Here is a 235597-nt window from a genome sequence, read left to right as displayed (position 1 = left end):
TGTTAAAGTGTAACTGTTTAGTGGTGGCAGCTGCTCAGGCACAGCTGTAGTGCTAAGCTTTTTTTCTTCCCTTTTTGTACCTGTAGGGGAAGTTCATGGTGAAGTGTTAACGCTGGCTTGCCTGCAGTGAAACCCCCAGCCTCTACCCTGCTGGGCCAGGGCTGTGTCCCGGAGCCTGGGACACCCCTGTGGGGCTGAGGTGCTGGCTTCTGCCTCTCCCTGCTTCTGTGATGGTGCCCCATGACTAAGCCCAAGGTAATGCAGTAGCTATGCTGTAGCAGTGCAGGATGGTATGCAAATGTGAGACCTAATTAGACAACCTGAGTGCAGATGGGCTGCCTGGCAAACCGGAGAGGGCTGCTAGGCTCTCGGTAAGAGCCTCATTTCCCAGCTAAGCTTTTTTGATGAGACAGGATTAGACACAAACCTTCGCTTCAGACTGTTCCTCCGGGCTTCCTGCTAACACAGTTCTGGTTTTCTTAGTAGTGTCGCTGGGAACAGCCAGGCCTTAATAAGCTGTGGTATGGAAAAGCTGCTCAGACTACATTTGGAACAGGTAATTAACATCTAAATGGGAATTGCTAGACCGGCTTTCCTTGCTTCTTAAAGAACAGGATATGCTGGTAAGGCTAAAGTGAAGGCAGAAGTTGCACAAGGAAGTAGCTCAAGCTAGTCCATCTTGATTTATTTCAATAAAAAAATATCCACAGAGAAAGAAGCATTTGGGGAGGAAGAAAGAGTTGTTTATACAAGAGAGCAGGCAATAAGTCAACGCTGGCCACGCATGCAATTGTTTTAAGACCGGATGCGTTTACAGCACTTCCTTCTACAGCAACATCCTGAAAGTACAAAAATACCGCTCCGGCCAGGCATGGGAGCTGGACCCCCAGCCTCACCCACGGGGGCGCTGGGTTTTGGGTTAGCCTGAGCTGGGTCAGCAGAGCAGGGGGGAGCACAGGGCTCGAGCCAGGGCTGGCCCTTATCAGACAAACCACTCGGTGTGTTTAAATCCTGCAGCTGGAGAAACAAGTGCTCATTACCATGGGCTCTTACACAACTTCCTCAACACCCTTCCCTATCTGCTCCAAACATACTTGGAACAAACGCAGCCCCTGGTTAGGATCATTATCATAACTGCCATGGAGCTGCTAAAAATACAACTTTAAGTGACCTAAGATTAGATTTTAGGTAACGCTCTTCCTCACTGCTGAACCAGGAGGGAAAAATAATTCATTGCACCTAAATTGTGAACTTAATTGTTTTCAAGGGCTGGCTGGAAGCTGATCAGAGGGGGTTGTTACCACCTCAGCGCCTTTATCTGTCTGCCTCAGGAGCTGCCTTCAGGTTTTTGGGTAACAGCACGGGGAGGAGCTGGGCTGCAGATCCCACACAGACCTCACAGGTGCCTCCTGCCGGGCACAGCCCTCCGAAGGGACACGGAGCAAGGATGTCCCACAAGAAACCAGGGGTCAGCAGTAGCCCAGGAGCCACCTAACTTGGGAAGCTTGTACATAGGCTGGTTATAAATAGGAACTGCGAGTGATGGGATTTAGTAATACTTGATCTGGTGTTAAATGGCAGTAGCAGGCTGGGCTCCTGGAGGAAAAGCATGTTGTAAAATAACATCCCTCGAAAACAAAGTTTCCTCCAAGTACTTAGTGGAAACAATGAAACATCTGGGTATGCCTAGAAGCTGTTTCTTAAAATAATTGTCAAGCAGTTCTAAAGGAAAAAAAAAAATAAAAAGAAAAAAACCTATCAAAGTATCTATTCATCTTAGTAATCTCTACAAAAGCAATTGTTAGATCTTGCATGTGGTGGCATGGAATAGCAATTCTTGGTACTCCACATTTTACTGTAATTATATCTGAAGAAATAAAATGTTCCCTTACCAATTCTCTTGATGATTTCCTCGCATTCTTGCTCTGAACCCGATGCAAACACTAGACAGTCAAACGTGTTCCCTTCGGGGCTCTCCGGGGACGAGCTAAATGTGGAAACACGCATCAGAGAGCGCCAGGACTCGGGAGGGACCAAGCGCCAGCTCCTGGAGTCACACGAGCAGCCACGCGGCGGGCTCAGCGCTGTGTTTCCAGGACCCGCATCCCCCCTACATCCCCCTTTCGGGGCAGGATGCCCACTCCCAGCCCCGCTGCACGTCCCATGTGCTGGCCAAAGCATTGCCCTACTGGCGCTGATTTTCCACGCTGGTCACACCGCACGTGGCTCGCTTTGGCCACGACCTTGAGGCTCCTCGAGCCAGGCTCTGCCCTGGGGGATGCGTTTGTCCCACGGCACCGGGTCCCCGTTGCTGGGGGGCTCTGCTGCCTGCCCCTGCAGGTGCTGCACCCTTGCTCAATGCTCGCCTTGTGTCAAGGAGCCACACAGCCCGTGGGTGACACTTACACAACGCAGAAGGCGAACAAACGGCTGCTGTCCCGGCGGCGTCCCACGCAGGAGATTTCGGGGTAAAGGTAGCGGAACAGGACCTGTGTGGGGGAAAAGGGGAGGCTGGGGCACGGTGCTGCTGCCGCTCTGCATTGTCCCCAGGGCTGCTCCTTCCCCTGGGCAGTGTCCCAGTCCCATGGTGAGTGGCACAGCCCCAGCCACACGCACAAACCCGACCAGGTCCCTTCCAACACCACCACGGGCAGTCAAGGTGCAATGCTCTACACACGAGCCAGAAACAAGACAAAGAAAACTCCGGGGGCATCAATCCTGCACAGCACGTGGCTGCTCAGCGCCAGACCACGTGTACAGCCCAGGCTGTGCCTGCACAACGTGCATCCTGGAACACATCCCACACGGGAACAAACGTGGCCAGCTCCGAAAACTGTGCTCAAACAGCCTTTGTGGGTGGCAAACCTGCCTAAAACCTTTAACCCTCATCTATTTTTGGCCCCCCACTGTCTCTACCTATGTTTTGAAATCCCTGTTGGAGAAAGAGTTGGGGCCCAGCTCCCAACTCATCCTATGAAGCTTTGGCTACCCACGGGTGTCACTCGCTCACCTTGGAAGAAGCCTTCTCTTGTACCAGGATTTCCGTTTCCTTCACATCAAATAAAACCTCCTGAACGGGGGAAAGAAAAAAGCCCTAATAATCACAGCTCCTGAGCTCTGTTTTTAATAAGACTCTTGCAAGACTGAGATTATCCAAAAGCAGAGGTAATGAATGGCGATGAAGCGCGGCTTTCCAAGAACTTTCTGGTTGCTGGTGGCAAAACCCTCAGGTCAAAAGAGGAGATGGAGACTGCAAACTAAGAGACCAACTTCACCGTGCTTCAGAAGTGGATTTAAAAAGAAAAAAAAAGGGGAAAAAAATTGAAGGGTGGGGTGAAGCCATAGGGATCTCCTCTCTTCCAAGGATCTTTTAGAATCGTGGATCCACAACAGAACTTCAGTATCACAGCCAGGTCCCTGCGCCAAGGCCACCAGCCCTGGAACAGCAGAGGGCGAGCACCCACGGGCTGGCCTTGTCCTCTCTCCCTCTGAGTACCCAGGGCCCAGTTTGGGGCCATGTTCCACCCTTTTTACCACCACCCAATGCTCTCTCATCTCAGCATTTCCATGACCAACCCCTGAAGGCTCGAACAACAGCAACCCGAGCCTAACAGCACCTCTGGGCCCAGGCTCAGCCTCCCGGTGTTTTCCAAGCAGGAGCACCCCCCGCTCCCCATCGCTCACCCGTGGTGCTGAGCCCCTCTCCAGCACGGCGGGGATGGCCCACTCCAGCACCTCCTTGCCACCAAACTGAAACAGAGCGGGAAGGAAGGAATGGGAATAACTCCCCCTGCACTTAAGAAGAAACCCACCAGACAAATAACCCACGGGCACATCCCTGCCCGTCTCCTCACCATCCCAACGCCGCTCCGGCCCAGGTACCTCACGCTGTAGAGCAGCCTGCGGAGAAGAGGACCCTGCGCATCCTCCTGCTGCTTTTTGGCAGGGAAGATGCTCGCAGCCCCTCCTTAGCCCCCCACGGTGCCCACCTGCCCCCCTGCACCTTCCTCGTCTCCCTCTCGACCCGGCGCCGGGGGCAGCGCTGGAGCTGGAAGCGGGGCTCTTTCTCCTTCAGGACCTTCAGGTAGGGCAGCAGGGGCTTGTAGATCTCTCCATCGTGCCCCCGCCACCGCAGCACGCGGAAGCTCAGCGGCTGGCCCTTCAGCTTCTGCACCATCGCCCCGGCCTGCAGGGAAGGATGGAGCAAGGCAGAGGGAGGACAGGGTGCAGGAGGCAGAGGGGAGGACGTGCCAGCCCCCCGTGCCCCACCTGCCCGCTGGAGGCGTTGCGCAGCGAGCAGCCGTTGATCTCGTCCAGGACGTCGCCGGCCAGCACCACCTCGTCCACCTCCGCCTGGCTCTCGGGGAGCACCTCGGTGACAAAGACTCGGCCGTCCACGTACCTGTGGGCCCGGCCGAGCCACGGCTCAGCCCCCGGGACCCATCCCCATCCCCTCATCCATTTTGTGCCAGCGGCAATTGTTTATGGATACATGGAGGCAGGGAAAAGCCTCCCTGCAAACGCCGGTATGATGGGGGAAAAGAAGGACCCAAGACAGCCCCAGCCTCAGCTCCGGTGCTCTCAGGGGTCTTTGTCTCCCCTTTTCAGGGCAGTTTGACTGCCCGGGCCTCCAGATCCTGCTGGAGGAGGAGGACTGAGGTCTCCTACCTGATCACCATCCCCAGCACTCGGCACGGGACCGTCTCGTAAGTGATGCACACCTGCAAGAGAGCGGCTGGTAACAGCGGCCCCAGGACACCCAAGGAGCTCCTGCTCCTTCCCCTGTGTGACCAGGACAGAGGGCAGCGCAGGATCCCTTGCTGTGGGTTATTTCTGGCCCAAACAAACCAAGGCTTTGGGAGCCCACAGAGGCTGGTCCCTAATTTCTGAAGCCAGACAGGGACCATCAGTGGCCGCTCACCCTCCTCATTTACCGCGCCCACACTCATGAGATACAAACCTGCCTGGAACCAACCCCAAAAAGCAAAGATCCAGCCCCATAAATGAATTTTGAGCTCCTCTCCCTCTCCCCACGTGTCCCCATGCAGCCGGGGGATGCCGCTGCCCCTTCTCCAAGACGCCGCGGCTCGCAGCAGCCCTCGCTGTCACGGCGCATTAGGCAGGGAGCTGAGAGGCAGCCAGGAGCGCTCGTGGCCAGCAGCGCGTGAAAGCCAGCGGGAGCCCTGCCTCCTGCACGCACAGGCCTCTGGCAGCTTCTCGGGGCTGCTTTGGGGTTAAAACAGGTGACAGAGGGATGCTCTGCGATTTTGGAAGACATCAAGGCATCCCTGCTGTTTGTGGCCCCTGTGCAAATGCACAAATATTACAGCAAGCAAAAAGGAGAACAAAACCAAGTGACCCGCATTCTGCCTGTAAGCCCAGAAAAACAGGGATTTTTTTTGGCAATAAAGTGGAGAAGGGAGCATGGGGAAACTATGTCAATGATTTATGCCTCAGTGCTGCCTTGGCTTGGTTTTGCTTGGTTTTACGCCCAGGGCGATGCCAGGATCTGCTCCTGGTGACAGCGCAGGCACCCTGCGGGATCCAACCTCGGCGCAGAGGCAGCTCCACTCGTGCTGGGGAGCCCGACCCAGTTTCCATACGGCCGCAGATGGCCAGCGAGCGGCGTGGCAATCCCTCCAAACCAAGCAATTCCTTATTCTCCCAGTTTGACATTCCAGCAAGGGCCGGAGCGGGTGGCAGCGGGGAGCAGCGAGCTCTTACCGGCAGCAGCCAGCTCTCGTCCAAGAAGCTGCAGTTCTGCAAACAAAGCAGCGCGGCGCCGTTGGGGCCGGCGGGGAAGGGGTTGGGGCCCCCACACCCGATTCATCGCCGCACCTGCAGATCCAGGGAGAAATCCATCTCTGTCACCACCAGCACCAGCGAGAGGAACGGCTCTGCAGGGAGGAAGGGGACGGAGAGGCAGCGTCACTGCTGGGCCCCAGCAGCTGCAGCCTCACAGGGACACAGCTGAGGTGTAGATAAAGCCGTTTTTGTGTAAATAAAGCCATTTTCAGTGTAACTAATGATGCTCTAGGGAGAGACCCTCCACTCCGCATGTACCCCTCACCTGGCTCCTTGAGGAGCCACGACTTACAAGGCATCTAGGGGCAGCTAACTCAGGGTTATTGATCTCCTGATTTTGATGAAAAGCTTTCACCCAGCCCCTCAGAGATCACAGCTGGGTGGCCAGGCAGCCCAGGCACCCCTTGGAGTGTGTCTCCATCACCACCCTTGATACAAAAAACTAGCACAGAAAACACTTCAGGAGCAATTTGCCTGGCCCCACAACACTCAAACCAACCTCAGACTGATTCAAGCCCTCTTTAAACATTTCCACCTTCTTCTCCATCACTGCAGCAGCCTACTTAGATTTTACCATTGAGCTTGGCTTAGAAAAAATAAAAAATAAAAAAAAAAATCACACCCAGCTCCTTTCTCTGCCCCTCAGCAGCATGCCCACAGCTGCAGGCTCCATCCCTCCTCCCCGGAGCCCCCGGCTTACCCAGGAGGACTTCATTGCCGAGGATGGAGCTCGCCGGGTCGTAGAACTGAAAGACAGCAGGAAGAGCCATGAGGCTGCTAAAAAGGAGCCACGAAGGTGCCCGTCCCGTGGGGTCCCCGCGTGCTGCACACCTCCAGGAGCCGGGGGCTGTGCGCCAGCTGCCGCAGGGCCGCCGCCAGCGCCTTCCCCTGCAGCGCCGAGCGTAGGAAGCAGCGGCCACGGCCCTGTGCTGTCAGCACCTTGGGGCAGGTGGCGGCTCTTCGGATGCTGATAGAGAGAGGATTTGGCCTGCTGGGAGAGAAGGAAAAAAAGGGAAAATGGTTTGGGGCTCAGCCCTCAGGGAGCACCCTCGCTGCAGCTGGGGGTTTTGGGGTGAGCATGGCTGCGCTTTGTCCCCATCGCCGCTCACCTGCCGCCGTCCCCCTGGGGAAGCTGCTCCAGGCAGTGCCAATAATCCCGTCTCCGCAAGCCCCACACCGGCTCTGTGGGACAAGAAGAGCCACAAGAAGAGCGCGAGGGCCTCAGCTGCACGTGGGGGACACAGGGGGGACACCAGAGCCCCTGCTCCGTGCAGGTGCCCAGGCACACTCACGTCGGAGCCCCTTGCGCAGGACGCTCTCCAGCAGCTGGCAGATGGAGGCGAGGTGTGGGGAGGTGTCCGGGCAGGGCCCCCCGGCCTCCCGCAGCCGCAGCACCTCACCTGCAGGAGGGGAGGAGCAGCACCCTTGGGTGCTCAGGCTTGGGGGGGGGGGCTGTTGGGGAGCGAACAGCCCTGGGTAGGCACCGTGGGAGGTGCCCAGGGTGCGAGCAGGGTGAGACCCACCCTGGCAGCGGGCTGAAACTCCAGAAAACTTCCTTATCACGAGGCGTGGGCGCAGCCAACGCAAACAACGGGTCGTGCTGCAGCAGGGCCAAACACGACACCCCCTGCCTTGGGCTCCCCCTGCTCAGACCCCACGCCGAGGAACCCCCGGGGTTGTTCTCACCTCTGAGGGCGCTCAGCAGCGGCTCCTTCCCAGCCATCGGACACAACCGGGAGGCACCGGGCACCTCCCGCACCCCGTTGGGCCCAGGGGGGCTTGCACCCAGCTCAGGCGCCACCCCACACGGGTCAGCCACGAGCACGGGGGGCACGCAAGCCCCTGTCACACCTATACACGGCCTCTCGCACCGCCTTGCCCATACGTGCTCGTGACACGTCAGCTTGTGTACACACGTCGGTATGTATTTGCACAAGTATGAGAGGCAGAGGCGGGCGTTACCGTGCGGAGGTACGGCAGAGACATCGTGTGTATAACCACACACCTACATACAGCATGCTCAGGTGTTGTATAGGCATCAAACGCACGTAACAGTGACTGAAGGGTGTATATTTGTGTCAGTCTGTCTATATATTAGCAAAATATAGGCATCGGGATAGGGATAGATATATAAGGATATAGGGATGTACACACAAATAAAAGGATATATATATATGGGGATATATACAAGGGTATAGGGATGCGTACACGGATATAGGGATGGGTATAGGGATGCATACAAGGCTGAAGAGGTAGATATAGGGATGCATACATGAATATAAGGACATATATAAGCATATAGGGATATATAAGGATATATACAAGGATAAAGAGACAGATATAGGGATGTAGACATGACTATAGGGATATATACAAGGCTATAGGGATGTGTACATGGATATGGGAATGCATGGGGATGTATAAACAGATGCATAGATGGATATAGGGACACATACACAGATATAGGGATAGATATAGGGATGTATAAGGATATATACAAGGATAAAGAGACGGATATAGGGCTGTATACACGAACACAGGGATATATATACGAGGATACAGGGATGTAAACACGGATATAGGAATCTTTATTTTTAAAAACCGCACAGATTGGCTCCGCTGCCGGCAGCCACAGCCTATCCACACAGCGCCTGCCCAACCCCATAGCTCGGCCCCGGCCCCCCCCCTCCCATCCCCGCCCCGCAGCGTCGCGGGTTCGAGCCCGGCCCCTGTCGGGGCGGAGCGGGGCCGATCGGATCCGAGCCGTTCCGTGCTCTGCAGCCATGGCAGTGCCCGGGGCTGCCCCGCTGCTGGCTGCAGCCTGCAGGGCTTACGGGGAGGCTTTCGGGGGGGCTGCGGCTGCCGGGGCGGTTTGGGCCCCCGGGCGAGTGAATCTGCTGGGCGAGCACACCGACTACAACGGCGGCTTCGTGCTGCCCATGGTAAGGGCGCCCGGCTGCCCCGAGCCCCGCGGCATCCCCCGGGGTGGGATTTGGGGAGGATGGAGGTGGCCAGGGGCTGCCCGGCTTCCTTGGGGGGCTTGCAAGGAGCCCGAGCTCGGCCCCAAAGCAAACGCGGAGCGAGTTGCTGGGAGGCCGAGGAACAGGAAAAGAAGCTTCCCCAAAAGCTTTGCAGGAAGAGGTTTTGCTGCTGAGCTGAGCCCCAAGGTGCCCCCCAGGCTGGGGGCAACGTTTGGGTGCTGGGATTTTTTTGGGGGATCCCTCCAAGGCTGGGATGTTGGGTGCTGACACGTGGGAAGAGTTGAGGGTGATGCTTGTAGGGTGCCATCGGTGCGGGTGGGAGCAGCCCCCGGCTGTCCCCTGCCACCAAGGGGGACATCCCCAGGGGGCTGGCGCTCAGCCCGTGTCCCCCCTCCAGGCCCTGCAGCTGGGGACGGTGCTGGTGGGGTCCCCCACGCAGGACGGGACCATCTCCATCCTCACCACCTCAGAGGCAGCGGATGAGCCCCGCAGGGTGCAGTTCCCAGCTCCCAGCAAAAGCAGCCCCCTGAGCCCCGGGCAGCCACACTGGGCCAACTACATCAAGGGCGTGATCCAGCACTACCGGGGTAAGGCCAGAGCTCTCCTCCCTCCCCTTGTGCTCGAGGCCAGCGGGTGCCAAAAATCCCTTTGGAGCAGCTGCTGGTGGGACCAGGCTCCAGCAGAGGTGCTCACAGCTCCAAGGATCGCAGCACTGGGGTGGAGAGAAGCCCAAACTCCCTCTGTGGGTCACTATGCATTAAAAAAAAACCAGAATATTAAGCAGGGGCTTCTCTCCACCGGGAGCTGAATCCCCAGGAGCTGTGGGGCAGGGCAGCCCCCAGCCCTACAGGGGGCTCACAGCCCCTCTCCTCTCTTCTGTTCCCACAGGCGGTCCTGTGCCTGGTTTCAATGCTGTGATAGCCAGCGACGTCCCCCTTGGTGGCGGCCTCTCCAGCTCTGCCTCTCTGGAGGTGGCTACTTACACCTTCCTGCAGCAGCTCTGCCCCGGTACGGTCCTTGCTGGTCCTTGTCCCCAGTGCCTCGGTTCCCTTGCCAGAGCCAGGGCTGTCCTCAGAGAGATGCTGCTGTTCTGTTGAGCAGCCTCAGCTGCAGCCAGCTGAGATATAAGCAGCAAATTATCAGAACCAGCTGGATCTGAGGACCCCAGGCTGCCACAGGTGATTTGCAGTGATGCAGCCACAAACACTGGCAGCTGATGCTTTAACAAACCCCGTCCCACAGCTGCGTGCAGCACTCAGTGTCACCCAGGGCACCAGTTCTCCACATCCCACAAACACAAAATCCTTTGGAGGACAAAGTGCTGCACAGCCAGGATGGGGCAGCTCAGCACTGGACACTTTGTAGAGTGCAAATCGCGATGGCTGCCCTTTGGCGAACCCCAGTGAAAGCAAACCATTACTGCTGCTTTTGCTCACCCTGCTCCAGGGCAGGGGGCGACCATCCCGGAGCTGCTAACCCCTGCCCCTCTCTGCTCTGGCACAGATGATGGCGATTTGGTGGCCAAGGCGCTGGCATGCCAGAAAGCAGAGCACACGTTTGCTGGCATGCCCTGCGGGATCATGGACCAGTTCATATCCGTGATGGGCAAGGAGGGCCACGCGCTGCTCATCGACTGCAGGTCAGCACCTCCTCGGGCACGTGCCTGCGAGCTGGGGCTGGGGATGAGCCGATCCTATGGCCATGAAACAGAGCTGCGGGGAGGCATTAAACCCCCAACCCAAAATCTCACCATGGGGCTGGGGCTAGTCCGAGGTGCCTCGATTGCTCCTCGTGCATCCTTTCCCTTGTGCCTGGGCTGGCTTTCCTGCAAAGTCATGAGGGCCTAATTTGGGACTAATAATTGGGAAGGAGAGAATTGCTCAAGAGAAATCCTAAACCATGTGGACTTTGCCCTGGCGAGGCACGGGCTGCGTGCCACGTGGCCTCACCGGAGAAATCAGTGGGGACGGGCGCGCCGCCCGTGCTGTTCTCTCGCTGCAGGTCCCTGGAGACCGTCCCCGTCCCGCTGACCGATGCCAGCTTGGCCGTCCTCATCACCAACTCCAACGTGCGGCACGCGCTGACGGGCAGCGAGTACCCCACGCGCCGGCGGCAGTGCCAGGAGGCGGCGGCAGCGCTCGGCAAGGCCAGCCTGCGGGACGCCACCATGGCCGAGCTGGAAGGTGGGCTCGGCTGCTCCACGGGGCAGCGTGATGGGGCAGGGAAATGTGGTCGCGGGATGCGGCCGTGTTCCTCCTTCCCCAGCTGGAGGGGCTTTGCTTTAGGGGTGCGCGTGTCCCCGCAGCGGCCAGGGGCCGGCTGGGCGAGGAGGTGTACCGGCGTGCCAGGCACGTCATCGGCGAGATCGAGCGCACGGTCCGGGCAGCACAAGCACTGCAGGACAGGGACTACGGCACGTTCGGGAGGCTGATGGTGGAGAGCCACAACTCCCTGCGGTGAGGATGTGCTGGGGCTGGGGTGCTGGTTTTGGTCGTGGGGGTCGCTCAGCTGGGGATGCAGCCAGGCACGGGTCCTGCCCAGCATCTCTCTCCTGGTTCAGCCTGTAACAGCTTGGGGAAAAGCCCCAGAGACCTCTGCACATCCCTGGCCAATTGGTCAAGTACCTTACAGGGTCCCTTTTCTCACAGCCAGAGCGCCTTGCTCCTATAAACAAGTGCCTTTATAGGAAAAGCACCGGGCTGGGGTCTGCAGGCATCCCGGGGTGCTGCTTTTTGCAGCAGTGGGCGCACTGAGATGTGTTTCAGCCCTTCTTGCTGCGGTGGGGTGCAGCATGGGGCTGACCCTGGGTCTCCTCTCTCCAGGGACGACTACGACGTGAGCTGCCCAGAGCTGGATGAGCTGGTAGCAGCAGCTCTGGAGGTCGATGGGGTTTATGGCAGCCGGATGACGGGAGGAGGCTTTGGCGGCTGCACGGTGACACTGCTGGTGGCTGAGGCTGCGGAGAGGGCCCAGCAACACATCCAGGTACACAGCAGAAAAGTGCCCGGAGATTGACTTAAAGATCCCTAAAATGCACTGAGGTATGGGCCTGTGGTGATGTTGAAGCTGTGATCCTAAGGCAGTTAGGGTCAGGGTAGCCCTCATGCACAGGGATATCCCCGTGTCCACCGATGCTGCTAAGCTCTTCCAGGCAGTTTGCACTGTGCTGGCTGCAGAGCACTGCTAAAGGGCTTTACTGCATCAAGAAAAGGAGCAAAAAAGTGGCAGGTGAGCTTTGGGGCAGCTAAACCAATCTAGGGAAAAATAATCCATAGGCAGTGCTGAGCTCAGTGCTGGTAGCCGCAGCCCAGGGAAGATCCTGGTGCTGTCACCAATGCTCTCCGAAACCAGCAGCATGCAGTGAGCACTTACTGCTCCTCTTGTCCCTTAGGAGAAGTACAGCGGCACTGCAACCTTCTACATCTCCAAACCCTCGGATGGGGCAAAGGTGCTGCCCCTGTAGAAGCAGCAGGCACCTTGTCCGAGCCGGGATCCGTGCTGGGATCGTGTCCCTGCTGGGACAGGAACAGCAGCCGCTCTCCTCGCTCCACCAGGGAGCCAAGCTGTCTGCCTGCATCATTTGCTTAATAAAAGTAAAACATTTGCACGTTCTGCACCTGCTTGGACCAAGCTGAGCCACGAAGGACTGTGGGGACCTCTCCCCAGCAGGGACTGGTGGATCCAGTTCACATTCACACTGGTGTAACCGCCCCATGCCAGTAGTGACTGGGGGGCTGCGGGCAGAAGCCCCCGGGAGCGCATCCTGCATCTGCTGGTGCAGGTGGAGGGCCTAGGGGGAAACAATGCTTTTGAAAAGAAAAAGGAAGAGGCAGACCAGAGAAAATATTTATTGAGTGCAATAGGGAGTCATCTGATCGGAGACCTGCTGGCGGATTGACCTGGAACACCAACAGCCCGAGTGACCAGCCGAGAATTAAAAAGTGACACTGTTGGGGACATAGCCTCGTGCACGCAGGGAGCATGTGCTGCCAGGGAGAGCAGCAGCTGGGGCGCTGTACACTTCTCTTAACAGGATAGCCTTTGGTTAAAATGCTTGGAAAAGGGGCTCCTGTTTGAGGCTGAGTTCGGTCTTTTCCCTTGGAGCACAAAGCACAGGGTCATGGAGCTCCCGGGCAGGAGGAGAGGCAGCAGCTGGAAATTGTTCCTGCTGGGCTGGGAGAGCAAAGCCCAGCTGCAGGGGTGAGAGGGGAGCTGGAAGTCATCCCTGCTCGCTTGGGAAAGCCCCAGGTTTGGTAGGTTTGGTGAAGGATGCCCTGCTCCAAGTTCAAAACTGCCCCAGTTCCAGCTGCACTCCTGGAGACCCCTCTGGACATCGCTCATCCCCGTGCAGCTGTGCTCAAACACGTAAAGCCCATCCCCTCCACATGAGCAGCCTGGCAAGGAGAGGGAGCTCTCTTGGCACCGTCAGAGCTGGAAAATCTTTCTCTGATTCCAAAAAATAAAATAAGCCAAGGTGCAGCCTCAGATCAAATCAAGCAGGCGATGCTGCCAGAGAGAAGAGCCAGCTGCTGCTTTGGGTGAAAGCACCAACCCAGGAAGGTGGCAGCTGCTGCTTTGGGCACGATCTTTTTTTCCAGCAGCTCCTCGCCTGTGCCCGTGCCGCTGAAACAAGCCAGGGAAACGTGACTTTCATCCAGACACGGAGCCCAATTGTTCTGTGCTGGCAGAGGGCGGCGAGATGCTGGGCATCCTGCCCAGAGCTGGGAAACGAGGCCCAGCAAGGTCCTGGCTCAGCCCCGCACCCAGCACTGTCCAAGGACGGCTAAAGCCAAGGAGAAAGGCTCAGGAGATAAGCTCAGCCTGAAGAAATGCTGCTCTTCCCAGTCCCATTCCTCCCTTGTGTTTCCCGAGTGCTCACAGGTCCCTTTTGGGGCATTGCTGTTGGGCAAAAGGGCTTTTAAAGGCAATCCAACATTTTCCATCCACAATCTCTGTCCACGTCAGCCTTGTGTGATGTCCCAAGCACTGTTCTCAGCTCCAGGCACCGTAACGGAACCGTTCCTCTCGTCCTGCTCCCCTGCAGATCTCAGCCCTTCCACAGGCACGTGCTGCAGCTCCAGCCCGCAGACGTTCACACACAGCTGCTGGCAGCCTGCTGCTGAGGGCTGCAGGACTGGCAGACATCAGTTGCCCAAAACCAGGCTTTCCATGGGGTTTAGCGGCCTTTGGATCAAGACCTTACCTAATTTCTTCCAGTTATGTGATGCTTCTCAGCAGCCACGGTCCCAGTTTATCCTCAAACACTCAGCATAGATCTCATCCACCTCCATTGTTTTTTAATAAAATAATAAAATTTATAATATATTTATATATATACTACGAAAACTGTACAATATCGTATGCAAAAAAAAAAAATAATGCATCAGAGGCCAACACAAGTAGTGCTATACAGATGAAAAGCTATGCTTTGCTATTGTGGTACCAAAGGTTAGCAGCGAAGGACAGGTGCAGTAGGAAAGCAGAGGTTACCCTGACCCGCTACCATGCAGCTCTTAAAATAACCCAGAACAAAATCACCATCTCCAGCAGACAGCCGTTTTCCAGAGAGCCCGGGGCAAAGATGGGAACGGTGACCCTCTATAAATATCAGGCTGTTTCGGGATGCCATCAGCTGGGCTCCTCTCAAAACCGAGGACCCAGGAGTAAATCATTGCCTTCCATTTACCTGGGGAGGTGGGGACCATCGAGACACCTGCACTTCTGCAGGAGTGCTCGGATGGGTGGGCATCAAAAACGGTGTTGGAGTGAGTGGTGATTGCTCATGGAAGGCATCCCTGTAGATCCTGCAGGACTGGGGCTCAGGAGGGCAGGACAGGGGATGGCGAGCACCCGCCTGATGACCCAACCATGCCAGAGCTTGGGGTGCACTGGGCTCTAAAGGAGAGCTCCAGAGCTTGAAGTGCCCTGGAAAGTCTCTGCCCACAGGAGGAGCTGCCCAGGCACCGCGGCAGAGTCTGGATGAAGCACTCCTGGACCGTGCCACGGAGCCCTGCACGCCCCAACGGCGGCGTCCCGCTGGCGGGCAGCCTGCCCTGGCTCAGGCCTCGTAGAACTGCCTCTCCATCTGCTTGGTGAGGGTCCCGCTGGACATCACGGTCCTGCTGACGAACTCTTTGGTGACCTGCTTGGTGAGGGTACTGCTGGCGCTCTCCACCCGCTGGGTTGTCATCAGCATGCCATCTGCAAGGAGAGGCCTCGTGCTCAGGGTGCTGCACTGAGTATGGGGTCACGGGGAGTGGGGTCTGCACTACCTCATGTTTTTTTGGCAGAGGTTTCACCTTTAATACCACCTCTCCAGATCAATTAATTCAGTACTTTGCTATGCCAGTCGCTAAGATGAGTTTTTCTACCAGCTCCTAAACTCTCCTCCTTGCAGCTTGAGCCCATGAGTCCTTGAACTCAAGGGACAACATGGGACAGCTGGACTGATGTAATTAAAATGGTCATCATACTTTTCTGCAGAGGCCTAGCCTTGCAGGAAGAACTGTGATTTCATCGCCAGATTGCTCCTGTGGGGCTCTAAAAACTCACATTTCCCTCTGTGATCGGGCAGCACACAGGGAAATGGCTGCAACTGACTGCGGGGCAGAGCAGGACGTGGTGCAGAAAAGGGCCTGGTCCTCTCCATCTATCCTGCCTGGTGGACCCCCCCTGCAGTGCCCGGGACATCTGAGGTTAAAGCAGAGCTGACCTTTGCTCTCCAAGGGTTTCAGAGCAGACAGCAAGCCCTTACCTGAGAAGTGGGGGTCCAGGGAGGAGTGGCTGATGCTGGTTTTGGTGGTGTATTCAGTGGGAAAGTTGTACACTTCTCTCATGTACTGCTGTCCTCCAAACTGTGAGAAAGTGCCTGGGGAGAAGGAAAAACAGAGAAATCAGCCAGGAAATGACAAGGAGCTTCCATGCTTGTGACCCCCCTGCACAACGAGCACCAACAGTCAGTTCAGGAGGTTTATCTTGTTGTCATTAGGGCCGGGTTTAGGAGGAACTGGGAGGACTGAGGACCTCTGCCTATGCGTAGAATCAGGTATAAGACAGAAGATTTGTAATAAATTAAATACTGACAGGTTCTTGTAATTGTCATTCGGTGCATTTTCTGGAATAGGGACAGCGCTCACAAGGTACAGCATTGCCTTCATTATGGAGATAGCAAACAGAATCACAACCAGAGCAGGGAAGGGCTCCAGGAGCTGTATTTACTGCTCTGAGAGACTTCTTGCTTTTGCATTTCCAGGAAGATGTGGTACCGTACCTCCATCCTGAGATTCAATGGTGATGATGCCTTCTCTCTCCGGCCCAAAGCCTTGGGTGGTCTTGGCTTGCACTTTGAACTTGTACGGGATATTCTCACTCAGGTGGGGCACAGTCAGGGTTGTTTCTGGATTGTCTCCTTCAACGTAGATATTCCTGGGCTCCCCTAAAAACGCAGACAGACCGGGGTGAAGACAGACAGACAGGAGTGACCGTCCATGCAAACACTTCTGTCTGGAGTCTTGGCTTTCCCTAAGCTCCGTGCCACCGACAGGTTGTACGGTCACACCCTGAGAAATAGGGCAGCTAAGACAGCCCTACTTCAGTGCAGTGCTGATCCTGAGCAAATAACTTCAGCTGGATTTGGGCTGTGTGACATCCCAATTCTCCCCACTTCTGTTACACCAGATCATGCAATGACTTAGAGCATCGGGGTCCAGCTGCTCCCAGGCCTGGAACCAGTCTCACGTCCCCACTTTGCACTGGTGTGAGCACACAAAACTCTGTTGCTGGTCCCAGCAAAAAGGCAGCAAGTTTCTGCTGGAGGTGATCTCGTTTTCTGCACAAGGAATTGGTTTTCCACAGCCTGCTACCTTACCTCCTCCATGCAGCATCTCGCAGGTGACCATGTAGCCCAGGATGGCCCCATTGGGCTTGCGGGGCCTCTCCCAGCTGAGTTGCAGGGAATCGGGGCTGAGAGCGGTGAAAACCAGTGGTCCGGGAGCACTGGGTGTGCTCAGCGTGAAGGGGGATCCTGCGGGGGCACAAGCGAGGGGTCAGAAGGTGGTGGGGAGGATCCCGGCTGGGGGCTGCACACAGCGTTTGTGTAACGAGCTGGGAGGCCTCAGATACCCCAACAGCTAAGGGAAGGTGAGCACATGGGGCAGAAGGTCCCGTTTTTTAATGAAAAAAAGGAAAGGAGAGCTCAGGATGAGGTAAGGGGAGAGAAAACCACCAGCAGTGAGGACAGAAGCAGAGCCGTCAGCACCACCCAGGTCCCCCTATCCACCTCACCTGGAACAGGGCTAAGCGGGCTCTGCGGGTCCACCTGGGACTCGATGGTGATGACTCCTTCCCTCTCGGGGCCCCAGCCCTCCTCGCTCTGCGCCTTCACCTTGAAGATGTAGGAGTGGTTGGGCAGCAGGTCCTCCACCACCACCGAGTTCTGGCTGGGGTTGGGGATGGTGAGGCGGTGCACCTCTCCTGGGACACACGGGGAAGCAGGACATCAGCGCAGTGTTGCAGGCACAAAGGCAGAGCCCTGGCTTTCTCCTAAACCCTACCTCAAATGAACTGTCTGGAAAACTGAGCCAGAGAAATTCATCCAGGTTCCCCCCTCCCCAGCCATCTCCATCACACCTTGCCCCCACCAGCTGGTAGCACAGGACCAGATGTTGCTCCAAAAAAGGCTTAGGACAAACAATGGCTTCTTGAAAACTCAGGGATTTTCAAGCAAAGAGAATTACATTTTCACTAACTGCCCCAAGTTTCAGGTAAAAATAATAAATTGTTGTTCCAATCCTTCCTCCAAATCCAATGTGATGAAAAAACCTTCAGTTAAGATGATGATGGAGAAGGAGCACAGGGTTTTTTGCAGGAGGAGTGACTCCACAAACCCTAGAGCAGCTTTCTGTCCCCACGACAGAAAGAGGGAATAAAAAACGTGGCTGAGACATTTCCTCAGGGCTACAGGAAGAGTACAGTTGGGAGCTCGAAATCACAGAGTGGTTGTGCTTGGAAGGTACCTCTGGAGGTCATCTGCTCCAACCCTTCTGCTCAAGGAAAACCAAGAGAGCAGCCTGCCCAGAAGACCTGGGCAAGTCTCCCCCACCAGAAGCTCCCAGCACTGCCCAGTGACCCAGCTGCCTGCCCGCTCACCTCCGTTGAGCAGCTGGTATTGCACGCTGTAGCCCTGCACCTCCTTCTCGCAGTGCGGCTCCTGCCAGCTCACCTTCAGGGAGGTGGGCCCCAGGGCGGAGAAGACCAAACGGGTCGGGGTGTCGGGGATGCCCAGCGGCAGCCTGGAATCTGAGGCAGAACGGGACTGTCACGGCAGGGGTTTGGGGGTGAGGGGTTAGTTGGACTGGGGGAGAGGAGGGAGTGGCACGCGGAAGCGTGGGATGGTCCTGATGGTCCGGGGAGAACGTGGTGAAAACGTGGTGAGATGTCCTCTCTGCAAGCTGAGCCTCTCAAGAGGGGGACTGTCTGGCTCTGCACACCTACAAGGATGTCCTACAAACTTGGGGGACCACCCTCGGGTGGGAAAAGGCAAGATAAGCTTCATGGCCCTGTGGGGGAGCAACCAGAGCAGAAGTCCACATACTGTGTGTGACCCTCCTGGCTCACCCCAAAGCAGCCCAGTCTGTTCAACCCTTCACAGGCATCTTCAGAGCAAACACAGCTCTGTTCAGAGTGGCCCTAACCTGCAGCTAAAGCAGCCCAGGGGTTGTTCAAGGGGACATGGGCAGCTGGGACCAGAGCGGGGTGCTCCTGGCTCCCCACAGCTCAGCCCAGTGGGACGCAAGGCTCATGGCAAGCACAGAAACCTCCCAGGGACAGGCACATGAAGCTGCTTTCTGTCCCTGCTTTCTGCATGCAGCACCCAAACAGAGTTCCTGGCAGGACCTCATGGACTTCTGACCAAAGAGTTTGCAGAGGGACATCTCGTACGGAGCACACGTTCTCCCCAGGAGTCCTCCAAAGGCCTGTGGGGTAAGAATGGGGACAATAAGCTTGTTAGGAATGAAAAGGAGGGGGCAATGAGGTGGTCAGCTCGTTAGAGCACGGTGGCAGCGGTGGTGAGTGTTAATCGGCCCATGTGGCTTGAAACACAGCTGAAGTGACCTGCAAATGGAAAGGTGGTGTGATGGAGGCACAGCCCGGGTGTTGGTGTGGCACACAGAAAGCCATGGAAAGAGGGTCTGGGGACAGCAGATGGCAACAGCTCACGGATGGTCAGTGGCCTGGCTGGTTATGGGATGCGTGGCTGGAAGGAGACACTGGACAAAGCTGTACCTATGTACTTGCAAATCCCTGCAGACCCATCAGTCATGATTATAGAGTCCCGAAAGCCAGTGCTGGGGTAGTAACCCTTCACCTTTGCCCTGCTCCTGAAACCCACATCCCGGGGCAGCGGGATTGTCCTCCCAGCATCTTCACGGATGGGAGGGAGGGATCTCCCTGGGTAATCTACAGAGCAGCGTAAGAGAAAGAGAGAAAGAGAAAAACATGGGTGAAGACTTCAGAGGGGGCTCAGCCCGGGTGCTGGCTCCTGCACAGAGATTTTTTTTTTAAGGCTCAGATTTTAAGGTCTTTTTGCAACCTGGCAGCATCAGCCCGGTGTATGTGCATGGAGCTGAAAGGGAACCACACTGCTGGACAGAGTAAGAGAGAAAGATGTGCTTTTTCTGGGATGCTTTGCAGTTAGCCAGGTGCTCTGCACATCAGGGATGGGCACCCTTTGCAGAGTGGTCTGGAAGCAGAGCAGCCTTACCAAAGCATTTGCACATCAGTAGTAAGGACACGGCCTTCCAGATCTCTGGTTCACGGGCCCCTTTGGCTGTGAGCACAGTCCTCACCCCCAAAGGATCCACAGGGCACGGACCTGAAGGTGGTTATGAAGGTAGAAGAGAAGAAGTGGCCCTGCCACGTCTGCACTCACCGTGCCCCATCATCATCGTGGAGTAGTCTCTGGTCAGCGAGGAGCTGCCCATCACCCTGTGCTCCTGCTGCACGTGTGAGCTCAGCTGGTGGTAGCTGGTGTTTGTTGCCCTGGTCAGCGTGCCGCTGCTGCCGGAGAAGTCCACCCGGCCGTTCAGCAGGTGCTCTGTGGAAGAGAGCACACCGTGAGGAAGGCGGCTGGAGGACTGGGCTTCTGCTCCAGTTTCCCTGGGGAGGAAGCAGGAGGCACCACGTGCACCCTGCCTCGGCTTTGTCCTGGTCTTAGCCACTCTGGAAGGTGGTTCTGGAGCGCTTCATCTAGAACAAGCCACGGTCACCCAACGCAAAAACGGGGAAACAAATGGGAAACAGAGACTGCCTACACCCAGCACCAGAGACACCCATGGTGCCCAAGGTAACTCCAGACCTCGGCCTCGCTGGGGCACTGCCTTGTGGTTCTCTCTCTCCTTCAAACGCAAACACAAGTTTATAATTTCAGGTTAAAAAAGAAGCCAGAAGAAGAAAAACAGCCCTTTATGGAGGCGGTTTCTCCAAATCTCACTCTGGATCCCATCTCAGCTGGGTCTGAAAAGCAAACTGCTTCGCTGCTCAGGTCCTTGACAAATCCTTATCCCCTCTCAGCAGGCCGGGAGAGATCAGCTACCACGAGAGAGTGATTTCTGTTTAACGGTCCAGCAGATCTGCCCTGGTAGCTCAGGGCACTCAGTTAAGGTGAGGAGCTGCCCTTGGAGGTGGTACTTAGCAGGCATCATTTGAGTTTGGCTCATGCCTTGAAGGTCCGGCCTGTTGTAGAAGCAACTTGCTAGCAGGCTCCCAAGTCCATGCCGAGATGGGGGTTACCTTGACACTCGTGAGCAGACACACCAGGACAAGGCTTTGAAGCAGACTCTACAGCACGTGAACATCACGCCAACAGGAGGACGGGCACACAAGGGGAGGAAGGGGGCCACGTGCTGGGGGGGGGCCAGCCGCAGGCCCCGTGGCTCAGAGCAGGACGAGACAGGACACTCAGGACCATACGAAGCCGTCCTTCACCTGCTTGGGGCCGGGGGGTCCCGCTCCTCATCAGGCTGCCAGTAGCCACGTCGCTGTCCTCCTCGCGGAGGAGACCCTCGGTGTCCGAGGAGAGGTGGCTGCTGCCAGAGAGGCGGGGAATGGTTTCGGGTGGGAGCCTCCAGGTGATGCGGCGAAGATCCAAGTCTTCTCCCAGCAGCTGCACATATTTCCACCTGGAGCCTTTTGGGACAAGGCAAGCACTGGTGTTGGCATGATCTACGGGGGACGGGGTGGGCTCCCCACTGCCTTTGTGCTGCTTGCCAGGGAGGGGAAGGGGCAGCCGCTGGGGGGAACAAGGCCCGTTGGCTGACGAGGTCAGGAGGTGCAGCCATCAGGTGAGTGGTAGATGGAGGGAACGTGACGTGCAGGGGGTGCCCCAGCCCCAGGGCTGTTTTCCAGCCCTGTGTCCGTCACGACAGAAGGTGAGAGTCCAAGTCCCACCGTATGGCTGTCCCTGTCACGAAGAGCCTGCTACACTGGTCCTCTGCTCGGGAGAGGCTTCCTTGCTCCATGATGTGCACAAGGGATGGTCAGACACTTGGTGTTCCTGTTATTTCTGTTTTCTGAAGGGAGCAAGGACTTGCTTCTGGATCCCAGGCTCTGGAGAACCCCCCAGGAAAGACCCTCCAGCTCCCAATGACAACCTCAGCATTTCATTATGGCCAGTCTTCCCCTTGCTGTCCCAGTATAGCATACGAGAGCCAGCCCCACTCAGAGCGAAGTGATGAAGGAAGAGCTCAGAGGCCACAGGGATCCACCGGGATCCAATTCACTGGCCAGTGCCTCCCCACCACTTGTTGAATTCCCTCCTGTTGGCTTGGCTGAGACCCCAAGCACCCAAGGGACTCAGAGGTCTGTGCCTCGCCAGATCCTGTTTTCTGACAGTAACTCTTGGTCCATTCAGACACCAAAATGAAGGGAAGATGAGCACAGAGGGCTATGAAAAACTCCTCTACCACCCCACACTGAGATTTGCCTTTGCCTCATGGCTAAGACAAGGGGACACGGGTCTTATTTAGACTAAGACCAGTCAAATGTTTCCAAGCACTGTGCTTTGGAAGTGCTGATCTCCACCAGCTCCATGATTCACATCTCCCTGTTGCTGTGAGGACAAAAGGAGCAACAGAACTCACTGCTGAAAATAATTAAGGAAAAAATGAGCGTTGAAGATGACCTTTGCAAAACCTGGAGCAACGTACCTGAATCGTCAGAGACGCTGGGATGCTTGCTGCCAGCCGGAGAACGAAGCACATCTGAGCTGTACATCAGGTAGCTGTCATAGTCCTCACCTCCTTCAGCATCGATGATGGGGACATCGGGGATGATGGGGACTGGAGGGGAGGTGGAAAATGCCATTAGATGTGCAGCTCAAAACCACACTGTCTCCACCATGCTCAGGCTGGCCTTCAGCCTTCACCAGGGTGATTGGAGAGGGCAGGGTGTTGAGAAGCAGCAGGGTGATGGAGAAAGCTCCTCGGCACTGCTCCTGCCTCCCCTGCTCCCCACCCAGGCAGGGCAATAACTCACTGGACAATGGACGCTTGGGCTGTGTAGCAAGGTTGATGGTGGCTTCTCTCTCAGGCCCCCAGCCAGCACCATTTCTGGCCTTCACCATGTAGCGGTAGGGCTGGGACTCCCGCAGGTTTTCTATCAGCACCATGCGTTTCTTTGGGTCTTCCACCAGCACCTTCTTCACTGGGCCAATGGGTACTGAAAATACAGGTGCACATTTCCCCCATGAGACACAGAGAAACCCCACCACAGATCTTCCTTGGCCAACAAGCTTGTGGTTTGGTGTTGGGACATAGCTTGGCTCTGAGACAAGGTGCTGAGGCTGTCTGGGTTGCTAGTGACAGGCATGACATAATTTTGGAGAAATCCCCAAACTGAATGCTGAAGTCAACCTACAGCAGAAGTCTCCTGTTGCTGGTGTATCAGCTACTGTCACCAGATAGCATCTTTCTGGCACCACAGTCCCTCTAGACGTATGAGCTAAGTTTTTAAGGTGAAAAACAACGCAAAAAAAACTGCCAAAGTGAATGGGAACTGAGGGTGCTCATGGCTTTGCAGGATTAAGTCCTGAGGGATGATTTCCTGTACTCCCTCCTTCTGGAAATGACCCCTCCAGATCCCACTATTACAAGAAATGCTTTTGGATCCATTTTGGTTCTACTGCAACTTGGGGCCAGCCCAGATGTGGAAAGTGCTCTCCTGTTCCTAGAGCTGCCCCAGACAGCAAACGAGCTCTTACTGTTGTCCTCATTAACGAGTCCGTAGCTGACTTCATACGCCGTGATCTCCCCGTTGGTTTCTGCAGGCTCAGCCCAGCTCAGTTGTGTCACGGTGGAAGAGACGACGTTGAAAGCCAAGCGGCCAGGCTCACTGGGCACTGGAAAGGCAAGGACGAGGTGCTTAGATTACTCCAGCTGGGAGCGTTCAGGTGCTCAGAGCTCCCTGAATTACAGGCACAAGGATGCCAGCTTGCTCCCATGTGGGGAAAACGAGGTGCAGAGCGCTCACCGTCCTCCAGCGTGCGGCAGTGGATGATGTCGGAGTAGACCCCTTCACCCATGGCGTTGTAGGCGCAGACTTGCATCTCGTAGTCACAGAAGGGGTAGAGGTTATTCAGTTCTGCCGATGGTGATTTGACATCGATGAGGTGAGCTTCTGACTCGGGGTCCCCCTGGATCCAGTATTTCACCTGACAAAGCAAGAGAAAGCCGTGATTCCATGGAGAGGAGCCAGGAAGGGAGAGCTAGCTCTCTCCTTTGGGTCTCTTCTTCCCATCCCTTCAGCACAAGTGACCACGCATGTGCAGCAGACAAAGGAAGGGTCCCACATCCTCCCCTGGGATCCACTCTCCCCCCTTACCTTGTAACCCAGGGGTTTTCCTGGCGGAGGAAACCAGCTGAGGCGGATTTTCCTGGAGCTGAGAGCCTGGGCATTGGGATTCAGCGGTGCACCCAGGCGGCCTTTGGGGGACTGGGTGACTTGGCCCATTCCAGTCAGTGGGGGGACACCATCCACCACCTCTGCAGACATGAGGAAGAGAGCACATCAGTGCCAGTGCCCCACGAGGATGGAGAAGAAGGAAATGTGCCTCTTCTCATCACTGCCTGGCCATTAATGAGTGAACCTCTCAAAGCATTTCAGAAGGGTAGTTCCCCATCACAGGGAAGGGAGACTGAGGCATTCAGTGAGGACACCCCCAAACCATACAGCTAGCTGACACAAGGGTCTGGCTCTGACCCCCCCAAGTCCTGCACCTCTTGCTGCTTCTCACAATCTGCCCAGGTAGGAAGAACTTGGCTTCTTGCAGCTTAAAATCCTTAGCTCTGGCTGAATGTATTTAACAATGCTTCCACATCTTGATTGCTTGCCCTGTGCAGCTGTAAGAGGAGCAGATGGGCAGAGCCTTCTCAAGTCACAGAATCACAGAATATCCCGAGTTGGAAGGGACCCACAAGGATCATCGAGTCCAACTCCTGGCACCACACAGGTCTACCCAAAAAATCCCCTCCCCTTGCTTCTCCTAGAAAGTCACCAAGGCCTTGCCTGTTCCGGGAAGCTGCTCTGGTTACTCCAGTGACAAGGGACTTTTTTGTATCCCCAGTTTTCCTAGCTATTACCACGATAAATCTTTCTCTGTTATTGACCCACTTGCTGGCAGCTCTTACAGCTCTGTACGGCCACAGTCACAGAAATCGCCAAGCACAGCTCCCAGAAAGTGAGCCTCTCCTTTATTTTAACAGCTTTTTCTTCAAATCCCCAAGGAAAAGGAAAGAAAAATGCCCCCTATTTCCTTTTGCAGTGTAGATCATCTATTTTCTTCCCACCCAGTGCCTATACCCGCTCAAGCCTCTAGAGGGAGACCCAAATCTACCAGTGGGAGCTGGAGGCACCTCCTCATCCCTGCCCTTAGGGTGAGCAGCAGGGCTTGGAGCTCTGCAGGGCTTGGAGCTCTGCAGGACCCGGCTGGGCAGGTCCTGCTGGGGTCCCCCAGCTCCTGCTGCCATCTGCCAGCTCCTACCTGGGTCAGCGATGGTCACCGTGGTCTGGGGGTAGCGGCCGATCTTGGCGCCGTACTTGGGATGGAGGAGGTCGATGGCGAACTGCTTGAGCTGGCAGTTGTGCAGGAGGGTGTCTATTTCGGTGAGCTCCAGCAGGGAGACCTGCACCTCTTTCCGGGTCTCGCCAGGCTGGAAGATCAGGTCACCTTCTGCGAAGACGTAGTCCTGGAGGAGGAGGGAGAGGTGCGTGGTCAGAGCACACAGCACCCGTGAGATGGTTCCCAGTGAGATTCCCCTCGTCTCCCAGTGAACCTCTAACTGGCCTCCCAGTGCCCACAGCTCGGTGGCAGCTGGCACCCTCTGACTGAGGTCCAAGCAGCCTCTCAAGTCCCTGAGACACAGGGAATGAGGGCAGGAATCAGGGATGGAGGAGAATGTGTCCGTCCCTGTGCTAAACAAAAGCCTTGGGTCCACCTTCTCCTGGCCATGTCCCCTTTGAACCCAACTCAGTTTTCCTGCAGCCCTAGGGTCGGTTCCTTCCTTGGTGTCTGCTCGTTCCTGCCTGCCAAGGCCAGGAGCATTGGCCTTACCCTGCCGTCCTTGGCGGTGAGGTCTCGGGTCCTGTAGGTGACTTGGGACTTCCCATTGTCTATGATCTCCCGCAGGACAGGGATCTTGGCCACCTTGTCAAAGCGGCTGTGGGAATAGGCTGGCTGCAAGAAGGTGATGAGGCTGCTGGCTGAAAGGGCAGGAGAGAACAAACGTGTCAAATGCATGAAAAATCACATTACAAGCACTTGGGAAGAGACTTCCTACCACCCATGGGTATGAACTGCATTTGAAATACCACTGCATGGACTGGAGACTTTACCAGTCCTCTCGCTCCCTGCCCAAAACAACCACACAGAAAGCAGAGGAAAATCACTGGGGGTGTTCACCTGCCCCAAGCACAGCATAAGAGCAATGAGGGCTTCCACTGCATCACTCCGACAACCTTAGAACTGGAGCAGCAGAGGCATGTGGCCAACCTTGGATCTGCCACACAACATAGCACTTAAACCTGTGATGGTCAAACATTTTGGTCTCTGCCATCAGGGATGATGACTCTCCCATGGATGCTTTAAAAGATGCTCTAGTTTAGACCCAGGTGCCTTCAGATAGCAGTCACCAAGAAAATTTCTGGCTTGCGATGCTGGGGAACTCAACACCTTCCTTAGGAACCACAGGAGTCCATCTGGACAAGGGGCCAACCAACACGAGTGCCCCTGGTCATGCCTCGTGCCATGGCTGCTGCCCTTCACCTTGTTCTTTGATGATGGTGATGTTGACCAGCCTGCGTCCAATCTCTGCGATGCCGGTGGGGACATCGATGGCCTCCACCTGCAGCTGCTTCTCATCATCATCATCCTCCCTGATGAAGAGCGGGACACGGACATCCACCAGCTCCACGGCTTCTTGGAACTCCACCATCCCGTGAGCATCTGGGGGAAAGGGTGACGGTGAGAGGTGGGAAATGCCCCCTCTGCCCGGCCAGGACGCAGCGCTGGGCTCCGCTCCCTACCTTGATCCGAGGTCACGGTGTAATAACCTGGCGAAACCTTCAGGTCGTTGAAAGCCTCGTGGGAGACGTGCTTCTCGGTGACTTTGATGATGTCCATCTTGGCTGAGCGAGGGGCAGTGAGCACAGTGTCCACGATGGTGTGGTCCTGCCTGCAGCCGGGGGAAGAAAAAGCAGGGGAAGAGCTGAGGCCAGGTCTGCTCATCGCATGCAGCACCTGGAGGGGTTAGCGGGTTTGCAGGGCACTCCGCCACCCACACTCCTGCACACAAAAAGGGAGAAGCAGCAAAGACAAGGCTGCAAGCTCCACTTACCTTTTCCCAGAATTGGGCTGTACCCTGAGGGGGGAAAAAAAAAAATAAAATCAGAGTGAGTAACGCTTCTGGGGAGACAAAGTTCTGTGTGAATCACAGCCCTGCACATGTCTGAGCCGCGGCAGATGCCCCACGGGATTCAGCCATGGGGAGCGGTGCCAAACCTTCCTGCAGAGCCCGTGGCCTCCGGTGGGTGAAGCTCCTCACTGGGCTCGTGTTTGTGTTGGGAAGGGCTCACAGACCCTGCTCCCTCCCAGCTCACAGATTTCACACCCTTCCCCATCCTCTCCCTCATCAGCAGTGCCCTGGGGCAACCCTGACCCCGAATCAGGCGTTCTCCCCCCCCCCCAGTGACCCACCTGAACTTGGTCTGCTGGAGCTTGTGGCAGCCCGGGATGTGCTTGTAAATGTCGTTCAGCTGTGAGGAGCAAGATGGACATGGGGTTTATCCCCAGAACATAGCCAGAGGCTGCAAACTGAAGCTAAAGAGGAGCTTCAGGAGCAAGCCTCATCAACGTGATGCTTTGATAATTCTTAAGGTTTGTGTTTTCTTTCAGAAAGAGGAAAAAAAATCAGGAAAAATCTCTTCTTAATTTCAAGGACTGAGTGTCCAGGGAAGGTGTCACAGCCACCACCGCTGTGCCTGTGCCCAGTCCCACCCCAAGCCCCCCCAGGTGCTCAGGCCCTTACGTTCTCCTCCACTTCCTTGCGCAGCTGCTCGCACTCCCGGCTCTCCGGCTTCATGAGGTTCTGCGTGAAAAGCCGGGTCAGCCTCAGAGACAGCCCGTAGGGAACTGCAAGGAGAAATGCCCCGGTCAGGTTTCTTCCCTCCCGGTCAGAGAAATCACCCAGCAAAAGCTGGATGTGTGGGGATATGCGTGATATACGCGGGGATATGGTGTCCAGATCCCATGGCGTCATGCCCTTTGTGGCACCACAGCACCTCCTCGGGGTCCCGTTCCTCGGAGGAGACACTTACTGAGATCTTTGGGGTTGGTGGTGGCGGCGTGGGAGGCGAAGCCCTGCTTGTGGACGTTGTTGTTGATCTTCCAGCGGACGGTGTCCCGGCCCTTGAGGGACCCGCTGCGGACCATGGGGGTGTCCAGGTGGTCGGAGGACATGAGGCTCTGGCGCAGCATGTAGTGATCCTCCTTGAAGCCAACCGTGCGACCTGCAGAGCAGGGGCAGAGTCAGACTGCCATGCTGTGGGGCAGGGAGGACGGGCAGCAGCTTGGCTCTGCTAGGAGATGGCCCTGATTTACCACACCCCAGAAGGGGATCCCTACTTGTGTCCTCCCCCCCAAGGAAGGCAGTGACCCCACAAACCCCTCTCTCCCCCCCATTCAAAGGGCTGGTACCTCGTGCACAGCAGGGAAGCAGGGCCAGGCAAGCCTAGAAAAGACATGACCAAACACACAGTCACTCTGCAGCCAAGGGTGTAAAAATCTCAAGTCTCCAGCTGGGAGGGCTCACAGCAGCAGGGCTGGAGCAGGGATGGGTGGGTGGTGGATGAATGGGGCTCTGGAAGGTGATTTTAGCCAGATATCCTTTTAGTGGGGGAAATCACACAGCGTTTCACGCCAGCAATAGCAGAGGTGCTGGACACCATCAGGACCCAGCCCTGGTAGAGGCAGGATGGGTTTGGGAAATTTGTCACTCACCTTGCAGCAGGCGCAGAACCTCCAGCACAGCAACAGCAGCAACCCCAGGAGGAGGATCAGGAAAATGAGCAGTGGGATGAGCCAGAGGAAGCTTCCCGGAGGGCACTCTGCAAGGGACAGCAGCACCGGCTGTGACTGCAGGGCAGCAGCCAGGGGAGGGAATGGGGAGAGCACGGCCACAGCTCTCTGAGAGATGGAGCAGCCAGTTTCAGCCTGGGAGCTTCTCTCCTGGTGCTCACAATGAGAAATGCTGCCCAGGGAGAGCTCTGCCACTTCTTGGCTCGTACCCAAGGGGCCTTCCAGCACCTTGTGTCTCTCCCTGACTGTGCTGGGCACTCATCACCAAAGGTGCTGCTCTCTGAGGACGCTGCTCTCCACCTCCCGTGCCTGCTCACCTTTCTTCTTCTGCACCTGGACAGTGGCGTTGGGGAGGACGCTGGGGTCTCCCTTCAGGGTGTAGTGGTAGGTGCAGTCATCCTCCTCGTCCTGGAAGGAGCATTGCTCACTGGCCTCCTCTGTGGATAGATTGGGGACACGATCACCAGGCTGTGGAGTTACCAGGACTGGGAGCCCAGCTCTGAGCATGAGGAGACCCCAGGGCACACGTGCACAGGGCAGGCACACCACATGTGTCTGCGTCCTGGTACCTTTCTTCAGCTCCTCCACCATCTGGACCTGGAGGTGGCACATGCTGCAGTTCCCTTTCCTGTTGCCCGTTCCCCAGGCCTGGCACTGGACACAGTCCCGGATGCTCTCGCAGATGGCCTGGAAACCCTGGGCAGGGGCACAAAGCACCATCAGGAGACCGGCCGCAGGGCGAGCATCGCACCCAGAAACAGGCTGGGGAGATCTCTCCAGCCACCTGCCTCGGAGACACCCCGAGCCATGCAGCCCTGACCCAGAGGCTGGAGGTGTTTGGGCTGGATGGAGGTGCTGAGCCCCCTCACCATCACTCCAAAACCTCTCACACCAACAGCCTGCGTCAGGGCAGCAACCAGATCTCCTCCAAGGGCCTTAGGTGGCCTTCCCAGAACAGAACAGAGCCAGCTTTCTCCACTCCGTTGGGACTAGCATGTGTTTGTCAGTAGGAAAACTGAGGCACCCAGCCATGAAATGAGTTTTTATGGCCTTGGGGCAGATCAGAACAGGAGCTGAGACTCAGACTCTGCCCTGCCCCTGGGTGCACGCCCTGCACCAGTGTGCAGGCGCACGGGGCGCACACATGGCACCCGGGGGCTGTAACACCTCTGGGGGCACAACAAGCCCACAGCTGCAGGGTGGTCCCACCACAGACCCAGCCCAGCCATTTCAGCACAGGCAAGCCCATGCCCTGCTCAGGACTTTGCTCCTGATCGAGAAATGCCTCCATCCTCGCTTTGCTCTCAATGGGAAGGAGAAATGAGAGCCCCCGGGGACCCCAAGCTGAGGCTCACCAGGGAGTAGCTGATCTCGCAGGTGGAGCTGATGTACACGGACGCCTTGTCACAGATGCACCTGCCACACTCGCACCTCCCCTGGTTGTTGCAGATGCCCTGGGGAGCAGAGGGGACAGTCGGTGGCTGACAGCAGCCACAGGCAGTGGCACCGGGTGCCAGCAAGCTGCTGCCAGCTCCCCGTGTCCCCAGCACGGGGACATTTGCCACGGCCTGGAGTGGCCCTGCCAGGACGTACCCCCCGGCTGTCGATGCAGGTGTCATTGCTCGTAGGACACTCGCAGCCTGGGCCCTCCCAGCCGCTCTCACACACGCAGGCACCCTTTGAGCAGCGACCGCGATCTGCAAGAGGGGAAATGTCACCGTGCTGCACCCCTCCCTGGGCTTTACCGGCATCTTGGGGTGCATCCCAGGCTCAGATCTCCCCTGTCCCCGCAGCCCACAGCCCGTTATTCACCCCTCTGTGCCACTCAGACCTGCAGGCACCGGAGAAGGGGGCAGCGGGGTGGTGCTCACCGTTGCAGAGGAAGCCGGAGGTGCGCGGGCACTGCAGGACATCGTACTGGCAGAAGTCCCCGTCGAAGCGCTGCACCTGGCCCTCAAGGTTGCACTGGCACTTCCCGCAGATACACTCGCCCCGGCCCGAGCACACCTTCTCGTCCCCAGGGCGGGTGCACTCTGTTCTGTTGGAGGACGATTCCAGGGAGCACTCACATGTGTCCCCTTGCCTGATGGAGAGGAAACGGCGCTGAGAGAGGCAGGAGCAGGGCACAGGGGCTGCCTCCAGGTAGGGCCCACAGGGCACAAGCGTGCATCCTGGTGGGTTGCCAGGCATGGCCAGAACCCCCAGAGGGGCACCGGGCTTGGCAAAATCCTTACCAGCCTGCGTGGCAGAGGCACTGTCCACAGATGAAGTCCCCACGGCGGTTGCACTTTGGTGAGGAGGGGACTGCGTGCTGCAAGGGGAGAGCGAGGAGGTGCTGCTGGTGGGCTCGGTTCCCCCCAGGGCCATCTCAGGAATCACAAAGGCAGAGCCAGGGGATAGGCTTTGCCCATGAGACTGAGCTTTGTAGGACAACGAGCACAGCTCCGTGTGGGCTGTGGTGAAAGTGTCCTTGGGATGAGCTCCGGGGGCAGCTGGGGCAGCCACCTGTGAGCCAGCATCTCCAGCCAGGCAGCACAGATGGGCAGGATGGGTGCCCACCACCCCATAGCAGCCCCTTGGGTGTTCAAAGCTGCGTCCTGGGGTCTCCCAGCCCAGAATTCAAAACCTCCAGCTCCGAAAACCAGGAGCTGCTGGCACCGAGCTGCAGGAGCTAAGCAGGACCCGCACGTGTTGGCGGACACATTCCCAGGAGGGGGGCACGTCCACAAACACAACCCGTACCTGCTCGCAAGGGCACACATCACAGACCACTGAGGCTCTGACTTTAAGGCTGTCGCTCAGGGACGTGGGCTTCACGTGGATAACTCCTTGACGGTCTTTCTCTGGGAGGCTGCAGACGTGCTGCCCACCGATTTTCTCGAGCGCCTTCACGCGCATCTTGAACTTGCCCTGCAGGGAAGGGGAAGGTGCATGAGCCCCACAGAGCGACCCTGCTGCTGGCACCCCGCTTGTTCCTCCCATCCCATGCACCTACCACTTCCCCACGGGTGATGTTGAAGGAGCCGGACTCTGTCTTTTGGTACATGGAGGAGATGAACTCTGTCTTCAAGGCCTTGGGGACATAGTCAGCCCGGATGTCCATCTTGGAGCGGATGCGCTGGGGGGGACAGGAGGTGATTACAACCCTGATTTTCTGCAGCCCCACTGTGGCCACCCCATGGCCTGCCCTGGAGGGGCCACATCCTGCCCTGGGAGTGAAAGCGAAGCCCTGGAGGGCACCGTTACCTCGAAGGCCATGCGAAGCAGCTCCACGATGTTGGATGAGTCTTCCTGGAGCACCCCGATCGCAGAGATGGGGAAATACTTGTGCAGCTTCTGCAGGGAGAAAGGTGCTCAGTGAGGCACAGCACCACCACGGCAGGTCCAGCTTCTGCCCTTCCCGGGCAGCCGGGAGCTGTCTGGGAGCAGCAACCCCTACAGCTCCCGGGGTCTTGTGCTCAGCCCAGCCCGAGACTGGGATGGTGCCATTTGGGGCTGCTGGTATATGCAGACATGATTTTAGCCAGAAATAAAATATTTTTAGTAGGTAACAAGCAGGGAACTGCCTGGGAGAAAGTCCTTGCGTCAATTAAATCAGGTCCTCAGGGATGTTCTCAGCTCAGCTGCACCAAGGTCCTGGGAAACCTCATCTAACGCTGCCATGGGCTCTGCTTTGAGCTTTTGCTCTGTGGAGCAGAGACCTCCAAAGATCCCTCCCAACCTCAATTGCTCCCCAGCTCTCCCCGCACTGCTTTACATGAAGCAGCCACCAAAACGAGGAGACCTCCAGGAGCTGAGGCTCCTGCACCCCAGCAAGACACCCTGGGACCTCCCATGCCCCCAGAGCAGACCCCAAGTGCCACAGCACCCTCCTGACATGCAAGGGCATCAGTTTAGCACTTGGGGACCAGATATGAGAGAAGGTTTTCTCCTAGCAGCTGAGCTGCAGGCAGAGGAGAGATGGTCCTGGAGGAAAGAGAACCCCCACAGCTCCCCAACCTCCAGGGTCTCCTCACCTCGTAGTAGCTGTAGGAGTGGTTGGTGACCGCAAAGATGGGGATGATGTTGTGCTGGCCCAGCAGGCGCACCAGGGTGGGCACCGAGGGATAGTCCTGCTTGGTGTCATACACATAGGTGCCCCTGGTGTCCAGGTGACACTTCTCGTCGTTCCTTGCAAGGATCCCTGCCAGGACATTGGTGCCGTCAGCTTCGTAGTGAAAGGCAGACTCGGTGGAGAACACGAGCAGGTGAGTGCTGTCCTTCCTCCAGCCGATCTTGTCCTACAAGATGGGGAGAAGGGACCGTTATCTCCAAGCCCATCAAACCACCACACATTGGGAAGTCAGGACTTGGAAAAACCCAGAGACACGGCATCACCTCCTCCAGGGAGCAAACACAACCAGTGACGTGTCCCCAGCAATACCAACCAGCAGTTCTCTGCCTCCCCCGGTTACACCCCAATGCATGGGACATCTCCGTGCTGCTTCTCTTCCCCTCGTTACCCAGACGGGCTCATTAAGACCAGACCCCCACCCATTTGTTCCCCATGCCCCCAGCCCCTCACCTTGCACACAGCTGTCTGCAGGATGGCATCAAAGCCGCCCTCGGGGGCATCCAGGTTGCCGGAGATGCGCTCCTTCCTGAGCTCCTCGCTGAAGTAGTTGATGTTGTTGGTCAGGCGGATGACGTTCTTGAAGGAGAAGGGGGAGTCGGCGTTGTTCCAGGGCTCACGAAGCCTAGGAGAGAGCAGGAGAGCAAAGGGATGCTCCAGCAAGGCGCTGCTTGCCCAGCGACCAGAGGAGTGAAAGACTCAACCTCTCCTCGCTTTGGGGACCTCACGGAGCTGCTCGCTGCCCCCCAGCTGCATGGCCACAAGGCGGGGAAGGGTGGGAGAGCATTTGGGCAGACACCAAGCAGAAGAGGAGGAGGTGGAGGCAAATGGAAAGCCACTCAGCCTGTCATGGCAGAGCAGGAGAGAGATGGACAGAGGCTCTGGCACCACAGATGGAGGAGATTGGGAAAGCCACAGAGAAGTACAAAGGGGCTCCTGCCTTCCCCTCGCTGTCCCCAGGGACCCCCCCAGCCCCACTCACTTCTCAGGCCTCATGTCTGTCTGCGGGGATGAGACTTTGTCCACAAACTTGCCGAAGCCGATGGTGTAGTTGGAGGTCAGGTCTTGCAGGAACTCGGCTGGGAGGGAGGGAAGAAGGGACGTCAATAAGGAGATGCCCACCAGGCTGCTGCTCCAGGGTGTCCTTTCCCAGCATCTTCCTGGCTGGTTGTGTCTTAGCTAAAATTCCCAAACTGTCAGCTTTTAAGCTCTTTGGGCTTAGGGCTTGTCTTTTTTTTTGGGGGTAGAAACCTATGCCACCTTTGGGAGCTCCAAGACTGGGGCTTCTGCAGCAGCCCCACACCGGGAGGACACAGGAAGGTCCCTGCAGGGCCAGGAGGGGCATCCCCACACCAAGCCACATGGTGCAGGTATAATTATAATCTAATTAATACAGGCACCTCTCAGCCCTTTGCCGGCAAAGGATTTGGGGCTGCAGGTGGGAGCGAGCTGCCCCCCTTCACGGGCACAAGACCCGGCTCTCATCTCACCTAGGTTGTGGCCCATGCTTTTGAGGTTGTCCAGATCATCAGACATAGAGTAGGAGAAGTCCATGAGGATGTAGAGATCCACAGGGCTCTCCAGGGGCTGGAAGACGTCCATGTTGAAGGTCATCTCCTCCCCAGCCCGCAGCCGCATGAACATCCCCTGGGGGGCCACCTGGGTCCTCTGCAGGCGCATGTTGATGCTGATATTCTGCGAGGGGAGAGCGGTGTGAGGGGATGGGAACCAGCTCCCAGGAGGGTGAAATGAAGGGGAGGCCAGGAGGGGAAGTCAAAGGGTTGGGACAGGCAGGAGGGAGCTGATTTGGAGCAGACCCTACACAAAAAAACGGTCCGGATCTTGCATTTTCCCTGTGGGAGGTTCTACAGGAAGGAGGCTGGGGACGGCGGGGCCCCTGGGGAGGAGCCGAGCCCCACCAGTGCCTCCCAGCACCCACCTGCTCTGTCCGCATCTCGCCCCTCGTGTAGACGATGCTGGCCTCCCCGCAGCCGTAGCGCAGCAGGTTCTCCCGCAGGTCGCAGCGGGGCTCCTCAAAGCTCTGCAACGGGGCGAGAGCAGCGTTACGAAACCACAAATCCTCCCCACCGGGAGGGCACGGAGCTTGTGAAGACAGCAGGGTCCCTGCCAAGGTGGCTGGGTCCAGAGAGCCCTTGCAAGCAGCAGAGGGGCAGGGAGGTGGGGATGAATCTCGTCCAGAAGCACCAATGTCCTCCGGCACCAGGGGAGTTCGAGCACCAGCGAGTTACTGGGCTGTCTGGGACAAGACTCTCCCTCCATCCCTCGGGCACTCCTCCCCATGGAGAGTTTCATGCCTGGCCAACAAGCATTTTCTGATAAATCCCTGTATTCTGGAAGGTTTTTTGCTCTCCCTCCTCCCCGCTTCAGTGCCTGAGCCAAGGGAAATCCACGCCTCGAGCTTTTGGTCTGGAGAAGCTGGAGCTGGGAGCTGGCTCCGCTCTCAGGTTCCTCTCCCGGATTTTGCCCGGGGGTGGTGGGATGCAGGGCATGAAACCAGCCTGGAAGCAGAGCCCCAGTGTCCCCTGCCAGGTCTCACCTCTTCGGTGCAGAAGGAGCACTCCTTGTCCACTCGGATGCACTCAGAGCAGCTCTTTGCCCGGCTCTGCACACAGAGGTTATCTGGGGGGGTGAGAACGCAGGAAAAAAAAAGGGTGAGCAGTGGAAGGGCTGCCCCCATCCCTGGGGGAGCCAGCAGAGGCTCTGTTGGGTTGTTTAGCAGAAAATAGCAAGAAAACAGCAGCGGGGTTTGAAAGAGAGGAGACCCAAGTGCATGGGGGGACGGCGGACAGGAGGAAAGGCACGCGGCACAGCTCATGGGGACTTGCATGGTCCTGCAGGGCAGCACCAAGCAGAGGTCGAGGGCAGGCATAGAAAGGCTGCACTCACTTTTGGTCCTTTGGCAGAGGGTGGTGGTGCAGAGCAGGGACAGCAGCAGCAGCCCGGCACGAGCCCTCGGCAGGGCGGCCATCCTCTTCCTCCTGAAACACATGGCACGCTGAAATCGCGGGGGTCCGAGGGCTCGGTGGGGGAAACGGCCCCGGAGGAGGACAGCTGCAGTGGGACGGCCCTGTGTGCCCTGGAGAGCTGGAGCCCGGCTGCAATCTCTGGTCTCAGCAGGGCAGAGCATGAAATCAAAAGCGAGAGCGGCTCCTGCTCCATGTGGGCTTGTGCGAGAGGCTCAAAGTCCCCACGGGCTGGGGCAGGGCGGCAGGAGGGCTGGAGCCCAGCGCCCTCCACACGTGAGAGCGGTGACCGACCGGGTCGAGGCCTTGCTTGGGCTGGGGAGGAGGAGAGCAAAGGCGCCTGCACCCCAAAAACAGAGCAGACCCCTCCCTCCGGCTATTTCCTATGGCACGAAGAGTTTCCAGAATGGGCACACAGCAGAGGGTGAGGCTTTGGGAACCCCAGACCCGGAGCTCTGCCCTGCCTGGAGCTGTTGAAAGACTTTGTGGTCTTCAGAGCCCGGCAGCTCCGGGACCCCTCGTGTAGATCTGGAGGCCAAATCCCAGACAGAATTAGCCGTTCCCCTTGCCTCCACCCATGATGGATTACCTGGCCGGCAGAGCGACCAGTGCTGGCCAGAAATCTGCAGTCAGAGGTGGTAAACATGAGAGACAGAGCAGGAACTCGAGCTCTGCGGCTGCCGTGCCAGCTCTGGCACCACGGCAAGGCAAAGAGAACAGTCGAGGCAAAGTCTCTGGCATAAAGATATTTGTAAAGCATCTCCCTTCTGGAAGATGCCAGTGTGAAATATCAGATACAAACAGTTTCATAGCTTCTTGCTGTTGTAGCATAATCCCTGATTCTACAAAACAAAACTGAGATGCCACGAAAAGCCCTGAAATCAGGAACCTTCAAGGAAAATGGGAATAGCTGACGATGTCTGAGTTCCCAGGGGGAAACCCAGAGCACAGCTCTGACACTTGGTCAGTTAGGTGCTGATCTGGAGCCCTGGGAAGTCACTGGGAAGAGCAGCTCAAATATCAATGGGTGGGGATCAGACGTGGTCACCAAATCCTTGGGAATACACTGACTGCACGAGGCCGTGTGTTTGCAGAAGTCACCGTGGCAAGGTCTGGAGCACACACAGCACTGAGTCAGGAGATGCCTCCCTGGGGGCTTGAGCCTTATTCCCGCAACACGGCTGATACGGGACAAGATGCGGGTGGCTCATTTATCTCGCCAGCTTGGCTCAGTGGCTTATCACACAGCGACAAATACACAGCCCGTGGCTGAAACGTGGAAAATAGGGAAATCTCAGGAAGGCATCCCTGCTGGGGACACCAGCCCCTGCCCTGATCCAGAGGCTGGAGAGCTTGGCTCAGACCCGAGGCAGCCTCAAAGCACGGATCCGGTTCCTCTCCCAGCCACGGGTCCAGAAAGAGTCATCAGGGGATGGCCCGGCACACCCTGGGCCTTGGACACACCAGGTGCTGTCACGTCTTTTCAAGTGCTGAGATAAGAGGCTATAAAACTCAGGTTGATAGTGATGTCCTGATGCCGGTAAGCCGCAGACTTTGAAGTGTTTGGTGGGGCTGAAATCAACCAAGGGCGTTGGTGGCTCTGGGACATCACAGAGCCTCGCTGCCAGCCGCGGGAGTGGCCCTGCTGGGTGTAAAAACACGCCAACGGCCATCCCTCGATCTCAAAAATTTCCTCCGGAAGGGAAAACGTCACTTTGCTTTGGAAAAGTGCTGCAGTTTGGTTGGATTTTCATTACAACAACAACAAAAGAAACCTGTCCAGTTGTGCAAAACCAAGGGACGAAGTGGAGCAGCTCCCAGCGGCACAAAAACATCCCAACCCCTCCCAGGCCACACGTCTCCCCCTGCTCTTCTTCCTCTCCTCTCAGCCTCCGTCTCTGCCTTGGCACAGTCGATGAAACAGCTCTGGAAAGCTCCTGGGAACCCCTGGGCTGGATCACTCATCCCTGAGCAAGGAGGAGCTACTCCAGAGAAACCACTGGAGCAACGAGGCTGGGGTACAGGTGGCAGCAGCACAGCGTTGTCCCCGTGTCCCCCCAACAGCTCGGTGCTGGGAAGGACGAGGCTGCAGCCAGGCGCTGCCCTGGGGTGGATGGGGACAGGGACCGAGGAATGGGAGCAGAAATGCCACAAGCCCATGGCAGGAGGGCAGGCTGGGGACATGGGGATATGAAAACCCAAACCCTATCTGCATCCCCACCTTCAACCACGCAGCCCCCAAGGCTGGGGCGGACACAGCAGCCTTTCCTTGCATTCAGACACACAAAACAGCAGCAGCTCAGTGCCTTTGGGATGGGGCTGTCGGCTCACTCCCCCTTTGGGGACAGGATCCTCGGGGTGTCCAAGCATCTGAAAATCCCCTCCTCCCCGCCACGCATCCTGAGACACATCGGGACACATCAGTCCTCCGCTCCCACAGCCGGAGGTGTTGGAGCCTGCAGGGACCCAACCCAGCACCAAAGGAGCCCAGGGGACTGGGGACATGGTGCTGGGGACCCCTGCCACTGCCTGTCTCCCCCTGTGGCCACATCCCCCTGTCCTGCCAGGGCTGCAGCAGGACCCCGTGTGATAGAGCAGGGGACGGACGCCTCGCTGGGTGGGAAGCATCTGCAGCAGCACCCACCCGCTGCGCCAGGGGAAATCCTGCAGCCTGCTGGGGTGGGCAGGGGACTGAGGACCGCCGTCAGCCTCAGCATGGGGCTCAGGCTCCGAGGGAATTATTGGTGATGAAGGCAAAGCCAAGGGGCAGCCGGGTGCCCCCCACAGGGAGCAGCTCTCCCGGGTGCACGGATGGGTGCTGGAATTCACCAGCTCTCTCCCCCCCTGCCCCGGGCCGCTCCCTTCGTGGCACACATGGAGGCACTGACCTCAAATAACTTGGAAATGATCAGGATGGACCCCCAGAGAAGCACCAGAAGCCTGACTCACAAATCAAAGCGTTGTTTAAACACCGCAACACGTTTGCCTGTGATTTTGTTTAGTTTCAGCAAAAACTTTTACTTTTCCCTCTCCAGGTGAGCCCCTGCAGCTGGGAGTCTCCACGCACCGAATTTCAGATTCACCAGCTACAAAACACACCAGCGTTTGCAGCTCAGCAAAAAAACAGCCTGACCCCAACTCACGCTTGGCCTTTTTCTCTCCAGATCACCCCCTTCCCTTGCTCCAAACAGCTCCATGGGGTTTGCACCCAGTGACCTGTTTTGCAAATAGCCTGTGTCCCCCGGGGGCTGTGCCACCCCAGGAGCTGTGCCCCAGGTGCCAGCTCCACGGCACCACTGACTTTTCTCCTGGAAATGGGGCAGGCAGAGGGAGGGAAGGTCATCTTTGTAACCTCTCACAAATTGTCTCCAAAAAGCGATGGCAACAACCTGCTCCCTGCAGGCTCTTTGCTGTCCCATGCCCTGCGGCGTGGGCACAGCACCTCCAGGCAGCTTCGTTCAACCAAATAAATTGGGAAAAGAAAAGTGCCCTGCACAGCTCTGCAAAGCAAAGCTGCTCAGGCATGAGCATGGCTGTTTCCAGCAAAAAGGCAGGGGAAAGCACATAACTAAACCTGGATGAAAAGGGGAAAACAGGCACAGACGCAGCTGAGCCCACCCAGCTCTGCTCCGTGCCTACCTCCCCGTGCAGCAAGCCCTGCACCTTCATTAGCCCCCCGAGTTAATCAACACGGCAAAATTAAAACAAGCCTGACAATACAGAGCGAAGAGGAATTAATTCCACAAACCTCATTAGCGCTGGAGCTGACTCAACGTCCAAATCCTCTGCCACAATCCAAATAACAGGCACCCACACAGCAAGCCAAGAAATTCTTCTGAAGGCAAGGGGAGAGCTCACTGCTCCGCTGCCACCAGTTGAGCTCCAGGCTTGGCCTTTTCTTTCTTTTCTTTTCTTTCTTTTTTTTTTTTTTTTCTTTTTAATTCCCTCCTCTCTATTTTCTGTCCCCTTTCTCTTTCCGGTTAAACGTCAACTTCCAGTCCCGCGGGGAGGGCAGGCAGCCGGCGGGCTGACATACCTCTGCTGGGATTCCCGTGCCCCCCCAGCCGAAAAATTGGCTCCGTTCTCCCCTCGCTGCTGCCCTTTGGTCCCGGGGGTGCTCGCAGAGAGGCTGGGGAGGGGGGAGCGGAGGTGGGAGCCGCGCTAGTGAGATCCGTGCCCAGGTGAGGACGAGCTTTATCCCAGCTGGGGCGGGAGGGGGGCCGTGACTCAGTGGTTGGCATTCCTCTGCGTCTCGCACACCTGTACGGGCAGGCACAGCCCGTGCAGCCGCCCCGGACCCTCCCTCCCGTGCGCACCAGCACCATCCTGCAGGAAAAGGGCTGAGCAGGCAGCGGGCAGGGAGCCTGGCCGCACAGCCAGCCCCAGGGAAGGCTTTTTCTGTCCCACAGCTGCCTTTTCGTTTAGGGGCTGGGGTCTGTCGGGGCTCGGAGCTGCTCACAGCAGCCCCGCGTGGTGCTGAGCGCACGGGAGCAGAGCTGAGGCTCTGTGCTAGCTCCCCGATCACCCTGCAAGCTGCGTCCCATTTGACTTCACTACCAACAATAGCAAAAGACAGGCAAAAAAAAGCCGATTGCAGTCATAAATTTGATGTTTCCTGTCTGTCTTGGAGTTTAAAAGTATTATCGGGGTGCTTTGGGCCTCTCATTTTTAACACAGCATCACGGTGGCTGCTGGTTGACTCCGCAACGACGGTGACTGAGCATCGAATGAAATGAAAGCAAGGAACCGGATTCCTTTCGCTGCAAGAAATATGAAGCTTGAGTAAATATGAGCAAATGGATTAGTCCCCAGGAAAAAAAGGAGGATGTGCTCGTTCCATGAAAAATCACAGCAAACAGGAAACGGGAAGGGGGGCAACCGAGGGTGGCACAGGCAGCGTCACTCTGCTATTGCCCGGTTTCTGAGCGCTCAGCTTTGCAATCTCACCATTAATCTCACCCTTTTGGAGATGCCATTTCCCAGATTAAAACAAATAAATCTGCAGATTAAGGGTTTTCCTTTCGCTTGCTTTGTTTTGAACCACAACAAACATTCGCTGCAACACCACAGCTGGGGCTCTGATGCTTCAGACGTGGCAGCAGCCGATGGCAGGGGGCAGATCAGGCCCGGTGGGGCTGGGGGAGCCCCGGGAGCAGCAGCAGCACAGGTTTATGCTGTTGCATGTAGATGAAAGCTGGGTTTGGTTCCTGAGGCTGGAGGGCAGCAAGATGTGTCTGCTCACAGCCCCTGGCTCTCTGCTCCCGTCCACCAGCTGTGCCCAGCTCCTGGCAGCCTCTGCAGTTCTCCTCCCTTTGTGCTGCAGTAAGCCGTGCTGCCAGGCACTGGAGGTAAAACGTGCAATTGTTTTATCTGACCGGCCTCCTTCTGCACCCGAGGTGGAGGATGCTCACGCTGGCTCCTGGAAGGAGTCTCTGGAGTCACCGACAGCCACCCTTACAGCTCCCACCGGGTTATTGCTCTCCCTGCTGGGGCTACCAGTCCAAGTGCCAATTGCTGGTAACTACAAGTGATTTGGGGGTTAATTCTCTCGTACAGAACATTTCTTCTCCCTGTCCTGCTACCACAGTGCACCCAGAGGCAGCTCTGGGGCCTTCTCCAGATCCACTGAGCAGTTACATCCAACATCCTACTGCTGAAACACAGGCACTCCCTCTCTGAATTCTGTACACACACATACATACACTGATAAAAGAAAATCAGACGTTTTTTTTTATTGCAATACTATCCTGTTCACTGTATTGGCAATATCCTTTAGACTATCTGGCAATCTAAGGAATGCTTAATAGCATTATTAGCGTGCACATAATTTATTACACTAAAGTAGGCTTAATATAATTATCTAGGTAATTAAAAGCACAGGATGAAACCCTCCCGGGTGCTCTTCCTCAGCCTTTTCCCTAGGACAGCCTTCACCGTGCGTGTCCTTTGCTGTGCAATGGATGCCCCCTGCCATAAACACGCACATAAAGGGAAATCTCTGTGCTGGGCACCAGACACACTTTTGTCTCTGCGATGTACAGGCAGCAAGAGATAAGAGAGCTGCCACAACACAAGAAGTAAAGGATCCAGGACAAAATTTCAGCATGCAACAATGGCAACATCCACCCAGAGAAAGCGGGACCCTCCACTCTGGCTTCTCATCCAGCAGCCCAAGGCTGAAAACACCCCGAGGTTACGTTTGAAAGATTCCCTGGGATTTCTCCTTTTCTCCCAGTTTGTGTTGGCCAGCACTGTGTAAGACAGCGATGCGTGGGTGAGGCGCTGTAAGGAGCCAGCCAGCACAAACCAGGAGCGAAGAGGGACGGTCACCTTTGGTCACGTTACACCAGGACTGCAACGGGCCGCGTGGCGACGAGGGGTTGGAAGCAGCAGCGACCACCTCTTAGCACTGCTCTGACAGGCAGGCCCATGGCTTTGTTTGCTTCCTAACACCGGCTCACACAAACATGGCAGAGGACAGACAGACAGACGCCTTTCTACGTGAAAAGGCAAAACCTTTTCTTGTGAGATCCTGATGCTTGGCTGTTTACTGGCAACCGAAGGCACGAGCCCAGCCCCAGCCAAAGACTGGCTTCAAATAAACAAAGGCTGAAATGTTGGAGCCGCCAGTGTCCATGGCGCTCGCCTGGAACAAAAGGAAGGAAGCTGAATATAAACGCTGAGAGGAACAGAGGTGCACGACAAGGCTAAGAGGTGGGAAACTGTGCTGCAAAATTGATGCCTAAACACCAGAGGCTGGTGTAAACACTCACCAAAAGGAGAGGAGACTCCGGTGGCTCTTGCTTCTCAACAGCAATGTGTTTATTTTACTGTTAGAGAGAGCCCTGCTGAAAAACAGCTCTCTCTGAAGGTCTGAAGGTCAGAGCCCTGTGCTCTCCTGGATTCACTTCTTTGTGGGACTGAGCAGCCCATGCTCCTTTGGGAGCTGCCTGGGCACACTGTAAAGGCCCTCTATTCGAGGGGGCTTTGCAGAAAACTACCTGTGTGTGTGTGTGTGTGTCTGTGTGTGTTGTTTTTTTCCCTCTCCCCTGCACCGAGCTGGAAAGGAGCTCGTGCAGGTGGCGGCTGGCTGGGCGCCTGCTGAAGCCTTCACCTCTGCGCTGCTCGCATCAACTGGATCCTCGGCAAAGCCCTGGCATAGCCCAAAGCCTCGGTAAGAACTTTTTTTTTTTTTTTTTAAAGCCTCAGTAAATAACTCTCTTAAAACAGACAGCGCAGCAGCAGTCCAACTAAAACATAGCTTCAGGTGCTCGCATTTCAGTTCGAGGTGGGGCTGGCAAGGGCTGCCCCTCCCCACCTGCTCCTTCAGTCAGCACCAAGCCAGACGCAAACCAAAGCAAATCCTTCACAAAAAGCCCTCCCCACAACAGCATCAAAGGAGGATGGGTCTTTAAATCACAATAAGCAAAGAGGAAAGAAAATCAACACCTCAGGGCACGGAGGTGGGAGAAAAAGGCTTCAGAAGGGAGGGTGAAAGCAGAGCCAAGCCTGCCAAGAAGGACTTGGCCACGGAGCTCTCCTCCCTCCTCAGAGCAGCCCGGGACGGCGGGCAGACACCAGCGTGGAGTTTCAGCTAAGAAACCCACTCAGGTTGGGAAATACGTGTGCTTAAAGGCGGTAAGCAGAAGACCTGTGGTTTTCTAGGAGCGTTAGCCTTTAGTTCTCAGCGGAGTAATGAGAGTGGGACCGGTTTTAGTCTCCTGGGTACGATTAGTCTCCCCTGGGGAGAAGCAGCAAGACTTTCAGTAGCTGGAAGCGCAGCCTGAGCAATAATTATTGAAGCAGCATAAAGAACCTTTTAGCCATTTACATTGTAAGTTTGCTTTAGTGGAGCACAGACATGGCTCAAAGCTATTTAAAACACTTGCATTTAAACACCCCAGCACTCTTCAGCCCTCTGGAGATCAGCAGCAGTGACACAGCCACTTTGGTGTTTGGTGTGAGCACAAACAGATTTATAACAAGCAAGTTAGTTGAAGCTCCTGTTTTAGGACTTACGACAGTGGCTGTCAGAGGCCAGGAAAGAGGAGGGTTTTTGTCAGGACATTACTTCTGCAAACCTGAAGCTCCCTCCACCTTTTTCATGGACTGGCTGACCACAGCTGAGCGCAAGCTACCAACCTGTATGTCCTACCCTCAGAAATAGCAGAGGCTTTTTTTTTCCTAGAACTGTATTTTCCAAGCTGTGTCTGTATATTACTTCCGATAGTAGCATGCAGGATAAACAAGAGCAAGGAGCTATTGTACGAGCTGGAAGGTTGTTACACAATGGTTGGCATTTCTACCTCAGCTTTTTGGAAAGGAGAGAGGAGGGAGGAAAAAAAAAAAAAAAAAAAAAGCCATTCATGCTTCAAGTTAGCTTTCTCTACTGCAGATAACAGACACTCAGTCATGAGATGGAGCTGGCAGATGCCCCGTACTGCCAGGTCTCTTGCAGAGCCGGGTACTTGAGGAGTTTGAAAACTGTTGCTCCAGGTGCCTCTCTGCCACCTCTGTGCAGCTTGCCTCAGCACTACCCAGGAGCCAGGTTTAGGAAGTCTCTCCCTTAACCTCTTCGGGAATATCAAGCCCTACTGATGAGCAGTTGTAGGGCATTGTCAGCCCCTGCCTGCCTCGGCAAGGTGGGAGTGAAACGAGCAGCTCTGACCACAAAGCACGCAAAGAAAGCCAGAAGTCTGGAACAACAGAGCAAGAAGGAAGAGGGTGCATGGAAAGAGGAAGGGTGGGGTGCCAGGATGTCAGATATGAATAAGATACTTGCACTTAAACAATGTTTGGTAGCTTCTGTAGTTAAATGATTCATCCCCCCAAACACTTCAGCATTTGCCTTGTGTCAGGTGCCAAGAAAGAGGCTGGAGCCCAGCTTCAAATTCACAGCAGCTGGCAACGCTTTTCTCTCAAGTCCTTCTTCTCCTGCAAACTTATTCCCTGGGTGCATGTGGAGCTGCATGCTGGTACCTGGTAGCGGCTTTCAGAAAGAAATTCGCACACTTTCCCCAGCTACTTTTCGTGATACAATACAGCATGCAGAGATACAAGTGCTGACATGTTTAACTAGGTGAATAATATTTCCCTGTAATCAAGCTAAGTCATCTAGCACAGTTACTTCAGGTTAGGATCAAGAATGACTTTTACTGCATTATCAGTCACATTCCATTGTTTACTTGCAAGGAATACAGTTTTTCCAAGTTACTAATGAAATTGAGAAAGCAAGCAAGGAAAAAAATCAGGAACAAGTTTCACATCACAGCAGTGTAAGCAGTCTAAAAAAGATTGCATCTGCAGGGTTTTTTGCTTTTTTTTTTTTTTTTTTTTTTTGTCTGTCAGGAAACAGCAACCACTTCTGATCCAACATTACAAGGACCTGTAAGGCATTAGGCAAAGGATAACCAGTTGTTATAGAAAAAGTCTTTTCCATTAAAGCTTACATTCATGTTTGGGCTTAATCTGCAAGGTCAGGTACCTCAATGTAGTCTGACTCTCCAACTTTGCGTTTACCACCAGATAGTTATTAAACAGAGAATGGATGCACAAGAGTGGCCGGTACCTCTGGTACTAGGCTGCACTTCGGGTATGGGAACATGGGAACACACCCCAGCAAGGTATTTAATCTCACCCAGCTTCAGACAGACTTGCTCATGGTATACAAGGACATTCATTAGAGGAGTGTTTGTTGTTGTAGAAGCCCAGACACACCTCCCACTCCTATTCATAGGATTAAACTAATTGCAGTGATCATTCTGCTGCCCAGTTTGCCATTAATCTATAGGCTAAAAAAACTGCAGCAGCTGGGGCCCTTTTTTTTTTTTTTTTTTACTGCTGTATCTTCATCCACATACCGATCAGCAGAACTTTAAAATGTTTAAACCATACAGGCTTTAAATAGGCTGGAATTGTACAAGACATTCTAGACAGAAGACTTTACAGGGCTGCAAAGCTATCTAACAGCTTGGATTTCCCACCAAAAATAAATCCTTGGCCTTTAAAAGAAACACCCCAAAACTGTGAACTCTCCTCAAGACAAAGGAAGAAACACCTTCAACACTTGAGGTGGAAATTGCCAGCTTCTGTAGAGTACTCTAAGTCCCAAAAGAGAAGACTCTTATTTATCTTCCTGAAGTCTCCGTAGATGCAAGATTTAAATCAGAAGTGACATAAGGTATATAAAAACCTGAAAAAGCAACATCAAATTCTAAGAACCTCACACTTTTACTGATCTAGCAATCGTATCTTCTATCACTGCTTATGCATTAGGAAAAACAAAAACAAAACAACTAGGCTTTAAGTAGGAGTTTTACTTAAAAAAAAAAAAAACAACAACAACAAAAAAAAACAGTAAAACTATCAAATCTGAAAAATCACAGTGTAAGAGTTAAAGACTATTTAAATAACATGGAGAGACCACTGCAAAGGAAAGAAATCTGCAGCAGCAGCTTTTTCTCTGAAGAAGCAGAACCATTCAAATTATCTATCCCACTTACCTCAGAACAGCAAGCAAAATGCTTCATTTGCTGCTGAGCTCCTCTTTAGGAGGCTGGCCTCTGTAGATGGAAGTTTTACAGAAAAGCACAGCTGCTAGTACTTGAAGGTAAGTTCAACTTTAAGGTACTGGAGCAGATGTGAAAAAATACCATTAAGAACAGCTGAGTTACCAGCTATTTCAGGACATCCTCTATAACAAAAGTATCTCCAATCAAAATAATTTTAATGCCCCATTTTTTTCCTTCAGTGTTTGATATTTCAAAAACGAACGAACAGTAATGTGACTCTACTCCATCTCTCATGGAACCATGACATACTTGCCTAATGCTATCTGTAACCTAAGGTGTAACAAATGGATAATTTATTCTCCATCACCGAGATGAGAAATGCAGACACACGTATGACACCAGTTTTTAAAGACTTTCCATTTTTATAATAACTTTTTTGCAACACAAGTAAGAAGATTTATACAATAAAAATTTCAACTGAAAAATACTTTTTCACAACAGTGGAGCAAGCAGTGCCATGTGTGCACTTCAGGGTACAACACTACTACAAAGACAAGATCACAGTCAAGTTCAAGTTCAGGTACTCTCTGATTATCTGCTGTCCGATCTCACTCCATGGCAATGGAACGGTTTTCTGCACAGGTCTTTACAAATGAGTTCACAAATCAAACCTCTACAGCTTACGGCTTCTGCATAGAAATCTCCATCCTGGATGGATGGTATCATGACAATTTCATTAGTTACCTCAATATTTCAGCTATTTAACACATGATCACTAAGATCTACACAGATATGCACATAGGTACAGATAGATGTCAGTACTATAACAAGGAGTGAGCCTACATTCATAGGTGTAGGCTGATCCTTAGGTCTCTGCTACACATTTGAAGATGGACACTGACCAATTGTCTCTGCTCTACTTCCCCTGAAGCTGAATTAGTGCACATGAGGGAGGTACGTTTTACAAGCAGCAGCCTTTGAGGATGACCTGGAATACACAAGGGTAATCTGATATTCCATCACCACTTTTTTTTTTTTTTTTTTTACACCAGACTCTCAAGTAGGGTAAGAACCTAATGCAGTAATTTAATAAGCTAACTTTTACAAGCTGACTTGACATACAACCTTCCTCCAAGCACAACACACAGACTGGTTCTTCCCGCAGCAAGAAAAGACAGAGGCATTTTCGGCAGAGGTCCATTCCTGTGGGCACACAGCTGGCATGCCTGCTCCTGCCCCCATTCTTTCAAATGGGAACTGTGGTCTGTTTCAAAGAATCTTGTCATCTTTTACCAAAGGCGAAAGCTACCCCTCCCTTTCGAGAACAATAGCTTCAATGACAATCAGTCCGAAAATCCAGGCCCGGCATGCTAGTCACTGCTTTGCCTTTTTCACAATGGTGCCAACAGCTGATATGACCGTAGTTTTGGATCCACTCGCACTGGTTGTCACTGTGACAACGCCTGGCAGCGTTGCAGTAGTGGTGAGGATGGTGGGCTGAGCTATCGTTGTTACAGGGATGGCTGAGTCCCATTTGCTCTTCCTCTTCTGTGCATCTGTGAGTTGGATCAAGCAAACAAGGATTAGCACTGTGTTAAAGGTCACACCAATCCTGTTGTAACAGCCTGTCTTGTCAACTCTTAAAGCACCACTGCTTCACTCAACAGCTTTCCCTCACATTAATGTCAGCATACACTGCCAGTAAGTGTTGTGGAGGAAAGGTGACTTTATGCCTCAAGGGTCAAAGTAAAACTGTACACATGAACTCCAGCAAAATGGGAGACAGTTGACTCTGAGAGTAAAGACATGAGCAGATTTCTTGACCCACTAATAAACCTCTTCACCATCTAACCCATCCCCAGGCTTTCACTGCAGAAGGACAGTCATGATATAGGGGCTAGAGGAAAGCTAGTCCGTTAATCCCTGGAAGAAATACTGTCTTGTATTATATACGCAGTCAGCAAGTAAGTTTTAGGGTTCCCAGGAAGCATTAACCCCAGCCCTACTACAGCTTAATAGGTACAGTTACAACTTGTCTTTACCTCCCACCGTGGTACTGGCTGTTGTAGTTGTTGTAGAGGCAGCACTTGTTGTTGTGCCCTTCTTAGTGCCAGTCACAAACTCAATCTGGGAAGGGAGACAAAAAAATAAGAGAAATTGGAAAAGATAAAAGTGAAATGTTAATATATTATAGTTTTTGTTTGTTTAAAAACAAAACAAAACCAAAAAACACCTCTCTGTTTTTAAAGATCAGCTTTAGTGCCACATGAAACACTGGTCTCAGAGCTGACTGCCATGCAGGAAGTAAGACGCAGTCCTGAGGTCAAAGCGTGAAGTCATGATGGTTGAGGATCCCTGTGTCCCAGATCTTAAGTCAGGTATGACAACATTTGTTAACTGGCATAAGCAGAGAAATCTGACAACTCAGAAAGGAGAGGTCCAGGTATTACAGTATGTATATTTATAGGCAGAAATCCCTGTGCTTTTTTCTTTAAGAAACGTGCAGAACAAGCCCCTACCTGCATGATTTACTGTAACTGCATCATAGCAGGAAACCTAGCAACAAGACCTACAACAGCATGCAATCTCATATTTTCAAAACTGCAGATATGGGCAAGGAAAGAATCAGATACCTGGGTTGCTGTGCAAAAAAAAAAAAACAAGTAGCAAGATACAGCATGCACTGCAAGAAAAAAATACCTTCACATAATGAATATTGGAGGAGTGTTCTGCAAGGTTAGAAGGCAGTCTCTGACTTTAGACAGTTCTCGACTGCCAGCCACTAGCTAAAAAGGCAACACCACTCTGGGACAGGAATAAAAAGCTCCTCTGTGTTCTTTTTTGGGGGAGATACAGAACAACGCACATTTTGTGACAAGCCCAGATGCTCCCAGTTAAAGTTAAAATATGCTCAACGTTTCTGGAAATTAGAAGCAAGAAGGCAATATCAAAGAGAAAAGAAAGTAAATATTGTCTCACAATGAGATATGGCGAAGAAATCAAGCTATGCTAGGCAAAATGTCATAGATTAAGACAAAAAAGCTGTACTTGAAGCAGTATCTTGCCTGTATCTGGCTTACTGCATACCATTTTATGAGCTCTGGCTTAAAAATACTGACAAAACAGCAGCAAAAACAGGGGGATAAACAGCCTAGATAAATGGACCTATAAGGAAGGGCAAACAACTTTATTTGTTCAGTCAAGGAAAAAAAAGACATGTGAGAAGAACAAACTAGGGAAAATGGGAATTATTAGTACAGAATGTAGTTCACAAAAATAACAGCAAAGGAATAAAATGAAATTTAGCAGGGAAACAAACAAAAAAAAATCCCCGCATCTCAGTCCTCTTTTGATTTTGCATAGCTACCTTTGTGCGCTCCTTCTTGGCCTTCTCCAATTTGTCCATCTCAATCTTCTGGGCTTTTGCTGAGAAAGAACAGAAGTTACAAGAAGCACTGGAAACGGTAAAAAGCCATAACTATCTTGCTCACACGCTTCCCATCACAAGCAATCAAAAACTTCAAACTGTGTACAAAAAAAAGCATTATTGCACTAAATTAATGATTTAAGATGAAAACATTGAAGAACCAATTTCAATGAAAGGGCTTTCCAGACTGATGAAGCATCAATAACATTGAGGCACATCCAACCGGAATGATGTAGTTAAAAAGCAGCATGTGATACTTTTCATTTATAAAGAAGGTAAAGACTCCAGTGCAGTTAATTAACTACAAAACACAAAGAACTAAGTTAGGACAGGAGAAAAAAAATGGAATTACCTAGTGCCTCATAATACGAATCCTCTGACCAGCCATGAGGATCGAACATATCCTAAAGATGAAAAAAAATCATATTAGGTCTATTTCCACATATATGCAAGCTCCAGCTCAAAATATTATATATGTTGCTATTCACTGATGATGTTCATTACTGATTATTTCTTGTATGCCAGTGACACAAAGATTACATCAGATTTTCTTTTATGGGTCCATGTACTGTTGTAAAAGAAGAAACAGCCTTGAAACTAAAAGGATGCTGGGATAAGATACACATTCTTCTGCTGTTCAGCTTCTATTCCCCCCAGGAGTACACACTTCAGCAATTTTCATTCACTAAAATGAAGTTGGAGACACTGAGGCTCAATACCACGTGAAAATGTTCACTTCAATGTAGAGAATCAGACAAAAGTTCCTTACAGGGCCACTAAACAAGGGTAAAGAAAGCCAGATATAAGAGCTCACAGCCCTGTATCATCTTTCACCTTGACAGACAAAATTACTGCACCTCACCTTTGGATAATTTGTACCAAGTTCATCAATAGAACAGAACTGGATCAGCTTTTCATAGATGCTGCAAAGGAAAGACCAGAAATCACTTAAAAGCTCGCTCATTCTTCTAAACTGAAGTGCTTCAGATTTGTTAGTAAAAAGAAATTGTCACCTCTTCACACTAAGAGTAAAATCAGCACCTGTGCTGCTGTGCTTGCTGTGATGGATGTGGCATGCCATTAACCACATTATTTCCCACTTCTTTCCAGTCCATCTCCCAGCTCCCACAGCAGACACATTTTCTAAAATATTTAGTCCAAAGCCTGTACATTTACATACCTAACTGCTATGCTAACCTAGTTGCTACTTCATAAAGCACCAAAGAAGAGTTTTAAGAGTTTTACCATTCCAGTTACTGTCAAATTATGCCTTTCTCAATTTTGTAAGCAGTAGCAACTTACAAAAGTCCTGCAACTGCTCCAAGCAAGAAGAAAATCCTTGAATTTTGCTGTGTGGTGCTTTGGCCTCACAGGAAAAGATGGTAGCTCACCTGGGGTTGCGGAATTCCTTCTTCCTTTGGATGATGTAGTTCATATCCATGCCCTCTTTTATTTTCCTCTCATACAGCTTTTGAATTTTATCCTAAGGGAGCAAGATTACAGGGTGAGACAATACAAAAAGGATGAGTGTTCCAGCTGACTATCAAAGCATACATGTGGAAACAAGACAACTGAACCAGTGACCTCGCACTGAGCAAGGATTCCACCTCTACCCTAAGGCCAGGCAGATCGGTTAGTACAGACACTTCCTGCTTTAAGGTCTGACAGCATCTTCTCCATGAACCACCCGCGTGGGTACAGCAATTGATCTTTGCACTTTCTGAAGGCTCCAGTGATTAAAGATTTGCATTTGAGACAGAAGATTTGCATTTGAGGCAGCAGTATATGCTCCTTGCCCTCAGAAGGGGAGCAGAAGGCAGCTCCAGCATGGACACGTGAATTCCAGGAGGGTTCTCCCTCAACATACAGTCACCATCCCACCTCCCTCCAGTCTGCCACGCACCTGAAGACAAGCTGCTGGGCTGCACTGGGCAGAAGTCAAGGCTCATGGCTATGCCTGGGTGACAGATGGGCCACATTCTGCTGGAGAACTAAAACTAAGCCAGCCCACTGGACAACATGATCAGCAGGTACTGCTGGTGGTGAATGCCAGCAGCCAAACACTCTTAGGAACGATGCACTTTAAATCCCTCCTGAGAACATTTTTGTGAAGCAACAAGCCCCTAAGATATGAAAGATATCTCAGCTGACTCAGGTGGGAACAAGCAGTCTACCTACTGAGAAGGCTGAACAATTTAAAGGTAACCATGATTATTTCTTCCTCCTCCTTCAGCAAGGTAGAAGGCCTTAGGCGTATTTTTTACTCTGGTGATGCCGAAGTGGAAACTTTTGGATGGAACACATACTTTAGCAGGATTCACAGAAGACCAAAGGCTAGGACTTCAATCTTTCAAGATGCCAGAGGTGATTCAGTTTTCCTGTGTTGCTTCCACATAAGTCACTTATTGTCTCCCTCTGTATGGGTAGTCAACTCAAATACAAAACTATTTTCCAAGGGTTCACTGACATCTGAATAAAAAGTACTTACCTAATATTTCATCAACTTTTTTTTTTAAAAAAAAAAAAAAAAAAAAAAAGCTTTGCAAGATAGTTTTCATGAGGTCCTCACAAAATTACCAACAGTCTTCACATGCAACATAAACACCATTAAGTTTGAAGGAACAACTACAGAAGGGAGGTTAATTTGGGGAGTTGAAGTGATTGAATAAACGTCCCCTTTTGGGACCTGTTCACATTCATAATGTCCATAGATGGGGAACTACTGGGTCACCTTATAACAAGGAATATTCCTCTTGGCCAAGATACAGTTTATTAGACAAATAGCTAACAGAATAAAACAGTGTATCAACAGTAAAAGCCTAGAATGTTTTGAATCTGAAGAACAATCCCATCTCCTTGCTCAAAGTGCTCTAAGATGTGGTTTGACCCGCTAACAGAGGACAGCTTCTCTCCTTTGATTTAACACAGTGAACTGCTGTCAAAGGGGAATAGAATCTGCTTTATGCTGCCTATTCTCTCAAGCTCTGTGCATTCCTCAGATCTAACACACTAATTCTCTGATGTCAGAACAACAGAACCCTCCTACAGCATAAAAGGGCGAATGGGTGTGCCCAGGTACAATAAGCGGAGGAGAAGAAAGTGTGGCATGGTGATTCAGAATGACTCACCATCCAGATCACATTAGTACCTTACTTTATAGAGCACTCCAGAAGTGATTCTTTACTTGTACTTTTACTAGGCAGATAACTGCAGTTACTGCAGTAATAACTACTCAAGCGAATGGTAGAAAACAGCAGCCACTGCTCTTTCATTTGTCCTCCAGCAGGGATGGGAAATCAGAGCAGAAGGTGCTCCTCCACTTCCCCTGGGAATAAATTTTGTTATACATAGAAGCCTACAGAATTCCTCTCAGACCAGAAGTCGAGGTCTGCCAATGGAAGGTAGCTTCAGCTCTTTTCTTCTGCTCTACAGCAGATGAGATTCCTCAATATTCAGTTAAGAGGCAGCGTTGGCAAACAGCCCCATAGCAGCTCACAGTTTGGCCAGGTGTTAAACAGCATGCCGTCAACAAATGCTCACACCAACTCCTCTGTGCATGCTGCAAGCTGGGTACATGAAATATTCCAAATGGACACGATATCATTCCTGCTTCAACTCAGAGCCAGAGCCTCAGTACCTTAGTACCATTTATTTTTTGTATTTTTTTTGTGATTTTTTTTCATCCAATTGATGAAAAATAGTCTTACATCACAAGGCAGAGCAGAGACGATCATGGAAGCAGACTGTGACAAAGTTCTAGACTGATTAAAAGTTGGTTATTGCAATTATTTGGGCGTGTACCAGTGAAAACATGCATTTGTTTTTTTTTTTTTTGCTGCCTCTAGGTTACTAGCATTCCCTCTAAATGTTTATCATCTAGCGAGATGTAGGTGGAGAAGGAATCTTATCAATGCTGCCTCAACTATTCCAGTTAGGGGATTCTCAGACCCATGTAGAAAAACAATCATTTGTTCTCTCCTACAGAGCTGAATTTGCTGAGGTAAGAGGATAGCAGCCTTCACAGTAAACATTGCTTCTGTATCACTGGTGGGGCTGAGAGCCATTTTAAAGTATAACAGGCGCACACAGACTGTGGAAAACAGTTTTAAGTTAATTTGGGATTCCTAAACTAGAATTCCTGTAAAATTTAAAGCATAAATAGTGTACACAAACTCAGTGTTTTAGAAATTCAGCTTTAATGCTGGGTTTTTGACTTGTGGAAGGACACTAGGAGTTCCCAAATATCCCCCTCGCTACTGAAATAGAAGCCTTTTAAGAAAATAATGGAAGAGAGGCCTTATACCAACCTGCAAGTGGTTAGAACATCTGCCAGGAGGCTCGGGAGGGATTTTGATTTCATCTGGAGACATGTTCCGCACTCTCTCTGAAAAAGAAGCTGTGGAGAGCAAACCAGGAATGAGTTCTGGCAACAGCGAAGGATATTTAAGCAATGTAATCGTTTTATGCCCTTGCTGGTATGACTCTAACAGTTAGATACAGTGTGTAAAGGCAACAGGAATGATGTTAACTGGTACTCGTGTCATTTTCAAGGTGCTGAGCAGCAACCAACTAACCTAAAGGTTAGGTTATTGGCAAAATGATGGGATGCTTGCTTTATTACTGTTTACCTTCTACTGTGGCTGTGTCTCAACCAGGCTTAGTTCTATTTTAAGGTGTCTCTTTACTCCAGAGGGGAGCTGGGATATACAAAAACAGCCCCTACTCTAGCTACAATTGTTGGGATCCTCAAAGGCAAAGGATCTGCAGAGAAAAGTATGCTTGTGGAATTTTCCTCTATCACCCTGCATTGTGCACAACATAACAAGCTCTTCACTACACTCCAGGTCTTCCATATACAATTTAAAGTCTTGTTCTGAGCACCTCAGATAACCTGGAGCATGATGAAACTGGTGAAAGGACACTTGGAGAGAAACAGACTGTGCCTGTGGAGGATCACGGGGTCGATCTAGAGCAGCCCAGCTCATGGCCATTTTCTGGGAGGCAATCAATCAGTTTGGACCTCATTTCTTTCTCATTTGGGTCTCATTTCTAAGACATACCTACATGAACCAAAATGGTTCGAAGTGAACAACCCTCTCCAAAACTGCCAGCAGTTAACCACAAGACACTAAATGCCATCCTTAAGTTAATATTTCCTTAACAGGCACTTTGATCTTTGCTTACAGTCAGACTGTTACTAGAAAGAACAACTAGTTCTGCAGCACTGAGGACAGACCAGTACAGACTGCCAGCTTGCTACAGCTGTTTGTGTTGGGATATACCATTACAGTACCTGATTGCTCTGTGAAGATGAGTTCACAAAAATATCAGCAAGAGAAACAGCCACATGTCCCCCTAATTTCCCTGGAGGTCTTTAAAGACACTTAGATGTAGAGCTTAGTGATATGGTTTCGTGGAGGACTTGTTAGTGTTAGGTCAGGAGGTTGGACTAGGTGATCTTGGAGGTCTCTTCCAACCTGAATGAACCCGTGATTCTATTGCTTTCTTTGCCACTCAGTTATGAGAAACCCAGGCAGTTTTGTAGCTAACTCTTGGAGCAGAGCTCTGTGTCACATTTAAGCAGCTGGGCTTGTTTTCAATCGTAATTTGTACAGAGAACACATTCCAGAGTCGCAGTCTGTATTGGAAAAAAAAGACCTGACACCAGCACAAAAGTTGTATCGAGCAAGACACTCACATTTGCGGCTCTCCAGTTATACATCTGGGAACAAAAGCTGCTTGAACTGCAGTTCCAGCACACTCGAGTCTGGCTCCTTTGACTAAAGCCCAGAAGTACCCAAAGGGCAGACATTGGCATTTGAACACTGCAGCTCTTCTGCCTTCCAGCACAGCCCATCAGATAGCTGAGGTTACAGATAACCAACACCACACATGTTCAGTGCTACTAGGGTTTCGAGTTCTTCTGCAAAAATGCAAAGCTCTAAGGCCAACATCCTTTGGAGATGCAAAGCTGGCAGGCGACCGCTCATTCTGCTTGATCAAGATGTTGCTGAGGGTTAAAGTCTTCAGCAGTTGCTAGCAATAAACAAGAAGTGTCCTTTAGCGTTTACTAAGAGTGCCTTTATGGAAGAAGGAAAGCTTGCCAGAGCCCCTACAAAAAGGCAAGGAAACTAGAGCTCCGTGACAAGGCAGACATTTGTTGTAGGTTACAGCTGCTGGTTGGACAGCACAGCCTCTGATTTAATTAGAGTTTCAGGAACCCAGAGAGACAGCAGAAAATAGACAGAGGTGGTCATAATAGACAGCACACGAGGCTTTCCAGAAAAGGTGAAAGCTGATTAATGGCTTAAGAGATTCACAACACCAGTAGGAACATTAACAAAAAAAAAGAAACCAGACTTTGTAAGGCAAAGAAAGGACTGAAAAATTCAGCCTAACTCCAGGCTAGACACCCCACAGGCTTCTCAGCTTTGCAGATGACCAGAACAAAGAGAAACAACATATTCATGGGAAGGGGAACTATAGACTCTTATAAACTCAGGAACCATGGGCTAGAACTCTGCAAAGGAGTCACAAAGTCTTAAAGAGTATGTTCAGCAGCCCATTCAAAGCTCCCTTGAAACAGAACTAACTCCCACTGAGACAACATTTTGACCCGTATCTTTCCAGGTTTTGGTGTTCATTTGCTCTTTTGTTTGAGACGTGTGAAAACAGCCATTTGTCAATGCTATACTGAAGGGGGAAAGCATCTCGTAGCTTGTAAGGAACTGGAATTAAGACATTTCTGTCTATGGCTAACCCACCATAGCCGTATGCGGCTGAAGACTGAGTCAGCAGCAAGGCTACGTGCACCCTGTTCAGCTTCACAAACCCAGCGCAGGCAAACATGAGCAGAGAAACATTCATCATTAGTCAGTTATTTCATCACAGCCCATTTGAGAATCTACATCATTACGAAGCAAAAGATGATTTAACCCCCTTCAGGCATATATACAGTAAGGAAGTGCAAAAAAACCCATGCCTTTGAGCAGTCCTCAAACTTCCTCTCCGAACAGATACCAGAAAGGCTGATTCCACAGCTTCTTCCCACCAAATAATTTTCATAGAGAAAGGGGCAGCGTGGATCATTATTCAAGGGAATCCTGGGACTTGTACATACATCCCCAGGCTCCTGTGTAGAAGATCTTGTGTTTCCCAAGTCCCTAGCACAGCTTTCCACTGGTAAGCGCAGATAGACAACTAATGCCAAGGTGTGTCCTCACAGGATACATCCAGCTGCTCTGTGCATCCTGTTATTTCTGCCAGGCTCTAAGCTTTACTTTCACATGAGTCAGTGCAGTGACACTGGCTGCAGTTTCTAATTGGACCTGTGATTTGCTGGCTCATTACCTAGAGGATCTCCCCGTGTGGACCTCAGGAAGCTGGCCGTTAGCATGATTAATCTCCATGGGCACACCCAAGTTCTGGTTCACAGTAAGTAAATATCTTCCCCTAATCAGATCCACAGTGCAGATAAAGAACATTTGAAAGAACTAAGGTCGTACAACACAAATGCCTTGACTCAGAAAGTAGGAGCCAAGGCACTGCCAAGGCCAGCAGCTCAAAGCATCCTGCTGTTGAAGAGGGACAGGAACACTCTTAGTCCCTGCATCCTTCCACAAGCTGACCTAAGTGTTAAGAATTTCATCAGCAGAAGCAATGGGTGCTTGTGGCTTTGTGTGTAGTCAGTGTGTGCAGCGTTGCAAGGCAGGAATAGTTCAGCTGTCCTTTGGCCAGAGCCAAAGGAGCAACCAACTATCAGGTTGTATTCGGCAAAGATTCAGCATCTCAGTAGTCAATGGAGAATATTTGCTTTCCAGATCTTGATGAGACAGATAAATATAGCACTTTCATCTGATTATCTGCTTCGGTTTCAGATAGGTGGGTTATTTGGCCAGTATATACACAATGGTACAGACATATTGCACAGGAGGACAGAAAGCACCACAGGGCCACACTATGTGCCCAGCTCATTTCCAGAAGAAAATGACTGCTTGCAGTGCAAAGGCTATGCTGGAGACGTGGATGGGAGAGCACACTAGAACTTTGATTCCTACAAATGGGTAGAAAGTTATCCCAAGTGTAGAGAAAACCAAATGAATAGGGAGTGTAGGAACAGCTGGCTGGACCTGGGCACAGGGGGGTGTCAATCTCCTGAGGTCTACTAAAGCACCTGCTCCCCAGGTGGGATTAAAACCTCTTGTCCCCTTCAAGGTTCACTTATATGCTGCTTCTTAGGCAACCACAAGGGATTCCAGGCAGTATCAGGTGTCAGTTTGTTACAAAGGCTGCACTCCCCCCAAAAAAACACAACAAAATGTCAAGCAAAGACCTGGAAAGGGTATTCAGAGGGACATGGTTTTCCCCTGGAGAAATGCAAACCACTGGTGCCTGGTCTCTAAAACTGTGTTCTCTGGCACTCTAATCAAATCTGCTTGGCATAAACCAGGGTGTGTGTGGGTTTCTAATTTCCTGGCACCAGAACAGCCAAATCACAGGGAAGAACTGGAGGCAACAACATGCCAGTGAGTCACCCATCCATGGAAGGACACTAGGTCCCTTTCTGCTCTGTGGGCTGAGAAATGCAGAAAGAGACCTGCAACTCAGCCATATTTTCTGCTGCCATGAACACTGACTTTGTGCTCTGATATCTTAAGAGTTGAAAGAACATTCCTTATAGCCCAAAAGGTAAACAACTATGCTGCAAAGAACTTCAGGAAGAAAAAAACAAGCATCCTAGAAGTATTATGTTGCAGAGCTGCAGAAAACAGCAAATGCAGATGCGCTGCGAGCACTAGAGTGCTACAAAATAAAGAGGGGGAAACTGGTGCAGAAATTTATCAAAAGACATTTCAAACACACCCCCTTTTCAACTATAGTGCAGTTGCTGCTCTAAACCTCCCCTCCCACTCTTCCAGGCTTTGATTACACAAGCACTAACTCAACATAAGTCAAGATACCCATGCCCTTTCCCAAGTGCTCATCCTAGAAGTTTTTTTTGTGCCAACTCTAGTACTCACACAGCATGTATTAAAAATATGACTGAATAGATCCAGCCAGAAGCCTCACATTGGAAAAAAAAAGAACAAGGAAGGTGGATCTCAGTTGGCTCCATCTCCCAGACCAGCTCACAGCACACAATTTTAGCACGAGTCCACAGGAGGTAAAACAGAAACATTTTGGCAGGAGCCTACGTTTATGCTGTACCTAAGCAGCTGCGTAACCATAGACTTTAATGAAGGTGACGCTGGACAACATCAGGTTTCCTGAGAAGGGCAAGCCACAAGCTTTTAATGGAAAAAGCCATTTTTGAAAACTGTTTAAGGAAGACTTAGACTTCCACAGCGTGATATTAAACAAAATTTTAGATCTCCAGTTACTCGCTTTCTGTCTGAAAATCCTGCAGGTTTTTCCATTCAAGAATCCTACCTCTGAAAGCTCAAATTTCCAGGAAGGGAGTGGTTCTTATATTACCAACCATAAGGCTCTTGCAACAGTTCCTTTTCAACTAGATAAGATATGGTCTAATGCAAGGGACCTACAGAATCCAGCACAGCAATTATGCTGACTTCTAGTAACTGTTTCTGCACAAAGCTAACCTTAAATGCTGCTCTGTGCACACCGCTGTTGGGAAAGGATAAAGACGTATTACAGCCTTCATCCACGTCTCTGACTCACCAATCTGTCCACCCATGAGTATGTGACACTAACGGATACCCTCTGTGCAGTTTCCAAACCTGCATGCAAGCCTGGGTTATCACAGGACATGAGATATTCAGTCTCAATCTCCCGTCAATGGGGCGGTCACTGGGAAAAAAGCAGACTGACAGAATTGTCACCCGAGCCTTACACCTTAGCTAAGAAAGGACTTACCACTACATGGCTTTATAAGTGCAGAGCTTCACTCACATGTAAATTAGAGGACAAAGGGCAGATGGTTTTCAGATATTCTTTACTTTTTACCCTACATGCTGTTGTCTCCTGTTTTTCTAATGTGCATTTTAGGGGCAGATCAGTATTCTGGAGAAAGATCTGTTGTAATCCATGATAACACTGGTTAAAGCAACTTTGTCCTCTAGAGTATGATAATTCAATTAAAGTGTTAGGTTGGTGCAAAGTCTGGGCAGGCCAATTGAAAAGGATTCAAGTGCAAACAATTCAGGGTCATGGCTTAACATCTTAGCATTTACTGTCCAATGTCTTATTTTACATTTACCACACTATGGCTGAAATATCACACCTGAGCTTGGACAAGCTGACTTGACAGATAATGAAGTACCAAATTCATGTGTTTTTTTGAATGGTACTATCATATGCTACCACACAACCCTACCAGTAACCTCAGGAACAAAGGGTTACTTCAAGACAGTAAGAGCTTCAACATAAAATACAACAGCACTTTCTCTACAACCCCTCAGAGAGCAAGCAGAGAATACTACTTCAAGCTGACTATGCTATGTTTTCCAAGCATTTTTTCCAAATCTAATAATGGTGCAACAAGTAAATGAAATGTCAAAAAAAAATAAATTCTACAATCATTACGAAAGACAAGATGCCAAATCAACACATCAGCTATAAATTGCTAAATGGACCAAATTTGGGTTAAAAAAGTATTGAAACACCCTAAAGTCAGAACAAGTCACCTTTATCCTTTCTGGTTATACTGATGTTCACAGGGGCATCTGGACAAAGCTACAGCTTTATTGTTTTCAGGCTCATCTAGAAAAACATCCACGTTAACCTTTACGTACCTGTGTCTCAGCCATGTAATGTATTTTCATATTTTAGGCATGGCACCCTTCTCCCAGATGAAGACTTCGCTGAAAATATTCCACTGAGGTAAAACATTGGAGGCAGTAACTCAAACTACAGCACTGCCAGGAAAGAGTGGAGATGTCTTCCCCCACCATACTTACAGGAACAGGAGCCTTGAAGGTCTAGTTTGAAAAAAAAACATGTGAGTAAATACTTCTGAGCACTTACCAACTAGCTCCTGAGGATCTCTTTTCTCCAGTTCTGAGAATTCCTGAGAGAAAAGGGGGAAGAAACAGATTTTAGTCAAGGTATTCTTCCAGTCTAAAAAGCTATAATGTCCATTTGTTTAGAAACTCTCATATTACTTCTGAGACAAAAGAACATATATTAAGAATGAAATGCACGTTATTAGATCATAGGGCAATGTTTGTACCATGGAAAGTCAAAGCCTAACAGGATGCTCCATTTCCTCTCAAAGCTAGAGTCTAAATTTAATGAAAGAATTAAGACTTTGTTTCTGTGAGTCCTGAACACTCAGCTCCTTTTGAATTCCACGAAAATTGCCGTGCTTGAAGCCTTTCCTCAAGATAGATCAAACCACAGATTCTTCATTTGTGGTGGCTGGGCTTTGGCACCAGCCAAGAGCCAGTGTTTTAGAGCATAGCTAAATAGCAAGCTTGACCCAGCCCCCCAAACTTCTTAATCCACAGGAATGCCTCCCAAAGGCAACTGACAGTCTAAGCAGGGCCTGCAGGATCCATTCCCTGGGGCTACACAGGAACAGAGGAAACGCTCCCAGAGCCCACAGCCCTCTGCAGGCACCCAGGGCTCTGCGGCGTCCCCAGCTGCAGGGGCTTGCCAGTTACCTGTGAAGACAGAATTCGCCACTTTGGCTTTGGCTGATAAACCCTGTAAGAGCCAAAATGCTGAGGAGCGTGGTGGTGACGTGGAGCCTGCATTCCCAGTTCGGAAGAATGCTCCCACCTGGCTGCTACTTCCAGGAGTGATACAGATCTGCTCTTCCAGGAATTCTCGGGCAAACTGTGTTTGGAGATTTTCTCAACACAGCCAACCCCTCCTTAGTTACACGAATTACGGCAGATTCAACTGCAGGAGCACAGCAGATTGTTGGGGCAGTCTGCTAAGCAGGAGCGTTATGTAGGATGTTTTAAAATACACTTTCACCATGTTGAGACTAATGTTCAAATATTTTGGTACTTCTGCAACACCCCGAGGGAGCCCAAGCAATATCAAGTTCAACACAAATAAAGTACTCTGAAACAATATCAGCTGTATCCTAACATTGTCCTCTTCCCTCTGCCTCCCTCCCAAAGACTTTCTGTGACTCACTGGACTGTGCGTCCAAAATTCCTCAGTGCCTCCGAACACAGAAGCTATTCATTCAACCTGACACAGACAGAGTGCTGCCTCCTCGCTGCTTAGTAACCGCTCTCTAAATCCCCTCTTTGCCTCCATTCCCAATCAGGTGAGAGACGGACAAGGTGAGGAGAAAGGAGCAAGGTCACCAAGCCAAATCTGGGAACAGGCTGCATCGAATTCATTGTGAAAAGCCAGCGATTGCCAGAGAAACCAGAGCCCTCGGGGTGCAGAAAAACAAATTCTTTGTGTGGCACTAGCCGTGATGTGGCATTTTTCATAGTCATTCATGAAAAAAAGCACTGTTTCTCCATAAGAACGCTTGGATCACAAATAAAAAAGGCTGAAGCTATTTCAGAAAATCAAGTACATGAAGGAACACGCATCCTCCTGCGGGCCAGCTGGCGAGGCACCAGGCCCTTTGTGAGGCACAGGCCCTCGTGTAACAGCTCCGACCGCGCTCCACATAGTGCATTAACACCTCTCCTCCCAGGGTCCTCAGAAATGACAAGCAGGAAAAAAAAAATAAAATAGGATCATGGCATTTCAAAGCAGGAAATCAAGCATATGCCAAGATAAGGAGCTCTCTTTGGTGAGTGCACCGGGCAGGAATTCAGGGAATCCAGGCCGTGCTCTCCACAGGCCTACCCAGACGCAGCATTAACGTGGCAAGCCTCAGCCACGTCGAGAGGGCAGTAACACGGTGAGCCTCAGTTTACCACCAGGGAAACGGAGACAATTCCGTGGTAGCTATCAGATTGTGAGGACAAACTCAGATTAGTGTGGAAATGTTGCATTCAGCTTGGAATTGTTCATAGATTTACAGATGTAGAGAAATGTCCAGGCAGCATACGGTTACCCACCGGGCAGCAAACACATTAGGTCAGCAGGCTGCTCTATCTCCTCCAGACAGAGAACTTGCTAGGTATTTACTTAAAAGTGTTTCTCACCTTGGTTTGAGACAATGAACAAATTGTTGTGGTGAAAGGAGGTGACTGCTTTTGTTCCAACCTTACCTGAATCAAATTGCCTAGTCTTTTCTTTTCAAAGTTCTGTTTTAAATGGACTGAGAGAGAAGAGGGAGAAAGACTACTAGAAAAGGGGCTCCTGAGCACCTCTTGACGCTTACCCAGCACTATGCTTATTATTCCAGTAACCCTCCCACCTTCTGCTGCCCAACCCTCCTCCCATCATCCAAGAGAAAAATCCCCAACGAGACCAAGTGCCAAGCATTACTTAAGCAGCCCGGTGGCACAGCCCAACTCAGGAGCTTCAGACCTGTACTAAGTGCCCTCAAGAAGGCCGCCCTCTCATTTGGCCAGGGCATTTGCTGTAGTTCTGAAGTTTTCTGAATCCCATTTTCAAGTCTCCTACAGCTGTTCAGGACCAGCACCAAACATAAGCACACAGTCCACAGGAGACATGCAGTAATATTCTGAGATGATTTGATGGCCAAAACCTCTCCTGATACATACCTTATGTTAGACAAGCATCTCTTCTGAAGTGTCCAATGTGTTTAATCCTATGTTTTATGAATTTCTGGAATCATCAATAAGTTTCCTGCCACCAGAAGCAAGTTTTACTTCAACCTGTATCCTTTAATCCTAGAGCTACAGCACGAGTCCACCCCATTTGTAACGGGTGGAATAAAACCTGTCCTAGAGCCACTGCTGTGCATCTACCTGGCCTGATCGCCTACACCCATCTCACCACAGCCGCTCGAGCAAGTCTAGTCTCCACATCCTCCGGACATAACTAAGACACCAGAAACCCTAGAGCTACATCAAGCAAAAGAAAACAAGCTCACTAGTGTATAACCACACCTCGCTGCCCAAAGGATATGAATTTTGCTTACTGATGAGTTACCGCGTACCAACACCCACTGCTTTGTCGTTAACGAGCTGAAGACATCAACACAGCTTTTCATTAAGTCGGACTACTTTCAAGCCTCCCGAATGCCTTCCAAAAACAAAGGGATGACCGACTCCTCCTCCCGTGCTTGTTCATATTTGCTCAGTTTACTGTCCAACACTATGGCAAGGCAAGTATCAACAGCTTGGCTGAAGATGTACAGTTTGGCTGATGAGAGATTTAAGAGGTCTTAAGACGTCTGAGGTTCAAACCTCTGAGGATCTACTGAAGATCTAGAAATTAAGGACGGTCATACCTTTAGTCGAGTAATGCCCTACATTCCTCTAGGCTAATTTAAGTCTTGAGACAGATGCCGAACACAGTGAATTGATTAGAACAGATAGCATTTGCAAACAAGCATTTTCTGCAGATCTAACCCAATATAAGGTTAAACGAGGTAGAAAATCAACAAGTGAGGTAACAAGGTACAATAAATACTACACAATTACTAGGTTTTAGCTGTGAAAGGGCATTTTATAAAGGCATTTTATACACAGACATGAAACTTCCAAAGGAACACCAAGGTATTTAAGTAATGGAAAATTTTGAATATAACTGGACTTAAAGTAGGGAAATCATCTAAATCCATTCAGGACAAGATGATCTTTTCATAGATTGCTTCATCAACACCCACATTCCTACGTACCTGTATCTTACATGAAGAGCTATTAGTATCTCACATGAAGAGCACAAAAAATCAAGCAGGTGAGTGGTTACAAGCACAATACATCAAACCTCTCCATCAGAGTACGTATATGAAAGCTCTTACAGTCTTCAAGTATCTCAGAGCTTCAGGCATTACTTAACGGATCCATTTCCACTTGCATCCTGATCAGTAAAAAATAGCAAGGTTAAGACTTCCCTAGTGGCACCTTCCAATACTGCACAGCTTTCAAAAAGCCAACCTCTGAAAGGCTGCATGGGAGTATCTCTGAATTGACTTCTGCAGCCAGGCTCTTGCTACTTGCACAAAGTCAGCCTGGACACATTAGAGAGAATTTTTAATATAACTAACATTTTGAAATAAAAAACTCATGGAAAAAAAAGTTTCTTTCTTATTCTTTTTCCCTAGCCATTTTATTCCATCTAGTGTTATATGATAGCCTCTAAGAATGGCCAGAATAAGTTTTAAAAAAAAAAAAAAAAAAAAGAGTAGTACTGCACTTCACTCTTCATGTACTCAGCAAGTTGGCTTTCTGGCAGCTATTTATTTTGCAACCCGGATTTCACAAGATCATTTGTTTAAGGGCCTAAAGGCAGACAGCCTTGCTCCAACTGACTGACTGAAGTGAGTCAAGGGATGCTGTAGAAGTTCAGATCCAAGCTGGAAGAAGACTTAAGGACAGCACGACAAGCAGAAGACAGACTGCCTTCCCCTACAGGACACTAACACGGGGCAGCCTCTGAAGAATATAAACAAGAACATTGACTGCTAAAGAGAAAAGCAAGGTATTAAAAACAAACCAACAAACATTTAAAATCCATCTGGACCACCAAGTTAAGTCACAACTTCTGTGCTTCTAAGGGTGATTCAGTCCACTTCAGGTATCCCCTCACTGACAGCAGAAAGCAGATGTTCTATTGCTATTCCCATCTACAATCAGGTCAAGCTTTTCCATTGCCACCTCTACTCCCAGACACACACTTTCTTCAAGCCCTGGACAAGACGATGCTGCCTGTAAGAGCCTAGCTAATATGAACCCAGTTTGACAGTTTGCTTTTCTTCCTTAACTGATTATAATACGTGAAAACCTAACTGAAAGTGTGTGTGTATTTGCACATAAGGAGAGCAATGTGTTTTGACTTAAGACTTCACATCAGAAAGGTGGAATACAGACCATCATTTCAGCTGTAGTGTTTCCATTCAGTTACATAAAACCCAGCCTCTACTCAGGTTCCATGGAAAAGAAACAAGCAAACACAATCCTCAGTGTGGAACACAGATTAACGGAAGGAAACAAAAACAATATGAATCTGAGACTGATGAATTCACGTTTGGAAAGGTTTGCCCAGAACAGCTTTATTTAATGGAAAGAATGGACTGGCTTACAACAATGCCTGCTAAATCCTTCCTGAAACAAGATCCATAAATCCAGTACAAAGCTCACATTGGACATAACTGCTGGCATTCACTGCTGCCAAAGGGTACAAATCCAACCTGCAGTTTCTCATGGAAGCAGTTGCATATGAAGTACACCTGCACTAACAAGCTACAAGAAGGAATGGTTGTGCAGGGAGGCAGAAAAGATGGAAAAACAGAAGCCGATTGTTTTAAGTTACAAGTTTAAAAAATAAAAATGGAGACACTGATGCCAGATTTACCACCACTCCATTGCTTTTCCCAGACCTGCAGCCAACTTAGCCCTACAGCTTCCTCCTTCCACTCACTTCCAGCTCATATTAAAAAAAAAAAAAAAAAAAGTGTAGTTAGGAAGCTTCCACAGTACACCTCAACATCATGTGCTCTTTTTTCAGAGGTGCTGTTGCATCACAGAAGTTCTTCTCTCCCCCAACTACTTCACCTGATTGCTTGCACAAAGACACAAATTTAACAATTTAGACTGATACCCACAGAACCTGTAGGCCAGTCACACTGATGGATAAGTCTGGAGATGCTAATGCAGACGATTTTTGAGTGTAATCCTTCCACCAGTAGCCAGTGGACCTGCTGCTGCAGCAGTTGGTACATGGATTGTAAAATTGCTGTTAATGGATTTCTCTCATCTGAGCCACTGCCAGGAATTTTTTTTGTGTTTTTTCCCTTCCAATCTACAATTCAGACTATGTCCTGTACTCGTAACATATCAACAACTTTATTTGGCTGAGAACGATGGAAAGAAACTAACTGCACAAATTCTTAGAATACTTGACAGTTGTCGAGGCTGACAGTGAAGATGTCCTTGTAAGAGCAAGCAGGTGAAATGTTCATAGGTAGGCAAGCAAGAGAGAGATCTCTGGATAACGTGTGGTGGTTTTTTGTGTTTTTTTTTTGTTTTTTTTTTTTTTGGTTGGTTGTATTTTTTTAAGAGGGACTTTGGTTTTGTTTTAAAGGAACAGGCTAGCAGTTATGTTCTACAAGTATCAAAGGTGCCCATAGGTAAAGAACACCAGAAACTTCCCATTTAATATCAGAAGCGCATGACAAGAGCTTTCTACCTCTTGCTCACCAGACCTGCTCAATGTTGACATGCTACAAGGCAGAGGACAAAGAGTAGATGCGACGTGTACTCAGTCCGGGGGAAGAGAAAGTAAGGGAACTGCAGTACAGTGCTTTTATTCTCCCCCCCCTTGTTTTTTTTTTTTTTTTTTTTTTTTTTGTATTGTGAGATGGGAGAATCCCAAGAGAAAGCTTGAAATAAGCCCATTTCCTACAGCCATATCCTGTTTGCCAACTCTGATACATAGCTCCAGGCAAACTGCCCAGCACAGGATAAGAAATTTAACTAAGAAAAAGCTGCAGGCACCATGATCCAGATAGCAAGAGCAGCACAGCAGCTTAGAAATAAGCCACCTATGGGAATCAACTCGTGCATTCGTCTTCAGGAAAGCTTATGTATAGCCTGTACAAACCTATTTTGAGATATTATTGTCACGGGCAAAATGAGGGAAGGAAGAACAAGACAAGAAAGAGTCAACTCCTGAGACATTCCTGCTTAAATCCTTATCTAATCCTTACCAAAACAAAGAGCATGCGTAGCTGACACTGTCTCTTAGTTTTTAAGCTAAATTAAGTCTAAAGATACTCCCTCAGTTCATTTCAATTCTATTGGAAAAAAAAAAACAAAAAACAAAACAAAACACTGAAAAACACTAAGACCTGGCAAAACATTTCAGTGAGAAAATGTTTTGGAAGAGAGAAGCTTTCATACCATAAAAGCCTTTAAATAACTTCTTTGAAACTTGATTGCACTCACCTGACATATGCTAACTCAATATTTGACAAAGATAGGCAAGAAGTAATTTCCAGTCAAGGAATTGCATGCCAAGACTCCCGTTCTCCAAGCGGAGGGACAATTAATAATGCTTGTATTGGTACGGAGCTTCGGCCCCACAGCCACATGCCTCAGTGTGCTGCCCCTTTTCTCTCCTCCACCTCACTCTAAATGCCTCCAGATCACCCCGTGCATACACTTTATTACAAGACCAGATAGTGCAGCCTCTCCACAGCACAAACACCGACCAGGACGCTCTACTGCAAGCATGCAAGGCAACCTACATGAAGATTGTGCAGCCCCCGAGAGCAGAACGCCAGCTAACAGCTGCTCTGAGAGCAGCCAGCATAGCTTCCAGCAGGCTCCACCAGAAGCCACCAAGGTCCAGAGAGAGGTTTCTTGATCTGCAGAGCCCATTAATTCTGCTTTCAAGTCACTTTTGCTTCCTACAGGGGAACAGGAATTCAGAGGTCAAGTACCAGCACCACATGACACGGTTTGAGGTGTCAAGCTACCCTGATTTATTAAAAAAAATAACAAACAGATTGTTGCAATGCAAAACAAAGCTAAAGGTGAAGCTGGACTGTGAGAAGTCTTAAGCCACAACAGCAACAAGAAAAAGGCTCAAAAGAGCTGAGACAACTAACTTCTTGCACAAGCTTTCTGTCCAGGTACATACTACCAAAAATTCTTCTTCAGGGTTTGGAGAAGAGGCAGGGTGTAAAAACATCCTCCTTGGGATCAGCAGATCCCATGGAGCTTTAGCAGATTTCCAGCCTTCTGTACCGAGCACAGGGAGGCTGGAAGGAGCTATTTTCTGCTATTTGTTGGTGTTTGAGGCAATCCTCCATCTGTGCTGACTGTTCAGACTCTCGCTCCGACAAGCACCAACGTGCAGGCTCAGACCAGGCTATTTCAGTACAGCAGACAGAAATAATTGCAACACAGCAGAACTGGACTTGAAGAACTCAGACCTTTATCAGGTGAAATATGCAACGGGAAGCAGCTCCAGAGAGGACTTTTCTTCAAGTTTAAAGGCAAATAGAAAAAAAAAAAAACACCCTGGCTCTTCCTTTGGAGAAAAGCAAGCCACACCTGTGTCAATAATCTGTGGTATTTAGTACTGCAGGGAGTGAGGAGTCTGCTGCAGCATGTATGCCTGGCGGGGAGGAAGGAACAAGCATGTCCATGGACATGTCTCATCTTCCAAACAGCTCGCGAGCTGGACTGAAGCCAGCAGCTCTGAAGGAGGTAAGGCAGCTCTGAAGACCAACGATGCTGTGATCTATCTCCCTCTCAGGCGGAGAGAGCTGGAGACACAGAAGTACACAAGGGAAAGGGACAAAAAAAGTCAAAGATGCTGAACTTTACTATGGTTCCTGCATGCAAAGCCATTTACCTGCCGCTGATACTACTCTCTGGCATCAACCAAGGTCAGCCACGTGGTTAAAAGCAGGAAGGAGGAGAGGTATCAGCTGTTTTAATGTTTGAACACTCATTTTAATGGCACAGAGGACAGCCTTAGAGGCTGAGTTAACTCTACTCCCCCTAAAGGCTTTCCACGTGTAATGCCGCCTGCTGAACCACCAAACTTTCTGGAAGACAGCGTGCCAAAACGAGGGAAAGTATGCCGAGCTGGAAGTGCAGAAAGCATTTTGCAGAAGTATATTAGGAGGAAAACCGAGCACAGAATGCAATGAGTAACTGCACAGCTTATCACTCGTAGCTTCAGGCTGTACTCACAGGCACAGAAATGAGAGGGAAACGAGCCACTGGAGATCTAACCTCAACTCCAGCCCTGAAATCTGCGTGGAGGCACCTAGCACAGCCATGCATAACCCAAGGGCATTTTTAAAGTACGGCTGTTCTTTTGCCAGTTCTGTCCGTCAGAGGCCAAAACACTAACCCAGAGAGCCTCAAAGTGCCAAGATTAGGGAGGGCAGGGGAACATAATGATTTTTTTAATTTTTTGATTCTGATGAGACATTAGGAGTGCCTTTCTACTGCACATTTAGAATGTGGTTATGTCCTACCAGACCTAGCCTCTGCAAGAAAAATAATATACAGCCCTTCCAGCCATTGAGAGTGCACAGTGTCATATATATATATTTAGCAAAACAGTAGTTTTAATACTCACTCTTCAGTCAGGTGGCCTTAAATATATTCTAAGCAGAATTTTTAGGATTCCCTCTCAGCAGCTGAATGCATCAAGGGCTGGTATTTCCTAAGCAACTTTCATACTTTGCCACCACCAAAGTAAACAATTCCAATTCATTTTCTAAAGCTTACTAAGGCCAGCTCCATTTTTAGGCTTTGCAGTGGAATATCTAAATATAACAACAGCTCTCTATTGATATGACTTTTCACAAATACACTTTTTTTTTCCCTTCTTCTTCAGAGCAAAAGTAACACAAGATAAATGTAACTAAGTAGATTCAGACATCTTTTGAGAATGAATGTTGAATACAGAAAAACTAACACGCCTTGTCAAAATAAGAGTGACTTCTGGGACTACATTACTGAACAATCCCCCATTTACTGCTTCTTATCCCTTATCGCTTTTACTTGAAATCAAGATAATTTTGGTATTTAAACAAACAGGTTAATGGGCAGGCAAAATAAACATCACAATCAAAAGCCTCCACTTAAGTACTGGTGCACATCTACGCACCACAACACATGGAAATTATTTCACAGGCTGAGCGGATCAATAAGAGCTGAACAGCTCCGATGACTGTCAAAAAATGGTACTTAGACATGCTTGGAAACATAGCATTCCTCTGAAACTTTAACGCCTTTCTGCTAGCTCCCCCTCTGGATGCCTCTCACTGTAACACCACAAAGATGCAGAGGGAGCCTTAAAACAAAACCAGAAAACTTAGCTACTTCTGCAAGCCACTGCTTTCAAGAACTGTTACCATGCGTCAGGCATTCACTTGCAAAGGGAGTGTCAATATTTATCAGCTTTCCTGTGCGGGGCTAGTCTGCAATCAAAGCTCAAGAGTTAATGATTCCCCCTGTGAAAACTCCAGTTGGCCAAGCCGAAGGGCTGGGCTCGATCAACGCCTGCAATCTGTTATTCATGCAGCCCTACAACATGAAGTACAGAATCCCTCAGGTGAGACTTGGAGCACAAGGTCAATATTTCATTTAAGGTTCATTTTCCTTCTTCCTGCAGGGCTGGTCCATTTAGTGAGCTCTGAAGGCTGGTATCTTGTTACTGCATCAAGGCTGTAACCATAGCCAGCTGCTGGCAGGGGCCCAAGCAACTTGCACACACTGCAGAGCCCTTTAACCCTCCTCGCTCCAAACCAACACTGCTACCAGAACACCGAATTTGGGGTATTTTCAGTGTCCTTTGTTTTGTACTCACGGTTCCATCATCTGAGGAAAGAACATAAAGTTGCCATTCAGGCTATGGGATTTCATCTTAACATCACTCCTCTGCCAGCAGCTGCTGTTGACCATTTCTTTTCCCTTCTAAGCAATAAAGCTTTATTTCTGAAATCCCTTTAAGACTTTGCTTTTGCTTTGTTTGCCATTTGTGACTGCTTATTTAATACTAAAAGCAGGGACCGTTGAAGTGATGTTGGTTACTAACAAACATGTTCTGCTTCAGAGCCTGAACACATCCTCTCAGAGTCAAATTGGAAGATCAATTAGTTTTACCTAGATTAGAATCTCCCATTTTCCAAGGGAGCACCTCAAACAGTCACAGGATCTAAGAAATCTGACTTTTCTATTTAAAGAGGACAATTCTATTGTTTGTTGGTGGTGGTTTTTTGTGGTTTTTTTTTTGTTTGCTATAAGCATACAGTGGTCAAGACCGTCTCACAGGTGCTCAGTAACAGAGAATCCTATGGGCTAGTTCTGGAAGAACACTCTCAGATGACTGACGAAGCTTAAATATTCTTCTATGCTTCTTTCCCCCAAACAGGTTCATAGTAAGTCTCCACTTGACTCTTCGAGGATAGACAGAACACAGCAGTTAGACATCAGCATTTTAACTTGAAAAGCTTATTGTGACTTGCTGCTAAGCAGGAAAAAAAAAAATCACGAGAACTGCAGTCCCATCCAGCCCTTTATACTGCCGTTATCGCTAGTGAGGAACAAAGGCTGTGAGGACAGACGGATGTGCTTTCCCGATCAACAAGGGCATGCTACCTGGAATCAAGATTAAAAAACATAAGATAATTTTAAATACCATAGGGTGGAGTAGAAAAATATCTCCCCGTTGGAGCTATGAGAAAGGCCACAAATTCCACTATCCCCCCCACCGCTTTACCATTTTAATTGTCACTGCCAGTTTTCACAGCATTCCCTTTTTAGTAGCCTCAGCCTATATCCACAGCTGGCACCAGCTGAAGTTTCTGGAGGTTTTGTGTTTGTTACTATCCAACTGCAGCATGAGGCCAAACCACGGGATGCACCAGCAATGAGGGAACTCCTCCTCCATACGCAGTGTCCTGGTGAATTATTCAAATGAGAATCTCAAAATAGTTCATTCACCACACATCCAGTGAAGCAAATGCTAGAAGCAAATCTGAATATATTCCCAGGGCTTGAAAAGACTGTAATTAACTGGTCATTTGCAGTGGGTTTGTCTCAGTCATGCATTTTAAAGGACTACACACAGGTTCAGACCCCGGAAACACCCTGGCCATATACACGATGCCCACACCAACTTAGACATGTCTTTGACATCTTGCAATGAGATTGATGGAGGAAGAAGAGTTTACAGCCCTCAGCTGGGACAAAAAGAAATATTACCCCAAAGTAAAATTTTAAATTAATCAAGTGTCTAACTTTAGAGCAACTATGACTCTTACTCTCTAGTTTTCAGATACCACAATCTCAAAGCAATGAGGAAGGAACCAGGAGAACACTGCCACTTGGTGGAAAAGGAGGATAGGAAACATCTACTACTGCTGCGAGTAAAGCTGCTTTTATAGTAATGTTCCATCCTCCCCCATCCCAAGTGAATTTCTTAACAGCATGGCTAGTGCAACTCCATCACTGCCCCACACGATGCTTTCCAACAACATGCCTGCTCCATTACCAGCACAGCGCTGGGCTGCCTTGCAGTGTACTGCATAGAGAAGGAGGCTACTGCCTTTTTCACTTAAAGGCAACAATTAAAGATGACATAAAAGTCTGAAACTGCTGATGTTCAGACTTGCCTCCCTGGTATTCTTCTCAAATCCTCACTTTCCATGCCACGCTAACATGGAAGGAATCGTGTTTTACTTTACATCTGTGAAGGCCAAAAGCTACAATCAATTTTAGCTAGTTTTGTAAGAGAAGTAACACCAGCTTGACAGCTGGTAACTTTATACTGAAGCTGAAAAAGTGGTCCACTTATGATCTAAATAACCATTTTTCTCTACCACTTCAGCTCACCTGCATCTTTTGTTGTTAACCACTAAGAATGCTGTTACCTGAACTGCCTGTTTCTACTCAGGCATGTCTGTGCTGACTAAGAACATTCCAAATTCGAGAAGCTGAGAGGAAAGATGCCCATTCTACTTACTGTCATTTTTACGATCTGTTCAGCCTTTTCTTCTGACATTTTTACAATACATAAAAATCTCAAAACGTTTCTCTTTGAACAAAGAACAATTCATATACAATCACTTCAGTTCTTGTGGAGTTCTTATTTCAGAATGCATTCAAGATACCAAATTCTTTTAAGGTAGTTTCTTGCTTCCCCACTGAAGCTGGGGCACTGCTCTGTAGCCACATGGAGCTCCTCTTCAGAAGGGAAAAATGCATCTGTACGGTAGCATGTAGAACTCACTGAAATCAAGAAGCTTTTTAAATAAGCTAACGTGAAGCATCAACAACATATTAAAGCAGAAGCCACACAACTCAGCTGGAAGATTTCCATCTTTACTCAGACAAGAACTACCCTAATCTGATTTTCATCTTTCTCTAGCTGCCAAACTTTTTCTACATTGTCCTGAAGTCATAGAGTCCTTCTAGAGGAGGCAGAAATGTACACACTTCCAGCAGGGCCCTCCTAACATTCATTAGGATGACATACACCCAAATCTCATTTGAGAGAAACCCATCTATTTGTCTTTCAAGAGGTGTAAGCAAATAGTACTTACTTGAATCTAGCATTTTTTTTTAAACAGAAGCATTTTGCTAGCATGCTTAACCAGGCATAATGTAAAAAATTTAAGAGCAGAAGAGGGATAAGAATGCAATGACTTCCTCTCTTCCAAGAACCACCTCCCAAAACAAAACAAACCATAATTTAGTTTCATTGCAGCAAGGAAAGTAGACAATACATTCCATTTCCAAGTGCCTCCTACTTCTGTGCCAAGGGCACCACAAGGTATTTCACACGTGTATGCAAGAGACCTCACCAAGTGCAGTAGAGCAGCCAAGCTTCAGCTCTGCTTGTCACTGTAAACCCATACAAGTGTTGCAGAAACTGGAAGAGGGTGCTGCTACAAATCTCATTTAAGCAGGATAGCTAAACACATCCATTTGCCTTCTCATGGTTCCATGAAAGCCCTAAGCCAATTCACATGCTCTGCAGTTTCAGCTTGCTATATGGCCCTCTGGATTCCTAAGTAGAACTCAGAGATTGTCTGCATCCTTCAGGAAGCTACTGGATAAAATAAAGGCCTTTTCAACTGTCATTCATTCTGTATCCCACACAACTGCTTATATTACGCTGGGGACTGATCTGATAGAGAAAATTATGCACACTTCTCCGTCAGTTTTCAGGTGGATTTGGTACATTGTCTTTCTCCGTGTTTTTTGCCTGATGCATTCTTACATGCTGCTAAACACATTGTTCAGCAGAAACAGGATGTAACCTCACAATAAAGATTATTTCAACTATTTATGATAATGATCTGGGGATCTTACCACATTTACCACTTTGCTCAAAAGTAAAAAAAAAAAAAAAAAAAAAAAAAAAAAGTCTTTAGAAAACAGTTTTGTTTAGAAGGAGACACCTGAGTCGATTTTGACATGACCTCTAGGAGCATAAGATCACTTAAGTTGTTCTAACCAAATGAAGTCTTTCAGCTGATGCTGGTCAGACATAAGAGAATTCTGTAGTGAATGCTACGTCTCCTGGATCACTGCAAAATATAAAAGATGCTGTCAGAAAACCCACCTTAGATTTAATTCACAAGAAGACTAAGTTCATGAACACAGATCTTGATCGTTATTCAGTCCGTAGCCTAACCGGCTAACTACCTTTGGCATTAGCCAGAACTAAAGTCAGAAATCACATTACAGCTACAAAAAGGAACATATGAAACTAGCTACAGAAGACCAGAAATGAACACCAAAGCCATGCTGTTAAGACTTATTCCTCTTGTACTGAACTTTCCCTCCCCCACCGTACCACACTTCCAAATACCTTTAGGTCACCAGCCTCAGGTTTTTCAGTCTCTGAATCGTCATCTTCCTACAAGACAAGAATTTACAGGATTAAGCTTAAAGAGCAGGCTTGGCAAGTAACTGCACTTACAGCAAAGGGCTTGTGTTTGGCAGCCCAGCAGTAGTCCAAGACCCTTTGAATGGAAGTTAGTTTTGCCCCACCCACTCAGGACCAGCAAACAAGCCCTACAGTCACAAAAAGAAGTGGAGTTGCATGGTTTTTTTTGTTTTGTTTTGTTTCCCTTTTAAGGCAAAAGCATCACTCAGTAGAAGACGCCCTCTGCAAAACTCATGCAGCTCCCGAGTGTGCAGAGCTAGACCATAAGCAGCAACAAAACTGCAGAAAAAAAGCATTCATCAGCTGATAATTCTTCTTCCAGTTGGTGGGCAGGGGCTTTGCACTTGCTCCTGTGTAGCAGTACTCGCAGAAAGCAGCGTTTGCAAGGCCTATTTTACTCTCCCAAGCACACACCAGCAACACAAACAGGACACACGGCGTGCCTGCCATACAACCAAGCGTGCAGGCTTGGTGAGGGGCTGCCCTAGCACCAAGTTCAAAGTCCCAGCGATGCCAGGTGACACCGCATCTTTCCTTACTTGTGTGGTGCTCTCGCGGCCTCACCTGCAGGTGACATGAACCTCCACAGAAGGGAACTAGCTTCAGTTTTCTAACTAACTTTAGTTTTAGGTAACAGCCCACATTCAGTTTTCATTTCTACCCAGGAACAAAGAAAAAAGGGCAAGTTTTTCCTGAGAGCTTAAATTACTGAACTCAGCCTTAAGAAAAATTTTGTACCACGTGAAAAGTAACCTACAGCTGTGATCCAAAACTGGTAGGTAAACCTACTGCTCCACTGCCCCACGAGCTACTTGATTGGGGATCCTAGAGTCAGGTATGCTCCTCGACACACATACATAGTCTGGGTTCAAAACAAGTTTGAGGAGCAGAAAAGTTTTTCTTGCTCTCACAACTCAGCAGAATGGGTTTTCCTCCTAACTCCACCACTCAGTTTCAACTTTGGCCCCAAAACAAGAACTTGGTGTTTCAGCTTCCAAAAGAAAAACAAAAAAAAGAAGTGAGGTGATTACATGCAACTGAAAGGAAGGGCTTACAATGAAGTGCCCACCTCTGGGTATTAGCACACAAACAGGCTCTGGCAAGGCAAGTTATAGAATGATCACACAATAATGTCAGTAAGTTTTAATTGCCTGAATTAACATGCATATCCCATGGAAGTGACACACCAAACCTCTTCACTTCAGCTACTTTCCAGTGTAACTTTCCTAAAACATGAACGTGTGCCCATAATTCAGTCTTAACAGGCAAAGTTTAATAACAGTAAGCGTATAGCTAAAGGAACAACCACAGTACCAGATTACTTGGTACTTGATCAGATGTTTTCCTCCCACCCATGCTCCCACTCATAGTAAAAAGATCGGCAATTTTCAATGAAAGAACAGATTGAATCATTCATGATATAGACACTTAACGGAAACAGCTCCCAAAACTTTCTAACCTACTAGAGGACATCTCTGAAACAACAGCAATGACAACCAAAAATCTTTATTGAAACTGCCCTTGAAAAAAGGGACTTTTTAGTCACAGTTAATGTAGACAATACAAGCACAGAGCTGTTTGGATAAGAACCCCGGCCAGCCTGAAAACAATTGGCACCGCTTTCCAAAAACAGCTCGTAACCAAGAAGTACCAGCGCCAGGATCTATTAAGGAAGCTCACAATTCTGGTCCAAGAATATAAAAAAAATGCATGTTGCTGGCCTGCAATGAGACTAGAGAGAACACACCCTTTGTAACCTGCCAACTGCTGTACAATAACTGAAAATAAGTGCAAGATCCGCTGGCTAAACACCGGAGTGCCTAAACCAATTGCTGGTATTTGTACGGCACCTGGAACCTCCCAGATGTTAGATGACTGCAACTTACACTGAAAATTGTGTGTGCAGTAAAAGCTACCCCATTTACACAAGTAGCTGTCAACAAACACCTGGATCACAACTACCACCTTCTATAGAAGAAGGATCTTATTGAAAGAGTCCCCAAGCCTTGGATATAAACAGGAGAATGACTAAAGTGATAGTAAAGCTTCATTACTTGGCTTAGCCAGACAGTGACCCTGAATGCTCTTGCTTGCACCTCTTCCAGTTAGCAACAGAACCAAAAAAAAAAATAAATAATAATAATTAAAAAAAAAAATAGACAAGTTTCTTGTCTGCTACTTGGGGAAGCAAATAGCAGGAGCAGTGAATGTCTTGTACGAGAATGAATGCGGATAAAATAGATTTCATTAAGAAAAAGTTGTAATACCACTATTTCCTTCCTGTACTAAGTAGCCAAAAAACTTGAGCAGGGCCAGCACATCAACACGGAGGTAAGCAAAAGGTTGATGAGAAAGAAGAGAACCGCCCCGCACTTTCCCAAGCCTTACTGCTTTGCTCCTCCAGACACGGAAACGTTTATCCTTTTGCGCATTACAGCTGCACTCTGAGGCAGCGAGCTACGTGCCCTGCCTGACCATGCACCAAGTACCTTGGTGTTCAGGTGGAGTTATACACATGCCATGCACCTGTGACAAACAAAAGCCACTCAAGCCTAGACAAAACGCCACTACATCAAGTTAACCAGATGTAGGAAGTTGAGTTAGACACGAAAGAATAATTTAGGACATCGCAGAACTTTGCTCTTTTGGGTTATCCAGCTGCCCATGCACCAGCGCGTTTCTCTGGCAGCATTTCCAGGTGTGCTAACTCTGCGGAAGGAAAAGCTGCGTGTCCCCTGCCAGCCTTCCACAGAAGAGTCAGAGAGCATCAACGGGTTAGTGACGAGCAGGAGACCCGCACCCAAAGATGCTGGGCGCTGAGGAGAAGGCACTGCCTTGGGGGCAGAGTGGAAAGAAACGCTGGGAAGGTGCTGGAGGCCGCAGGGGGGGCCTGTGGGCGGCGTGGGGCCGGGGGAGCGCTGAGGGGCCGGGGGGTACTTACTGACTGCCTGCTGGCCTCCTCGTCCTCCTCCTCGTAGCCCTCCTCATCGCCGTCCAGCCGCGTGAAGTCGTCTTCACCATACCCGACAGACACGAGCCCGCCTTTTTCTCCTGAGAGGGGGGCGGAAAGCGAGGAAAAAAGGCAAAATAAAGAAAAACAAAACAAAAAAAAAAAACGTGAGGAAAGCGAGATAGCAACGAGGGACGCCCATACACCCCCATACACCCACACACCCCCCCCAGGGCCCACCCTCAGCCCCTCAGCCCCCCGCCCGCCCTCACCCGCGGCCCCCTCGCCGCCCGCCGGCCCGGCCTCGCTGTCGGACTCCGGGTCCGAGTCCTCGGCGTACACGGCCAGCGAGGACAGGACGCTGCGCTTCGCCGCCGCCATCTTCCGCCCGGCCCCGCCGCCGCTTCCGGCGCGCGCCTCTGACGTCGGGGGGGGGGGGGGGGGGGGGCGGCGGGGTCGCCATAGCAACGCCGCCCCCCCCCCCTGCGCGCGGCCGGAAGCGAAAATCAAGCGGGGAGCGAGGACGCCCGAAAGCCCTCAGCCAGGCCGCGGGGGGAGGCTGGGGGGTGAGGAGGAGGAGCGGGGGTGCGCTGGGGAGGGGTTGTTTTTTTTTTTTGTTTTTTGTTTTTTTTTTTTTTGGGGGGTGGGATTTGTTTTTTTAATAGGGGGGCGCTGGCCCTTTAAGAGCGGCTTGTGACGTCATCGCGCGGCGCCGCGGGCAGCGCCTGGCGGACCCGGAGCGGGTGGGGGGGGGGGCTCTGAGGGGGTCCCTGGGGGGGGGGGGGCGCTTTGAGAGGCGCCTTTGAGCCCCCTCAGCCGGGGGGGGGCGCGCGGTTCTCCCGTCAGGAGCGAGCTCCAGAGCCCTGAGGGTGCGGGGCAGCCGCCTTAGGGGGTGTGGGGGGGGGCAAAATAATAATTAAAAAAAGGGGAAAGGGGCTGGGGGCTCGCCTCAGGGGCTGGGGGCTCGCCTGAGGGGCAGCGGGGCGCTCACTGCCGCTTCGTGCCGCCCGCAGCCCCCCCCCCCGCCATGAGCAGCAGCAGCGCGGCCGCCCCCGGGCCGGAGGGCAGGGCCCGGCAGGCGCTGAGGAAGGTGTTCGGCTTCCAGGCCTTCAGGACGGCCCTGCAGGAGAGCGCGACCATGGCGGTGCTGAGAGGTGAGCGGGGGTCCCGGCCCTCCGGGGTCGGTCCTGCGGCTGAGCTGCAGGGGAAGGTCGCCGAGCTGGGCTGTGCGCTGCCTGCCCGCCTCGTTGTGTGTTTGGTAAGAACGGGGTTGCAACAAACACGATACGGGGAACGCTCAGCTGGCGGTGCTGGGATCAGCACCACAGGCGTCTGCCAGCTGGCTGTGGTCGGATGGGGTTGAAGCTGTTTGCACTCACGCACTTGCAGGGTAAAGCTTACTGTGGTGGTGTTAGGCACAGGTGGTACCAGCAGAAGACCTGGTTCTCTGGTAAGGTTTATATCCCTGAATCATGTGGGTGTTACCAGAACCACGCATTTTTCCTGGTGTTAATGCATCCACCAGCACACCGCTGTGGGTTCGGCAGGCAGCTCGCACACACACGGGCTGCTTACCGTCCATTCTCCTCGCAGGTCTCATAATGCAGACCAGAACAGCACCAAACCCAGCGTGCAGGACACAGTCACGGTTTTCGTTCATCTCCAGCAGCTGTGTTGTTGATAACAGACTGCCCAAAAGCAGTGTTCTGTGAGCAGGGTGGCTCTGCCTCTCAATGCTGTGTGCGTTGGCATCTTCCTGGAGTGAAGTGGGTGCTCCTTAGCATAGCAATAGTTACTAAATAACACTGCCTACGTGGTTGGGATTTGCTTCTTGGGATAAGCTTTAACAGGGTGTGATACAGATCTGCCCTGGGACTGGTGGTTTGGTAACTGGAGGGCTGTGGGGGGAATGAAAGCAGCTCATGTAGAAGAGAATTAGCATGACCATGGACCAGTTGTTTAACTCCTCTTTATCTTGGTTTCTGTGTAACTTCTGGTATTTAGGTAAGGCTGTTTCATATCGTTTAAAAAGTGATCAGAGATTATTTGAAGGAAACCACTGCCGGCATACAAAGTATTGTGATGCTTTTAGAACCTAAAATGAAGTGTCTTTTGTTGGTATGCCACAAGGTACATGCACAGATACGGCACAGATACGCCTTTTCTCGCAGATTAGAGGCCTTCGTGCCCACCCCTCCAGGCAGAGCCCTGGGAACTCGCCACCACTCAGTAGCCTTGAGCTTTGTTCTGTTGTCTTTGCAGGCGAGAAGGATGTCTTTGTATGCATGCCCACAGGGGCAGGGAAATCCTTGTGCTACCAGCTTCCTGCAGTTCTGGCAGTGGGCATCACCATTGTCATTTCACCTCTGATTGCACTGATTCAGGTAACTGTCTCCTGTCAGCTGTGGAACGCAGTCAGCGAAGGGGGTTGGGAGACTCTGGAGGCACAGCTGCCTCTTGCCTTTCTGTCCCCAAACCTGCTGTTAGTCTGCCTCTGGATTCTTGTCTTCATGTCTTGGTGTGTTTTCCTTAGCCTGGTGACAGGTGAAGAGGCTGCAACTTAGCGTGCCTCTGGTCTGATGTTATGCAGCTCTGTTAAAGAAGGTTTTTCTTCTTTGATAATAGCCTGGTGTTTTTTATAACTGATCCTTTCTATATTCTCCAGTTGTCTTTTACCTCCCATGTGCTGTACAAAAGCAGCAGAGTACCTCAAATGTAGTGAACTGAGTCTTTATCCACAAAAGAACTCCATTTTACCTATAAAATAATAACTCTGGGAATTATGAAGTTGCCTTTGTAGGCATAAATTGCTCTCCATCAAACTGCCTTTTTGTTGTGGTCTTTGTGTCATGGGTAGAAGCTGTTGTAGTAGAGCTCTTCCTTAAACACTTTCATCTGTGTGACCTTTTGCTTATATATTTTGTCTTTTGTACTGTTTTCATCACCTCACACTTCCCTATAATAGCAGCTGTAGCGTTAATGTTGCATGATACCTGTTGGCGTAGGCTGCTGTTTTGTTTTTCTGCTGTTGTGTTTTTTGCTTTTTTTTTTGTTGTTGTTCTTTTTTTTTTTTTTGTTCAACTCCTCTGCAGTCTCAATATACATCAAGAATTAAAACCAGGCTTGGTGATGCATCTCCAAAAGGTGTTGTAAATAGTGAACTCTTTCCAAATGAGATAATTTCTAATTAAGCTCCAGCGCAGGAAATATTCTATCAGTGAAATAGAGGTTAAACGAATTACCAGAGGTAAGATTTGCAGGTGAAGCAGAACTTGTCAGAGCAACAGGTAGATGAAGATGGGCTAAGTGAGTCTTAGGGTACAGAGCTGGAGTGAGCCTCCAGAGGTTTTCTCATTCAGTCCTGAGATGGGGAAGCTATGCCTGAAAAGATCGTGATATATTTCATTCTAACCCACCTTCAAGAGCTTAGTCTCTGTAGTTTATAGGGAAGGTTGAAAGTTGACTGTGAGCAGAAACAGTGCCTATTAAATCAGTCACTGAAGCACTTACTGAGTGAAATGATGAGACATCCATCTTTCAGGACTGTTCATACCTTCTGAAATGTTATGTGCTAGTCAACTGCAAGCGAACAGCTCAGTGTAGGTAGGTGGGTTGTGTGTCCACTGTTTGTCTGGATGTATCTGAATGTGATGCTGTGTTTTCTTCTTGGTTTTCAAGGCATGATTCTTGTTCACGCTCAGTTCTATTGCAGAGGTGACTTGCCATATCTCATACCTCAGCTGTGTTTGGAAAGTTGTTTGGTTATTTTGGAATGAAGTGTGCTCTGTTTTTGTAGGGTGGCATTACTCATTTTCCATCTGTGACAACTTGCTAGTGTAAGTCCTGAGACACGCTGGTGGCTTGTTTCAGCTCAGTGTGGCTATCATCAGGTATTTAGCACAGATCCGTGCTGATGTGCCCTAGCAGCAAAATGATTATCTTAAAGTGAATGGAAGCCAAAAGAAAAGGAGTTGGATGTTAGAGCTGAACAGATGCACTCATCATTGAAATAAATAGGGGTGAAGTTCTAAACAGCTGGACTCTAGGTGAATGTTGTCCTGAGACTTGAACTTGGAGGTGGAAGCTGGGGCCTCATGTGGATCTCTCTAGGAGACATTTGTAGTGCCGGTGGCTTTCTTTAATGCCATTTGTTTCTCATTTAATTTTCATTTTGTATTTACCTTAGGACCAAGTGGATCACCTGCTGGCTCTGAAGATCAAAGCCTGCTCTTTCAACTCCAAGCTTTCAGCCCAGGAGAAGAAGGCCATCCTGGCTGACCTAGCGAGTGAGAAGCCCCAAGTAAAGCTCCTGTACATCACCCCGGAGATGGCAGCGTCCTCTTCCTTCCAGCCTACGCTGAACTCCCTGCTGTCTCGAAATCTCCTGTCCTACCTGGTAATCGATGAAGCACATTGTGTCTCCCAGTGGGGCCACGATTTCCGACCTGACTACCTGCGGCTGGGCACCTTGCGCACTCGCATACCCAATACGCCGTGTGTTGCCTTGACTGCCACTGCCACCAAGCAGGTCCAGGAGGACATCGTGATGGCACTGAAGCTAAAGCAGCCGCTTGCCACCTTTAAGACTCCGTGCTTCAGATCTAACTTGTTCTACGACGTGCAGTTCAAAGAGCTCTTGACTGATCCGTATGCCAACTTGAAGGATTTCTGTCTGAAGGCACTGGAAGTGAAGAATACAACTGGGGTAGGTTTTTCAGTGGGGGAAGAAGGCTAAACTGAATAAAATCTTCCTTAATGGTCACCGATCTTCCGGTGGTTGGTATGGCCCTGACAGGGCTGTGGTGGCAAAGGAGGAGGTCCCTGAAGGAAAGCGCTCAATAGTTTTTCAGTTCCTCTAAAATAATTAGAATATCGAGTTGCATTTCTTTCAAACAGAGGTGTCGTCCGAAAAGAGCTGGTCTAAAAGAAAATACATTAGGAATATGCAAATAGCATTTCTGTCTTGGCTTGTCGTGTCCCTGACGATAAGTGTGTGTTTGATTGGGTTCTGCTCTTTCACTGTGGTGAGGGTGAAATATAGCAAGGGTGAGCAGCAGCACTTAGTGTCATATTGAATTGCTTGCGGTAACGCTAATATCCAGGATAACTCTCAGCAACTCAATCACCCTCTGCACCTCAATTTGTCTGTAATGTGAAGAGAGACTTCTTGCCTGGTGTTCACTGGGAAAAGACTGGGAGACCATATTCAGTCTGTCTCCTAGGCCTTGTAGGAAACTCTTTGTCTGATTTACTTTTGTGCCATGACAATGTCTTCAAGTTGCTGGGGAATCAGCTTGGAGATGAGGTGAGCCTTGGGCATCCCTCTATTTCATCCACACTAAGGACTGCAGCTTTGCTGATGGGCGTCAGGTGGTGTCACAGACTTTCTCTCCTCTCTGCCCAGGTGTACTCGGGTTGTGGCATTGTGTACTGCAGGATGAGGGACGTGTGTGACCAGCTGGCCATTGAACTGAGCTACCGAGGAGTGAAAGCCAAGGCATATCACGCAGGTACTGGAGCTGCTTTGGCATCTCTCAGGAGCTGGTAGGACTGAACTGTACCACCTCTAAGGCTTGGGTTGGGGTTACCTAGCAAGCAGCTTTCTAGGCATGGTCTGCAATCTGTCTAATGCTCACACATCAGGTCTTTGAGGTAAATACGGGTCACTCAGCAGAACGGCATTCCCTTTGCTCCAGAACTGTTCATTTTGTTGGATCTTGCATGGCCTAAATATAACAACTGGTTTCTTCACAAGAGTGTTTTAAATTTTTCGTTTTGGAATAGAAACAGCTGCTGCTGACTTCTGCTTGATCCCAGGCCAATTTAAACATGGGCAGAGAGGAGTGTGTATGTCAGTCTGTTCTTACTGAGGGGCTTGGCTCGTAATGGGAGAATGGAGAAGGAATAAAATACTTCTACTTGATGTTTTGTTTTGTTTCCTTCCACCTTTTTCCATTCCCAGGACTCAAAGCAGCTGACAGGACTTCAATCCAGAATGAATGGATGGAGGAGAAGATCCCAGTTATTGTTGCTACCATCAGTTTTGGAATGGGAGTAGACAAAGCAAATGTCAGGTATGTGAGACTGAGAGTTGTGCTCCAGCAGAGACTGAAATCTGAGCGGCAGGAAGGGAAAGCCTCAGTCTCTCTCTTATCTGATACATCTGTCTCAAACACCTGATCAACACTCACTGAAACCCACAAAAATACAACTGGAGGTTTTCCTAGAAGCAGCAAAAACAACCTTGGAAGGGTTTTGTAATTAAATTAAAAAGAAGGCACCAGAGTATCTCTTTACCATTCATCCTCAAACCAAAGAAAATTGGAGGAATGTTTTTTTTTTTTTTTTTGCCACACTCTCCAGGGTTTTAAAAAGAAACATCTAGATGCAGTCACAGCTGTCTCTTTCACTTCTCTTAGTGCAATAACTGCTGTCAAAAGGCAGTGGGAAGGAAATCTGTAACTAAAATAATTCATACACTACTAAAATAGTCAGAGTCAGCTTTTGGTGAGATCTTTTGCAAACTGCAGTGGGGGGTGGCAGTTCACAAGTGGCAATAACCATTTGAAAAACACAACTCTAGTTCAAGGACAGAAATTTTTACATGTTTTCAATTGTGGTTCCTCTGGGACTTCTAATTGCCACCATAATTGCTCTGTGTTATTAGAATTCCTGCACAGCAATATGGCTGGGCTGAGTTAGTGTTGTGAACTGTGATCATTTAATAGAGGAAGAGCTCATCTGCAGCTCACGCAACACCCTAGGTGGAGCTGATCCTCACTCAAAATCCAAATAAAACAGTTGCTGTGACTGTTGTAGGAGAGGTGCAGGACATCACTGAGTTGATCACATCAGTTCACAACTGTGCCACCCTTCTGTGTGTACCCCTGTGCTGGCAGACAACGGGATCCTATAGCAGTGATAGACTATTTTACTGCTCGATGCTTGTTACCCAGTAGAGAAATGAGAAGTCTCCTAGGAGAGCGGCATAAATTAATGATATGCTGAAATTTAGTCTCTGTCCAGTTTGATGCATTAAACCAGCAAAGAGTAACTGAAATGCATAGGGCTGATGACGAATAAAATATGGCTGAACAATGCTTTGTAATAAGGTTAGTTTCCAAGAAATTAAGTTAAAAAGACTTCTTACAAGTTGTTTTTCAATAGTTTAAGGAATATGATACCCTAGGCCAGGTAACAATGCCCTGCTGCTTAGCCTTCACTCTTTGTTGGCAGAGTCCTGAGTATTCATGCATATGTTACTGAGTGAGATCAGGTCTGACAAGTTCTGGAGGTGACCCTTTGGGACAAAAGGGAAAACAGGTGTTGTTTCTGTCTCTGATGGAGTCAGCTCCTCTTTTTTTTTCACTGCTAATTCAGTTTTAGTTGAGATTATTAATTCTTTCAGTAAATTTCCCGATAGAGATTGAATATGTAGGGTTCTGATTCCTTGTGTCTGGCCTGGTCTTAAGGTGTTTGTGTTTAGAGAAACAAGTTCACTTGTTTTCGTCTTTTAATCTTTTGCCACACCTGCGCACGTCATGCCTGCCTCTGGGACATAGTGGTTTGCAGAGCTTTAAAAGGACCAGTTTTGAGGCAGGCTGGTATTTAAAATATTGGCAGCATTACTGTACTGTAAAGTGCAGAGACTCCTCAACACAGGTATGAGCCGAATTGCTGAATATTCAAGTACAAGCAGGTTTAAAGCACTCTTGTAGTGGTGCATTGAAAACATTCCTTCAGAGATTACGTACGGTTTAGTAATGATTCATAGTCATATTCTCTGACTGGGAAAGGTGCCCTCATCTACAAGTGATTTTGGTGAGACGGAATTTCCCACGCAGACTTTGTTGGCAAAGAAATGTCTTTTTGTAATCAAGTATTTCTGATTATTTTCCATAATGTTCAAATTGAGTTTCACAAAATAAACAGGACTTTTTTTTTTTTAATGCTCTGTTTTATCATAAAATAGTCCAGATTGTGTCCTCGTTCATAGCTGTATGACTGTATACCTGTTTGGGATATTCATGTGCCCTTTTTCTTCCATCCATCTTGAGTGACATCCTGCTTTTACTGCCTTAGTTTTTACTCTGATGTTGATACCATGAACAACACAATCATGTATGCACTGAGTTGAGAAACCTACAGCCTTATGTTTCCCATTGTCATATCACATGCAGGTTTGTTGCTCACTGGAACATTGCCAAGTCAATGGCTGGATATTACCAAGAATCTGGCAGAGCTGGGAGAGATGGGAAGCCATCCTGCTGCCGCCTTTATTACTCTAGGAACGATCGGGATCAAGTCAGCTTCCTGATTAAGAAGGAGCTCTCTAATATTCAGGTAAGATCTGCAGAATAGTATCTATGTGTCTAGTTGTGCTACCTTTCTGCTCAGATTTTGTTTGCCTCTTGCCTGCAGTGACCTCTGAATATGCAAAGATCAAATGAGTTTTTCTAGAGCTGTAGTAGTTTTTGGGTCTAGAGTTGTCTGTAGTCCTGTCTCAAGGGAGAGCAGAAGAGATTGAAGCAGGGAGGGAAAGGGCTGCCAGAACTAGCTCCAGCCTTACTAGAGAGGCAAGGGTGAGCAAAAGCATGGAGCAGAAAAAGGATGGTGTCTGTACCAGTTAATCACATTGTTCAGGAGGGTTGGATGTGGTTACCAGTAGAGTTAATTCATCTGTTTGTATTTAAATTGAAGACTATAATTCTTGTCCTGTCTACTTTCAGGAAAAAAAAGGCACCTTAAAAGAATCTGACAAAGCTGTGATGACAGCTTTTGATGCCATTGTGAACTTCTGCGAGGAGCTGGGGTGAGTGCACTTCTTTCAAATGTTGTTTAATGTTGGGGAAACCATATCCTATCCATTCTGAGGCACAGTTATGGCTGAGATCTTTCCGCAAATGCATGTTATGGAAAAAGAAAATACTGAATGAATCGCCTGGTATTTTGCTGTCTGGACTGAGGAAGGTGTCCCCGAGATGCCTGTCACTCACTTGCACTTCTGAGTTAATTGAGATGTTGAACTGTGATTCCTCTTGCTGTGAAATTTGTTGTGTTTTATCTGTGGAGAACGGACTTAGTTTCAGTTGCTTTTGTTTTGACTCTTTCCTCCTTCACCTGCCATCTCTCTTGGCAGCCTAATCATCACAGAATGGAACTGTTCAACTTTAATGTTTCTCTAAATCTCAGGGGCTCCAGTCTGCAAAGAAGTAGGCATCCTTGATTCTCATTGACCTTACAAGGATCTTATGTGCTTGGAACCTTTCAGAAAAAAAGCCCAAATTATGGATGTGCCCAATCTAAATGCAGACTAGCAACCACAACACACATCGTTCAGGTCTAGTTCATGACTTGTAAGCTGTCATTGTACTAATTGCTATGCTGCATGAGACATCAAAGTTGTAATTTTGCCAGTAAGAGAGCAGTATGCATTCACTAACCGAAAGTAGTCAACATGTGTCTTGCTTTTAAGTTTGTATTTTGTTTCGTTCTTCACACCTGTGTCTAGGACAAGTTTTTCAGGGTGACTGGCATGCTTTTCTGATACTTCAGTGAGCTTATTTTCTCCTTGTGGTCACGTTTGGTAAACAAATTGTGTTTTTATGGATCTGTCTTGGGAGATCCCTGTATATACTGAAGGAAGGCACAATGCTGAGTGGTCCCAGGGCACGTGAACAAGCACTTCTTTGCCCAAAGCTAGGATGATTCTGGGAAGTAGCTTCTTGCTTTAAGTCAGATGGCTGCTTATGTCCAGATTTTATATCATGTGAGAGGAGGTGGATCTATCTGGTTCGAGTCTAACCTCAGGAGACCTTGTCTCAGTCTGTGTTTCTCCTTGATTCTCCTACAGTTGGTTGCAGAATTAGCTCAGACAGTGGTTTCTTGAAAGGGCCACCAATGCCATGACAACTGTACTGGGCTCGCTGAACTAACCTTGCACAAGCCAAAAGCAGTCACAGAACATTCCAGGCTGGTCTCCTAGTCAGGGCATGAGGTAGGATCCATATCACCCAGTTACAGCATCACCCCCTTCATGTATGCTGTAAAGAACTTGACTGCTATTTAAGTGAGGAACTTCTCTTAACAGTTCTGCTGCAGTAGTGAGGCAATACAGAAGCACTAGAGAGAAAACACTCTCCTTCGCTTAGGTGAATAGCAATAGAAATAGAACTTTACTGGCTGCATAGGAGATTTCTGTAAGGGAAGCTCGCTGACCTAATTAGAAATCACATCTCCCATCCGTTTTCTTCCCTTCCCCAGCTTAATACATACACATATAAGATATGCAACCCAAGGTCACACATTGCAGCACCATTGACCAGCTTCCCTGTTTGTAACTGTGCAGGAGACTAAGGTGCTCTTCAGGAGAATACCACACGTTGCATTTCTTTTTTGCATTTTGAATTAATACAGTTCTTTTCACTATTCAAACAGTAAAAATGAACCTGAAAATCTGACCTTACAAGGTTCTAAACGAGAACAAATACAGACAGACTTGTATTCTGATAAGCAAGTTTTTGCATAGTATATTTAGGCTACTGTCTGAGTATGACAGGAGAACAATTACATAAGCTGCTTTTTAGAGAATGGGTTCAGACAAAGCTTTTGCTGGTCAGAGTTTCCTGATGTCCCTTTTCAAGATGGAAAAAAAAACAAAACCAACCAAACAAAAAAAGTAACTGCAGTGGTAGAAGACATCTTTATCAGTTTTAGGTGGTGGTTGACCATTTGCCAACTCTATCCTGTCTGTGGTTTTGTTTGAGAGATGAAAATCAGGCAGAGACATGACTAGCCAAATATCAGCATCATCATTCAGTTCCTGAACACAGACTGCCTTACGTACAGTTTGCTGTGGACTTGCAGAACAACTTGCTGGCATTCATATATTGCCCTCGATGCAGGAAAGCTGGATGGGGAGAAATAACCACCCAGGGACAGAAGATGAAAAAGCTTCCACGAACAACACAATTAGATTGCAGTTGGGCTGATTCTTGCTTAACTGCAGATCTCCCAGTACTGTGTCACAGCTTCGCTGTTTATGCACCACTCCGCTTGTGCCTTGGAGATGAGCAGCACCCAAAGATGGCAGCAAATAAGAGGAGAGCAATAAAAACAAGACAGAAGGTGCTAATCACCACTAGCCCTCCAAGAGCCCAGTCACTCGTTAAAATCAGTCTTTTTAGGTCTTCCAGAACTGAGGATGTCCCTTGTGCAGATGACATGCTGGCTTCTGCCCTGCTGGAGTTAGACAAGAATAATGTCAGATGTTGATGTATCCCCTCTGTGTTCTGACAGGGCAGAAAGAGACAGGCACTAAACCAGTACAGGCACACATGCTCTGTGCTGGCAGGTGTCCCTCTTCCAAAAGGTAGAGTCAGTCTTCGCAGGATCTGGCGTATAAACCAGGAGATAGATAACTGAGGCAGCTTTAGAGTCAGATCTACACAGAAGTAGAGAGGAAATCTTCTGCCTTTGCAAGATTTTAGCAGGTGAGATTTATTTTAATCATAGCTTATCAATATTTTTAATAATTGAGTATCTCTCCCAGCATGTTCTATATGAACCCTTCATCTGTCAACTGTACAGCCTAGACATGAAGGACAAGTATTCAGTAGGAGAACTTGGTTGATTCCAACAGGAAGCAATTCCTCTAAAAATGGGAGTTGGGCACTTAGGCTGTGAGAACACACTGGAGATTAAATGAACACTCATTTAAAAACAAGCAAACCAAGCACACACCAACAGCAAGCACAGAACTTAACGTAGAATTTGTCACTCCCATAGAGCTTAGAACAACCTAGCTTCTTGCATGAGAAGTGTCTCCTTTTAACAAAGTTGGTTTTAACGCTGAGCCACACATTCTGGGTTACTCTACAACAGAGGTATGCTTTCCTCCTGGGAATGACTAAGGTTCAGCAATAATTTAAAGTGGGATCTCAGTGGGTTCTACACACTTGCTCTTTCTCTGATACTTTGCATAATGACTTGGCTATCAGCTGTCTTTAAAAAGAAAAAGAACAGTAACATTTATTTGAGAGCAGCTTGTGGTTTGAGAGCATCTAAAGCTTCCTTGGTAGATGCTGCTCAAGGGAAAGAAGGAATGGATTACTTCTCACCCTTTCTCTCAAATATGACTGTATGAATGCAGGAGGAGATCTTAATTATTTCAGAATATTTGCCTGAGTTGTCAACCCTTATGTCTGCATCCCAAATACTGTATGAAGACCATGTAAAGTACATTTCATCCTCACCGAGTCACCTTGGATTACAAGCACAAACTCATACTTTCATTTCCTGAAGCTTTTGTTTCTTTCTCAGTAGAAAATAACACTGAAGTTTATGCTTTGCTTTTCTGGAATTAGGACAGATCACCAAAGGCGTACAGAACACGGAAGCTGTTCTGGATTGCTTCCTTCTCTGTTAAAAAGGAGACAGACTGGATACTAGCTCTGCAAACCTGAGGCAGAAACCCTGTACAGCTGCACACCCTAAAAAGCTCCCATCCCTTTTGCTAACCATGGTTAGTCTCCTGAGGTAGGAGAGTTGTATGCAATTTTATAAATACCTGAAGCTGTTGTGTTTGCAGTAGGTGTTCCTTCTGGTACCTCCTCTGCACCTACTTGAAGGGATCTCAGCCCGTGGTGAAGGACCCCCTACTGCACCTGCAGCCTTGTAGACCTAGCCTGGAAGTTGCCTGTTTGTACTGCAGTGAATGATTAACAGCTGACTTTCTTGCAAAGGTGTGGCTAATCTAATCAAAGGCCTTGAGCCTAGTTAAAAAGACCCTGTTCACATGTCACTTGGGTGTTTTGTCCTCTCCATGCCTTTATCCACTTGTGTACTTATCCCAGTGCTTGTAGCAGCCTGCTGTGCCCTTCTGTCTGGAGAAGGCAGCAGGTAGTGGTGGAGAGAAGAGGGCTGTGTTGCCTGGGTCTTGGCTGGCTTGGCATTGTAAGCTCAGTTAGGAGACTGCCATTTGTAAAATGGGACTGTGAAGAAGAGTGCCCTGCAGTCCAAACTTCATCGTGACAGCTCAGGTGGATGAACTCATTACAGAGCCTCTTAGTGCTGTTAGCTGCAATAAAATAGATTCCCTGTTGTCTTCTCAACTAAGGAAGACCAGAGGGAAGGGAGATGGGAGGGAAAGAGCAGAGCGAGATACGTGCGAATGGGTGGAAGGAAACTTGTTTTTCACAAGCCAAGCACGTCACTTTGAAACAGGGATAATGTTACAGAATAAAAGCTATTCCATTAAATGGTCAGTAAAGCTTCAGATGCTTCTGCTGGAGTGGCTGGTCTCACAGTCTGCTCTGGGTTTCTCAGGGAAAGCTGTTTCAACAATTGTGTCATCAAGACTGAAGTAGTTATATCCCCTTGTAGATCCTTCTAGGCTCACTGAAGGTTTTAAAATGTGTACAGAAGTTACTGGTTTTGAAACAGTTTTCAGTTTTTCTGTGGTCTGTGTTCCTCTGTGAGTTTTGAAATAGAGGATCCATCCTCACCAGAGCTCAGGGCATGCCAGGTCCCTGTAAGTAAGTAACAAGTGAAACAAAAAAAAAAACTACAAAGATTTGTAGGAGTGAACTAGGGAGACTTGTGTGAGTGGTGTACAGGCACTTTTCTAGTCAACAGAAAGTTCAGTAAACTGTTTTTTTTTTTGAGCATATTTCAAGCCAACCTGATCTCTTGCATACAAGACAGTGGCAGAACCCACCCAGCCCAGGCAAACACATACCTAAACACCAAGTATATGAACAGTCCAACGGAGTACAACGGTACGAAACGTTAAGCAGAACATGAGGCCTGAGAGGTGTGGGCAAGTTTGCAGAAATTGGCCAGGGATCCACTTTTCTCCATGGTGGCTGCTCCTCTGCTCCAGAAAGCCACCTGCATTCTTAATAAAATTGCTTAATTTTCTCTCCCTTTCTCTCTCTTCTTCTTTTTTTTTTTTTCCTTTTAACAGCACTGCATTTATTCTCTGCCTTAATTCAGGAACTTATAGTGGCAGAGATAAGGCAGGAGCCATTTCCCCTGTCCCCCTGCCTGGTGTCTGTCAGTGGTTTAACTTGTAACACCACTGGGGAAACTCATGTTTGTGGCTTTTTGTGTTGAGATAACGCTTGGCAGCTTGTTCCTAGTGACAGCAACCTGTCAGTCGTTGGTACGTTTCCAGCCCACTGAGCTTCCTCCTGACTGTTAGCACAGCCTGGTTCCATGCTGCTGAAGCATTTCTCAATGGGATTCTGTTAATTCCTGTAGCTGGCACTGTCTAGCACAGGCTAGGAAAGAAAGTAAGCTCTGTTCTTTCACAGGTCTCGTGATTTAACTTAGAAATGTCTGTCTCCTGCAAAAGAGAGGGTCTGAGGCTTCCTGTGTCACCTTGACAGTCGCTTGTTTGTAAGTGAAATGAGCAAAGATGTATCTGACAGAGAGGGTAGTGTGATGCACCTCTGAATGTCGATTACAGTAAATGGATGCCATGTTTGAGCTTATCCTACCCTAGCATATTTCCTGGAAGTGAAAGTTTGGGGACAGCATAATAAAGGCCAGCACTTTGTTAGTCTTACTGTAGCTGTGCATGCAGCAGCTCATACTGCTGCGCTCCTCATTTTCTTAGTAGTTGCCAAGCTGGAGCTCAAATACTTTCTAAGGAATGTCTCCGTCTTCTGCTGGAAATGTTTTCTTTTTTCTTGGTATAAAAGTGACATTAGTGATTTGAGGATTTTTTCTTAATTTTTAGACTGTTCTCTGTGTTGCTGCCTGCAAATTTATTTCAATGTGCAACTGTACAAAAAAATGCAAAATACCTAAACTTAGTTTATTTAAAAAAAATAAAGTGCATTAAATACATGAGGAGCTAATGATGCATTCTGCTAAACTGGGTGCAGGCATCAGCAAAGAGGTTTCTGTACAAAATTTCCATTTTGTTGTCCCTTCCAAAGTGTGAAGAAGATTTAAAAGCCCACTGTTAAAAACTTGATTCTTTTCTCTCTTGCTGGATGTTGGCTCTGGCATATGTGTGTGATCCCAGAATATCCCGAGTTGGAAGGGACACACAAGGATCATCGAGTCCAACTCCTGGGTCTGCAGAGGACCACCCAAAAATCAGACCATGTGTCTGAGAGCATTGCCCAATGCTTCTTGAACTCAGGCTCAGTGCTGTGACTGCTTCCCTGGGGAGCCTGTCCCAGTGCCCAAATCCCTTTGACTCATCTACATGTAGCAGTTGGAATACAAGGGTAGGAGATGACATCTATAAGCATGTAACTTTTTATACCTTCTAGTAAAGGCGATTGTTGTCACATTTGGGGCTGAAAGAAAGCCCAGTGGCTTGCAGAGCTAGGTGCAGCAAGCTGGTCTGTTTGGCTGTCCCAGTTAGGAAGGTCATGGTCTGCACCACAGCCTTGTACTTACAGGAATCCCTTATTGAAGTTCACCTCAGTGTAAACCAAACATACACAGTGGCTGCAGCACAGAGAAAGGATTTATTTTCACTTGTTAACTTCAGCTGTACAGGCCATTCTCGGCTGTGCTTTGTTGCAATGCCAGCTGTCAGCTGCTGCATGTATACCCTGAAGTGACGGTTACCATACTGTATGTCACTCCTCTGAAATGCCTTTGAGTATGCTAATAAACATACCTTAGGCATACTGCTTATGTCCACTAAAATAAACTGCACACAGTGCAGGGAGTCAGGCACACAGGTCCCTCGAGTGAGGACGGGGATTTGTTCATCTCCTGTAACTCCCATGCTCTGTAAGGACCATTCGCCTGCAATATGCAGAAGAGCAGAATTCATGAAAGGTCTGACTACCACATGGGGGCTGGGAGGGAGCACGTTTACCAGCACAATGTTCAAATTAAACTGTAACATCAGTGATTCTTTCTCTTTTGCCTTCATCTTTCTGTTTACAAAGGGTATTGCACACGATCTGACTTTTCTCTTTGGCAATTTCACATCATCGTAACACCAATGAAATAAAGCAGGGAACATTTGTCACCAGCTGTACGCAGAGCCTCAGGTGGTACATGTAGATCAGAAGGTCCGTGATTTGTTGTTTTCAGCAGTCATCTCAGCTAAATGTGTCTATTGCACTTGGCTTTAGAGAGAGCAGGTTTGGGCCTGATCCAAGATGTACTAAGCATGTCGACCTCCCAGCAATGTCAGAGGGTTTTTCTGGCCCCCAACATCATCCTTTTGGATTAGCCACTTGTGAAGAGAGAAGGTGCTGCCTAGCCATGTGGCAGCTTACATGTTCTCTGCTTTGGTCTGTGGCTCAGTGTTCACAGAAGGAATCCTTGGCCAGCCCAGCTGCAGGGCTGTTACTGGGTAAGTGTGTCTATTTTGTCAGCAGCATGTGTCCATGCACCCCCAGCCCACCCTGAAGAGGAAGACAGTGATGGTAAAGCAGCGTTACCTTTCTGGTCACACCACGGAGCCCAGCAGTAGCCATCACAGAAAGAATGAATTCCATGCCGTGATTTCTGGTCCTCTGAGTCATACTCATTAATATTGTTATTGCCATTTTCAGTGAGCTAGAGCAGAGAGTCATTCCCGTGGGTCTGAATCATGATGGCCACGCATGTCCTTGATAGTAGGTTGTCACCTCTTGATGCGCTTCATGGATGGGCGCTTGGACGGACCTGGATCTTCCTACGTCTGTGGTCAGGACGTCCATCGCAGCTACAGCAGCTGTAGCAGCAGCAGCTGCAAGCAATGATCATGAGCAGCAGAACGGTAACTGAAAAGAGAAGAAAGGGATATTGCTTCACGACATAGGGAGAGTCACTGGAGACTAACCCTACATCTCCTGTAAGTTGTCTGATGAGCGGCAGAATGAACAGTCAGGTTTCTTGATTCTTGTCCTCTATCCCCACCTCCCTCCTTTTAAGTTCCTGCTTTCTTGTATTAGTTATCTGTTTAATCTGGACAAGTGTCATTGCACGTCAGGCCTTAGTAGGAGCTGAAGGTGTGCTGGGTGGCTTCTCAATAACTGTGCCGATTGCCCAGCTGACTGTTCATAATGGTTTAGGAGCTAGGAATACTGGTTTCCCCGTATGATGAGCACTGAGTTAGGACTTTGCCCAATACCCATCTGTCTCCTCCCATGGATACTTGGTAGAGATAAAAAGATAAGAGGTTCCTGTTCCTTTGTCAAACTTGGCCAAGATCAGTCAGCAGGTCCAAAGATTCAGGCCAGGCAGATAGGGCAGGCCCAGCGAAGAAAGGTTTAAGGAGTTAATTTCAGGTTTGTTTCCAGAGGTAAGTAAATGAAAGCAGTGGAAGAGAGAAATTCCTCTGCAACGATAAAGAGCAAATGGGAATGAACGGTGCCTTTACTCTGGGCAAGGGAGGAAGGATCCTAGTTGCGTGTATTTTTCAGTAGGCAAGACAGTAACCAAAAAATATCCCTCACCTTCAGACTGAAAGGTTGCTTTTCAGACTGTGGCCCCAGAGTTCATCTGCTGCACGCACAAAATTCCTAAAAATTGTCACTCCTGGGTATTCTGTGATCGTAACAGCCATGTACCAAGCTATGTGGGGGTGGCACAGCTTTACCTGCCTTCCTGGCTGTTGTTTGGCAGATGGGATACAACTAAGCAGGGCTGTGCGCCTGGAAAGGATGGAGATCAAACTCTCCCCGTAGTTGTCAAAAGCAACTAGAGAGGGTTTGGCTGGTCCAACTGGCAGTTCCGTTTCTGAAGAGTGCCTGATGTGAGCCCTTTAAGGAGAACAGGTATTCGTGACTGGGTTGGTTTTATGCTTTCTTCTGTAGTCAGCTTGAGAAAATAGATACTTCAAAAAGAGGGGTTTGTTTTGCAAAGCAGTGGGCTGGCCTGTTGTTATTCTACACTAGGCGTAGTGGTCAGGGTAGGGTGGGACGGGTTAGTTTATCTGGAAAAGGATGACATGTTTAATCCTGCAAAACTCGTAAGGAGCATGCGCACACCTGTGTGCACGTGTTCTTTAAAGGCCTGGAGATGGGCTGCCAGGTAATCTGACCTGTGGGGAACCAGCTGTCACTATGAGAGGGGAAAAAAAAAAAAAAAGGAAGCAGGTTTGTCTGTTTCTGAATTCCAGCCCAGGGAGGAGTGTCCAGGCTGCAAACACACCCTTCCTTCCAGCGCTGGGAGAGAGCAGTACCTCTGAGGGGGCAGGCCTGCCTTCCTTCCTGGTTGTTTTCCCATTGTTTAAACAAACATCATCCCCCACGATCAAGCAGCTCTTTTTTATTCCTTCCGTGCCATCCCCACACAGGGTGGCAAAAGGGATCTTACCATTGTCAGGGAATAAAGAGGCTCAGCTGAAGCATCCTGGCACCCGCTGAATTAAGCACAGGAGAGATCCTCAGCATCTCAGAGCTGAGTGTTTTTCATGGCAGGAAGCTCTCCCAATACCCTTTGTTATAAACAAATATATCTGCTGTGCATCAAAACATTGCAGCAACTCTCGGTTAGGTAAGATACTGCTGTTTAAACTCATGCTAAACTAGGGGAGCATTGGGAAAAGTTATACTGTTGCCTCTGATGCTCTGCGTGTGTGTGAAGATACACACTGAATACTAAAAAATGACCAAGAAATTAAAAGGGGCCTCAGAGCACAGCCTGGAAAACAACTGCCAACACCACCGACCTGTCAACAAAGATCTCAGAGCAAGCTGCCCCTGTAGAAGAGAAGAGACGTCTGACACCCCTCTACTTCCACCGATAAACTCACCGATAAACAGAAGAACCACACAGAAGGACACGATCTCCACAGGGTCAGCCTTGGGCAGTTTCTGAAGCTTAAGGAGAAACTTCTCACCAATGGTTTGCATTTCCTTCAGAAAGCCTTCAGAAGACATTCTGGCTCAACCTCTCCAGGCTTTACGCTGTAGAAAAACCAAATAAATCTTTTCACTGACTAATGCTAGGAAGCTGCCAGCCTTCTTATAGAGCCGGTGATCACAAGTAAAACGAGTTTATCTGGTCTCAGCCCTCGTTCCCAGTAGCTAAGGTGGAGGACTATTAACTGTCTGTTCGTTCTGGCACTGTTTTCATTACAAAATCTGGCTTTGAGGTTGTTTTTGACAGTTAGGCTGTTATGCAAAGGTGAAACTGTTTTTTCTAAAAGGATGGGTACTTAAGCAGCGATAGAATTAGAACTGGACAGCGGCTGCCCTTGACTTCCACCCCATGAAAGTAAGTGGTTTTTTTTTTCCCCATTTATGTTAACTTGTCCTTCCAGAAAGAAGTGCAATTCTCTGTACTCCAGTAGTAGTTTTCAGTTATATTCTACTGAACACACAGTAACACACAGTAGGTCTTTTTGAAGACTTCTCGTGCTCCAGCTATACAGAGTCCCCTCAGAAACCCGAGGTGTTTACTTTGACACCACACTGCAGTCCCCTTCATGTTTTATCACCATTCAGTAAAACTGGTTGAAACCAAGATCTAAAGCCCATGTTCTCTGGGGACAGTTGGATGCTTTTCAATTTCTTACAGATGACTGCAAGTTTTTTATGGTAAGTTAAATGTTGCCCTATATTCTATTTTATAATTTAAGCCACGGTCTGTGCTAATATATAAATAGAACAGTGGAGGTCCACCCATCGCTGCTGGTGATGAGCAAAGCAAAAGCCCCTGGATCTGTCAGGGAGATACCTCCCTTAATAGAGGGCAACCTTCCTGCCTTGCCTGGTCGTCTTCTTTATTCTCAGTAAGAATGATCGTCAGGAACTATTGGATTAGTAGTATTAGTTTAGTCAAAGTTAGGTACCTCAGCTTTGCCACTAGTATTTGCTGTTCTTGTCCCACTGTGAGCAAATTTTTGGAAGGTATTGCAACAAACAAGCTTTCAGGAGAGCTATGGAAGTTAAAATTTTCCTTCAGGAGGTAAACGAAACAGGAGATTGCTGAGAAATATATGCAGTTTTGGCTAAAGTAAGCGTTTGGGCTTACAGATGGATTATGGCTCTTATATCAATGATAACATTAAATGAAATGATATAATTATGTCAAAACTTAGCAGCTTGTGTGTGTTACAATAGTCAACGCTGTTTTATGAGACTTGAACACTGCAATTTAATTTCCTAGTCTTGTTGATAATACAAAGTCAAAAGACCAAGACAGTGCTCCCAGAACAAGGCAGCGGTTCACTACTGCACATCTGGTTTGGTTACTCAAACAAATGGATGCTTGGAGTTCAGTTTTTCTAAACACACTGAGGACAAAGAGACCTTGGCTGTTTCTTTGCATGCTGGGCTTAAATAATTCAGTGCCAAGTAAAATTACATTTTGTATGTTTATGCAATCCAGAAAGGGTTTTCTTTGTTCTTTTAAATCCAAGCTAAGGAATAAAAATCGGAACCAGCTGGTTTCCTACAGTTGTGGGTGGATGGAAGAGCTGCATCTACAGAAAGGTTTCTGTGCAACTTAGCAGAGAAGCATAGCTGTGGCCTTTTGACCTGAAAAGGTCACTTTGGAGACTAGGATTAAATAGCTCTTTCCAGATAATTGCCATACCCCAAATGAGCTGCTCCAGAAGTGGCTCCTTTTCCCTTTGCACGGTGCTGTGAGATTCTGTCAGCAGGTTTCCAGTTTTGTTTCCATTCCAAGAGATGGCGGTGCAGGCAGAGGTGATGTGATTTGTGTTTTCTGCTCTTGGCTCTAGAAGAAAAACTTTAAAAGAAAAATGTATTCCTGGCTCTAACGTTCTAAAAATGTTTGTTCCCTTTGAGAGTATTTCTGCCTGCCCAGAAGCTGTCCTAGTAAGGAGTCTGCTGTAACCTCTCATGCCATGCTTTGGGCTGCATCAGAAGCAGCAAGTATGAGAACTAGGCTTCCGAAGCTTGGGTATACAATGGAAAATTACTAATTGGGACTGTAGAACCCCACATGGACTAGCAGAGAGCCTAGTCTGAAATGGTAGGAGCTTTTCTCAGTAGAGAAAGAGCTTTGTCTCAGTAATGGGCATTCCTTTGCCCCTGGTACCTGATCTAGAGCGAAGTGAAGGAGGTTTTGTTCTAAAACTTGCAAGGAATGTTGCTCGTTTACCTTGGGTTGAACTTCTTCAGGGACAAAGTTTGAAGCCAGTGGTGCAGGCTGTGAGGAAGCAAATGTTTTTCCACTCAACTGCACTTCTGAGTGGAACTGAGTTCAGTTCCAAGGGTGTCACAGCTTTGGGATTTCTTGTGCATAGCAAAAGGGTGATGAATAAATCACTTCTAAAAAAAAATAAATAAATAAATAAAAAAACTCACAAAGAAAGGTAGTGATACTCATGGACTTTATCTTCCATTCTACTTGTGTGCAAAGGCTTTGGTTGGGACTAGTTTTGGTTGTGATCTTTTCTCAGCTGATGTCAGCACAAACAAGATCGCACCCTAAAGATTAGCATGAGGGTAAGGCTTGCCTGCCTGTGTGACTTACACAAGTTGTCTCGTGTGTCTGCCTTCTCTTCCTCACCTCCAACACAACAGGGATGACACTACTTACAGATTTCAGGATGGAACTATAAGAATTAATTCTTTTTCATTTTTTTTTCCCCTCTTACTGTGTGCAAGTCATTTCCCAGTTCCCAACAGCAGTAAAGGACGGGTGGTGCAGGATACTTGGTTGAAGCAGTGATTGTAATGATTATTATTAAAATAGGCAAGTTTTAAGAGATTTGAAACTTCAGGTTGTAAGTCTTAACGGACAGTTAACTTTCTAAGCCTGGATTGCTGATCTAGGGCCTAGATGGTGTGGGGTTTGGAGCAAACCTAGTTCTCTGCCAGTGATTTTCTGAGTTGGGAATCTCTCCTTTCTTGCTGTTCTTCCTCAAAAATGCATCCCGTGAGGACGGGAACCCGCCAGAGCAGAGGAGACACAGCTGTTAGGGCAGCAAAGCCAATGGAACTTGTTATGGAAGAAATGCTGAATGACCACAGAGCAATGCTGTCTTTGTGGTGCTTTGTCAGATAAATGTCACGAACTTGTTTGCCATAGCTATAGCTCGAGCTGATACAGAGTGAAAAGAGGGGCAAGAGGACAAACTTGTATAGAAAAGGAAGTGAACGCGATGCTAATGCCTTGTGACAGGCAGTTTGCAAGTTCCTGCTGGGGTGCTGTGGAAGCCTGAAATTCGTGGTTTCTGCTGCTTCCTTTTCTGGCTGTTCTTTAAAAAATGTCTACCCAGTGTTGCCAGTGGGACTAGACCATCAAATCTTTCTGCCCTCCTCTGTTACAGGGCCTGGCAGAGAAGGGAGTAAAACAAACATTTTAATTTGGGGTTGTTTTTGAAAACAAGGCAGAATCTGCCACGTGCTGTGAGTTGAAAAGAGAACGCAGTAATAATGCAGGGGGATGCTGACGTTTGCAGGTGTGCTGCAAGGATCAGATGATCATTTCATGCCGAAGAAACATGTTCTACACTTAGGGCACCTGTAGAGTTAGATTCCCAGAAAATGCTGATATTTGTTTTTAATGCAGATCCATCTTGCTGTGTCTACTGAATACAGCTGTGCAAATTGCCATAATAGCACTGAGATTATCTCTCTGAACTATTTTAATGGATTTAAGCCATATTGAAGCACTCAAAGAAATTGGCTGCTCAGCTCGTCTGAGAATAAAGCCATTAAACGGCCTCAACCTAGACATTCAAGACAAAAGCCGTGGTCATGGTTTCTTGGTCCCGTGAACGGGCTGCGTGTGGTAGCTTCCTGGCTTCCAGCAAGAAACAGAGCTTTGGGGTGACTGTAACATGGGTCTCGCATCCTTTTGTCTGCCTTAAGCTAATCAAGTTGTTACAAGTATGTTGGGACTGATGGAAATTAATCTCCTTTTGGGTCTGTCTGCAGCTTGGAAAAGCCACATCCTTTCTGTGTCTGCACAGGTGCATCACGAGGTGAGCTGTAGGGAGTGGGTGAGCTTAAATTTGCTGCCGAGGAATGTGACACTTGTTTGGTCTTAACCATGATGGCATTTGGACGGCCTATTTCAGCACAAAGAACATGAATTTGAGTTTGTGGTTTAGCCCCAGGACTGGAAGTTAGTAAATGCAGGCACTCTTCCGGGGCTGCCGCTGATGCATACTGGTTGTGTGACCTTGGGTAACTCATCCCGTCCTCTGCTGTGTGACTTCATCTCTGCAAAGCAGCAGAGCACGTAACCACCATCAGAGGTGTGTCCGAGCCTCTAAAATGTTCTGGAAGGTTGAGATAGACAGACAGTAAGTCCCTGGTTCTGTTGCAGCTACACAAGGAAATTAAATTACCTTTGCTTGCTGACTGCTTGTTACACTTCAGTCATTGAGCCGTTCAGGATGAAAGTAGATGAAAGCAAGGCTTCTGCTCTTGGTTGCTCCTTACCCAGTCGTACCAAGGGTTTATTTCTCATGACACGACCTCCCAGTCCCTAGGTTTTACTGTGCTCTCTCTGAGAAGCTTGGTTTGCATGGGTTTGTTGCTACAGTGATCTGAAAACAGAGCTGAAGCTTGGAGGCCTCACCTCTGCTGGTGGTGCCCTGAAGCTGCCAACGATTGTTCTGATGCTGCGAGTCCCATGAAGGTGAGCTCGATATCCTCCACGGAATGCTCACTGCCCGTGTCAGACATACAAAGCAGGATTCCATGGTGAGCCCAAACAAGCCGAATGCCAGGGTAACCTCCTCGTTGTCTTTTCCCAAGACTGTGGCTATGCAGAAGCAAATCCTACAAGGCAATCCCAGTCTTACAGAGCAGGGTGCTGAGGAGCTGAAGGGGAGGAGATGCTTTTTGTCCTGGTCTAAATCTTTAAAATAAGTTTTGACTGTGTTTGGCCACTTTCTTAGTAACACAAAGGTTTGGTCAGTTCCTAAACCTTCCAGCTTTGTACTTGGTTCCTGAATCACTCCTTTGATTTCATGTGGATAAGGTCTGCAGTGCTTCCTGTCCTAAAACGGTCTTGGTCTTCTAGGTGGTGTTGTAGTTGGATGCATTTTGGCAGAACATGTAATGATCCCTGTCTGATTGTTTATTGTTTTAAGTTTGTAATGTACTTCTGAGATGAAAAGGGCTATAGAAATGTAGTAGCATTGCCTGGTTTTCCCTCATCATTGTCAGTGCAATGTGTGCTGGCAAGACTGTAGTTGACCAGCCACGTGAATCTTAACTATGGTTCACAGGCAAGCCCTTTTTTTCTAAAACAGGAGTGAACGGAGCCAGACAGACCTATAATTCATTCCCAAGCAGATGAAAATAGTTTCCAGTATCAAGAGAATTCAGTTTTTTAACAGCACACACCCAAACTGGTAAATTGCAGCTCCATGTCATGGGAGAAAAGCCTTGACTTTGTCAGCTGGTCTGGAAAAGAAGGCCACGCGTGCCTGCAGATTATAAAGCAGCCCCGGCTGGGTGGCCATTTGGCTGGAACACCCTGTCATCTCCACCACCCACTATTTGGAGACTGGTTTTGAGGTAGCAGCGTAAACGTTCCTTCCCTCCCCAACAACCTAGTATTAGACTAATATAAAAAGGCTCTGAATTCCCTGCAATAGCAGTCGGAGGAGCTGAGGTGCCCATCGGGGCGCTGAGCTGAGAGGCTCTACACCTCTGCAAAACACAGTGGTTTTCTCCAGTCTGTCCCACAAGCAAATCCACAAAATGCCAGGAGACAGCTCCTCACTACAAGTCCCATTTTTAAGAAGTGGGGAAACGAAGGCACAGAGACATCTGGTGAAAGGAAAAGGTCAGTCTTAAAAATAAAACTGTAGCTCTTCTACAAGAGAACTTTTTTTAGGCCCAAGGGTACTGATGCCTGAATCTAGCCTCAAAGTCTCTTCTAATATTAGCAAAATAACCATTTCCCAGGAAGCTGACAGAGAGGTAACTGTATGCCCATGAAAGTAGCTGGCTGTAAATAGTTCCTTCACAAACGGACTGGGATCTATCAGCAATTTGGTGTTTGAGGTAAGGCACCTGGAGCCCTTTGAGGGTTCTGGAAACACCTTCCCAATCTTCTTTCAGCCACCTCCGGCTCCCATCCTTGCCTGGCCTCCAGACCTCAGCAAACTACGTGCATTTGTGCGTTGCTTGAAATGCGCTGGTCTAATCCTCGTCAAGACACCACTTGGCTGTAGGATCTCCAAACTGGAGGCGACAACAGCTGCATCCTCCAAAGAAGCTGTTTTGGGCTGTCGCAGCTGTGCGACTTGGGGAGCGGTTGCAGGGGGCCATGGCAAGACCCTGCACGAGGGCGAGGTGTGGGTGCTGCTCCCTGTGCCCACCCTCTTGCCGTGCCCCCCGTCCATCCTGCGGCTCTGCTCGCCGCAGGCTCCGTGGGGCAGGCTGCTGCTGCTGCGGCCGGGAGCTGCTCCGTCGAACTCGGTTTGTTTTGTACCTCCACTCCCCTAACTGCTTTGGCATTTCGCTCAGGCTAAGAGGCCCGTGCACTGTGACAGCTGTAACATAAGCCATGTCCTGCTTCTTTTATCCAGACATGTGTTTCATATTGCTTTTTCCTCCCCCCCCGTATGTACACGCTGCTGCGGCTGGACAAGCCCCCAGCCAAACCCGTTAAGGTTTTCTTTTGCGAGGAGAACTTGGCCTGCTTCTCTCCCTCCCTCCTTCCCCCTGCCCTTCTCCCCTTGCTCCTCCTCCCTTCCTTTTTTTTTTTTTCCTAAACTTTGTTTTTCCCGTACTTTGTGGAACCATCTTAGCTGTGACAAACAAGCTGCAGAGACCCTTCATTAGCAGGGTGGAAACTTCCCCTCCATCCCCTTTGAACCTAGGGCTGAGCTGGAGGCGTGCGGGTCTTACCCACCAGATCTTCTCCCGCAGGCAGTTCCAATTCGGTCGGGTCTTTGCAGGAGCTGCCCTCCCTTCCACCTTAATGGGACCGGAGAGAAGTGGAAATACCTGATCCTTAGCATTCCTCCCCACAGGCACGTGTGGGAATGGGGAAGACATCTTTCTGGGAGAATTGGCTTTCTGCCCCTCTGCCTGCCTGTTTGTAAACAGCTGAGTGCCCCGGCGCTGCCTGCAAGAGGCAGGGGGGCAGCTCAGTGTTAGGAGCCACAGGATCTTCCGAACAGTGTGATCAGCTTCAGAGAGCAGAAAATAGGGTCTGTTTGGCCAGCCTCCTTGCCAGCCCCCCCTTCCCATGCCCAGCAGCAAGCAGTGCACATTGTGGGACACCCCTCTGTGTAAACCCAAGGTTCACAGTGGGTCATTTCATGTATCTGAGGGATCCTTTTCCTTTTCTTTTTCCCTTCTCGCTGCCTTCAGACCCCATGGTCTTGGTATTGAAAACTGTACCCCATGTCTGTGTATGGCTGTGTTCGCTCTCAGAGCAGCGGTTTCTCGTGCTGTTTTGAATAGTAAACCAGCATCTGTGCCGGATACACTGGCTGCCTTTTTTTTTTTTTTTTTTTTTTTTTAAATGCTTGTTAGAAGCTGTGTAAAATCTTTCCATTTATTTCTATTGGACACAGATGCTTTACTTGCACAGTATGCTAGTTTCCCGGCTGGGGTTTGTTTTCTAAGCTCTCTGTTTGCTTCAGGATTTGGGAGATAAAACTCAGCTCCAGCTGGGAGGAGCTCTGGAGAAATGCTGTCGCTGGCACCCACCCGCGTTTGGTTTGACACGCGTTTGCCTGTGCTGGCAGCTACTCTCTAATGGCACATCCACTGTTTGTACGGACGAGCAGCCCAGCTCTCTTGCCCAAACTAAGTGCTAATACACGAAAACCTCACCGCGGAGAATGCCCTGTGCCAGACCTGCTTATCAGCTAAGGTCACATTCCATAAGAGCAACAGCAAAACGAGCGCACAGCCTTTCTAATCAACAGAAAAGTTGCTTGCTTCTGCTCTGACTGTAGAAGCAACACCAGACTGCAGGCTGGGTCCTTTTGTTAGCAGCACGGCAGCAGCACGGCTTTCTGGAATCCTGTTCAAAGCTTTTCTCTTGCCACCTTGCTCCGGAGTGTCCCCTTGCAGACAAATTCAGGCTAGCGAGCACTACCCGAGGGCTGCTTTTGCAATTTGCCATACAAAGAGCTACAAAGGCTGCAGCTGCTTGCTAAGTAACCGAACGCTAAGGTGCTATGCTACGGTTGACCGCCCAGCAGCGAGAGCTCAGCCTTACCCCAGCCGTGCCACGAGCTCTTCTCCTCCTCTTGTTTTTCCTCCTCTCCTCTTCAACTTTCACGTCATCTCTCCCCTCATCCTGGCTCGTGTCTCGCTCCTCGCTCGGCTCCTCTCTGCTCTGCTGCTGACAGCCAGCTGTTGTCTCTGCCTATTTTTTTGGTGCTGCTGGCGGGGCGATGCCAAGTTTCGTGTTACAGGGGTGCCAGCGCGGGAGGGCGGCCGGCAGCGCACCGCGGGGCAGCCGCTGCTGCAGCCTCCCACTTGTTGCTGGCTTCCGCTGCGCATCTCCTCCTAGCAAGGTCTTTTCTTTTTTTCTTTGCGTTTGATTCTCGCCTCGCAATACTTTGGGTGTGTGTTAAAGCAATTAACTCTTCTTTATGCTGCCCGGTTTCCTTCCGACTCCCGGGGGAAGGAGCTTTCTCGGGTGTGCTTTGAAGGGGCAGAGCGAGAAATCGCAGCGACAGCGCAGCGCGGTCTGCTGCTGGCACGGGGGTGATGCTGGAGGTGAAATTGTTTCATGCCCCCAGACAAGTCATTTACTCTCTCGAAGCCTTGGTTTTTTGCTTCTCGTGTACTGGGGACAGCTGCCACCCGCTGTCGTGTCCCTGAGGGCTGCTGAAGTTCAGCTGCACTACAGCTATGCCGTCCTTCAGACAGGTGCAAAATGATAATGGCTCATCAACCACATAATTTGCCCTTCTATTTGATAGAGCTCATTAAATGGCTTTTGTTCAGCAACCGACATCTACATAAATAATTTGTCTTTATATAATTTTTGTCATCTTAATCCCGCTCTCTCATTTCATGGCTTTATTCCAAAACTTGCTGTGTTTTGGGGGAGCTCTTCCGATGAGGCTGTGTACCTTTCTTTGGCTGCCACAAGGGAATGCTTTCTTCCTGGTGTATTTTGGCAGAGACAAAGCCTCTTTTCAGATTCGTGACTTTGCTGCTTCTCTGACAGTTGATCTGTTTCTGCTAATTGCAGGAATAGTGCTACCATTTTACCCAACGTACAGAAGTACAAAAAGGAGGCATGGTGCAGGCATCCAGGGGGGTCAGTTCAGTGCTTTCCTGAAATGCATTGCCACAGACAAAAACACATTAATCATCTCAACTGTTATTTGCTCTTCATCCTATCCCATTATATAAAGTAGGGTAGGATGTCTCAAATGAAGTAATGATTTTACCTAGACGTTTTAAAGACCGGTGGAAAGCTCATATGTACTTCTGTTGAAGGATGGGTGAGGCAGACAATACAGATGCATATTTGAAAGGCTAAATAATCTTAGGATATGCATAAGAATGCAAACTACCATTAATTGATGTAAAGCAGCTCTCCATCTCTGGGGCATTAGTCAGGTGCTCATGTGACTTGGGAAGTTTCCCCACCACATGACAACGCATAACCAGCTGTGTTTCAAGACCTCTTGCATTCAGTTAAGCATTACTCCAGTGGTTCTCCCAGCACCCCTACTGGTAACTATTTTTAGTCTTTTGACTCCAGTTGTGGGACTGCAGTCTTAGTTCTGCAACTGAATTCCCGTTATGACCCAACTCATGAGTGCCGTTAGCTACGTGAGGCTGTGGCCCTGATTTGGGGTATTTCTGTATGAAGATAAAGGCAATTATAGCAAGCTGCACCGAAAAAAAAAAAAAGGCTTTACAAGCCTGATAGGCTAGCAACTTGAATGTCTCTAAATTCCAATGACTTCAGAGCTGATCTCTGCTCCCCCAAAACCCTCCTTTGTGGTGTCTGTCATGTTTGCATTCAGGCACAGATTGCATGTGAACACCTCAGCATAAGCCTGGTGAGTAGGAGGAGGGAGAGGGCCTGGCCATTCCTGTATGCCTCAGTTAACTCTAATTCGGATCAGTGTGTGTGAGAGCGAGACGTGGACTAATGAGAATGCCTGCCTGTTTTCTTTTGGGGAAACAAAAAGCTCACTTGCAGCTCACTGACATTTTTATAGTCACATTGCATTGGCAGGACAGGCCGCACTAGCAGTTCTTTTGGAAAAGCAGAACAAGGGGATCAAATGTGTTGCCCCCTTCCCGGTCCCCCCACCCTTCCCCACCATGTGAAAGGAGCTCTTTCTTTGAGCGCAAGGCAAGAGTGAGTCAGTGCGGCTCTGCAGGGGGATATAAAGCCAGCTTTGTAGTAGCCCTTTCAGGCTTTCAGTGCCCGAGCCCCTGCAGCACATCACCGCTGCTCCAGCCCTTCTCACCTGAGCAGCGCCAGGTCCTTTGCACTTCAGCACACGCGCTCCATCGCTCCGGCGGCAGCAGCCTGTAACCTGCTGCTTTCCTTGTTCTGCTGCTTAAAATTCACCGGGTCGTGGGAATGAGCGAGCCGGCAGCCCCTGCAGCCCCTTACGGGGTTTGTTAGGGATGCTCTGGTAGACACGCAGTTATGTTCCCCCAGACGCACGCACACAAGTTCACAAGCGAGCCGTGTTTGTTAGTCGGATCTCTGGCAAGTTCAGGCGTGCCTTAAAGGGTTTCTAAAAAGAGTAAATGAAGTGTTCCCTCTTGTACTTTTCCTCTGTGTGACCCACTTTTTGCACACGAAGTTGGTAAGCCAACTAGGGCACTCCTTGGTAGAGAAGCAAAATCTCCACTTTGATCTTCCTTTCAGTAAAACAATTCTCTTGTTGCTGCTTGACTGCAGGATTTCTCTCTAAATACCTGATGAAGCGTTTCCGTGTATTGGGTATCGGGATTCGGAGGAGGATACAACTGGCTGCCTGTGCTGTGAAACCCAGCTTTTCAAAAGCTCTTCTAAATTCTTCCAGCTTTCTAAAAAAAAGTGGCTGCCTGGTTCTTCTTTCTCTAGCACAATCAACATCTTCTCTGGTTTAAGTTAGGGAGTGTTCTAGAAGAGAAATTGCTTCCTGCCTGTATCGCTAATGAACTTTTATCTGTCACTGAACTTTTTTTACATATCCCACAGCACTGATGGCTGCCAGAAATCTTTGAAGATTTCTGGAAGAAGAAGCTAGTCATCTTCACAGGGCTAGCTTGCTAAGGCTGGTGGAGCTGGTTGTGCAATACCCTTTGAGCAAAGGGACTGGTTTACGTGGGTGTCGGACTCTACCCGAACTCCCCACGGATCTGAAGCACTGTTAGCAAGTCAAGAACCTCAACTGTACATGTATTTTCCGAATAGCGCTCCCTTGTGTCTTCAGTCCAGACTTTATTTCTGACTTAATTTACATTCCTGTATTCAAACGTGGATTTGTTACCTTCAAACCACGGACAATAAAATGAGAAGCTCTCCAGTGTGAAATACGTGGGCATATTCTGAACTGTAGGACGTAGGTATCAAGAGGACCTCTTTACATATTTATTCTAGAGCCATTCTGATTGGACATGGAACGTATTTGGGCAGTGATGCAGAATTAATAACTGGGTATTTCATCCATTGCACATTTTGCAGAACTCAAAGGTCTGAAAACATTTATCAGAAGGTTGATGCTCCTGTTTGGTTTACATGAAGGGAAATGAAGGCACAGAGACTGTAAGCAGGATACCAGGAACACAACCCCAGTTCTGCTCCAGGACTCAACCACTGTATTTCCTGCTGGAATAGGCATTCTCTGCAAAAAAGGACCCAAGTCTTTATCAAAAGACAACTTACATTTGGAGGGTTGGAGTTGTGCAATGAAAATAATTGCCCAATCATTTTTCCTTTTGTCTCCTAGGTGTCGTCATGCTGCCATAGCAAAGTACTTCGGCGATGTCACTCCACCTTGTAATAAGTGCTGCGATTACTGCAAGAACCCAGGGGCAGTGAAAAGGCAGCTGGAGTCACTGGAGCGCTGCAGCAACAGCTGGAATAAAACCTGCATCGGGCCCTCAAGTTCCTCTTGGGATAGCTACGACCCAGAGCTGTATGAAGGAGGAAGGAGAGGTTGCAGAGGTTTTAGCAGGTCTGTACTTGGTAGCTCAAATTCTGCTCACAGGAGCTATCAGAGAGGAGAGAGCATCTCACAGCTGCAGGCCCAGCCACTCCTATTTTCAGCACATGTTTCTGTGTGGTGGTATTTTCCTGTAACTTCCTGGCAGCAGGAGCTGGAATTTCATTTTCCACACACTTTGGCAGCCTTGATCAAATTCATGTCCCAGAGAGCGAAAAGCTGTTTTGAATGACCTAAGAATTGCCCTGCAGAGGGTAATTGGTTCAAGAAACCAGGCTGAAATTTTTGAAAGCACTAAATGGGCACAGCCCTGTTCACAGTCACAAGGTTCAGAAATGTTTAAACTGAGACCAGCTTGACAGCAAAGGACGGTCCAGAGCTTGTTCCTGGCTTAGTGCTGATGTCTGTTGGCCAGCAGGCTGGGGGAACAGTGACAGAACTTAGTCATCACAGAGGATATAATGGTGTGCCAGCATCAGATTCTTCTGCTGATCGCTAAATTTTAGTGTTTCCCCATCAGGCTGAGAGCAAAGGAAAGATGTGCAGTCAGAAACATGATTTATTCTGAAAAATGTTTGGCAGTGTGGAGATGGCAACTTCTCTTCTTCCTTGTTCGTTGGCTGTGTTGCAGCCATCGTGCAGCTCTGCCAGGATGAGTTTCCCCGTTTGCATTGCCCATGGAGCTCTTCCAGGATGCACAGCGCCGTTGGCTGGTGTAGGCCTCTGCTTTCCCTTAGCCTGAGACTCAAAGCTTTGTTCTTCGGGCAATTCCAGTTGAGTCAGAGGAAAGTGGTGTACTTGTGCCATAAGCTTGTGTTTGATCTCGGGACCTGAGAAGACACTGCCGAGGCATGGATGCTGTGCCCTTTCTGCCATCTCAGCTCCAAGGGCAGTAATGACAGACAGGGTACATGACCCAAAGCAGTGACTACTCAGCCCCATGGGAGGAGCTGTCAGAGCTTCTGAAACGAAGTCCTACATTCTCAGAGCAGTAGTTGCCTGCTTACTAGTTCATGAGATTAATAAATCCCATCGACACTGCTGTCCAGGTTGAGTAGTAGTGAAACTAAGAGCTCAGACTCATTCAGAAAGGCTCTGAAATACATCTTCTCTAAATCCTGGGATGACCTAAGCTTCCCAAAGCCTTTGCCACAGGTAATGCTACGTCTGTAGAAATGTTTTTTCCTTTTGTTCTCCTGCCTTATCCAGGTATGATGAAGAAAGCAGCAGGAATGGGGATGAAGTCAATGAAGAGATTCGGAAACGGGAGTGGAACGACTTCTACAAAAAGCAGATGAGTCTGCGCAAAGTGAGTTTGTGTACCTTTGTAAGAGATTCACGGATTGTTTGCTGTTAACCTTTATGCTGTGAGCTTGTCTTATAAAGGCTTTCCTGGCACTAGCGAAAGTAAATTATTGCGTCTTGCTGTCACTTGTTCTGGCTTTTACTGAGTACTTCTGCTTTTGTCACATTCTCCATATTCTGGGTCAGTCTCATAATGGGAAGGAATCCAGCTTACCTTTCTACAACGCTCATCAAGTGGATCCTGCTGTCTTTATGAACTCTGATATTACTAGAAAGAAATTTTCCCATTCAGCTTCTCTTGGATATTCCTATAGCAAAGTTGAACTTTTGTCTTTGATTCTCATCCTTTCTCTCCTTTTCCCCATTTTGCTGCCTTTTCAGTACCATTGTAACTTCAGCATTAATTTTCCCTGGAGCAAGGGGATAAAAATATATCTTGTGTTTCTAGACCTGCATGTGTGTTACAGGAATGGAAATGTTTGATTGTTTTTTTTTTTTTTTTTTTTAATTATTATTATTTTATTTTTTGTTCCAGGGCCAGGAACCAGAAAAAGATGATTTTATCCCTCCAAGTAAATCTCTTCTTTGATTTATAGTGGGTTTTCTTTGGGAGAGGGAAGTCTTGTATTTTGCAGCTGCACGTAATTTATGTAGCATCAACACTGGGGGTATCAGTCCCTAGGCACAGGGGTTGGGCTTTTGGCTGTGAAAGCTTGGCTGGAAGAGATGAATCTGGGTTTAGATTTGGTTGGGGTGAAGATATGGAATGCATCTTTCTGAACAACTTTTCCAAACAAGTTAGAGAGAAGGAACGTTGTCTAACCTGACTTTTTAGGCTATTTCTACAGTGTTTATGCAGCGGTATTCAATTGGAATGGAAACTGTTGAAAAACTTTGCCATTTGTATCTGTGCTACATGGAGCCCTGTCTAGCAACACAGGTCTTACACTGCTGTAAATGAATACCTGATGGCTCATGTTTCTCTGTTCAACCTCTTTATTTTTGGTTGGTGTTGGGGGAGAGCAGAATTGTTTTTCCTAAGAGCTGGAATGCCTTGAAAAAGGGCTTCCTGGGATGGAGAGGTTTTAGTGATGTTAGTCTTAAACTAGCAAAACAGAGCTTCTCATCCAGAGAAAGAAATCTCATTTTCCTTCAGTGACTCTCTTGGAATTCGTAGCTATTGCAGTTGAGAGGGGTGACTGTAGTGGTTCTTGGGGTGACTGCAGGGAAGAGCATAACAGGCAATAGTGGGCTGGCACCACCCCAGTGAGAGCTGAAATGTTCTGTGCTGTGATGCTACGATGCCTTTTTTCAAACGTCTCTGCTATGATAGGTGCAGACTGCCCCTTGAAAGACGCCTCCAGCAGAAGAATCTCTAAGCTCACAGTGAAGGTAAGAGTTTAACGTTGACTCCCTGACCCACAAAGAACAAAGCTTCTGCCTGTCCTGTTCTTACTCCTTCTGGGTTAGAAGTCCAAGGGGCACTGTGATTTCTGTAGAACATGTCTGAGTATCGCATGTTTCCTAGGGACGGGAACACTGCTTGAAGATACTGGAAGAAGCTTTGAGAGACAACCAAAAGGTTCCAGCAGAAGGAAAAGGGTATGAGACGAGAGACAAGGGGTAGTGTATGGAGTCCCTTAACACAGGCCTACTCTTCCCCAGGCAACAATACCACTTTCAGGGAATGCATTTTAATTGGTCCAAGGATGTATCTTCACCTAACAGCATCCTTCTTGTAGTCATGTTCATGATCAGACATGAGGATTCCTGTGTCTGATTCTGCTAAATCAGCTCGATCCCAGGAGTTGCAATTCCCCCCTGCCCCATAAGATGGGGATAGCGTACTTCCAAACTGAGCAAATGAACAAGAGGGCTTCAATTTAAATCTGTGCTCATCATTCCATTCCCCAGCAAGTCACCACTACATCCTTAATTGGGAGTTATCACTTACTCTTGCATCAGAGGTAGAGAATTTTGTACTTTCTGGGAGATGCTTAAGCATTAGTGTTCCCTTTGCAGATATAGAAGTGTGTCTTGCCAGAAATCACCCCAGCCTGTGTTACAGGTCAGACCCTCATGCCTGTGCCGTGGAGCTGGAGTATGAAGCTTTCAGAACCAGTAAAATGGCAAACTCATACAAGGCATCTGTGCTAAAGAAGGTAGGGCCCAACATCTGCTGTTGCTTGCCCTTGCCTCTTAACATGGTGTGACCTCAGCTCAGCTCAGGGAAAGGAGTAGAGTTTGTGTGGGATAGATGGAGAAATTCCACTTTGCCTTGGATGTCTTCCAAATCTTTCTTTGTGGCTTTGTTTCCAGGAGGAACCAGGATCATGTTGGTTTCACATCCTCGTTGGCTGCATTCTGTGAGCTTACAGCCTTTGGAAACCTGCATTATCAGTGCAAGCTTATCCAGATATCCTCTAGGTGTAGCAACAGAGGGAATGGGAAGTTCTTTAGCTTGTTGCTGACAATAGAGCAGCCTAGGTTTAGATTAGCTGGTTGCCTCCTTGAAGATGTTCCTGTTCTTGAGACAGGTGTATCTCCATATTTGTTTTACCAGCTACAGCTTTGAGTGTGTACTTAGGCAGGAATACACAAAGATTTTTAGTCACCAGGAGTTTGCTTCTGTTCTCTTTTCAGGTAGCAGAGATCAACAAAGCCTCAAAAGGTGGAGAGTTGTTCTCAGTCTTTGGGTCAGGAGCTGGTGGCAACAGAAGCTTGGAGACAAAATCTGAGTCTCCAGCAGAGGAGAACTTCCTCCCTGCATCCCAGGTTTACTCGGTGAGTGCAGATGGGATGGACAAGGGGGGAATGATATGGCTTGCCTACCTACTTTTTTATTACTGTTTTTAAAGTTCTTTTTGTTTTTCTCATCTCACTCTAACCAAAGATGCTGTCTGTTTCCCTGCTGTGGGGCTATGGCGTTAGACTACTCTATTTGCATGATGTCTCAGTTGATGGTCATGATGAGGAGTCAATTTTAGAGCCCTACCCATCTTACAGCTGTACGAACCGTAGTGTATTGTGCACATAAACTTGGTCCTTTTAGAGCTGTGCACACAGGACCTCCTTGCTGCTCTCATACCCTATTTTTTTTTCTCCTTCTTTTCTCCTTAGTTCAAACCCAAGCGTGTGGGAGCTGGGTTTCCAAAGAGTTCCAGCTTATTCCAGACAGCTTCAGAACTGCTGACGATCCAGGAGGAAAGCAATACGAAGCTTGTCAAAAAAGAAGATTGTCCAAATGAGCAAGACAACAGCAACTGTAATCTGGAACCAGACAAGAGAAACCGTGTTCTCCAGAAAAAAGAAAAAGCAAAAAAAGAAAAAGCAAAGCGTGAGAGTTCTGAGGTAGAACTACTCCTTCCTGAAAAGAAGGGACAGCAACCCAGTCCAGACACAAAAACTGCCCTTTGTGATAGCCCTGCTAAGAAAGCCAAAGTTAGCAAAAAGCAGCAAATGCTGGCAGAGGCAGCCAAAAAAGAATCACAGGATATTTCCAAGTTCTTCTCCGTCTCCAAAGGTGGGTCTAAAGCCAAAAGTTGCAGCACAGCAGAGGAAGTCAGCTGTTCTGCAAGCACACTACCTCAGGTTTCTTCTCAAAGCGTATGTCAAGAGACACCACCACCTCAGGGAAACAAAGATGAATCTGGAGAGGATCTGACTGCACAGTCCCAGGCAGAGAATGAAGAGCTGGGGGGGACAGAAGGAACACTGACTGAGAAGGAGGAGGATTTTAAGACCCAGCAGGCTGCTGAATCTGAACTCCTTCAGGACGAACTTGATGTAAGATCCAGGTAATACCTCCACCTCTCTCCTCCCTTTGTTACCCCATTAAGTAGCTGTAGGGCCCCACCAGCCTTGTCCTGGAAACTGAGAATCCATGTCAAATCTCTAGGCTGCTGAGGAAAATTCCTGCTTTACTGTGGAGTGTCTAATGGCCGCTGACAGTGACTATTGGAATGAATTAAATTGCCCTTCTCTCCACTCTTTCCTCCAGTGTTGCTGAAAATGTCACAGAAACTGAGTTAACTGTTATTGGGGAAGGTCAGAGTGCGAAGCGACCAGGATGGGATGAGGTAAGACTTTAATGGCTGCCGATTTCCTCTACTTTTGTTCTCTTTGTTCCAAGTTGCTCCATGGAAGTGATGCTCCTGGTCTGAACTTCACCTGGTAGTGTTGTTTAGCTGGGGAGGGCCCAGCTGTAATTGCAGTGGAGAGAACTGTAGATGAGTTGCCCTCCTGAAGCCTCCCTGCCACCCACGGGGCCAGTGCCAGCAACTCAGACTGCAGTGGAGAGCTTCCACTGCACGCTGCTCTTTGTCTGCAACACTTGACCGTACCTTTTCCTGGTAACTTGCCTGGAACAATTCTCTCCACCCCCTCTAGATCTGTAACTATTATTAGCGAGACGCCTTCTCCATAAATGGGAACAACCACAGGTCAGTCTAGCAATTAGCTGCCCTAATGAGAGTATAGGGAAATAGGTGGTAGTCTGATCAGGTTTTTTTCAAAGCCCCTTTTATGTGGGAAAATGTATTATGTCTGCAGAGCTTCATGTCCCCAAAAAGTTCCGTAGGTTCCTGCATGGTATCCACTACAGGAAGAGACTGCTGGATGCTGCAGAGATTCATGTTCTCAGGAGGAAGTGGCTGTTTGAAAGTGTAATGCTGCTGCAGGAATTAGTGATTTGGGTTTTCTTCTGTCCCACCTCCAGGATATGGAAAGCCCCGCAACAAAGCGGCTACGGACAGCAGCAAAATCTTCTATTCTGTCCCAGCCAGAAAGCAAAAGTGTTGGTCCAACAAAGAAGAAGGTGACTTTTGATCCAAACTTATTGCAGTGTGATAAAGAAGAAGCCAGTAAGACCATACAGCCAGCGACCAAAAGCGTGTCCCTCAAGGAGACAGCAGACATCGTTGTAAAATATTTGACCCCATTCTACAAGGGCGGCAAATTTGCTTCCAAGGTAGGCACAGCTCAGGACCCTTTCAAGCAGAAGGAGACTGCATCTCCCCAGGGATCTGGGGCCCTAAGAAGGGAACAATGGTATTTCCATATATTTCCACATTTAATTTCTGGGTCACATCTCGGTATGTGCCATGAATGGTTTGTGCTACAGCCTAATGGTTTGTGCTACAGTACTAAGGACGAGACAAATGCAGAATTAAGCCTGGTGAATTATTGATGTCTGCTTTCTGCTCTTTATCCTCCCTCTCTCTGCAGGATCTGTTTAAGGGCTTTGCTCGGCACCTGTCTCACTTACTGACGGAAGATCAGAACCCTGCCCGCAAGACTGGTGAGTTGGAGCTGTAGAGAGCACCAAGAATCTTGGTTTCTTGTGATGCTAAATGAATTGATGGCTCTAGATGTCTTAAGTATCATCTCAAAGGTGCTGCTGCTTCTCTTGCAGTGAAGGAAGAAGCACAGAGACTCATTAAGGAGTTTTTCAAAACACGAGTCAGATGTGAGAGTGAGACAGACTGGCAGGAGCTGCAGAGCTCGGAGAGATGATCCTTGCATTGCGTTCATCAATTCCTTCTTCCAGTAGTGGGACCAGGGGATCCAGAAGAACTTAGCCACGGAGGGGTTTATGAAACTGCAGAAGTGAACTGTCTTTCCCCACTGCATTTTTGCTCTCTTCAGCCTGCGGTGCCACCTTAGTGACACACGTTTCCACAAAACCAGTTTCTGTGAACCTATGGAGAGTTTCTCCACTAACCAGAGCACCGAGGTCCTCCAGTACCTCGTGCCAAGAGGTACGAAGTCTCCATCTGCTGTGTAGGTTAGGGGGCTGCTGCCTCAGGTGTTTTGCAGTGCCTCCAATTTCTGTCTCTGCAGCGGTCTGGGAAGGCATCTTTCTGGGACTCTGCTTTGGGATGGCATCCTCTTGCTTCCTAGATGGCTGTTCCTCCTGCTCCCCCCCCCCTTAGTTCTTATTTGAGTGTTACCAATAGAAGCCTTATGCTACAAACGAGTTCACATGCTTTTGCTCAGGGCTGCCAATGCTGAACTTGATGTTTAAGTACCTGGATGGAATGTTTTTCCTTGGAGGGCAGCAGGGGAGTGTTTTGTTTTTACTCTGCAGGCAATGCCTACTTTCTGGAGGTACAGAAACTCAGATTCTTTTTGTTTTAATCCCAACTTTTTTTTTTTTTTAAACTGTGTCTGGTTCTGCCTGCCCTTTAACTGAAGTGGTGATGCTGTCTCGGTATTAACCTCTCTGGTAGTGGCACCAAGGTGGCCAACACTTTTCCAGCATTGCTTCTAACCCCTAAAGCCATATCTGCTCCCTGTGCCTCACCCACAGCCCGCAGTACAGAGGGCAATGCTGCTGTTACTACTGGTTAATGTACTGCTGTGGCCCTCAAGTTGACACTGCGGTGCCTCTGCTGCTATATTTATATAAGGACCTGAACTGTAGGGTATCAGTGGGCTTGAAATAACCTGATTCCCTGGCACAAGTCCTTTCTGTTGGGTTTTAGTTAGGTTCTGTCTTTTTTCCATGCTTATAGAGGCTGGTGGCCTCAGGCAGTATTGCTGCTAGAGGAATCTGCAGCCGGAGAAGCCATGAAACGGGCTTTTGAATCACTGTACTCAACAGATGATTATTTTTATGTGCTGAAGGGTATGTGCAGAACTGACAATAAAAGTGTTATTGCAGCTGTGGACTCTTCCTGGAGGTTTTTTCTTACCTATCATATAGGCCGGTCTTAGTTACATTAAACAGACATGAAAGCTTGCTCTTTTTATCTGAGCAGGCAAGCCCGGGATGGGATGGGTGGGAAGTGTGTAGCAGCAGACACCTCCATCCCCCAATAGCTGCAGGATATTTCTAGCTAAGCACCAGGAGGAGAAGAACCTGGAAATGTTTACCTCAAAAGTCACTTTTATCTTCAGCTTTCTCTGCTCAAGGGGAGGACAAAAGGGCTTTACAAGAAGTCTTTGTATAAAAGAACTATTTTTTCAGCTGTTGCCTGCTGGCTTCTGTTTCACCTTCCCATTAAAATTTTTGTTACATCAGCTATCTCCAGGAACCCCTATATAAGGTTACTATCTCCAGCGTTCAGTGCTTGTAGAGTTCAGCTGCTGCCTGGGTGAACTTTACAGAAATTTTGTGCAACTTGTAAAAGCAAAGGACGTCCAAAAGGGCATGGGGAGTTGTAGCACGGTGCTCAATCACCACGGAGAGCAGTTCTTCAGATGAGTTGTATTCCTATGTAAGGCAGCAAAAGCTCAGAAAGAGAAGGGAAATAAGGATGAGTTAATCTTCAGAGATGGTCTCTGTTCCTTTCTTTCGTATTGCTGTGGCACTTCAAGGCACTAGCCTTGCAGTAGTACTGGTGAAGGGAGAAGGTGCAGCACACACTCCAGCAAGGACCTCTCTGGCCCCAGCAAGCAGCATTTGCAGGAATTTTCCTGACAGGGAAGCCACTGTGCCTACTGCTGGCATCAGCTCACCAGCAAGAAGCTTGCATTAAAGAACTCTAGATCCCATTCCCAGCCAACAGTGACCACGTTTTCCTGTAACTTTTCCAGTTAGCTGCAGGTCACCCATCCCACATTTGATGTAAAGCAGTGTCTGTCATCTCATAGCTTCAAAATAGCCACTCTGCAATTATTTTATTAGTCTCCTGTAATAAACCTTTTAGTTCAGTAGGCTAGCTGTAGCAATAAAAATAAATTAAGTGTTTTTATACAATTTGAGAGACTCTCCTATACTGTCATTCCCCTCGAATGCACTTTCTCATGGGCATGGAACCACAATGTAAGTATGACAGCTTCATGGACATGATTGACTTCTTTATAGCAGAAGGAATAATAAGTATATGCATACATCAGTAAGAAATTAATTAACAATAAACATTCTTACCATTGCAGCTCAATCTGTGCCCTAGCAGATGTAGCAATCGTATATTAACACTGATCTGCTTTGCAATTAAGATGCTGTCTACAAGCTCCTGCTTCACAAACCCTGCTACAGGGCTTCTTGTGTATCAATAGAGAGAAGAAGCTGGTCTATGGAAGATGGCAGCAGCCAGTGCAGTCATTTCATAACCCTGGCTTTGCTTTCTGATACACGAATCGCTAGCAAGTATCATCAGTCTTTACTTATGAGCCTCAATTTAAAAAGAGAAAAATAGTCCCTCAGTGCGTAGCTTGAAGGCAGTTGCTTGCATCTGTTCAGCTGCTCCATGCTGGATCAGGCAATGAAGAAGCAATGGAGTGGAAAGGGTGTCTTGTGGGTTGTTCAACCAGTGCAAGCATTGCTTCAAGGAAAAGGATTTGGTGACTGAACAGCAGGTCACAAGGGGTGAGATTGCGGCCCAGTCCATCAACAAGCACACCATCACTGTGGTGGCAGTCTTAGAAAGCAGCTGTCTGAGATCACGGATGTTTCTGGGACAGACCTCTCCAGGGGACAGGCAGGGAGCACTGAACAAGCTCAAAGGAAACTGGTGCTGTTCTGCTTGGTCATTCGTCTCCTTAGGCTTTAGGGATGAAAATCTGTTTTATCCAGGATGACAACAATCATGTGATACATTTCTTTAGCCTGTCAAAATACAAATGAGTACCAGTCAATCTCTACCCCAGCAATGGCTGCTTCTCATAATTAAATATTCCCATAATTACTTCCCATAATTAAATACCAAGCAGGCACTGGGATTTCAAACTGCAGTTTGGGAACTGGTAAATGCAGCGTCCCCATCCACCCCAGGACAGAAGCGAACAGCAGGCTCTTAGCAGAGGCTCAGCTGGGGAGTAGAGGGCAATTTCTGAATTGCCCCGAGGAAGCTGTGTGTCAGGGCTGATCATCTCACCTGTGGCAGTTCAAGCCACAGAGACTTGGGACTGGCAGCCGAGCCATAGTTCAGTTCTATGCCGGGGAGCCCACCATCAGAGGTGGGCCGCAGGGTTCGCATCTTCTGCAGCTCATTCAGTGGGATGACGTGGGAGACTGCCTGTGGAAAGAAAAAAGCCACAGAGCATTAGCTGGTGCAGTCCTTTAAGAGCAAAATGATCTGATTCTGGCCAAAGAGGATTAATATCTAGAACTTATTGAAAGCTGAGGCAAAGACTAGGGCCCAGGGCAGAGTAAGTGGAAGGGCTGCATTTAATTGCTAGGCCTCGCTGCCAGTGCATCCCTGGAACTCCTACAAGCCTAGGCCAAATAGGAGTGTGTTTTCTACACTTAGTTTTACTGTGCACCATGCTCGTTTGCATGATCACTGCTGGACTTGCAAAAGAGCTCACACTATTACTAACTCTTCTACTGCTCTTGTCACTGGCTTTGGGCTAGGGCTGCTGTTAGAGTGAATGGCTGCAAGGCACATAAATACAGCCTCTTCCTGCACAAGTCCTAAAAGTCAGAGCTAACACCTGAAAGACATCAGGGCTTGGGACACTGAGGAAGAATTATCTAACATACCTGGGTGATGTTATCCACCACAATGATCTGTTCATTATTCACACCAAAATAGCAGGGCACAGGGATTGTGCTGTCGCTCACTCTCTCTACAAAGTACAAGTTGTAGCCAAAGAAGGGCAATTTCATCACGTGCTCTGTAAGAAAGCAGAAAGGTGGCATTCAGGCAGCAGCTTCCAGCCAGCAGTCTACTGCACCTGCCTAAGGAGGTCAAAAGAGGCAGGTGCACTTTTTAGTGCAATTGACTTCTCCCACCAACCCTACACTCCTAGTGTTTAACTGTCAGCAGCCTGGACGGATGTGCCATCCTTTTCAGAATAGAAAACAGCTGTGCAGACAGAGTATCAATTAAAGCACAACTCATACAGGGCTCTGAAAGTTTTCTGCAGTTTTACCAAGAGGTGTGACTTCTACCATGATGACCATGCGTGGAGGCATGTGCCAATCTGCAGAGAAACACTCTCAGGGAGTCATGTGTCATGGATCATTCTAAGCCCCAAAGATCCTTGCCAACCTCATCACCTGTCCCAGAAATGCATTCAGAGGCAGCTTCCATCACAGTCAGGACAGATTACTACCCAAGTAGATCTGGATGTCTCCTCACCTATGAACTGGATTTTTGCATCCAGTGGTTGGAGTGGCTGCCTGGTTCTCAGCAGCATCCCGAGATGGTTCTGCAGAGTCTGGGGACTGATTTGGGACTGCAAAGGCATTGGTATGTACTCCTTCAGCTCTTCCCTGTGCCAAAAAATAAAGAGTAATTCACCCCCTGCCCAGCTACAATCAAAAGATAAACCAGGGGGGAATCAGAGAAAGGAGGGGATGTAGCAACAATTTTCAGTAGAAGGGCTGGGGGCAAGGGTGGAGGGGGAGAGAGAAGAGCACAATGGGTCACATCTAAACTGGTTAATGTGTGAGGAAACAGAGACAGCTGAGAGCATCGTATTTCCATAGAGAAGGCTGTGTACCACTGACTAATACGCTAACAGAAATCCCTCCTTTCTGGAGACAGCAGGAGCTCTTCACACAAGAACTGTAGCATGTAAGTAGAGCTACGGGGTGTTTCTTTCACAGGCAGTCTCAGCTGAAAAGCACCTTTCACTAATTGTTGTGTGTGCCACCATAGCACTACACAGAGCAGAGTTTCCCACACCCAGCAGGGTTCTACCCTTGCCCCTGATGCTGTAAGGGGATTTGATGGTGATATTACCTCCATCACCTTCATCTCTGTTACATGGCTACAGCTGAAAGCTTGTACACTTTGTTCTTGGTACCACAAACACATGGCAGCCTACAGGAATGTTTGTGGCACCCTCATGCCTTGAACTCAGCAAGAGTCACAAAAGGAAACATGGAGAAGGGATGGTCTGCATTAGGAGTGTGAACGGCAGGTAAACTTTCTTGGTTACAAGGCAGGAGTCAGACACCAAGTGACATTAATTAATGACTTATGCTCTCCAGAATTGTCCACTCCTTAATTATCCAGAGTAGTTTCAGGCCCCTGCCCCTAACCCATGTGATGACAACAGAGACCCACCCTGAGACAAACATACCTGGGGGGAACAGAACTCTCCTGCTCTGTTTTGGCCCAGTGCTGGAACAGAAGCAAAATGGCCACCTGCATCTCCACTTCTTGATTATAGCTCAGCAGCACCTTCCCATTCAGGTAATCCCACAGCACCTGAGAGCACAGGAAAGAAGGTTTTGTTAAAGCTGCCAGGAGGTGCAGGCAGATCGAAGCAGCACCAGGCTGCAGAGACCCCACATCCTGCCTCACAGATAGCTCAGGCTGATAACTCTAAAACAAAGGCTTGTTGGGCTCAGGACGAGCATGCAGAACTGCACACAGCATGTCTGGAGCAGTACAGCTCATAGGCTAGGGCCACATAAGCACCGCCTTGTTTGCCTTCGTAGCATCACCTGCATCACTCAGTCATTCCCAGGAACGACATGCAAAGCCAATCAGCCAAAGCCCTCACACTTCTTCAGCCCCTTTGGGACATCCCCCCTGGCCTCTCCTCTAATTCTGCCCCTGCTAGAGAGGTTCCTGGTGCTCACAGTGCCCTTGTTGCTTACCTGTCCATAATGGACATCAATATAAATTTTGTTCTCAAAGTGCAGAGGTGTCTTCCAGGTGAGTCTGCGTAAACTCACAGTCACCAACGCATCCTCCAGCAAATAATCATGAAGATATTCCTCTGTTCTCATCGGCCTCACCATTTTACCTATACATTTATGCAGAGAGAGGGTCATCACTCTTGGTGCTGAGACAGTGAGCTGAGCTCCACAACACGGGAAAGGAGCCTTCCTGCACTCCTCTGTTCCACCCTGCCTATAACAACTCCCAGCATCAAAGGGATGCAGACCCCACACAGAAATACACCACTTTATGGAACAAGCAGCACAGCCCCTGAGAAGGCACAATCCCTAACCTTAGTACAGAGGTTAACTCCTGAAGAAAAACCTCCCCAGAGCCAGAAAGGGCAGGTATATATTTGAAAAAGTAGCTGTGATTCTCCCTGTTGGAGAAATTGCTTTAAGAAAGAAGGTAGAGCTGGTCTCTCTTTACTTGCCATTATTATTGTTGGCACTCCTGATGGCAAAAAGAGCAAATTCCTGCATCTCTTCCGGCTCGCCTGCCCCCAACTGCTCACAGATCTCCTGCACGAGCTCCTTGATCACCTGCAGTGAGGAAAAAAGCAGTTAAGTACCATGGCCAGGCAAGCCCAGTTCAGCCCCAGAACAGTTAGACGTGCTGGGCCTGGTGGAAGGCAGCAGTACAGCTCTGGCCGCTGCAGAGGGAAACAGGCTGGGTGAGGCATGCCAGCACTGCACAGGCTCCACAGAGATGGGCTACTACAGGGATTCTTAGGAAGGGCGTGGGAAACCATCACAGAACTGAGGGAAGCGTAGGACAGGTCCAAGGGTTGACAGTTAAGCAAATTCTGTGGTGTTGCTCCAAGTCCAGATCAATGGAGAAATGCAAAGCAGAAAACTCACAGTGAATGTCCTGATTCGGGCAACGTATTCCACTCCTCCAGGCATCGATATCTCCAGCCGGCGGGCACCACGTCCTTTCTGCAAAGGACAGTCTTTAGGCAGCAAGACACACAGGATCCCATCTGCCCCACAACCCTTTCTCCCTCTTCGCTCCTCAGCTCATCCTCTCACTACTTGCCCGCAGTACCTGACTCTTCCCCCCCCACACATCCCTGTCTATGGGGCATTTTGCTTCCCATTTCCCTTACGGACACATGCCTGATGTCCTTTCTTGGAACAGTAACTGCTCTTGCTTCCCACTTCTTCCATATGTAGTAAGGCTTCACATGGCACCTCCTGCCAAGCCTCTGCCCTCCCTCTCTTCCCAACATCCCAACTCCTCTGCCCGTCAGTACCAGCAATGCCTCCAACTCCACCGGGAAAGGAAGGTGGCGACGACCCCCATACATGAAATTTTTCCGCAGGTTGCTCTGACAGATCTTGGCTACATCTGTAGGAAAAGAAAAAATACTGAGCCAAGCAGATGACCAGGCGTTGTCTCCTACAGTTTTGGGTCTTCTTGGCTGTGTTGTTTAACCCCGTGCCAACATGAGGAGAGGAAAGAGACCCCTACTCTGCCAGGAAACATCCAAATCATGAGGAGCCAGCCCCAGACAGTGCTTAGGGCAACAGGAGTACACATGAATGCCCAGACAGAACTAGAACCCTCTTTTCTGAGAGTATTCAAACCCAAATACTTCATAGCTGATGACTGCTGAAGACCACAGCCTGACTTTCCCCCAAGATCTAGCTACCAAAATGGGCTTAAGTCACAGGGCTCAGCTAAGTGTCAGGGAGAGACACAATTCCACTTTGCTTGGGTGAAAATGCAATGGAAAATGACCTCTGCAAACAGAAAGACTACCGATACAAAGCAGACTTTCACCTACAAGTTCAGCTCCCTCAGTATCCCACTCATTTCTCCTGCCTGACAAGATAAGGGAGATTTCCTAATTGGACCACGTTCCCACCTAGATCCTGTCTCCTTTCCTTGACTACTGGGCCTTTGTAAAAAGAGGGCAGACGTTTATTCTACAGGACACAGAAACAGCCATACCATGGTGAGTGCTGGATGGATCACTGCTGGCTTGCTGCAGGAACTTGGTGGTGTAGGGCATCAGGATTTTGGAAGGGAGGAAGTACCCGGTGAGCAGGTTTAGGAGCAGCCAACCACGCAGAACACTCTCCCTGTGGGACAGAAAGAACTGTGGGCACCTTGGAACAAGGCAATTCCTGCTCCATCCAGCTCAAAGTCACCCTCTGCCCTTCTGACCACCTACAGGAGGTGCCAGTGAACAGACGGTGGTGGGGACACAGCTGGGGACAGTACACCATGAAGGGGGCAGCCTCTGCTCCAGCCCTGCCATCCACACAGCGAGGCAGACAGCTCCCCTCCAGCCAGGCCCAGGAGCTGACTGCTGGTACTTACTCTTTGTGGTTGAGAGTGACCTGTTTGATGACCTGGCAGTAAACTTCATCGTGCAAATTCTCCTTCTCCTTGCACAGCTGCATTCAGAGAGAAGAGAGCATCAGAGAGGTGAAGAGAGCATCAGAGAGGCTCCAGGTCATCTCTGTGCCCCTTCTCTTCCAGCTCCTGAGCTTTGCCAAAAAATTGCAGATTCCCAATGTGACGTAAAGCTTGGGCACGACAACGTCTGGTCTGTAGTGCTATATAGGCTCCAGGAAGCAGGCAGGTTGTGCTCTCATCCAGAAAGTGAAGCCCAGGAAAAGCTTCTACATGCACAGACACACAAACCCCTGCCCATAATTTTTAATCAGCTTCTCTGTTTCAGCTCCTTTCCTCACACAGGGCATTGTATTATGGCCCTCCCCACTCTCCCCCTTTCCTACAAGGTCTTGGCCCCTTATTCCCACTGGCACTTGCCCAGAGGAAGGTCACAAACCTGAAGGATTTCAAGGACACACTGAATGTCATTCTGGTTCTTGAGTTTTGGCTGATCTCCCATGAACCGCATCAGAGCTGCAAAGCAAAGGACAGTATTTAGGTCTAAGCAGAGGTGATCCTGCCATGCGGCAGGCAGTAGACTAGACAATGTCCTGAAGGCCTTTCTGCTCCACAGGCTTCAGTAGGCATGCACTGGACAAGTGTTCTGGGTGTGGCATCAACCCAGGCAGTGTGTGTTCTTGGACACTTTGCAAAAGGCAAAGTGCATTTTGCTGGATGCTTTCAGCAAGGACAAAGGTGGCTGTTAACAGCAGAAGAGTCTAAGGAGCTCTTTCCTCTGTTTTCCCTCTCTGGTGCCCACGTGTGGCCAACCAAGAGCATCCCAATCAACCGTGCCCCATTCTGTCCTAAGGAATACTTACTTAGGAAGTTTTTCGTAGCAAGTTCGTTCAGTTCAATATCAGAGTACTGGAGCAAAGACGCCTGGATTGGGACCTGCAGGGCCCAAACACAAGGGTGAGCTGGGGAGGCAGATCAGCACTGAGCTGTGCTGCAGGCTTCACAGAAGACAACAGCTCCTAATATCTTGAAGGCAGCATTGAGGAGTAGGGGTCACCTATATTTCTGCATTGACTGGAGCCAAAAATCTGCCCTCTGCTCTTTGCCATGTGGGGACAAAGCTAGAGGTGATGCTGGAGCTGGGATTCTGGCTGTAACAGGGAAAAACTGGGCTCACCTTGGTGTGGTGGACAAGGTCAGCTATACTCTTCTTTTCAGCAGGCATCCCCTTCGATCCCAACCTAGCCAGAGCAGAAGGAACATAAACCAATCCAAGAAATATCCCCCAGAAATGGCTTGGTGTGGCTCAGGCTACACAGGTCTTGTGCATGCCTGCTCAGGAAGGAACAACAGCCTACTCACATGGACTGAGCCTCTCGGAAGTGGGCTGCAGCAAAATCCATCATGGTGTAATGATCACCAGCAGGGACTGACATGAGGCTGCTGTTATCTGATATCAGGCTGGGAACAGAGCCCTGCAGGGACAGACACCAGACTCACCCTGAAAGGTCAGCTGAGGAACTGCAGCGTGCATTCTCCTTGTCTGCAAGACCTGGAAATGTCTCATCTGTGTGTGGTGCCTCTGCTACCACTATGATAGTATTTGAGTGCCTCTGTCTCCAAGGATTAAGCAGTCATCATCTTCCCCCCAACTCTGGAGGTCAGACACTACACCAGGGCCATGGACCTATCCTGGCAGGTCCCAGAGAACACAGCCATAACCCCGAGCAGTTCCCCAAAGTCAACTCACCTCCCTGCTCGTGTTCCTGCCCTCTGAAGCTTTCATGCTCTTCCGCAGCCCTCCAGCTCTGTCCATGCTGGTGCTGAGGTAATCAGGGGCTGCAGCCAACTGTACCAGGTCGGTGGGGAAAATACCAGAGCGGCCACCAGTGGAGCCAAACTGCCAGCCTGCAGAAATAGGGGAGAAGAGGAGTCAGGAACCATGGCAGCTACATAGAGAAACAAGCAGTGAGGCACCCATCTGACAAAGGAGAGCATCAGTCTCTGACCAGGCTTTCCTGCATCCTGAGTTAACATACCCAATTTGTGTGTGGCAATTTTATTATTATTAATGAAAATTTGGGTCACAGTCAGAGAACTGGAGAGCTGAAGGCTGGCAAGGCCAGCCCTTAACAGTCTGCTTTCCTCTGGTTTAGTCAACAGCAGCATGTAGGGCTTCTGGGCACCATGGGTCCAGTGGGCCCTTAAACTCAGTCCCAACCTTTCCTGTTGATCCCAATAAACTCCCTCACCTGGCTCCAGGCCTTGCATGGGCAGTAGCTGGATGAGGTCACCCTTCTTGAAGCTAAGGAGGCTCTTATCATCCGTGACATAGCTGCGCAGAGCAACGACGTAGTTGGTATCCTGGGAAAAAAAGCAATGGGGAGGTCAAATCTTGTCCCCAAAACATGAGAGACCCAGAACATGTCACCCCATGGACCCTGTCAGGTTCATGTAGGAAAATGCTTCAGTTCTGTGCTGCAGTACAGCCACTCCCCCACCTGTCTCAGCTCCTGCATGAAGGTTTCCACCATGGCCTTGATGCACGGAGCTTTCTGAGAGTGCAGAAAGAGCTGTTCTGTCTTCAGAGAGAACTCCAGGGCATTGCTGCCCTTCAGCTCCACTGACAGCACATCTGCAAAGCTGAGAAAACAGCCAGCATGCTCAGACTGCTTCTGCCAGAGCTATGGGGTGCAGAGCACAGGGATGGGAGTTCTGCAACTTGACATCACAACTTGACATCCTGCAACTACCACCCATGTTCTTCTGCTGACCTGTAGCTGCAAAGGATCTTCAGGTGCTCAGGAGTATAGCCAGATGCTTTCACTATTTTCAGCAGCCGCAGGCCTCGGTGAGAAACACCCAGGATCTGGACATCACTTCCATTTTCACCCTGCAAGAGAAGTGCAGCAGAGTGCAACAAAGGCTCCTTCCCATGTGGACAGGATGCAGGAGGGGAAGATGCTACCACATGCACCACGAAGGAGGCCCTGGGCTAACAGAGGTGTCAAACCCAGCAACATTTTCACAATAGTTTGGAAAACAGAGACCTCAATAAAGGAGACAGAGGAGCAGGACTCTGAGGATGCAGAAAGGCAAATGGGAGAACCTGGGGGACAGGAACACCACTGGCAGCAGCCAAGCAGGTAGCCTGGACAGAGAAATTATTAGGAAGGACATCAGAATGATGCAAATATGTAAGCAAGGAATAAGAGGAGAAAGGTACAGAAAGCACAGAAGACTGAGTGATGTGTGGCCAGGTAAGGGAGAGAAAGCCAGGACAGAAAGATCCCAGGTGAACCAGAGCTACACAACTACAGTAAACGTAGGGTATGTTGAGAAGATTAATACTCACGTGAACTGGGAAAAGGCGGGAGAAATAGTTAGCCCAGTTGTCCCGAGCAGCCAGTACAATCCTCTTCTTTATCCCATCCTCCTGAATGGACTGGACATCATTGCCAACTCGAAATTCCGCTAGCAGGGATACAAAGCAGATACTTTCTCAGCAAGACAAACACGGCAAAGTCTCCCTCTGCCCAGGGAGATTTATTGCCACCATTCCCACTCAGTGATTACAGAACAGCCATTAGCATGCAGAGGCGAAAGGATACCACAATGGGAAGAACCAAAATAACTTGCACGTGCCAGTGTGCTACTAGGTTTTTCTCCTCCTCTCCATTAGGCTCCTGTCAAAGGAGAGATCTGGATTTTGAGACAACTCAAAATCCAATACTTAAGCTTCAGTTTCCTCTCCCCACAAGGCATGTATCGTAATTAAGTTTTTGTGGCTCAGGGAAATTTCAGAACCATGTTCTGGCCATTTGGAACAGGCAACCATGGCACTACACACAGCAAACACAAATATGTTTTTTTGCTGCAAGTGACAATTCTCCTCTGCCCTAAAGTCCTGACTGAAAGGCCATGGAGGTTTGTTTCTTGTTTGAAACTAAATGCTGGGATGGGCACAAGGAGGAGGGGAGGATGGGGCTGTTAATTACTCAGCAGGTCTTTCATCTTGCGCTTCTCCTCTCTGGAGATCCGAAGGCAGGAGTTAGAGAAGGTGTCACGCATGATCTGCAGAAGAAGGAAACAGAGAGGCTTCCATGAGAGGCTGAGTGTGTTGAGGCTGTTAAAAAATGAGTTCAAGAGAAGAGCAGGGGCTTGACTAGATGAACCTAGAGAAGGGACTGAGACCTCTAGCGATGCAGAAGTGAAGGCAGTTCATGCAATGTAATCATGGAGTACTTTGTCTCCATGGTGAGATATAGCAGTCCCTGAGTCATACAGCAGTACATACCTGTTCACACAGCAAGTTCAGACAATAAGGGTGACTGAAGTTTTCTTTGGGGTAAAACACCTGCAAGAGGAGGATAAATACAAAACTGAGATTACATATGTTTACAGATGTTGCACAAGTTGTTGCATCCCTTCCCAGGGATGTTGTATAATCCATGTGTCCTACTGCCAGAGAGGAGTGAATCAACCTCCAAGACTAGGCAGGGATGAGAGACGGCAAATAGGAACAAAAGAACCAAATGTGAACAGGAGTGAAGGATCAAAAATAAAGTGGTGAGACCATGGGATGAGCTTTGGACACTTTGGTGCACTTGATTCTAAACACATTTGTACTATTTACACAGAAAAGCACCAGGTAACAACGTATTTATTTGTAGATCTCTCACTGCTTTACAGGGGAAGGGAAGGACAGATAGGAAAACTGAGATGCATGAGTCAGCAAGGCAAAGTAGGACCTGGATTCCTTGACTATCAGATGGGCACGTAACTCCCTTCTCCTGCGTCATATGATGTCCTCTCTGAACTGCCTTAGTGTTCTTACATCACACTGGTTGCATGTGACAAAAAGCAATTTTAACCTAACGTGGGACCACTTCTCTTCCCCTACAGCCAGCCCTCAGCTAATCAGCTGTACCTCTTTGCGCAGAAAGATTTTCCAGGCAGGGTTGACATAGGAAAAGCTGACACTGGCAGTTAATTTATACAGCTGGGTCTTGATACCATCATCTTCTATTGAAGAGCCTGGGTGAGAAGAAAGAGCAGTGAAGATGGGCTTTGGTGATTACAGGGTCACCTGTCAGAGACTTACCAAGAGAAAGGGTACGGTACCATGTGCCTGACTGAAGATTATTACAAGCAACCCTCCTGAAGGACAGTGATCAGCTAACATGAATGCATGCACAGAAGCCATCATGTGACAGCATGTATATTTACTGTATTAGCCACAAAGTTCGGTGCTTATAATAAAACCACTCCAGAAACAGGGAGCACACAGTGTCCCAGGCAAACTAGTGCCCCTGGTCTTAAGCTCAAAGACACAGTTTCACTCTATGTCATTATAAAAAGGCTATTAAAAGGATTCAAAAGGACATAAAAGCTCTTTCCTGAGCTTGTGGACTGCAAGTTTCTAGCACAATGCATCCAGTACTTGCACTGGATTTTCTCTCTGCAGGAGATCTATTAAAGATAGGCTCAGTTGGTAGGCAACCATTCAAAGGTATTGCTCTACGAGGTAGGAATGTCTTCATTTATGCAGTCACAACTTTTGAAACTTCAGAGTTAACAGACAATCAGAAATGCAAAATATCCCACAGTTCAGCTGTTTCTATATCCCTATTCAAAGGAATGCAGGAAATTTTCAGGCTAATCCAGTTACCAAGATTTGCTTTCACAGAACTTCCTAAAGATCCATCTTTTAAAACAAAGAGGGCGGGAACACGAGGAAATTCTTTTATAACAGGGAAGCTACTGTGGGATGGAGTCCTACAGTAATGTGCTTGGGCAGACTGTTTCTGCACATTATAAAATGTGATGCTGATGAGTGTTTTAGATAGCTTGAAACACATTGGTACATGCATCCAAAACAGTTGCCAAAGTATTACATGAATTGCTGCTCCAGGCTCCCACTGAAACTCAGAGGCCAAACCTAGGGCTGAATAACACTTCCAAACTACTGCTGGAAAGAATTAGCTATGCCATTTTTCAAGTGGGCAGTATCCAAACAGCTTCCTTATGCATCCAGTGTCTCAGCTATCCCGTTCTTCCACAAAAAACATTCCCTCATTCCTCAGCCTATCTTTAAGGACCCTCCAGAGGCTCTAGAATGTAAAATACCTGCCTTCCCATTCCTCCCTCGTCTAAAGTCCATCCACTGGATTGCAGCTGTAACAGGGTAGCTATGCTTCAAGTAGGCAATAAAACATGTTGTGGACTGGACCTTGACAGAGCTGTAGCCCAAAGGTCCTTTCTTTATTTAGCTCCATTTTTCAGAGGGACCCAGCCCTTCCTTCGTCATTTGCACCTGACATCCTGCACTGGAAAGAGAGAGCTGGGAAGCACCATGCTGAGTGCTGGGCCAGACTCAAACTGCAGTGACAGTCTGTCTGATTTCACACAGACTGCTCGGTCTTTGGCCAGCTGGCAAATGCCAGATCATGTGCTGTGACTGTCCCAGGCTGCTAGGCTGAATCTGCCCCATTATCTTCTATCAAATCCCGCTTGTGAGAAGTCAACACTCACCCTTCGCTGTGAATTCCTGTGAGTCTTGGTTCCCAGGCAGGAGAGATGGGGGCAAAGGTGGGGGAACAGGGGGAGAAAGAGGGGTCTGGGAATCTGGTGGGGTACTTGGTGGCTGGCTGAAGATGGACAGGAGAGGCAACTGTTTCTCCTTGATAGAGCTAGAAGCTGAACCTGGCTTGGGCTTGGGAGGTGGAGGTGGCCCTTTGGGACTCTTCTCTTGCGGTACAGGGGGAGGCTGCAAGACAGCAAAACCATTCGATACAGTCATTCTCTGCATCACTACACGCTGACTGACACGGCTGTTAGAAATAACACCCAGGGCAGCAGCCCAGCCCTGGGAGCAACATCTGTTTGAGCAGAAACACCAGAAGCTTTAAATCAGCATACGATCTACAAACAAATGAAGATTAAGCAAACCCAGGTGCAGAGAAACAATATTTGAGATTGGACCTTATGGTTGGGAAAAGGAGAAAAAGGCGTTAATAGGCCAAGACATCAAGAACTTGGGGCCAAATGCGAGGAACATGAATAGTTGTCTCTCAGTTGCTTGCTTCCAAATCAGTCCTAAACATAAGTCCTAAACTTGCAGCAGCAGAGCCCTTTCTCCAGGACCTCAAGAGACTTTACAGACTTAGGAGATGCAACACTGTGATATGATTTCACAGCTATCTATTTACACTACAAGAAATCACCTGGCTGCTAGTGCACTATCAGATAGCTCCCAGCTGGGGATTGGATACACAGACCCTCTCTGCTGAAGTGACCAGAGAGAAAAGCACTCACTGATTTGGGAGAATTGGGATTCACCATCCCTAGCTTGGCCAGAGCCTCATCTTTGGGGTCATTCCTCTTCATAAATGGCTTGGACACTCTCCTGCAAGACAAAGGGGGAACAGAGGTGTTAGGGCTGCAGCAGGGCTGTGGCCACATATGGAGCCATGTAGCAGCGCTGGGATACAGTCCCCTTCAGCTCTCTCCTGCCACGTGGGTGGCTCCCACCCTCTCACCTGACGGGCTCGATGGGCTGGGGCTCGGGGGCAGGCCTGCTCTGGTACATTTTGATGATGTTGCGGATCTCTCGGCTGGGTTCAGGTCGTGACGCAGGGCCCGAAGGTTTCACTACTGGTGGCTCCTTCTTTGCTTTTGGTGTCTGCTTTTTTGGCTTTGGCTCAGGAGGTGGCAAAGGGGGAGCAGGAGCTATTGGGAGTAACAGCTTTAAACACCAAGCCAATAAAAGCACAGGAGAAATCCTTTTATCTCATTTGATTCTCCCTCTCTTTCACTCCTTGGCTGACCAGGTATGGCCTTCTCCCACCCTGCTTTAGGATCCCATTTCCCAAAGCCCAGGCCCTTCTCTCCCCTCTGCTGTTGAGACTCCCAGGAGAGACAGATCTTTTCTTCTTCTGGCTACATCCTGAGCTGATGCTCATTCCTGGAGAGCTCTTGCTTATCAGTCTGCCTGGGTCTCCACTGCACGTCATCTTACCTGGCTCTGGTTTAGGGCTGGGCTTCTCTTCCGTATTCTTCTTCTCCTCCTCTTCCTTCTCCTCGTGCTTTGGCTGAGGATTTGCTGGAGGGGTCCAGATTTTGGAAGGTGGCCTGACTTTCTTCACTAGGATCTTTTGCTCTCCTACATTGGAAGAGGGACCTGAGCTAGTTAAACTTAGCCAAAAATTAGCATTAATGGTACAGTTTCCACTCTTGCATCAGTCAGCATAAGCTGGTGCTTTCTAGAGGCAAAGGAGAGCATGGCAGTCAGAAGCCCAAAGATTTCTAGAAAGTTGGCAACACAACACCCCATGATCTTAACTGTAGCCAGCTGAGCAGGCACATACACTGTGTGCTACACAGAGTACCAGAACTCCTGAAGGGATTAGTTGGGTTCCATATAGAGAGACAAGAACCCAGCTGTTACGCCAAGGAAGCTGCAGAACAAGGTGTTACAAATCAAACTCCCAAAGTGGTCAATACTCACCCATCTTCTGAAAATATGCTCGCTTCTGCTGGAAAGTTTCACGAGGATTGTCATCATCTTCACTGTCAGAGAACTGGTCTTCTGCGTCGTCATCAACCTGCAGACAGTTCACAATATGGTCAGTTAGTACTAGCCAGCAAATACCTCTGTTGTGCCTTTGAATTCAGAGATGATCTTCTGTGGGTGGGTTTGGACTCTGATCCAGAACTTCTCCCAGTCTCAGAGTGTTCTAAGAGATCAGTCTCTGACCAAAGGAATCATCAACCCAGTCCAGAGAAAGAGGAGTATGATATAGCTCCAAGACAGCTTGCTGAGACACAAAGAATTCAGAGCCATGAAGTTTCCTATACACCATGAAATTCAGATCAGCTGGGAATAAATTGGCAACACCGCAGCCAAACCACAGACCTTAATGTCACTATTTTTGACCCTGTGTCTTAAAGACTGAGCAAGTGAAGCTTGAAAGGCCTGTGTCATAAGTAAATACAGCTCTCAGCCCTCCTCTCTGTCAAGCCATTGCCGGACTTGAAGGGAAGTACAACAAATGCAAAGCATGACATTCAAACCCAATTCACAACCACTGTTTGTTTCTCATACCACTTCTGCCTGAGCTGGTGGTTCTGGAGCCTTTGGTGGTGGTGGTGGTGGTGGTGGTGGTGTAGCACTCTGGCTGCTGGGAGATGACTTGGGTTTGGGGAGAGTGTCTGGGGCCTGGGCTCGTGGTGGACTTGAGCTTCTTGGCCTCGAGCTCTCATGAGACTGTTGCCGCCGCTGCTGTTGCTGCTGCTGTTGCTGCTGCTGTTGCTGAGAAAGGGTCATGGCTTGAAGGGTCATCTGCTGGGCCTGGAAGAAGGAATTTTTTACTCACCCTATGGTGTCTCAGTGTCCTCATGTACACAATCAGGCAAAAAGGGTTATTTCCAGGTTTGCAGTCTTATTTAACCCTGACTTTATATACCTAACCCCAGCACATAAGCTCAGAGCCTAACAGAGCAGGCCTAAGGCAGAAGGGGAGCATGGTAGGCTCCTCACAGCACATACCCCCGTGCATTCTCCTTCCCCCATTCTGGGACCTCTCCAACCAGTCCCTTCTACTCACCATGAGCATGGCTTGTTGGTTGATAAAGGCTTGCTGTTGTGCTGCTAACTGATTGGGATCTACAGCTGGCATCACAGGCTGGGGCACAACCATGGCTGCAGAAGACACATACAACACCCTCAGGCAATCATTCCCCACGCTGCCTGAGCAGCAGCCCAGAGCTGAGAGCTCACTGTGCATTCAGCCTGATATTCCGATGCTCAGGCTCCGTTAGGATGCCCACCCTTTCATCCCCTTTCCCTGTACAGTTACTGAAGCTCTGAGTTATTACCTGGCATAGGTGCAATCCCACCTGCCCCTGGCATCATGGGCATGGCAGCTGGCATCCCCATCATCGAAGGCATGGGCTGGTAAGCTGGTGTTTGCATCATTCCGGGGAAGCCTAGAGGCAAAAGGCCACACGTACAGGACTTTCAGGGAATCACAGATCAGGAAGATCAGTCCCACAGAACACGTCACATAGGCTGCGTACTTCTGGTTCTCTTGGCATGCACCAACCACAGGGACATGCAAATGCTTTCTCTCTTTATACACAGCAGGATACACCACAAAAGTCAGGTGGACAGAGGAAACCAAAGAGAAATGTGTGGCCTGCTAGACTTAGCAGGATGCAGACCCTGCTACTGCAGTCTTGCTTAGGACACCACGTTCTTCCTGACTACCTTATGCCTGTGTATGATTACAGAGAAGGGTTTCTCTTGAAAGATGGGCAAAAATCTCTGGGACTGCCAAATCCATGTGGGTCTCTTTGCAGCAAGTAGCTGCCAAGTATGCAGAGCTCCTGAAACCATCCCAAAGCCTCAGCTATCACTGAGATAGTGTCTCATTAAAGGGGGCTTACCAGAGAGTCGAACATTTGCGTGTTTCAGAGCCCTGACAAGGACTTTCACTGAGACAGTTTCACAAAATTGAATGTATTTAATAAGGTGACAGACATGGCAGATTTGGAATTGCCACTGACAAACACACTTACTGCAATAGCACTAATATACAATAACAGCGCTAATAAAACGCTATCCCCAGTATTCCTTGCCAAAGGGTGAAGAGCTTACCAAGAAAGCATCCCTGTATTGGTGGAGAAGGAGCACAGCCCACTAACTGCCTCCTTCCAGGTTTCCAACTCCTTCTTACTCTCCTCTCCACCCTCTGCTCTTTTTTCCTCTTTTTTTTTTTTTATTTTTCTCTTAACACTAACTTTTAATACTAACTCCTAATACTCTTTTATATGCTGACCTTATCTGTTCCTCCCTGGGGTGACATTTAGCATGATTTTGGTGAAGAGTCAAGTACTACAATCCAGGTTGGTGCTTATCAGTGACACTAACAAGTCTGACTGTTCGCCACAGATAGCCTGGGATCCCCACCCTGCTGAGAATAGCCAAGTCTTGGGCTCCGTACAGATAAAGAAAAGTAAGGAAACCAAACACATAAACCAGAACCTCTACAGAGTTCAGACTTACTAACCCATGGAATAGCTAGAGATGATGGGAAATTCTGAAAAGAAGCAATTAAAAAAAATCAAAATGAAAACCCTTCCTTTGAAAAAGGCAGCAATTATTTTGGGAAAGCACAAGGTGAATAGAAAGTGAATACACAACTTGTGAGTGCTGTACACTAGGGAGGAGATGGCCTGGGTCAGAAGCAAGCTATCTACTGCCTTGACCCCTAGACCAACTTGGGGGAGAAATTAAAAGCAGAACAAAGGTGATAACTTTACCTAGCACCTTCCCCAAAGCATCTGTCTCCCAGCACCTGGGAACAAGTGCAACTTCTGATGACTTAGGCTAAAGTCAAATGCTCTTTGTGAATCAGCTGAGCCCAGAAAGCAATTAGCATTTGAGGGGCTCCTTGGCTTTTGCTCATTGAAGCTTATGAACCACTGCAGTTGTTTTCAGCTGTCTACATCCCCTTACAGACCTGTAGAAGGAAACATTCCTCTCTGTGTGGGTCCAATCTTCCCACCTCCCTTCATGCGTCCAGTCAGACTCTCCCTGTTCTCCAAATCCTGCATCAAGAAAAAACAGCTTTATCTGAGCTCAGGCAGATGGACTTCACAGTGGGATAGCCATCCAAAGGCATCTCTGAGCAAAAGCAGAGTGAATAGACAGGGGTACACTTGAAGGAGTCACAGGGAGAGAAGAGCTGCAAAGAAGAAGTCAGGGGGAACATCAAAGGACTTACTGGAACTCTAGGGCCTTGATGAAGTACAGTGCTGAAGAGGTCATCCACATAGTGATCCAAGCCTACGGGTTCCCCCCGGCCATCTCTGAATCTTGAATCTACAAGTGGAGTGGAGTCAGGTTATAAGGCAGGTAAGGAACATGCCCATCTCCAGACCCTAATAGACAGTCATATTTTGGAGCGGAGCCCTCCTTTGTTCTACATCAAGACGAGTCTCCCCTCTGCTCTGATGTCCTGGCTGGGGCACATCTTATCAGTGCTGTTCACAGTCCCGAGCAAGAGCTCACCTCGATGGGCATTGCTGAACTCTGGAGGCAGGCTTGGTGGTGGAAAGGTAGGGGCCTGGATACCTGGAGCAGGGGGAATCCTGTTGAAGGGAAAAGATAAGATAAGGAAAGCACAGCATGATGAGACAGAGATAGGACACTGGATGACAGGGACAGACGCTTTGGGGCAGGAGGACAAGGTGACTCACGGATCCATGGCAGAGTTCAGGAAGAAGTTTCTGTCCCTTTCAGGTGTGATTGGGTATCCACCTGAAGACTGAGAGGGGCTGCTGGGGTTGCTGACATCTTCCATCTCTCCGATGAGGTCCAGCACAAAGTCACAGCCCAGCAAGTCCTGCCACATGTTGCCAGTAAACATGGAGATAGACCAGCCTCGAGACTTCTTATCACAGCCCCTGGTAACAGGGAAAAGAAAGAGAAAAAAAAGATGTCAGGATACACAGGAGGAAAGAGAAGAAGGAAAACACTGCATTCAGTTTTGTCCTGCCTTGTCTGTCCTGGCATCTTAAGTCCTTAAGCTTTACGGTGTGAATCAATGATTAAGTGCCCAGGGTCAGGAAAATATATGAATCAGTATTTGTCTTTTTTTTTTTTCTTTTAATCTTTTCTCTGAAGCTGCTCTGACGGATCACACCACTGATTTGTGTGTACCTAAAGAGGCCCACAGTTCATGTACACAGATGGAAGGGGATAGGGAAAGACCATGAGCTGGAGTGGGTAAGGAGTGGCTATTCCACATCTGACTATATAAAATTCCAGGCTGCAGCCCCAATTGATCTTAACTCGAAAACCAGCGATAGCCTCTTGCACATCCCCAGATCTCTTATCCTCTGGCAGTACCTTGCACTTAGGAGACAGCCTGCAAACTGCTCTCCGGTCATCCAGGACTCCACCTCAGCTGAGAACTTCTCCTCTAGCACATAAAACAAAGAGTCAGTACACACAGCCTCCCGGCAAGACCCAAAACACCACCAAAGCTCTGCCGGGCACAGGCAGAGCCCAGCTGGAAAGCCCAGCTGGATGGCACATCTCAAAGCACTTTCAGACTGACAGCTGAAAGTCCTTGCAGTGTCCTGGTTCGTTTGGGCCCCCACCCCACTGACCAAGGTGCCAGAGCACGGATGATCTGCATCTGATTCACACAGGTTCTATGCACTCATGGGGCAGCATAAGCCAATATTTGAGAAGGAAGAAAGGTTCAGAAAGTCACTGTGACAAAGGCAGTACCATGGTTTGCATGAGCTATGCAGTAATGGGTAACAGGAAAACTAAACAGAGAAATGCAGAACCAGGACAGCCCTCTGTTGAAATGGGCCCAAACCCAGAAGAATCTTATCCTTCAGCCTGAGTAGCAGGTCTGAGCTCATCAGAATCAGACTTTGGAGTTTGGGCTCTGGATTCAGATGCTTCTATCCCCCACTGTTGCACCAGCCAGAAGCAGTCAGTCTGATCACTCTCCACTAAGCTGCGGGAAGCATCCTCTGAATGCTGGTTTTTGCACTGGAAAAGTCCTTAGGGACTAGAAGCACGAGTTACCATTAAAGGTATGAACATCCAGCACCATTTTCCCTTTCCTCTGGTTCGCAGTCCACTCCAGCTGAGTGGGAGGGTAGACTCGGGAGAATGCAGAGTCTGTGTGCTGTGCTGCTGTCAAGATCTTACGCTGGCAAACAGCATTGAAGCCATCCATGCCATGATCTGACACAAATCTAGGAAAAGAAAACTGCCTTTAGCATGTTGCTCATTTTTCTTAATCTTAATGAAAGTGTAGCTAGCTCTTTCTCCTCCTTACTTCAGCAACGGCTTCTCCAGTGCTGGTGAAGGGGCAAAGGAGCTCAGTAAAGTCGCCATCAGGACCCAGGCTCGCTGGCTGTGCTCCACATCTGGGTTCTTCCATGTCTGGGTGACCACTTGACTGAAGATTTCATTGCGCAGAGCCACGTTATCCAAACCTTTCCTAGCAATGTAGTTGCCCAGAACTACTTCCTGCCAGCCGTCAAGATTCTGGTCACCAATGAACCGTAAAATCTAGAAGCATTCAGGGAGAAAGAGAGCGCTTTAACTGCAACCTTCTGGCCTGAATTGTGTTGCAAAGTGACAACCTGAACTGTAAACACCAGGGTGCTTGTGAGCCTAAGAGCTCTCAGATCTGCACATTTTCTCATGCTTTGTGCACCACCTAAGCTCTGAGGAATTTGGGAGGCAGTGCTCATAGGGACAGAACCCTGACTAAAAGTCTTCTTCAGTTTGTTCTTTACGTTGGTCTTCTGACTCAGAATTTGTTCTTGGGCAAAATATTTCTCCTTCTTTGAGCACCAGAGCTCAAACTTGCTAGCAACTTACTACAGGCTATTTGTTGTAGTATCTGAGACCACAGCTGCCGAGATGTAAAAATATGTAAAATAAATTGATGCTCAGCTGATAGTCATGAAAAGCTCAGGCAGCTAGACATGAGGAAACACTAACTGCTGAATGTTAAGCAGACTTTGGTGTGGTTAACAGTAAAACAAGTAGTATGAGATGTATTACGCTCAACCACATTACACTTAAGCAATGATTCAGCTTCTTAGCTATGCATATCACCATTTTACATGCTTTTTTTTTCTTTCATCCTCTACAGTGTAGTATGTCGCTAGATTTTTTTTATATTTTTTTTTCTAAAATTTGCTATGGACAGCTTTGGAGAGGATATTTTTTCCCTCAGAGAACGCCTTAAAATGGTTAGTGGTAGTATGCATGACAGACACTCAACTGAGAAAACCAGGAGATGGAGATTGCTTAGTTCTCATGGAATTCTTTGTAGTAAATCCCTATGTATTACAGTTTTTGCCAAAGAAATAACTATTTTTTTTGATTAGCAATTGAGAGAAAAAATCATGTGATCTTGAGGAAAAATAATAATCATCTGCTCAAACACAACCTATCCACAAGATATTGAAGCTTATATTCTTCTTCAACTGAGATCATTAGGACAAAAAAAGGCACTGGTTTTAGGTATTACATTTCCTAATGGGCTTATTTTAATAACATGCAATTCTCAAAAAGGTTAATGCATTTGCTTAGAAATCATCTGCAGTTTCATTCTGTTTTCTTAGACTAAACATCACACCTTTAAGAAATGCGTTTTGCATCCACAGGGAAGAGGTGGTAACACTATCCTCCTTATGCAAACACTACAGAATTAAGGTGTGGTTCCAGGTGTAGTTTTCTTGATGACAAAGTCCCTGCCTTGTTCCAGACTTTATACAATAATTCACTGTCCCCCTATCACATACTAACTTAACTGTATGTCTGAGATACCACCTCATGTGACGTCTGTCAGGCTGTTCCAATACTTTGAAGGAGCAGCAATTTACTCTGCTCTCTTCACACACCACATATTGTAAGCATCTTGTTGCAGAAAGGCAGCAAAGAATTGTCTTATGCACACCTGTTCTTCTAGGCCCTGGTCAAGGAAGACATCTCTTACCAGTTTGTTGATCTCAAGTGCACTCTCCTGGTATTCAGCTTCCAAACGGGTTAAGGGGTAATGCAGGGGATGGCCAGGGGCAGGGAAGTCTGTATTCTAAAAAGAAAAAGGATAGAAACATGCAGTTTGTGGCTGGTATCACTAGAATAGCACGTTTCCCCAGGAGGGAAGCAATGAAGAGAAATAAAGAGAGTTCCCACCTGGAAGTGTGACTTAATGAAGGAGGAGAAAGGGTAGCTGTTAATGGAGGATGGGAGGGAGAAGTCATCTTTGGTCTTGACTTCTGGAGGTAATGCCTCAGTTATCTGGTTGGCCTGTGCTCTATATTGACCTGCAAGAGAAAGAGGTCTTAGAATCACAGAACGACTTCAGTTGGACGGGACCTTAAAGATCATCTAGTTACAACCCCCATGGCAGGGATGCCACCCACTAGATCAAGTTGCCCAGGGCCTCATCCAACCTGGCCTTGTGTTATAGCAGTCAGAAAGGCAGCCAGAATACATCTGGCGTGCAATGCACAGTCTGCTCCAATTCACAAGACTCTTCTGCTTGATTATACCTTTTATTGGATTACACAGGTGGCCAAGATATTGCTGTCATTTTGTTAGATGCTATACCAACATAACAAGGAGGTAAATCTTACCTCAACCCATCTGCAAATTAAACATACACATTGTACAAAGAGTTACAGAGGAAACAGAAATGAATATAACATTGTTCAAGATGAGGTAAACAGCTTGGGAAGTTATTAGTGATATTTGGAAGGAAAAAAAAAAAGCAAAACAACCTTTCTATCCCAAGCAAAGCATTCCCTTTAAGTTGTTACATTGTTTAAACCCATTTCTAATTTAAACCCATTCTAATTTTTAAAAAAACTGAACTTCTGAAGAAGTGATTTTCAATTAAAAAAATACATGTTTCTTTGAAAGTGCCAGAATTCTAGTTTTGACTTCTTAACCTTTAATTTCTTTAAGGATTTTGAAGAAGAAGACAGATGGGTTTGAGATCTCACACCCCAGATATCCAGCTCTGCAAGAAACCTGGGTTCATTAAACATTTTTGCTGTCACACAGCTTTGATCAAAAAGTTTTGTAACATCATTGTCACCAGTTACATCAGCAAAGTTCATCGACAGAGCTGAAAAGATAACAAAGATACTGAATTTTAATCTGGTATGCTGCCCACTGGCCCAAGTCACTTTTCCACTCTGCCATCTTGGGAAAAAACACACGCAATACCTTTTGTCTTTATCATATTTACACTGCAATGATAATAAATCAAATACAACCCAGGTGACAGACAGCAGGTAGAAAATGCACATACATAAAACATTGCTGGGAAACAAGGAAATAAACAATGAAATAAAACAGTGCAGGAAAAGAGAGGATTTCTCACCTTCAGCTACCTGTAGCAGAGCAGCAAGCTCTGCAGGGATCTCCAGAAGTCCAACATCCTGTGGGGAGAGTGAGCAAGTCAACCACTGGGGTAGCAGAAGTGAAACGCCATAAACCCTGAGCTATTCTGCTCAAACTGGGTGAAGCTGCCTCTGAACAGCTGGTTGGAACAAGGATCGACCTCCTGAACAGGAACAGTCATTTCAGCATATACAATATTCAGAAACATTACAAAATAAGGGAGTAGCATATTAACACAGGTACATGGCATGGGTCAGCACAGGAGGGAAAGGTGACTAATTCCTGACAAAAGTCACTGCCACAGGGGGCAGAGACAGGAAATTTGGCTTTCTTTGACTCATTTCTCATTACTAACAAGTTTGTCATATTGCACAGAAGAGATTGTGTTTTAAGGGTAAGGAACCATTTTCACCTGCTCCTTTCTCTTTTTTTTTTTTTCCTCTTTTTTTTTTTTTTTTTAACTATTATTTTTCAGTATCCAAGAGCTCTACAGCACAAATAAGAAGATAGCTGATCTTGATCTCTGATGCACATTGCTATTTTGGAGATTTCTAAGGACGTTCAGATCTGTACTGGGATAATTCAGGTGAGTATCTTAGAGAATAAAGCGTATTCTGTTGTTCTTGTTTAACATCTGCATAGTAAAGCCTCTACTCACCAGCATACTATTCTGCCATCTCTCTTCACATAACCCCTCAGCAAAGACAGAGTCACAGCTTTTTTATCTGTTTGATTTTGCTCCTGATAAGACGCTTGACTTAAAAACTAGCTTTTCAGTGGTGTGTTCAGGTAGCAGGCTGAGAAATCTCACACTCCTGGATCCTCATCTGAGGAAGCAGATGATATTTTAAGAGTACCCAGTGCTATATACTCCTGTTGTTGTTGCTAACAATTCCATGCCAAACTGTGGCTGATGTTGAAATGACTTTCCTTGCTATGCTCATCACAGTGAATGTATGTTCAGTCTAAACATGCAAATAATGACATCGGTTAGCAGTGTTCCTTTATAGCAATTGATACAGGTTAAACACCCTGTACACTACGCAGTTATATTGCCATAAAGCATTTAGTAACTACCTTCCTCTAGAACATTTTCCATAAATACATTTGTGCAGAACTGCCTCATTCCTACCCATCACAACAGAACAGGATTACCAAAAATTCTCTTCCTCACAGCTCCAAAGATTCGATCCAATGCTGCAAACAAATACAGTACTCTGCCTCACGACCTTAGAGATGCTTGATTATGGCCAGAAATTGGAAAATGCTGACCTAATGAGATAGTTACACAGTTAAAGGCTCTTTATAGCAGGCTTAACTGTATCCCTGCTGCAAGGTTTCCAGCATATGCGTAGGCTTCACATACTCTCCAGATGTTTTACTGCTCCCAAGCAAACCTTTCAGAGCAGCTGTCTGCATTATCAAGCCAGTCTAGAACCAAAAGCACTAATAAAAATCACTGCAACAATTTCAAACTGAATCCCAACCCAGGGGCAACCCTAATGTGGTATTGTCTCAAACACAACAGTAAGAGAATAACAAAAAGGGTGGAAGCAAACAAGGAAGCCTGAAGTGAAACTCCTGGATTCCCAAGAGACCTTGGTATTAATAAATAGGAAAGAAAATCCCAAACTGGGACCAGGCTTTGAGGAAAAGTCTTAAAATGCCTGGTGGAAAATGTAGCACCAGATATCAAGCATGTTCTTGTTCTTGACCTGATTTCAACAGCATCAAGTTTCTGTCACCTCCAGCCTACGTGTTCCTGCAAACTGCTGAGCTCTCCCAGCTCCCTGAACTGAGTTGAAGTGAAATGGGTCTTACTGTAAATACAAGCATGATCTGAGAACAGAATTAAATCATAATTTATTAGCCCACTCACTTCCCTTCCTTAGTGATTTGTGAGATTAGAAAAACACCAAGGGCCTCAGTCTGGCACATCAGAAAGAAAGGTTCCTAGAGGATGCTAAATCATTCGGATGTCCCAATTCTGCACATTTTTATGCAGAATCTACAACCCTCAAGAATATTTCCAGAGCTTAGTCCAAGAATATTTCCAGAGCTTGTTCCACCATGATATATGTACTCTAAGGTACTCTGGGCTGAGGAAGCATAGAGGAGGGGGAATACCCTGAGAGGCTGGCTTGTTTTATCTCAGACTCCCACAAACTGTTTGACAACTTACCATTCCTTGGCTGAGACTGTTCTCCCTGCCACCACTGGCCAGGGATCTCCTCCTCTGCTTTCCTTCCTCTAACTCTTGCTGCTAGAATATGGAAGGGGGAGAAAAGAAGACATATATGAAATCACTTCCAGCTACTTCTGGGGGCAGACTCTGCAGTTGGACAGGAGCTGGTGTCTTGCTCCAGCAGACAAAATGACAGAAAGGCTGCAGAGCCTTCCTTGGATTCAATATGGTATATGAAAAGGGGATGCCAGGGCAAAGCCTATAGCTTTGCTTTAGCACCACTTGCTCTACACAAAACAATCCAACAGCAGGAGCTTTCACCACCTGCCCAGCATCCCCCCCACACCTTTCCTCCCTTGTCTGGTATTTGATGTATCCAAGGACAAAGGACACACAAGCTGTCGGAAACATTCGCCTGTCTCCTCCAGCATTAAAGATTACAGTAATGCAGCCTGAAAATGGACAGAGGAAGCTGTCTGTGGAGAGGGACCCCTTTAGAGGGGCGGGAAGGGTACCAAGAGCCAAACTCTCTTGCAGCTCTGCACTTTCCCATCTTATACTATTGCCCCCCAGACTCGACACTCACCTGCTTCCTACCCCAAGGTGAAAAAGGAAGGTCCCAGTCTCTCCCTCTCTCTCTCTTGCTTGCCTGTTGCAGAATAATGTTGGGAGGGACTAGACGGGAGGTTATGAGGGCTGGGCTGCCAAAGACAGTAGGCATGCTAAAGTACAAAGGGCAGGGCTGGGGGAGAAGGAGGAACTTTGCAGCAGGTGAACTTTGAGACCTTTTATTGTTGTTAACACATGTACAGATACCTCATCAAGCAAACACTGGAGGAACAGAAACAGATTCAAAGTAACTGTGCTGTTGTGGTTACTGATGGAAAGAAAAGCTGGATCCTGTCCAGGTAAGAAAGGGCAGGAAAAGGAACACGCACTGTTCCGGGCATGGCATGGCAGAAGGCACCTCTGCAGTCTTCCAGCAACTGGCCTTAACCTTCCACCCCATGCTTTGCTGAGCATGGCACCAGCTCCACTGGGCCCCTCCTTGCCTGCCTTGGGAAGCTGCCAGCTACACAGATGTTAATCACTATCCTAAATAAGATTGGCCTGATTGCTTGGTTTTATTTTATTTTATTATTTTATTTTTAGCAGCTTGTGCAAAATGCATTCAACACACTGGACTGTTATCAAGGCTCTCTTCTGTACACAATTTTCCATGTTCTTAAATCACTGCCATCTTAATCTCATCCCTACTATGGGCCCAGCTGATTTCCAAAAGGTCAAGGACTTCAACATGAGGTAGCTTTAAGAGGCAGACTGAAGAAATATTGCATTTTAGTCACCACCCAGGGAAACACCAGAACTGAGCTGGCCAACCAAAAAAGAGAATGACTCCTTATAGTTTGAGTTGAACAGCAACTCTGGAGGCCACAGATGGAATAAACTCATGTCCTGTGTGTGGCAGCCTAGAGAAGCTCACATGCACAGGCATACAGACCTGCTGCATTTATACTACCCTTGCCAATTCTGAACCTCATCTAGGGAACAAAGCTCCAGTCCCTGTGGACTTTATTCCTTTGACTATATTCATCTCAGCCAGAGAGTGAAAGACAGCTTTACCAATTCATTGCATCATTTCCTATAAACTGTCTCTAAAGCCAGCCATGCCCTGGCCTCACCCAAAAACTAGCTCTCTGCCTAGGACAGAAATAGCTCCTGCAGGATACCCGGTCCTGAGAAGTGTTGTTACCTGGCAGTGCTTCCTCCTTTGAATGAAATGTCTAGAGATTAAAACCATGGTATTAAACTGCACCAAAGTCTTCTTCAGCCTCCTGTACCGCTTCCTAGAGGGATTTGAAAAGAGGAAAAAATGCTAATGAAAAGGAAACCACCAGAATTTAGGCAGACTGTGGACTCAGTTCAAGGCTATGGACCAAATATAACAACCTAATCAGTCAGCCAGGATTTGGTCTTAGTGTGTTAAGCCTGGTTCTCCCTTAAATGTTTTCTCTACATCCTTTGCTCTAACCATCACAGTGTCAGCACTACCACAAGCAGGCTACTATAGCAGTTCTGATAACAGCTGTATTTCTAATGGAACCTCTGCTCAGCGCTGGGAAATCTCTCCTCCACCTACAGCAAAGCCTACAGCACACCTGTTCTCATCAGGAACTGCCTCTGCAGCCCTGCTGATCACCATTAAGCTCCAGCCATTCCACTAACAGTTGACCCAACAGAATTCCCCACTGCAGAGCAGGTTGGGAGCCAACATGAGGAGAGGTCTGTCCAGGCACATCCTCACCTTGCCATCCTAGGCAAGGATAAAGGGCTATACCTTGTCTCCTTACCTTGCCTGATAACCTCGGAAGTGAGCCTGGATGATTGTGACTTTCTCCTGGAGGACACGGAAGCGCCTGCGGTGGAGGAGGCATCGGAAATTCCTTTGGAGGGTAACAATGGCCCAGCTCTGCCTCTGGTTCCATCGTCTCTCCAGCAGCTGCCAGGCCTTCTCCTTCAGAAAGACCTGAGGCAAAGGGAAAAGTCTCTGACCCACAACGACAGCAGCCAGTTTCTCTAAGAGGCAATCAATAGCAAAAGTTTTTGTTTTCCCTCCTTACAAGTAAGCCTCTACTGCCCATAAGGTTCCCTGCTAAGGAAACTGCACTCTCTTAATTGAAAAGGGCAGGAGATGTAGGCCCACATGACAAAGGTGGATGTATTTGCAGAAGATAGTTCAGGAGCAGGGAATTGGAGAGTGATGAAGGTTACTAAGCAGGAAAAACAGCAGCCCAGGCCTCCACCAAAGAATGCTGGGAGGATAAAGGAGGTGGTCATACTACTAAAACATCCTGAAGCCTCCCTCCTGTTTTTTATCTGAAATGCTAAAATTTTTTCCTCCGTACTTGAGACAAGACAAAGCAAAAGGGAGGTGTAGGCATGCAATGTTCCCCTTCTTTGGGCAGGAGAGCCAAGCTGCTCAGTGTTCACTGACAGCCCATGAATAAATGGCTGGGCCAGTGGAATTAAGATGGGATTCTCTATAGGCACCACCTTTGTGACTCCAATCTGATAAAGATCTGAGGGGCTCCCCACCACACGAGACAGCACAGCCACACAGACTTCTCTCTTCTCCAAGCAGCTGTGCCCTTGCCCAGCCAGGAGACCATACCTGGAAGAAGAGACACTGATATGAGGAAAGCCAGGGCTGTAACTGGAATCCTCAGAGGAGGATAAATCACAATGTGCTGACAAGTTCATCCAGGCTTTGAGTGGCCTGGGAATCCCAAGCCAATATATCATTGTACCTGGCTAGGAAGTTCTGGAATGGAAGACGGACTGGGTATCCCTCCTTTTTAATGTGGATGGCCTCCAGTATCCCAGAATGCCGCAGCTGACAAGTGACATACTCCACATCAAAGATATTTGACAGCTGTGAATGTAAGACAGAATAAAAAATGGAAAACATGAGATCAAAGAAAGAAAAAACAGAGGGCAGAGAGCTGAGAAAAGGGGCTCCTTCTACTGTCCTGCCCTTAGTTAGATCTCTCTATGGGTGTGAGACACAAAACCCAACACAACCTTTGGTGTCCAGCTGACACTGGACATGCTTCTTATCCCCCAGCATATGGTCAGCTCACATGGCCACAGGGAAGAGTACAAAACAGAGAAAGGGGACAAAAAATTTAAAGCTATCAAATGAAGAAAAGGAGTCCCAACCCAAACACAAAAGGAAAGCTGCTGCACAGTACTGGATTTCAAAGAACTGAGGGACTCTGTAAGGAGCTCAGGATGCTGCCCTACCTTTTTAGGATTAGGAGTGATGCACCGAATGAAGAAGGTATGACTCCTGCAAAACAGAAGAAAGGAAGAACCTTTCATCATCCCCTCCTCTGTGCTGACTTGAGAAGAATTCACATATTTCTGGGTACAGCAATCAGCCCAGCACAGGAATGAGCACTTCTCACCTTCTCAGCTTGGCTGTGAGGTCCTGCAAAGACTCCTGGAATTTGGACACCAGTGTAGAGGCCCGGGGCTTAAGCCCTTTGCCCCTGGCCCCCAGATCCCTTTGCTGACTGTAGGCAGCTTTAGCCTTCTGGAAAATGTGAGACACCACCTGGAAAGACAAAGAAATTTACCAAAGTTCCCTCCACTATGTGGAAAGAACAAATCTCTTCCATCTAAAACTGGGGAATTAGTCTCCCTTGCCCCCTGCAGGGCCAGGAACCACATCTGTATCTTTCTGGCAGTCTGTAAGTCTTATATAAAAAAAAATGCATAAATTGCAGCCAAAGAAGATTTGTTCAATTCCCAAGTGTCCTTCAGTAGAACAAAATTTCTCTCACATTTCCTCCAGTTTCCCCCAACACCTGTCCAAGGTCTTTCTGTTTCTCACATGAAAGCAGAAGGGCTTGTTAGGTAACAGCAACAGAGACCTTCATCTTCAACCACTACAATACCTTGAGGCGGCTCTGGGAGAAGATATCCAGCACTTCTAGACGCAGCTGGTCACGGTTTTTATTAAGAAACTTGTGGACCTGCAGAGGTAAAGCCTGATTTAATGCACAGTTCAGACCAAGAAAACAGACCGGCAAACACCCTTCCATGCACACACCTCTCTTTGGAGAAGAGAACTGGAGAGGTGGAACAAGAAGCAAGCCCTACAGAATGACTTGCTGTTCCTAGTGCCACCAAAAGCAGAGGAGACAGTGGCTGCTGCTTTTTGGAGGGACTGATCCTTTTCCCCTTCACATTGTCCAACAGGCTTTGACTCCCTCACTTACTTTCAGCAGCAACAGTTTTCCTGGCTTTTTCTGGGCTCTGGCTCAAGAAAAGTAGGCTATTGTGTAATCATGGGCACTACCTATTTTGTTTTGACCTAGAGGCTGTTTAGTTGCCTCTACTAACAAGAATCTCCTCATTTTTGACAGAGGGCTGCTCTAGATGGATGTGCAGTTACAAATAGAAGGCTTTATCCCCAGCACTCAGAACTGCTCCATCAGGACTCCCACAGCATGGCCTATTGCTCCACCTGCTCCAAGTCCCCCACTGGCTCACCCGATAGGTGACGGGGCCTGCATAGTGTTTCACGGTGAAGACCGGCAAAGGCAGCTTGGGCTTGGTGTACCAAGGGCTGTTTCCATGATGGTAATGACACTTCTGGAGGAAAGTGTGGTCAGTGGCCTGTAAAGGAGATGAGTAACATTTCCCACTACTGCAACATATTCAGTAGCTGAAAAGCCACTGTTAAATGGAAGGTGAAAGCATGCAATAATTTGTGTAAACAGTCTCTGGTCAATCTGTGCGACTGCCTTGCCAGAACCATCCTGTGAGAGGGATCACAAAAGAAGATAAGAGCTCACCTGAGTAAGTGAAGTTTGGTCATCTAGGATACACAAGATGCCATGGGGTTTTGCAGCAATGACATCTAGGCATGACTCATTGTACATCTTGGAGACAGGAATCCAAACTAACTGCTCTTGGCTGTATTCCTCCTACACGTTAAAGGCCAACCAGACAAATCCAGCCATGAAAACAAGAACAAAGTAGGGAGTTAATGGTGGGATTTGGTTTATTCTTCAGGAAGCTGGTGTTTCACTGCTGTTAGAAACTTGCTTAGAATTATCTGATTTTGACTGATGAAACGTCTTTTAAAGCCACTAATTATTTTCCTTATTTAAGTGAGAAAAGCTGCTCTGCTAAACAGAGCGATAAAGTGAGCTGTGAAAGGCAACAAATCTGATAAGTACACTTTCACCTCCAGGTGGAAGTGGAATAGTAAATAAAATGCTACAATGAATCTACCAGAAGGAGCTTTAAAAGTACCACTGGAGTCTGGAGTCATTGATCCAGAACAACTTGCTTATAAAATCTGTAAGAGGGAGCAAGGCTCTAAGAAACTCTTTCAATTTACTACAGAATTAGTAACAGCTATTATGTCATCAGCTCTTTGGATTAGGATCCCGTGGGTACTGTTTAAGAGAGACATGTTTATTCAGCTTCCTTTTTTTCCGCTAAAGGACAGTCTCCAGCCAAGGCTGGCTCAGCTCATTCCATATGTGCTGCCCTCATCTGCAGGCATGAGCATCACTTACCTCTTCCTGGGCAATGACAGTCTGGCTAAAAAAATGCTGGAGACGCTCATTGGCGAAATTGATGCAGAGCTGCTCTAAGCTGTTCACACCTAGATCCTGCAAAGACAAAAAGGCATTATCACTTCCAACCCACAGCCCTCCCAGAGACTCTGTCTTCTGCAAACAATGCACAGCACCAGATGGTGCTGATCTGAGCCCCTGGTTCAGGCAGCTTGTTCTGATCAATAAGTGATAATGAACCTGGGAAACTCCAATCATATCATGTCTGGTTTGCAAGCTCTCAGCCTGGAATATTGACTAGGATGAACAGCAAGAGGTAAGACAAGCTGTGAAGGAAAACAAAGAAGAGATCTACTCTTAGATGCACAGCCTCATGTGCATCATTGTTCTCAGAATCCATCAGTCCACACACAGATTTTAACAGGAATCTTAAATATAAAGCTCACATGCCTTGATGAATGCATGTCACTCTAAGCCCCTGCTCTGCATATTATTTGTTTACCCCAAGTCTGGGAAGCTCCCAGAAGCTCAGTGGTGCAGGAACCAATTCGTTCTTTAGAAAGGCAGAACTAAAGCTAGTTATGTGAATTATCTACGCAGCACCTTACTGCCCAGTTCATGGAAAAGTATCAAACATGCAAGGCTGACATGGTGGGAGCACCAGAAACCATTCTCACCATTTGAGGCTAGGCTGTTAACTGCCTAGGAGAGTTAGGACTCACAAGCCAATGCTACTTGCAATCTACCCAATCCTATTTAATTTAGGATTGTACCTATGCCACATAGTCATAAGAGAAATGGGATGGGTTATTCCAGATGGCAACTGAAAGCAAGGGCCATTAAAAAAAAAAAAAAAAAAAAAAAAGTGTTAAATGTCCTGAAGGAGCTCTTCTTTACTGCCTCAAAACAAACAAACAAACAAATATGTAATAATTTAATAAAATAATGTAATAAAAATGTACCCCCCTTACCACAGGCATCTAAGTTACATGGTACAATTACTATTTCCTTTCAGGTAGGAATCATATTTCCTCCCATCTCTGGCAGTGACTGAGGAGAATCAGCACATGTACTTGCAACCCAGAAAATACCAAAAGAATAGGAAAAGCAACCTCAAAACCATGGATGTCCACAATGCCTACGGCACAGTCCGATTCCCAGGGAGCCAACCACTCATTGATTCTCAGCAGCAGCCACTCAAAGAGCAGGTAATACAGAGTCTTGGCAATAGAGTCCCTGAGCAAGAGACGGAAAACTAGTTAGAACAAAAACAGCACCCTTGGATGCATCTTACCAACAAACAAACAGTAGCAGAAGTCACCTGGCTTCAATGGCTCCTTCTACAGACAGAGGTGTGAAGATCCGATCATAACATGTCACCTGGACAGAAAGAAAGAGCTGAATTACTGTTATTATCTCACAATTATATGTGGTGTTTTTGTTGGTTTTTTTTTTTGGAAATCCACACGGAAGTTGGCTCAGTTAACAAACGGACTTTTTCTATTTGACCTAAGAATTTACCCAGCTCTCAAAGGAAAAAGTAAACAGTAAAAGCACATGCTGCTGTGTTTCAGGGTGGGAGTCAGCTGGCCAAGGTGTTAGGCCTGAAGTCACCTCAGGCTAGAAGAGAGCCCTCCTGTATGGGAGTTCTGTCTTTACAGTCTCTCCACCCTGCCTCAGCTACCTTGAGGGGTTCATCCAATCTCCGGGATTGATGAAGCATGTCAGCCATTCTGCAGCATTTTATTCCCGCTGTTACTTTCCAGGTTTTGGACCATCTAAGGCCCTTCTGCTCACAGAGCACTGGCTAAGGCATGCCATGCTTCAGGATGAATGAGAAATGGCCAAAAGGTACTCACGGTGACACGGTGAGTCACAGCACTTTGCAGGAAATCTGCGGAGACACGCAACAAATTGGCCACGATCTGAATCTCGGTATCACTGGCGATAGCTGCATGCTCAAAGAATTCTTTCTAAGTAATGGAGAAGAGCAATAGATTCAGCTACGGACTGGGTACTAGGACCAACTAGTATTAACATTCTTAAAAGCATCTCAGCTGCACAGATGCAGGTCACTGCTTGAGTATGATACCAGCACCTGGGTTCATTTTGGCTCCTCAAACAGCTGCTTCAGCTCTAACAACCTTTGGTTGTTCTTATCTAGGTCAGTCTGGAGCTTAATATCTAAGGAACTGAATAGTCTCCAAAGTCATCCTCGGTCATGAATAATTTCTCTGGCCCCATCACATGGGATAACAGCAATGTTGAATAAAAACAGCTCAATGCCAAGCTGACGAGGGTTACTGTACCTCGTAGGAGGTAAAGCAGATATTCCCCAGCTGCAGAATGGCAGCCAGCACCGTCCAGGTGGAGGTCAGCTGATCGTCTGAGAGGCTGATTCCCTCCAGAGCTTGCACCAAGACCAGAAAGTCCTCACTGTCCTCCTTCCCCACAATGTCACACGCTCTGCCCTGAGAGAACAAGGACAGATAATTGTGGTCAGCCCCTTTTCATACAGACTGGAGCTGAGCTACCAACAGCAATCTTCAAACCAGTGGTTCAATGTTTTAAGGGCTGGAGGAATCAAAAAGACTACAGACACTGCTAGTGAGAGGCCAGCATTCATGACAGACCGGTCTCTCCTCTCTGGAATTTGGAGAGCAAAATCTCTCTTGTCCACAGATGCCAAGTTTCAATTATGGTTCAAATATAGGCACCCCAGCTATCCCTTACCCACTCCTGGAATGTAGCTTGACAGGAGAGGGGATACCAGAATCTCCTCTGATTAAGTCACGTCAACAGTTGTTACCCCAAACACTACCAGAATCTGACGTATGAAAGCAAACGGGTTTATGTGCACACAGAGAGCAGTCCGGAGTTAGTCTCACCTCTGCATGATCTGATCTTTTTCCCTTTTCCTCTCTGTAGAAGACCAAGAGGTTCCCGTTAGCTCAAAGGGTTTAGTTTGCAATACAGAGCCTTAGCCACTAGGAATAGCACCCTTCTAACTCCCTGTGAGAATACAGGAGCATCTTTCTGCAGAAGTTTCCGCTTTTTTTTTTTTCTTATGTGATAGAGAGATCTACTACCAGTCTCCAAGAAGGACTTGCCTCCATGCAGATAACTTTTCTAGCTCTTAGCATACGTCTAACAGGTATCTGTTGGGTAAGATAGATTCTTAATTGCCCTGCCTCCTTGAGTCATTAGTGGTACTTGTACTTTCCTTGCCTGAAGGAAAGATGGTATCAAGCATTCCTCAAGGAGTCCTCAGTTGTTGTGAACTCTGAGTATGGAAAGTATTCTTAATAAAAGGTAATTGCGCTCCAAGGTGATGACTTAAACATAAGTCTGGTAAACAATTTTCCAATTTAAATGGATTGTCATCAGCAGTTACAACACAGCAGCTGTAAATTTTCCACCCATTCAGTCAGTCAAGGAAGCAAGTGTGTTTTGTAAAAGGTAAAAAAAGAAATTCCCCTGTTGTTTTCTGTTCTTCAATAAATTGCAAATGCAAGGCAATGAGAAAAGCATTTCTTCACCACGAGGTGGAGCCATGGGCCCACAAGATGTCTTTTAAAAGGCTTTCTTTGGGAACAGAAGGGACATGAAAAGTGAGAAAAAGAGCAAATAAGACACCAGGATATTTCTTCTTAGGTCAGGTGAGAGAAGGAACAGAGCAGAGTTTAGCATAGTTCTGCAAGGGACACATGAGGAGACAAGCAAAGTTAGGAGATGCCTCACAAAGAGCCTTGCTAATCAAACAGAAATGATGCCTCAGCCATTTCATTCCCTTGCTGCAGAGCATCCTCACACCACTCACCTGATTCAGGTAAAAGTAAGACTCTGCCTCTTGCAAGTACAACTCCTCTTTCTGCTCCACAGGCAGACCAGCCAGTAGCTCATAAAAAACATGGTAGTTCCTCTCACCGTGGGCCTGATGGGAAACACACTTCATAGAGTTGACTCCAAGTCCAATTCCAAAACTCTACAGAATAGATGCTGCCACAAACCAAACACTCAAAAGCTGGACACTGAACTCTCTCTGAGAGGTCAGCAAGATGATGCTAGAAATTATCCAAGAACTACTATTCAAAAAGTTTCCAGGGTTTCTCACTGACACCTTGAGAGCACTCCATCTGAGAGCAGTCCCTTTCGTGCAGCTCCAATACCTGACCTTTTCCACACTCCAGACATTAAGAAAAATTAGGTGAGGAAAGATTTAACTTTCAGTAATCCCTAATAAGTGGCATACTTCAACCTGTTTGAGATACAGCAAGCTCCTATTTTATTCATATAAAATAAGTGATTACCTTTTGCTATACAGAGGGAACTTATTTCTTGCTAACAGAAGAAATGGGAAGTAATTCTCATTTTTCCTATCCGTGTTATTTAAATTTCATATTAAATATGAAAAAGGGAGAGAGGAACTCATTGGTCCTCACCTGAAATACCACACGAGACTTCTCCAGCAGGTACTGGGAGATGGACGTTCCCACCACGGCCCCGCTAAGCACAAGAAGACAACAGATCCTATCAGAAGCTAGTCAGACATTTCAGGTAGATCCACTTGTCTGAGGGATCAGCAAAAGGAGTCGTTACCAAGAAACAAGGATACAACCTGACCGACTTGGTCTGAATTCTGAAGCTTTCCAGCACCAGTGTATTGTAATCATGCTATTACAGAGAAAGCAGCTATGAAACATCAAGATTCAAGTCTGATTTCTGAAGAGCCTCCAGAGTACAAAGGAGCTTGGATTTGAATGATGCTCACACTTTATGTCCTGAAAATACTCCAGGAGACAAGGCAAGGACCTGTCCTTCAGTCTTGTCTGATTAGCGTTGCACTATCACTGCCTCATCTACCCTTACACATTCATTCTGTGTGTCAGACTGACAGCCTGTGAGGAGAGGGATCACCATTTTGTTTTGTATTTGAATTGCACCTTTTACAAAGTTACCTTGGACCAAAAGCAGGATGTCCAAGTACTACAGCAATACTGGGCCATGCAGCCAGCAGCCTGGAGTAAAGGAGTGGGCAAGGATCAATCAGCCTGTAAGCCTTACACATGTCCCATGCAGATTAAGTAGGTGTGTAATGAAGGGAAGAAATTAGTGGCCCTCTGAATAGATACAATTGATTTGAGAAGAGTCACTATGGCTTCTGTAAAGAGAGGTCCTGTCCCACAAACCTCCTGGAGTATTTTCAACAGGATGACAAGCGTGCAGATGAGAAAGACCTGAGGAATACAGTCTCTGTGAACTTCCAGAAGGTTTTATCAAGTCGGGGAACTTTTAAGGAAAGCAGACAATTATGGCAGAAGAAGGAAGGTCTTGACATGGGTAGGAGTAAATGGCTAATACTCTTAAAAGTGGGAGGTAACCACTAGAGTTCCACAAATTGTCTGTCTTCCGGCCCTTAAGTGTAATTGAAGGTTTGATAAGTGACTTAAAAGAGAGCTGAACAGCAATATGACAAAGCTTCCTGACATTATGAAATTTTTCAAAGTAGCGAGGTTGAAGGCCAATAACTGCAGATAGACCTTACAATGCTGAATGAGTGAGCAATAAAATGTCACATGAAATTCACTGTAGATAAATGTAAAGGGATGCACACAAACTGAAGTAACCCCAGCCTCACATATAAACTGAGTTAACCATTGTTGCTTAGAACTGAGACTTTGAGGTTATGATAGTTTCATGAAAATGTCAGCTCAGCATTTTGCAACAGCACCAAAAAAAATTTATTAGGGGTTAACAGAGTATTAGAGAGAAGTGTGGTATGAATGCTTGTTGCCAGTGCTGGAGGCACAATATTGTATCACATAGCTCCTTGATATATAGCAGTTCAGACAGTCTGATGTTCTTAATTTATCATCCATCTCAAGAGGTGAAGATCTATTCTTTTGTGGAGGAAACCTAAGAGCAAAGTAGGGGTGTAAACTCACCATCCTACCCTGATGATAACAAGGCTGTAATTGGGGGAAAGCTATTGCATGAGCCCTAAGCTCTACTAGATCTTTGCTCACCCAAGTCCCCCTGGACAGTTAGGAAGGACAGCATCCTGTGATGATGTTCTTTTAACTCACTGTCGCAGGTAGATGTTCAGAAGCTTCCCAAAACGACTTGAGTTGTCATTGAGGATGGTTCTGGCATTCCCAAAACTCTCCAGGATGGGTAGGACATTACAAGGCTTGAAGAAAAGAGAACACTTAAGTAGCAATCATGTTTTTCTTTACCCCAAAGTACTTAATTAACTGTTAATCTGAAAATCCAAAATAGAAGGAATTTCACTGAATTGATTCTTGCTTGACTAAGGAGTCTCTTTCTGAACTTGTCTTGGTACAAGTACCTTCAGCCCCTGTTGAGTTGCTCTATGAACTTTTTACCTTCACTGCTATGATCATTCAGTTCACTTCTGCTCTGTGATTGTTTAGCTTCAACTCCCAAACACCGCTGTAAGGTCTCTGAGGCAGGTCAAATCAAAAATTTCAAAACAGATACAAACAAATCTTCACACAGATGCAGCACCCTATACAGCATCAGAGCTCTCCATTACTAAAATGCATCAGCTGTGGCTCCTATCTTCATGGCAGGTTCACCTTGAACCACCAGCCATCTGAAGTCCAGCGCATTGAACAGGAATGAAGAAACAAAATGGACAGTATGGCGTGTGTGTGCTGTCTTTGGCTTCTACCTCTTAACAAGCCATCATAGCATAAAGCAAATCTCAGTTTCCTCTTACCTGCCTGATCCTGTGACTGTCTGATCTCTGGTACAGCATAGTCAGGTATCGCATAATTGCTTTGGCAGCTTCTGTTTTACCCGAGCCACTGTGTCCACTGGAGGAATAAGAGATAAGGAAGTTGGCATCAGAGGAGAATTAACTGATTTAGACACTATCAGAGGTTCTGTTACAGTAAATCAGTGGAACTGTACTGACAGCACATGAAGATCTATCACGTTGTTCAAAACGCTGACACAAAATAAGCACAAATAAGAATCCACTGTAGAATGTCAAATGTCTTCTTTTCTACTCCCCCCAAAGGCTATGAAGCTAAATTCAAACTGTATTTCCACAGAGTGAAATAAAATCCCATCTCATTCATGTTTTCTACTCACAACCTTCACACAATAGCCACAACGATACATTCATGGTCAGTGAAATACAAAGATGAAAGTCTTTCTTGCATAAAGAAATGGACAAGTCTTTGAAAAGCACCCACATTTCTTACCTGATGATGACACACTGCTCTTGTTCTGATGACTGGGACAGTGTGTAGGCCATTTCTGCTATGGCAAAGATGTGTCTAGTCATACAGAAAGAAAACCCCAGTTAACTGGCCTCACATTTCTACTGCGCAAGCACAGCACTAAAAGGCTGATGTACATCACTGATCTACAGAGAGCTGGGCCAACATATTGGCCTGAGAAACGTGAGGAACCAGGGAAATCAGAGCTTTGTTCTTGCTGACATCAGGTTAAAAGCCATTGCAAAGTTCAGGTTCCTCCTGGACCTCTGTGACCTAAGCTAAGTAACGCTCTGTGCCATGGTGCTTCATGTAAGTGACACCAGCAATATTATCTACACTCATGGAACCTGAATACATTGTTAGCTCTGGTACAGCTGCTAAACACCTTCTGAAGCCCAAAGAGAACAGAGTTTGGGGAGTTAGTCAAGAAAGAGAAACATACGGAGCATTTTCGGAGAGTGTCCTTCGGTGGTACTGGGTAGCCACTTCTTCAGAGTAGATACTGAGGTCTTTGAAAGGATTCACGGAAACCAAGACTTGCCCAATGTAAGTCTAGGCCAAAAATCAGAAAGGGGAACAAATTTGGTGGCTCATTAGAATTTTCTGAATGAGGAACACAACTGACTGGGAATACAAATACTAAAGCGAGCTTTAAAGGAACACTGTATATTCTGATTACATTGCCAGCTCATGCAGGGCAAAGCACATTTTTTCAATGGTCCTTTTCAAAGCTCTGTCATTAACATACTGGGGGCACTCCCTCTGGTTGGCTTCACTGGTCACTTTCTATTTTCCAAGCTCCACATGGAATCATAGGCACAGGTTTGAACATCTGAGTCAGTAACTGAGAAAGGGAACAATTGTTCCACTAGCTCTGGACTGCAACACCAAAATGTTTGCAGAAAATCCAATGTCTCTTCTAAAGATCCACAAACTTTACTCAGAACTGGTTTGCTAGGACAGAGGAATTCCCCTAGGAGCAACTGAAGCTAAAACTGAACCCAAGCATGCACATGGGTTGGCAACAAATACCAAAATTCAAGAGAAACTCTGGGACTCTGTTCTAGACATGATTCTATGACTTAGATTTTACTGCAAATGTTCCACGCTACCTCTTTTTTGAGCAAAAGCAGTGTGAGTATCCTTCTTATCACCATTCCTAGTAATGAAAAAGTTCTTGAGCTACTTGGTGCAAGATCAAAGCTTCATGGAGAGAGAGAAATCATTTTCTCTTACAGCTCATTGTTCAGAATGAATAAGCACTGAAGAAAAGCACACACAAAACCACTACTACCCATACATAAATACGATTGCGATGGAACCTTTTCTTCAGACACAGCAGAACTGAACTCTCACAGACTTCCCTACAAACAGAGGAAAGAATCTGTCAGTCATAAGCTTCAAATGTACGTACTGATATTAACCTTTCTGCCCTCCCATGGATTTTGTGGGAGGCTGGGATCTGAAACTACTCATTGCCTTCACCTGGTTCCAACATGTCTGGGAATAAGCACATCAGAGAGAACAGAGCAGCCCAAGCTCAGTGTCCAACCTGCCCGTATCCATGTGATCACAACTCCTTGGACACAGCCTTTAGAGCTGTTTCTCTAAGCAGGATCACAAGGGTAAAGGTTGCCAGGACATGCAACAGTGTTAGGTGCTCCTCTTTCAACAGCAGCATGATTAACAACCCGTGATTAAAAACCGTTAAAGATGTAAGGCCTGAGTTTGACACAGCTGAAAGAAGCAGGAGTTACTAAAGGCACAGATGCCATTGTCAGTAGGCACACAACATAAAAGTGTCCTTCTCCTCCTGCAAGTCTTCCCAACTTACCACCCACTTCATGCAACAAGAACAGCATTTTCTCATGTTGTAGCCAAGGATCTATAATGTGCTTTTTATTGCTGAGTCAGCAAGAGCTTTAAGGATAACAAACAAGCCTCTGTGACCTTTAATTAGTTGCAGAATACCACTGATAACACGTACTCCAGTCTGGTTAGATCTTCTATCTCTTCAACTTCTACTCTGTGGTCTTCACCCATGTACACCTGAAACGCATAGATATGTTATTACAAATCATTAGCTCAGCTTCATCCCAATATTGGAGACAACACCTGTACCTGTTTCTGCATGAAGTCCATCTCCAGCATATCATCAGTGATGTCTTCTGCCTCCCACTGATCCCTGCAGACCTTCACCACGTGGCTGTTGGCCAGATGTGGATCCCTGTAGATGGCCCATTTGCTGAGGTTCTCGATGGTGATTTGTGGGAGCAATAATTCAGAGTTCAGCCATGCCACAGGATCACATCCCTGAGCCTGCTGCTGGGACCAGTGAACACAAGGTATGGCTTTGGAACTTGCAGTCTGGAGGCCACCTGAATTCTCTTTGACACCCACCTCCCCAGAATATTCTGTTGTACGTGTTGGATCCTCTTCTTGAGGTGGAAGGAAGCCTGGAGAACAATAATTTCCAGATGCTTTTGCAGAAAGGGAAAGGTGAGGGTCTTTGTGGTGAGGCTGCAAAGTTTGCCCAGTGGAGAAATGGGATGTGGCAGCACTCTCAGGTGTTTTTACCTGCTGGGGCAAGGAGCTCGGAAGGCTGGTCACTCTGCATTGGGTTGCAGTAGGTGTCACCTGTCTTGTACTTGTTGATGCAAATATTTCCCTCTTGCAGGAATACTGTTCGCTGTTTCTCTGAAGGCTTTGATCCATCAAGGATCTGGGAAGGTCACTCTTGAATCTGCAGCCCTGTTGCACAGGCATCACAGATCTTCTGTCTGATAGAGCTCTCGGTTTCTCTAGGGAACGACCACTTCCAGAGCCCGCAGGTGAGGAGGTCTTTGACTTAACCATGCTGTGCATTCTGGGGAGAACTATAGCGAACTTGGCATCAGGAATATTGTTCTTGTCCTCATCCAAGCTAAGTGAGTTTGGAAAGGAACCGGTTCCTTGAAGAGGGGAATCACCAGAAGGCAAATCAGCACATCCCAGCTCCTCTGATGTTTTAGGGCCCCCTCTCCCCTCTGCTAATGGAGGAGATGAGCCTTTGTCACTCACCTCACCCCTCCCCAGCTGTCCGGCTATATCAGGGCAAGTTTTGTCAGACTGACCAACCCACCCAGCAGTACTTACAATCCTGATAGCCATTCTACTTCTCAGCCAGAAAGGCTTACTGCTCCTCTTCCTCTTCCCAAATTTCTTCAAGAGCCATCCTGAAATACCAATTGCACGTGCCACACTCAGCAGGCGAGCTTTCAGGCTTGCTTTCTTGGAAGGTTTTTGACCACGCCGGGTGGTGACTTTTCTAAAGTTAGAATGGGTGCTGTGCAAGTACTTGGATCCCTTCCCATCACGCACATTTGCTTTTGCAGAAGGTGCCTCTGCAACCACTTCTTCTGCTTTCTCTTTTTTTGTCTCAAAAGTCTGGCGTGAACCCAGTTTCATTTTTCCAGTAACCTTTCCAGCTTTCTTCTTCCTGCCAACGTGCTGCTTATCAGATGATATTTTTCTAATAGAGGAGCAGCTTGACACGCTTGAAAGACTTAATCTTTTCTCTCCTAAATTCTGAGCTATGTTGGGTTCCTTCTGTGTACTGAAGGTTTGTAAAGTTGTAGGTTTTGAACAGATACTTTCAACATTTTTCAGCTCAGAGCTGCTTTCCAAAGCCATCTGGACAGGATTTGGTTTACAGCTTGTTAATAGTTTGGTCTCAGCATTTTTATGTTTGCTTTTCAGATTGAGAAGGATTTGGGATTGAGAAGAGTATTTCTTAGTAAGCATCATCGCTGCTACTGCCTGCTTGCTGCGGTCTGAAGAACCATCCCTCTGTATATGTCCTACCACTTTTCCTTGTTCTGCACTCTCACACTTCATGCATTTCTCTTTCAATGTCATTTGCTGCTTGAAAAGCAAAGGGCTGTCTTCCAGTGTGCTGCCTTCATCATTCACCTTTTTTTCCTGTTCAGTTCCCTGAAGTACTTTGCTAATGGGGAGTTTCGCTTTCACAGCACTAGGTAGCGGTTTTCTTCTTGCCCTTTCTTTTCCTTTTTCAGCATTCCCTTCAGTGCTGTTCTCCCCACTGTCACCAGAATTATCACGTGCATCTTTTGACATATCCTGAACCTTGTCGTTTTCTAACGTTTTTTCCTTGCTTCCTGTGGTATTACCATTTTCTCTGTTCTTAGGACTTATCAGTTGGGATCCTGAAATGCTCACATCATCGCTTTTCTCACTGCTCTCAGCTAGAGTAGATCTTGGATGTCTTGGCATGTCATCTTGCTTCCTCTTTTTCTCCTCCGCCTCTAATCCTGCAAAGTCAGTGCCTTCCTCCTCAGATTCTTTCCTTCCATCTGTGGTCACCTGCTCTCTTTCAGTCTTACTAGAAGCTTCATTGCTTTCACCGAGTAGTTCCTTGGAGCCTTTTCCTCCAGCCACAGGAACATCCTCCAGCATAGCTTCTTTCTCACTGGTGCTATCTTCTGAAGAGTTACTCTTCTCTTCGCTGCTTGCAGTGCTGTCCACTGAAGTTTCTTTTCTATAGGCACAATGGCTTTCATTGCTGGAGTCTGAACCAGAGTTATTGGAGGTTTCTGGTAACTTTTCTTCTGCACTTTCAGTGACCGTAATCTGGGTACGTTTTCCAACTTGCTTTTTCCCCATTCTCTCACCTTTTTCCCTTGCTATTCTGCCTTGGAACTGAGAACCTGACTTCTGCTCAGAAGCCTTCTTAATGCCATGATCCTCATTAAGCTTCTTCCTCTGCCTGGCATTGTGTGCCTTCTGTGGCAAGTCATGTTTCTGAAAAGAGCCTTCAACACTTTGTACTGCAGAGGACTCTACAGACTCTGAGTCACTGACTTTTTCAATAGCACCAGGATGCTTTCCACACTTCCTTTTAATACTGCGTTTCTTGCTGTTTGTGGCAGTCTTTTCCTCCTTATCACTGCTGTCCTCACTTTCTTGTACTGATGTCACCTCCTGTGGTTTGCAGGCCTTTGCTTTTTTCCTCTCTAACTTGGACACTAATTGTTTTCCATGTTTTCTCCCCACACCAGATTCTTTTTTATCATTTCTCTCATAGGCTTTCTCCCCCCAGAATAACTCTTTGTGGCCATTTTCTTTGCTTTCCTTGGCTGGCCCTTGGGTTTTTAAAGGGTCTTGCTCAAGGTTGTCATCTTTTTCAGTCAATGACTCTTTGTTCTTCAACTGACTTTTGCTCTTACCTTCTCGCCGTCTCCCACAATGGATCTTTGAATCTCCTGGGGAGCTTGCCTTTTTCTCATGATTCAATGTTTTCTCTTTTCCAACCTTTTTGTGCCGAGTTTTGGATCGATAAGGAGGCATTTCTCCAGTGTTCAGGAGTATGTGCAGGTTTACCTTAATTCACCTATAAACAGAAACATTGCACATTCTGCTGTGAAACAAGCTACAAAGAGAGGCCAGATCCTCCTAAATCATAATTATTTCATTTCTATAAAACTGAACAAATGTTTGCACCTGAAGAGTGCAAAACTGACTATTTTGCACGAGGTTAGTCTCTGATTTTGTCATGAATCATCAAATTTTCTTCCCTTATTAGGACTCTTGCCAGAGGCTAGTGGTACAGGCAACTGAGTGAATGCCCATGATTTTCCACAGGTGACAAAAGTTTGACCACATGGTAGTTTAAGAAAGAAGGATTATTTTATTTCAGCTTTTGCTTCTCCAATAACCTTATTTGTGCTGAAGATGAGAGGAACGCATCTAATGATCTATGCTAAATGAATGAACAGGACATAGTTATCACAGTTTCCTAGGTATTCAGAATCTCAGCTGGACCAATATAAACAACACTGGCTTGAAGGCTGAAAATAACAATACTGAGTAGATGCTGTGTCACTGAGTAAAACTGAAAAGACTGCAACTGATCATTTAAAAACAAAACATCAAATCTATGTCAAACTGTACAAGATGACTTGACACTGCAGTACTAGCATCTACAAGCTGTGCTAGTGCATAAGTACTAGAAATGATGCAAAAATATAAGCCTCATTTTAATGTGTTCGTTTGTTATTCTTCCCGCTTTTATTTGAACACTTGTCTCTTAAACAAGTGAGTGCCTGGTAAATTTAAATATATATGGTAATGATAAATAAATAGTATTAAAATAGTATTAACCAGTATTCAGTTTTCCACAGGATAACCTTTTAAATCTTCTGCAGCAGAAGAGAAGGACACTGTTGAATAGATCATGCTGAAGACTTGACCTGTCATGAACCTGTAGCTGAGCCCAAATAACATTTTTATGAGGAAAACAACTGTCGTAGCAAATCTGTTTGTCCCTGAATATCTATGCTGAAATCTAGCTGGACAAAAGGCTAAATAAATACATGAATTAATGAGAAATGAGAAAGGAAAAGAAGAAGTAAAGTGGTAGAAAAACAAATATAAGAGACTAGATGATAACAATAAAAATCCAAACAGGTAAAGTGCTAATTGTTGCAGGAAGAGGCAGCTGAAACTCAGTAGGTTATCTTTGTAGCGCAAGTCCACACTTTGATATCCACTGGCATAAAATTGCTTTTATTTAGGATAGGGTCTGCAGGAATAGGATTTTGAAATCAGTATAACTGATTCTACACCAGGATTTTTGTTGAAACATAACTGTACTGAAAAAACACCTAGATGAACCCTGGCAAACAAGTATATGCCAAATAAAACTCCTAATACAGACCCAGTTCATGTCTGCAGAGTTGCAAGACCCCATCTTTTATTTTCTTTTTCTCTGCGTTCCATGAACAAGCATTCATGTCTTCGAGGATCTGGCTAAACTGAGTTAGAAGTCAGAAGCAAATAATACCCCATTATGTAGTAGCATCTCCACACAGCTCCTCTTAAGTCCACTGCTATGAGCGGCAGTCTAGGAAATGTTCAGTATTCTAGGTGTTAATCAGCATTACTTATCTCTTTGTCTTTCCTCTAATCACACAGGCAGGAAATAAAGGATGTAAAAATGCCCAAAGGATTAGTCCCAATCTTTCAGTCTGTTGGAAAATCACTTTTATCCTTTCCAGTTATACAGCTCCTGCATGAGTCAACCTCTTGCTGCTTCAGACAGACCAGATATGGTTGGGTTCCAGACTCCAGTTCATTTGTCTGAATGAGGTGCTAATGGCAGAACCTACTTCTGATGGTCACTAAACACTCCAAGGCAATCCCGGAAAACAGTAAGGGCACAACTAAAAGGAAATGAGGGGCCAGGGAAATGAAAACTGGAAGGTGAATGGAGCAAGAGAATAGGACAAAGGAAAAAAAAAATATATAGCAAGGAAACCTGACAGTCTGCAACATCTTTCCAGAAAGAAAATGTAAAAAACCTCCTGTAAGGGATATTTGTAACTAACTTTGAGATGACATTAGTCAATGATGTGCAAGGAAGAAAGCAGCACACAGGCAAACTCCATTATATATTTTGTTCTCTCCCCTCTTTCTATGAGAAACTCTTCTCTCCCTTTTCTCCTATTTTTTTCTTTTTCCAGCCAACTCCACAGGCAGAAGAGAAGCTTCCACCCACTGTATCTTCATGATTTCTCTCAGTAGGTAGGAGAAGACCAAGCAGACACAATTTTGTTAGTAATTCCTGCCTTCAGCATAACTCTGAAACGTTAATGTAGTTATCAAAAGACAAATATAGGAAGTCTTCAGTCAGATGTGGGACTATTGTGGGATGCTAGCAACGTATTTACTTGTCTCACAGCTCCAAACCTTGCATCTCAGTAAGCATGGATGCAGTGTACAAACTTTGACAGCAGTGCCCAAAAGCAATGGGGATGGCAAAGGCACACAAGAGATGGTAGGCAATTTCTGATAAATGGGACTGAGTTGGGAGGATTAGCTATACTTGCTTTCCTCCCATCATGAAAAGCAAAGCCTTGCTGGTTACTACACACGTGCTGCAAGCCCAAAAGAGCTCTACAAGAGCATACTAGGTGTATATAAAGCCTGTGGTTTTATTGCAGATGCATACTACCCATATTGTGCTTTTCTGCATGGCAGAACGATCCTCCACAACTGGAAAATCAGTGTTTCCTCCTTCCCCAGTTGCAACTCCCATGTTGAGCAAAAAGCTGCTGCTCAGAAAGCATTGTTACACGCAGGTAAGGGATCCTCAACATCAGGGCAAAGCAGGTCATGCAAACAGCACTGCAGCATTCTCTCTCACCTGGCTAAAGAGACAGCAGTCAGTGTCTTTAATATTCCCTCTAAACTTGCTTTTTTACTTTGGTCTAGAGTTGATACTACTCATAACTTCCTGGCCATGTCTGTTGCATAGTGCAGAGTTCTTCTCCTAACATCAAATCCTCTTCTCTTATCCCTCTCTTTAAGGTGTAGTCTAACACGCAGGTCTCTAGTCATCTGATTTCTTCCCCCATGCTTAATACACCGGTACTAGTGGCCTAGATCTCTAAATCCTGCTATAGAACTTTTGTCACTGAGATTAATGGGAGCTGAATTAGACCCTAAATCCTCAGTAGGGAATAGTTGTCAGTGTTGTCCTTCTGAGGGTTTAAAATGGATACTGTTTCTCTGCAATGCCTAATGCAACAGGGGAAAAAAAAAAAAAAAAAAAAGAAAAAAAAAATAGTTGTTTTTATGTGTGTTACTGCTAGATAGTCATGTGTCTGGAAAGCTAAAGCCCTCCACAAAATAAAAATGCTGCAATACTTGGATGATGAGAAAGATCAAGCACGTTACCCAAATGTGTAGGGAATTTAGGCACAGGAATTCAGCTGGATTCACTTTAAAGACAGGACCCCGGACACTGAATCTGGGTTAGAGCGTGAAGGTTCACAGTTCTTCTGAGCCCGGATTTTAGAGCTGTTTTGTAATACCACTGTTATTACTGGGGATGGTAAGATAAATATTACTTACATAAACAATTCCTTTGACATCAGCCCTGCTTTCATTAACTGCCTTGGACCATCTGCCTCCTGGACACACTGAAGCAGGTGAAAGATTCTGCTCATCAGTTTTTCAGTTCACCTCGCTATAGTAACTCCATCTAAATCACTACAGGAAAAAGAAAAAATTCCATTTTATTCTTCCTTTTTAGAGAAATAAAAACATTTTACATCAGAGAAAGGAGAATCTCAATGCCATTAAGAAATACAGCATGAACCTACAGACAGAAAGAAGAGCAGGTATCTCGTGCTATTATTTTAAGAACGGTGGAGAAACGAGTCTCATCTTCCCTAAACACAGCACTTCAGATTGGTTTCTTTGAACTCATAGAGAGGAAAAATACAGGGAAATGCTTGGGATTTAGTCTTAGCAGCTTTTATTTTTATTCAACTGTACAGATAGCTCAAGCCCCTTCTTTCTTACTCTGCACAGTAAATTTCTCAACATACCTACACGGTCCGTCCTGATTCCAGCAAGCTGCTCAGCACCACATATCACAGGACATATTCATGTACATGCTAACACGCTCCTTCTCTTCTGCCTTGCTTCCATGCAGTCTGTTCCCGTGTCCTTGCAAGCCTGCCCAGCTGTGGAGTCTCACATCAGTTCTGGCTGGGCTGTGCCCAAACAACAAATGATTGTTGCATATGGAAGGAAAGTGGCATTAATAATTCAAGCTTTTTCATGGCACCTTTGAACTTTTCAACCAGCAGTGTCACCAGCTGGTTAGCAGAGTTTGGGTAAGAAGGGGAGGGATTTCACCCAGGCAGGGACCAGGCTCAGACGGAGCATCACAAGGGAATATCTCCAGAGACTGAAAAGAGAGGTCAATTCCAATACCAGAAAACGTCTGCTATCACCCAGGAGGCTACCACACAAGGCACAGTGAATAGAGTCTAAATAAGAGCTTGCGCTGGTGAAAATTAAATCACTGGTCCCTTCTGCATCCCTGGAGTGTTATTTCAGGAAGCCAAGCCTGGATAGCACAGGTAGCCTCTGTCCTCTTTGCCTCGCCAGCACCAAGCTGTCTGCTGACAACAGAAAGCAGCTTTCAGCCAGCCCTGAGAAGACAGCAAAACTGGCACTGTGTCCTCATTATGCCTGACTCTCTGTCCAAATCAAGCAGAGACTGAATTTCTATTCAATTTGATTTTCCAAACAGAGCCATGCTCCCCTTTAAATGCAGCTTTTGCAAACAGGGCAAGGTTGCTACCAGCAGGAACGGGCAGCAGGTGACTGGTCCATGCAAAATTGCTTCTAATTCAGTAATGCTTTTCCCCTTCCCAGTTATTCTTCCTCAAAAAAGCAGAAAACAAAGCAAGGACAAATACACAGTCCACACATGCAGTCTCTGTCACCTGGTTACAAACTGACAGCTTGGTGAGTGTAGGATTTAACTCCCTGGAGGATGGCCCTGACTCTTCAAGGCAAAGTCCCCTTTTACCCCATACCCCTCCCAGAACTATTTTCCAGAGAAGGTGCAGATTAAACAAGATAAACTCAGGTGAGGTCAGCAACCAGGACAAGTGACCCTCACAAAAAAATGTGATTAGTGCTGCTAAGATAAGATTTTGGATGCTTAACAGCATTAGTTTGGGTGGGACCTGTTTTCCTAATTTCTTTCAAGAAACCCCTGGCTTTTATGAACTATGCTTTAAGGGCTTGTCCATTAAGAAACAAAGATAAAAACTAAGCACTAAGCTGAAGAATTTAAGAAACATGCTTTACCTAAGCTTTCTGCCACTGGATGGTCCTCTTCTCCTTAGCTCATAAGAACGAGGCTGTAGAACCACAGGTTAGTTCCCTATTTCATCACCTTTCATTCATTGTTAGCAACTTATGCTGTCCCTCTCTGCAGAGAAGAGAGATTCCTTTTTCAAAGACCAGAATGACTGATGTAATCTGAGTCACAAATTCCTTATCCAATCTTGGGAGGAAAAAAAAAAAAAGCCCCAGGGGCTCTTAGCTCTAACCTTCTAATGCTTGTGTGTGTGTCAGGGTAGGGGGAACTTCTCTGGAAAAATCCAGGCCTTCCCAGATCCTGTGAACTCTAACAAACCGTGGCTCTAACAAACTGTGTCATTATCAGCTGGAACTTCTTCAAGGCTCTGCATACTCAAGCCAGACCCAGAGCCCTCTGTGTTTCTTTGATTTCTTTGATTTGTCAGAAGTCTCAGACGTTATGATTGGGTTTTGCCTGAGGATGGCTGAGAAGAAAGTACTGATCGAGTCAGCTTCCTTATCAGAGTATCATCTGCTTTGAGTTACACTGAGATGAGAGAGGCTAAATTGTTTCTGTGCAAATATTCCCTCTCCACCTTCACTTAGTCTCAGGCCTATCTGCCTCAGCACCTCTAACCTGAGTTCTCTGCACAGACTAAACACCGTGTTTGCCTGCTAAAGTGCTCCTAGCAAGATGCTGGCTGTTTTTTCCTGTCTTTTAAGGGAGGGAGAGGTAAGCAACAGGAAAATGAGACATTTCCAGATTTCATCCTCAGACCACTGAGCAGACTGGACAGTGGAGTTCATGGCCTGAGACTTGGGTTCAGTGCCCACCACGGCCATGGATTTATCAGTTTGGTCCAAGTTCCTTCAATGACAAGACAGATCCACTTCAGACAAGAGCAGGAGTACTGATAAACCTACCCTAATGCACAGTGCCTTCACTGTTTGGGACATGCAATGACAACTAAGTCATCTTTGGAACTAAAACCTTCCTTGCACCTTCCCAGTTGCACTTCCCTTCTTCCCCTCTGCCCATTTCCATCTGGACACACAGGCTTGGCAAGACAATGATGGGCTGGAGGAGCTGGAAGTGCACTGCCTTTGCCTGCTCTGTGCTGCCCCAGGATACCAGTACCGAGGGGCATTTCCAGCTGGCTAGCTCCTCTGACTTAAAAGCCTTTTTACCTTGGAGAAACAGCTTTAACCAGGGAATCCAGCAGCAGATACAAGGAAGGAACAGAAGGCTTTAAAAGAGGCTTCATTCTGTAAGAGAATACAAGGCTCTCCCATTTTCCTAATGATTCCTTTATGTACAGAAAACATCAGGTACTTTCATCTAGCATTTGGCTGCTGCTGTTTTTAAAATGCTATTAAAGAGAGAAAACACATCAGAGCCACTTTTTCAGTGTAAATTCTTCTTAAATCAACAACAACAAAAAAGTATTCGTGCCATTGTAGTAAAGAGCTAAGAAAGTCAATGATTATTTTTTTTAAAGGCTAAATCACATGAATAGATGACTAGAAACGAATCATGATTGATTAGAAAAAAATGACACTTTGCATAGGTTCATAGCAACCTTGTTTGTCTAGTGGTAGTCTGGGAAAGGGGGATGGCCAGTGCTGTGCCTAACAACTTTTAAGATGAAGCTTAATAAATGTAGAGGTAGGGACTTGATATGGTTTCATTCTGTAGCAAGCAGACATGATGATCCAGTCAGGACCCTATAGCTCCATGTCCTGTAATTGCAGGTTAAAAATATTCCTAACTTTCATTGCATTCATATAAGTTATCTATGCCATTTCTTCCATGTTATGTTCTTCCTCATATTGAGGGGAAACATCCTCACTTGAGCCTATACCTCAGGCTAGTGAAAGAGAATTCCTGTCCTCTCTTTGCTTCAAACTCATAAGACCTCTGACCCCTTCCTCCAGCTATTTTAAGATGAGCTAGGTCTCCAAGGTCCTCTTCCCTGGCAGTAACCTGAGGAAGACAAATAAAGTATTCATGACTGCAAGGAGAAACCAGAACAATTAAGTTACACACGTTTGAAAACAGCCTCCTTGAATATTTCAGGAGCGCTTTGTTGCCCTATTGTCTGCCATTCCGTGAGGCTGGATGATCCCCTTGCACTGGAAGCCAACATCCCATGGCCTCTGCCCAAAGGTCAGCCAAAACGACAGACTGACACCCTGTACAGATGGTATTACACCCCACTGGACTTCATACGGGTCTGAGCCAAAAGACTCAGCCAAGACCCAGCTCAAGCTTCCTCCTTTTCATCCCTTCATCTAACTCTGTTGCTGTTGCCTAAAAAGAGCAAAGTGATGATGCGCGGTCAGGCGAATCTCTAATTTTTACCTTGCTGGTTTCATAACCCCAACAGGTAACTGATGAACTCGTAAAGTAACAAGAGCACTGGGAACCATGGCATGATTAGATACAAGCGAACAGGCCCACCTGGCATTCTACTAAATCTTTGCTAGTGTTGCATCCTGTGCTAGTTAGAGTGTAACTAAAGAATGCCACCACTTGAGCATCCCTCATAACTTCTTTTTACTTGGCACACTAAAGTGCCTGGGTGGCCTCAAATAAAACACCATCCTTGTTCCCCCTTCCCTTTTCTGTACGTCTGGGAACCATGGATTTGATACAGAACTCGTCTGAGTTGGTGAAATCCCCTGGATTTGACCTGGTTTTCAGTCCAGTTATAGACAAATGCGAGAGAGTTTCCCCACTGTGTGGGCTACAGCTGTGGCTGCCCCCAGGCCCTGTTCTCCTATGAGAAATGACTTCTCTGCAGAAGGCAGCAGAGCCCCTGAAATATAAATCAAAAGATCAAAGTGGAAAAGTTAAGATTGTCCAGACTGAAGCGATTACACCCAGGTATTTGAGAATCCCCAGCAGAAGCTAATAAGCTTGCAGAGATAAAGGTAGAAGGAATCAAGCAGATAGAGGTGAGGTTTCATGTTACAGCTAAACTGACTTTATGACTGTCATCTGAAAGGGGCTGCTCCTTCCTTCTAGTCTCACCTGCATTCCTCAGTTGTTTCCCTTGCTCCAGTTCTGGTGGTCATGTTGGTACAATAGTCTACCTAATGATGGAGGAAGAAGATTTGGCAGACATGTCTTTTTCTACTGTAAATATTTTATTGCTTTAACCTGTAAATAGATTCCTGTTGATTTTACAAGAGGTAAAGTCTCTTCACATGCCCAGGACGTCTTCGTAAGTAATAAATGTATCTTAACAGATACCACTCTAAAAATGAAACTTGAGTCATTTCCATACATTATACATTCTAATGGAAAGTTCCTTTTCTCTTCGTAAGCAATCCTGAGACAAGCACATCAGTGAGCAAGCTAACCTGCTGAACAGCAGCATATGTTTAGCCTTACGAAATAAAAGATTGCAGCTACTATCTGCTGCTTCTTGCCAAAGAAAATCTACCAGTGTTAATGGCACCTGCCTCCAATGTCATCAACTAACGAGGCACACAGAGGTCTGATACATTCCTTTATGACTGTGATGCGAACTACTGAGACATCAGCATTTTTCTTATGCACTAAAAATGTTTACCAGATGCAGACCCTACCCTCAAGCAGGGTAATTTTAATGGTTGAACGAACTAAACAAACAAACCTCTAGGTAACAGCTGAATGGGCACAAAGAACAGTATGTAGGAATCTGCTTGTGCAGCATCATTAAACAGAGCTGAAAGGGGCTAGGAGCCGTTTATATTCAACCCAGGCTTGGAGTCTTTGAAAATGCAATGCACTTCAGAGAGATGACATGATACCATTTCCCTTTGAAATTCTTATGTCCCACTCATCCTGAAAACAGCTGGGTTTAGCTATGGTAAAACCTGAATGTTGCTCAACTGAGAGTCCAGCCACTGTGACTTCCAGTTGTTTTTAGTAAAGATTCCTTGTTATGCTTTCTGAGCCTTTAGGTCTGAAGCATTGCTACCTGCAGGGGTTCATGTGGAGGTCCCAGCAAGTCTATGAAGCTAGCCTGTTAAAGGTTATTTCTATAGTAGGTGGTTAACACAAGGTGCTTTTTTTTTTTTTTTCCCCCCCAGAAAATGAGCCTCATGGGCCTAACTTGACATAGCTGAATTTCCTTGAAATGGATTTTTTTTTAAAGTCTTCGTTACTGTTCATTAGCATTCAAAATGTCTTCCTGTAATGAAAGTACAGGAAAATATCACCAGGTCTGAACAGATACCCAACTGGGGACTATCATACCACCTTTACTTACAAACCTGCATTTTAAATGCTTTTATCTGTGTTTGTTAGAATCAGAACAGCAGGATGTATATGTCTGTAAAACAACCGACCCTTTAAGAACTCTTCCACCAAATTCAGGTGTGACTAAAAGAACAGACACTTCCACATCCAATAATCCTCGGATTTCAGCATAAAGCTCCCTCAGCAATAACTTGAACTGCTTTCAACTCAATATACCACCCACCTAAGCTATCCAGTTCTCCCAACGCAACACTAAACCTTTACTTGAACTCATGTATTCCTTGTACTCTTCCTTGGACTCTTACCTCCATCAAGACCTGTAACATCTGACTTTGAGATGGCATTCAGCAGCTCAGAGATGTCCTTGTGTAGAAGATATGTTTAAGAGCTCAGCCTGTTTTTCAAGAGCTCAGCACAGCAATCTGATAAAACTAAGTTCCCTTTGAGGAGAGTGTGAGCAGAATCCAAGCATCTCTTTTTGAAGTCAATGCCCTAAGCACAAGCAGAAAACAGGAGACTGACTTCAAACAAACGAACAACATTCAAAGACTCTTTTGGAATAAGCACAGAGGACACAGACTCATTTGCCACAGAAGCTTACAGGAGGAAATGAGAGCTGTATCTTCTGAGGATGAAACACAGGCTGGGCTCTCCTAGAGAAGAGATGGGTCCCTCCTAGCTAGGGGAACTGTCCCCAGCTGCTGCCAACATGTGCTCAGGACCATTCACCTTGAAGACTAACCCTCACCAAAAAGGCGTCTTTAAACATAACTTAGCTCTGCACACAAAAGTTATGCCAAAAGTGCTGGAGAGCAGCACATTTTACTTATTTAGTTGAGGAAAAGGTGTGTAGTGTGATAATTAAAGTACCTTCTTGGCTAATTTCCTCTCACCTGAAACAGGCCATAAGCGCAAAGAGCCTTTGTTGTGCTTCGGACAGCTCTCTTCCTGCCATCCCCACCATTCAGTAAACATTTAGAAAATTATCTTGAGACACATGAGGAAAATAAGGACTTGGTTTACAGAGTCTTGTTTCATTACAAGAAAACTAGTGCCTCTGGAGTCCCTAATAGACCTTTCAGGGTTTGACTTCCCTCAGTGGAAGAGACCACTCGCTTGGATTTCACCCACCTCCCACACACACTGCTTCATGGCGTTTAGTCTTATTTTAGGTGGTGAAACAGAAGTTGCTCCAGAAGCAGCAAGAGAAACAATATCACTAACCCTCTGCTGGACACCGAGGCCCAGCTCGAGGGTGAAGCAGCAGGGAGGCACGATATTTTGTGCGTATCTACCATGCTCAGCAAGCATTCAACTGGAGGAACCACTCACCCGGGACACTTTTTAGCCTCACTTTCTAGGGGACAACGGTGCATCCTAGGGCTTCTCTGGCCTTCCGCAGCCGTTACTCGGTTATCACAAGAGAAATGTTTTAACTGCCTACCTCTAGACGGCGGTGCTGGGGCCTCCATGCGCGCGGGCACGGCCGCCTCACAGCAGCCGCCATGGCGGTGCCGAGCAGCAGCGCCCTCTGCCGCTCCCCGCCGGCCAGAAGGGCTGGAAAATGCCGGGTCCCGCTCTGAGGAGACCGAGGAAGCCTCTTGGTCGCCAGGGAGGGCGACTGGGAATGGGGTGGGTAGCATCCGAGCCGAAATTGTCGCTCCTGCAAAGCAGGAGGAGAGGGCAGGGACCCTGCAAGCAGCTGTAAGAAGGGAGGCTCGGCCCTTCAGCTCTAGGAAGCCGTCGTGACAGAATAACATCAAAAATAATGAAGGCTCACCTCTCCGGAGGCTGCAGAGCATCCAGCTTAAAGGGAAGAAATGTAGCCCTCTGCTGAGGGCCTCAGCTTTTTACTGAGACTTAAGCCTAGGCAGCGTTGCAGCTACACTCAGTCAGTTAGTGGAAGGCGACCGCGCACACTGAGAAAAGCGTTTACTTCAGTTACTTACTTCCCATGCTGTGGGGAAGATTAAGTACAGGGTACACTAGTTAGGGGTGGGAAAACAATCTTCTCTACCCACAATCATTTAGTATTATTGTGGAATTTGCAGCTGCCACCCAAGAAAGCCAGGCCTTTGCAGCCTGCCCATCTCCACAGGCGCAGCACAAAGGAAAGGCCTTTCCTCAGCCAGAAACTACTACCCAAGGCACTTACAAAATCACTGTGCTTGAGAGGGACCATTTCTACACCCAAACAATAGTTTGGACATAAATTAATCAACAGTAGGATGATCTCAAGGGCTATCCTCCTGCTACAGCACAAGAATTTGTTGGTCCTCTTATATGCGGAAAGCTGGTCAAACTCCCCACAGCCATCATGACTAAGGAGGTTGATAAACTATGTGGAAATAATCCCATCACATGGGCTTGCAGCTGTCAGTTTTCTGTGACCAACAACTTGTGACAGCTATTGAAGGATCCATAGTCCTCCCACTGAGGTAAACCTCAGTGAATCAGCTACAGTTGCAACACAATCTCAGCCTTTTCTTGAGAGAGATCACCAAGTCAAATGTGCTCTTAGGAAGGGCTGTTGGACTTCCAAGAAGAACATTTCCACACTAAACACTGTCTCATTCTTCACCCATGCCAATTCAACATTAGATCACAATCCTGCTCTTAACAACATCCCAATCCATGAGGCGATGTAGCCAAGGGTATCCCCTGCAAGCTGAATTTAGGCAACCAATGGGGTATGCATTTATTCTAGCTGCAATAGTTACAAACCATACATTCAAAGAAACAAACCAATTAAGCTGTAAAAAACTTCATTTTCTCACTAACCATGCCTGCCTTAGGCCTTATGACTACAATGAGAAGGGACATAATACTGGAAGGAAAAGTACTTTTTATGTAATTGTTAGACAAACTCATCAAAGATTCAGTTGCTAAATATCTGAAGAAGTCTGTTTTACTAATGAAAATGAGCCTCTTGCCAAGATTTTCTAGAACCAGAAAATTTGGGCACTAAATATGCAACCCTGTGAAAGAGTTCACATTACAAGGAAGCGTATGACCTGAAACTCAGGCTACTATAAAGCAGCATCCCATATCACATACAAATACCTGTACTGAGATGTGGAAAATCTGGACTGTTAGTTGTGCATACAAGACTTCCCCCTCTGCAGAGAAACAGGTCTGCAGGGACATGCTGCCAGCACAGCTATAAGAAGGAATTTTTTCAAGCACTGGCAGCCACTGTTAACAGCAGCTCAGCTCCTGCAGTGAAGGGGCACTATACGATGCCAGATCCCAAAGACTGCATGGCGCACAAGAGGGTGAGAGCACTGCCAAAGCCTGACTGGCAGTAAAGTTAATACGGGCCAATGAGCCCTCTGAGTGCTTCCAAGCATTAAGCATTAGCTCTTGGAGACAGCAAGCTGCTAACAGGGATCCCAGACAAGCAGTTCAAGTGAAACTTAGAGGTAGGCACAAAACTCAAAGAGTTTGGCAGCAGCTGAAACCTCTGATCAGAAATGAGCTATTATTACTACTGTCAGCTGACAGGCAGACTAATGGTAACAGCAAGACTCAGAAGGCAATTCCTGAAGGGGAGAGATTCAAGAGGGATTTTTTTTTTTCCCCTATTACATTCACAATCTGCTTACAGACATCCATTCAATAGTGCATCCTTCGTGGACAACCCATCCTGTCATTGATTTTACTTGGTTGTGGTTTTCTGACAGCACAAAATAATCCAGTCTAATTCTGAATATCACATGACACTTTCCACCCTCTCCCCAACTCAGAATACAATTGAAGACACACCATATGAATTCCAGTCTTCCTCCTGCTTTGCTCCTTTTCTTTCTCCTGCATTTAGGCATGGCAGTTCTAATATAGGATTCTTAATGCCTCGCTCACAACAATAAGCCAAGCAGCTTATTCCAGTGAATCCTCCAGCTGTAGTTTTCACATAAGTATTGCTAGTAAGAATGTCCCATTCTGCAGCACACAACCTAACCTACTCCTCTGTTTACCTTAGCTGCAATCCCATTAGTAGACTGGCTTGTGCTTACAAGAAAATAACGAGAAGCTCAGATATGTAAAGTTTGTTTTATTTTAAAAAACAAATTCACTAAGGGGTATGAATTGTGACTTGTCCAATAGGGGACTTATTGAATTTTTCAAGCAATATGGGCAAGAAAGGGGAGACATTATGAACTGCTTTGACTTTTCTGAGCAGTGCTGCCATGTCACTTTCCCCAAGCCTGCCAACAAATGAAATACTCAGAGAAGGCATTGGAATCAGACCATCTGTGAGGAGCAGAAAGGAGCAGCTGGGTGCAACCACGGCCGTGCACATGATCACACCAGCTCAGACACTGCTGATTAAATCATAACTTCCTATGAATTTGCAGCATCAACATCTGGCACAAGAAGTGGAAAACAGCAGGCCACCTTTCTGTTAGCCTCAATCCTGCAGCAACAGAGACAAGGAAATAATGAAGCTAGCAGAAATAAGGAAATGGTGGGGTCTGACAAACTAGTTTCCGAGTCAGATGGTAGGCTCTCTAAAACCTTATTGAAATATAGGTCTAAATTAGGTCTCAAAGGAGATACCAGTACTCCTAGAAGGAAGAGCAGATGAAACCTCACCTGAACAATAGAAACTCTACAGCCATATTCTCCTGCAGGATGGGAAGTGCCACTTTAGCACTCTAGAAAATAAATGATCACTCTGCCTTGCTCAAGAAGATAAAAACGGTCTAAAGAGGGCTTCCAGAGACAGGTTTCCAAAGCATGCCAAGGACAACAGCTCAGCACACAGTCTAGGAGGATTTAGCCTTCTTTCTCACTGATTTACATTGTGCTACAAGCAAGTTACAGGAAATACTGTTCTCTTTCTTAGCTCAAAAAGAGGAAAGTAGCATTAGGTCAGGAACAAAGGAGCAAACTAGTGTTCCTGTACCAAAATTTTCAAGTTTAATAAACCAGTCCTATGTGGAGTTTCACCAGCTTTAATTCATAATCCAATAGCTGCCTAGTACAGAAATGTTGCCAGATCAACTCTTCCTCCCTTTCTGTGCCATTATCATCCAAGTTACTTCAGGACAAGCTAGCAGATGACTTTCCAGGGACTATTATCTGAAGCAGTGTTCTTTTCTGGCAGCATGATGTACGAATTGCAGGACTGTGATACATCCAACTTGCTTGCCATGCGCATGTTCTCCAAGCAACCACCTTGCTTAATGAGGATACAATCTACAGGAGTGTTCATTGCCTCTGCAGCTCTGAGAACAGCTCCACCTTCGTCAAGAGGTAAGTGGTCATGAGCCTGTTGCCCTGTATCAAAAAATTTGCTGATGGAAAGAATAGATATGAGAGCAGACAAGGATCACAAAAGGGAATTCAGAGTTTTATTTCAAAAAAGCAACGTAGTGTTGAAACAAAATCAAGTTCAATTAGTTTTCCTCTGATTTGAATGTCTACAAAAATAGATTCTACTCAAATCCATAAAGCCAGTTAACAGTACCATAACAAATAAAAACCAGTTACTCATTCAGATACCACATACAGCAGTCACAGGAATCTAGCATATATTATTTAATGTTTTGTTTTTTTAAAGTAAATTTCTAAAATGTTTCTGTTAAAACTGAAATACGCATATGATTTTTAAAAATTGTACAAAAAATAATTTTAAACCAGTTGGAGGTAACAGTGTGCGTTTATTAAAATCCTGCACCAAGGCAGTAACATTTATAATTTAAAACCCAGCCCAGTAGAAAAGAGAAATGTGCAAACATTTAAAAGTTAGATGTACTCAGAGGCTTGTGGTGCATCAGACCTGGCAATCCACTTCTGTCCTAACGCAAGGCGGGCTCCAAGAGGAGATGTCTAATGAGGCACTAAAAGGGGAGGCAGAGGCAAGCATGCATATGCATGCAAGTTGCAGCTCAGTAGCCTGCGATGCCAGGAGCAATGATGCCCTCTCCCCAGGGACGGTTTGCCCAATCAGTAGTGTTATGGCACGCAATCCAATGCCAGGAAAGTCCTTGATGGTTTCTGGTCAATCTGCTGTGGAGTATAAGAAAGCAAAAGCCATTCTTGAAAACAGAATTTGACAGCTAACTTGGCCCACTGACATGTACCAATCCATCAACTACAAGAACTCTCACTGGGCCCAGAACAAGGAATATCTTCACATACACCCCTACACTAAATGTGGGCTTATTTTGAAAGACAATTTCCTACATCGTAACCTTCCCTTCCCTCTATTCCCGTGTTCTGCCCATGGGTTTTCAGAATGAATACAGACTTGCATATTGCTGTGGTCACTATTCAGACATTTTTTCAAGCACAAAGAATGGGAAAAGAGTAAAAAGCAGAAGCACAGAATTCTGCGCATCTTGTTCTGCTTAGTGAAAGCACCCATATATTTGAGAGTACTTACAAAGTCCCAACAGATTATTGCTGTGAGCAAATGACTACCTTTCAGGATAGTTTTATGGTAAGATTAATAGTCACAAAGGAGCCTTCAAAGGATTCTTCTCTCTTCCTTTACAACCGGTGCATCAAATTTACTTGTGTGGCACATAATGTGCTGGACAGTGGTACTACATCATACAGCCAGCAGATTCCCAGCCTGAAAATTCAGACCAGAGTTCTGCACTACCACAAACCATTTTAAATAAGCTGATTTTTGTACAAACTTTCATTCTACTTTTTCTTTCCTTTGGCTATTTCACTTGGCCTGAAACATCTTTAGCCTCACATACCTCCTCCATTACTTAGTCCATGGCCTAATGGACTTCTTGCCAAATTTCTTTCTGCATAGCTCCTGCAATGACACAAGGGAAGGTTCATTATCGCAATGCAGGATCGTGCCATCCACTCCCAGCTGCTGACAGAAGACCAGGATTAGGTAGTGTCCAGAGGAAGTGCGCAGAGCAGAGCATGTCAGGCAGTCACCTATCCTTACACACCAGCAGTTACCAATCCCACCAAGCTTCCTGCATCCGTTGCAAGTAGTAGTCCTTTGTCTCCACTTCCGTAGCCCCTGTCACCTGAACATGAGTCCTCTAGGGAGATAAGATAAAGCCCCGCACCCATGGTGGTAGTTGAGCTTTACTGTATAGACAGAATGGGAGCAGAGATACTGAACACGTCCAAGTGACAGTGTCAAGATAGGATTAAAACTACAGAAGTCCCATCCTCGGCCAACTAAGCCCGTGTGGCCTGCCCTTAGATCAGTACGGGTTGACACAAATAGAAACCTGTATGCGAATACTCAGAGTCCTGTTCCTTTGGGATGTGGGAATGTGATCTCTCCTGCTTTTCGGAGAGAAAGAGACAAAGCATTATTCATTAAAAAAAAGTAAAGGGACAACACGTGAAAGAGAACCTGCATCTCTCTCATTATTTTCACTTCGATAGTCTGTGGGACACATACATGATCAGATTCCAGCACAAGGAACACCAGCATCGCGGTGGACATCCCCCTGCTTTCACTAGAAAGGCCCTCCCTTGCCATCCCCACCCATCAGGACCAGCAGTCAGTTGATACTCACCCTCTGCCCCCCTCCAGAGTACTCTGGATCTCCTTCAGGACCTCTGGAAAGCAGAGAGTTAAACAAAGCAGTGAGCCAAGGCAGTGGAGATCTGCTTTCAAGGCATCAGATGAGCACATTCCAGCTCCCGGCAGAACAGCCTCTAAAACCTGCCTCCCACCACAGAGGGCAGACCTTACAACATCATTCCCTCTTCAATAGTACGAGATTTTAAAACAGGCTGGCAAAAAGGACTGAAGCAGTCATTTGCCAGAGGAAGCATTGCCAGTCCCAGCGTACCAGAGAACCAAAAGGAACAGTCTGTTCCAGCTGTCATTTTACACAAGTCCTACTGGAAAGTAAACTTCTCTTATCACTGTGGTAAATGCAGCTATGTGGAACAACCCCAGCCTTAGGGCATGACCTTCGGTCCAACCCCTCACTTCTACTGATTCATGAAAAACCCAGTATTTCTACCAGTCTGCTGTAATTGCAGATCCATTGGAATTGAGTGCTGGAACACACAAAATTCCCAGCAACCTTCTTTTTTTTCCCCACCCAGAAAGGTGCCCTGTCAGAAGCAAGACTTCACTCACTTTCATCATTGAGTAAGGCATGTTCCATTAGCCTCCCAGATTTTCTTTCTAAAAAAAAAAAAAAAAAAAAAAAAAAAAAAAAAAGTAGAAAAACACTTATCTAACAGTATTTCCACTTCTCATGAAACATGCACTTGTGGAAACCCAAAACAGAACTGAATTATTTTTCTCTTAAGTACCTGTTGACTTTACTGAACGCTTCACAACTAATCCTTAAAGCCTCTCACAGATGGAGTTGTTTTTAATCAGCAAGACAAGTTCAGCTAGCAAAAGGTATAGTCTGTAATTTCAGACTTCACCTTCCCACAGCCTCTTCCAGCAAAAGCTGCACTCTATCCTCCCAGGCAATTTTGTCACATGCAACCTACCTTAGAGCTAGCAACTGCTGTGTCGCAGTGTTCCCCACATGTCCCTCTTTGCTCTCCCCTTTCTAATGTAGAAAATACCAACTGTAGCAATAGTAGATGAAGGGTTTACCTGTCACCAGGCTATATTAAGGACAATCATTTGTGCTTACCATCTTCTCCATAGTCACTTGAACTCCTTCCTGATCCCCTAGAAAAGAAAAGGTGACAGAAAAACAAACACTGAGGCAGAGGATGCAAAGAACTCATCAATACTCCTGGCATCAAGAAACTCCCCTGCATGCTAACTAAACAGCCTGCTGAGCACATATGTAGTAAGGGCTTCAGCACGTCTTGGTGATAAAGAAATCTGTGGGCACCAGAGAACCTCTCTGATCTTTTTGGGAAAAAAAAACCTATACGACTTCCACGAGCATCAAATCTGTTATTTGCTGAGCTTCTGAGTAGAGAAGCATCGGATCTTCCCCTTTGAGATAAAGAGTTCGTTCTCTTCAGCAACAGACAGCCCCCAAAGTGTGCAAGAGTCACTGTGTGTCAGAGACATCACCGGGAAACAAGTAAAGCAAGCCAGAGCTTACACTTTATGACTCTAGCTTGGGGACACCAATTCCAGTGCTTGACTGCTGTGTGCTGCAAGTAGAAAAACCATCAGGGAGAAGGTTGCACTTCCTCATGCCTATCCACCTAGGAATGTTGTAACCAAAAGACTTCTAACAGCTTGGAAAGGGAGACAAACTACAAGAGCTCATACCAGAGCCTTGTTTATATCAGCTACAGGGCAGAAGCAGATTCCAATACTCAGACATAGTCAGTGCGCATGAGTCTTACAGATTTTACCTGGATTTTCTTGCAGCATTCTCCATGCCAGACCTGGTGTGCACATGATTGTTGCTTGAAACTTCTGGCACGTCCACAATGCACCGGGGCTCCACTAACCATTTGGTAGAAAGAGAAAACCTCTCAAACTCTGATGGTGAGATCAGATAGAAACCTGCAGAAGATCGTGAATTTATAAGCAATTCTTGAGTCCAGGAAAACAGAGGTGAAAAAAATAACACAAAAAAAACAACCACCATAGACCTAAGTATATTCTCTCTTTGGCAGAAAGGGTTTGCATAATCACCAAGGAAGATAATATCCCAGTTTCCCAAGGAGTGGCTAGCCAAGAGACGGCGTAATTTATTGTGCTGAAAGATAACTGCTTTGCTGCTCTTCAGAAGTGTCAGCACAGGACACAGAAAGATGTAAACACTGAACTGTAAAGCAGAGATCAACTTTCAGCAGCCACAGGCTGTTGGCTGCCAGTTTTGCAGTTTGAGTGTTGAGCCACAGGCATGTACAGCAGGTACAATGCAGCCTGCAACGCCTGCTGCTTAGAGCGCTATTCTCTTATCTCCAGACAGCAGGAGGATGGCCAGATGGAAATTACTTATGGGGAACATCCAACCTGTTCGCTGAAAAACAATGTATTCATTAACAATAATGGAATGAATTCACTTCTGATAATTTGTGTCAGTACCTGTTGGCAACTGGTATTGGTCAGAAACATACAACAAACATGCAATATTCACATATATATACAGCCAGTTCTCAACATCAAGCCCTACAATTGCTATTCCCCTGTTTCAAATACACAATAGAGGCAGATAATTTGGGAGAAGCACACCTCACCTTGGCCATATTTGGTGAAGACACAGGATGCAATGCCGCTCACATCCTCTTTACGGATGCAAGGGTAGCGGATCTGTAACTTGAGGAAGGGCAGCGAGATGATCTGAATGTCTCCCAGGTTAGTCAGGACAGCCAGGTCATTTTCACTGTAATCGTCAGTCTTGCAGCTGCCAAAGTTAGCAACCGTCACTTTTCGTACCCTACAGCCTTCCAGTGCTGTCAGCTTGAGCTTCAGTTTGGAGCTAACCTTGGGTAGTGTGAAGACCTGTCAACAGAAACAGAATGCTGACATCTCCTTCCTGCACAGTGGCAGCCGCCCCACCCCAGGACATCTGCTGCTCTCCCGCCTCTAACAGCGTTTTCATTCACAGCAAACACACACAAGTGTAACCTGAGTCAACCTGGCTTCCTGGGATAAAAAGTAACTCAGCCACAGTCAGGGCTAGAATCCGTCTCTGTTCCGACATCAAGCAGTTTTACCCTTCAGGCTGCAAACTGCATTTCTCTCCTGGTTCTCTCAAAATCCTTCCATATTTGGCTACAAATTATTACAGAAAAAAACGGGTTTACACTAACTGTGCGTTCTTCTGTATTCAAAAGCCAGGGTGAGCCTACAGCAAGCTACTTAAAGCCTTCTCTTTTGCGCTGACTGGTTAGCAAGCCAAACAAGAAACTTTTCAGTTGCTTCATAGAAATGCCTACCAATTGCTGCTTCTGTACAGCATTACACTCAAGTAACCACAGCAAAAGCTATTTCCCAAAAAACAGAGGCAGCCTTGTCTAAAGAGTACAGGAATAAAACGTGTGTGTTCAGCATGCACACCACTATGCTGAGTACCCAATTTGTCAGCACGCACTTGATTTCTGGGCTGTACCGAACAGAAATGCTGTCCTGGGAGTATTATGTAGGTACAGAAGAATGAGCACTCCTATGAGTCTCACACACTCCGCTGAACACTGCTCAGCACTTCAGCAGACTTACGTGCAGTCCATATGTCCCTCCTGAGTGATGCTCACCTTAAATTGCTCTTCAGACACCACCAGTAGCTGATGGCTGCCTTGCATATCAGGGCTCTTAGAAAGATCGTGTGCTACTTCCAGAGGTTCTGGCAGAGGTGTGCTGCGCCCATCCAAGACAAGTATACCCACAACAGGAGCTCTGTGCATCAGCTGAATTTCTTTGGCTAGCCAAGCAAGATGAGGATGAAAAGCAAACAACAAGAAAAGAAACCAAAGAGGAGTCTAGTTAGAGGTGCTATGTTAAAACCTCACATGTCCTCTCAGAGCTGGAGACCTACAACATTTCTATAGAAACTTGCTACAGAAACACTGCCTAAAAAGATTTAAGACTTCAAGGATATGTGAACGCAAATGATTCATGTTAAACAGTAACTATTATTACATAAAGATAATGGATTCAGCTGTCGGGATAAGGTATATGCACAGTGTGGCTTGATGGCAAACTTCAGTGACAGCTGATGCAAATTTAAATTTGTGAAAACAGTGAGAATTGAAGCTAAGGTACATCGAAGAGTGACGGAGTTCACTTACTCTTCAGTTCAGTTACTGAAGTGAGCGCTGCTTATCGCAGACACTGCCACGTTTAGCTCCATTCTCTCACACAGCAGTAACTAAGCTACTTTGCTTTTCTGTTTCTGTGGTCAAAGACGTGCAACTCGTAGTTACACAAGTAGTATCTCAGATCCATTAGGACACTTTTCTTGAAGCATACTTACCCTGCTCTGCCCTGACAGGTTCATCCATCCTCCTTTCTGCTGGTGGAACACGTAAACAGAAGGCATAGACCGTACCTCCATTGGTGCCTGCCCACAAGGATGGGCAGTGCCGGGAGCCTGGAGCAATGAGAGGGCTCATGAGCTAGACATCCGTGACAACCTTGGATAATTGCTTTCCTTAAACACACTAGCTATATACATCCTCCCTTTCTTCGCAGACTAAAAAGCTTTATAACAAGGCAGACTGGCCAGGGAAATTACAGCTTCTTAGTACTTTTTTCCAATGTCTCTCCGTCAGCAGCCCTGAACGGAGGACACGGCACGTGAGTGAAGGGAACAGAGTGGTGTTCCCATCATTCGCCACAATTGCTGCATCTGGTTTTCATGTTTTTATATCATGGATGAGCAGAGGAAACAAGCACAGTATTACTTTGGGCTCTGATGCACTGCTGCTGTCACCCTCGCTAATATCAAAAGCTGGGGTCAAAGATGAACTTCAGAGCAATGAGACAAGGAAAAAACTTGTACTCAAAAGTCAGATGGCATTCCATCACATTTGAAAACCATACAGACAGGCTGCACCCACAAATGAACTACTACTTGCCTTGTATTAGCCAGCAGACAGAATGACTAGGTAACAATTGTGCTTGACAGCATATGTTCTTGTTCTATATTAGTTTTTCGGCACAAAGCAAAGTAGGACACAGAAGGTGCCGAAATTTCCTGGCAGTAGAACCTAATGCATCACTTGGCAGAAGGAAGAACAATGTTCAGAAGAAAGGAAATGTTTTTTCTACTTACTGTCTCTCAAGAAAGTGTCAGCAAAATATAAGGTGCGCACAAAGCCAGTGAAAGAGTCTTCTGCAGAGCGGGCTTCAATCTTCCTCTGGACTGGAGCCAGTTCCATTTCTTGTAGTGCGTCTTGGTCAAATTTGGCATTTGCTTCTTGCACCTTCAAAGATGAGGAGGTATTTTGGCAGTCAGGCAAACAGATAGGGAGGAGAGTGAAACAGCAGGAACGGAAGAAATAGAAAGGGAAAGCAATGTCATACCAGGGAGCAGCTACATTCTGAATTACAGGTTCAACTACATACGGTACATTTTCTCTAAAACCCCGCTTTTATCTAATAGCTAGCAGCATTGTAAGTTGCATTATTGTCCTCATACCAACAGATAGCAAGACTGCAAACTATCTCCTGCTCTACGCAGTTAATCAGGAGTCCATAAGTTCCAAACAGACAAGATCCCAAAAGGTGGGCCCCTCACCTCTGAGGCATTTCCACCACCTCCTCGTCGCTTCCGACTGGACACTCGGCTTCTTCTGATCCGCCTGAATGACTGACGGAGGGACTTCTTCAAGGATTTCACCCGAGACAGTGGCCCTTCTAAGGCCAGTTGGTCACTGGGATGCAATGTACATCTGAAAAAATGGAGACAGTAGGCACACTGTCACTTTCTACTGGGTGGCAATCACTCCCAAGAGTCCAACAGGACGTACACACCTGGCAGAACAAGAACATATTTATATTCTTGAAGATCTTCAAGGACATAGTCCAACGAGGCAGGGCTTCTTGCTATACTGACTACTCTCGAGAAACCTCTTCTCATGACATGCTCAGTTAGCAGTTCCATCCCATCTTTAAAGGGCAATCACCACAGACCTCCTGGGAAGAAGATACTTACTTGACAAAGACCAGTCGTTTCTGCTGGTGGTCAAAAAGCCCAAAACCATGACTAGTACCAAAGGCCACGAGCTTCCATTCAGAGTGAAGGGCCAATGAGGTGACCACAGCTGGTGGTTGACATTGGACGAGGACAAACGGCTGAAAACCAGCTTCAAAGCGGACAGGTCCATCTCGAGTCTTCAATTTCTCGTGACCTTTCCATCGATAGCCTTCTTGATCCTGCAGGAGATCTGCTTCAGCATGGTCAACGACATGCTCTGCATCTTCATCGTTCAGTTCCATCACCAGTACCTGAAAGGAAGAGAAGTTCTGCTACAGCCTCTATTGTTCCAGCAAGCCTCCCACCCACCGGCCGTCCCAGCAGCTCCAAAACCATAGCACCTCTCAGAGCTGCTAAAGCATTAGATAAAGTCTAAAATACAGATTAGAGAACGCAGAGAACCACAAAACTTTTCCAGCAACTGGATTGATTTACAGCTCTGTAAATGAGTGCTTCCAATTTTAACACACCTCCAAGTAGCACTGTGACAAGCTGCACTAAAAACAAGGTTTATAACGACTGGAATATTTCAATACCTGTCCTGCTGTGCCAGCTACAGCCAAGTATCCACTGTATTTACACAGGTAGATCTTCTGGATCCCAAGTCTAGGATCATCACTGTAAGGGTCGAAGGTACCAACCTAGGTGAGAGAATACAGTGGGTGGTCTTCACAGATGCATTGATTATGCCCCAAATCAGAAACTGCTCAGGTTTTCTGAAAGCTTCCCCAAGCAACAGCCATCTTACCTTGCGAAGTGGAGGCCATTCGTCCTCCCCCAGTGTGTTCATATTGTCATTGGGGTCAGCATCTGTGAGAAATACTCTCACTGTGCTTAGCTTATAAAGGAGATGTAAGCAGACACCAGACGCATCCCAAAATCGCACAGTGCCATCTTCATGCCTGTATCACATGGGGGAGGATTACAGAAAGCACTCATCATACAGGAGCACAGCAAATCACCCAGATGATGATAAAACAGAAAGGAAAAGATAGCCAAAGATTAAACCACGCTGTTTACAAACCCCCAAGCCATGGCAAAATAAAGCTTTAAGAGAAAGCCCTGCTTTTTCATTTTAAATGCAGCTTGTTCTTGGTGATCTGACACTGGTACAGAATGTAAAGTTACAGAATGCAAAGTTACTCCAAAAAGCACTGGAAAGGAAATAAGCTTGGCATATAGAGGGAATGAAGCATCCTAAAAAACACAGTTACTAGAAAAGCAGGGGGGGGCAGGCTTTAATCTTAGTTCTCCAGGTAAAAATTGCCAACATTCGTCCAACCTAAGGCTACAGACTTCTAACAATTTGCTGCATCAAGAATGAATTGTCTGAAGAACAGCCCAGAGAAATACTTAAAAGCGAGGCAGCTTCTTGCTAGCTAATTCCTGCTACTGCCTAGCTAGATCTGTTTTCATGCTGATCAAAACAGGCCCAAGCTAACCTCTTTCGTGAGATTTACCAGAGTGTAAGACTGGAAAAAAGAGCTTCAAAACCTGCAAGATTGAGCTCTGCATTTACATCGCTCCCTTTGAACATGTCTGGATTACCACCTGCACTTCTACACAGGCATTTTTTGGGGAGAATGGATAATATTTCAGAAACACAAATAAGGCAGCGTTATAGGTTATCTGTGGACACCATGGCCTGTTTGCTCAGAAGCGGCCAGTCTTAAAAAGCTACAATACAACTTCTCAAAAGTGAGTTGCTAGAATTGTAGCCTTCTCTCTACAAGACGAGCCGCCTTCCATCTTAAGAGAGAAGCTTCAGCTAGTTCAAAAGGATGAACAGAAACTGGAAAGGGCTCCTTGATTTATTATTTTATTTATTTATTTATTTTTTATAACAGTCAGGTACATACCCTGTTAGAAGCAGGTCCCTCTGAGGAGGATCTGGAGCTATGTTGGTGCCACCATCAATTGGCCATGGCTACAAATACATTAAGGGAAGACCGTGACTTCCTAGCAGTGACAGTGTGAAGAGAATACGGTCAGCACGAGAGCACAAACTTCAGTGAAAGTGGCAGTGAAACAGCCCATACTGTTAGCTTTTGTTTGGATTAGATATTCCTGTTCTGACACCAGCTGTGCTTTTTAGTGGAAGACACCACACGTTTTCTGGAGAAGCTGTGCTGAAAGCTTCATGCTTCTAAACAAGAAGTTTGTTACCAGTGACAGCTGGGAACACTCAGACTTTCCTTCTAGCTTGTCAAAGCCTGAAGAAATATCACATTTTAAGCCCCCGCGTGAGCAACTGCATTGGTGGTGCTCTGGGAAAAAGCCCTTCTCAATCCTGTTAAGAGGCAGGGCAGCATCTGTTGGGACTCATCCCTTCCCAGGCACTGTCAGAAGCGCAGACCACCCACATAACGAGTTGTGCTCTCCTGAAATGCAGAGGAACACGTGTACCTCTACAGCTGCCTTACCATATTGGAGTAGTGAACGTTCTGCTTGCTCCCAGCACTGATAATCCTCTCCCACAGCTTCAGCGGGATGTTGGAGACGTGGTGTGAGCAGGTGATGGCTGAGCAGTGGAGGGAAGCCAGGTATGGAGGATGGACTGCTGGCCAGCCCGCGGACTTTAAGTCTATGACTACCAGCTCTTCTTCTGCCAGCACCACCATTGCAGAAGGGTCATCAAACTCTGCAGAAACAAGATTCATTAATGCTAACAAAAATGACTCTCCAAAATTTATAGAAACAAGCTTCCCATAAGGCTCACATGAAAACTGCTGTCATGGAGCTCTACAGAAACGTGTTTTTGTTGGCAATACCTCTAAATGCTTCCTTGTTAACTGGGCTTATTGAGGCACTAATATTAAGAGATTCCAAGACAGATATCAGGACAGATTTATTGAAGATTCATGTTTCTTTACCCCACTGCTAGGACCGTTAGAGCAACTCTTCATTGATTCCACAAAGAATAATGAAAAAATAGTAACATCCGTGGCTAAATAACACACATTCACCAGAACAGATACATACAGCCAGAACTCTGCTTACCTACAGCTAATTAACAGCATGATGTGGACAAACATGCATACACCCCAGCAGTGACCCATTTAGTACTGTGTTAGGACCGCAGTCCATCTAGGCTAAGCTGCTTAAACCCAGTAATGCCTTGGGTTCTGCAGAATGCTTCTCTGCTTGAGCTGACAAGTGTTTATGATTCAGTTCCCTTACTCTTCAGTTTTCCCTGACTCTAGCACATTGTGCCATATTTTCTGTAGTTTTTAAAGAGTACGCATACCATCCAGTATTTATTTATACATACATTAAAAAGGATCACAAAAGAAATCTGTTACTGTAATCTTAAAGATGACACCTGACAATCAAGAAGATTTTTTCATTGTAACTAGAATTAGACCAAGTGAAAAAAAAAAATCAGTCTACAAGAACAGCATTGCAGTAACAAATGTAAGAAAGCCACAATAGCAAATGTTGAGGAACACCAAAAGCATGGATCAGCTCACACCAATAATGATTAACAAAGCTACAGGAAACGTAAATGAACGTATAGCTGTAAACGTGTCACATCAGCAGGAGTCAGGGTGATAAACAGCATGAGCCATATGCAAACTAGCAGCTCCTTGCTGACATTCCCTGCTAACCTGTACTTTTACTTCCCTTCTTCAGCTGTTTCACTACCTGGAATACACTTGCAAGAAGGCAAGCCTATAAGCAAGCACATACCAGGGCTGTTCACTCAGTAGAATTAACTTCAAGTAATTAGTACTTGGCACCACTTAGTTAGACATCCCAAGTTTCATCTCAGACTGGCCACAGACATAACACAAAACTAATCAGTTCAGTTTCTTCCTGAAAAAGTGTTTCATGTTCAGTTTTATTTACTTTATTTGCTGTCATTCACAATTACCTACAGGACTTCAGGTAATATCATACCTGTACTACTAGGCATGATCAGCCCTGCACTGTAACTGCTACTGCCAACATTAACCATATACGCTCTTTTAAAAATATTTTCCTTACAAAAACGTATCAGAGCTCACTGCTTATGGCATGAATCTATTTCAAGTTGCTGAAATATGAAAAATTCTAGTTTGCTTGCTGACTGACATACACTCATCCACATGATGATGAAAAGTAAAAGAAAACAGGAAGATTAGTTTTTTGTTTTTTTTTTTAAGAAAAAAAGTTTCCACAGCATATTCAGGGTAGTGGAAAGTCACCACCTACCTCATGCTGCAACGCATGAGCTTTGTGCTTATTAAATTAAGTGGCTTTGGTATACAATTAATACCTTCGTATTGCCGTTGCAGGGAAGACTGCTTAAGGGCAAACAAGGCAAGCTGTGTACATCCACTAAGCTTAGGCAATCAGCCACAAGGAAGCTTGTCAACCACAGAAACCTCATTTTATTGTAAAAAACTTCCTTGTCTAAGCGCAACAGCTTCAGCTTCCTGTAGCAGCTCCTGTCTGTAGCCACTAGAAGATGTATTAACTGGATACTTCAATCCTTGGGAAGTACAAACATAAAACCTGTTAACCTCAGTTACTTCTTCCTAAAGGGTCTTAAAATTCAGTTCCTGCACATGAATAGAAGTCAATCTCTTAACTACAAAAATCTCAGCTTCATTTCATCGTTAAGACTTTTGTTCTAACACCTTGAATCTCAGTTCTGACAACTTCACAGAGAGTAAAAGTGACCGGTTTCTTTAATGCTAAGAAGCTAAACAGCACCTCAAAATTAGTGGCATTATGAAGCTTGAAGGTTTAGACTTACAGGTTCTGCACATTTGGAAGATGTTTAAAAAAAGCAGCCTTGTATAGGTAAAGTCTATAATAACAAATATATAAAGGCCCTTCATCTCAGTTACAGTCTGCCTATTTCATTACTGCTTTTTCAGTGCCGTGAGAAGGTCTGTTAAAGACCAGTAGGGAAGAACCCCCCTCCACCCCCAAAAAAAAAAAAACAAACACAACCAAAGCTGTTTCTTTATGCCTGCACTCCCAAGACATTCCTCCACGGGATCTGTGGTCTGCTCTGTACAATAGGCCAGAGGGAGCCAACCTGCATCTACACATTTGAATGCCTCCTGCTGCACAGCATGTAGCTGGGAGCTGTCACCACCACCGCTTGCAGTATGCAAGACAAATAGGTTTGGAAACTACTCGACTAGGCAAACCAGAAAACCTGGGAAGATTCAGTAAGACAGAAGATTTGCCTACATGCTCCTAAAAGGGCTCAGACCAAGCTGAGGAAGTCTAGACGCAGCTTCTAATACTGCACATTTGTGGAGCTTGAAATAGCAATTTTATACTCAGTTCCTTCAAATTAACCAGAAGCAAAAACTACACAGGTACAAGAGAAACAGTCTTTGGGGAAATTCCTGACAATTCCATTAAAAGAAAAAGACATAGGTACACTGGAAGCAAAGGCAACAAAGAAGTAAAAATCTGACAAAATCTAAGCATGTTGCAGGATGAGTGCTATTCAGTATTAGAACTGTTTACACTCGGGTTCACCAGCAGTGAGTAAAGTAAGTTCTCTGTATCCTGACCCTTGGTTGTGTCACCCTCTGATTTATTACCCAGAGCCCTAGTCATAAATCCAGGTAGTAATTAAAAGAAACACTGTCTCAGTGGGAGTGAATTCTGTTTTTAATTATTGCCTCCTTTGAAGTGCTGTTTTTAAACAGCAATATTCTGATTTCATAACCTGGTTATGTCCAGTGTCCAGCTTCTACCGACATGGAGTAGCTTAATTTTTTGAGGAATGTATGGCATTTACAACCAGACCATTCTTTCTGCCGGTACTTTACACTTCATTTTTAAATGGCAAAATCTCTCTGTTTAAGTCTCAAAAAGCTCCCAGACAATTCAATTCCTTCACATTTCACATATTGCTTATACCAAGCAGATTTCTAGATGAGTGCACAGCTATTTAATTCTTTAGTAATGCCCTGTCATCACATACCTGCAGTAGGCTCTGAACTGAAGATGATAAAGAAGTCTATCACCCGTGATGTGAAGTCAAACGCTGTTTGCTGGCTGCCGTGGACAACAGAGATACTGTGCCGGTCACCATAGCTAGCCCGGGGCATCCCTCCTTGGAATATAATGTAAGGAAGCCTGAAGAAAAAGACAGTGGTGTATGCTGAAGTAAGGAGCAAGCACAGTTTCAAAGACAAAGACCAAAAAAATCTTACAAAGTTACTCTAAAGGACCCTTATGGTATTACCCTCTAAGTGCTTCTTGCCAACACCACAAGGGGAAGGGGTACACCACGACCTTACCCATTCTTTGTCGTCTGCCAGTAGATCTTGGAGATGGCCTTGCAGGGAAAAGGACCTAAGAGAACAGAGTTAGTCACCATAATTCAGGAAGTGCACCTTTACATAAGAAGTTCTGTATCCTGCCTTACCAAGGTCACCTCAGTGCCCAAGAAAAGGAGAGTCACCTGGACCAGTAAATACCACCACTAACACCTCCCCAGACCAAGCCACATCAGACAGGTCTTCTGGGACGTGCTGACCACAGTACTCCTCAGCAAAGCAATGCTTACACTCAGGGGAACTTTTGAACTACGTTGCTGATGACTGACAGGGAGTGGGAGCACTTTTGTAGAAGCTGATTAATTAGGAAGGATTGCTTAAAAACACAGACATTCCTGAAATTAATGTAAAGGTGATAGAGCTTTAGAAGCTTCTATATGCTTGAAAGATGAGGTCATCCCCATTTGATGTGTTTCAGCAAATCAGAGGCATCATTTCATCACTGCTCAGGTCAACAAAAAGTACACGTAGCTCACTATTAATTACAGAAGATCCAAGCAACTCCTGCTGAACAGGACACTTGAACTAAACCAATGAGCTGAATCACCAACACCCTCGTTCATAAGGGACACAAATTTGTTTTTCCTGTTCAAGACTGACTCAGTGATGCAAAGGAGTTTAAAATCGAAGGAAAAAATGGACTGAAACCCCTCAGTTAGGGTTAGCTTAGTAAGATCACCGCCTATTCAAAAGGCAGTTCTGCATTTTGCCATCAAGATTAAACACAGGGGAGAACCACTGTGAATATCCCACAAAAGCTCAAAACGAGTTTGAGTTTAGATGAACATGCAGCAACTAAACCTCACTTACTGACCATAAGGCACGACGTTTTCCAGAGGCTCGGGCTGCCTGTTGTCACTGGATACCGGCCACTGGGTGTAACTTCCATCATAGTGACAACTAATGAATTTGCTGCCATCCCTCTGCCAGTAGAGGTTCTCCAGTTGCTGAAGAGGAGGAGACAATGATGCATTCTTAGTTAAGAAGCTTTGTCTGGCTCTCCCTGTACCCACTTGTCTGCCAAGTGGGGAGAGCTCTTCCTGCCTGATGAACTGACTTTGGACTGAGCTAATACCTGGCTGCCAAGGAAATGGTGTGTCACTTTGTTATTTTGCAGGTCCCAGAGGACAATCAATCCCCTGCTGTATCCAATCAGGATCTGGTCAGGGTTCTTAGGATGCTCCCGAAGGGCTTCCACCAATTCACATGATCGTCTGTTACAGTAATCTTCTGGTACCCTACAAGAGCAGAATAGGAAAGAAAGAAAAATTTATTCCAGGTGCAACCTCGTATGACTACAGCAACAGTTAAGGTATAAAAAATATAGCAGCAACAAGAAGTATATTTTGATAATCTGTCAAGAAGCAGAAAAACCTGAAGTGAGCCATGACTCCAGACCTGCCAATAAACTTGCACCCAGCCCCATTTTCTTAAGGGAAAACTCAAAGCTTACAATGAATTCCAGGACTGGATTCTGAGCATGTAAAGACCGAATTGCCTGCCCTCTTCTCTTGTAACCCCTACCAAGTAAAGGTAATATGGAAATATGGTAATATGTTCCTTCAGTAGGAAACAACAATGACATGAAATAGGACAGTTTTCAGCAGTAGTTTAATTTCCAGAGTGACAAAAATCCTCTTTTTTTTTTTTTTTTTTTTTAGCAGCACTAGAAGTTCTGCTTATGCTCAAAGAAGTAAATGGGTAGGTCCAGTTAATGCAATTAGCTAATGTGTAACAATAGCTGCAAATGTACACACAACTGACAGGGCTCAAGGTGGCAGATTTGCTCCCGGTGTCTCCTGCGTGGTTCTGCTCACACTCAGCACCACCACAGTGACAGTACTGGGCTGACAAGGATGGAAACTGTCACTTCACACACACCAGGACCAGAAGTTAGTTCCACAGAAGTCCTGCAGGTCTGGATAATGAGTAAGGCAACAGTGAGGTGCCAATACACAATTGGGGGTGACATCTGAACAAAGGATCTCTGCTCGTGGCATTCCAACCTCCACAGGGCAGTGCCTGTTTGCTCACTCACCGCTGCAGCACAGCCTCGGAGGTTATGGTCCTGTCCTCGAGCACTCTGAACGAGGGAAGCTCCACCACAAAAATGCTGCCACTCTCTGTGCCAAGATACAGGACTTCCCGTGAGGAATGGGGAAGGACGGCTGTTATCTGCGTGGCACTTGGTGGAGACCTGGGGATGCAGAGAGTTAGTTAACCGCAGGCAAGAAGGTTGTATCCTCAACTTTAGAGAACTAACAGGTCAACGGGGTAGTTACAAGCATCATTAGTATTACGGGCAGAGATGTTGAGCTAGGTATGATTATATTGAAGGAGAAAAACACTAGCTTTGAGATAAATTACTTGAAAAGACTTTTGACAAGTGCATGGAGAAAGACTCTGATGCCTTTTTACAGTGGTCTCTTAATAAGCTGTCCCCGCAGGAGCTTAAAATTGCTCACCCAGAACTGGCGAGATCAAATGAAACTGAAATCATTCCAGTATTTCAAATTCTGATTTAAGGGATGCATTGATTTGCTTAACCTTAAGATGTACAGCTCGTCTACACACAAAGTGGATGCACAACATTTTATTTTATATTTTTAAGTTTAAAGTCACACTACACATTGCTACAACAATCTCGAAAGGTGGTCTCCTGAGCCCCAGCCAACTCCTGTTGGTTTCTGTGGATGCTCCTTTAACAGATTCATAGGAATCAGAGTCCGTAAGATCAAGACAAGCTCTAGACAGAATAATAGCATGATCTTCCTCCTTGCTTATCCAAAAAAAATAGCTCAAAACCACTCTTGCAGGTTACCCAGGTGGCCCTTTCAGCGTGAAGCGGTGCTCCTCCCGCAGCTCAGATGCTCCACTGTGCTGCTTCAGGCTCCAGAGATGCAAGCTGTTATCATCTAGTAACGTCACCAGCTGGCACTAAAATACCACACAACATCTTTTTTCACAATCACAACATTAAATATAACACCCTAAACCTAGCAATAAAGTTGCTGCTGTTTGTAATTTTCTCTGCTAAAGCAGAACTGGAGTCTGTGGCAGTAGGGATATACAGTTGTATCCAGCTGTGCTGCAGCAGCTCTGCTGGTTAACAGCTGTGGGCTTAGTGGTTAGAGGAAGACAAGAAGTAGCCTAAAGGTTAAAAACCATCTTATACAGGACGAAGGCACACGTTATCGCTGAGAGGGAATACAAGAAGTTAGGTCTTTGGAAAAAAGATTAGCTTATGCTGTAAATCTCAGCAAGGCAGCTCCAAGGTGTTAGTTCACCACCTTCTCGCTCAGCATGGTTTGCTGCAACACACCCCAGCTTTGGGTGGGGCTGATACAGTCTACTACACCGCACTCCTTGCATTCTTCATGTCCAACCTCATTCTGGAGGGTTGTGTCAGAGTCCTTTTATGAGCCCAGCCCTGCTGGCTGTATGCTCAAACTGAAGCATTTTGCCTGCTGAAGCCACACCTGGTGCAACACTCCCCATGGGAGTTTCAGTTTATACCATTAGTTAAGCAAACAGACACCCAAAACTGCCTCAAGAATTAAAACTCTGAGAAAAAAAAAGGCCATTTGCTGTACTGGACAATACATCGGGAAATAAAATACACGGCCAAGATAGCAGCCTGTCAGTCAAGGGAAGGGAAAGTGGTTGGACAGCCACCAGCCATTTGGAAATCCTGCCTTCCTCTTTTTAGTTTCTGGCAATAGCAGCAGCCCCCAAAAGCAAGATGCAATAACCAGAAACACATACAGGCAGCAAGCCTAAGAGGAGGCTAGGTTAGCATTTCTGTTTTGAACTTCTGAACGAAGTTAAATCAGTTACTGTACTATCTGTTCTGCAAAAGACCACCCAGTCCCACTAAAACAACAGGGGTTGCGAAAGGAAAAGGGAGTTCTCACCTCTGCAACAGACTGTCTGAACTAATCTGGCCTTAACACCACTCCTACCACATTACTTGAGATAAATGACTAAGTTACAAGCAATAAAACTAGCCTGAGTTTTACCAGCCATCTCCGCAGCAGCAAATGCTGTGGAGAGGACAAAATATTGGGATGAGCATTCCCAACCAGTAGCACTTGATTAAACTTGATTACAGGAGACCAGTTATCTGGAACAGACTCAATATATGTTTAAAAGCAATCTACTTAAGTCACAGAGGTACTGAAAATACACTTACCTGATCAGGTATAAAATGAATCTGCATTACAGTATTGTTTTCTTCATGTAAACCCATGAACTCCACCCCAGGAGCACCATATCTGAAGGGTTTGTTGAGGATCTCGAGTATTTAAGATGACCCACGGCTACAATTAATTGATAAGAAGCTTGCTAGCTACCAAGATGAAGAGAGATTAGTATGAAACCATGTTATACTGTTAACGGTCTGGACTGAAAAAAAAAAAACAAACAAACAACAATGCAAATCACTTGAATCGTATGTGCTTAAGGAAGGTAATGCACACTGCAGGAGAACTTACTTGTTTCATCCTTTGTGCACATGCAGAAGTGTCTGGGCTGTCGGCCCCCTCCCGCCCCCCAAAGGGATGTTTAGTGGTTTCCCAGACACTACAATCCTGCTTAACTAATTTGTAACCAAGAGACAGATGGCTACTGCTTGCAAGCGGAGTCCAGCCTCGGAAGGCAAACAGCACCAGCAATGATTAAGCAGGCAGAGCCCCGACTTTTCCTTTCTGGGCTGAGTGAGTGATATACGCCTGCTGCACAGCACGCCCGGCTGGCACTGGGCCACGGGAATCACCTCGGTGCCTTGCGTACACACAGCATTCAGACTGGCCTCTCTGTTTCAGCTAAAAGTCACCACCCTCGGCGTTTAGGTCTTTAATGTCTGGATGGTCACAAACCCAGGAAGCTGGAAGCAGTTCTGACTTCAGTTTTAACCTTTGAAATACAATTGCTTTAAAAAAAAAAAAAAAAAAAATAGGAACCCTGGCCCAAATATTTAAACAACACTGGAATTTACAACATGAAGGATTGCTAAACTTAGGCCAGATCTAGTCTGACCTTCTGTGTAACAAGAGCAGAGTCTTGTCTAATATCAGCATCAAGCTCAGCTTCTGTTTGAGCTATAGGTCAGCTCTTGGCAAGATAAACTCACTCTGAGCAAACCAAAATCACTTTAAACCTAGGCACATTGTTCCAGTGTTCTGTAAACCTTGCTTGCAAATTTATACTTTGTTTAACTTTTAGTGTCTTCACAGTTGCATGTTCTCATGCTGTCAGAGAAACCTAGCCAGAGTTGGTCAAAAGGATACAGTTTGATGGCTCCCGATCGCGTTCCGATGGCCATAAGGTGGAGAAACGGGCTATAGCCCAACGCGCTGGGCTGATGGGGAAATCCATGTTCCACAGTCTAGCAGAGAGAAAGAAAAGCCATGATCAATAGCACATTTCACAAGCATTGTTTTATACAAATTAAAAAAGATTAAAAAATTAAAGTATGACACAGCAGCCTGAAATACAGTACTTAACAGTAGCTTTTCTCTGTTGAAAAGGATTAAAACAGAAGTTAGATTTGCTGCACAATAGCCTCAAGACAAATCTGTTCCAAGAACCCCCTGCCACACAGCCAAGATATGCAGAAATATAACAGAAATGAAAAAGCAATATTCTGAAAACAATAACCCAAACAGCTCTTTGTGTTAAGATTATAAATAATTCTGCACAAGCACTGCCTACTCAGTCAACACGATACACTCTATCGCTCCACATCAACTTTATTTCTGCAAGCCACCTGCTCAGCACAATTTCAAAGTCTGATACAATTACTGCTTATTGTAAAGTCAGCTTAATCTGTTAAATTCCACATAAATCTGTCTTCATGACCATCTCCTGTCAACTGAAAGCTATGAAGAAGCATTGAATGAACACGAGCACTCACCAAGAAAACTAAGCAGACTTGGGGGAAGTCAGGAAAACTACTGTAACTGATAGCCATTTTCCAAAGTTAGCTCAAGGAACATCAGACTTTAATGAGAGCAGAAGCCTGCTAGAGCATCTGAGAGAAATTCAAAGCCACTTGGTAATAATAATAAGAAAGACATCAGTAACTATCACAAGGAACAGTACGTCGTTTGGGCTCCGTGACTTCCCTGCAGTACAGTTTACACTGCACCAAGAAGATTTGGAACATGCTGTATGTACCATACAGAGTCAGTGCATTTACACACTATGGCAAAACGTTCTGCCATCCTTACAGGTTGCAGCCAAGCTATTCATAAAAGAGCTCAGTCAGGCGCCTGGAAATGCTAGCGGACAGCTGTTGTCACTGTTCAGAGGAAGCATGTGCGAGTGTTCAAGAATCTATGGCCTCGTAAGGAGGGGTTTGTGTGCCCAAAGATTACCAGGGCTACTTCCCAGAAATTATTCCATTATCCCTACAGTCCCATCTTCTGGAAAATACGTTCTTCTACTGCAAATTGGGCAGCTGCAGAGAGGAATTTGTTACAAACCAGCCTGAGGACCACCCATACAAAAAATGGATAAGCAGAGGACCCTCCATCTACACAAGTAGACCCTTGTGCCTCACCCCCATACTCACTTCCATCATCTCTTTGAGACAGGGCTACCACATCGCTTGGCTTTACGGTTTATTCAACCTAAAAGTAACACCTGGACTTTATTTCCTGCGTAGTGATTTCCCAATTTAATCCTCCGCAGGAGGAATCAAATAAAGCTGCTTTCATTTGTGTGGTCACGCCATTAGCCTGAGGTGCTCCCTGCTGAAAGGCAGCTACACAGCATAATGCCCTTTAACTGCTCCTGCTCAAAGGCCCAGGAGGATGCAGGCAGCTCTGGTCTCCCAGACTACTTCGGTTTTGACCATTTGATTGTAATTGGCAAGTTGTAAAAACAGACCTCCTTCCTCTAAATCATCAGTTAACCTAATTGAAGGTCATATTAGGAAGAGATGAGCCATTTCACAACACACAAAATCGGAAAGATTGGAGCATTTCCCATGTTCGGCCTCGCCAACTCGCAAGGCTTGGCAAAGGGGCTGCTACTAAAGGTTAACTGCTCTACATCGTAAATTAGCACTACTGGCTCCAAGAGTTTATTTCCCTTTATGATAGCTTAATCTCCTGCCTTACTAATTTTGATTCCAAGAAGGTAATTTAAGTGTTACATTCGTCCTATTAAAACAAATTTTAAGAAGTCAACCTTTTAAATGTCCCTCTCAAAGCTGTTGCTAACCAACCTCTGCCCAGCTTGACACACAAAACTTCCTAGAGGAAGCTGCATGAAATTAGGAACTGTACCTGTGGATTCAGAACTGAAACAGGACAGCTTCCTAACCAAACACTGCCAAAGAATTTCTCTGTGCCATGACAGCCAGAGACAACACAGAAAACTTTTCTGGTTGGCAAAGTTGTTGGAGTATGGTACACAATTCTGGGATGAAATCAAAATAACGTTACCCGAACAACAAATCAGACATTTAATTGATATACACACCAGTACACGCCTTTCTATACTCTCCCAAAGAGAGTGAGGAACTCTTGAGGGAGAGACCAATGTAATTCCACTGTTAGCTTTCCTTTCAACCCATTCAGTCGCTGTGCTGTCCCATCACCAGCAGCACGAGGTGTCATTTTCAATGAAGCATCGATTAGAAACTGCATTGAGTCACAGATTTCTTCCAGCCAGGAACATAAGAAGGGTTTAGCTGTAATTCTCATAATAGAAAACGATGCCTTATACGATGCCATACTGCATGTTAGGAAGCTGTCAATACCAGCCTTAATATTAGCCTAATTGCAAATCAACACTTCAAAGCCAAGATAGAAACACATTACACAAGTCAGTATAAGCTCTAACTTAAATGAGACCTACAGACTGCTTGACAGAGAACTGCAAAACCATTCAGTCCTACCCATAGGATGGCAATTTTATGCCCAGATTATTCTTTAAAAGAAAATTTGATGTACCCCTCCTCCCGAGCCCATGCACAAATTTGCAAACGCTGCACTACCTCTTACAACCAGGAGTACACTGCTAGTAACAGATGGCCTCTGCAAAAAACAGTCCACATGCAGGAGGAGCAGAAGAAGAGAGGATCAGTACAACCCCAGCCTGTTACACAACTGCTTGTGCAGTAAAATAAACATCCTAATGGTTTCTGATAGCCTCGAATCTTCAGCCAAGATGCCCATAAGACAGAATTGAAGATATCTCCCCTCTCCTGTCGTTTGTTTTTAAATCCCACAGCAGGGCAAGAAGGGCACCGGGGTGGCTTTTTGGCTGTATGACACCACCAGGGCCAGGCATTCACAGTCACTGTACTTATTACCCAGAGCTTGCACTTATTTACATCCAGGACCCAGCTTTTTTCTTTGCTAAATCACATCAAGTCAGCCATTCGCTGACCTCATTTCCTCCCCTCTCGCACAGCTTTCATCATCAGAGCCTTTCACCTGCTCAGCAGGTAAACCCAGCCAGGGGGAGCGAGGGGGGGAGCAGGCAGGGAGGTTACAATGGAGCCTTTCAGCAGAGCTGAAACGAGAGCCTGGAGTGGCAAAGCGTGCCCTCCTGCTCAAAAGAGCCTTTGTTTGTCTGAGGAAAGGTAGGAGCTTTCATTTTCATTTTCCTCAAACTACAGATTTGTCAGACTCGGTAAAAGCAAGCCCCATGTCAGCAGCATTAACAGAAAAGCTTCGTGTCAGTCATATTTACTGCAGGAGAAACGTGGCCAAACTTAACAGTTGTTCCTAGCCCACACTAAAGCTGTGCAGATGAAATTCAGTGCTCTCTTCCTCCTTTCATTTCTCACCACTTCTCCCGTCAGATTGTTTTATGACAAAGCAGAGACAAACCAACCACAGGCAATACAAACCCTGCACCTTTGTTAAGGAGCCTTTTGAAGAAACAATGCAGCCAGCATGTGTTAAAGCTAGTTTGCATAGACACTAATTCAGTATTTAAGGTAAGCTATCCATCATACCATTAGCACAGAGTTAGGAAGACTGAAAAGAGGGGAAAAAACAAAACCATAAATTAAACACAATGATCCCAGTTTGGTAACATTCAGCTGTAAGACAGGCTGGTTCACCTGTGTGTTACCCATCATCTAGTCTGACAGTGCCAGCCTGAACATGTCTGTTCTGCAGGGCTTGCGCTGAGCCAAAGGCATCCAAATACTACTTCCAAAAGCAGGATAAACTTCAAGAAGGAGACTGCCAAGTGCACATACCTTATTCTTCATTCTATCCACTGAGCTAAAAACAGATTCTTCCAACAGGTACACACAAGTAGGGGAAGTTCTTAGTCATACAGAGAAACATATGCAAAGCTAAGTGACTGGCAGAATTTAGGAAGGTGTTTGTTGAAACAAACACAATCCTGGGGAAAATCTGAAGAGCTAGCCCAGTGATCAGTCAGGTCTTTAGAACCATCTGGCCCGCCTCCTATATGGAATAGAGATGTAAGAAGGGAGCAATGAAAAGACTGCAGCTATTGAAACTTGAGGCAATAACCTAAGAAATCCACCCCCAAATTAATCAAACACTTTTTTTTTTTTATTTAATTTAAATCCATCACTAGGTCAGGATGGCCAAACACAGTCCACTACATTAATGCCAAACTCATGTGGCATTATGCAGTCATACTGAACTTGTAGAAGCAACAAAATCAGGTGGGCAACCCCTGGTACTTTACAGGTACCAACCTTCCACGGAGTCCCTGGCAGCATCACAGGCAGTCAGACTGAAGAGGTGCAAGTGTCCCGTGCAATTTCTCTGATCAGCAACATCACAGCCCCACAAAGTATTTCCCAAGCAGGTTCTTAAGCAAAATTGTTTCAAAGGCCTCAAATAAATGTTAAAAAACTTGCTCACCAGCACACTGTTTTTACTAGCACATTAAACAAGGACAGTGTTGGCACAGAAAGCACTCTAGGATTTTTGTCTCCTTGAAGCCACAGCCTTCAACAGGTCAGAATCAAGACCTGACTTTCCCAGGTTTTCTCAGCCTGCCTAGCTGTGAGTAGCTGCTTGTTGTATCAAAGGGTAGACTTTCAAAGGATCCATTATCTCTAGAAATACTGGAATTGGACACAAGACTTGAAAAAACTTTATGTAAGAAAAAGGTATGATGTAAAAGGTTCTGGGGTAATGTAAAACCATTGGTTCATTCATTTTCCAATTCCTGGTAGAAAAAAACAAGTTAGTTTGGCTTAAAAGTGCAAATGTGTTTCTCAAAGCCTTTAATCACCAAGCTGTTAATGAGGGTAAATCACTAGCAAGTGTCCAAAGTAGTCGCCTCCCGAGAAACAGGATGCCACTTTTACCTTCAGGACTGAATCAGATGGAGTCACAAATCCTGATGCCGAGTCCTAATGTTCGGAAGTTTCCCTCTGCTGCAAAAGCTATTTCTTTCAACTCTGTTTTGCATCATCCAAATTAGTCCGTCTCTGGGAGGTAAAACGTAGCCATTCTCATAAGAGAGAGGCTCATTCAAGGAAGAGACATCCCCAAAAGAGCAAAGGTTTTCTTCAAGGAATATATTCTGACCTATCCCCGGGATGTCTTCCAAAGCTGACATTGTATTCAAATAAATGTAAGCAACTCAATATTGATTTTTCATTCACCAACATTTCTGCTGCATCTGCACAAGCATTCCCTCACGGTGGCAAACAGAAAACAGGTCTGAAGCAGTCCTGAGTTCCTTTCGTCTCCCCAGTGGGAGGTGGGTGTGCTAGGAATCGATGCTAGGAATTTTAGTACCAAGTTACCTCAAATCATTCATCTGAAATATCCAAAAGTCCCACTCTAAGTATATAGCTGCACTAGGATTTTAATGAGTCAAGGAGATTATTTCCTAGGCTGACTTCATTTATCCATTATACTTTTCAGTAAATTTCCATGTAAGCTTTGGAAATACAAAACCTACAAATATATTCCTGATACCCAATGAAGGTTTTTGTAAGTAGCCATTAGCCTAACAATGAATTAATATTAAGCATTTACAAAGATGAAAGCACCATGCTGCTGGCCAGGGCTCAAAAGAAAACACACAGAGTGCTGGATAGCTAGCACAACCATTGTTGTTTCCTCTTCATGGAAAGAAGGCAAAAAAACAGATACAGAATCAGACAAAGATAATAGCAAGTTCATTATTAATGGCCATTATGCTGCCTTAAGTGTTCCCACATCTTTACCAGACTTAAATTCACATTTGAAAACAGAGTGTACTTATAAACCCCAAGTATAATCATGATCAAAGAACTCTGGCTTCAGTTGCATCACAAACTGTGCCTTATTTGTGTACCTTGAGAAAAATATTTACTTTCACAGTGATCTGCAAAGACTGCCTACAACATGTATAGTCACAGTGCATAGCAGGATGAAGTGCACAACACTCAGAGTATAGAAAGGTGGCACAAAGATCTCTTCTTTCAGCAAGTGCCACTCAACAGCATGACAATATCCTTTTTATAAAAAATTAAAGCAAGGATTGAGAATATGCTCATGGGCTTAAAGAAAACTACTCAGGAACAGAGGGGAAAAAAAAAATACAGTACTGAAAGCTAGAACAAACCACCTCTCCTAAATTTAACTTTTCCACCCACACTCAAGTAGTTTTTCCTTCCCTGTGCACCATGCAATGGCTCTGGGTAGTTTTGCCTCATACACGCATCCCTTGAAGTTTGAGGATAGCACTGTACCTTGTTAAACTGGAAAAGGTCGCGCTTGAGCCTCTCTCTTACTGGATCATGTCCGGGTCTTAAGAACCTTCTCATTTTCCCCGCTGTGATATCTTGGCACCAAAAATCCTAACAAGAAAAAAAAAAAAGCACAGCCACATAAACAAAAGCAGCTTGAGAAGAGCAGCAAGCAGAAGGAGGTTATTTGTTTTCATTTAGCAGGTAACACAAATAAGACAGAGCAGGAGGCGACAACACAGCTATAGGGTAACTAACACCTGACACCACCTCATCTCTGGTGGCAGGACGTCCTCACACCTCTCCACTCTCACACCGTGGAGGCACACCAGAACAGGTAATCCAAGGGGATTTTGGAAGACTTTTTACACTCTGCCATTTTGTGATCACTTTAGCTGGCCTTATTCAAAGAGGAAAGCAAAACTGCAGCAGTTGCTTAAACATTTAGACCAACCCAATCGAAAGGTAAGCTCCCAGGCTCGCAGCATTACTGACCAGTATCAGTTTTCACCCCAGGTAACCCTCTGGCTACTGAGCTACAAAGAGAAAGAATTGCATTTTCAGCTCACTCCATGGGTACGGCAGAAAGGGTGCAGTGCTGCCTGCAGGGCAGCTCCATTAATTATTAACCTGCTTCTGTAAAATATCAAGCCTAACTCCCCTGCTCAAGGTGGGGGCAGGGGAAGGAAATCCTGCACCTGCAGTTCAATGTGCAGCGAGAAGCACCAGCCTTTCAGCGTACCTCCCCGCCTCGCCTCTCCCAACAGCAGCAGGATCCACGCAGGACAGATTAGGCGGCCTGGCTTGCGATCCAGCAATCGCCCAGGGGGAGTTTTAGGTTGGATCTTAGGAAGAACTTCTTCACCGAAAGGGTTGTTAGACACTGGAACAGGCTGCCCAGGGAAGTGGTGGAGTCACCATCCCTGGAAGTCTTTAAAAGATGTTTAGATGTAGAGCTTAGGGAAATGGTTTAGTGGGGACTGTTAGTGTTAGGTCAGAGGTTGGACTCGATGATCTTGAGGTCTCTTCCAACCTAGAAATTCTGTGATTCTGTACCTGGCCACAGCCTCATACTGTGTGCAGCTCAGGAAATCCTTTCTCCTATCTGACCCCTGCAGCAGTGCTAAGCTCTACCAACCCAAGAGCAAAGGCTTGGATCTCATCCTGACAACTTACCTTGGGAGCAGTGCTCCTGCCTGCCCTTCACAAGTTTCCAGTGCCCAGGCAGCTCGGCTGTTCGTGAAGCTGTTACTGGACACTCCAGTCCGTTTCTTTAATTCATAGGGCCAGAAGCTAAAGTAATTTAGCAGCTACTCCACACACAATTAACACATGCATGGTGGGAGCCAGAACTTTTGAGGAGCAGTGAGGAATCAGCAGAGACAGCCCACAGTAAGCCACCAGAAGGTACGTGGACACAAGGCAGGGAGCGGGGCAGAAGGCTTGGTGTCCCAAGGGGAAAAGAGGGACCAGGAGCACCAACGGGACTGTCAAAGCAACAGAGAGCCTTGGGCCCTTGATTCAAACCAAGGAGCTGGACGGGTGCTTGAGGGAACACAGCTCTCACAGCCCCTCTGCACAGGTGTGGGCTGCAGAGCTGGCAAACCACAAGGTGGCTGCACTCCTACCAGTAACAAGGGGTCTCTGGTTAATAACTCAGCCAGCCATTACTGAGAGCTTGAATTGTTTTTTGAATGGTTTCTAGCAAGGCCTTAAGAGCCATGAAAGAGCAACAAATGGAAAAAATTAGAGTGCTCTGTACCCATATTTTGACAAATCCCTTGAGAAACTCCCCGAGCTAGGAGCTGTACTCCTTATTGCATTGCTTCCCTTTACGCTTCCTGCCCACTCTCCAAAATCTCCAGCCACCTCCTCAGTGCTGCCCAGAGCTCGCCAAGAGGACCGAAAGGCAGTCTAGGTTTGGAGGACCAGGAGATCGCATGAGCACCAAGGAACACGCCTGAGTCACAGAGTCCCCACCTAGAAGCATCAGCATCTCCACTCAGCGCTGAGAAAGTGGCTCTGAGGCAGGCAGCTGGCAGTGAACAGTGCCATCAGCTCAAGCTGGGGTGAGGAATATGCACAGAAACACAAATAGCAAGGGATTCCCTAAAAAAGAGGAAGAAGAAAAGGATATCTTGCTTGGAAAACACATCTTTCTATGATGAGTTAGGTACCTGAACTGAATTTTTTGAAGATGCATCAGACTACGTGTCTTCTGGAACAAACTTTCACCAGACGTTCCCAAGCGAAAGAGGGACATCTTTACACAAAGCTCTGTTTACTGGAAGCTAGCAAAAGCTACAGAGCAGTGACAAGCCGCTGTGCTATGCAGGGAGAGCATATCACACCCATGTATAACACAGTTTGCCCTTAGCCAGACGAGGCAAGGAAAGTGCCAAAGAGACGCACCCTTTCCCACTGTCAATCAATATCCCGGACCTGTTAAACTGGGCAAACCCACAGAGAAACTCTGCTAATTGTGCTCCTGACTTCAGAGAAGATCTCCTCAACTCCAAAGCAGAGACAAGCTTGCAGTTAGCAGCAACGTAGGCAGAGTGGGCTTGATTTGAGAGTCACCACTTTATATTTAACACCCTGCTAAAATGTTTTAGCCCAAAATATTAATTGCATCTAGAAGCATGCTGTTTTAACCTGCTTATGCAAGAGCTCTAACATTCACGCTCCAGCCCACAACAACTTGCTCGACTGGCTAAGGAGCATCGCAGTTCACAGAACGAAACAGTAACTCACTCGGAGGAACGTCATCCTGGCACGCCGACGTGGCCAGTAGGATGAGAGAGGGCGTGCTACAGGAGTCACCTCTCATTGACTTGTATCAGGGCTTCATGCCTGACCAGAGAAATAAGTGCCACGGGATGGAAGGAGATGCGAGGAAACGAGAGGAAAAGCAGTTTTCAAGAAGAGCAAGAAGGGCTGGGAAGGGACAGCAAAAAGAAAGGCACCCACTGCAGCACCGGCTGCCACGGGAATTGCTAGCAGGAGGTCACAAGGCTCCCATCAAGGAGGAGAACCTTCCCTTTAATACAATAAACAAGCACTTTTTCCAATTTTGGTCAAAACAGAAAGATTCCACAGGCTGTATAATCTTATCTTCCAGATGCACATTTGCATATTAGCAGACCAGTTTCTCTCCCACACACCTTTGGTGGCTTACATAAAACTCCAGCCCCATGTGCTCCGCAGTTATCTGCCAGTCAGCACTTGCAGCCATACGGCAGCAGCTGTGGCTACCAGTAGCCAGAGAGGAATTCTCCAGTAGCCTCTGAAGCCATGCCAGGTCTGCGTGTACCTCATACTCTTATTTTCCAGGGAAACAACTCTTTAGGCTTTCAAAGATCAGCCTTGTACCAGAAACTATATGCAATGTTCTCTTCTAAGGTGTTACCTCTAAACAGCCTGACCTCAATACAATAGCCCAAGGCTGAGTCAATCCCAATTTTGCTCACATTCGGCACACGGTCACCTGACAGCAAAGCTCGAAGTGTGCTGTACATTGAGCTTCTGTGGCTCTGGTACCAGAACGCTCAGCTAAAGATGACGAGGTACCCTTCTTCACCTCCTTTGATTAGATCCAGCCACAAAATAAATGCTCTTCACTACTCGTACAGAAAGGCAATGAAAGCACAAGTTGCAAGACGATCCTGTTTCCAATCAGACAGAGCAGCTAACATCAAAACCAGATTTCACTCTGGCTTCCTTGCGGAGCTCGGTTCATTTCAGATGTTGAGATTTATGGCAAGTTCTCGTGCCAGGTCTCACACCAGATCCATACCCAAGAGAAGACAAAACGCCTCTTCCTAGGACAGGCAGTAATTGTTGCTCACTGCTCTGTGTTAGCAATCCCATCACTGAGCTCCACATTTTGCCTTGCCTTCAGTGCTTTTGTGCTTGGCCATGCGTCTTGGTGTGCATGCACAGCTTGCTGAGACGCTCTGGATTTTCTCCATCAACCAGGCTGGGGGGAATTGCCCTTTGTAAAAAAGTTCTGCGATTTCTGCTTATGCCCTCTCATGACAGTGAAAGATCCAGATAGAAGTGTAACAGAACCAATGCTCCAAGTCCCAATCATGCAAGCAAATCCAACCTTACAAGCTGAGGAAGCTCTATTTTTCTTATGTAGACAGTATTAAATACGGATACAGTCCCAAGCTAACCCTGCAACAAAGCCATACCTATACTGAGTTTGTTTTGCTCACACAGGACAGTTGCAAATGACCGTTTGTAAGCTTCCTAGGTATTCAATTTGAACAGGTGTTCAATGGGATAAATCCAACAGCTTTCTCTGCAAAACGTCATCAAGCATCTTGAGTATTCCTGGATTCCTTCCACGCTTCAGGTCTCCTGGTTTTTGTTCTATCCATCCTCATCGCCCCTTCCTGCTTACAGACCCTTGAAGGGAAAACTTCTGCCTAAGCACCTGACAATACTTTATCAACCCTGCTAAAATAAGAGTCCTTATCAAAAAGCCTTGTTTGAACTGCAAGCATTCAGTGCTCCTATAACAAACAGTCACCGCCATGGCATCATCTGAAGCAGGCTTCCTCCCTGCACCCAGGAGCCTGCCCTTGTTCCTGTTACCAACAGTAACAAAACAGAGGCTGGATCGATTTCACAGGAAAAAAACTGTTCCTTAGTACCAGTTCTGCTGGTGCTAACAACAACAAAATAATGATCAAAGCACCATTTAAATACTTGTGTTATCGAGTTCAATGCTTACAGGAACCATCAAACTCTTAAGACGTGACTTTCTGTGAAATAACAAGTTTTAGAACACTTCGATTGAAATCAGTGAAACAATCCCCACCTAATTTTTAATCGGGCTGTCACTGTGAAGCTCATCTCTATAATCTCGCTTGGCTGTAACGTGCTATCACAACAGTTGCTAACGAATAAAGCCCAAGCCAAGAAGAGCTAGAGCAAGGGAAGGAGCAGTTGCAGTAGGCGGAAAGCTTGGAAGGGTGAGATACCATCTCCTGTCCTGGGATAAGGCTTCTCCGGGCTGATGCTCATCAGAGAACCTGCAGGATTCCTGGAGTTCAGCGAGGCCCCGCACACATCTCCCAAGCACGATGCGACTGCTGAGCACCTGCTGGCACCCCAGCACCTGCAGCTTTATAGGAACAGGGGAGCGTTCACATCCAACCTGCACACGTTAGTCAGGCAGTAACAGAGGTAAGCTGAAAGATCTTCCCATAAAAAGGATTTATTTTTAACCTCAACGAGCAACTGAACAGACGGTGTCAACACCAGTGCAGAAAACATCAAATAAAAGACCAGAGCTGGATGCACCAAGAACTCTTGTAAAATAACAGAGAGCCAATCAGAGAAATCAGACAAGTTCCTTTACTTCTGCAGCTTTGTGTTTGGAGTTAGCAGCGACCGCCCACTTGCAATAAATTTACTAATTGTGCGAGCCCCGTGTGTCATGATGACTCCTGCTGTGTTCTCCTTGTCATGGGAGCATGACAGCACAAAGCTGCGAGAGCAGGACCAAGTCTTTGCACTGGACAACGTTACTGTACGTAATGCAGAACTCTTTGTATAGTTCCGCTAAGAAGCGTGATTCAGACGGCAGTGTACACACAAAGCACGGTGAGTCGATAGGGAAAGTCACAAAAGCCTTTTCTTTTTAAAGCAATGCAGCAAGATCCGTCTGGAAGCAACTTTCAGATGAGAATTGGTGCTTCCATGGAATTTCTGCACAGAAATCAAACCTTCAGCCACTGCCAGCCCCTCCTTTGATAAATAATTGTAAATAAAGATCAGGCTACTAGCAGTATCACACACTCTTATTGCCGTGTACTAACTGCATTACTTACACGTTTAAATCCTCTTATTCTAACATCTCTCGAGCCACAGCGTCAGTCAGGAAAATACCCACGCCTCTCCCAAGCGCAAGTCACGGTAATAACTGCCTTACTGTACCAGAAGAGAACTGGAAGCTGTAGGATTCTCTGAAATGATTCAGTTCCCCCAATAGTTCTCTTCAGGAAGGAATTAGAGCAGATGCAATTTGTGCAAATCCAAATAAAAGATGATGTTCCTCAGCACCACCCTACGAAGACATTTGAGAACTTCTCTCCTTTTCCAATACCATAACCTAACTGGAGCCCTCCGAGTAGTTACAAACGGCACTGAGCAGAACTACAAGCAGCTCGCTACTTGCATGGATCATCTTTGCCCCCTCCACGGGCCAGGCTGCCCTTCCAAGGAACGTGTCGGGATGCACAGAGAAGCCTTGGGACGTACCACGGCTTTGCATTCTGCTTGCCAGAAGCACCAGCTTCCAAAATCAAAGGTAAAATCACCAGGCAGCCTGCTTTGGGCATTCAGCTTCGCCTAGGACTCGGTAAAGCAAGATATTCCAGTCGGCTGAAGTGCTCTCAGATGACTACAAAGAGCAGCATTCCCCACCACGTAACACGTTACAAGGAACAACTTGTATTATCTCAGCTCTCTCCCCATCTTATCGTTATCCTCACGTGAGCACACAGCCCTGCACCGCTGCAGAAACACAGAGCCGCGCGCCTGCCTCAGCCGCTCTGCTCCAGTGAGAGCACTGCACACAAACACTCAAACCTTCCTCCAAAGCCAAGGTTAAGCCTCACCTCCAGGAGGCGAGATGTCAGCAACCCCTTTGTTCCAGTGCCACAACTGCAGGCAACCCGAGCCAAGGCTAAACAACTCGCCTCCCCTTCTCGTTTCACCTGCTCACAGCTGGTTAGCAGGAACCAGCCCACTTGCCCAGCAAGCTCTTACATCTTGGGGAAGGAAAAAAGAAGTGATCGTGTATCTAGTAGTGGCAGGAATTTGGAGGAAGATAGAAGCACATCCCAAAGGACACACGGCAAATCTTATTCATGACTTCTGCTCGGAGCCTGCTGGAGCAGGTGGAGCCCTACAAGAGCCGGCTGCGGGCAGGGATCCTTCCCACGGCAGGACGAGGGTCAGGCTGTGGATGTGCTGCTCCGGGACGGTTCCCAAGCAGTCGCAGCTCTCAAGGAGGCAGTCGGGCAGCTTCCCTCCACCAGCCTTGGCCAGCAGCCCCCAGGCAGGGCCCAGCACCCAGGCAGGAGCCCCGGGCCGCGACCCAAGTGGCGCCAAGGGCTGAACCAGGAAGTTTGGGGCGAGCGGCCCCAGGAGCAACCTCCAAGAAAATCCCAGGATGTAAAGCTCCCGTGCAGCACTCCCCAGCTGCGCGCTCCGGCCAGGGCAAACAAACCCGGCTCGAGAATAAAATAATAAAAAAAAAAAAAAAAAAAAAAAAAAAAAAAAAGGAAAAAGAAAAAGCAAACAACAAAACCCCGCAAACCCCGAACCCCAACCCCAGCACCTGAACTTTTAGGGGCGAGCCACGCTCGTTGCATCCCGGGGCGCTCCCCACGGAGGTGGCTGCGGGGAGCTGCAGAGGGGCAGCCAGGAGGGGGCCGGGCACCCCGGGGAGCCCAGGGCTCGGGGAGCGCCTCCCAGCCCCGGGAGCGAACCGGGAGCAAAGCCCCGGGGAACCGCCGGAACCCGGCAGGGGCGGCGGGCACGGCTCGGGGACCCCCCCCCGGGACCTTCCCACGTCCCCGGGGCTCCCCCGGGGCTCCCGTCCCATTCCCGGCGCTCACCTGCGGGGCCTGGAGCCGGGGCCGCCCCGGCCTCGCTCCGCTCCACGATCGCTGCCGCTCGGCTGCGGCCTCCCCGGGGCAGCTCCGGGAGGGGTGCGGCGGGGCGGGGCTCCGCGCGCAAGCCACGCCCCATATGGGCGGGGCTTCGTATTCAAATCGCCTCCCCGGGCGTGGCTCCGTGTGCAAGTCGCGCCCCGGGGGCGTGGCTCCGTATGTAAATAGAGCCCCAGGGGCGTGGCTTCTCATGCAAATGAGAGAGAGCGGCGGCCTCGCCTCCCTTTCATCCGGCGCGGTCAGGGGTAATTGAGCGCTCGGCTCGCTCCCAGCCAATCAGAGAGCGGCCGCGCAGTCACCGCCCTATGGGCGGCCGCGCAGCCGGGCTGGGGGCGGGGCCTGAGGGGCTGGCCCCGCCCTTCGGCAGCTCCGGACCCGGTCCCGGACCCGGTCCCGTTCCCCCGCGGGGCTCCGCGCACAGCGGGGCGGGCACGGGGAGCCCCTGCCCGGCCGGGACACGGCCCCTGCCTCCGGCCCCGGGCAGCCTCCGGCCCCCCGAGGAGCAGGAGCCCAGCGCCAGGCCCAGGGGAGGCTCCAGCCCAGCCCCGAGCCCCGCGAAGGCTCCAGCCCATTGTCACGATGAAGGTTCCTCCCCTCCTCGCTGCAAAAACGGGAGGTGGGAAGCCTCACCGGAGAGGGGAAGCCTCAGCTGTGAGGAGCAGCACAGCCGTTAGCTCCTCACACTGCCCTGCTGCTGCCAGCCTGCCTCCTATTGCAAGGGAACGGGAGCTGGGCAAGGAATCGTGGTAACGTGTCGGTGCCTCGGCTGGCTGAAGCCTTTGCAATCCCTGCAGAGCTTGGAATTGCCCCGATAAGGGCCGGGTTCCAGCCCAGCTTCCAAAAGGTGAAGTTTTTAAATGAAGGTCCTCGCTTCTGTCATCGTCTTGCAACATCCAGTTGATCCACATCGTGGGCCAAAGCGAAGCAGTGGTATCAGTCTGCATCACAATCCCATCCTGGTGGAGGCACTGTCAGATGTTGTGGTGCTGAGCAAGGCAGCCACAGTTTCTCAATCCTCCCTGCAGTAGTTATTAAATTCTAATTGTTTTGTGCTGAATCAGGGAGTCTTTGCCCTAGCGAAACTCACTGGGTGGCTCTTGTAGGGTTCATCGATACAATTCCACCTTGGCATAAACAGATGAGGCTGATTGAGATCACCAGGAGGGAGTTTGACCTAATTCTAGGACAAACACGAGCCCCGTGGGTCAGACTAGAGCTCTGCTGGCTGTGCCTGTTCTTAGAAACTCTCTTCCCACCGCCTTTAATCTGCAAAACAGTCTGGGAGAACGCTGAGGGCACAGACTGGAACTGCCAACAGCACCGGCTTTAAGAGGACTATCAGAGCAAACACACAGCTCCCAGGAGGGAGGGAGAGCGTGGTGGGGAGGAGCTGCCAGCCCCTCAGCTCGCAGAGCCCTGCTGATTTCCTCCACCTGATAACACAGGCATGTGAATGAAACAAGAACGAGCACGGTGCTTACAGCAGCTCACTGCCACCTTGGGCTATGATACTTGTGACCGTGCAGGAGGAAGATGGCACGGCATCGTGTGCTGACGGGAGCTGCCTGGGGACAGAATCAGCCAGGCCCTGAGTCCTGCTGCCCTCCATGGAACAAGGCAGGATGCAAGCACAGACGGAGTTACGCAGCCTCACGGCTCTATGGCCACGAGCAGGCGTTCACCAGATGGTGCTGTTGGGGTCCCAGCAGTCTTCCTAGAATCCCTGCAAAGTTACTTACATTTTAGGGGAATTAAGAACCAGACTTAGGAGCTTCCACTGTTGGAAAAGGCTTCTTTATTGCTTAACCTTCTTCTCCCTGTCTCCAAAAAGAACTAAAAAATTATCACATAAAATGCATCTAAATCAGTTGCTGTTACACTTCTGAAGAACCCAGACACAGAACGCAGCTGTGCTCAGCAAGCTTGCACCCGCTGAGCAGACTTTCTGGCACCTGTCACCGGCACTTTTGCATAGAGGCTAACGCAAATTTGGTACCTGGATACCCTGGCAGAAGGCTCCCATGATAAGGCCTGGAACACAACGATGCCCCTGGCTTGGAACACAACAGCCACAGGGCTGGAAGGCTCATTTCTATCTTCTGTCTTTACTCAGGGATCTCACTTGAGAAATAAAGACGAGGATCCACAGCCAGGAGAGAGGACATGGGGTTAAAACAGGGGGCTGCAGCACTGCGCTGCTGAGATACCACAAACAGTGCACCAACAGTGGTGGTGTAACTTCAGTCTGGCGTGATGGCTAAAATACACCTCAGCACAGCTGTAACAGGAGGCTGGGGGCCATCTGCCATACTTTGGGGCTTTCTGTGCTCTGACTGATGAAACCATGTGCAACGCACAGCATCCTGCTCTCCAGTACCTGGAAACTTTACTCAGGGGGACAAATTTTATGGCTCTTACTTTTTCAGATCAGAATGGGATCTGATAGCTGTTGGTGCGACTGAACGACAGAGGCTCAGGACACCATCACTGATCTGATCAGCTTATTCTGTCCCTGACTGACCTCAGCGACTCCAGCCACAGTGGCTCTTAGCACAGGACAAGGGATTTACACCGCTAAAGTACTTTCGAATGATCCACAGGTCAGCCAAAGCTGACACAGAAAGGCAGACTGGTGGTCCAGAAGATGAGAAAGCTGGAGAACCAGTGCCTACAGGAACAAGCAGTGTGTACGCCAGTCCACAAAGCCCCAGCTAAGCCACCCGCACTTGTCTGCAGTACATTTTGTTGTCATGCGAGAGCCATCCCCCACGGTGCGAAGCCTGGAGCAGCAAATACAACGGTCAACTACCCAAAGTTCCAGGTGGTTATCACAGGCTCTATTTCCCATAATATTTCGTTAATCAAGAAAGCAAACCCTGAGTGAAGCTCTTCCCATTTCGGCAAACATCAGTAACTGCTGTGATTAACATCAACTGGCAGCTTGAATTCCTTCAGCGAGTGGAAGGCAATATCTCCGTATTCCACCAGTGCAAAGACCACCGGGACGTCCCCGCTCTGATAGGTAACCTGCTTCAAAGCCCGAAGGGATGGGATCTGCTCCTCAAAGCTGCGGAGGGAAAAAATAGCCTTTGTTTATATATTCTTGCTTTGAGAACAAAGCTGTCCTGGCCAGCAATCACAACAGCTCCTTCTGGTCTTAGGAGCTGGTTGTAAACCTCCCTGCCCCTTTCAATCAAAGCAGGAAGCTGCTGAGCACACTGAGAGCTCCCGAGAGCATGCTGCATGCTGGAAACGGGGAGCTGTCAAATCCTTTGCCAAAAGCAAAGGCAACTGCAAAATTCTCCACACCGTGCTGCTTAGATGCGGCTCACCAGGCTATTGGCCAGCTGCCAATCCAATGCAATCTTAATACCTTGGAAGATCTTTGGTTGCTGGGATCGAAACCCAACCTGCTTTTCCCTTCTTTTCAATTCTGCAGTGTTTGCTCATAAATGGAAATATTTATGCAGCAAGAATCATCCTACTTGCCCGTGACACAGACCTTTGTCAAACTGCATTACCTTCCTCTGCCTGCTGTAGCTGCAGCCAGGGAAGGAGGGACGGTTTTAGCACATCAAAGTTAGAAAAGGCAGGGACTGAACTTTGTACCTGTCTACAGAATTTAAGTATCAGATTCTGGAGCCAGCAAGAAAGGGGACACCTATCCTCTGCTCGTATTGATTTTAAAGTTACAAAGATAAAAATGCTAAACCCACAGCCCCGAGCCTGTAGGGAGCTCCATGGAGGTACATCTCTGCAGAAATCCACAGGGATCTGCACTGGCTGAGGATTCAGCTGCCATACAGGTCCCTGCAAAACTCAGCTCAGTGAAAACTGAGGTTCACGAGTGTTGCATAAATACAGCTGTGGCTTCTTATTCCTGACTCCAGTAATACTCACAGACACGAGTAGCAACCATATGACCAAATAGTGTGGGCTGAGTGCAAGGGATAGAGGAATTGTGAGCCACAACCTCCAACAAAAGAGGAAGAAAAAAAAAAAAAAGAAACATTTCTGGGCAGGACCACCCTAAGGGAGGCACTCTGATGAACTGTAAAGCTCACAAGATCCTGGGTCATTTACAGATCATTAGGATTTACTGTGTGCTTCAAAGCCCCACATAAGACCCGTGCGTACCTCTGAACACACATCCTGACGTACGGTTTCCCAGGGTTTGTCTTCTTAAACTTGGCCACAGCATCGGGTTGGTACACATTGAAGCTTATCTTCAAGCTCTCTGGGTCCTCCTGCAGCCTACAGAAGAGGGAACACATCCACATACTTATGGGATTGAAACATTGTATGGTGCAGATAAATCAGATGAAAGAAGGAACAAAAGCTGTGAAGCCTGGCTAGTTTGGGCCCTGTGAAAGGCTTCGCTCCTCAAGGGACTGACCCTGGGACTGCTACAGTTTCTTTCCAGACCTTCTATGTTCTGTAGCCAGACCAGAGCCAGCCCCTGCCCCACATCTGCCACTCTCCTCTCCCTGCAACCATTTGGAAGAAGCACCACTAAGAGACACAGAAGCAAAGCACTGCTCTGTCCTACAGGGACAGCACGCAAACACCACACAGACTCCTTAAGGCAAGAGCAGAACTAAAACTCCCAAGGCCCAGGCTTTACCCTCGCTGCAGCAGGGTCAGCAGCACATCCCAGGGATGAGGCAGAGCTGAGCCCCAACCCAGATCTGCAGGACCCCGGAGCAGAGCACTGGATTCTCCGGACATTCTGGATGCCCCCCAACTCCCAAGCTTCTGCCGCAAATCTCACAGACCTCACACGCAGGGACGGTCACAGGACAGCCCCGTTCCCGAACAGCTACGAGCTGGCTGGCTGGCTACTAACCGGGAGGCTCCATCCAGGATGTGGGAGGGCTGCAGCACGCTGATCTGCTGGAGGATCGCAGCTGGAGGGAGAAAGAACAGGAAAGGATCAGACCAGCTATTCCTCTCCCAGGGCACTCCAAGCACTCCACCACCACCCACGAGCCTTCCTCCTCCGACAATGGCTGGCAGCACCACAGTCACCACTGGCTACTTCAAAGGCCTCAACTTCCTCATCTCCTCCCAGCGCACAGCCCAGAACACCCTGCAACTGCTTTGCAATCTTGCTGGCCCCGATTTCACATGCCTAACAGCCTAGCAGGAGGGATTGCAGTACAGCAGGACATGGGGAACGGATTAGGAGACCTCCTAAGGCCCTGTTTATCCTGGCACTTGAGTGGGCTATAGAAAGAGACGGAAAGGCAGGAGGACAAGCTTTCTTCTCTCCCCCCCATCCGTGGCTGGGCTCCTCTGGGCCTGCTTTGCCCAGGCCTTGTAATGAGGTTTTCCTTCTCAAGGCACTGCCCCTAAACTGACATTTAGCTTCCCCAAGTCGTCTCTTTGGCTGTTGCATAAACAGGGGCAGGGTGTGTGTGTGTCCCCGGCAGGTTCCCACAGCCACTACCTGTGGAAGTCGCTTCCTCTGGCCGCAGAAGCGGGGTGACAGCCTGGTCCCAGAGATGCGGCGGTCGTCTCCAAACCCTCTGCTGGCTCCTCTGCTTCAAAAGGGCTTTGTACTCCTGCCAGCTGGAGCAGCGCCTCACCTCCCTGTCAGCATTGACACTGCTCTTGTACCTGCTTTCCCTCTCCAGCTGCTCCCTCTCCTTCCGTGACAGCTTCTCCTGTTTTAGGTTGATGCGTTTACACCAGGAAGCTGCGTCAACTTCCCTCCCTGGCACATTTTCTGGCAGAAGCCCGCTGTCAGGCGAGGGCAGATGTGTGCACGGCTGATCTGGGGCCACATTTGGCAAGATGATGGTGGTAAAATCCCAGCGTGGCGCACGGGTGCCAGTGCTGCTTGCCTCGGGGTCTCCAGCCCTGCTCCTGGAGGGGCTCAGGGAGTTCTTTTGTCCTGTGTCAAGAGGAACTGGGCTCGACTGCTCCTCTCCATTGCCAGCATCCAATTCCTTTGGCTGCTCTGACAAGGGCTTTTCATCCAAGGGAAGGCAGCTGGGATCTCCACAGTCATCTCCAGCTTTTTTGGGGGTCCCTTCAGCTTCTGGAAGGTCCTCAGACACTTTATGTTTCTTCTCAAGCGACCTAAGGACAGAAGCAGCAGCATAAAAGACAGGGAGGGTTTGTGGTGGGACATAATTCTCTTTAAATCCTGCCTCCCCCAATGGAAGAGAGCAGTCTGGAAGAAAGGAAGAACAGACAGGAAGAAAGCAGTCTGCTGTGCCTGAAGGAAGGGTGGCAGGAGCCCACAGCCAGGCCTGTAAACCCTTGACAAGAACCTCTTGGCTGAAAGGAGGGTCCTGCTTGCAGAAGGAAAAAAAAAAAAAGCAGGCCAAAACCAAGCAGGGAACGCCAAAGGTAGCGGAGGCGTCTCAGCAGCCCTGCACGAGGCTTGCCTTCAGTGCCCCGGAGAGTCCCAGTCCCAGCAGACACATGTTCAAAACCCACCCGCAGCCTCCACACCCCAGCTACTGACCCAAACACCTCCACGCAACCACGATGGACGTCAGCCAAACTGAGCAGGGTTCAGACACCAGCACATGCTTGGCAGAAACCTGTCTGACAGCACTCTGGTGTGGCACGCAGTCCCTGGCTCCCAGGAAAGATGAGGCAGCTCTGAAAGCAGCAGTTTTATCTCCCAGTTCCTAAAACTTCAGAGCTCCTTAGGCACCAATTTCCTCGGTAAGAGGAGGACTGGAGTTGCAGACCTGTTTCTTCCTCCTTGTTTCTTAAAGGAGGACGCCACCTACTGGAAACTCCTAATTATAAGATCAAAATTAGTAATTATGTCAGCTGGTCTGCATTTTGGCAACTTCTAGAGGCCATGTGCAAGGACCGGGATCCATCTACGCTCTCTGCTGTGCAGGCCTAGCAAGCTACGTTAAGAGGATGAAAGTGCACGATGGGCACTGTGGAGTCTTGTGCTCCCTCTAAAAAAGGACAAGAGAAGGCATCTGCCACTTTTCTTCTGCACAGACCTCTCTCCCCTTCTATTTTGGCATCTCATCGCTGCAGTTGTGAAGCCTGGTGGCAGCTTGCCCCCATTAGACCCGCAGGAAGTGCAGATGTGCCAAGAGCACGCCGCAAGGAGCTCAGGAAGAGCACTGCAGTGCCTGGGGAGGGCACCCACAGCACGAAGGGCTGAAGAGGCTGTAGCAAAATGACTGATCCTGAGCCAGCAGGGCTGGGAGAGCACGGCAAAAAGCTCTGGGCCACATCCTTACCCAGGGCTGGAACTCCTCCTCCTTTTGCGCTCGTGTTTCCCTGAGCTCTTGCAGTGACTTTCCAGGTTCAGCTGCCTCTCGTAGGGGGACGGGACAGTACTGCAAGGAGACACCACCACAGAGACTGAGAGCAGGGCAGGGTAGCAAAACTACCCTTCTGCTCAGCCCCCAGAACACAGCAGCAAAAACCTTTTCTTCCAGGCACAGGAAATCCACAAGCAGGACCAAGACAGTCCTCAATTCATGCCCCATTGCATGTCCCCGGTCTCCTCCTCAAGAGGGAGGAGCAAGGAAGGGTAGAGTGCCACTTTTTAGCCTTTAATTCTCCCAAGAGGTGCAATGCAAGGTCAGAGTCCTCTTCTCTACTGTTCCATTAGAGCCATGTAGGGGGCACAGGGCTGCTCGGGATCTTCAGAAAGGAGAAAGCAGCGCGGAAAGGAAAAGCTGGTTACCTGGGGTTGAATCTCAGTACAATATAACCCAGTTGCTTCAAGTGGCTGAAAACCTTGGAGCAAAGGAAAGCAAAGAAGGTTAATTTACTTCAGTTCTGCTGCAACTGGGTAAACACCGTGTGGCACGGGAAGAGTGAAAAACCCCCACAGTTAGGACCCGAAGAAAAGGTAGGGAAACAGGAACCAATCATCTGGGAAAAGCCTCAGAATGCCCCCCGTTCCTTTCCCTTCCCTTCCCTGCCCTTAGCCCCTGGAAGAGGCCGCATGGCAGCAGCTGGGCTCCCTGCTTTCATCCTCCCAACACACCTGGTAATGGGACAGGCTCATCTCCTCCTGGGTCAGCAGCATCTCGTAGGCTTCTTGGATCGACAAGGGCAGATTCCTGTAGAAGAGCTGAACAGAGCCCTGCAGGACAAAAAGTGACATTTAGAGAACCCCAGGGAACAAATCTACGAAAGGTCACAATGGTCTCTTCCCACTGGCCCCAACACCCTCCTTCACGTCATATCCATGCCTCCCCACATAAAAGGGAAAAAAAGCCAAGGCACTAAGAACACACCTCTCCAGGGGGACAGGCTGAAGGCATCTAACTGGTCTTTTGTGGGGATGGATTCTGCACTCAGCAACTGACTGAACGATTTTATTGCTGTCAATTTGTTTATGATCTATTGCTTGTCAAATTGCCAGAGGCAAAACCCTCTGCATTTGCAATTAGGATTTAATGGATATCATTAGATGTCCATAATCTAATTAAGTTTTGCTGAGGGGGAAAAAAGCTCCCTTTAGGTTGGTGCATCTGTGCCTCTGACAACAGCTGTGAAAAGAAAAAAAAAAAGTCTCTACAGTAAAGAAATCCAACCAGCATTTTTGCAAGGAGAGCAGCGCTGAAAGTAACTTGGTCTCACTCCCTTGTGCTACATTTAAATATCTTTGTCGTGTGTACTAGGGAAGAGGTGCCAAGCAGCAACGCCAAGGATCTCAGATCAAATGAAAAGCATGTACAGCACTGGCTGCTAATATCATCTCTTCCCATGCCAGCAAGCTTCGCAGAGGAGGATGGAAGAGTCCAGAATTTTAATGTGGGAAATTCTTCATTCTAAAAGGATGCAGAGGGCTGCATATCACAATGAGGATATGATTTTGTTCGACAAAAAGACACTGCATACCGCCAGCCCTTACACAAGGCTGTTCTGTGCTTACTTCATAAAGGCTTTCTTGATACACAGACAGCAGCTGCCATAGCAGCATTTATTCTGCTGGACATCCAAAGGATAACTTAACGTTTGTACAGACAATCAGAACTGCACAGGACTTTCCTGTTCCACTTGTAGTCGTGGACATTCATGGCTTTTCATGAACACAGGCATTTATACCGGGTACGTGGCCCTAACAAGCTGGATAAAGTTCCCCTAATTCCCATCAGCTTATTAAAGAACAGAGAAACTGTGTTAATGAACTTGTGAACCCTGTTCTTGCAGAAATATGCATGACACCCTAGATAAGGGAGGAAGTCAACTTAGGACAGAGAAGGTACTGACCAGTCCCCGACGTCCTAATTAACAGTATACCAGTTCTGAGGAAAAGGATTTCTCAGTATCATATCTTTTATTCCAATTAACTCCTGCCAACCACAGATAATGGTTTGATCTGGTTTTCAGAAATTCCCAGAACGCCGAGTTTTCCCAGACCAGGGCAGACTTTGGTAAAATAACTGATATATCAGCATCTGTCTTTCACCACCCTCAGAGAAAGAAAGAAAGAAGTCTCAGTTGAAAACTTTGTGAACGTGCTCCCTATGCTTCTGACAAAAGAGCAGACTTACTGCTTTAGGAACAGAAATTCAGATCACCCAAACACCCTCCTAGTCTCTACCATCATATTTGATGCAGGAGCGGGTTAAAGACAATACCATCTGGATAAATTCACCACTGATCCAACGAACACACGCTATCAACAGCACAGAGACTGCCTCAGAGTACAACATGCAAACCCCTGGCCTGGAGACCAGCACCTCCATCAGCAAACAGGCAATTTCACGAGAACTAGATGTTTATTAACTGCTCAAACTGCAGCAGCAATCAGCGCATGCTAACTGACTTCAGTCTAAAGGGGAGTAAATGTTCAGCTTCTAGAGCTCCTTCAGTCACCCAGGAAAAACCCAAGCACGGGTAGTCTACTTACACACTCCAGCAGGTACAGAGCCTCCTCGGGCAGCAGGCACTGTTTGCCACGCTCTGAGAACCCCATGGTGTGCCAGAACTTCCCCTGGAACAGAAGCACAAATCCGTGATGGGCTTTGTCTGCTCTCTGCTGACAGCCAGTCTCCCTCTCACTTCAAAAAGCAAAATAAGGAGCCTGCAGTTGCCAGCAGGAAACGAAGGTACTGAGTACGCTCTGCAGCAGACTCACCGCAGGGGACTGCAGCTCCACAATGCCCTTTTCTGGCTTCCACTCAGCTTTCACCAGATTTCCCCTGTGAAGGTTAAAGATTAGGGTTCTTTATTATCTGCGTGTTCTACAATCAACCACAATCAATCCCTGGTTTAGCAACGCAACAAGCTCAGGAAGGCGTCAAAAGGCAGCAAAGCTTCAGGTGGCATTTTTACAGGGTAAAGCCCGAGAAAGGCATCGTCCTCTGGATCTGAGGGTACCACGGGGAGGTGTTATCATCACCAAGGAGTTCAGAATGTCTTCAGCCAGCACCACAGGCACCTGTCCACAGGCTGCAGCAGCCTGCTGGAGACACGTAGCCTAGGTGATAACCGTGACAGGACCAGAGGGAACAGCCTCCAGTTGTGCCAGGGGAGGTTCGGGTGGGAGATGAGGAGACATTTCTCCTCAGAAAGAGCAGTCAGACAGACAGACGGACACAGACGGACTCACAGGCGCTCCACACGCTCCTCGGCCAGCCACCGCCACTGCTCGTCCCGGCAGAGCCGCAGCCTCTCCGCCTGCTCCTCCGAGCCGTCGGGCGCGGCCTCCTTCGGGCCGCCGCGGTACCGGGGGGCCCCGCTCCGCCCGCGGGCCTCCGGCAGCTCCGCCTCGCTGCGGGGAGAGAGCGGGGGGCGCTGAGGGGGTGCCCCGGGGGGGTCCCTTACCCGCAGCTCCCCCTTCAGGGCCCGGCCCGCCCCGTACCTCAGGCTCCGCGAGCCGCCCGGCTCCATGGGCACCAAGCGGGAAGCGGCGCCCGGCACAGGGGAGGGGAGAGGAGGGGAGCGGGCAGCGGCCCCTGGCGGAGCGGCGGGCACCAGAGCCATGCACTGAAGCCATGCACCAAAACCATGCACTAGAGCCATAAACTAAAGCCATACACTAAAACCGTGCACTTTACTGTGCGTTGGGCTTTGTGGCACGCCTCGCACGGGAGCTGTGTGGTGGGGCTGTGCACTGAGCCGCGTCCCAAGTTGTGCCCCGAGCAGCGCCCCGCACGCCATGCACCAAAGCATGCCTTGGGCTCTGCGCTGAAGCAACGCGCTGAAGCCGTGTGCTATGTACATGCTGAGTATGGATACAGGAGCGTTTTGTGCTCTGTACCAAGTTGTGCACAGAAATTGTGTCACAGAGGCCGTGAGCCCCAGGCCGTGCCCCACGGTCACACTGCAGCACGTGCTGGGGTCCATGCACCCCGCATCACCCCCGCCACCGAGCTGGGCGCCTCATGGAGCTGCTCACCTCTCTCTCCCAATGGGACAGGGCAGAAAACGAGGTGAAAAACTCCTGGGTTGCGTTAAGGGCAGGGAGATTGCCAACCAGTGACCGTCATGGGCAAGGTGCCTCAGCTGGTGATAAATTAATTGTATTTCCTTGCCAATTAAAGCAAGTTTGGAGAGTGAGAAAAATAGAGAAATCAACACCCCCATCCCACACCCCCTTTTCTGTCAGGATCAGCCCCAAGTGGGGAACCTGCTCTGGACTGGGCTCCTCTTGAGCCCCTGGGGTGCTGTGGAACCACCTAGAACATTCTGGAACTGTCTGGAACCCTCCAGAACCATCAGAATGTTCCAGAACTGACTGGAACCCTCCAGAACTGACTGGAACATTCCTGAACTGACCGGAACCCTCCAGAACCATCAGAACGTTCCAGAACTGACTGGAACATTCCTGAACTGAAAACCCCAGGAACTGACTGGAACCCTCCAGAACTGACTGGAAGCCTCTAGAACTGACTGGAACATTCCTGAACTGACCCTGCCAGAACTGACTGGAAGCCCCCAGAACCAGCCCTGTCTGGCAGGGTGCAGCCCTGAGGAGAGGTCCCTCACCAGCTGTTCCCGAGCGCTCATCAGGGCCCAGCATCCTCACAAAGTTCCCTCCTAAAAATGACGTGAGTGTTGTTGTTATCCCCCCAGAAAAACCCTGCTTTGGGGTGGGGGTCTCAAGCACCAGCTCTCCAGCACTTCCAGTGAGGCAGGTTATCCCAGCAGATGCAGAGCATGGTAGCATCACAGCCAGACCCGGAGCCAAGGTGTTGGTGCCCACAACCCAGATACAGCCCACAGCTCACCCCAAAATTCAGGATTCAGCCCCAGGACTGCACCACTGATGTCCACGTGGCCAGCAGGGATTTTAATCCCTGGGATTTGCAGCCATCGCAAGCAGTCGGATGTGAAACACAACCTGAGGAAGCCAGCAGCAGCACCCAGCCTGCTCGCAAGTGTTTCTTTCCAAGGGTTTTCAAATTCAACCAACGTGGGGAAAAACAGCAACACTGAAACCATGGCCAACCTCCTGACCTCACAGCTCCTCTCGCCCATGGATTCGTTTCAAATCTGAAAGATTTGCCGAGCGTTTCCACCTCCCCGCCATGGTTCCAGGTGCAGCAGTGCAGGGCTCAGCCGGGCAGGAGAAGCAGACGTGGTGCTGGGGAAGGAGGCTTCTCTCTTCAGCAGATGTCACTGTTTCTTCTGGTTCAGCCTCAGGCGGAGGCCGGCACGGTGCCATCGCAGCAGGGCTGTGCTGAGCGTGCCGCGGTCCGGCTGGGATGGAAAATGAGAAGCCTCAGTGCGCTGCGGCCTCACCTCACTGCTGACGAGGCTGGATTTGCTGCTTAGGGAGGCATCAACTGACCTGACAGGGAAACGCACCAAAAGTTCAAGTTTCACCTCAAATCCGTCTCTTGTTGCTGTGGGATAGCTCGCGAGACTCAGCTATCCTCAAGAAGGAAAAATGCAGCTTTTTCCCCCACTGAAGTCCCTGGTTCCCAGTGCAGTTTCCCCGTAATAGTCCTTTGACAAAATGCCAACGTAGGCAGACGAATGTGAAAACCATTCCTCTCTGTTTTCCACTGACTGGTTTAATTTTCACTTCCTGCCCACTTATTTCCTCCTAGCGAACCGGCCCTTAGTCCTGCAAGGGGGTCACCGACGCTGGCCAGCAGTGCCTCCGTGCAGCACGCAGGGACATGCCATGAGGGACGAGGACTCAGGATGGCTCACGGGGCAGCAGCCTGTGCAGCAATTACGTTTTTTCTCTCCAATTTACAAAAATAAGCATTTTGGAGGATACTCGGACTGCTTGATTTTAGCATAATCCCAGAACACCACATACCGCTGCTTTCAATTTATGGGCTGTCACCCCTTTGTTTAGCTCAGTCTTTCCTTAAAATAGAGAGGTTTAAATTGTTCCGAGGAAGGCTCTGATCCAGAATTTGCTTTTGTCACCCACTGTGATTACAAGACCCAGAAATGTCAAGACTAATCTCAGTTTACATTTCTTTTCAATACCAGGATTTTAGCTGTCGCAGAGGGGTCCAGTTCCTCACAGAGGCACCAACAGCGCCTTGTCCCTGGTGGGACTCATGTTCTCCCCAGCTGAAGCCTGTTAATCAGCCCTAATTGACTGAGTCTCATCTGCTGGGTATGAGTGGCCCCAGTGGGGCTGTACTGTCTTCTCCTCACTTACAAATAGAGGGTGAGATGGAAGCTTAGTGGGTGTGTTTTGTTGTTTTTTTTTTTTCTTTATGTTTAAGGAGGGTTTTTTGATGTGAGCTTTTTACTTTTTTTTTTTATGATTGCCTTGAGACTCTGCCTATAGTGTTTATTTATAAAGTTTAGTTTTGTGTTTTGTTTTGTTTTGTTTTTTTCCTTGCTCTGAGTAGGTTCTTGTTGACTCTTCTTCAGAGTAGCTATACACGGTAGGAAACCTAAAAAGCTATTATGGGGATTGTTCTGGGCTCTTAGTAGTAATTCTTTGTGGCACAAGAAGATCATCTTGTGAAATGATGGATGGATGCAAAGTGTTCTTATTTGAGCTGAAATAGCAATGGAAGTCTCACTGAGCTGAGGGGTGGCAGAGCCCAGCCTTGGAGGTGACCGCTCTGCTCAGGGGCACCATGGGCTGCAGTAAGGATGGCTGCAGGACTGTGAGCCTGGGTGCTGCCAAAAAGGAAGAACTTAAGAGCATGGCACCAGGAGCAGAGCAGGACCTAGCCTTCATCATCTGAGCAACACATGTGGTCATGGAGGAGCTGCAGGGGAGGCTGGTGCTAAGGCTGCTCTTTGCTCTCCTGTGGAGGACTGCCCTTGCCCCAAGGGGCACATGCTGGGGCTGGCTGGAGAGACGCAGCACTGAATTCACCAGCACAGCATCCTGAGCGTGTAGGTTCTCAGAGCAGGTAAGCTGTGCAGGCTTCGCCTGCTTCTTTTATTCTTGAGGGGAATAAAGTTGAAATGATGGAGTGTAAGCAGACTGCTGGGGCTAGGAACGGGGGGACTGTGCCTTCTGAATGGGGCAGCTTGCTCCCAGCTCTCCTGTCTGCTGCTTACCCCAGGACTCTAGGGAGAGCAGAGCTGAAGTGCAAGAGAAGGGTTTTGACCTTTTTCTGTCCTTTTGAGCCTTTTTGAGCTCTTTTAATTCAATTTATTTGTTGTGTCCAGGTCATGTTTGTATAGTCCCTATAATTACAACTTCCTTGTGGTTAACACTTGGATGAGCTTGGTGTAAATAAGCTTATAGTGGTTTTGTTTTCTTATCTTCTTAAAAAAAAAAAAAAAAAAAAAAAAAAAAAAAAAACAGGGACTTGGGATTGTTTTTTATGTTTCGTGCAATGTGTAAGGCACAGCCAGGTGGGAACTGTGCTGCGTGCCTGAGCTAAACAGCTCTGCCAGGTACTGCTACCTGTGTTAATCTCTAAATTTAATAAATCCTGCAACTCTTGGCATGGTTTTTGGAAGCAATTTAGTAACTTGCAGAAACCAGCTGTGCCTCAACTGTTTGTGGCTCAGACTTCAGCTGTTCACCAACAAATGGCAATGATTGGAAAGTGGTGTCTGAAGTGGGTAATGCGGCTGTCTGCCTTGACTTCATTGCACCCTGTGGAGCGTGGCCTAATACCAAGAGGCTTGTGTGTAATTTGGGGCAGATAAGGATGCTAACTCTAAGATTGTAAGTGCTTGAATTCTTGTGTATGTTGTAATATGTGTTATACTATCAAAATTGCTCAACTCTGAGATAGCTCATATCATCGCTGCTCAACAGCCCTGTTATCGCTCGTTAGCAGTTGTTCAGCATACAATTGTCTTACACTTAATTATATTTTAGTGACTAATATCTCAACTCCTAGTTTTCAGGGCATTATATTGACAACTTGAACTATTTACTGTAGAATATAAAAAAGGAGCATTTGGCAATCATTTAAAATTGGGTTTGGCGGACCTTAAATATACAGGGAAGTGTTTGGTTTCATATGGGAAGATAACGAGGCCAGGTGTTGTAGCTTGTTCTTGCTGCTGTGGGGTGCTTGTGATGCTGGGGATGGTTCCTGTGGTGTGATACCACTGGGAGCTCGGGTGGGGTGTTGGCAAGAGACTTTTGGCCAAAAAGGTCATTTCTGAGGTAGGTTTCTGGGCTAAAGGACTGGACTGAGGAGGTGTAAGGGCAAGGTTTTAAAAAAATCTGTTGAGAACTGAACTTTGGGGATTAAGTGGTTAATGCTTTTGCATAACCAGTGTGTGTGCTGTGGTTCACTGGCTGCTACTGCTGCCTTCTGATGGCTGAGGGCTGGAGGAGCTTAAATTTCACTTTCTCCTGTCTGATAAATTTGCTGTAGGAATTGTCTTGGTGTGACCACCTGTAGGCTGCGGCTACACTGATGGGGCTCTGCAACAGGAAAACTGATCATAGCCTCGCTGCGTGGGCTGTGGTACACGGTGAGCTAACGAAAGTCCCAGGTAATGACCTGAATCCAGGCTTTCAGTAATCACTGCATGAATTTCTAGAGCTGCTGGTTCTCTAAGCATGTTTGAAATCACTTACTGAAACCTGTGCATTGCTAATTACATGTGAAAAGCCAGGGAACCATGGACCAACTCCAGACAGATTGGTTAAAATAACCAGAGTCTGTCTGTCTTCAGTGATGCACTGCACTAGGCTGGGGGAAGTGTGGAATTACTTCCATCTGGCAAGGATGGCTGGAGCTGTTCTTGTTTCCCCAATTTGCCTTGGCATCCTGCAGGTCACTCGAGCAGACTGACATCGAACACTGCCTGCCGTGGGGTACAGGAGCCTTGCTGCTCCGAGTTCAAGGCTCTGGGTCACACTTCTTGCTCAGGTTTCATAACTTCCTTCTGAGGCATTTGCGTTCACCTGGTGCTTTGAAATGTCTTTCTTCATTGGGGTTTGGTCTGGAGAAGCACTCAAAAGCCTGCTGCTTGTTGTGGGGCTTTCCGTGGAAGGAGCTGCCTGGTGGGGACCTGCCTTGGAGTCAGAGACCAGAGACTGAGTCAGGACTCCCAGTGGGTCTTTGGACTGGGTAAGGCAAGGAACTGGGAGGTGAGGGTCTGCTCTGCGGTGTTGTCTTAGCTTGTGAAGCTCCAGGCTCTTCCTTCCCTGTTCTGGGCACCTCAGGCTTTAAATCAAATGGGATGAGCAACCTGTGCTGTGCTGCTTGTGGTTACAGGCTCAGCCTTGTGCTGAGGGTTGGAGCAGTGGGTGTGAAGGTGCTAAGGAAGGGTGAAGGGCTGCTCGGTGCTGGTATCAGTGCACCCTGAGACCACTCAACTCTCCTCTGTGCTGCTGCCTGTGTTTCCAAGGTTTTTGCATTGATTAGTTGGAGCACTAACAAAGCGTGCTCATCTGGGCTCTTGAGTTTTATTAATGTGCAACATCAAGAGGTTGGGATAATGAAGATATTTTAACAGCTCCTACAAATAAATCAGCCCCATGAACACCTAAGTTCATCTACACCTTGATGTCTGGTGCAGATGGCCTCAATTATAGCACTGCTGTGTGCTGATTTGTTCTGTTGGCGAGGCTGAAAAGGGTGATGCTGCTTTTCTTTGCTTGTGGGAAAGGCAGCGTGGTGCTGGGGTGGGAAGGGATGAGTCTCCAGCTGGCAGTGGGCACAACACACACTGTGGAGTGGGAAGCAGGCTTGGTTGGGATTGTTTTGGACTCTGATAACTGGGATGCGTTTCTGAAAGCTGGCCCACTGTGGCTGGCAAAGCACTAATGAGGTGGGTTGGAGAGCCTGCCATGCTCTGCTCTCAGGAGGAAGGTGCCGTGAGGCTCCCTGTGACAGTTTTCAGATTAATAAGCATCTTTGCCTCACTGGCTGCGTTGCCTGATGCCTCCCTTCCCATCAGCCTGTTTCTGTGCTGCTGCCTGCCGTTGGGTACCCAGCTCTTCCTCCTGAGCATCCCTCAAGCTCTGTGGGGGGCTGGCAGCAGTGTGACACTTGCAATCCCCTTTGGGCTCCCTCCTCCTGGCTGTAGGGCTTTGGGATGGGAACTGGGAGCCTGGGGGGTGCTGCTGGGTTACCCTGAGCATCCCACAGGGGGTACTTGATCCCAGCTGTCCTGCTTCTTGTGGGTCCCTTGGGGACCTTCAGCAGATGTCAGTCTGCAGCTGGCTTCTTGCCACCCTCGCCCAGGACTGACCTCGACTTGAGGCCGTTTCCTGAGCATGCAGTGGTTCTAGCATTCAAAGCTGATCACAGCCAAGGGCACTTTGTGACTGTTTCGAACTTTTAGTCAGAACTTTGTGTCCGTGGTATCTTCTGTGATTGGATTCCATTTGGGCTAAAGGCAGGTTTACAGAAGTAGTACGGTCCTGCACTGAAAGTGCCCTGTAAGTGGAAAAAACACTCAGTGCCCAAGGGCTGTTATTTTGCTGCCTGTCACGCATGGGTTTGGGGTCACCGTGTCAAGCCAGTTACCTGCTTTTTACTCTTTGACGAGGCTTTATGCTGCAAGATAAAGCAATTTTCACTTTGTTGAACAAAGGTGTCTTAGTCACCTAAAAATATATTGGCAGCAGACATGAGCACTCGCTGGAGGTGTTGCAGGGTCTGCCTCTGTGTGCAGCAGCCCTGGGGCACCCAGAGGAGTCCTGCATGCAGCAGGTCCTGCTCTGTGTGCAAGGACTGTCCCGTAAGTCCTTCAAATAACCAAGCTGCTCCCTATAGCTATAGAGCTGCTGTAAAATAAGGTGAGAGCCTGCTCCTGTGCTGAGGACAGCTGTGTGCTTGTCTGAGGGTGGGGGTGGCTTGGGGGAGCTCCTGGCTGCTTTTTGGGGGTGGTTTGCAGCCTGAGAGCTGCTGCTGGTCATCCTGGTGGCATGGGGCTTCGCAAGAGCAGTTGGCAGGTGGCTGTGATCTGGAGCTGGGAGGGCAGTGCTTGTTCCCCAGTGCTTATTGCAGCCACCAAACCTCAGGAGGGGTGCTTCAGCTTCCCTCAAGCAGCTGTAGCTGTAAGATGTCTTAAAGAGTACCTATATATTTCTGTAACCAGTGCGAAGGGTTCGGTGTGCATCATCAGCAATGGGCTGTAGCAGACAGGCTGGGAATGAGCCCTCTGCAGCCTCCTTTGATCCTGGAGTGGCTTCTCAGCTCCTGTGCCAGCTGCTCCCTGGCTCGTGTGCTGCTGTGCATCAGGAAGCACCACTTAGTGTTCACGCAAGGACCGTGTCCCTCTGCTGGTCCCCAGACACCTGGGACATGTTCTGCCTCACATATAGCTTCAGAGTAGTTCACATCAGTGTGCAACTAAGTTAAATTAACACCATTTAATCCCACTTATTTCAGTTGAGAGCACCGAGGACTGGTACTACAAATGTCCACCTCTGAGGCTTTAAAAGCTAAAAGATGTTCTTGTCCTGAACTTTGGGGGACAGGATGGGAGGTAATCTTTGTACATAGTACTCAGTCTCGGAAGTGAGAGCAATGCTGCTGGCGTGAATGGAAATGTTTCTTCCTCCTAAAAGCTTAATTTTCCTTCTTTTAGGGGGGTTCAAACTGTTCCTGAGGTCTGTGAGTAGCTGTAGCCATGGGGAGATTTCTGCAAGAAGCTGTTCCAGCAGAAATGGCTGTGCAGCATCAACTTGAGCCAAACGTAACTTTATCCTAATACGTGGAGAAACTCTTTTTCCTCCGCGTGCTCCTAAAATGAGAGTCCATCTCTGCCTCTCCCTGAGCAGGCTCTGCAATACCTGCTAGCACGCTGCCCTGTGTGCGGGGAGCAGCATCAGGAGGGAGCACATCCTGCTGGTTAGCAGTAATCCCAGCAGCATACAGCAGGGTCTGGTGTGGGAACAGGTGAGGTGAAAGCCCTCTGATTGTACCTGTGCTTCCAGAGGTTAATGCTGGATATAGAAACCCTTCTGTTGTGTGGTGCTGTATCAGGGTGCCTGCAGTGAGTTGATATGGCTTTGTCCAGCTCTGCTGTCAAATAGGTGCAGCGTGGTGCCTGCAAGGGGGTGGCAGCGCGTGGGGTGGGGATGGTTTCGTGCTGCTCTCAGCTCCCAGGTGGGCAGGAGGAATGGCTACAGGCAGGGTGCGAGGGCAGGAGGTGATTCCTTCCTGCTTCAGGCAGGGGCAAGGCCAGAGATGCTAAATTCATCCACACGGGGCTTTAAAAGGATGCTGAAAACTTGGAAAGCATTAGAAGGAAATGCCATGCAGGGAGGGAATGTGAGAACACAGTCTGCTTAGTCCTTATCAAACGAAGGGCCGGGTGACTTAATTATGCTGTAAGTACTTTCCCAGATAGCAAAAAGTACTTTAATCCTGGGGGGGAAAGCACAATGAAAGCCTGTCTGAGGGATATAATCAGACCAATACAAGCTGGAAAATACTGTGTGGTCTGCTAATGGCTTCTGCCCCAAAGGGGAAAATGTCTCCTGATGGTTGGTTAAACCAATTCATGCCATCCCAAGTGCCTCGTTTGGCTGGTGAGGTGATACTCATTAGGGCAGTCAGCTGAGAAGGGGCATTTCCTACCCCAAGATGCAGGGAATGGGCTCCTTGTTGGCACTGTGGGGCTGCAGGGCCCAGGTTATGGGGCTGCTGCTCCCCTGGGCTGTCTGTCTGTCTGTCCTCTTGCCGCTGGCTGGGGTGTGCTGGGGGTGAGGCCTCAGCCTCTGTGGTCTCTGGTGTCTGGAGGCCGTTCTCTGAGCTTATTGGAAGCAGTGGGTCGAAAGCAGGCTGTGCCTCATACAGAGAAATACTTCTGCTGGCTCCACTCTTGCACTTTTATCACTGCTGGCATTAAAAGGGCATTTTCTCCAGATTATTCATGCACCACTAATAACTCCGCAGTGTCCTACGCTAGATCCTGCTTTCAGTTGCACCCAGCTCTTCAGTTGCACCGAAGCCAAGGGAGCTGTACCAACAGATCTGGGGAAAGGCAGAATTGGATATTAGATCAGTTTGCATCCACTTCCAAAGCATGTCTACAGAACAGGAACAGCACGAACCCCAATGCTGGCATAATTCCATTTAAATGACACGTCTGCAGACGGAAAAGCTGCCAGTGGGTTTGTCTGGTGGAGCAGACAGAGATGGAGCACGGGGCTTAAAGACCTGATAAAAGAAGCTAATGTGGTTTCTTAGGAAATGGAGGTGAGAGGTGTGTGGGTTAAGTGGATCTCCTGCTGCAAGCTTGAGGAGACAGCGGGGCTCGGAGATGGGATCTGGTGAGCAAGGTAACAGCCACCTAAAGTCCTGCTCCGTCTGTGCTTGCCCTGAAGCTGGGGGGACGCCAGGTCTGAGCCCGTGGGCAGGGGTGCAGGTGGGGTGATGGGCTGTGGCCTCATTCCCTGATGGGAAGCCTTCAGGGAGGCACAGCTCTTGAGGCCCGTTTGCGAGGAAATGGAGGGGCTGCCTCTGGCACTGGCAACATGACCTGCAAACAGCCCCACGGGGCTGCAGGCAGCTCGTTTCTCCTCTCAGCATGGCTCCAGAAATCTGATCATGCCTTGGAGGAAGGATCCTCGTTTAATTAAGTTGTGTGTGATGGGAGGTAACTTTGAATGATTTCCTTTGGTAGCTGCTCTTGCTTGGGGAATGGTTTGCCTTGTTCTTAATGAAACCTCTCCCTTCTGCTGCGCATGGAAAACTTTCCATCTTCATTAGTCTCCAGACAGACCTTCCTGAGATGCCCTTGCTTAGGGGCACCAAAGGTCACCGTTGGCTTTTAATGGAGAACTAAAAGTAGCAACAAGACATCCAGCCCCCATGCAAGCAAGTACATAAACTGGATGTCTCAGCCCAGAGGCTGAATGCTTCCTCAGGGTGAATGCAGACACCTCGGGAGGTGCTGGGCGCCCAGGGGCAGGATTGCAGGACTGGGTCTTGTGCATTCAGCACCCAGTGGTGCTGGTGTAGCAGAGCTGCAGCTCTACGGCAGCACAAATAAGGCGTGTGATGAAGCAGCCCCATCCTGCAGGTCACAACTTAGATATAAATGAAACTAAATGTACTTAGCATGTCTACAGCACGTGGTGTTAAAGACCACGGGAGCTGGGACCAAGTCACACATGGCAAATCCCAAAGGCTGTGCTGTTGTGGGATGAGGTGGGAGCTGCCCTGGGCAGGGCCTGAGCCCCAGGCAGACCCCCCAGTCCCCGGGGTGATGTGCCCACAGCTCCAGCTGTGCAACGAGCTGGCAAGAAGGAGCAAGTGCTACAGGTGCTTGTGTTTGGGTGTAGAACAGGGAAAGCTCCTCTCTTCTGTCACTAATTCTCCATCCTAATTTCTTTCTCCATTCAAATTGGGTTTCCCAGCAGCTGCCTGCTAAATCCCAGGCGGGTTTCATAACTGGCCCCGTTTCCCTGGGGCCTCAGCAAAAGCAAGGCAGCTTTTGTCATCTCATTCCTCCTGAAACTTTTATTTCCTGATGAAGAATAAAACTTTTTTTTTTCCTGCTGCCTTTGGTTCTTCCAGGCCTGACTTGTGGGGTTCTCCAGGGGCTGACAGGAGATGGGAGCCATCTCAGCCCTCGGCTGTGTGACTGCTCAGTTACTCTGAGCTCATGCTGTGTTGCTAATTTCTGGTGATATAGTTAATTAGGAGTCACAAATACTGACTTGGGCTTTCTCTATTTATTTATTTCAGTGTTGGGAAGTAGCTGGGGCAGCAGCTGTGGCTCCTGCTGCCTTGTGGGAAAAGGGCCCTTTGGGTTAAGGACAAGTTGAACCCCGTCTTCATCCTGCAGGGCCCTGTTGTGTTCCTGTGCCCCTGAACCTGCTGTGGGTCTGTGCTGCCTCTGCCTGCCGGCCAGCTCTGCCTTGTGTCTGGGGCTGGCAGCGTTGGCATCAGCCAGGTCTCACCTACTGCAGTTCTGCTGAACAACGGGAGCAGGTTCCAGTGATGGAGGCTGGATCCTGCGTGCCAGGATGGGACATAACAGGGGGCTGCAGGCAGCTGTCCTGCACAAATATGCAGGTTTTTTTGATTGATTTGTCTGATCTAGGCATGGTTGCTGCCCTGTGAGCGATGCCCTCCTCGCCCTGGGGATGCCAAGTGCTCCCAGTTTCCCCCAGCATTTTACCACTTGCTGCGACTGAGCACAAGAGCACCTTGCACACATCCTTGGGTAAGAGCATCTCATCTCGGGAGCCTGAGGGCTCCTCGCTCCACATAAATTGGCAGCATCAGCCCTCGTTGCTGAGCAACCCGTGGGCAGCCAGCGGCAAAGGAGGTGGCTGGAAATTAGAGAAGGATCCACGTCCCCTGCTGAACAGGACGATGCTCTAATCAAGGTCCTGGCCCTGGATGCAGATTGCAGCCTGGTTCAGCCGCCGCTTTTAATGTGAGCCCTCGATAAGTGTTTATAATCCCGTAGTGCTCACAGCTTCCATCAAATACTTCTTGCATTTGTTCCTAGTGCTTTGATCAGGGTAATAAATCCCAGCCCTGTTGGCAAATTGAGCTTCACTTAGGGCAGGCTTGGAGTGCAGGTAGTGTTGATGGTATGTGTTGCTCTGCTGGCCCCTGGCTCCCTGCAGCTCCGTGGGGCTGTGCCACCTTTCCCTGGCTGGCCTCAGCAGTGCCACTTGCCTGCTTTGGGGTCATCCCCAAGGAGGTGAGAGGTTTCTCCTCTGCCTCTTGGGTGCTCTGAGCTAGCAGTGCTGGTGCCACAGTGGTAGCGAGCACTTGGGCTGGTATTGTGCAGGACAGAGGACACCTGGGTGTCCCCACAGTGGGCTGTGAGGGTGACAAATTGTCCTCCAAGTCCTGAGGCCCGTTACAGTGAAAAAGGACTTGGTGAAGCTCATATTGGGGTGGAGGAAAAAGCGTGCTTTGGGGGTGCTTCAAAAGCAGTTTCTGATTTTGGATACCATGCAGCCCTGTGCTGAGCCACTTCAAAATTGAAGTCAGAAGTCCCCAAAAGAGCTGGACCCAGCGCCCATCACTGAGTAGTGAGGCTGCAGCCAGCCTAAAGAAGGTGAACAAAGCTTCTGCGTGGGCTGTAAGTGTCCCACCAAGGACAGATGTCCTCCTTGTCCCTGGTTCTGGGTGTCCTGTTAGAAAGGTGCTGCCTAGGATAGCTAGCAGGGCAAAGTGCACTGGGTGTCACTGCTCATGAGAAAAATCAGCTGTCCCCTGGCCAAGAATGGGATTTGACTGGGGACTGCCTCACCTGTGCTCTCCGGGGGTGCAGATTCCACCCCAGGCCTGGAATTGGCACCTTGGTTTGTGTCCAAAGGATGCTGAAAGGGAAGAGCTGCTGTAAGGGAGCAGGTCTGGGAAGTGTGATGCTCCTGAAATCCCAGTGTGTGACACCCAGCAAGCTGTCACCTGCTGCAAGCTCGGTGCCAACTGAAGGACAATCCACTTGAGATGGATCTGCATGGCTTCTCACCATGCTGTGCCATCCCAGTGCTACCTGTGTGGGATTTCCACAGCTTCCTTCATGTGTGGGTCCCTGAAAATCCTGCATTGGCTTTGCACGTTGCTTCTGAAGGCTGATTTGCATGGTTCTAAACATTTTGATCTGTTCCTGTTTGCTTTCTGCCTCTACCCTGACCTGCCTTGCGCTGACTTTGTGCTGGCAGCAGCCTCCAGTTCCACATCCCCTGCCATTAGGGGACACCTCGTTACGAACATCTACATGCCTGATGTACAACCTCGTAATTACTGTGCGATTTCACACCCAGGTGAATGTACTGCAAGCTCATCCAGCCAGGTACTGTAATAATTAATCTGCAAATGAAGCTTGCTTTTAAATTAATCCATGTGTTATAGCAGCGTGATGGGTAACTGCTTGCTCAGTGTGAGACCGGTGTTGCTCGTTCCCCCCTCCAACTAAACCACGGTGGCTTTAATGCTGCTTTTGTCCCGTTGTGCCAAAGCAAAGATATCTTTGGGCAGTGAAGAGCGAAGGGCGAGGTGGTGTGGGTTACTGGAAGCTTTTTGGGAGCCTGCTGCTGTGCACGCTTTGCTCAGCTCCTCAGCCACTTTCTTTTTCTAGCTCTTGCCTGCACCAGGATCTGTTTGGGTGCCCGGGTGGTTTTGCTGGGAGCTGTGGTCATTGGCAGTGATGGGGATTGCAGCTGCGGAGTTTGTCCAAACCTTTTGAGGGATTGTACGTGGGAAGGGCTGCAGAGCCTGCGTTTGGGGCACTTGGCATGGGGAGAAGGGTCGGGCTGCGGAGGAAGGGAGAGAGGGAACATTGGATGGCTTCAGGCAGCGCTTGGGGCCTTTCGGACATGACATGGTCCTGGCTGGGAGGAGGCTGTGCTGGGCTCCGCATGTGGAACAGTCATGAGAAAGGATGAAAGGGTGGTGTAGGACTTCCCTCGCCTCTCCTGGTGGGGGAGGCTCTGTAGATGCCTGTTTCTGGAAGGAGCAGCTGGATGCAGTCAGTGACTGCTCTCAGCTGTGTCTGGGATCCTGATGTTGGCAACTGCCACTGACCTGCTGAGTCCTCTGAATTTCCCTGTGTCAGAAGTGCTTGTAGGACTAGGCAC

General features: G+C 47.7%; 8 protein-coding genes across 16 annotated transcripts; 2 read left to right on the top strand and 6 right to left on the bottom strand.

Moving 5' to 3' along the window:
• Positions 1-8564: 8564 nt before the first annotated feature.
• Positions 8565-12393, top strand: GALK1 (galactokinase 1). Its single transcript, XM_032199763.1, has 8 exons — positions 8565-8747; positions 9184-9373; positions 9675-9794; positions 10290-10425; positions 10788-10969; positions 11092-11242; positions 11609-11771; positions 12178-12393. The coding sequence occupies exons 1-8, from the start codon at positions 8589-8591 to the stop codon at positions 12247-12249; spliced, it is 1173 nt and encodes a 390-aa protein (XP_032055654.1). The 5' UTR covers positions 8565-8588; the 3' UTR covers positions 12250-12393.
• A 1490-nt stretch (positions 12394-13883) lies between these two features.
• Positions 13884-39440, bottom strand: ITGB4 (integrin subunit beta 4). 4 transcript variants are annotated; one of them, XM_032199760.1, is made up of 41 exons: positions 39257-39440; positions 35432-35523; positions 35082-35164; positions 34464-34565; positions 34015-34219; positions 33507-33603; positions 32978-33149; positions 32430-32693; positions 31660-31749; positions 31409-31531; positions 31156-31323; positions 30648-30724; positions 30285-30496; positions 30007-30110; positions 29769-29867; positions 28983-29109; positions 28731-28850; positions 28336-28442; positions 28033-28066; positions 27654-27845; positions 27365-27468; positions 27034-27092; positions 26675-26698; positions 26364-26512; positions 26104-26283; positions 25393-25541; positions 24823-25027; positions 23664-23824; positions 23313-23493; positions 23044-23181; positions 22320-22502; positions 21992-22123; positions 20772-20972; positions 19717-19881; positions 19071-19244; positions 17934-18083; positions 17070-17258; positions 16654-16809; positions 16057-16221; positions 15541-15654; positions 13884-14987 (listed from the first exon to the last, which is right to left on the bottom strand). In XM_032199760.1, the coding sequence occupies exons 1-41, from the start codon at positions 39259-39261 to the stop codon at positions 14845-14847; spliced, it is 5595 nt and encodes a 1864-aa protein (XP_032055651.1). In that variant the 5' UTR covers positions 39262-39440; the 3' UTR covers positions 13884-14844. The 4 variants fall into 4 exon arrangements, with proteins under 4 accessions (XP_032055651.1, XP_032055652.1, XP_032055650.1 ...); XM_032199761.1 differs by lacking the exon at positions 20772-20972; XM_032199759.1 differs by lacking the exon at positions 39257-39440 and having other exon boundaries at positions 35432-35534.
• Positions 39441-47001: 7561 nt separating this feature from the next.
• SAP30BP (SAP30 binding protein) lies at positions 47002-78221 on the bottom strand. 2 transcript variants are annotated; one of them, XM_032199560.1, is made up of 11 exons: positions 78106-78221; positions 77825-77934; positions 74806-74853; positions 60430-60472; positions 53754-53842; positions 50838-50929; positions 50309-50369; positions 49799-49850; positions 49387-49445; positions 48062-48146; positions 47002-47575 (listed from the first exon to the last, which is right to left on the bottom strand). In XM_032199560.1, the coding sequence occupies exons 1-11, from the start codon at positions 78212-78214 to the stop codon at positions 47394-47396; spliced, it is 930 nt and encodes a 309-aa protein (XP_032055451.1). In that variant the 5' UTR covers positions 78215-78221; the 3' UTR covers positions 47002-47393. The 2 variants fall into 2 exon arrangements, with proteins under 2 accessions (XP_032055451.1, XP_032055452.1); XM_032199561.1 differs by lacking the exon at positions 74806-74853.
• Positions 78222-78852: 631 nt separating this feature from the next.
• On the top strand, positions 78853-116807 carry RECQL5 (RecQ like helicase 5). Its single transcript, XM_032199502.1, has 19 exons — positions 78853-78987; positions 80096-80217; positions 82020-82538; positions 83238-83343; positions 83796-83907; positions 86014-86176; positions 86563-86645; positions 108624-108851; positions 110049-110148; positions 110680-110716; positions 111478-111536; positions 111673-111746; positions 112213-112306; positions 112788-112928; positions 113265-113941; positions 114145-114223; positions 114862-115113; positions 115371-115443; positions 115558-116807. The coding sequence occupies exons 1-19, from the start codon at positions 78861-78863 to the stop codon at positions 115656-115658; spliced, it is 3147 nt and encodes a 1048-aa protein (XP_032055393.1). The 5' UTR covers positions 78853-78860; the 3' UTR covers positions 115659-116807.
• SMIM5 (small integral membrane protein 5) lies at positions 88337-105319 on the bottom strand. 5 transcript variants are annotated; one of them, XM_032199503.1, is made up of 6 exons: positions 104921-105319; positions 98873-100049; positions 98342-98497; positions 96555-96708; positions 94255-94578; positions 88337-89074 (listed from the first exon to the last, which is right to left on the bottom strand). In XM_032199503.1, exons 4-5 carry the CDS (start codon positions 96679-96681, stop codon positions 94457-94459), a joined length of 249 nt encoding a protein of 82 aa, XP_032055394.1. In that variant the 5' UTR covers positions 96682-96708; positions 98342-98497; positions 98873-100049; positions 104921-105319; the 3' UTR covers positions 88337-89074; positions 94255-94456. The 5 variants fall into 5 exon arrangements, with proteins under 5 accessions (XP_032055394.1, XP_032055396.1, XP_032055395.1 ...); XM_032199505.1 differs by having other exon boundaries at positions 98873-99042; XM_032199504.1 differs by lacking the exon at positions 98873-100049.
• Positions 116808-118218: 1411 nt separating the features above from the next.
• On the bottom strand, positions 118219-161911 carry MYO15B (myosin XVB). The gene is made up of 65 exons (XM_032199912.1): positions 159742-161911; positions 158687-159021; positions 158553-158614; positions 157866-157929; positions 157008-157117; positions 156556-156622; positions 156058-156177; positions 155402-155505; positions 153758-153821; positions 151625-151786; positions 151175-151288; positions 150637-150695; positions 150428-150551; positions 149316-149411; positions 148584-148715; positions 148279-148404; positions 147681-147758; positions 147189-147337; positions 147025-147070; positions 146529-146653; positions 146275-146392; positions 145572-145747; positions 144974-145067; positions 143218-143298; positions 141016-141073; positions 139821-139951; positions 139621-139716; positions 137944-138179; positions 137688-137860; positions 136992-137064; positions 136340-136546; positions 136152-136231; positions 135865-135962; positions 135601-135688; positions 133955-134065; positions 133684-133778; positions 133182-133427; positions 132585-132681; positions 132096-132239; positions 131617-131806; positions 131393-131480; positions 130610-130844; positions 129006-129112; positions 128373-128432; positions 128074-128149; positions 127431-127549; positions 126850-126968; positions 126577-126718; positions 126328-126439; positions 125826-125983; positions 125438-125550; positions 125253-125316; positions 124939-125011; positions 124515-124591; positions 124040-124116; positions 123668-123798; positions 122967-123061; positions 122572-122649; positions 122145-122253; positions 121648-121796; positions 121125-121252; positions 120176-120309; positions 119575-119708; positions 118967-119107; positions 118219-118698 (listed from the first exon to the last, which is right to left on the bottom strand). The coding sequence occupies exons 1-65, from the start codon at positions 161909-161911 to the stop codon at positions 118639-118641; spliced, it is 9678 nt and encodes a 3225-aa protein (XP_032055803.1). The 3' UTR covers positions 118219-118638.
• A 15169-nt stretch (positions 161912-177080) lies between these two features.
• LLGL2 (LLGL scribble cell polarity complex component 2) lies at positions 177081-210752 on the bottom strand. The gene is made up of 26 exons (XM_032199832.1): positions 210682-210752; positions 203048-203155; positions 196641-196738; positions 195545-195626; positions 194174-194289; positions 193391-193549; positions 192428-192590; positions 192167-192299; positions 191314-191368; positions 190995-191149; positions 187483-187700; positions 186919-186986; positions 185808-185961; positions 185596-185700; positions 185018-185310; positions 184601-184754; positions 184136-184286; positions 183335-183451; positions 182616-182782; positions 181599-181863; positions 180765-180918; positions 180080-180117; positions 179563-179610; positions 178988-179030; positions 178196-178257; positions 177081-177494 (listed from the first exon to the last, which is right to left on the bottom strand). Exons 2-26 carry the CDS (start codon positions 203120-203122, stop codon positions 177487-177489), a joined length of 3081 nt encoding a protein of 1026 aa, XP_032055723.1. The 5' UTR covers positions 203123-203155; positions 210682-210752; the 3' UTR covers positions 177081-177486.
• A 1761-nt stretch (positions 210753-212513) lies between these two features.
• Positions 212514-221585, bottom strand: TSEN54 (tRNA splicing endonuclease subunit 54). Its single transcript, XM_032199891.1, has 11 exons — positions 221546-221585; positions 221294-221455; positions 220820-220883; positions 220592-220675; positions 218717-218815; positions 218411-218463; positions 217959-218057; positions 216185-216819; positions 215582-215642; positions 214873-214989; positions 212514-213802 (listed from the first exon to the last, which is right to left on the bottom strand). Exons 1-11 carry the CDS (start codon positions 221572-221574, stop codon positions 213643-213645), a joined length of 1563 nt encoding a protein of 520 aa, XP_032055782.1. The 5' UTR covers positions 221575-221585; the 3' UTR covers positions 212514-213642.
• Positions 221586-235597: the final 14012 nt, after the last annotated feature.

This window comes from Aythya fuligula, chromosome 18 (genome assembly GCF_009819795.1).
Source record: "Aythya fuligula isolate bAytFul2 chromosome 18, bAytFul2.pri, whole genome shotgun sequence".
NCBI classification, from domain to species: domain Eukaryota; kingdom Metazoa; phylum Chordata; class Aves; order Anseriformes; family Anatidae; genus Aythya; species Aythya fuligula.
This window is presented reverse-complemented; position numbering and strand designations above follow the sequence as displayed.

What these genes read in the sequence shown, in the direction of transcription:
- LLGL2 (XM_032199832.1), bottom strand. Translation starts at nt 203,122, where the DNA reads ATGAGAAGGTTCTTAAGACCCGGACATGATCCAGTAAGAGAGAGGCTC. An exon ending in CAGTTCAGAGCCTACTGCAG is followed by an intron (nt 187,701 to 190,994) that starts GTATGTGATGAC and finishes TTGTTTCTGCAG; the next exon opens with AGTTTGATGACCCTTCTGCA. An exon ending in ACCTGTCAGGGCAGAGCAGG is followed by an intron (nt 182,783 to 183,334) that starts GTAAGTATGCTT and finishes TTGCTTGGCTAG; the next exon opens with CCAAAGAAATTCAGCTGATG.
- SAP30BP (XM_032199560.1), bottom strand. Translation starts at nt 78,214, where the DNA reads ATGGCGGCGGCGAAGCGCAGCGTCCTGTCCTCGCTGGCCGTGTACGCC. An exon ending in GGGCGGCGAGGGGGCCGCGG is followed by an intron (nt 77,935 to 78,105) that starts GTGAGGGCGGGC and finishes CCCCCCTCTCAG; the next exon opens with GAGAAAAAGGCGGGCTCGTG. An exon ending in TTCGTATTATGAGGCACTAG is followed by an intron (nt 49,446 to 49,798) that starts GTAATTCCATTT and finishes GTTCTTTCTCAG; the next exon opens with CAAAAGCCCAGAAGATTGAG.
- RECQL5 (XM_032199502.1), top strand. Translation starts at nt 78,861, where the DNA reads ATGAGCAGCAGCAGCGCGGCCGCCCCCGGGCCGGAGGGCAGGGCCCGG. An exon ending in AAGTGAAGAATACAACTGGG is followed by an intron (nt 82,539 to 83,237) that starts GTAGGTTTTTCA and finishes CTCTCTGCCCAG; the next exon opens with GTGTACTCGGGTTGTGGCAT. An exon ending in AGCAGATGAGTCTGCGCAAA is followed by an intron (nt 110,149 to 110,679) that starts GTGAGTTTGTGT and finishes TTTTTGTTCCAG; the next exon opens with GGCCAGGAACCAGAAAAAGA.
- TSEN54 (XM_032199891.1), bottom strand. Translation starts at nt 221,574, where the DNA reads ATGGAGCCGGGCGGCTCGCGGAGCCTGAG. An exon ending in AGGAGGAGTTCCAGCCCTGG is followed by an intron (nt 216,820 to 217,958) that starts GTAAGGATGTGG and finishes TTCTGTCCTTAG; the next exon opens with GTCGCTTGAGAAGAAACATA. An exon ending in AGAGGAAGCGACTTCCACAG is followed by an intron (nt 215,643 to 216,184) that starts GTAGTGGCTGTG and finishes TTCTCCCTCCAG; the next exon opens with CTGCGATCCTCCAGCAGATC.
- SMIM5 (XM_032199503.1), bottom strand. Translation starts at nt 96,681, where the DNA reads ATGTCTTCTGAAGGCTTTCTGAAGGAAATGCAAACCATTGGTGAGAAG. An exon ending in TGTGGTTCTTCTGTTTATCG is followed by an intron (nt 94,579 to 96,554) that starts GTGAGTTTATCG and finishes TTCTCTTTTCAG; the next exon opens with TTACCGTTCTGCTGCTCATG.
- GALK1 (XM_032199763.1), top strand. Translation starts at nt 8,589, where the DNA reads ATGGCAGTGCCCGGGGCTGCCCCGCTGCTGGCTGCAGCCTGCAGGGCT. An exon ending in CGTGATCCAGCACTACCGGG is followed by an intron (nt 9,374 to 9,674) that starts GTAAGGCCAGAG and finishes CTGTTCCCACAG; the next exon opens with GCGGTCCTGTGCCTGGTTTC. An exon ending in CCTGCAGCAGCTCTGCCCCG is followed by an intron (nt 9,795 to 10,289) that starts GTACGGTCCTTG and finishes GCTCTGGCACAG; the next exon opens with ATGATGGCGATTTGGTGGCC.
- MYO15B (XM_032199912.1), bottom strand. Translation starts at nt 161,911, where the DNA reads ATGCCTCCTTATCGATCCAAAACTCGGCACAAAAAGGTTGGAAAAGAG. An exon ending in CATGCAAGGCCTGGAGCCAG is followed by an intron (nt 125,984 to 126,327) that starts GTGAGGGAGTTT and finishes CTATTTCTGCAG; the next exon opens with GCTGGCAGTTTGGCTCCACT. An exon ending in TGGAGTTGGAGGCATTGCTG is followed by an intron (nt 122,650 to 122,966) that starts GTACTGACGGGC and finishes TGTCCTTTGCAG; the next exon opens with AAAGGACGTGGTGCCCGCCG.
- ITGB4 (XM_032199759.1), bottom strand. Translation starts at nt 35,534, where the DNA reads ATGTGTTTCAGGAGGAAGAGGATGGCCGCCCTGCCGAGGGCTCGTGCC. An exon ending in CAGCCCAATTCTGGGAAAAG is followed by an intron (nt 26,513 to 26,674) that starts GTAAGTGGAGCT and finishes CCCCGGCTGCAG; the next exon opens with GCAGGACCACACCATCGTGG. An exon ending in TCACCGCCAAGGACGGCAGG is followed by an intron (nt 25,028 to 25,392) that starts GTAAGGCCAATG and finishes CTCCTCCTCCAG; the next exon opens with GACTACGTCTTCGCAGAAGG.